Source organism: Podarcis melisellensis, assembly GCF_964234715.1.
Source record: "Podarcis melisellensis genome assembly, chromosome: 4".
Taxonomy (NCBI): Eukaryota; Metazoa; Chordata; class Lepidosauria; order Squamata; family Lacertidae; genus Podarcis; species Podarcis melisellensis.
In genome coordinates, this window is record NC_138531.1 from 84,434,562 (window position 1) to 84,722,919 (window position 288,358).

General features: G+C 44.0%; 1 protein-coding gene and 2 long non-coding RNA genes across 3 annotated transcripts; 2 read left to right on the forward strand and 1 right to left on the reverse strand.

Moving 5' to 3' along the window:
* Positions 1 to 21,921: 21,921 nt before the first annotated feature.
* LOC309369388 lies at positions 21,922 to 23,451 on the reverse strand. Its single transcript, XR_014168080.1, has 3 exons — positions 23,361 to 23,451; positions 23,191 to 23,279; positions 21,922 to 22,967 (listed from the first exon to the last, which is right to left on the reverse strand). It is a non-coding gene; the product is annotated as an uncharacterized lncRNA (long non-coding RNA).
* A 32,537-nt stretch (positions 23,452 to 55,988) lies between these two features.
* Positions 55,989 to 202,155, forward strand: PDGFD (platelet derived growth factor D). Its single transcript, XM_081910014.1, has 7 exons — positions 55,989 to 56,788; positions 145,360 to 145,564; positions 148,910 to 149,090; positions 167,435 to 167,494; positions 170,080 to 170,278; positions 188,704 to 188,918; positions 196,608 to 202,155. Exons 1-7 carry the CDS (start codon positions 56,659 to 56,661, stop codon positions 196,740 to 196,742), a joined length of 1,125 nt encoding a protein of 374 aa, XP_081766140.1. The 5' UTR covers positions 55,989 to 56,658; the 3' UTR covers positions 196,743 to 202,155.
* Positions 202,156 to 232,451: 30,296 nt separating this feature from the next.
* LOC309369386 lies at positions 232,452 to 243,891 on the forward strand. The gene is made up of 2 exons (XR_014168078.1): positions 232,452 to 232,965; positions 243,329 to 243,891. It is a non-coding gene; the product is annotated as an uncharacterized lncRNA (long non-coding RNA).
* The last annotated feature ends 44,467 nt before the right edge of the window (positions 243,892 to 288,358 follow it).

The following is a 288,358-nucleotide window of genomic DNA, read 5'->3' on the forward strand; positions in this document are numbered from 1 at the left end:
CTTCAGGATGAAAACAGAAATTGTGCTCTGGTGGCGCAGCAGGAGGCCCCATTAGCTGAAGTGGTGCTTCAGGTTAAGAACACTTTCAGGTTAAGAACAGACCACCGGAACAAATTAAGTACTTAACCCGAGGTACCACTGTATATGGATCAGAGGACAATTATTCTTCCGATTTCTTACTTCCCTGATTTTTGCAGTACAGTTCTTGGCTCAAAAACTGTACCCAAATGTGTAAAAGAAAATGTGTAATTTTGGATAAAGTATGTTTAGAAATGCATGCGGTGTGACGGAACACATATTTAAATAATGTTTCGTGATTTAAAAAAACATTATGTATTTAAATATCAAGTTTTGTACCAACTTTTTTTTTTTTAAGTAATGAATGCAGATGACTGAAGCAATGAAGTGGAGCAGACTTCCAAATAAACATGTGAAAAATTGACACTGAGTGGAAATAGACTCACTGCTCCCTTCCCTCTTAAAAAATTCTCATTGTTCAGAGCGGGGTGCACGTGCAAAACAAAATACTATAACATTGCTAGTATACTATAAATTCTTTTTTTCCTAATATGCATTTTGCAAACTCACTCCACATTTGCAATAATAATGATAATAATAATAATTTCAGAAATAAAGTTAATAAATAAATAAATAGGGCTGAACTAAAACATCCACTCAGACAGTTTTCCACCCCATTTTCTGCGTAAAAACTTTTTCCCATTTGATTTGTGCGGGATGCAAATAAAAATGACATTTTCACCACACTTCCTAGCACAAGGTTCACACACCCACACATACACATACACACCCACCCACACACACACACACTTTCTTTTTCCTTCACAGACAGGAAGCTTGGGTTTTAATGCTGTTTTCACACTGTCAAATCAGAGTGAGGGCAGAATTAGGAAGTAATATATATTGACCTCATTCATATGTTTCCTGAGTATGCATATTCCCACTGCAAAAATTATGAGAGTAGTGTGGTTCATGAAACCTTTTATTTCTCTCCCTTGCCTCCCCTACAACTCATCTCCAATTCTGAGGACTTTTAGCTTGGCTGTATTTTTAACTGGGTGATATATAACGGGTTGGCCGATGGCTTCCGCCAGTATCCATTGGTATGATCATCGGTATGCTACACATTCACCTCATTTTCATCTATGAAATGTTTGAAGATTTCGCAATATCACAGAATATGGCAATTTTGTGACAAGTTTTATTCAACGTGTTATATGTGTGTTTTTATATGCTTATAACGAATGTAAGAACAGAATTTGTTTATCACTTAGAGTGAAGGAATCATATGGCATCGTGCAATTTCTTCTAGAATATATTCAGTATATTAACTATGCTTGGCACATCTGTGGTGATCTGAAAGTAATTGCACTCCTCCTCTGTTTACAACTGGGATACACGAAATACTGTTGGTTGGTTTGTGTGTGGCATAGTCGAGCTCAAGTTGGTCATTATATTCGGAAACACTGCACACAGTGCCAAGCAGTAATGACAGGTCAAAGAAATGTTGCCAATGAGCCACAGCTTGATCCTAAAACAGTATTCCTGCCACCATTGCACATTGAATTAGGTTTGATGAGGTATTTTGTCAAAGAAGTAGATAAACGCAGAAGAGCTTTTCTTTATCTGAAATAGCAATTTCCAAGGATCAACAAAACCAAAATCAAGGAAAGGATATTTGTAGGCCCACAAATCAGAAATAGCATAAAATGCAATATATTTGAGGGTATGTTACATGAAGTTGAAGGCAGAGCATGGAAAGAATTTAACTCCATTGTGAGCCTCTTGGGCTTGCCGATCAGAAGGTCGGCGGTTCGAATCCCCATGACGGGGTGAGCTCCCATTTATCTGTCCCAGTTCCTGCCAACCTAGCAGTTCGAAAGTATGCCAGTGCAAGGAGATAAATAGGTACCGCTGTGGCGGGAAGGTAAACAGCGTTTCTGTGCACTGCTCTGGTTTCCAGAAGCGGCTTCGTCATGCTGGCCACATGACTCAGAAAAACTGTCTGCGGACAAACGCCGGCTCCCTCGGCCTGTAAAGTGAGATGAGCGCCGCAACCCCAGAGTCGTCTGCAACCGGACTTAACTGTCAGGGGTCCTTTACCTTTTTTAGATGCTTAAAAACCTATATGACTTATTGGATTGACATATTGGCTTTTGCCCACCCAACTCGGGTGATGTTAGTAATGAACAGGGGGAGCAGCTTCACCAAGATATTTCTGCCATGGAAAAGAGGTACCAAGGCAGGTGGAGTCCCAGCATGCTTGTGGATTTCTCTTTGACATTCACAGGGCCGGCCCACCCATGAGGCAAGGTGAGACAATTGCCTCAGATGGCTAAATCCACAGGGGCAGCAGATCCCAATGTCAACCTTTCTTCCTCCCTTCTTCCCTCACCCCTTCTTCCCTGGCGGGGAGGGGGTTCACCAATTTGGGGTCTGCCTCGGGTGCCAAAATATATTGAGCTGGCCCTGGACATTAGCAAGAGATGCTCCAGAAGCAAAGTACACACGTAAAACAACATTAGGACTTCTCTTCAGAGATTGCCTCATTTACTATAAAAAGTAATTCCGCTGCAAAATATTGGTGAGCGCTAGACAACATTCAATGCCATTTCCAAGTTCAGCACTCCATGTTGTATTAGATACACTACAGGGTTTTCAGAGGGCAAAGAATTCTACAAAGTGGGTGTCGTTGCCAAGAGACCCTGTATTCAACACCCCCATACTCAAATAATGTTGAGATCTGGAACAGAGTTTCTGATGAAGACCTCACCTGCAAAGACCTCCAGAGAAAAAGGTGCATACCCAAAAATGTATATATTCAGATAAATCCACACAAAAATGCTGATGAATTTTCACCGGGACTTGGAAAAACTCACCAACTTATGTGGCAATAAGGAGAATGGAATTTAAGACTGTGAAGATGAAAAATGGAGAGAAACTTAAATTCACAGTTTTACTCATCCCTAATTGCTGTTTTTCCCCCCAGGGCTAAGGATTCAAAATACCTTCCCAGGGAATAAAATATTCGTGTTGTTTTTAGTCTACAATTTCTTTTCCATGTGTTTGATTTAGTGCAAGCAGGTAATAGAGAGATTTAAATATGTGATAGGAACACAATGCGCCCCATTGTTATTTCCCCATCAGGTGTCCAGCACACTCCCTGCTTTCACATTAAAAGGTCAGTGGTAAAATCCTGCATTAACCACATGAATAAATCCCTCCACCATTGATGGCTACGGCCTCTAAAAAAGTTATTTTCTTTTTTGTGTGTGCAGGGCTATTTAACATGGCCAACAGAAAGTCGTATGCATTCATCTGCAAACGCCTGAAATTGATTTTCTACTTGAATTCCCAAGGTTGCTTAGTGGTCATAAATGACGGCTGAAATATAATTTCCGGTAGATTTTCAAGCATACCGCAAGGGAGGGTGCTTTGATCTTTCCACACCCTTTGCCTTATGTCTCTCACTCAGAGGATTACAGCAAAACTGACGTTAATTGGCTTTCAGTTATCCAAAATGTCTAGTTATCAGAACCTGCCGTGCATACCCTATATGCACGGAATACATGCTACCGTCGGTGTTAAGATACCACAGTGGTTGGACACAAACTGCCCTGGATTAAGGCACAGATCTTCTAACAAGTAGATGGTATATTGATGATGAGTGGCATCCATCAATCTGTCTCAGGAGACAATGGAGGAGTGTGCCTTTGGGGGTGAGGTCAAACTTTTGGAAGGTTGCAGTGCCTGCTGTGGCTATAGAGACCAGCGTGGGAAAGACGTGTTTTGCTGCATGCAGACAAGTTTTTTTTTAATAGATGATAACCTAATTAAGTTCAGTGTCTGTGTACAATGCACAGGTTGTTCTGCTCCCACATCGGACATTTGGGTTCCAAATAACATTCGCAAACCCGAAAATTCACTTCTGGGTTCGACTTGCAAGGTGTTTGGGATCCAATGTACAACTGTACAGTGGTACCTCGGGTTAAGAACTTAATTCGTTCCAGAGGCCCATTCTTAACCTGAAACTGTTCTTAACCTGAGATACCACTTTAGCTAATGGGGCCTCCCGCTGCCACCACTGTGTAATTTCTGTTCTCATCCTGAAGCAAAGTTCTTAACCCGAAGTACTATTTCTGGGTTAGCGGAGTCTGTAACCTGAAGCGTCTGTAACCTGAAGCATCTGTAACCATTCTGGTAATTCTGTGGTCAAGGAGGCAGGCTGTTGAGCTTAGGCCCCACCCCCACCCCAGGCCCTAATAGTGTCACTGAGTGCCCTGTTTTACTCTCTTCCAATCTCCCCATGTGGAAATCTCATGCTCTGCTTTTGGGAACATTGGCGCAGTGATGGCAAAATGTGCCCTCCCCCCCCCCAGTGTCCTCACCCTCACTGCCAGTAATTCTGCAGAGTGCAAACTTCACAGAGACTGCACTGTATTCCTCTCTCTACCTATGCTATGTTGGTGCAGTTACATTACATGGTGGATATCAGGCCAGGAACAGGAGGACTGTGGCACACAGCTGGAAATGCAGTAAGTGACCCTGGCAAAAGTAGGTACCTTTTCTGCCAGCATGTCTTGATGTAGAGAGTGGAAAACCAGGGCACACATTGGCCTGATGTTTGCCAAAATTAACTGGGTGGGTGAGGATAGCATTCCAGCATGGCTTGAATATAAAATACGAGTAAAGATGTACAGTGGTACCTCAGGTTAAGTACTTAATTCGTTCCGGAGGTCCGTTCTTAACCTGAAACTGTTCTTAACCTGAAGCACCACTTTAGCTAATGGGGCCTCCCGCTGCTGCTGTGCCGCCGCCATGTGATTTCTATTCTCATTCTGAAGCAAAGTTCTTAACCCAAGGTACTATTTCTGGGTTAGCGGAGTCTGTAACCTGAAGTTTCTGTAACCTGAAGCGTCTGTAACCCGAGGTACCACTGTATTTGTATTAGTAGGAGGCAGGCTGGGAAATGAAGGCACTGTAATATTTTAGTTTCTATTAGCTCTGCACAGAGTGGGAAAAACCTCCGTCTCTCCTTTGCAACCTAGTTCAGTTTAGTTCTTGCAAGCCCAGGAAGAGGGGTAAACTCATTTGTTCTTACACAACTCCACAGAGGACCTCATAAAGAGCTTCCTAACCACATTCATTCAAAGCAAAAGAACAGCCTACTGGAATGCGAGTAAAAATCTCTCTCTCCCTGTGCCTTGTGAACTTCAATAAAATGCATATTTGAGAGCTTTGTGGGGTTTTGTTTCTACTATCCAGATTGAGAGAAGTCTCAGGACGGAACACGGGTGCAAACTGCAACAAAACGTTGCAGTGTAGAGTTCTGTTCATTCTGAATTCCAGCCTCCCCATTTCATTCCATTCCCACTAAATATTCAGTTGCATTCCCCTGGTGTTCATTCCATTGCAAATGAGCAAACTCAGTTCACATTTTGCTGTGTTGGGGGGGGGATTCCCTTAGGTTTATTTTCTGAAGATGTTCATATTTCTGCAAACCTTGGGTCCTGCCCCCCAAGCCTGCTGATACCTCCCCCTTTTACATGGGTGGTGACATGGATGGCTGTATAATTGACAACAATTTCAGCCTGGACATAGGAAACAGAGGGAATAATGTAGCCGGCAAGCCACACCATCATGAAGAACCAAGGGAGTTCAGGCAAGGGAGAATACGTACCAAGATGGCATGAGAGAACTCTGTCTTCATTTTATAGAACGTATTTGTTTTTAGTGTTTAAATCCAGTAAATAAATAAGTCCCATGGACTTCAAGAAGATCAAACCTATCCATTCTTAAGGAAATCAGCCCTAAGTGCTCACTGGAAGAACAGATCCTGAAGCTGAGGCTCCAGTACTTTGGCCACCTCATGAGAAAAGAAGACTCCCTGGAAAACACCTGATGTTGGGAAAGATGGAGGGCACAAGGAGAAGGGGACGGCAGAGGACGAGATGGTTGGACAGCGTTCTTGAAGCTTCTAACATGAGTTTGACCAAACTGCGGGAGGCAGTGGAAGACAGGAGTGCCTGGCGTGCTCTGGTCCATGGGGTCACGAAGAGTCGGACATGACTAAAAGACTAAACCACAACAACAAAATAAATAAGTACATTTTAACCATGCAGATGGAACCATGTTAGCCAGAGCCACATAAGAGCAACTAGAGACGGTGGTAACTGTCACTGAAGGTAAAATGTAAACCGTGCCATTACCGGCCCTATCATTGGGCAGGGTAAGACAAGTGCCTCATTTGGCAGGTCTGGTGGTAGGGCAGCGGGAGGCAGCAGGTCCCTGCCTGAGCACATCATTTGGAAAACAGAGCTGCCACACAATCTATGCTTCAGCCCTGTAATCCATTGTCAGGGTTCGAATAAGATTCAGCTTCCACGTCTAGTCGGCTTCCGAATATGGGACGGTGGGGACGCCATGCCCATCCTCTGCCTCAGATGGCAAAATGTCTTGGGCTGGCCCCAAACTAGGTCAGAGCCTTATATAATGAAACCCTTAAATCTAAAGGGTTGATAAACAGCAGAGGAGCCACGGGCGCACTCTGGTTAGTGGAAGCTTTCCCCCCCCCTCAAGCGTGCGGTTGAATATAATGAACGGAATTGAAACTGGAATAATGAATCAACGGAAGATCTGTTTTCTGAGTCGGAACAGCTGTTTCATAGTTGCGAATCAAATTTGAGATGTTGTTTACAGGGGCAGAATGGATTCTCGCAGCACACAAATCTTGTCTGACAAGTGACGCTGGCTGCCTAAATTCATTGCTGATCACTGAGGAATGGAAGAAGCCAGCAACTTTTCTTCAGATATAGTACAATAAAGTGTGAGAGCTGCATCCTTCTGGCTGGTTCTGATGCTGGTAATTCCTAGCCATCGAAAAAGCCATTCCTGCCCCTAACCCATTCATCTAATACCTGCCAAACCTATGTAGGTACCTTGCACCAGCCTCCCTGATGCCCAGCATGCTTGAGTATCCCCTTTCATCAGTCACCTGCGAGGTTTTTGCAACCTATTGCTTTCACCCTTTCCCAGTCAATCCCAGTTTAATGACAATAATGGCAAATAATAATAATAACAATGATGATGATAACAATTCCTTGTCTGTGTCTTCATTAATTAGGCCGCGTCAGTTTGCTTACTCTGCCACTCATTTCAGCCCTAATTTTTTAGGTTAGGTTTGTATTTTATTTTGAGCTATGTTTTGTTTTATCCCTATTTTTATTAGCACTTTGGTGTGTGTGTGTGTGTGTGTGTATGTGTGTGTGTGTGTGTCCAGCAGTCTTGTTGAGTACACTGCATACGATCAGTGCACGAGCAACACACACACGGTGTAATTATTACATACTGCAGTCCAGTGCATTCTTTTTAATACATACACACACACATATATATTTAAAAAGCAAAATTTAATACTTAATACTTGTTAATACTTATATACTTAAACTTGTTTAATTGGTTCAATTTAAACAACTGTCTGGACTCAGTGTGTACCCGAGAGTAATGGGTTGGTGGCAGTGGGGAAGCGAGCACAGTGGTGGCACAGGGATCAATAGATTGTCAAACGTCCGGGGACCCTGTGTGATCGCCACAATTATCAACCGTGGAGGTAATATTGACATCAATGGGAGAGAGATGACTTTCTTGGCAGTGCTGCCCCAGTTATGGAATGCCTTCCTGGAAGAAGTAAGTCTAGACTCTACCTTGTTGCACTAGGCAATGGTGTTTTCATTTATTCACCCAGGTATTATAAACATTTTAAATATTTAATCTCCACCAAGTATCTGTGCTTTTCTCTGCTGGCTATTTTATTGCACAGTTTGTTTTATTCAGTATTTAACTTCTGTAAGTGGATTCGAAATCATTGCGGTAATGGCGGCATAAACACATCATAAGAAAATTTTTGAAAAAAATGTGTAGAAAGCTGGTGTTAACATCTGAAGAAGAGGCTGGGGAACTTTCTCAGACTGAAGACTACATTTGCGCATCCTTTTGTGCCTGATCACCGGTACTGTTAGCCAGAGATGATGGCAGTCCAACAACATCTGGGGACCCAAGGTTGTAAAAGGCTGTCCTAGAGATTCAGTGTTTCCCATAAAAGACAAACTTTGAACCAAACAGAGACAGTGTATAGCCAAGGAGGATAGAGATTCCATAAAGCCAGAGGCCGCCAAACATTTTGGCCCAATAAGCACATCTGGAATTTTGAGGACGTCCCATGGGTGCCAGTCACAAAATGGCTTCCTGTGGTAGCATGGCATACCATCAAATGGCTGCAGCATATGAAACAGAAGGGGAAAGAGACAGGGCCACAAAAAGGTGCAGGAATGCCCTGCTTCAGCCCCCACCCCAATCTATGGGAAAAGGCACCTATGTCAGTCACTGCCACACTATCTCACAGAAATAAGCTATTTGCACCTCTCATCTGCTCAGAGCAGAAGGGCAGGTGGGTGTTCAGTCCAGACAACCAGAGAAAGCTGGGCCATGTTTAACAGGATTGGTGAGGCTGAGCCAGGAAAAACAGGAGCTGAACAGAAAGAGCAAATCGTCTCTCATATACTGTGGATTTTTAAGAGGATATTTACTGAGACCCAGTGCTTTTTTTTTTTAAAAAAAGTAATGTTTAGGGGTACTATCATTTTGACTCAAGAAGATCACCATTTCATAGTTCAAATCATGAAAAATAAATATAGTAAATGGACAAAAGTACAAAGATTCACAAAATGTTTAGGGAATGGGCAGGCAAACTAAGGCTTGGGAGCCGGATACGGCCCAATCGCCTTCTAAATTCGGCCCACAGACGGTCCAGGAATCAGTGTGTTTTTACATGAGTAGAATGTGTGCTTTTATTTAAAATGCATCTCTGGTTTATTTGTGGGGCCTGCCTGGTGTTTTTACATGAGTAGAATGTGTGCTTTTATTTAAAATGCATCTCTGGGTTATTTGTGGGGCCTGCCTGGTGTTTTTACATGAGTAGAATGTGTGTTTATATTTAAAATGCATCTCTGGGTTATTTGTGAGGAATTCGTTCATTATTACTTTTTTCAAAATATAGTCCGGCCCCCCACAGGGTCTGAGGGACAGTGGACCGGCCCCCTGCTGAAAAAATTTGCTGACCCCTGGTTTAGGGGTATGTGTACCCCTGCATACCCCGGGGGGGGAAGCACCGCTGAGACCTTTTGTGGGCACACGAAACCCACACATTAGGTGAGAATGAGATTGTTCTGCCCCTCTCATTCATATTGCAATGCCGTTTTAACTCCTGATGAAAAGTTAGAGAGTCATTTTAGGATCAGACAATGCAACAATAATTTTCAAAGGGAGCACTTACACAGTTTTAAGTCAAAACAGTTTCATGTGATAAAGAATTTTCAAACAGCTGATAACTTGTAGTCTCTCTAAGGGCAACATTATTTTGAGATATTGTGTTGATTTAATTTGCATTCAAATTGCTCGGAATTTCAGTAGTGTATACTCACTTGAATGATCTGCTATCAAGCAAAGAATGAATGGCTGACATATTCAAGCCAGAATGCAGAACAGAATTTTAAACCATTTGGTAACAATAAGAATCAATCTAATACTACAGCTTAAATAGAGGAGAGGGAGGAAGAAAGTATAAAAGTGGTCAGCCTGAAAATGAAAGAGATTACATAAAAATTAATATTACTGCAGTCATTGAAATCTTGCACTATGAGACTAATTGTGCCGTGCATACAAATTGCTATGATCCCCTTTGTGAAAATAAATTAAAATGAGTTTCATTTCTTGATAAATGAAATGTAACCTTGAAAGATTTATCACTTATACAATGCAAAAACAAGTTTGGGAATTAGGCATGTCTAAATGATATAATGATTATTTAATCAGATCATAAGAAGAAATAGATAATGCATTAGGAGAATTTTCCAATTTTCAAAGATGATGAATATTTTCAAACAGAAAATAAACTGATCGTTCTGGATCCAGAGCAATCAGTGTGCGGATGACGCTTGCAATGTGTGAACCTTGCTAAGAGAGAAGTCTTATGATGCCATGAAGTGTCTCAGTGGTAAAGGGCATGCTTAGAGTAGACATTATTGAGCTAGATGGACCAATGACCTGACTTGGTATAAGGCTCCTTCCTATGCTCCATACTGTGTTGTGGGAGTCAGCTGAAAGCTAAAGGTAGCCACACTTGACTACGTATCTGGAGTGAGGTGCGCTTGATAGTTCTTCCTATATTGCCCACAAAAGGTCTCAGTAAATAACCCCTCCAAAGTCTGCAACACACCAGAGAATGTTTGCTCTTCCTGCTCAGTTCCTTTTTTCACTCATTTGACCTCCCATGCACTGAAGATGCTCCTTTAAACATGTCCATGTTTCATTAGATGCTACCACATGTTCTGGGATGACCATGGCATTGGTTGATGCAAGTTCCTTGTCCTCCACCGATGGGATGGTTGATGGCCCAGTGACATGCTTGGAGCATGTTGTGGTCCTTTCTCTTCTTCTGCTCTTTTAGAGGCAGCAGCCATCCTATCAATACATACAGTATTATATACAGTGGTACCTTGGGTTACATACGCTTCAGGTTACATACGCTTCAGGTTACAGACTCCGCTAACCCAGAAATATTACCTCGGGTTAAGAACTTTGCTTCAGGATGAGAGCAGAAATTGTGCTCCGGTGGCGTGGCAGCAGCTGGAGGCCCCATTAGCTAAAGTGGTGGTTCAGGTTAAGAACAGTTTCAGGTTAAGAACAGACCTCCAGAATGAATTAAGTTCTTAACCTGAAATACCACTGTATCTTGCCAGTGCTTTTTTCCTGGGGGTACTCAAGTGTACACAGTACAAACACTTTTTATTTTTATCAAAGGTTAAAAGTGTAGCACTTACTGTTACAACTTCATGATGAGTTCTGGCACCATTTTTTCCTTTAAAAAGAGCACTGGTTTTAACAAACATATTTTTAAATGTACTCATATATTTATTATTATCATTAGTAGTAGTAGTAGTAGTACTGTTAGGAGCATCCTACTCTCGTGTAGGACCCTGGCAGAGACACATACCGGACTGGCATGTTCTCTCCCTCCTGGTTGATCATTCGGGAGCTTCAAAAGCTTTCTCCAACCCGAACATCACAGCGACTGATGCCAAAAGGCATTAGCATGTTGAGGAATCCTGCAGAGTATTTGCAGTTTGTGTGACAGAACACAGTAGCTCAGCATTTGGCTAATCTATGTTTATTTACATATAACACACTTGGAGCATTCTGACTTAGCTCCTTCCTCTTTCTCATCAGACAACAAAGAGAGATAGAACAAAGGACAGTAGTCCCACTTCATGGAACACAGTAATACCAAAACATCCTGTCTCCATCACTTCCCACACTGTGGAATGAAAACATACACCTGTTAGGATATTTCTGTTCCACCCTAAGAAGGGAGCAGGTTGTTGTGTCACAGCCTGCGTATTTCCTGTTCACAGGATGTTTCTGTTTTTGTATATAGCTTTTCTCTCTCTCTGTGCCTAGACATCGAAGCAAGCAGTCATGTGTTTTCTTTGTTCTGACCAACGCTGAATAAAGTTGTAAATAATGCTCTCCTGAGTGCATCTTTCGCTGTGCGAACTCTGCAAAGGGCGTGCACCAGTCCTTGGAATGTGGAAAGCTATTTCTGAGGCTTGTGTCGCTAATTGACTGATACTGCGTTTCTACGGGAGATTGATGGATCGTCCGGAGACAGCGTGGGGGCATGATGGCCTTTGTCTCCCTGGCAGTATCCCAACAACACCATCATGTGATAGACAACAATCTCATGACTGCAAACACGGAGCAGGAATCTTAACAGGTACATGCTACTTGGCTGCAGAACTGCCAGCGCAACGTTGATAGCCTTGACTTGCAGCTGGGTTTCATTTGCTGCCCCCATGCAATATAACTTGGGCTGGCACTGTTGCTTGTTCCCTGCACTCCCAAGTACTGGTAGTGTGGAATATTATCACGTAGGTGATAATGGCATTAATAAAGAATGCAGGTTCAGATGAAAGGACTTTTTGCTGAGCATGTACCTACTATAAGGACCAGACCGGGGTGGGGGTGGGGGGCAGCAGCAAGAGAAAGTATCGCTTCTAGGCGTCTGCAGTGTGGTGGCCATGGGCACAATAGTGACTTGGATGCTTCTTCCAGCCAGCCATGAAGCTTCTGAGTCCCTCCCACACCATTGGTCTTGAGGGGTGTGTGCTATGTATCCTTGGAAAGGTCACAGAAGGAGGAGGTTCTGTTGAATCTGACTCTTACCCAAATTCTTTGGAAAAGTGAAATATCTGTGCACAAGCATCTTATCTCTTTCTGTCTATATGTGGTGATGTGTTGGGTTGACCCAGGAAAGGCAGTAAGAGAAATGAGCAGAAGGAGTGGTGCCCATGACATTTGCTCAAAAATCCAAACATGCCCATGGAAAGGCTGCCAACCCTTGATCTACTCCCTCAGAAACAATACACTGGGCTCTGAATGTTTGGGAGGTAATAGGACCCCATCAAGACTTACATGGAAACCTGCTGTGCTGACTAGGTGAACCTGTCTCTTGTTGCTGTTTTCCTCCTGAGGATGAAAGGAAAAATGGGTTCCTTGTTAGGCTGCACTGAGCACAATTAAGAAGAAGTGTTTAAGCTCTTGGACCATTTTTACTCTTTGCCATTTTTGATAGGCCATTCATTATTCACAGGGACAGTGCGTGAAGGAAATGTGACAGCTAGCATCCCGGTCACAGTGACACGGTGTTAGCAGTGATTCATAATAACATCGTAAGCATCAGAAAAGAAACTGGAAGTCCTCTACCTCTCTACATTATGGAAGGAAGAAGCCTCACATTGCAAACCAGGCCTCCTACAGTGGTCCGTGTCTTGTCTAGCAGAGGCATGAGATTCTTCCTGCATGCATCTTCAGATCACCAGAAGATCTGATCTACTGATCTACCCCAAATAAGGCCTGATAATCCTCATTCTTGTTTATGACCTGATAATAGGATGGCCCTATGTCCTGATAGAAAGTTTTGTGACTTTTTAATTTAGAGAAAAGGTGAGTAGCATAGGCATTTATAAAATTATGCATGGCATGAGGGAAGTGGTCAGAGAAAATTTTTTTCCCTCACCTCTCTCTCAACTCGTGGAAGTTGAAGCTGAATGTTGGAAGATTCAGGGGAGATAAAGTACTTTTCCATGTTGCATATAAACTGTGGAGCTTGCTTCAAAGGGAGGCAGTGATGGCCACCAACATGGATGGCTTTAAAAGAGGATCGACAAATTCATGGAGGGGAAAGCTATCAATGGCTACTTGCCATGATGGCTATGCTCTTCCTCTGTGGTCAGAGGTCCTCCATGGTCCCTACGGCAGGTTAAAGCATCAATGTACAGTGGTACCTCTGGTTACGTACGCTTCAGGTTACAGACTCCACTAACTCCGCTAAATCGCACGGTGGTGGTGGCGTGGCGGCAGTGGGAGGCCCCATTAGCTAAAGTGGTGCTTCAGGTTAAGAACAGTTTCAGGTTAAGAACGGACATCTGGAACGAATTAAGTTCTTAACCCAAGGTACCACTGTACTATCAACTCATTCTTTCATCTCAGTCTTGCCCTTTGAGAACACTGTAGGGAGGAGAGTGGGAGGATGAAACCCAGAATTCCTTGGCTCCTCCTTCCATTAATTCAGGCTCCGCCTACTATTCATCTCCCTACCAATCCCAATGGGCATTAGCCATTGCCATTTGGCTGTCCTGTGTTTGGCCGGGGATGGTGGTGGGAGTTGTAATCCAGAACATCTGGAGAGCACTAGGTTGGGGAAGACTGTTCTAGGGAGCAATGTGGTCGCACATAGGCAAGGGAGAATGAAGGCATCATGACACCCAGGGCGGAGCATCACTACATAGGACGCATGTGCGGCATCGCTACGTCCAATGCACTGTATGTAGTGACACCGCACATGCGCTGTACATAGTGGTTTGCCGGCATTCTGGTGCTGTACGGATGGTCTGGGATCCTCTGCTCATGGCTGCAGCCTCGAATGGAGGGTGCTCTACATGCAGCTGGAGTGGCGATGGAGGGATCCCACTGCCGTCCGTACGGCGCTGGAGTGGTGCCAGCAGCAAACCACTATGTACAGCGCATGTGTGGTGTCACTACATACAGCGCATGCGTGAGACACCGCACATGCACTGTGCATAGTGGTTTACCGCCGGCGCGGGATCCTCTGCTTTCGCGAATGGAAGATCCTCCACATGCGGCAGCGGCGCAATGGCTGCTCACGCTGCTATTGCGGGATGAGACCCTGCGGGGTGCCTTCTTGTCACCCCCTCAGACATGGCACCCGGGATGCACACACACACCCCGTTGCGATGCCACTGCACACGGGAAAGGAGAAAGAGAGGTGGCTTTGGGGTGAAAATAATAATCAGAAGCTCATAGAGAGCTGGTTCTCCTCAAATGCTTGCCCCCACGAAACCATCTTTGAAGCAGCCAATGCATTTCTAACTGTGTGCAGGAACTGGGCCAAACCACTTCATGTTTAAATTCCTTTCCACAAGCAAAGGATAATCTGGAGCCAGCCAGACGCTAACAGGATGCCTCAATCTTTTAGCGGATTTCTCTTTCTTTTCAGATTTTAAATGGGGAAATGATTTCAAAACCTACTTTCCAAGCCTATGTCTCCTAGGCACATTTCGTATGCTGGCATTATTCCGTTCAGCCATGTTATCATTTTATATTTAGTAACGTGGAAGCTAACGTAGTGAAACAATTACTCCAATATGACAAATGGTCTTAATACAGCATGTGTAAGCGCTTTAGCTAACTTGGGGCTTCAGGCTATATGTTGCAACAGTGTGATGTTCTCTCCCTAGACACACACACACTTTTCTTTTATCTTTTATTTTATTTTTCTCAGTTTTCCCCAGGGGTTAACCTGTGCCTGCCTGTGGATTAAAGCAACCATCCAAGAACACAACTGGCTTTTAAACTTTCATATAACCTGCTTTATTGGTAGACACATAACCATTATAGATATATTTTATGCGGCAATAACATGACTGAATAGCGCTGTAACCTCCCTGCATTAACCATTTTAGCAGAACAACTGTTGTTCCAGGTGGGAGATTCATCACACTGACTTGGGGCCATGTTTTATTAAAATCTAACAATAGCACGGAGGAATACATTTATCAATTTACTATAGATTTATTCACAAAAGGGCCAACCTGTGCCCTACCCTGTCAAAATATGTAGGAGGAAAGAAGCTACAACTTTAGAAATCATTTGGGGGTGGTGTGTGTGGACACTTTCACTTTCCCAGCCCTTTCATAACCAGGACCTGAAATGCTTTTAGTACATGAGTTTGAAAACAACAATATTCCACACAAAAATATGAAGTCACACAATCTTGGTATGGCATGGCAATTGTACCCAACACATCAGAACATGGTGGTGTTTGGCACCCAAAGCAGCTCATTTTATATATATCTCATTATATATAAAACAGTAAAATGATGCATTTTGAACTCCATTGAAACCCACATTTTTTATTATTATTATTGCATTTCATTTATGTCCCACACTACCTCCACAGAGCTCAAGGTGGCATACATAGTTCTCCTCCTCCCCATTTTATTTTCACAACTACAGTGTGAGGTAGGATAGACTGAGGAGCAGTGATTGGCCCAGCACCATTCAGTGAGCTTCATGGCTGAGCATGAATGTGATCCCTTGTCTCCCAGGTCCTGATCCAACCGCTACACCACGCTGGCATGGAACACTGAAACATTTGGTTCACATTTATATTATAGGAGGGTTCTACAAATTCATAACAAAAGGTGTCTTCAGAGCTCTAGTGTCGGAAGAGAATCAGAGATTTACTAAAGGGGAGGAAGGACAAGAGACACACAGAGAGGAAAAACCTCTATGTTGCACAACATTCCTTTTTTTAAAAAAGGCCATGGATTTGTTGTTGTGTATATGTTAGAAACCATTTTTGTTTTGTGGAATATCAGTTGGCAACAGCCCTTGTAAAATTCCTGGCTGATAAGCTTCAGATGTCTCCATCGAATGTCACATTCAATGGTGGTGCTAAAAGCAGTTTTGCAATGTCCTTGGCAGGGTGTCATCAATTACTATGTCTTTATCCATATTGCAGTAATAACTCTAGAAACAGCTGCTCCAATGAGGATGGTGTAAAGTTGTTCCATTGTGCACAGTCACTTCAGCCAGAGCACGACTTCATTTTGCAAATCTCGGAGAATGGATCACAAGATGGCGCTATTGCCCATGCTCTTCCCAGCGATGCCCGGGAACGTGAGGTCACAGAAGCCATTTTGGATTCCTCAGAATAGCAACTCTCTTTTTTTGGAAAGCGAACGGAAATCAAAGAACTGGAAGATCCACAATGGACTACCTTCATTATCCCAGTTGGAACAGTGGTCTTCTTCATTTGAAGGACTATTCATTATTAGACAGTGACCATGAAACAAGAATAAAACAGTGGTATCTGAACAGAGTCTGTTCCTATGGGAGTGCTATTTTGGAGGAAGCAAGAGGCAGTGCTATTTTTCTAAAAAAAAAAAAGAGGTGCTGGAACTCACCATGAATGCCTGCCTTGTTCTTTTTTAACGGCAATGGCGCCCACCTAAGACGTGCCGGAACTAAATTCCGGTGAGTTCCAGCTGGAAAAAAAGCCCTGACTGTGCTGGATTGTTTTTGGAAGAAATGTATTGTTAGCAAAAATGGCTGAGTAAAGCAGACTGAATCCAGAAAATGAAGAGCTTGGCAGACTTTATTGAGTTGAAAACAGGTAGTTAGATGTCATCCATTATCTTAGGGGAACAGGTTGGGTATATCCTACTATCCTGATAACAAATATTCCTATTATTGATAGCCCTATTATTATATTCCATAAGGTGCAGCCACTGAGATGCTAACATGTTCATGTTTGGGGCCTGTGGGCTTTCCAAAGGCAATGGGTTGACCACTGATGGAAACACAACGTTGGACTAGGCAGGTGCTTGGTCTGATCCTGTAAGGGTCTTCTTATGTTCTTGTGTAAGGTACCTATGACAAGAACACATCCATAGATGAACCAGAGAATGTATCCTTTTTAGTATAATTAATTATATCTCTATCCCAAGGATCCTTCATGAAGTTCAAGGCGGTGCCTATGGTTCTCCTCCCTCATAGGCTAAAAACCAGGCTGGTACAATGGGGAACTGAACCTGAATCAGTTCAGGCAGAGGACCTTCTCAGTAGTGGCACCCTCCCTGCAGAACCCCCTCCCATCAGATGTCAAGGAGATAAAGAATTACACACCTTTTAGAAGACATCTGAAGGCAGCCCTGTACTTGGAGGTTTTAAATGCTTGATGTTTTATTTTGTTTTTGGGTATGTTGTAAGCCGCTCAGAGTGGCTGGGGAAACCCAGCCAGATGGGTGGCATATATAATAATAATAATAATAATAATAATAATAATAATAATAATAATAATAAAAGAAGAAATCACCTCCATTTTAGGGTAGATCTGCACCCTGCATTTAAAGCATATGCACTGCACGTATAAAGCACATGAAGAATCTTGGGAACTGTAGTTTGTCAAGGATACTTGGAATTGTAGCTCTGTGTGGGAGAGCTGTGGGACAGCAGTTTCCAGGCTTCTTTGGGGGAGGCACATGCATTGAATGTTCTTTAACTATGTAGGGTGGATCTTCTCTAAGCCGAACTAACCATGACACTACACTGGCTCTTTTAGCAATTGACTCTTGCCAGGGTCCACAGCTCCCTATCGGATACCAATCATGTGACTCAATATGAATTCATTGGACAAGGACAATCTTGCTGCAATGAGGGAATCGTCATTTTTAAAGTTGCAGCTGTGTGCAGTGTCCTCAGCTGATAACTCCATCAAGGTCATGATAGTTATCTTTCCATTATCTCTTCCAAGGTTTGAAATGACAATTTAAATATATTTTCATTTTAAATAAAGGAATAAACGTTGAAAAGAAAAAAGAAAACTAAAAAAACCCCACCACTTTTCATCTTTGGAACTTCTTTTTCTCCCCTTTCAACATCTTGAAAAAGCCAGATCAGATGGTCTTCTGTTTGAAGAAAGCAATAACAGCAGAGCTATGGAGCTTTACTGGCAATTATTTCCTAACATCAATGAGCATCCCAGTAAAATATACCGAGATGTATCTACTGTACTGTACTAAAAAGAATTCTTAGCAGATGCTTCAGTCCGGGCAACCAGACATTGTTAAAAAGTGTTCTATTATGTTGCAATGAATATTATTCTATGTTAAAATAAAAAACTAAAACTTGCAGGGAACAGCAAGAGGATTCAAAGACAACCCTTAACTCTGGCTTATCCTGCAGGCTTTGAGCTGAGTGCATTTGTGTTGAAGAGATCAAACATTCTGCCCCAATGAAGTATTGCTTGTCACAGGGCCAGACCTACCATTGCATACCCTACAACATTCCTCTCACTCCTCCCAACTGACCCTCCTTGACCCCCATTTTTGTGGCTCCCCCGCCCCACACAGCACTTTGCTGTCAGAAGAAAGGTAGGTTTCACCACCACTGGACCAACGAGACACAACACACACAGCCTCCACTGTCCTGAGAGAACCTCTTAATCCCTGTTTTATTTTATGTTATTTTATTCTTTGGCAGATGTATAAAAAGAAAAACACACACCAATAAATAAATTTTAGAAAGGAACAAGATTAGATGCAGATGGCCAAAGCATTGGGGGGGGGGATCAAGATCCCTTGCGCTCTGCTCGCTCTTTCTTCCTTCCCAGGGCAGACCTGCCCTCTGAGGGTCCTGCCCTCAGAGCCAGTGCATCAATCGGGGCAGGACCTTAGAAGCAGCATCGTCTCCTCCTCCTCACCTGTTCTCCAGCAGCCACTGTGAGATGCCCAAGGGAGGAGGCTGGTGAGGCCATGGAGAGACAACAGGATGCTCCCTCACAGCTGCCACTATTGTTTGAAGAAGAGGAGGAAGAGGAGGAGGAGTTTGGATTTGATATCCCGCCTTTCACTCCCCTTCAGGAGTCTCAAAGCGGCTAACAATCTCCTTTCCCTTTCTCCCCCACAACAAACACTCTGTGAGGTGAGTGGGGCTGAGAGACTTCAGAGAAGTGTGACTAGCCCAAGCTCACCCAGCAGCTGCATGTGGAGGAGCGGGGAAGCGAACCAGGTTCACCAGATTACGAGTCCACCGCTCTTAACCACTACACCACGCTGGCTTGGGACAGGTGCCGGCTCACCCCTTTATCACCCAGAGACTAAGGGTCCTGGTTGTTTTGGGTTGTTTTGTTCTGTGTTCTTCTCTTATGGGGGTGGGCTTTGCCTAGTTATAAACTTGCAGCTGGTTGTATTGTAGCGTTGAGTTTCTGGGAGGAAGGGACAGATGTGGCAGCGGTGAGATCATCTGGGGAGGCTGAGGGGGCCCAAGTGCAGTGGCTCTGGATAAAGAGAGGTGCGGCATGGGAGAACAGGCTATTGAATGCCAAGTAAGCTTTGAATAAGATTTCCCTTGGCTATAATTTGATTGTGGATGAGGAGGCCACCCTGCTCTGCCACACACATCCCGTCTCACCATTTCTTTAGCTTAAGAAAAAATCTTTCCCATTGGTCTCCCTGCTGGCTGAGGTTAACAGGAGTTGTAGCTGAGAACATCTGAAAGGCACCAGATGTTGCGGAAGGTCATCCTTGTTGGATCTCTATGAGCTACACCACAACAACTCTACAGTAAGGACACTCAGTAGATAAACAGTTGTTGCCCTTCCTATAAGATTTGGCTTGTGATGTATATTAGGAACAACATCATATCTCCTGAAATATTTTGGTATTTTGGGCAGGTATTATCGGGCATGAAGGATCTTCAAGCCAATGAACATGAACAGGTAAGAGAAACAGAGCAAGCCATATATGCTAGGAAGATAACAGGAGGTATATCCTGAAATGGGAGAGTAACGGAGGAGAGCAGTTTCATTTACTTTGCTGAACAGTAAGCAAAATGTTTATAAGAAGAAGAAGAAGCAGGGTGATAGATTTGACTTATTGCTTAATATTTTGTTCATCTTTTCAGCCTCAAGGCAATCAATCCCGCTACAGCAGAGCACAGGGAAAAGCAAGACTGAGATTTTTGAACCATGTAACTGCCATTCGTAAGTGAAAAACAGCAATAGCTGTGATTTACTGTGGGCAGAATAGTTCCCCCACACACTGCCTCCAACTATTTATCCCATGTGTTTATCACAATATTTTAATCAAATGATGCAGCCATTGTGGTTTTCTGGTCCCAACACCATTACAATCAGATGCCGTTATGTCTCCATCATTTAATGCAGAATCATATTTCTCAAGCCCTATCTGCACCATTTTTCAGGAGGCTGTTTCACTGGCTCTTTCAAAAGTGGCAACTATTTACTAGTGCCATCAAAAACAGAACTGTAATCCTGATGATCTTCTTGGACCAAGCATTCAGTGGCAAAAAGAATAACAGAAAAGAAATGGAGCAAACAAATAAGAGAAAATAAACATGTAAGTGACTTCATTTACTGTGTGTGATCAAGAACAGTGTCTCCTAATCATAAAACGTGTCCATGTTGTACAAATTCAGCAATTATAGAAACACCACAAAACATAGTTGGTAATTGAATATACCAAAGCAGATTTATTGAGATACAGAAACCCATTGTGTATGTGAGTTGTGTACCAGCAGTGGTGGGGTATGAGGAATGAGAAGCAATGACCACTTCCCACATTAAATGGGGGGGCGCCCTTTGTGTGGTTGTGCGCAGCCCCCTGGACCCTATGCGGCACCATTAGCACAGGCTTGGCTTTGCCTTCCCCAGGTGGGATACCTGGAGGTCTCCGCCTACCTCATCCAGTTGCCCAATCCCGCCTGGGGAGGCGTAACCAAGGTGATCAGGCCAGGTAGGGGGAGGGACCATCCTGCCCACACAATAGGGGGAGGATCTTACCTGGGAATAGTTAGTTGGCTCCAGACCTTCTCCCACCCTACCCACCCTCAGTTAAGACTTCTTTTGCAGATTAGCCTTTTCTCCACAGGTACGCAGGCACTGCTACGTCAAGGTTGCTGTTGAAGGGCCGGAAAGGAACTCTCCTGCATTGGCAGGTTTGCCTTTCCCATAGCAAAACATCACAACTTTGGCAGTATCAGGCCTTGGGTGGAATCCTTTAGCCTGTCTTCCCTAAATGGAGGTGGGCATATAGTGGTGACCCATCCCCCCTTCTCTTTGTGGCACCGATACCAGGGTTCCCCATTAAAGGGGTTGTTTTGAGGGGAGGCTTTGGCCATACGCCTAGAGGTTGTCATTGCTCTCCCCTGCGACGGCGGCGTAATGGTGGCAGACTCTCTCTGTTACCAAAAAGGAGCAATGCAGCAGCGAGCAGCAGCTGCAGATGGCTGGAAACAGGATGTTGATGTTTGTGACTGTTACCATGGGAAGAAGGGGGCAGTCCATTCACTGTACTGAGCACCGGATGTTAGCTCAGTGTATCATATGACCTGTACTGGAAGTACATGGGAGGAGTTACTTTTTCTCTGCTGTAGATGTAAAGAGAGTGCAGACACGTTTCTCTGTACTGCTGCAAAAGACAGAAATAAAAGCATGTAAATATATTTCTGGCTGCCTCTTTCCCCTCCCTGGGGATAGCAGGGAGGAGAGGGGAGGAGTGGTGTGTTCTTCTCACGTTTGAGGAGAATCGCCGAAGAAACCTCACCTGTTTTCCTGCCCGGGAGTCGCAGACGGGGAGGTCAACAAGGATATCAGCCGGTGCCTAAAGAATGGCACATTCCTCTGACAAGGCTTGATTCCAACAGTTTTGAGGGGAGGCTTTGGCCGTACACCTAGAGGTTGTCATTGCTCTCCCCTGCGACGGCGGCGTAATGGTGGCAGACTCTCTCTGCTTGAACATATGTTCTCCAGAGCCAGCCCTTTCCCCCCCCACACACACACTGGATAACCCTGGTGTTCCCAAGATCCCCGACAGGGGACTGGGAGGAATAAACGCCCAATGCCTGAGCCAAGGTCTACTCACATCTGAAACATAATAAAGTTGTGGTCAATTTTAATCCCATAGCGCATTGTCTTGAGTCGTTATTCCACATGGAGGCCACCCAGGGTTTGGGGGACTCCGCCTGTCCATGCAAATGAAAAGCTGCAGTTATACCAAGTCATACCACTGATCCATCCAGCTTAGCACAGCTTTCACTGACTGGCAGTGGCTCTCCATGGTTTCAGAAAGGGATCTCTCTCATTCCTGGCTGATGATGCGAGAGACTGAACCTGGGACCATCTTCCTGCAAACGCTTCATGTCTCCACAGAGACCTGGCTCTTCTTGGGTGCCTGGGTTTTTATAGCTAAATTCACCCTGATTCTTCAAGAAATTAGTCGGTGACCTCACTATGTGCACAGTCAGCGAGCAATGATGAAAGGAGAAAACTCACCGGATGGCTGGCAAACTGCTGGAGGCTGATCTCACTGCCTTTCCCTCTTGGTACCACACAACATCTATGCACAGGGTGGAGTGAAATCTCAGATGGTTGGAGAAGCATGAGCTGTCTCTTCCACTGACATTTGAGGAAGTGTTGAAAAATGAGTTAATGATCTCCAGCTATGTTAGTGGAAATGCAGCAGAACTCGGTTTGTCTCATCGCTGGAAAAATATACTGCCCAGGCAATAAATAATAATCAGAACTATTATGAGTTTATTCTAATACATCATCACTCTTCTGACTTCTGCACTGTCAGGTTGTCCTGCCAAAGAGGCTTTAATTTTACTGTCGCTTTAGAATTTATTTATCATTGTAGTGGAGGTGGGAACTGAGTTTTCTGTGTTTTTACCGCTACGTTAAACATTTCTTCAGCACTCTGTGGCCTCCCTGGCTGCCTGCACTTCCTGATCTGAAAAAACTCATGGGATAAGTTAATTTGTGGTGTCTTTCCCTGAACTGTAACTGAGGCACAGAAAAGCTGTGGAGGCTGCCTCCCAGGTGCCTGAGATTGATGCATTCACTTGTTTTTAAGGGAAGCCCTTCGTTTTACCTTTCTTGAAAAAGAATCCATCCCACACTCATTTCTTTAAAAATATTTCAGTTGTCAGACATACAGTAGGAAGCTTCCTCACCTTCCTATGTTTACAAGAAAGCCCAGCTGAGAATGCCATAGGGTTTTCAGGAAACACAGGCACCCAGGAAGGCTGCAGAGTTCAGATCCCTGGAAAGATTATTTGTAGAATGAAAAGATATATATGGAAAATATTTCAGTTGTCAGACACACAGTAGGAAGATTCCTCACCTTCCTATGTTTACAAGAAAGCCCAGCTGAGAATTCCATTGGGTTTTCAGGAAACACAGACACCCAGGAAGGCTGCAGAGTCCAGATCCCTGGAAAGATGATTTGTAGAATGAATGAAAGGACACTCATAAACATCCCTGAGCAACCCCAAAAATAAAGGAAGTGTGACAATTACCCAGCACTTGACCCATATGAATTTCTCCGTCATTTTTTCTCTTGGATAATGTTCTTATTCAAGATATTTTCTCATTAATTGCTGGATAAGAGTCAGTAAAATACGGTAAATAAATGGGATAAGTTTTCAGTACAGCACTGTCATAAGGAGGGTTGTCCTTCCTTCCTTCCTTCCTTCCTTCCTTCCTTCCTTCCTTCCTTCCTTCCTTCCTTGGTCCATGGCCATAGGGATCTGGGAGGTGGGAGTTTGCTTCCATAATTATTTCACACCAGGACTGGCACACCTGGAGGTAGGGGTGGAGGGGGGGAATGACTTTGTACTTCTTAATAATTGTATGATTGGCATCCATCTGTCTTGGGAGACAATAGAGGAGTGCGCCTTCAGGAGTGAGGTCAAGCTGCTGGAAGGTTGCAGCGCCTGCTGTGGCTGCAGAGACCGATACAGGAGAGACATGTTTTGTTTCAGCTGGGGCAGATCAGGGTGTCTGGTTGTGATGCTGCAGATGTACCATGGTGTTTCTTCTTTCTGCACTCCTCCCAGCAGTCATTTCTCCTCTGGTCACTGCTATGGATAAATGACTTGACTGCCTGCCTCCAGGCACTGTGGTTGTCTGCAAGGAATTCCCACAAGGCGGGGTTGATGTTTCCAGCCTTCATGTCATATTTGCATGTATCTTTTTAATGCAGATACTCAATGGAATAATAGCATTACTTATATACCTATATACTGTTTTATATTATAGTTTCAAGCACCTTTTATTTTATTTGTATTTTCTTTCACCCAGTGCTTATTTTCTAGAAAAAGAGGTGCTGGAAATCACCACCAACACCTCCCTAGTTTGCTTAGAATGTCAGTGGTATCCACCTGACAGGTGCCGGAAGTGAGTTCCAGCTGAAAAAAGCCCTGCTTTCACTTTATTCTTCCACTGAAAATTTTCAATAAAATAAAAATATTTTTCTTTTTTTTTAAAAAAAGACTTTTTTGCTGCTAGGAAAGTGTATCTCTCTCATTTTGAGACATCTCCACTTACTACAGATATTAAAGCATTCTAAAATTATGGGGGCTGGGGGAATTATATGTCAGAGACATTTTAAAGCTGAGGAAAACCCTCCAGGAAATTCTATTCTGCATTATTATAGGATTATGGGTGATCATGTCAAACAAACTACATGTACTTATGCATGTTGACATATCTACTCTGCTAGATTATACATGATTTTGGGCAAACTTCCCAATTCCCGAAGGTTTAACTCTGTTGTAGTGACACTGACATTTAGGTCATTATTTCTAATATAACAATATATTAGGTCATGTATAGAAGACTGCAAATCTGATAATCTGATTTAGGGATTTTATAAAGCAAAAGTGAAAAAAGAAGAAGACCAGAGTTAAGGCTCTTTCATTGTTTTGCGCTCCACAAAATCAGAGAATTGGGAGTTAAGGCCAATGTTTTAACAGACATGCCTTTGTGATCAATGTTGTGCAACATTGGTCTCCCATATTTCTCAGGTATCCCGTGGGCACAGTAAGGTTGGTGAGCCTCACCCAATCACTTTGCCACACTGTTGTAACTAAATGAATAGACTTTGCATGTAGCATCCATTAAGTGCTCCCTTTAGGAGTCCTGACGAAATTTTTGCTTCAAAAGTTTATCCATGCATGCAGTGATTTAATTTCTTGGTAGTTTCTGCCATGGACTTTAAGGGGGGCAGGAAAGCCTTAATAATATTAGAACCACTGCTCAGAATCTCATCAAGCAAGGGAAGGAACAGTACCACTGTACTCTGCCCTGGTCAGACCACACCTAGACTACTGTGTCCAATTCTGGGCACCACAATTTAAGAAGGATGTTGACAAGCTGGAACGTGTGCAGAGGAGGGCAACCAAGGTGATCAAGGGTCTGGAAGCTAAGTCTTATGAGGAGCACTTGAAGGAGCTGGGTATGTTTAGCCTGGAAAAGAGGAGAATGAGAGGAGATACGACAGCCACCTTCAAATATCGTCCCATGGAAGATGGAGCGAGCTTGTTTTCTCCTGCTCTGGAGGGTAGGATTTGTACCAATGGCTTCAAGTTACAAGAAAGGAGATTCCGACCAACCACCAGGAAAAACTTTCTGACAGTAAGAGTTGTTTGACAGTGGAACAGTCTCCCTCGGAAGGTTGTGGACTCTCCTTCCTTGGAGGCTTTTAAGCAGAGGTTGGATGGCCCTCTGTCATGGATGCTGTAGCTGAGATTCCTGCATTGCAGATGGTTGAGCCTTGGGTCCCTTCCAACTCTATGATTCTATGAAATCAATGAAGGGTAGCCTTCCTTGACAAGACCACATCAAGTGCATCAGTAGTTTCCCTCCAAATTGGGAAGCAATGTGTGATACGCAGATTGAAAAATCTCTAGTTGATAGAGATGATAGAAGCATTCAGTGCTGCGCATGATGACAATGACACAAGGAAATGCTAGGGTGTGTTGCCAAGCCCTGTTTCTTCCAGTACGTCATCTGTGTCTTGTCTTCACCCTAAATGAATAGTTGGGTGAATGCCTGAAGTACAGGGACCTTCCTGGGCTCATGGAGGCACCCTGCATTGTTGTTGTTTAGTCGTTTAGTCGTGTCCGACTCTTCGTGACCCCATGGACCAGAGCACGCCAGGTACTCCTGTCTTCCACTGTCTCCTGCAGTTTGGTCAAACTCATGCTGGGAGCTTCGAGAACACTATCCAACCATCTCGTCCTCTGTCGTCCCCTTCTCCTTGTGCCCTCCATCTTTCCCAACATCAGGCATAATTGGTCTAAATCATATAGGGTGCGTCCACAAGTACATGAGGCTCCCCACGACAGACTTTCACTCTCTAGCCCATGGAGGGGATGGTGAAGTACCTGGAGGGGACAGGACTTGGTTCTGATACTCCACTCTCTGCAACCGAGCACCCAAATAAGGCAGTAGATTTCTACATACATTCCATGAGTGTGTGCTTTTCATGTACAAAAAATGGAAAGAAATGAAGTAACCATTTCACCCAACACCCACAGAACTCTGGAGTTTTAATCTTCCACTGAGAAAATCTAAAGCCTTGCCAATATTTCTGCTCAGACTGAGTCCAAAAGGCTTGATTTATTAATGTTTGCTACTTTCTCAAAGTTCATTAGCCTCTCCCCCAATCTTTGTTTAAAGGTCTAACTTTTTATATACCCAACTTTTTCTCTCCATACCTCCTCTGAATATTTTCTTCTTCTTTCATGTTTCCAGTTATTTACCACAACTATTCTAGCCGCAGGCAGCGCATTAAGTACCTGTGATGCCTACATTTTCATCTAATGCTGCCTTGCACATCATTTTTAACAGACAGATCTTAGGATCCCTTCCAAACTCCACTTCTATAATTACTTTAAGGACAGGGAAAACTTCATTCCAAATGTTTTAATCTGCACTTAAATTTGCGTTTATAAATAAAGAGTGTCATTCATATTTGATTGCATAAATGTAAGTTACTGTGTTTAAAAGACGTCAAGACATTTTAAATAAAATGGATACTTTTTGCGAGGTGTAAATCTTCTTCTTCTTCTTCTTCCAGTGGTACCTCTGGATGCGAACAGGATCCGTTCTGGAGCCCCATTCGCATCCTGAAGTGAACACAACCCACATCTGCGCGTGTGCGGGTCACGATTCGCCGCTTCCATGCATACACGTGACGTCATTTTGAGCATCTGCACATGCACAAGCGGCAAAACCCAGAAGTAACACACTCCATTACTTCTTAAAGCACATTTAACCCAAGGTATGACTGTATTATTTAAAATGCATGGATACAAAGTCTTGGGACATTATGTTTGTTCCTGTGTGCAAAGTATTGCTAAAAAGGAGAGGGTTTTGGGAGCAAAGTGAAGGGCAGGAGGGGTCCCCAACCCTTTTCATGTCTGGTGGCTTTCATTTGTAAATGATTCCCTATCCCCACCTACTTTTCTCCACTTAACAAATAAGAATTGAATTCCTGGCTGCTAGGGATCAGTTGATTTCTGATCTATGTCACTTTCTTTGCAATTATTCGCCTGTTTCCACATTATTCTGCAACATCGCTACTGGGTACTGCTCGCTGTTGTTTTAAAGCTGCATAAAGAATTGCATTTCTGATTTTTTTTCTTGCGATGTACAGTTCCAAACACATTTTGTCTCAAAATACGCATTTACAAATGCATTTACCCTGCCATCCAAAGATGCAGAGGGAGAGTTCTGACCTCAGAGGTGGAGATCCTACCTTGGAGGGTCCCTTTCTGCCACTGCAGAAGCTACTGCAGCCCCTACCTGACTAAAGTAGGGCTTCAGAAATTGATAGAGGCAGATAATTTTCATGCCAGTGTCAGACTGGGGGGGGGGGGGAGATACAGTTCTGAAGGATTCTGACCCCCCTCTGGAACAGGGGGTGGAATGGAGCTGGCAAATCTAATTCCCACCTGTTTGAACCAGTGTAGGCAAAAGTATTTTAAACAAAAACAAAAAACAAAAAAAAGCCTGGAAAAGGATGAAAGAGCATGAAAACTCTGCTCTGCCTTCATTTCTGCCTCACATGCCTGAGCCCAGCAGGTCTTGGGCTGGTAGGTCTGCGCCACCACTTGCCTCCCCCTGTAGGATAGCTCTCTTAATATACCTGTTTTCTGAGCTGGAATCTATGGTGCAACATTTGGAGGAAAAGAAAACCACATAGAAGGCTCTGTTTCAAGCCACAGGTTAGCATGGGATATATGGATCATGGTCCATTCATACTGGGATTTGTAAAATTCACATTCCCCAAGCATCCCTGATGATGGTGGTGAAACAGCTGGGGAGATCGGGAGAACGGAAAGAGTGGCAGATGGGCAGAAATATCGGGTGATGGTGGGATGGCTCTACATGTAAACCGAGTCAATTGAAACACCCTGATATATGACACAAGAAGCTATAAAAATGCTATCTGCAGTGTTGAATCTGGGGTGACTCATGCACACATGCTTACAGTTACCAATTTATTGTATTTTTTAAAATGAATTTGCACCCCACATTTCACTATATGTCCCCAAAGGGCTTATGGGGGGGGGGTGGACTGTGCAATCTATAAAATGTGAAACATCACAAAATAGATAGCAGGTTTTTAAATGGTGGTTGAATGGCCATCTGCCAGGGATTATTTAGCTATGATACCTGCATAGATGGTCCTTTAGGCCCCTTCCAACTTGATGGTTCTGTGAAAGTAGTACTTGCAGTGCAAAAGCTTCCTGAAAGAAAAGTGTTTTAACCCAGCCCTTGAAACCCGGTGTCTGTCTGATTTCCGAATGTTGGGAGTTCCATAGAGCTTGGCTTACTACACTGAAGCCATGACTCATCATGGACTTAAATTGTGCTTCTCATCCATGGGGGACCTTCTAATACAGCTTCCCCACCCACAGATGATCTCAGTTACCGGTTTGGGACATATGGGCAAGGCAGTCCTTAAGTGATGGATGTGCCTATATGAGCCAGCCCAGCAGTTTGGACTGAAGCAAAACAGAAAGCTGTGCCTAAAAAGAGCTTCTTTGATGCCCGTCAAAGGAGACATTTTTGAGCAGGTACTTGATTGCCATTTATTAAGCTTGGCTGCATCGATTCTGCCAAGTTCCAGGCAGATGGCCCAGGTATCCTCTGGGGGGCCATTTCAATCCAGATGATCAGGTGTTGTTTATATTTACAGAAGAGTTCAGATGAAAATAAAACCGCTCAGCCTATCCGTTATCAGCCGCCTCCGATCTGCTCTTGTTGCGCAGGTGGCAGCTATGAAATAGTTGAGTAGCAAGGCAGGGAAGGAGGTGTGAGATTTTTAATGTCAATGTACTTGCAGTGGGATACTTTAGATCTTTAAACGGTATTTGTGGAAGGGAAGATGAATTAACGAAAACATGAGACTGCTATTACTGTTCTGTTGGGCACCGGAAGCGTAGAATTTTGTATGAAGCAACTGCAAAGGGACTGCATTTTTCACTTCCACTGAAATAGTTTAACTAGCAGGTGAAAGTATGTTGCTATTTATTGTTTCCAAGCCACTTTGGGGTTCGCTTGAATGGAAAGCAGCAAAGAAATACAGTAATTCATATCATATCAAAAGGGATTTTATAAGCACCAAAACCTCATCAGTGAATCGTTAATAAATCAAACTTATACCCCACCCATTCTCCAATACACTCAGAGAGGTCTGCATGGGTGAGGTTTAAAACACCTTATCCTTGGACTTCCGGGTCGGCGCCATCGCCGAATGGCGGGCTCCCTCCGAGCTCCGGAGGGAGCCTGCTCGGCAGGGGCTGGGTCCTACCGCACCGGCGATGCGGGGACCCTTAAAAACCACGGCCACGGAGGCCGTGGACATGGAGACTCGGCTGGCACCGTCAGCGCCCTCTCGATTCGTGAAGGAGCCTTTTTAAAGGCTACGGATCGGGTGCCGGGGAGGAGCGTGGTGCTTTGAGTCCTCTGCTATCCCTGCCGAGCGCAGCCGCATGCCATCCGGCGGAGAGCGCTGACTTCTTCTATTGAAAATTTGGACCCAAAAGAAGAACCCGTGAGTAATTGGAATATGGACTAAAAAGAGGGATAAATTTTTAGAATTTGGAGCGAACGGGGGAGGTGGAAAAAAGGAAGTCAGCCCCCCCCCCCAAATTGTAGAAGAGCCAAAACAAAGGACTGGATAACTAAGATCGAGAGGAACCTTATCTTGCCGAACTAGCAACTTCGCGAGGGAAATTTATAAGATTGAGCTGGAGGAGAAAAGTGGAATTCGTATTAAAAAGCAACCCCCCCGGAATCCCTGGAGCGATTCGTGAAAATGCCTGGAGAAGAATAACGGAGGTTTTGACAGCTGTCAAAGAGCTGTCAAAACGGAAGAATGAAATTGAGACTTTGTTATGAGGACTTTGCCGGTTACATTTGTTATAAATTGGAGATAAATTGTTTCAAATAAGGATTTATAAGATATTTGGACTGGCGGATGTGATCTGGAAGGGAACTTTGTTATTGTAATCCACCTAGAGGAGCTGAGGGACATTGCATGTGTTTTCGACGGGAAACTTGAACAGTTGGATAGAACTTTTAATCTCCTGGGAAACTGCAGAAATGGAACATTATTTTGTCTACAGAGGCCTACACTTTACTGGAAACAATGGATTAATCTGTTGAAAAATGAAAGGAACATGATGTAATGTTTTGCTCCTGAATAACAAGCCTCTGTAGAGACACTAGAAGCCTTTGGAAAAAGAACATTTCTGTGAGGGAACAGGGAAGTAAAAAGGAGGAGAGTGATTGACAAGAACAAGGAAACAACAGGAACTGGACAGAACTGGAGTGGGAACATTTGGGATATCCAGATTTGACAAGCTTATGGATATAAAATTGGAGTTTATACTCCTGGATATAAAAATCTGGATAGAAGAAATGGGCCCCCTTTGATAGACTCCTTCTATGATTGGACATCTGTAATTTTAAAAAAAAAAAGACCGGTAAAGAACCAGAGGGATGTGGGTTTAGTGAAATGTGGGTTCATCAGGAAGACATTAGAAGTGGAGGGATAGGAGGAACGCAACAGGGAAAGAGGGGAGGGAAATTTGGAATCCAAAGGTTGTAAAATTATTGTTTGTTTTTATTCTATTTTCATCTGTACTATATTTGAAAGGGGGGAACTCGTGGAAGGGAATAGGTCGACCTTAGGGGATGGAAATTTGGATAAATTGAGTTATTGATGATGAGTGTATTTTGGGAATAAGAATTTGTTGAATATTATTGCTTTTTTGGAAGATTTGGAACACAAGAGGGGGTGGGGAGGGGAAGTCCTGGATATTGGAAAAAGTTTATGAATTGGATTTTATTTGTTTTAATTTGGAAAACCTTAATAAAAATTATTTTTAAAAAAAATAAAACACCTTATCCTTAAATCATGTCTCTGAGATAGGCTAAACTGAGAGATAGAGACCCAAAGTCACCAAATGAGCTTCATAACTGAATGATTATGTATGATGTCATAAATAAGTATTTATGATTATTTATTATGAAGTCCCCAGAGTGGCTGGGGGGACCCAGCCAGATAGGGAGGGTATAAATATTACAACAACAACAACAACAACAACAACAACAACAACAACAACAACGTTATTCTATGGTTCATTTGCATACTACTTTTTGACCCCCAAACAGTAAAAGAAATATTAATAAAAAAGAAATATGCAACTACAATAAAACCATTAAAACAATATAAACTAGCAAAATACCTGTCACACTGGATTTATGTTAAGAATGCCTTTCAGTCTTGTGGCAAACCAACCAACCAACCTGGAAAAACCATCCATCAAACCTACCCCTATACACATTCTCCCCCACCCCTGACCTAGAGGAACAGATTCCCCCCAACAGGCTCTCATCCTGGGCAGAAACCACTTCTTTCCCCCACTACAGGTGCCCAGGCATTAACCCACATTATATTACTGAGAGCCTGGAGAGAGAGAAATCTATAAACCTACACCCACCTACCTCCTGTCTCCCACTGGGAAGATCCACAACAGGCTTTCGCCATGGAGCATGAAACCACTTCCTCCTCCCTCTGCGAGTGCCTACAACCACGCTTGTGTGGGAATTGGGCTTTACAGAGTTATGCAGAAGAGAATCCAGGTCGTTTGACCCTTTAATTTCTTCCCTTTTCCCTTCAATGAAAACTACACTCTCTTTTAAGGTTTAAATAACAAATAGCTTTTTACCCAGTGTACTTGCACTTGTTAGATTAAATATACAAGACAGGTGGGTGTTACGTTGCTAACATATCTTACATATATTTGCATCTAAGATAAATACTGTTACAGGCTAACTCTGAGGCAGGCAGCAGAACAACTGCTCTCACACGAAATACTGTTAATAACTGTCATATCTGTACCAACTGAAATAACTGTCCCGGGCACATGATATCACAGAGTTCTATAGCCCTTGTGAGCATTAATCCTTTACTTAGGCTCTTGGTTGCTTTCCTCCCAGTTTGAAGTTGCATGACAGTGTGATGCAACTAAAAAAAGAAAAGCTAATGCCATTCTAGGCTGCATCAACAGTAGCAGAGTGTCCAGATCAAAGGAAGTAATAGCAATAGTATAATTCTATTCTGCCTTGCTCAGACCCCACTTGGAGGGCTGCATCCAGCACAGGGTATTGACAAGCTGGAATGTGTTCAGAGAAGGGCAACCAAGATAACCAACCCTTATGAGGAACGGTTGAGGGAGTTGGGTATGTATAGCCTGAAGAAGAGAAGACTAAGAGAAGATATGATAGCCATCTTCAACTAGCTAAAGGGCTGGCGCATGGAGCCAACTTGTTTTCCGCTGCTCCAGAGCATAGGACACAGAACAAAAGGTTCAAATAGCAAGAAAGGAGATTCCGACTAGGATTCCGATTAGGAAGAACTGTAAGAGCTGTAGTGGGATGAACTACCTTGGAAGCCAATAGGCTCTCCTTCATTTGAGGTTTTTTAGCAGAGGTTGGAGGGCAACCTGACATGGATGCTTTAGTTGAGATTTCTGCATTGCAGGGAGTTAGACTAGATGACCCCCAAGGTCCCTTCAAACTCTAAAGGTCTAGGCTTCTATTATTGTCTCTGGCTCATTAGTGGATTGCATAGTGGGTCAGCACTGTTCACCTGACTGGCTGAGTTGCTGCTGTGGAATAGGAAGGAGAGGTGGAGATGCAAGATGATGGGGAGGTCTCATGTGGTGGGGGCTACCTCTGTTCTCACACAGATTAAATGGAATTACCCTCCTGGTTCATTCTGAGCAAACGAAGTGCAGTCAAATAAATGGGAATACTCTAGGATATTGGTGTAATGCTGTCCTGAAAATCTACCCTTTCAAGAAGTGCTGCACCCCATGTTGCACCACCTGAAGCTATCAAAGAGAGAGGAAATGTATGTCTCTTAATATTCAAAATAGGGTGAGTTTTCCAATTTCACAGTTCAAGTTTCTGAATGAGAAATTATGACGAGCAGTTCAAACTCCCATTTTGGAAGTGCATCTTTTATCTCAAAGAAAACTTTTTTTGTCATCATGTGATTCTTTTAATTCGAGCATGCTGTGAAATCTCATGAGCTATCAACTGTGAAATGACAATGGCTAAATACTTCAGCATGTTGTTCTTTAGAAGCTGCTGTATTGGGGGGGATACCACTGCATGTTGTCAACTAGCTAGCATTAGCCAGTGTTAAAAACTGCTTCATGTATTTCATCAAATATAGCAGGGATGAGTTACCTTTTTCAGTCAAAGGTCCATTGCGTTCCATTGTGGAAACTTGGGGGGGGCACATGCCACTAGTGGGTGGGGGTCAGAGGCAAAAGTGGGAGGTGCAATGGATGTGACTTGTATCTTTGGACATTTCAGCCCTGCAGAAATAAATAACTTTTCTATCTTTCTATAGAAAAGTGTATACAAGTGTATACAAGTGTAAGGAGGTCATCACACTGCAGTTCTTGTGGCTGCCAGTAGATGGCCATGGCAACTCCAGTGTCACATAAAGCACCCAGGCACATGAGTAAGCAAGCAGCTGCTCAGACAGCCTCTTTAATGGAGCAGGGAAGGCACTTCACTGAACAGTTTGACAAACTGCTCTGCAAAATGCCTTCACTCCTCCATTAAACATGGCTGCAGCAAGGTTTAAGAGAAGAGGGGAGGTGCTCCATAAAAATGCTGTCTGAAGCTTCTTTAAAGGAGGTTGGAACTTAGGACCAGCTTTGAAGGGAGGGACCTAGTGTGCTCCAACACTGCCTCTGACAGTGGAGGAAAAACATAGCCATCATTTATTCACCATGAATTTGTCCAATTATATTTTCAAGCCATCCAAGTAGGTGGTCATCATTGTGGAGGTGAATTCCATAGTTTAACTATGTGCTATGTGGTATGGGATGCAGTGCAATTATCTGCATTCCTATGTATGTATACACAAGTTCGTTTTTGGTGTGTCCACATAGCTCAATAACCAATTTCAAACTGGCAGTGTTGCCCCCAGATTCTAAAAGGATTGTACTTTCCAGATCTTGTTCAATAGATCAAAACAGGTGACTTCAGTTCCATGAGACTACATAGACAGTGGGTAATGGTTTTAAAAATGGATCTACGGCAGAGATATTGAATCATCTGTCTCCAGATCCCACCATCTGCTGATATCTTCTTGATTGTTTTCATTCTTCCATATAATTTGTTCTTGGATTAGGCTGGTGTTATGTCTAGATTCTGGCACTCCCAACTTCAGTTATTTTTACACTTTCCTTTTGCTTTTGTACTTCAGATAGCACAGATGTTCGCTTTCTTTACCTCCCAAATTAGGAACTCTCTTCCCTCAAAAGCATGGCTGGCACCAATGTACCACTAATAAATGCTCACACAATGGCTGGCAACGAAGCAGTCTATCTGGGTGAGCAATGTGACTTTGGAGTCGTGAGCTCACGCAATACTGTGGCTCCACAAATTGCAAAAATCACGGTCTTCACATTTGCAGATTTCAAATTTGCAGCTGCGATTCCATGGTTCTGACATTGTATTTCAAAGCAGAGTTGACATTCACATCAGAAGCCGGAGCCTACTCTCAGATCATTACTAAGTAAAACTCCACAGTGCTCTTTGAAAATACTTTTTATAAATAATAACAGCACCTGCTTCTTCGTGTACCTCTTCCGACTGCAAAAGGTGTCAGCCGAGCGGCAAACAAATCTTCACCATTCATTGATGCTAATAGCATTGAGCACACATTTCTAATTCCGTTACAGATGTTTTGCTGACAGAGAAAGATGACTCACCATTTCTGGAGCAGGGTAGAGACAGGCATGCCATCTCATCAAAGGCAATAATCAATTTTCTCCCAAATCTGCTCTGCATTGAATGATGCCATAATAAATTAATCGGGAACAAACCAGGCCAACGGTAGGGTTGACGAATAAAATGTGTCACACAGACAGGGGAAGCTTATAAATCAATTCAGCTGTGGCACAAAGGTCAGGCAATGAGGCACTAATAAAGCATGCCTGATAGCTAGCAAAGAAATTACTTTGACTTCTTTTTCTCCCCCTTTTCCTTGATGCGGCATTTTCATTATGTTGAATCAAACCATCCCATTATTGGTTAGCTGCTGCACCTTCGCATGGGCAAGAAAGATCTGTCCACTGTCTCCAGCTTGCATTACTGTCCTGCATTATATGAAGGGGGAACTGTTGGAAGCCACAATTGAGAGCCTCTTTGGAAGCTACAACTGGGTCAGAAGGCAGCAGTAAGCCAGTGTAGCGCTAGGGGGCAGAGTGTTGACGTAGGACCTGTGAAACTAGATGCCAAATCACCACACAACCATCAAGGTCACTGGACCAGTCACCAAGTCTGTGTGTACAACAAGGCTTTGAAGCATACACACACCCCTCTAAAAAAACCCAAAAGATTCTTGGGAACTTTAATATGTTAGGGGTGCTGTGAACTATAGTTCTGTGAGGAGTAAACACTGATTCCCAGAATTCCTCCTCCCGCAAGACACTGTTAGTATATTGGAAGCTTCCTTCCATCATTGGCCAATAACTATTCTGTGAACCACCCTGAGACCTCCAGGTATAGGATGGTATATAAATTCAATTAAAAACAACAACAACAAGACGCCTAGCTGCTGTGAACAAGAAGGAAATTAATTCTTTAAATCTGAGATTAGAATTTGCAGTCAAATCTAAGGATAATAAGGCAAGTGCCAAATTAGAAAAAAAATTAGACTGTATAGTGGTTTTGGAGGCCAGACGAAACACTTTTTTCCCAACCCAAAAGCCATAGACCAAAGTACATTCCCACCAGGCATGAAAATAAGAGCATTGTTCTCCACAGCCTTTCCAGAGAAGTGGTGAGCTTGAAGAAATTATTATTGCAAGGTGTGTGGGTGTCCAGTGCCATCGAAAGATAATTTCAAGATAATTTCAAAGATGGATTGCGCCATGCATTTTCCCTTATCAAAATCCCTATTTCAGTTTCCCGTCTTGTTCCGATACCTTTTGTGTTGCCAGCAAAGCTGTTCGGTATCCTGCCATACATTGTTGACACTGCCCCTTGCATGTCATAGCTAGGTCCAGTTTGTAGCGATTTGAAAAGGGTCTCAAGCCCTCACCTGTGTGTACCAAATGCTTTTGCGAAAGTGCCCAGTTGGTAAAGTTGTAGCCAATACAATCCCAGAATTCTTGTTCCACACTGTGATGTGATGTATTACATTTATTTTATTTTATTTTGGTCAATTATAGTATTTCTAAATTTGCATTTATACATGTAAATTAGCACAGAGAGATTTTATGGAAGGTGATGTTCTCTTTTGTTCTTTTCGTATGTACAACAAGAAGAAGAAAAGCTGAAGTAAATCTGGTTGCCGTCGGCAGTGGTGAGAATCAGATCAATGACCTTCTCAAGCATACCTTGATCTCTCAGGCACAATGCTATACCTGCATGAACGCACACACACACTCTCACACACATATTTCCTTCGTTTCCCCGATATATTTTTTCCCCTGATTTGCTGCAAGAAAACATTGCAGTGAAGAAGAAGCAGCAGGAAAAAAGAGGGAGACTTTAAACAGGAGCATTACTCAGAGGGCAGAAGAAACCTCCCTCAATAACACCAGCTGGAAAAAGTGATTTGCTAAAGATTGCTGCCCAAATAGCTACATTCATTAGCTGTCACAGTGTATCCCAGATCAGGCTATTAACCATTCCAGCTTTGACATTTTTATGTCTCAAGCCCTAGATTTTTTCCATCAAATGTCTTTATTAAATCAGATTAATCTCCCGGTGAAATTACTTCTTCTTCTTAAAGAGAGCACAAAGAGCAAAATAGCTTTTGAATCATAGAGTTGGTAGGTTCGTCAAAGGCCATGCAATCCAACCCTTTGGCAATGAAGCGTTCCTGATAAGATCCACCCTTTTACTTAAAAACATTGAATGAAGGCGAACCTACCCTCTACTGCTGCTGCCTGCTCCACTTTGTGATGTGTGGTCAGGAAGTTCTTCTACATATTTAGTCAAAATCCTTGTCCTGAGCTCAGCAGGGCTGTTGGGGTTGGGTTGGCCTGATCTGACAGAGGAACAGCAAGAAGCAGAGAGGTGAGCTGAATTGTGGGAGTCTGGCTTGGAGGAGGCCAAATTCAGTGCATTTTTCAAAATGTTTTTTTTATTATTTACAGTGGTGCCCCGCAAGACGAACGCCTCGCAAGACGAAAAACCCGCTAGACGAAAGGGTTTTCCGTTTTGGAGGCGCTTCGCAAAACGAATTCCCCTATGGGGTTGCTTCGCAAGACGAAAAAAAATCTTGCATCCCCCCGCGGGTTTTTTTCGTTTTTTTCGCCCTTTTCTTAAGCCGCTAAGCCGCTTATCAGCTGTTCCGCTGATAAGCCGCTTAACAGCTGATCGCTGGAAGCCGCTTGACAGCTGTAGCGCTAATCCGCTAAGCTGTCAATGGGCTTGCTTCGCAAGACGAAAAAACCGCTATACGAAGAGCCTCACGGAACGGATTAATTTCGTCTTGCGAGGCACCACTGTATTTTAGTTTATAATTTTTTTTTATTTTAGTTTATAATTTTTATTTTATTTTGCAACACGTACACATACACTCATAAAACTGAACATAAAAATAAAAACAAAAAAACCAGAAACACAAAAGTGAAAAGAAAAGAAAATGTCAAAGTAAAATACAAAGGCTTATTCAAAAACAAATAGTGAACAATGTATGTATACCATGTTTCAATTCTTCTTTCCTTCCAATTGACTTCCTTCGTCCTCAGCACGGTTCTATTTTCATTTCTATATAGTTAAATCATTTATCTTGCCATTCTTTTTTTTTGGTCAGAATTATTTCTTTTTTTCCAATTTTTAGCAATTATTGTTCTTGCAGTCACCGTAGCGTAAATTTTCTTATTTTCTCTGGCTATATCTGTGTCTAGTATCCCCAGTAAAAAAGCTTCTATTTTCTCACCAAAATTTTGTTTAAACATTTTCTTTAGCTCTTCATATACCATATCCCAGAAGCCTTTGATTTTGTCACAAGTCCACCACATATGTAGGAGTGTCCCCTCTACTTGGTTACACCTCCAAGACATATTTGACTTTGTTTTATACATTTTACATATTTTAGTTGGGGTTAAATACCATCTGTAAAACATCTTTATCAAATGTTTCTTTATCGCCTCACAAGCCGTAAATTTCCAAACATTCTTTTTTTAAAAAAGCATTTTCACAGCGTTTTGTTTAAATATGTGTGTAGATTCCACCTCTTTGGTGGCCGGGGAGAATTTTCATTAGCCCAGAGGCAAGTCTGCAACAGATGCCCCGACGGAGAATTCGCTTGCCACCCCAGTTTCCCCACAAGGCAAGAGAGTTTCGTGTGAGAGTGCATCACATCTTGTCTTTAAAAGCTTGCTGAGAGGGATGGGAAAGCTTGTTGAGAAATCATCAATGCTCCCAATTGTGAACTTCTGCTTCTAGACTTTGGAACTCCATCTCTAGAGAAGGTAGACTGGCTCCTACCTTCACTGGCAGGTGAAGACTTCATTGTTCCAACATGCTTTGGGGAATTGACTGTGTTTAATTAAAGGATTGGCACCAAGCTGTATTTATTTGTATGTTTTAAACAGATTTTATACAGTCATACCTTGGGTTACAGATGCTTCAGGTTGTATGCACTGAATCTTAACCCACGCATGCACAGACATGCAGACTTCGGTTGCGAATGCTGCGGTTTGCGAACATGCATCCCACACAGATCACATTTGCAACCCGAGCGTCCACTGTATATGTATATGTCTTTAATTCTATCAGCGTTTAATTGCTTTTTAATGGTTGTATTTTCTACATTTTTAATAGTTCTTGTTTTTAATCTTTAAGTCACCCTGAGTTCCATCAGGGCAAAAGGTGGGGTATAAATAAATAGATAATAATAATAACTTCTTGCTCTGCTCCGAAACTCCTGAATTATGAGTCCTGAGCACTGTGGCGGCCGTTAAGCCTGTATTATTACCTGCCTGGATAAAGATATCTTTCTTATTTCCAAGTGAGAGCCTCTGTCTGTGTGTGTCGGGCAGGAGCTAGGACAATAGTATCCCCCCTGTAAATTGAATCCATTAGTTCAGGTCCTGGCCTCTGGAGCAACGGAAAACAGCATTGCTCCCCTGCCTATGTGGCAGCACTTCAAATATTTGAAGATGGCTAGTATAATACCTCTTAATTGTCTCCTTTCCAGGCTGATCTCAAGTGACCCCTGTATCATATAATACTCTAAGGCAAAGGTACACCACAGCTTCACAGGTGCATCTTCACTTAATGATTGCAGCATTATGAAAACCTGCAAGTATGTGTGGCCCTTTTTGTTGCTGGCATCCATCTGTCTTAATAATAATAATAAAATTTTATTTATACCCTGCCCTCCCCAGCCAGAGCCGGTCTCAGGGCGGCTAATGCCAGTAAAATTACAATAAAAACATAATAGGGGAGGGAAACAATTTTAAATACAGGTTAAAAATACAATTTAAAATGCAGCCTCATTTTAATAATAGCCCATAGATCAAAACCATAAGGGGAGGGAAACATAAGGGTCAGACTGAGTCCAAACCAAAGGCCAGACGGAACAGCTCTGTCTTGCAGGCCCTGCGGAAAGATGTCAAGTCCTGCAGGGCCCTAGTCTCTTGTGACAGAGCGTTCCACCAAGTCAGGGCCAGTACTGAAAAGGCTATGGCCCTAGTTGAGACCAATCTAACCACCTTCCGACTTGGGACCTCCAAAATGTTGTCATTTGTGGACCTTAAGGTCTTCCGCGGGGCATACCAGAAGAGGCGGTTCCGTAGGTACATGGGTCCTAGGCCGCATAGGGCTTTAAAGGTTAAAACTTGAAAGACGAAAGTGTGCCTCTGGGGTTGAAGTCAAGCCACTGGAGAATCACAGCGACTGCAGAGACTGGTAGCTCATAACTGCTGCCTCCCATTGTTTTTGTTGTGTTAGGGTCACTGAAGTGACCTCTCCAGGGCACAAAACTCCCCTCTCAGCTTCACGGTTCTTTACAAACATGATATCACACAGTGCTTTTCAATGGAGCCGGTTCACACATTCAGCTCAAACCAGTGCTGCACACGCATGCCTGAATGGTGCCACCCATGAGGCAAAGTGCCATCTCTGAGGCCTCACAGTGCTAGTTGTGCTACACCTGGTGAGGGCAGTGGACTGCTATAAGCCACCTCAGGAGTGCTGCTTACCCATCATTGATATTACAGCGCTTCAAGAAACTTGAAGAACAGGAGAGGGACAAATGAAGGAAGAAAAAGGAGTGTCACATTCTTCTGGAAAGGTCTACCTGAACAAGAACATCAAATACATGGAGTAGGCTTTGCTATCAAAAACGATCTTGTGAAGCTCTTGCCAGAAGTCCCTTCCGGCATTTATGAGCGACTTTCAACCCTTTGAATAAAGCTTGCCAAAAACCAGCAGGCTACTATTCTAAACGTTTATGCACCAACACTGAATGCCAATGAAGACATTAAAGAAAAATTTTACTCTCAGCTGGATGCCATCTAAAATTATCCTCCTGGGTGATTTTTAATGCCAGAGTTGGGCGAGATTTTGATCTGTGGCCTGGGAATATTGGGAAAGAAGGAATTGGCAACAGCAACTAGAACGGAATCTTATTTCTGACATGTGCAGCGCACAACCTTGCTATTACCAACACACTCTTTTGACAAAATCTGGGGGAGAGAGGAGATCCCAGCAGACTTTAGGGATGCCAAAATTATCAATCTCTTTAAAAAGGGTGACAGAACAGATTGTGGAAACTATCGAGGCATCTCTTTATTACCTGAGGCTGGCAAAATTCTGGCAAGGATCTTAGTGAATTAACAATGTCCGAGGCTACACTTCCTGAATCCCAGAATGGTTTTAGACCTTCTAGGGGGACAGGGGACATGATTTTCACCACTCGACAGCTTCAATAAAAATGCAGAGAACAAAACCAGCCCCTATATATGGTGTTTATTGACCTGACTAAGGTCTTTGACACTGTAAATCGTAATGGACTGTCCTTCTGAAAATTGGCTGCCCAGATAAATTTGTGAACATCATTCAGCTCCTCTATGATAATATAACAGCAAGAATTGCAGAAAACAGTGGCTGTCCAAGTGAACCATTTACAGTAGGATCAGGTGTTAAGCAGGGTTGTGTTATCACCCCAACACTATTCATTACAGTGGTACCTCGGGTTACATACGCTTCAGGTTACATAAGCTTCAGGGTACAGATTCTGCTAACCCAGAAATAGAACCTCAGGTTAAGAACTTTGCTTCAGGATGAGAACAGAAATTGTGCTCCGGTGGTGCAACAGCAGCAGGAGGCCCCATTAGCTAACATGGTGCTTCAGGTTAAGAACAGTTTCAGGTTAAGAACGGACCTCCAGAACAAATTAAGTCCTTAACCCAAGGGACCACTGTATTTTCATTGCCATGATCCTACACTTGTCGAAGAGAAACTCCCCACTGGAGTAGGAATCATATATTGAGCAGATGGAAAGCTCTTCTATCTGAGCAGGCTGAAGGCAAAGAGTAAGGTCACCATAACTTCTGTCACAGAGCTTCAATATGCTGATGACAATGTAGTGTGCGCACACCTACCCATTCCTATGAACACCAACCACTGGTGAGTAGGACATCAGGCTCTACGGGATCTCCAATCACAATAGATGTATCTAGAGCATCTCACTCTTCTTCCTTGAATAAGGCCATCTCCTCCCACCCCGAAACCATGATTGGGATGACTCTGACACCATGCTGTTGTTTATTCCAGCCACCCTTTTTCAAATATTTGGACAGCCAAAGGGATCGCGTTGCCTCGTTGTCTTGCCAAATTTCTGATGGTCTTATTTAAAAGGCTGGATCTCACTTGGTTGCCTTTAACTCCAAGTTCATCATGTTTCTCTGCTCATAAAGCCTTAATGATATGAAAATGGCTTAACACATTGCGTCCTCGAGACCACAGAAACAAATTGCTCTTTGGATGTAACAATTATTGGCTCTTTCAGACATTTATTGGCAAAACTGAGCATTACGTGATGTCCCTGCTTGATGTTTCTGTGTCCTGTGGTATAGTGAAACCATTACACGGTGTTTCACATTACTTGTCCTAGAGTAATAATAAATGTCTGAATTTGACATCCTCGCCAGATTTAAAGGGTGATATATTACTATAAGCATGGAAAACTCAAAAGACAATTTGCCCTGTTGGAAGCTTTACTGCTTGCAGTCTGTGGTTATATTTCTATAAACTGATCTTGTTTTATTAATCCTTTAGTTGGTCATCAGATGTGTCTAAACACAGTCTAAACCATTCTTTGCCAACATGGGCATGCTAGCTGATGCTATGGAAGTTGTAATCCAAAACATCCAGAGGGTACAAGGAGAGGGAACAGGGCCGTCTTTACCCTGGGGTGCAAGGGGTGCAGAGCACCTGGGTGCCAAATTTGGGGGGGCACTAGGCGCCCGCCACTGAAGTTGCCTACGCTCTTAACTATCTACCTATTATGAAATAATAAATAATTTTGATCAAGCTAGTAAAACAAAAAACATATATACAGTGGTACCTCAGGTTACATATGCTTCAGGGTACAGACTCTGCTAACCCAGAAATAGTACCTTGGGTTGAGAACTTTGCTTCAGGATGAGAACAGAAATCGTGCTCCTGCGACGCGGCAGCAGCAGGAGGCACCATTAGCTAAAGTGGTGCTTCAGGTTAAGAACAGTTTCAGGTTAAGAACAGACCGCCAGAACGAATTAAGTACTTAACCCGAGGTACTACTGTACCTAGGTATTACCGAAATGTATTCCTACTGTTTCACTAAAGGACTTTCGACTTTGCGCACTCATTTATCAAAGACACGCTGTGCCAGTGGCTGCGCTTGTCATTCACGACAGTGCTTGCACGTGAAATTAACTCTTACATCAAAATATTATGTTATGCATTGTATAGTGTGTTCTCCCTCATGGATAGCACATGTTGCAGGCAGGGCTGACAAGACACCTCACTGTTACTAGGCAAATGGTTTGGCCATCCTTTAAGCAGGGGCGGGCTGTTACTGGGGAAATCTAGATGTTGCCATTTGTTGATTGACAGCCCTATTTGTTAAATACAATGCTCACAGCGAGGAACTTCCTCTTTTCGCTGCTTACTTCGGATCACCCGCCCTCCCTTCCCTAATTTTAGGCTGTTTGCTTGACCTTGCTATGCCTGTCATAGGGTCGTCTGCTTTGGGGCAGGGGCCTGGTAGGAATTTTGTCCATTTGACTGATTAGTGTGTGCCACTTGGTTTTTGCCTACTGCGTAGCAAATCGTCACAACTTGTAAGGTTTGCAGTTAGGCATTGGTCTGGAATTGGTTGGTGGAGGAGTATGGATTCGGCTGTGCCTGCCCCTCCAAAATGCTGCTGCTGCTGCTTCAAGGGTTTTCCATTAATGGAACCCAGGGGCTCCCCATGCTTTTGTCCGAAACCCCCTGGCAAGGGCCTAGGGCCACGCAAGCCCCTGGGAGCATTCTGGGGGGAGGTGAGGCATGGTTCCCAGTCCCGTCTCTCTCCCCAGGTGACTTACCCTTCCTGACTTCGCGGGGGGTGCGAATGTCAGAGCTGTCCCCGTGCGGGGCAGTTAGTGCTACCAATGCCTAAGCAACCACTCACATTGCTGTAGTTTGAATAAAGTTGTGGCCAAAATTATGCCAAAAACCTTAAACAAAAATTAAGTGTCAATTGTGTTTTTCTTTTGGGGGGTGTCTTGGGGACTTCGACGCGCAATAAGCTGCTTTGCGACAGCAGGGTCAGAGGCACCTTTGACACCTTTAGGAGTGGCTAAACTAAATTTGGGGGCGCTGGTTGGATCTTTGCACTCCGGTGATGCATATGCTACAGACGGCCCTGAAAGGGAAGGCTGATTCGGAGATCCAGTCTTGGATGATATGATGCAACTTGAATGTGGTTTCTAATGTTTGGTTATCTCCATGTAAGCAGCATCATTAACACTGGACTCTTTTTTCCCTGACAATCAGAGACAGAAACACATCCGTTAGATCTTACTCTGTATTTTTTGTCTTGAAGATGGAACTACAGGACCTTGGTAAGGAAACCTGCATAAGTGAATTTATCAAGCATTGTACAATTATCCGGATTGTAATAATGTCTCATTGTCCTTTTAAAATGAATTCCTTTTAAAATGAATTCATTGTTATGACAAAAATTACAATAATTGTATTTTGGTGTATTGTTTTTGGTTTGTTTGTGTTTTTTTAAAAAAACAATTTGTTCCATTGTGTAGTCCACCTCCTTACCAAGCAATATGCATTCATGCACTGTATTTTATTTAACAGATTAACAATTATAGTAAAGAAGAAGAAAAGGAATAGTAAAAAAAACCCTAAGCAGTTTATGTAATGTAAAATATACATCAAAATTATTGATAAAAATCGGAGTTAAAAACAAGTTAACCTAAAAAAGGTTTATCAAAATACAAATAACATCAGATTTTTTTTAAAAAAAGACACACCATAAAATTACCTTTTAAAATACATGTCAGCTTCACATACCTGGGGTGTCTTCCCTAAAGGAAACAAAAAGAAGAAGCTTTTAGCAGGAATTGAAAATAGTATAGTAAAGGTGCATGCCTTATGTCAGAGGGAAAGCCGTTCCAGGGGGTAGGTGCAGCTATGCTAAAAAAATTTAAGATTGCTTACAAGTGTGGGATGAATATTATGTGGCACTTGAAAAGATTCCTGTTCCACAGATCAAAATGGTCAAGAGGTATCTTGTTATGCACAGCACCTAAATCTCTAAGTGGGGATAGACTCTAGGGGGAACTTTCTCAACTTTGGTCCTCAAATGTTGTTGGACTACAATTCCCATCATCCCTAGCCAGAAGGACCAATCAGCAGCCAGGGATGATGGGAGTTGTAGTTCAACAACATCTGGAGACGCAAGTTTGAGAAAGGCTGGTCTAGGGATAACAAACTCTTTCACCAGGGTTCGGTTTCCTTGGAATGAAGTTCCAATGGCTATTGTTCTCCTTACCAGCCAAGTGAGAGGGGGTGAGGAAAAGACCCACCTCTTTGTTTGCTCACTCAATCATGATGGATCTCCCTCTTTTAAGATGCAGATGTTGGGTGCTTAGTTGGGTGCTTAGAATATCTTAGCCAGCCTACCAGATTCCCTCTTTTTCATTGTAGCCTCTTGTTTTGGAAGTGATCCAGATTTTCAGTGTCTCGCCTAAACAAATTCTTGTAAGATGTCTCCCAACCTTGACATCCCATGCCTACCCTACTTTTAGTTATTTGGAGGGGAGGGGAAAGAGAAATCTCATCCCTACAGTGCCAGGCATATTTGATATTCCTACCGTTTCTTTTACTGGCTCTGCTTTTCCTCCTCTCCCACTTTGGATAAGGAAAAGGGATAAAGTGTAATAGCAGTGCAGTTCACACTTCGCTGAAGCCAGGAATAAGTTGCTCATGGAATACAGTATGATGGCTTCAGTGGCCAAAAAAGACGACACGGTTTTCCAATCAAAGAGAAAATAAAATAAAAAAGAGGGCAAAAGACGACGTGGGCTTGCATAAATTGTGTACGGGCTAATTTGTAAATACAGGTGCAAACTTGGAAATTATGGTGCTGGAGGAGACTCTTGAGAGTCCCATAGACTGCAAGAAGATCAAACCTCTCCATTCTTAAGGAAATCAGCCCTGAGTGCTCACTGGAAGGGCAGATCCTGAAACTGAGGCTCCAATACTTTGGCCACCTCATGAGAAGAGAAAACTCCCTGGAAAAGACCCTGATGTTGAGAAAGATGGAGGGCACAAGGAGAAGGGGACGACAGAGGACGAGATGGTTGGACAGTGTTCTCGAAGCTACCAGCATGAGTTTGACTATATTGCGGGAGGCAGTGGAAGACAGGAGGGCCTGGCGTGCTCTGGTCCATGGGGTCACGAAGAGTCGGACACAACTAAATGAATAAACAACAACAACAAATAATTTAAATAGTACTGCCTTGTCCATTTTTGAGTCTTATTTAACTGTTGATGCGCTTTGGATTAGACCAGAGTAGATCATAAAGGTAAAGGTACCCCTGCCCGTATGGGCCAGTCATGTCCGACTCTAGGGTTGTGCGCTCATCTCACTTAAGAGGCCGGGCACCAGCGCTGTCTGGAGACACTTCTGGGTCACGTGGCCAGCGTGACGAAGCTGCTCTGGCAAGCCAGCACCAGCGCAGCACACGGAAACGCTGTTTACCTTCCCGCTATAAAGCAGTGCCTATTTATCTACTTGAACTTAGGGGTGCTTTCGAACTGCTAGGTGGGCAGGAGCTGGGACCGAAAGACGGGAGCTCACCCCGCCGCGGGGATTCGAACCACTGACCATGCGATCGGCAAGCCCTAGGCACTGAGGTTTTACCCACAGCGCCACCCGCATCCCTAGAGTAGATCATACCTGCATGCATTTGAATTTGTATATGAGGAGTAACTTTTCTCTTTCTCATTGATATCAGTAGACATTTCCTTTTGTCCCAGCCTTCTATTTTGTTGATTCGATTATGTCAATTAAAAACTGACTGGGCATATTGGCACAAAGCTATGCATGTGCTTTGTATTTTTTTAAAAAAGAAAAAAATGTGCAAACCTGCAAAGGATGCTACTGGAAGTAAGAAATGGAGCAGATCTGGACGTTTAGCTGTTCTGACTTGAAAGGCCTATCTGCTACAGTCAGTCACAGGTTTAAGACTGAGTAGCAGAGTCTCATCTTCCCTCTTCCCCCCACCCCCACCCCCACCATTCATTTGTTCATGAATTGTGTTCCCCTGGCACATTTCTCTGAGGAAAGCTTTCATCTCTGGGGATTTGGACATCCATGTTAGTATGACGGATGCACTGTGCATAAATACTGCTTTGATCTCTTAAATATATCTGAAAATGTGCCATTTGGGAGTGGATGGAGTCTTTTGTCGTTTTGGGAAGGGTTATCCACAACATCCTAGTTCTGACAAATAGTTTTAGCGCCATTTGACTCTTTTGCATTGTAGGTTGTAATTAACGGGGAACATGACACCAGCAATCTCAGAAGAAACAACAGCTCTAAGGGCGATCCCGTTCTGCTTTATGTTGGTTGCGCAACGTTGATCCGAGCCGAACAAGAGAGCCAAATTCAGAGCAGCTTGGGAGTTCAAAGCAGCAGTGGAGAAACTCAAGCCTTCCAGGCTTCTTCATCTGACCCTCAGGACTCTCCCCACAGGGCCTCAGCCCTTTCGCCCAATTTACGCTTCTCACCAGCTCAGCTTTGCACCCTTCTTGAGCACCTTTACCTGGGTGGAACTTTTGAATTGAGGCAATGCCTCTTGCTTGCCTAGATGGAGGATGAAGAGAGTTGTATGTGTACTTTTGTTTAACTAGAATGTAACTATCCTACTGCTCCAGCCCCTTTGCTCTCCAACCCCACCTGCCAATGCAACGTGGCCTGCATAAAGTTGTCCATGTGGCCCTTGGATTGAAAAACGTTTCTACACCCCAGTGTTAAGGAAACCAAGGCACTGCTGTTGTTGTTGATCTACTTGTTGTTGTGCTTTGTAAAATTTCGATCCTATTATTGTACAGGCAGAGATCTGAAAATGTACTTCATCAGCCCAACAGACACCTTCATTTGCCCAAGCTGCAATAAAACATGTCTCTTCCATATTGGTCTCTACAGCCACAGCAGGCACTGTAACCTTCCAACAGTTAGACCTTACCCCTAAAGGCACACTCCTCCATTGTCTCCCAAGACAATGCCAATAAGGTGTTAAAAATAAATAAATCACGGCCAGCATCAGTTGTGAGGGATTCCTCAGCAAATTGGCTTCTGGTAGTCTGCCTTGTCAGCTGCCAGTGGGCACCATCCAATGTGGCTGAGCTGCAGATACAGTGCAGGGCAATATAACTTTAAATAAAACTACCAAATAATGGGAAAAAATATCCATAAAAATATAGCAGCACATTTTGAAACATCTTCAGAGCCAGGAATTCCTCCTCTCTTCAGCCTGCCTGAAGGCACATTCTGACTCATAAAATACCACATGTTACATTTGAACTCTGCCCTACCTCTACACTAATCACACAATACCCACTGCTCATCCTATTCTTCTACCAAACCTCACCTATTTCCACCAATACCCACAAGCACACCATCCATGCAATTGCTCTGGTAGTTCACCAGTCACTCCTTCCACTTGGCAAAATGGCACTGTGAAAGCCAAGGAGACAATGAAGCCAGGGGAGAGAGCAGAAATTGCCAGAAAGCAACCTGTAAAAAGACTCCTAACAGGAGAAATTACCCATACACAAAAGGCATTTTAAAGCAGCTTGGAATAAGCCTCAGGTAAGTTCAGACTAGTGGAGGCTGGTCCATTACGGCAAATGAGGCACTATTCCATCAGTCTCAGTCCGCCTTCACTCATCTCCCACCTGCCTGCCTTCTTACTTACAACTAGTCCAAGGGGTGGCACTCATTGCCAGCTGCCTCCTCCTAAGTCTCAGCGTTGACCTTGTGGAACTCAGCAGGGAGGAGAATGGCGATATAACTCGAATTAGTTGGCCCACCCAGTCTGCATGTCCTAATGGGCACTAACCATCATGGTTTGGTCTTGACTGGCATCTTCATGGCTCACCTCAAACTGTCACCCACAAATCAGACCTAACATTGGGGGACCCTTTGTCAGGTCTGATTTGTCCAGATTTCCAAACTGTTCATGCAGCCCTTAGCTCTGTTAACACCTTCCACCAGCTTCACATGGTTTGAGATGGGTCTCACTACCATGACCCTACCTATGGATGGTGCTGTCTGAAGACAGTTTATGTGGGCCTCAGTTCCCCTCTTGCATATATGTTGAAGGTTTTATGACAGATTGATTCAATAATAATGCTTATCCTTTATCCTTTCCTCTCTCCCCCTCCCACCCCATTCCATTTTTTACTCCAAATGGGAGAATTGGATTGAGCAATTGTAACGCTTTGAAGGTGCTGCTTGTCTGCGAGTCTATGAGAAATAAAATGAGATTGATGCTTCTTGGTTTTCCTTTCAGATTTAAATTAAGATTAATGGAACTAAAGAACAAAGACAGTGAAATTATTTTCTTCATATTTGTTTTCACTGTCAGATCTGATAGCAGGGAAAAATATGTCTATTTGTACTGGGAAGGCTTTCAAATTTTATGCCATTTGTTTCGACATGGTCTTTCGGTAATATTTTATTGAACCCAGGCTCTACTCTCAGCAGTTCTGTCACTGAAATACAGATCACAAAGCACAACCTCGTTTCACCAAATGGAATGGGGAACATTCAGATCATAAAGGGCTGAACCCAATGTTCTCTATCTGCTAGCGCAAAGCCTATGGTGATGAGTTTGTGCAACAGATTAATCCAAGAAGGGTCTCAGGTGAGGTAAAGGTAAAGAATCCCTGGACGGTTAAGTCCAGTCAAAGGCGACTATGGCATTGTGGCACTCATCTCGCTTTCATGCCAAGGGAGCCGGCATTTGTCCACAGACAGCTTTCCGGGTCATGTGGCCAACATGACTAAACCACTTCTGGTGCAACGGAACACCATGATGGAAAGCAGAGTGCATGGAAACAGTATTTACCTTCCTGCCACAGTGGTACCTATTTACAGTGGTACCTCTGGATTATGAACGGGATCTGTTCTGGATCCCTGTTCACATCCTAAAACCCCATCTCTTTTCTCTCTCTTTTTTTTTTGCAGCAGTATTGATAGCTATTTATTAGGCAATGTTCCACATCAGCAGTCTTGCTACTTACTGCACTTCTGTACCTGGAAGATTTTAACCAGTGATTACTGATGTATTGATTCGGTTCAGAGAAGATTTGGCTCAGCTCAGAATAATTATTGCTATGCTATGAGGAATGTCAGCTTTCTCAAAACAGATTTGGAATGTGGCAAAACTTAACAATAGCCCTATTTATTTTTTAAAATGCTCCCTGTGGGGTCGAAGTTGCAGCTTTTCTGTTTAAAAAAGAAACAGCACTGGTAATCATCATCCCTGATGGAAACGGACAAGGAAGGTGGGAACAGCCTGCGGCTTTATTGTGAGCCTTCAAGAAGAGTAATCAAGCAAGTTTATAAATGGTGATCTGATAGTTAAGGAATGGTGGAAAACAGTGCCAGTTTCCAAGCATATGAGTCTGCAGCTTTCTCAGTAGGAAACAAAAGCAGGCTTGTTGATACAGGCAAATTATGCACGTATGTGTACATGCTGGTGTCTGTGATCTTCAGATAAAGGGCAGTATACAAATGTAACAAACAAACAAATAAATAAGATCAGATGTGTGACTTTCAAACATGGTGGCTGAGTAGCACAGGCTGGTCTGCTTCCTTGCTCTGCAATAGCCCTGTTCAGACATTCACTGTGAAAAGGATGGAGGGAGAAGCAGGACCATTTGTGCCCCAACATCCCTATCCCTCCTGGTTACAGATTCAGAGCTTTGCATGTTGAGTAAAAACACCTGAAGGGAGATCTTCAGGCATTCAGTCATGGAAAACCCTCCATGTGACTTGGGTTTTTGATTAAAAACCTGGGGCCTGAACACAGCCCTACAGGCCTCTCTGAAAAATTTTACACATCACTTGGGAAGACAGGCGAACTAATATCAGTATACTGGAAGAAGCAAAGATCACCAGTGTTGAAGCAATGGTTCTTCAACATCACATTCATTGGACTGGTCATGTTGTGCAGATGCCTGATGATTGTCTTCCAAAGCAACTACTCTATTCCAAACTTTAAAATGGAAAGCACAATGCTGGTGGTCAACAAAAGAGGTTTAAAGACTGTCTCAAGGCAAATTTTTAAAAAATGTAGTATAAACACTGACAACTGGGAAACACTGGCCTGTGAGTGCTCCAGATAGAGAACAGCCTTTACCAAAGGTGCCATGGGCTTTGAAGATACTCAAACTCAGGACGCAAGGGAGAAACGTGCTAGGAGGAAGGCACACTTGGCAAATCCACACCGTGATCAACTCCCTCCCAGAAACCAATGTCCCCACTGTGGAAGGATGTGTGGATCCAGAATTGGCCTCCACAGTCACTTACAGACTCACTGTTAAAACCGTGTTTATGGAAGACAATCTTACTTGGCTACGAGTGATCGCCAAAGAAAGAAGAAGACAGGCCTCTCTATAGTCATGGACTGATTGGATGCAGAGGAGTGGTGGGAGGAACCAGCTGGGGAACCGCCAAGGGAAGAAAGTTCAGAGCCCTGGGGTTGGTGGTGGGATGAAGATGAGTGGTCCAAGGGAGAAGACTGGGAAGAGGAGGTGTCAGAAGCTTAAGAGCTAACAGGGCTTAGTGAGCTGGGAGAGTCTGTGGCAGAGAGAAGTCCAAAAGCAGAAGCTGAAGCAGGAAAGTGGGGGGAGGGAGATCAAGAGCCCCCTTCAGCCCCAAATGCTATGCCACTGCCCATGACTCACTTCTATAAAGCTGCATGCTCAACATGCCAGCCTGGTAGACCTTCATCTTGGCATTGGGCATTACCATCACATTCTCCTATATGCTTTTGGAGAGGCGAACCATTGCCATAGCTCCTTTGCAAATACGCTTGTCCAACTCAACATTGATGGAAAGCTTGCTGGTTATGGTGGAACCCAGGTAGATGAAATCGACTATGTTGGTGCTGGCGATGTCCTAACCCAGGATGTTGGTCTTAGCCATCTAAGTATAAAGAAAGTAGGGGCAGAACTGTAGTGGCTACCAGAGGGAGACTTAAAGTAAAATCTGGCTTGCTTAGCCTCCCTTCTTGGTGTTAAAGAATCTCCCCATACCTGTTCTGCAGACGGAAAGCGTATAGACCAGCCTTTCCCAACCTGGTGCCTTCACAAATGTTTTGGGCTCCAGAACCCATTAGCCCTGGCAGGAATGGGTGATGGTCAGGGATGCTTGAAGTAGTAGAGAATCTGACTTGGACGCAGAAGGTCCCAGGCTTAATCTCCAGCACCTCCTGGTAGGGTGGGAGATACACCTGCCTGAAATGATGGAGAACCACTGACAGTCAATGTGGATGATACTGAATTAGATGGACCCAACAATCTCACTCATTAAAAGACAGCTTCCTTTGTTCCTAGATGGTTGGCCCAAACATCTGGATGTTATGAGGCTGGGGCATAAATCAGAGCAGGCACTTGGGAATACTGTTTTCCCTTTGCTTACGTTTTTTAAAAAATGTTTCTATTCAATCTTTTTCTTTAGTTTTTTTTATTTTTTTAAAAAATGCATCCAGGTCTTGACATGCATGGTTGCTGACAGTACTGCACAGCTTAATGGTTTTCCCTTGAGAGAAATCATATAAGATTTGGAGCAGTATAAATCTGTCTATATGATCTGCGAATCCAATCTTTCCAGTTTGTACCAGCCCTTCAATTTGTGTGAGAATTTCATATCCTACTGCCTTAAAAAAAAAAAAAAATTAACCCACCGTACCTAATTTTGCAATTCAAATATCCATAGGTTTCCTTTCTTGATTTCATTAGTTAACATTTCTCTTCGCTTTTTAACTTTGCTATCTACATTTTCTGCTGTGGGAGACAAGTATATTGCCTATGCTGCAGTAATCTTCCTTAATTGATTTGGGACGCATGCCAGTCGCTTCTGGTATTCCGGGGCCAGCATCTTTATGTGACTGGCTTCCTTCCAACAGCTGTCATCCTTGGAGTTCACTTTATCCCTTTGCTCTTCTGGTTCTGGGATATTTGGCGCACTCAGCCTTTGAAATCTGTCCTTTCATCCCTCAAGCTGGTACCGTAATTGGCTAGGAAGGCAGTGGCTGCGGGGGGCGGGGGGAGGAATCCAAGAGCTTCATAATATGAAAATACCCAAGTATCAGACTTTCTGATCACTTATCTTTTTTTGCTTTTCAGTAAATACTTTAGCCCAGATCTATTGCAAGTGCAAGTGATGATATGCATGAACGAAACTTTGGACCCCTCCAGATGACATGTTTATTTGAACATTCATCCTGATTTTCTTAGGCTATTATCTGTTTTCTATTGGACATTTGTTCTGATTTAGAATCATAGAATTGTAGAATTGGAAGGGACCACAAGGGTCATTTAGTCCAGCCCCCTGAGATGCAGCAATCTTTTGCCCAAGCTAGGACTCAAACTCAAGAACCTTGGGATTAAGAGTCTCATGTTCTACCAACTGAAATATCTCACCTGGGTGGATTTGCTTGTTGGGTGTTAATACATTGATCCTTCTTCCATCCCACACTTTTCACAGTGCATTTCCCCACCACTTTCCTAACTGCAAAAGTCCTGTTTTAAACAGTGTGGATTTTTATTTATTTATTTAGTGCATCCATAACTTGATTTTTGGCCAGAAACTCTCCCAGAGTACATTACATGCAGTCAGTTAAAATAAGACTGTCCCTGTCTGCAAGTTAACAATTGGGGGGGGGGGATACAACCCAACACACAAGGGAAAAGGGACGAGGAGAGAAGAGGCAAAAATAAAACTCAAAAACCAATTCCTGTTCTTATAAAGACCAGCAGGGATAGTTCAGGGGTTAGATGAGTGTGACACAGTTGGTCTTTCAGCAAAGCCGATGGAATGATCCCAGCTTTCCATCTCTCCTACCAAGTAAGTTTATGGAATGGCTGCCTTGGGTGACAATCCAATGGAGTTATCACACTGTGGGCGGGGGGAGGACTGTGGCTCAGTGGTAGTTCTACTGGGATGACAAAGTGCTTTAATGCACTCCTCTCTCTTTGGGGAAGGCCTTGGCTCAGTGATGGAGCATCAACTTTGTGTGCCCAAGGTCCCAAGTCCAATCCCCAATATTTTCAGGTAGGCCTGGGAGAGAACCTGGAGATTTCAAGTGTCTTCAGGGGACACCTAGACCTTGGTTCCCCATTATTGCTGGACAGCAGCCTCCATTATTCCTACCCATTGGCTTGGCTGGCTGGGGATGATGGGAGCAACCAGCAGCTGCATGGTAGTGAGGAAATGAGTTTCTTAGTAGAGGAAGAAAGGGACCTTCTGTCCCTCTTCTGCACCCAGAAACTAAGCAAGATGGGAGGGAAGGGATGCCCCCATCAGCTCTCTACCTAGCATAGAAAACCACTGGTCCATATAGCTCAGAATTGCCTACATGGACAGGCAGCGGCTCTAGAGTTTCAGGCAGGGGTCTTGTCAGGAACTGAACCTGGAACCTTCTTAAAAGCAGATGTTCCGCCACTAGCTGTGGCCCTCTTCCGGGTTTCAGGCAGAAGACATTCCCAGCCCTACCTTGAGATGCCATGGACTGAACCAGACACTTTTGCAGAAGCTCTAACACTGAGCCACAGGCCTTTCCTTAAGGGCACACCACTTTTTCTCAAAGGATGCTTCCTGCATGGCAGTGGGTTGGACTCAATGACTCTCAGCGTCCCAATTCTACGATTCTATGATAATACTGAACTGGATGGACCATCGGTCTGGCTCACTATCAGGCAACATTAGGCATAAGCAAACTCTGGCCCTCCAGATGTTTGGGACTACAAGTCCCATCATCCCTGACCACTGGTCCTGTTAGCTAGGGATGATGGGAGTTGTAATCCCAAACATCTGGAGGGCCAGAGTTTGCCTATGCCTGGATCCTACAACTATATGGAGCTCACCAGGTGACCTTGGGCTAGTCAGGGCCTCTCAGCCATGCAGGGCTGCTGTGTCAATTAAATGAGGAAGGGGAGAACCATGTAGGCCATCTTGAACTCCTTGGGGCCAAAAGGTGGGCTAGAAATGCGTCAAATCCATCAAATCTGGATGTCTCTGATGCATCATCGAACCATCAAATTGTAGAGTTGGGAAAAGAGGAGCCAACTCCTAGGGCCAAAGATCCTTTTGCCCCCCCCCCAAAAAAATATTTGAGCACTCCCCCAGTTGATGGGCATTGCCATTCAAATTGTGTTTGTGCACCACAGTTTGCAATAGATTATTTAGGGCGGGGCATACCTTCCCCCCTGACGCCCAATATTTTATTCAAGCTGGCACCACGGTTGGAAGCTCAACCCCCAGCAATGCTAGAAATTTTTGCCTAACGTGGGACTCAAACCCACGACCTGGAGATCAGGCGTCTCATGCTCTACCAACTGAGCTAGCATCAGAGAGACAATTTGTGGATCCCCCAACCTTTCCATGGGATTGAGAGTTTGCTGGCTGCTGGGATCCCTGAGAGGGGATCTCCCCGCAGGTTGCCCTGAAAGCAGACGGCTTGCCTCTTTCCCCTCCTCCCCGTCCGGCTGCTCCGCCGCCTCCCTTGCCCCAGTGGCCAGAGGCGCCGGGGCCGCCGCCGCCACCTCCTTTCCTCCCTGGGGCGCCGTCTCCGGCGCGTTTCCCTTCCGCGCGCAAAAAAAGAAAAGAAAGCGAGCCAGCCAGCCAAAAGCTCGCGATCGCTCCTCCAGACCACCTCGCCGAGCGCCTCCGGCCCCCCGAGCGGCGATGCTCAGTTGCCCGAGCGAGAAGAGAGACCCCCTCGCCGGATTCTGAGCGCTCCCCGCCGGATCGGGCAGAGCCTGGCGCGCAGCTCAGGCGCGGGACGGGGGGCGCTATCCACCCTGGCGACGGCGAGGGGGGCGTTGCGAGCCTGCCGCTGGATGAAGCAGCCCCACCCCACCCCCTGCAGAGTCTCCGGAGCCAGATCCCTCGGCAGGATCACTTCCCGCCCCCACTGCTTAAGCGGAGCTGCCGGTGGAGCGCAGGAAGCCTGGAGGGCTGGCGGAGGAGGGCAACCTGTCCGTTTGCCCGCCTCCCTCTCTTAACTGTTGTAACTTGGCAAAGAGGTTTCCCACCTCATCGTCCCTGCAGCCAGCCAGCCAGCCAGCCACTTTAGAGGGGAGGAGGGCGAGGAAGCGGGGAGGGGGGAGTTCATTCATGTTGGACATCATCGGGGCTGAGTTTGGAGAGTCAGCTCGGGAGGGGACAAAGGGAAGGCTTTAAAAGCGTCGCGAACAGGGAGATATTCCATTTGGAAGAGGAATCCGTCCTCACTTTTTTTTAAAGTTAAAGACTTTGTGCTAAGCAGCAAAGCGTCCCAATGCAAGCGCTGGAGCATCTCCTCTTTTACGTTGCGATCTGCGCCAGCTTTTGCAACCGACAGGGCTCCGGCGCCGGCGCCCAGAGCGGATCTATCCGAGCCTTGCGCGCTTCGAACCTGCGGAGAGATGGTGAGTGTCTCTTCTTTCTCTCAACTTTTGCTCCTGGTGTGTGAAGCTGACCGGGCGCGTGGTGGAAACGCGCCCCCTGGATGTCCTCTCAGGCGGTGCACTTGCAAGAGGAGATGCGTAAAGAGAGGGCAACTGGGATGCAAGCAACTCCCCCGCCTCAAAGGACTTCTGAGGCTGCTTGACGCGCCACAGGTTGCACTAGGAATGGTCATGCAAATAATCGCTCACACAATGCATGATCTCACCAGGATGCCATGTGCAGGGTCTCTGTTGGCAACCCACCATGCGCAATGCATTGGTGCACATGTGGATGGTGGGCTTGGAGTGCCCCTCTCCCCTCTGCTCATGTAACTAGACCTGCATTCAGTGCAATAAATGCAGAACTCTTGAAGCAACTGATGAAGTGGTGTCTAGTGTGTGAAAGTAATAAATGGCAAATATTTACGGTGCTACAAGACTTGGGTTTTGTGAAGCAAGAATTGTCTATGGAGCTCATCAGCCTGGAGAGCTCAGTTGGTTAGAGGATGATGCTGATAACGCCTAGGTTGCAGGTTTGATCCTGGTATGGGGCAGCTGTCTATTCCTGCAGGTAAAAAAAGGGGGGATGCGGGTGGCACTGTGGTCTAAACCACTGAGCCTCTTGGGCTTGCCGATCAGAAGGTCGACAGTTCGAATGTGCCCATCCAGGTGAGCTCCTGTCGCTCTGTCCCAGCTCCTGCCAACCTAACAGTTCAAAAGCAGGCCAGTGCAAGTAGATAAATAGGTACCACTGCGGCAGGAAGGTAAATGGCTTTTCCATGCGCTCTGGTTTCCATCATGGTGTTCTGTTGTGCCAGAAGCGGTTTGGCAATGCTGGCCACATGTGGACAAACACTGGCTCCCTCAGCCTGAAGCAAGATGAGAGCTGCAACCCCATAGTTGCCTTTGACTGGATTTAACTGTCCAGGGTCATTTACCTTTACCATATTCCTACACTGCAGGGAGTTGGACTCTACAATTCTATGATTCTGTGATTCATAGCAGCTGCCAGCTGGCCATCTTGCTTTTGGCTGCAGACCTTGTGTGCCCCACTTAAAGGTTTGTTTTCCCAGCATAGGGCAAGACTGTTGACACTCTGAGGAACAACTAGAGATCCAGGGAGTAGTTTTGCAGAAGGCACCCCCCCCCCCCCCGTGTCTTTCATACAAACACACATACATACCACTCTTGCAAAGATTGCGGCAGCTGTTATGCAGCCCATACTAGTTCTGAAATTGTGTACATTAGCAGCTGAGTGGACACATGCAGCTCCAGAAACATACATTCATGGTCACAGGAGGTTGGATTAGTTGCATGAGTGCATCTGAATCTTTCAAAAGTCACACACCCAGGGCCACATTCAAACATTACAAATTCCGACCTGTGGAATGCTTTCATGTAGGAAAGTGCATGAAGTCAGGGTGTAAAGAAATTGTCACACACACCTGGCAGCCCTGGATTCACTCTGCATGCATGGGGTACACTTGCATGTGGGGTACCTTCACTGTGTACACATTTTAAAGCTTGTGAGATTGCTCAGTTGGTAGAACATGAGACTCTTAATTCCAGGGTTGTGTGTTCAAACCCCATGTTGGACAACAAAATTCCTGTATTGCTGGGGATTGGACTAGATGACTCTTGTGGCTGCTTCCAACTCTACAATGAATCTATTATTCTATGTTGTGCACATATCCACAGCAAGTCAGGCACATGTTGCGTCATTCACACATGCTGAGTTTCCTGCAAGTTTCACACATTTGCTCCATGGGGAAGTGGTTTTAGGAAATTGCAGTGTGTGAAGTAGCACAAAGATATATCCTTATGTCCATTAAGTGTTGGGAATCCCAATGGAAAGTCTCCTGAACAGATCTCCCCAAGGCTTAAGTCATGTGCTGAGACTCAAGCCTGCCCACTACAAGCTTTCCTGAAGCCACTGCATGCTTTGAATGCACAGGATCCCAGATTCAGTTGCAGGTATCTTAATCTGGAGGATCTCAGGGAGCAAGGCTTGAGTTTCTAGAGAGCTGCTCTCAATCAGGGTTGTTGGTACAGAGTTAGTTGGACCAAGACTCTGACAAAGGCAGCCACGTATGCTCTCATGGCCCATAATTCCAGATGCATTTGTTCTGCACACTTCCTTATTTTACAGGCACTGCAATCATCCCTGGCTCAAATTCAGATTTGGCCCAAAATATGCAGCAGTTTTGCTTTCCAACCAGAGTTTTCGAAAGTGTTGTTGCTATGGTGGCAATCATGCCCTGACCCTCTTCAGATAGGAAAATGAGGAATGCAGAAGTTGTTATCTGAATTTACCAAGAGAGCATGGTATATTATTAAAGAATATGTTTCCGACCAAGGTGAGTAGGGACTGCAGTAGGTGGTTGAAAGTTGCTGCGCAATGTTAACCCTAATATCAGGGAGGTTGGCTTTTTTATTTTAGTTTTCTCCTGTTTTCTGCAATCTCCTCTAGGAACAGGAGGAGAGCCCCATAGATCAAAGATCTGTGGAACATTTTCCAAAAATAGAAAGGGAGGAAAGGAACCACTTGCTGGCAAACTTCTCAGTTCAAATTCTGAAACATTTCCAGGGATCTTTGATTAAACAGATCCTCTGGATTGTGGCTAATTTCTAAGATGAGAGATGAAGGGAGGACTCACAATTATGCCTGGAAGCTTCCCTCTGATCTAAAATCACAATCCCTCTAATTTTATGTGAGTATGCATGTAAATGGGTGTGTCTGTGGTGCACATGATGAAAGACACTCTTTTCTTCTTACTAGTTCCTTTTAAGATGGGTACCCATTCTAGACAGTTTAGAGCAGAATTCCAAAAGCTGGTGTCCTCCAGATGTTATTGGGCTACAACTCCCATCATGCATGGCCACAAGAAATGCAAGTTGGGGATAGGAGTTATAGTCCAAAACATCTGTAGGGCATCAGGTTGGAGAAGGATGATTTAGAATGTCTGGACCCTCACCAACCAACCCAGCAACAACCTTCCATTCTGAAGATGAACATTTGTAGATTCTGTTGTGCAATTGCAGGCAAATGTTAACTGATTGGAGGGCCAATTCCAATGGTGGCGCCTGAAGAGGAATAGAATAGCATTGATCCAGCTTCTTTCCAAAACCCTTGAGAAGCTTCTTTCCAAAACCCTTGGGAAGCTTCCAACCTGAATAAAATACAGGGAAAAATTGTAAGGAGACCAGAGGATCAACTCCTCCTAAACTGAGCCTTTTAGAAGTTCTCCTAGATGGTGTACAGTTGATCAGAAGAGAAAAGTTGACAATACAGGGCTGTGTTGGTCAATTCAGATATCTGCTCTTGCACACACACACAAAAAGTTACCCCTTGGAAACCCATTGTGGATCAATGAGGATCTTCTGCTAGGAGAGACTCAACGCACTCAGTTCTCTCCTTCCTGGATTCTCTCCTTCCTGGAATTTCACAGCTTCTTCAAGGTGTCCTACATTCTATGGACAGCCCACTCACTCCAATGACCAGCAATCTGGAACTGGTTGTATACTGTTCCCTGCAGATGCTCCAGAGCAAAACCGTGGCACTGAAAACAAACTATGGCTGAACATTGCTGGTAGCTTTGTCTGCTCTGCAGTTATTTCTTTAACAGCATTAAATTCAGATGCTGTCTCTACTGGCTGTTTGTAAAGCATCACGCAGAACACAAGAAGAATCGCTTGATCCCGTACTGGGGGCTTGTTCTGTGTGTGCACACACACGTGCACCAATTGTTTAAAACTGTTTGAGTAGCAGAAAGCTATTCATCATTTGTGGGCTGCCTCTCCACTCGTCTGCCCCTGTGCTGCCGACTTTCTAAACACCCATGTAGCAAGCCTTGAGTAAACCAGTTCTGCAAATCGCTCACTTTTCCTTGCCTGCCTCGGCCTTGCACAACTTTCCTGAGAATGTTGCAGCTGCAATTTTGTGGCGTCTTAAGGCTCCTTGTGATTCAAGCACAACCAAAGTATTCCTGGGTGAGCTATTCCGTTTGGGGGTTTTGTTTCATGGTGGGGTGCAGGGGGGGAGTTCAAGTGGAGGAAGGAATTCAAGAGGGGAACACAGCTGCGAATGTAGCCTACCCCCCACTGCGTAAATATTAGGCATTCAAGGCTTTACAGCTGCAAACAGCTGGAGTCCAATACTTCTCCACAGCAGATGTTTACTAAGGGAAGCCCTTGAAGGAATAGTAGCACTTAAAGGTCTCAAACAAGTTCTCAGAGGTTGCAATAGGCATATTATCTCTTCGATGGAGACAATTTCCATGGTCAATGAGTTTCTTCTGATCTCTAATAATTTAATGCCACAGTCTTTTAAGAGCAGAAATCAATGGGATCCTCTCTGACTCTTGGCTCAGCGTTTTTTAGCTGCATGCCATTCGGGGAAATTTTACTGGTTGGGGAGCAAGATAGATGCTGCCTGTCATGGGATGACCTCACACCAATTAGTCTTGTGTCTTGCAAGCTTTGCTCTCTGCATTGGTCCTACCTTGGCTGTGAAACCTGGGAGACATACTCCCGTCCTTTCAGGCCTTTATCCACCTGGCCTGGGAGGGCAGGGTCCTGTCTGACTCCAGCTACAAAAGCTGAAGCTGCTGAGCAGACTCTTGTGCTAAGGTGTTGTTGGGGTGTGCGTGTTGTAAGCCACCTTGAGCATGGGTTTAACTATGGAAAGGTGGCATGCGAATAAAAAAGATGGATGGGTGGATGGTCACCTTCTACTGTGCAGATGCCAGGAAGCATAATTGGAGCTCAGGCCACTTGTGACTGTCAACGATGGGAAATTCAGAATGATGTACCCTCTGAGAGCACTCACCTTTTTGGGAGAATCCATGTGAGAGCAAATGGGCTGTGAACATCCATCACCCCATTGGTTGCCAGGGTTGATTTGGCTGATCTGAGTGTCAAGAAGAGCTTGCTGGGGCAAGGCAATGGCCCATCCAATCCACCATTTTGTTCTCTCAGTAGCCAACTGGTTGCCTATGGGAAGTCTGCAAGCAGGACATGAGCACAACAGCACATGCAATTCCCAGCAACTAGTATTCAGAGGCATAAGGCCTCCAACAATGGAGGCAGAACATAGTGATCATGGCTAGTAACCACTGATAGTCTTATCTTCCATGAATTTGTCTAATCCTCTTCTAAAGCTGGTGGCAATCACTACCTCCTGTGGGAGCAAGTTCCATATTTTAACTGCTTACTGCATGAAAAAGTACTTTTATCTGCCCTAAGTCTTCCAACATTCAGCATTATTTGATGTCCAGGAGTTCTAGAGTTGTACCTGCAGCCATTTGAGCACAACAGAGACCCCATCATGGACTCTGAGGGCATTTTTACAACAAGGGAAGATGGCCAAAGCTCTTTCCTAAAATTTTCACTGTACTACTATTTTGTCCCCTCTAGCTACATGATCCTCAGCAATGTTGTTAAGAAAAAGCATTCTGGTTAAAAAGAAAATAAAAGATGGGGCGGCAGGTTCATACTAGTTTAAGATCCTCTTTGGAAAGGAGAAAATTTGGCCTTTATCCCAATAGCTTTCACCTTTATTTCTGGCTTACAAAAGAAGAGTCCATCTAGTGCAACATTCTTATAACCACGGGCTGCCAGGTGTTTCTAAAAAGCTAGCAAGTAAGGCTTATAGGTGAATGGGGGGGGGGAGAGTAAAGAACAATGTGGTATAGTAGTTAGAGTGCCAGGCTAGGCAAGGCTAGGACTGTGAAGATCTGGATTCAGATCCCTAACCGGCCACAACACAGACTGCGTATCCTTGAGCCAGTCATGCTCTCTCTCAGCCTAGCCTTCTTCACAGGATTGTTGTGGTGACACAATCTGTATATGGAACTCTTCCTTGAGGGACAAGAGGGAAAGAGTGGGAAGTACTGGGCAGAAATGTAATGAGCAAAGCACTGGGCCTGGAGACGGTGTTACCATGACAACGATGCCTCAAGGACTGCCTCTCCCCATACAAACTGCCCCAGACTCTGTGTTCATCATCTAAGGCCCTTCTTTGTGTGCCTCCTCCTTTGTGAGGCCCGGAGGGTGGCAACACGAGAATGGCTCTTTTCTATAGTGGCTCCCCGTTTGAGGAATGCTCTCCCCAGGGAGGTTTTCCTGGTGCCTTCATTGTATATTTTTATATGCCAGGCAAAAACATTCCACTTCAACCAAGCCTTCGGCTGTTTAATAACACACAGCTTTTTAAGTGTATCTGTGAGAAGGGGTGGGTGGGTATTGTTTTGTTGTTTTAGTTTTATTATATACTTGTGTTTTATCTTGTATTTTATTCTGTGATTCACCCTAAGATCTTTTGATGAAAGGTGGTGTATGTTGTTGTTGTTTAGTCATTTAGTCGTGTCCGACTCTTCGTGACCCCATGGACCAGAGCACGCCAGACTCCTGTCTTCCACTGCCTCCCGCAGTTTGGTCAAATACATGCTGGTAGCTTTCAGAACACTGTCCAACCATCTCGTCCTCTGTCGTCCCCTTCTCCTTGTGCCCTCCATCTTTCCCAAAATTAAAGGTAAAGGTAAAGGTACCCCTGCCCGTACGGGCCAGTCTTGACAGACTCTGGGGTTGTGCGCCCATCTCACTTAAGAGGCCAGGGGCCAGCGCTGTCCGAAGACACTTCCGGGTCACGTGGCCAGCGTGACATCGCTGCTCTGGCGAGCCAGAGCCGCACACGGAAACGCCGTTTACCTTCCCGCTGGTAAGCGGTCCCTATTTATCTACTTGCACCCGGAGGTGCTTTCGAACTGCTAGGTTGGCAGGCGCTGGGACCGAGCAGCGGGAGCGCACCCCGCCGCAGGGATTCAAACCGCCAACCTTTCGATCGGCAAGCCCTAGGCGCTGAGGCTTTAACCCACAGCGCCACCTGCGTCCCCCTTTCCCAAAATTAGGGGTGTATAAATTTAATCAAACAAACAAACAATGCTGGCCCTCTACACAAAGGCGGCTCAAAATACTTTGTTGCTTGAGGTAAATGATAAAATGCCTCCCTCTCTAATTCTTCATACAGAAAGAAACTGCCTGAGTGGCAGTTGAATCTTATTTCAGCAGTAGTTATAGGACAGCAACTTCCAGGACAGTGTGGTAGGTTGGTGGAGGAGTTAGGCCAGGCTTTGTAGCACACAGGGCTCTGTCCTCCAACACCTCACCCCTGCCCCTTCTGGCATCTGCCACCTGAGGCAGCCACCTCACTCTGCCCAGTAACAGGGCCATCTCTGCCTCTATCCCCAACTCTGCGATGGCCCACTGAATGAGATCGTGGAGGGTGAGTACAACGTACCTTCTTCCCTATACAAAAAGCAAAGAGAGCCACTGCATGACGAAGGGGGTCGTTGCAAGACACAAGCCCACCATTTAACCAATGTACAGTGGTACCTCAGGTTACATAAGCTTCAGGTTACAGACTCCGCTAACCCAGAAATAGTAACTTGGGTTAAGAACTTTGCTTCAGGATGAGAACAGAAATTGTGCTCTAGCGGCGTGGCAGCAGCAGGAGGCCCCATTAGCTAAAGTGGTGCTTCAGGTTAAGAACAGTTTCAGGTTAAGTACGGACCTCCGGAACAAATTAAGTACTTAACCTGAGGTACCACTGTATAAAAGTGTACATCTTTACTTTTTTTTTTGATATTCAAGCCATGCTGGAATGCTATCCTCATCCACCTAGATAATTTTGGCAAACATCAGACCAATGTGTGCCTTGGTTTTCCACTCTCCACATCAAGACAGGCTGGCAGAAAAGGTACCTACTTTTGCCAGGGTCACTTGCCGCATTCCCAGCTGTGTGCCGCAGTCCTCCTGTTTCTGGCCTGATATCCAGAGTGTAATGTAGCTACGCCAACATAGCTTTCTGGACATGCTGTGGTGTCCTAACTTCCTAACTGGGAATTGCTGACATGGAGAAGATTAGGCTTTTAAAAAATATTTTTAAAAATCTTGCTTTGAACATAGGTTTTTGTTTTTTGTTTTTCTTTTAAGGTTCTGTCCTGAGCATGTTCCAGCACTGCTACTTTAATTACAAGGCTAGGACAAAACCTAATTCAGTGAAATACTCTGGGCTCATGTCCAGATTTCAACAACCTTAACTTGCAGATTTGCAAAGACATCTCGAGGGGATCCAGATCTTTTGACTGCAACAGAATACCAAGATTAGAGGTTGGATGCTCAAAGGCATCAAAAGGAAGGGAAGAAAAAGGTTCTTTCATAAAATGGAAAATAACCGTTTGGATTACTGTTGCCAGTAGCCTTTAGACAAAATGCACTCCTTTTGATAGGTGAACAATCGTAATAAGGAAATTCCATGTCTCCTTTCACCCACTGCAAACCTTTCCTGTACAAAGACATGAACACAAAAGGAAGCACCTAGGGGGGTCAACCTGGTTTATGGTTGCTTGAGTCCAGCTGGCAGACATATGCCATGGGCAAAGGAAGGGTTAAAGGAATAAACCAGCCCTGGTGCCCTGCAGATGTTTTGGACTACAACTCTCACCAGTCTTAGCTGGCATGGTCATGTTTTCAGACTACAATTCCCATCAGCAGTGAAAAGGTTTCTGAAAAGCATCACTGCTCCTATTTTTGTTCTCCTCCGTCTTCAGATTGTTATCCTTCCACAAGTTTTCCCCTGGGAGCCTGGGAGAGAGATCGTTGGACTGGTTCAGCTTTGGGATGGGGCAAAAATTTAATTCAGGTAACATTTCTAGGCAAACCTACCCAATTCTCAATTTCTGAAACTGTAAGCAGACCAAGACAAAGCCATCCTTCAAAATTCACATTTTGCGATGCAGTTTTCCAGCCATGTAATGGATACAAAAATGCTTACGCTAGGGCAAAGTATGCATAAGAATACATGTATTGCTGACAGCAGCATGCAAAATACATTATATAAGCAGGGGATTGCTTTGCACAAATGTGTAGGAGACAATACTGCAGACAAAATTGTGCATATGAGGAGAAGATGTAGCGCAAAGATGCGGCTGAATTTTCGTGAGGATTTGTTTCAAAAACTGGCAGGCTGGTGTGGAACTGTGGAGAACTGAACTTGAGTGGAAAAATGAGAAGCGGAGAGAAACCAAAATTTACAGATCCACCCATCTCTAGTTCAGATTATGGTTTGGCACTATGTGAGAGAACCTTAAGAACCCCCAGCCTCAGGCATTTGATCCTGGTCTCCAATCTTGATCTGCAAACCTTAGTTTGCTGGTTTCAGATGAAAATTCAGAAACAATGGTTTGCTTGAAACCAGAAATAGGGGCTGGGATCACAAGCACTTGACAGGAAGAGGGAGCATGTAGGCATGCAAGTTCTTAACCCTTTGCCCCCATAGCTCCAAACTTTTATTTTGCAAGCCTGAACCAGTCCCTTAGTGGTTTAACTAAGGCTGTCCAGTTAATAGTTGTGCTGAGATCTGCACGGATAATTTCTCACCTACAACGTATGTTCATTATCACTACTCTACATTAGCTCTTAACTACATTGCTGTCTCAGAGAACTAAAGGAACCAGGGAAAATTACAAATCTGACTCAGCTGTAATCAATATAATGGAGTTCCACAAAGGATAGGCAGTGACTGGCCTGTTTTATCAGATAGATGTATATCACACTAAGGCAGATATTTCAATTATAAAGTCCCCAGTCAGTTTCAGAGCTACAGCAACTTTTAACAGCTGAATGGTATTATCAGCACCAACCTTTAAGAACCCCTTAAAAATAACTTATTTTGATTGCAGTGCTGCTTTCGTTCTCAGATACATACGGTAATTGCACTCTTCATTTCGGAAAGGACCAGCTGACTGGGGCCAAAGACAGCAGATGGACAATAGGAATGAGCTGTAGAAAGGGATAAATAATACCTCCTTCTTGAACCCCTAATAAACTATTCCACCTTGATCATGCAAAGATACGTGCATATCTGCTTAATCATAAACTTTTAAGAGCACAATCCTCTGCATGTCTTGCCAGAGGCAATGTCTTGCCATTGAGTTCAAATGACCTCCTTTCATTTGATTGGTTGGTTGGTTGGTTGGTTGGTTGGTTTTATTTATTTCCCACCTTTCTCCCAGTAAAGGAGTGATTTGCACTAGGAGATATTTGCACTAACATTTTGCTGAATTAAAAAAAAGTTGCAAACTGGTATAGAACTATGAACTTAAAATTGGATAAATAAGAAACTGAAATTGGCCAATGTGTCCATCTCTACTGACAAAATCTTGATCTCAGTTCAGCCAAAATTTCCATTCATTGGTTCTTAGTCCTTCCCTTCAGAGCCACAGATAATGAGTCTGCTTTATCTTGGCCTGATGATGGTGCTTCAGATTTCAGATGTCTGAAAACCATCTCACCTTCATCTTGAATCCTAAATTAATTTTATTTGCTGTTGTGTTTTAACTGTTGTTGAGTTTTTCTTTTAATTGGTTTCGCTGCTTTTCTTGTGGGGCGCATGGAATGCTGCTGTTTCACAAGAACAACAGCACATCATAATTTTTGGATGAATGAATGAGACCATATTGGACTGAGTCAGCTGCAGCCAGGGCCAACGTGATGTTGCCTCAGCTGTGAACTCATTGTCTGCTTCGAAATAATCATTTTAGTGACACCGTCGTAGGAATGGCAGCCCAAGTGGGCAAATATTTCTCTCTCTCTCTTTTTGGCAGCGTGGCATGTCTCTGCTATTCTGGTAAGTCATAAATTCTAGGTGACGTCAAGCTTCCTATTGTCTTTGAGTAATTTCTGGTTTCATTCCTTGGCGCTGATCTTTGTCTCGTGTTTTAAAAGCCAGCTTCCTACATTTGTGTTTTGGCAGTCTGAGCACTTGACTTGACACACTGGGAACAGCGTGAGACGACAAAAGTTGCCAGCTGAATAGACTTCCTGCTAGCCCCCAAATACCCCCGCTGTGCGCTTGGGACTTTAGGAGGTTGAGCTCCATGAGAAACATGGAAGCAAACTTCACAAAGAGCTTAAAATACAATGAGAGAGGCCTTGCTCCTTCCCACCGAAATAATAAATGGCAACATTCCTATCAGCTTCAGTGGAAGTGGGGACAGTCATGTTGTCTGTGTGATGCAACCTGCCATTTAGAACATGCAAGGGAAGCCATTGAAATTCCAGAAGCAGTGCAAGCTTTTAATGTTTGATGCATTACTGTATTTTAATATTTTGTTTGGGAGCCGCCCAGAGTGGCTGGGGAAGCCCAGCCATATGGGCGGGGTATAAATTATTATTATTATTATTATTATTATTATTATTATTATTATTATTATTATTACTGGGTTGAAATGGTTGCTAAACTGGCTACAGTCATACCTCGTGTTATGTTTGCTTCGTGTTGCAGCTTTTCAGGTTACGAACGCGGCAAACCCAGAAGTGTTTACTTCCGGGTTCGCCCTGTGCGGGTTCGCCCTGTGCAGCTGCAGCCATGAGCGGAGGATCCTGGTGCCGGAGGAAAACCACTAAGTACAGCGCATGTGCGGTGTTGCATGCATGCGCTGTATGTAGCAATGCTGCACATGCGCTGTATAGCAGTTTGCTGCCAGTGCTACTCCAGCACTGTACGGACACAGCCGCAAGCAGAGGATCCCAGCACTGTCCGTATGGTGCTGGAGCGGCACCAGCGGCAAACTGCTATACAGCGCATGTGCGGTGGCGCTACGTACTGTGCATGCGTTGTGTGTAGCGATGCCGCACATGCGTCCTATGTAGCGACGCCCGCCCCTGGTGTCACGACGCCTTCCTTCGCCCCCGGGGAGAGCCTCCTTTCTTGGATGAGTGACACGAAAAAGCTCTCAATATTCTTTCAGTTCTAATGACTGTGCATCCTTGAACTGTTATGGCATGCCATAAATTACAAAGCTAGTGGCTTTCTTGTGCCCATGCTAAAACTGGAGTTTTTGGAGAGGAGGAAAAGTATATCTGGCCTTATCTAAGCCACTGTACTGATTTGACTTGACAGCAGAGTACAATCAAAGCTTTTAATTCTGAAGATGTGAGATTAAAAAAAGTTTAAATGAAAAGAAAGAGAAAGGGAAAAAGGAAGGAAGCAAGAAAAATGAAGCAAGCAAGGAAGGCTACTGTGGACGTCTTATTCTTTTAGTATCATAGTTAAAATGCAACACAAACCTCTGAGGCGTGGAAAACATAACTTTCCTTAATTAGATTTTCCAGAAAACCTCCAGTAGTTGCTATCTGGTTTCTCTCCCTCCTTCGCTCTGAGAATCCACTTTTCTGGGACAGTTGAAATCCAGCTGTTATTGCTCCTTTCATATTTCTTACATGGGGTGTGAACATACCTGGTTGTTTCCCTTGCTACTCTGATGCCCTGCCTCTAGCTAGACTTCCTTAGCAGTCCTTAGCAGGGTTTCTACAAAGGCCATGAGTTCAACTTTACAGAGGACATTCCTCTTGTTGAAGTGCTGTCAGAGGCTGTTCCTCTGTCCAGTTTAAAGATAATGAACCCTAAGAAGGGAGAGCAGGTGGCCTTGGTTTTCTCATCAACAAGCACCTGGACACTAGACTGTAGAATGAACAGGTGCAGATGTCATCTGGTCACGCATTGCCTTTCCCGCTACAGGGAGATTTAGAGCTGAGCGAGAATCCTAGTTGAATTCCAGCCATTTTAAAATCTGCATATGTACCTATAAAATTGTATATGCAACCATTGTGCAAATCTGTGCATACTACAAATCTGTGCACTACAATTAATCCAGAATGCAGCAGCTAGACTGGTGACCAGGAGCGGCCACCGAGATTACATAATTCCGGTCTTGAAAGACCTACATTGGCTCCCAGTACGTTTCCAGGCACAATTCAAAGGGTTGGTGCTGACCTTCAAAGCCCTAAACGGCCTCAGCCCAGTATACCTGAAGGAGCGTCTCCACCCCCATCGTTCAGCCCAGACACTGAGGTCCAGCGCCGAGGGCCTTCTGGTGGTTCCCTCACTGCGAGAAGCAAAGTTACAGGGAACCAGGCAGAGGGCCTTCTCGGTAGTGTGGCACCCGCCTGTGGTACACCTTCCCACCAGATGTCAAGGAAATAAACAACTATCTGACTTAGAAGACATCTAAAGGCAGCCCTGTTTAGGGAAGTTTTTAATATTTGGTGAATTATTGTATTTTAATATTTTGCTGGAAGCCGCCCAGAGTGGCTGGGGAAACCCAGCCAGATGGGCGGGGTATAAATACATTATTATTATTATTATTATTATTATTATTATTATTATTATTATTATTATTACTACTACTACTACTATACTTTGTCAGCTTTTGTCACTGATGCATTCTCTCTATTCTTTGCAGTGTGTACAGTAAATGGCTCCCCTACTTTCTAATTTGCTACATAGTGGCATTTCTCTGCTTCTTACTGTTTTGTTTTATTTAAGACTCCTGGACTCCTAAGATTCTCCCCCCTAAATTTGACATATACATATACAACACCATGTGGAGGTTCTCTGCAGATCTGTGTGCTCTTTCGTTCTCTGTTTCTGGTAATCCATTTTCTCATTTTCGGCAATGTATAAAGCAACAACAATTACTACAACGATTCCTTTCTAGCGGAGTTTAAAGGACCAGGTGACGATAATACTAGACATTTGAGATGGGCTTATTTGAGAGAGGCTTTTTATTGTTTCAAACCACTTCACACACAAGCCTGCACAGTATGGGACCCGCCAAGCTGGTTGCAACTCACTAGGCCTAACAGGAGCCTGACAGACACGCTGCTTTCGAAATCTCAGGCAAGCAGGAAAACTAGATAAGAAAGTCATTGGGAGGTTGCAATATGTGACTGGTTGGCTGAGTTCAGCTCAGTGGGCTCCAAGTTGTGTAGGCCTTGAAAGCAAACTGAACAGTTGATAGAGTGAGGCAGTGGTTCATGCTCCCAAAAAGTACCTTTGAGGAAAGTAAAAAAAAAAAAAGACTCCAGGCCAATGAAAGTCGGCAAATGGTTGCTGTTTCAGCACTTTGCGAAGAAGCCATTCATTGCTGCTGATACTGTGAACAAGTAACACATCTTTTTGCTGTGCCAGTGTTAAGAAAATGCTGTAGGTGAAAACATCTTGCCCATGGGATAAGAGAACAAGAACTGTGTCAATTTCTGCTAGCAGCTAAGTTTCCGCCTGTCCTATTATATGAAAATAATAAAGACACATCTCCCCCCACCCTTTTTTAAAATCAGGAACGGAAGGTGCACTGAAGGACCCTCAGTTGCAACCAATTAATGATGTATGATTCATTGAGTCCAGACAGGATATTCTTAAGAGGTTTTCAAGAACTCAAATTGGCTTGATTTTAATTATTTTTTGAATGTTGTACATAGTTTTAAGCTGTTTCTCTCCCTGAAAGTTTTGTAATTTTCGTAAACCGTTTTGAGGTTTTGCTGCAATCAAAAAGTATAAAAATCTTGTGAAATAAATAAAACGAGTAAGTTGATGTGTAATGCTTCATCTTCTCTCCCAAAAGTCACTAAACGTGGCTGCTTCTCAAAGACCTGGAAAGTAGCCAGCCGAATGCCATTTTCCAAATAGGGATTAGAGGCTGAAATAAATTACAGGCCCATCGAGGGAATCTTTGCCCCCCCCCCCAGTGTTCAATGAACTTTTGTTTCTGTGAATTCCTATGGGAACTGATCTGATCTGCACCTCCCAGACTCATGTGGAAATCAAAATGAAATTCTCCTTTGGGTTTCTCGCTTCTCTGGATTTGCAATACAGTTCTGACTCATACATAACAAAATATGTTAAAAAGGCATATTTTAAGGTAAAAGGAGAAACGCACTGTTTGAGATTAATTTTGTATTTGAATAAAATTTCTGTGCACGTGTCTTTTAAAGTGTAGATAAATGCAGGAATGGAAAGGATTTATGAATGAATGCATTTCCATCAATTAGAAGGAAAGAAATTGCATTTGAAAATGATCAAAGGGGAGAGAAAATTTCAGTGAAATTCTTATGGGTGGGGTGCAGGGTTTTTGATGGGCTCATCTTACTATTGTAGTAGCCAAGGGGTGCTTGTGAGTATCCTTTCTTCCCTTCTTAAAATCATCTCACCCATGTATAGTCTGTGCTCTGCAGCCATCCCAGGTGCTTGTGTTTCAATGAAAGCCTACTGGGCCTTTCAGATCAGCGACTGCAGGCAGCCAGGGAGGCTGCAGAGTGCTGAAAAAGAAAAGAAAGACACACACCACCCTCAACTACCTCTTTACAATAAGGTAACCTTAAAACCTTAAAAAGCAGAGACACCACCTTGCTGACAAAGGTGTGTATAGTTAATCCATTAGTGATGTATGGAAGTGAGAGCTGGACCATAAAGAAGGCTGATCACTGAAGAATTGATGCTTTTGAATTATGGTGCTGGAGGAGACTCATGAGAGTCCCATGGACGGCAAGAAGATCAAAACTCTCCATTCTTAAGGAAATCAGCCCTGAGTGCTCACTGGAAGGGCAGATCCTGAAGCTGAAGCTCCAGTACTTTGGCCACCTCATTAGAAAAGAAGACTCCCTGGAAAAGACCCTGATGTTGGGAAAGATGGAGGGCACAAGGAGAAGGGGATGACAGAGGACGAGATCATTGGACAGTGTTCTTGAAGCTACCAGCATGAGTTTGACCAAACTGTGGAAGGCAGAGGAAGACAGGAGTGCCTGGCGTGCTCTGGTCCATGGGGTCACAAAGAGTCGGACACGACTAAACAACAACAGCAACCTTAAAACACCACAACCATCGAAATAGTAAAGAAATTCTGAAATACCCTGAAAATGAGGCCAAAAAATGGAATCCCCTTTTGCAGGAGAGTAATATTTTATTTTATTTTTTTAGAAATTGGCACAGTGATAATTGTTAGTGGCCAGAAAAAGATGGATCTCTGCCCATCTCCAAGTGCAAGTCATATAAGCCACCACTATAATGATCCCCTCCCTATGCAGCCCTCCCTTTGCAAACCCAGGGCGCTTCTCTTTGGGTGAAGCTGCCCAATTTGTCTCAGAATAATTTATTATAGTTGTGACCTTATTAAAAATAGTGCAATATCCTCTGCTCTTCACCTCATGTTAATGACCAGTAAATAAAATGCTAATTTACTTTACAGCTTTGAGTTGCAAAGGTTCAGGTATTCATATGGTTTTTAATTAGCATCCAATTTGCACACCAGGCTGAATGGATGACTTTTTTAAAAAAAAGACATCTTTGCTGGGAATAGGTAATTGTAATGTATCAGGTGGCGCCATTGTTAGAGGTAGATCTGTTGCTTCTCATATTAACCTGTCTCTTCTGGGAAATTTATACCTTGGCCTTTAGTCACTCTGAGAAGCTACTGCCCAGAGAGTGGAACATAAATGTCTAAATAAATAAATATGTAGTAAATTAGATTTTTGGGGACAGGATTGTGCTCAGCATTTCTCTTCAGTACGCTACATACAATTTACTACATACAGGTTGTTGTTTTTAATGTGTGGGAAACATTTTTAAAAAGACATTGCTATTTTCAGTCTCAAATAGTATACTTCAGAAATCTAACAGTCTAGTGTGAGCCTAGCTGCATGCAATAAGAAATGTTCAAGGTGAAATCAAATCAATTAAAAAAAACCCCAACAGCTCTCGTTATATAAAAACAGTCTGACCAGATGTGGCGTTTGCCCGTTCGTTTGAAAATGTCTGTACAGGGGGAGAGAAAGAGTTAATAGGTAGACCAGTAGAAAAGCCAGAGGCGGAGCCTACCTGTTCATAAAAAGGCTTAATTCAAGGTTGGTTTTGGTTGGTTGGTTAGTTGGGAAAAGGCAGTTGGGAAAGCAGTTGGCAGACAGCTGGAAATAGAGAGACAGTTAGTGCAGTTGGTTCTTGTGTGAGGGGAGGTAGAAGAGTTTGAAACAGGATAAAATAAGACTAAGAAGGTAAAGAGTAACAATGTTTTGAATGCAGTTAAAGTTTATTTGTGTTTCCAATAAACTACACTCTTCTTAGTTAACTTATGAACCTGACTGAGACTAAGTGATTTACCGGGGAGGACCTGGTTGGTGGCAGCGGATTAGTGGTGTATGGGTCAATAGTCCGTGAGACAACCGGGGGCTCCAAACGAATGCCACACCAAGAAACAGAATACATTCTGAGGCCACACTACACATTTGAAAGTCATCTTGCTTCTCAGTTAGTGGAGGCACCACAGTCAAGGAAGCACCTTGAAGATGTCTTCAAATAACACCTTTGCTTTCTTTGATATGAATGAATGGTTTCAATGAACTCCTATGTAAAGTATTGAACACTGGGGGACACAATTGCAGTTCGAGCAAAGCTTACCCTCCCCACCCATCTCCGAGTGGCTCATCCCTTGGTGACAGAGACTTTTAGAGGCTTCCACATGTGTGTACACACACACACACATACACACTAACAGTCCTCTCAGTCTAGAATTCCTCCTCCTACAAACATGCCTCAAGCAACGTGAGAATGTGTATTTTGCTAATACTATAATAAAATTGTCATCCTATTGTAATTGCGGGGGAGTGTTTATATTCTTCCAGGACCAGCTATGCTTGGCTTGTCAAATCTCAGTACCTTATCAAAATATGTGACTTTTGAAAATAAACATCTTTTCACCCTTGATTGCCATCTTTCTGGTCAAGTTTCAGCTAGTTCCCTTTGTGTTGCCATTCAGTCAGTATTGAGGATTCCTCGGTTCAGCTAAAGGTCCCAGATGTTTATTGTCTATTCAGTCTTCATCATACTGCATCAAGGTTTTTGTAGTTTTAAGAGTGCACGGGCAGTTGTTTTTGTGAGTGCATATTTTGCTTGTGCAAATATGGAGAATGTGGCTCAAAGAGTAAATATTTTGAAAGAATGCAAATGGTTTGTTGTCAGTGGCTGAAATATCGTGAGAATGCAGGAATCATGAAAATACACAATGATCACTTATATAACTGTGACTCAAAACGTGATTTGTTGATAGCATAGATGATATTCAGAGTTGGGACCAATATATTTTGCATCAATACTGGAAGTTTCAGGAATGCCATATTTCATCTGAATTCCATTTTTATGCATTAATACAGCAGGCTTAATAATTACCACTTGTAGTATTTTCACTGGTGAAAAAGAACTTCTGTAATCCTAATTGAATTATTGACATCTGTGAGAGCTGAAAATAACTCAACTGAGAGTGACTGCATGGCCAACATTATCTCTCTTCTTGGACTTCATGGATCTTCATGACTGTAGAATATTTTCAGTTTCACATAACTCCTGTTATGTGTTCTGCCAAAGTCCTTCATGTAGTCTATGGTATTTGTATTTCTGAAAACGATGGAAAATAATAGCACATGTTATTGATTTGCTACTACAAAGACATGCATTTTACTTCTGTGTGCTGCCAAAAGAGATGTAAAACAAAACATGTTATTTACAGTGAAGTGCAATAAAATCTAAATATTGCACATAGACCAAAATTGCTGAAGTATGAGATCAGATAATCTGACATCATCTTCTAGCTATTCAGTTAGTTGCCCATAATTAAAAACAAACAGATATTTGACTAAAAGAGTCAAGAAAACTAGAACTGGCATGCCTGTGTGTGTGTGTGTGTATGTGTATGTGTGTGTGTGTGTAAATGAATGAACGAATGAAAAAGTTATACTGGTATTCTATGAATGGTATTCTATAGAAGTCATTTAAATATATGTTTAATGATTAACTGCATCCTTCCAAGAACCAGAGAAAAACTTGTCTGAAGTGCTGTTTCATGCTTTAAAAATAAATGTTGACATCCAGTATTATCTGCCCACTTGTTCAATGGAACTCTGCTCTGCTCCCACAAGACCCCCCAAAATCTGCTGCAAAGGTTCCCCAAACCCACAAGAGAATATTTTGGGGTCACATGGGGGGCTGTAGGGGAGAGGAGCAGAAGCCCCACTATGTGAGCAGACATCCTGTACTGGATCTCACTGGATCTCTGTTGATCATGAGTCACTAACCCCATCAAATCTGTCCCAGAGAGAGATGTAACCAACTAAGCCATAATCAAAGGAACTAGCTAAGCCTTGTACATTAGCTACCACGCCAAGTTCATTATTTTGTTGACATGTTGATACCAGGCCACCAACAGACTGCCTCCCCGATTACAGACCAAGCCAATCTTTATGAACCTCTCAGGAGACCTTGCTGGTGTTTCTGCAAGGAGCAGACTGCCACTAGGTGACAATGTAGAATCAGGCGTATTGTATTAAAGACAGCCACTCAAACTCTATGTCTATTTGTCCATTCTCCACATGCAGCACAACCCTATCCATGTTGAATCAGAAGTGAGGCCCACTGTGTTCAGTGGGCTTACTTCCATGTAAATGCGTTCAACAGCAGCCTGTGTTACTATTATTGTAAACAATTAAACGATGCTAAGCTATGTGTATGAAAAGGCCAAATCCCTTCGCAATAATTATGATGGATCTCTTTGGAACCCACAACTAACATCCTTACACACACACAAACAAACAAACAAACAACACTGGTGTTTCCAACTTAATCTTGAGTCCAGACCTTTAATTAGGGTTGCCGGACAGAAACGTTGTTGAGCATTTTTTAATTTTGGCCAATTGTTTTAGTTATGTCCATTATTATTATTTTGCTGCTTTTGAGCTATTTTTATGGGGAAATGGCATGGGCTGCCATATGCCCCAACTTCCACTCAGACACTACTGCCAGACACTGCTCCCAGGACAGTCCAGACGTATGGCAACCCTACCTTTAATCCTTGACGTGGAATTTGTACCCCAGGTCTCTTCAATCAAATTGCAAATGATACCCAGTTTGAGAGAGGTTGGATTTATCAACCTTCTGCATCCTGTGATTCTGTGCATCTGCTGGGAATTCATGGTAAAGCGCTCGTCAGCAGTTCAAACCTATCAGTCCATTTGTTCCTTCAGCCTCCAATACAAAAATGGAAGGAGGAAGAACTGAGTCATGCAAGCAAAATGTGAACGGTAGAACTTTTTTTTTTCATTCTCTTTGCTTGTTTAACTGCAAAGAAGTTCAGCCAACATAAACAAAACTTAAACAGCTGCATGATTTGTTTGTTTGTTTGTTTATTCTTCTTAAACAAATCTTAATTTATAAAAGCATACTTTCCTGACTGAGGTTAAGGCTGATCATTGAATCTCCAGAGCTGGTGTTGTGGCTGAGAGCAAGACCTGGAAATACTCAGTATAAGTTTCAAGTTAGTCCAGGGGATCTGCTTAAAGAAGCTGATGTTTTGGCCCACCCACAAGTATACAATGTAGGGATGGCAGTATTGTTACACTCTTACACTGAAGGGTTGTTAGAAGAGAAGGAACGCTAATCACACAGAAAAGCACTAAACGGTCTTGCTAAGCCCCTTTCCAAGCGCTGTGCAACATTGCACTTTGCAAGGGGCTTCTCAAAACTTGGGTTTTGCAAATCCCCTTTCCAAACACTGTCTTGCAGAGCCTCTATCAGAGCCCATCAGCCTTTGAGGGCAGAGCATCCAAATTGTGGACCTTCATCCCTGCAACCAGGAACAGCTTCTGCAAGCCCAAACTTCACCAGAAGTTCACCTTGCACTGCACTTCACCTCACATTTCAGGGGTTTGGCCAAATGTCCCTTTAGGTCCCTTTCAACTCTATAAGTTTATCATTCTATAGAAAGTGTGGAAGACTCCCTGGTCCTGAATGGGGTAACTGTGCCCCTGAAGGACCAGGTGCACAGCCTGGGAGTCATTCTGGACTCACAGCTGTCCATGGAGGCACAGGTTAATTCTGTGTCCAGGGCAGCTGTTTATCAGCTCCATCTGGTACGCAGGATGAGACCCTACCTGCCCGTGGATTGTCTTGCCAGAGTGGTGCATGCTCTGGTCATATCTTGCTTGGACTACTGCAATGCACTCTATGTGGGGCTACCTTTGAAGGTGATCCAGAAACTACAATTAATCCAGAATGCGGCAGCTAGACTGGTGACTGGGAGCAGCTGCCGAGACCATATAACACCGGTCTTGAAAGACCTACACTGGCTCCCAGTACATTTCTGAGCACAATTCAAAGGGTTGGCCTTTAAAGCCCTAAACAGCCTCGGTCCAGTATACCTGAAGGAGCGTCTCCACCTCCATCGTTCTTCCCAGACACTGAGGTCCAGCGCCGAGGGCCTTCTGGCAGTTCCCTCACTACGAGAAGCCAAGTTACAGGGAACCAGGCAGAGGGCCTTCTCGGTAGTGGCAGCTGCCTTGTGGAATGCCCTCCCACCAGATGTCAAAGAGAAAAATAACTACAAAGTTTTAGAAGACATCTAAAGGCAGCCCTGTTTAGGGAAGCTTTTAATGTTTAATAGGTTATTGTATTTTAGTGTTTTGTTGGAAGCTGCCCAGAGTGGCTGGGGGGACCCAGCCAGATGGACAGGGTATAAATAAATTATTATTATTATTATTATTATTATTATTATTATTGCCTAAACAGGACAACAGGGCAATATCAAACCGTCCTAGTTCAGCCGTCGCACTCTGGCACAGGCAAACAGTATATGGCAATAACTAAGTAAAAAAAAAATAATACTAACTTTCATTCCCCCCCCCCCATGGTGACTTTATATCTTGGCAACAGACTCTCTTCTTCCATTTTACAAAATTAGAGCTTAAAAATAAATCCCAGCAGATGGTGAAGATGCAGAACCAGAAGCTAAAGGGGTAAGAAAAATATTCTGACTGTATGCATCTCCGAGGGCTTTATTTATTCGGGCAAACAGATTTTTCCACTTCCAATACATGGCAGAAGGCCCTCAATCAGCTGTCTTGCTATGAAGCCAAAGTCTGGCAGCAAACAGTAGAACGACCCAAGTTCATAACACTTGGACATTCAACAGCCAGTTTGTGAGTAAATGCAGGCAACCCTTTTTCATGCTAACTTACTGGGTGGTGTAGATGTCACACGGGGCAGGCCAAGACATTTGGCAGCCTGAGGTAGAGCAACAAAGGGCACCCAAGCCCCCACCACAAGTAAAAGTACTTGGTACCCAAGGCTAACCATGTTATTTTGGAACTGGGGCAGAAAATTCCACAAAACTGCACCTCATTTCCATGGAGTATAAAGACTACAAGCCACAATGGCTATGCTCTGCTGCTCCTGTCAAAAGCAGTAGACCTCTAAATATTAGGTGCTGGGAATTTCAAGCTGGGTGAGTGCTGCTTTCAGGCTCATGTCCTACTTTCAGGCTACCCCTAGACATCTGGTTGGCCACTGGGGGAACACAATGCAGAATTAGACAGGCCATTGGCCTGATCTGATCCAGCAGAAGTCTTCTTAAGTTCTCTCCATGGCACTGAACAGTATTAAATAATTAACATTTTACTGGCCTTTTATGGCAGGCAAAACCTGTTATGTATTCTGTGGTCTGTGTTTGCCTGAGCTTGAGTCTGGACTACGGAGCCTTAGCCCCTGTGTTCTGATTCGATACATGATATCCAATCACAGAACATTTCAGGATTTGGGCTACTGCCATTGGCCCTTAAACTCTGAGTTATGATTCGCAGCTTGGGAGTTTGGACAGCCAATTACGTTGAGAGTGGGAGTGGCTCACGCCTTCAGAAATGTATATAAGCAGTTGCTTTGCCCCTGTTGTCCAGTTCTGTTAGTTTCATAAAGGTTCTTGATGTCATCAACGTGTCTTGCTTTGTGTGAACCCACTTACACTTCAAAACCCTCTGTCTGAGGCCACTTCCTCATTCTGGCTAATGGTAGGACCAGCCATGTGATCACATGATAAGCCAGTCATCTGCAATGCTACCTCACATCCAAACACAGACAGAAACCTGGGAAATGTGGTAGTGGTAGCTTTCTACATAGAGGGAGAAAGAAAAACCCACAGGCTTAGCAGAGAACCCAAACCCACTGTTGACATTCTATGATGATAGATGGCCCGCAGATCTCAATTAATTTTTATTTAAAAAAATTAATCAACTATAGATTCATTGGATTAATTGAGAGTTTGATCAATGAAGGCAAATTGTCATTGGCAGATAAGAGGCTGAAAGACACACTTCTTTATTTGAAGCAATCTCCAAATAATAATAAAGAAAGGCATTTCTCAATCAATTGGAGGTTTTGTGGATTACATTGTTAGCTGTTTTATATTTCTTTCCCTAGCTTCCAAAACATATTCATAGAAAGAGGGCAGAAATACAGAATTATTTAATTTTAATGGATTACAAAGCAAGCCATTAATTGACTAGTGTCAGCCACTGTAATGAAAGGTAATCTATTAATTTTAAAGATTTTGCAAACTACAGGAAAACTACAATTCATATTACATACACAGTTCTTCTAAGGTTGTAATCCTGTATCATGGCAGTGAACAACAAGTAACAGGGCACAGGATTGCAGCCTAGACTTTGCCTCCCTGGCCTATCAACATCTAACTATACTTCAGAACCTAATATACTGAAAGGTTTCCACACACTGAACATCAGTGATCTCTGTCAAACACGTCATATCGGAAAAATACAAAGGCGCCAACCTGTTTTTCTCTCAGGGGTTTCCAGATTTTGGTGGCAGCTTCCCATCTGGAAGAAATACAGGTAGGACTGGTAGCGCCAAGATAATTGTCAGAGCTGAAGACTACAGTCCATGGAGCAGTTCCTTCAAAACAGGCTGTCCACAAATCTTTGTTTGAAGCAGTATTTCAAGGACTGAATAGCCAACCAAGTCACACCAAGTTGCTGAACATCAGCACACGTTTTCTGTTGCATCATCGTACCCTTAAGCTTGTAATAAACATTGCATGACAGGAAGGGTTTTAGAAATTATGAGCCTGGTTATGTGTTACTCTCACCATCTGAGAGCAGCTCCACCAAGCTGACAATTGTGGGAGGACTGTGTTTGAACCAGGGCTGTCCCTCTGATCTGAGATCACAATTTAATTTTTTGCAAACTGTATTTTATTGCCTGGGATTTGCTAATGTTTGTTGGCTGCCTTGAAGATTTGTCTCCTTCACTCATCTGGTGTGACTTTGTTTGGGGTCCTTAGACAAGTAGTCGTAATGTGTCAGTAGGGTATATGTGCATTAAAAATCCAAAGCGTATAGGAGACTGTGATCAGCATCATAGGTAAAAATCCATGAATTGTTTGTACAATCTGAGCCTATGCGTGCCGGATTGTACATGGACACATGGTGGCATCAGAAGTGTGATGAGAGGTGTAGCAAGGTCAGGTGGTACCCAGTGCAGAATTTTTTGTCACCCCCCCCCCCCCACATCGACGGCTCGGAGGAGGCTTGGGAGTCGCGGGCGGGCGGGGCTCCAAATGTCACCCCCGTCAGCGATGGTCAGCGATGACACCCATGGCAGTCCGCCTCCCATCCCCCCCTTCCTAAACCTCTGAGTGTGATTAGTGCAACACGCCAACACAGAGGGAAAGCACACTCCTGCAGGACAGATATGGGTAAGTATTTTCCAGATCAGGCCACGGTGAATGGATATTGGAGGATAAAGGGGGAAGCTAGCACAGTGGAATATGAGCAGCAGAAATGGATTGTTGTTCCCTGAAATTCCACACTTTGTACACACTGAATGTCTGCTAAAGACCCATTTTTGGTGCCTGAAATTTACAAAGTTGGTGCCCCAAGTTTAAGTAGTTGCCTCAGCCAATACATTTTCTCCCATAATATTGAGAAATAGGAGATCTAGAATCTTGCAGCAGTGATAAAAAAAGGGGGGGACTGAGGGAGTGTGGGGAGAAACTGTGCAACTGCTATTACTAGTTGTGGCCCCATCCCCTCAGAAACTGTTGAGAATTTTCTCTTTCCCCTCCAGAAATTTGATGAAATGTTCCCACACACCTCAAATTCTCTACTGACAAACATTTGTGGGAAATTTCAAGGGGCTATTTAGTCACAGATCTGCTTTGTGCTGTTTCCTATGGCACAGTTCCCTGCTTTGAAACTTGAGGCAGTGAGAGGCGAGAGTGAGAAATAACATCAGTAAATCCTTCAGAACTCTCTTTTGGTGGGAATTGCTTCTTGCACTTTGTATGGCTAATTTAAGATCTGTTATGAGGGATTTTAGGAAAATCTATAGCTTCCTCTTCTGCCTCCATTCATCTGTCAGTGGAGGCTGCTCTGATCTGTCAATCGGGTGAAATAAGTCAAGCTGGAAAAGGGCAGGAAGACCGTCACGATCTTTAAACATATTAGAAAATGTTCTGCGGTGGATTGGGGGTACCTACCTACAGCTTACACAAACTGAAGTTCAGCTCAGCTATTCCTCCCAGGCTGCCCCCAAGCCTACTGAGTCGTGCTATTGCTCCATCTAGTCCAGCATCCTGTTCTCACAGTGGCCTGCCAGATTTCTGTGGGAAACCCACAAGCAGGAACTAAGTACAAGACTGCTCTCCCCTCCTGTGGTTTTCAGCCACTGGGATTTGAAAGCACTGCTCTCTCCCATCTGCAAAGGCCACCGTGGCCAGCAGCCATCAATAGCCTGCTTTTCCATGTTTTTCTTTTTAGAGACATCAGAGTTGGTGGGCATCCCTGTCTCCAGTGTGAGCAAGTTCCATCGTTTAGATATGGAATACTTTTTCCCTGCCTCTATACTTCTTCTCAAGGGACGCGGGTAGCGCTGTGGGTTAAACCACAGAACCTAGGACTTGCTGATCAGAAGGTCGGTGGTTCGAATCCCCACGACAGGGTGAGCTCCCATTGCTTGGTCCCTGCTCCTGCCAACCTAGCAGTTTGAAAGCACATCAAAGTGCAAGTAGATAAATAGGTACCGCTCTGGTGGGAAGGTAAACAGTGTTTCTGTGCACTGCTCTGGTTTGCCAGAAGCGGCTTAGTCATGCTGGCCACATGACCCGGAAGCTGTACGCCGGCTCCCTCAGCCAGTAAAGCGAGATGAGCGCCGCAACTCCAGAGTTGGTCACGACTGGACCTAATGGTCAGGGGTCCCTTTACCTTTATACTTCTTCTCAGTCCTTCCCACCCACTGGTGCTGTTGCTGCTACAGCACTGACAAACAGGAGTGGTGAAGACAGAGGCTGTTTCTCCTCTTCCCTCCTCCATGCCGATGCTCTGCACACTACCAACGTGCAAGTAACCCTGCGAAGCATCATTTTCCCAAGGCCCCCTATGACATCACAAAGCCTACGTTTTCCAGGAGCTCTTTGCACCCAGCATAACCCATAGATGTTTGCCCAATTCCAAAGCAGATATTGGGGAGAGCCCTTCCACTATTTCTTCTTTCTGCTACCACTGGCAACAACATCAGCTTACTACACTTCTAAGTGATTGCTGATCCATGGCCATTTGATGTACCTCTGGGGACAATTAATTTGAATTTTCATGGAAACAGTTCATTATCCTGGAAGAACTGTTCTGCTGCCTGCTTCTGTGCTCGGAGTACCCTATTGCTACGTTAGGAGCACCTGTCATTTCACATTTGCAGGCTATTGACTGTGGAAAGGCATTTTGCCTCCATCTCATTGACTTTTGATAGTGACTTACCACTCCTACCATTCTTGTTCATGGAACATTTATTTGATTCCTATTATTTGTGACTCCATGCACATATTATATGTCTTCTGTTTATGAATTTTGAAACAGTATAATGTTATAAAGAATTTGTCAGTATATTATTATACTGGCTTGTTGTTGTTTAGAGCCACTGCCGAAAAAAGACGCAGCAACACCCAGGTAAGAGGAGAGGAAAGGTGGGAGGTCAATTTGTGGACCCCAATTTGAACATTATTTCTACAGTATTTAAATTGATTGACTAACATTGGTAGAAATTGATTTATTTTTTTTAAACAGGATAGAAAGAACAAGAAAGAAAGAACTGGTACTAGTTTAGGCATTAGCATTGCAAATAATTCAGCCGCAATGGCACTCAGTAATTATCTGTGAAGGACACCTTCAGCCTTTGCAACCTCTGATCACTTGTTAAAGTCCGTATGTCAGCTCTGTATTTCCAACACAGTGTACAGCATCTCAGAGAAAATGTTTGGATGAGTGAATGAAATGCGAGATCAGTTTGAGAATATATATACCCTGCAGCTCTCTGCCCACATCACAGCGTAGCAAGCTTCCCCGCTGATGATACTTTATCTCCCTTGTGCAGGAACACAGTGGAACATAAATTTTAAAAAGAGAAGAAATAAAGAAAGACAACATCACTAGAAAAATGGATCCATTTTCTTCCCTCTGTATAGAGCAATATCCAGTTGAATACCCAAAGTAATAGAGAAATTGTAGAGCCTACCATTTCAAATTTTCATAGACTGAACATGTGAAACAAATGAAATGTCTTTCTTCCTTAGGAGAGGCACTCATTTTGAGTTCTTATTTATGCAAACATTTTGATGTTAATGGTTGCCATTTTTTATTTTTTGGAATGAAAGCCTATTGGATTTGCACATCCACTGAAAAACGTCTAGGGCCTTTTCTCTTTCAATGGCATTTAGTAAGGATGTGCAGTGGCCGCAAGATTCGCCTATATCTCTGTATCCTGTTTTTATTAGTTATTTGGTTCTGAATCTTGTTAATCTTGGTTTAATTGCATCGGCACCCCTTTAATTCCAAGCACAATTCAAAATCCTGCTTCTGATCCTTAAGCACTTAGTGATCTGTGCCTAAGGAGGGAGAGAAATCCAGTGCAGTTCACATTTACAGGTGAATCGCCTTAATTCGCTTTTTCTGAAACACTATGAGAATTGAAGCAGTCACCCTTTGAAAAGTGCACTTCTTAGAATTTTGTTAGGCAGTTGGCCAAAGAAAAATGTATACAGGAGGGGGAAATGTGTGTATAAAAGCATATATTAGTGAAAATAACGTACGCAAGACTGGCTTTGTATCAAATTGATCTTTGTGTATATTATATAAAGTATCATTTTTTCACAAGGGTAAAAATGATGAGCATTTTAGTGCTCACACCCTTCTTTGCAGGCAGTGTATATGTCAGTCATTTTATCAAATATTCGTCACCGTTCAGAGGGACGGTGAAGAAGAAAATTCTCAGAGAATTCAGCGATGAAATTCTTTTCTGAGAAATATCACCTCTGCCCTAGAAAATATTGCCTGTAATTGATTTAACTGAGGACTGGTCCAAGCAACTCTCATGGGGGGCAAGGGGTCATCTGTCCTATGGCTCCAGGAACTGAAAAACTACCAGTTGCAATTTCACAATTTACACAAGGAGAGGGATGGTCTTGTGTGAGTTTGCTTTCCAGTGTTATACAGCTCAAATGAGCAGATGGGCTTCTTCTGGAAGGATGATTTGTTTATTTTTGCTAAAAGTCAGCAGGCACTAACTCTCTCTGATTATTATATATATATATCTAAAAAAAACAATCACCTACTCTCATAGTTAATAATGTCAGGGTTCCCAGAAACAGATCTTTCAGCCTTCAGATGTCTAAGTAAACAGGAATGAGAGAGAAAGACACACCTCATTAGGGAGGGCATTCCACAAATGGGGAACTACCACCAAGAAGGCCCTGTTGTGGTTCAATGCTAACAAAAAACACCCTCCTAAGTCTTTTACTTTTACAGTAGAAGGAACAGTGAAAGGAGGGAAGGGAGGAGAACTGCAGAGGTTAAATAGGGACAAAAGTGAGAAAATGCAGTCGCATACAGTTAGTTGTCTTTTCAGTTGGGAATGAGGATGTTTCTACAAAATGTAACAGATTTGGGTAGGTTGTTTTGTACCACTCTGATGTGATGCATTATTCCTCTCTTAACTCAGTGTCATTAAGCAGGTTCCTTTGAATGTCTTCCATCTGGCTGTGGGGGAATGTTCTTTCCGAGCCGAATAGCCGCTGCCAAAATACTCTTGTCAAGTTTGCTTAGCCACAAGTACGCTAATTGCACAGACCTAACGACTCTGCAAAGTTCTAGCCCCTTCCACCTCTGCAATGTCTCCAAGCTTCTAGGCCTGTCGCACTAGGTGTGTGTGTGTGTGTGTGTGTGTGTGTGCCCAAAAGGCATAATATACAGAAGGCTGGAAGGCTTCCAGCCAACAGATGGAAGCAATCTTAAGCTTTTCTGGAAGCTGACCCAGTGAGAGTGAGAAGGTAGGGAATGCTATGAAGGGGGTGGGCAATTTCCTCCTGACTGCTTTGGTGCTTAAAAGCAGCATTCCATGCTGTACTTTTTGGTCCCCAGTTGATACTGGATAGCTGAACTCAGGGAAAGCGGGTAGTAGGAAAACACGATCATTTTTTTGGCTACTGCCATGGAGAACTGACAGGAATGTCTTGGGTGCGCAGTTTAGAAAGCCTTCCTCGTCTCCAAAACAAGCAAGGAGCAGGCATTGCTAAGAGGGTCACGCAGAGAGGGAGCTGGTTGGACGTTTAGCAGGATGGAGAAATGACCAGGGATGCATTAATCGGTAGACATTACGCAAACATTATGCTCGCTGTTGTGGAACACCCTTCTTAGGCGCTGCCCTTGGTGATGCATCTCCGAGTCACATCTAGACCCTACGTGTAATGCGGTTTAATTGGAGCAGCCTTGGGAAAGCTTCCAGGGCCTGCATTCACAACATACATTCAAAACACTGCAAGACTACTTGAAACAATCATGGCTTCCCTCAAAGAATCCTGCTGTTTGTTCGTGGTGCTGAGAGTTAGTTGTTAGGAGACCCATATTCCCCTCCCAGAGCTGCAATTTCCAAAGTGTTTTACAGTGGTACCTCGGGTTAAGTACTTAATTCGTTCCGGAGGTTCGTTCTTAACCTGAAACTGTTCTTAACCTGAAGCACCACTTTAGCTAATGGGGCCTCCTGCTGCCGCCTCGCCGCCGGAGCACGATTTCTGTTCTCAAAGTTCTTAACCTGAAGCACTATTTCTGGGTTAGCGGAATCTGTAACCTGAAGCTTTTGTAACCTGAAGCATATGTACCGGTAACCCGAGGTACCACTGTACAAGCAATCCCTCTTCCTAGGGAAATCTGGGAATTTTTGCTCTGTGAGTGGGATATGACTGGCTTTTTGTTTTTGTCCTGTGAAAGGGTGACAGATACTTTGGGGCATTAATTTCCTATAGTAAATAAAACTGCAGCTATGGGTGCTAAATTAAGACTTTAAAAAATGTTACATCTTAAAAAAGAAGAAGAAGAGGAAGAGGAAGAAGTTTATTTATTTATTCCTAGCCCATCTGGCTGGGTTTCCCCAGTCACTCTATTTATCTAATGAGCCATATCTGGTGTGGGCTTCTCTTTCTTTCAAAAGCTGTTGTGTTTTAGAGCTGTTTAGCTTATATTGTGCTGCATTACCTTTGCTGTTGTGTTGGTGGGTTTTAGTATTGTATGAAATCAAATCAAATCTTTATTGTTACAGTCAATGAGCAGCATTAAGAAAGCAAGAGAGAAATAAAAGTGGAGCACATAGAACACATATTTTTAAGTACTAAAAATGTTTCTTCTTATAAGCCACAATGGAAACTTTAATTGACATGTGGCGTACAGAACACACACACACACACATCACCCCAAAGCAGTCCGAGTTAAATCTGTTCACCATGATAATAAATAGGAACTTCTGTCCTCACCAGGAGAAAAACTCCAAATGCCCACTAGTGTGGGGCAGGCAGTTTTCAAAACTCCCATTGTTCTAGGCACATTTTGCAGCAGGGAATTTCATTAGCACAAGCAGTTTCTGAGCTTTGGGTGCAGTCCTGTGTCTAAGATTTCAAATTAAAACTGCAGAGTGGAAGCAAAGGAGGACCTTTTTCTGCCTTCCCACTAGCTTAAGAAGAGACCCTCTTAAAAATATTAGGTGGGTGGGCAGGGGAAGGACTAGACCATGTGAAAAATGAACATAATATTTTAGCTGCAGTTAATTCATTTTCAGCTTTGTATTCTCTCTATATAAAAGCGTGCCTTGACATTTTGTGATTGCGACCATAACCTTGGTTTAAGGTGCCATTTAGCTCCTGGCTTTCATATCTCAGTTTCTAACACTGGGGGCAGGCTATGGAGAGAGAATTGCTGCCTTCAAGCCCTGTTTGTGGATATCTCAGAAGCCTCTGTAACAGAATGCTTGTGTCTATGAGCCCTTGTTGTGATTCAGCCTTTCGTTGATAGTTGGCTCATAGGGAGCAGGCCTGTTCACAGCATTTACTCGCTGTATTAAAGGCTAATCTTTAAGTGGAAGGAACAGCATTTGTCTTCTTCATTCCTTCCCTGAAACCCGTTGGTATCATTTGGAGAGCAGCAAATGTTTATTCTGCAAATATTCATTGGTTCCTTTAATAGACCTGTAGTATTTAACAGATCTCATTGAGATGGGGGTAAATTTGGTCAGTTGAAGCTTCAGGGCAAAGTATTTGGTGAAACTGAGCCTGCAAAGGGATAAAACAGATGCTAATCTGCATTTACAATTACCGAAGTCTACTTTTTAATAATCATGCAGAAACGAGTAAATGCCTGCGTTCCATTTCTGTGGCGCCTACCAAAGACTATTCATAATTGTAAACCTGCCAGCAACTCCCCCTCTCTTTTTATATGAGAAGTGCTCCGATTTTAAAACTTTTAGTGTTTACTCTTAAAGTGGACCTTGCCCATTGAAACAAGTTGTTATATACTTTACAAGGCATCTTCCATTAAGAATGCATAGATAGTTCCCAGAAAAAGTAGGACATAAGTATTTGAGAAAGAGTGTTTCCCAAACTGTTTGAAATTACAGTGGTACCTCAGGTTAAGAACTTAATTCATTCTGGAAGTCCATTCTTAACCTGAAACTGTTCTTAACCTGAGGTACCACTTTAGCTAATGCGGCCTCCCGCTGCTGCTGCACCGTGATTTCTGTTCTTATCCTGAAGTAAAGTTCTTAACCCGAGGTACAATTTCTGGGTTAGTGGAGTCTGTAACCTGAAGCATCTGTAACCTGAGGTACCACTGTACAGCAACATGGTAGGAGACTTGAAAATGTTCACATATTTTTCTGTGTATAACACCCCCCATGTATAAGACGACCCCTATTTGGGGGGACCGCAACAAGAAATTGCCGAAAGCTGTTGAGCTTTTTTTTTTTGGGGGGGGGAGATTGCCCAGAGTTGTGGAGCTTTTGAGGGAGGGCGCAACCATAAATCGCCTGCACGCTCCCCACCCAAAGCACAGCTGCCCACTCGACACAACCACAGCCAGTTGCACTCACGCCTCGATGCTGACGTAAATCGAACACCAAATTTCCACAGCCGCAGCCAATAGTCAGCAGGCCTTGCCGCAGCAAACAATCACACACCCAATCACCGCTGACAATCTCCTGCTGGCTGCTGCCACCAATGTATAAGACGACCTGCTAATTTTGCCTATTATTTCTAAGGAAAATATATCGTCTTATACATGGAAAAATACAGTGTATATTGTTTTCATTAAACCATAATATATTTGAACTGGTGTATAAGTGTATTGAAACTTTTTGACTCCACACAGAAATGAACTCTGCTTTCTGCTCTCACCCCTGTTTCAGATCAGATTTATCATTTGAACATTTGAGAAGGAGTGCACAACTGTTTGCCAGCAGAATTGTGTCGCTATTACTGGCTGAGGTTAAAACTTTCAGATATGTTGTTGTTGTTAATAATATTTTTTAAACAGCTTTCCACATATGCCCCAAGGCAATGTACGAAACATAATAAAGACAGCTAAAACAATTACAAAAGAGCACAAAAAAATAACACAAGGTGAGCTTTGAAAAGCCCCTGAGATGCGGGTCTTTCTTACAGCTAGCAAAAGCAGTTTGCATCATTGAGAATGGCAGTGTTAATGAGCCTTTCTGTAACAATCAGCCTCTGCCCTCCTGTAGGAGAGAGGCGTGCTTCTCATTATTTGCACAACTTGTTTAGCTGCCATTTATCATTGAAATGCACACCCCCATTCTACCGGGCTGTTTACACAGCTATTAAAGGTGGTCACGCTGTGTTTCAGACTTGCAAAATATTGTCTACTCTCTTCTACCGTGATGACAGTAGCATATTTCTGGAGGAGGAGTTGACTGGCCAGATCGTGTGTGTGTGTGTGTGTGTGTGTGTGTGTGTGTGTGTGTGTGTGTTTCAGTGCTAAAAACCACTCTCTGTCTAATCAAATCATAGTAAAATGCTGCAAAGTACAGTGCATTTCAGTTAAAAACAACATGCGTCAGAGGCATGGACTGAGAATCGGGTTCTACAGGTGTGGGCAACCCCTAGGATTTGCCAGATTGTGGAAAAGACTGTACTACCACATAACCCTGATTGTGTTGGCTGCCAGTTAGTACAAATGCTGGTATATGTGCCTCACAAATGACAATATTGGGGATCCATCGAGAATCTTTCGCAAAAAGTCAGGATTGTTTTGCAGTAGAAAAAAAAGGCTCTTCCTTTTAGTACATTATTTCGGAATATTAGATGAACGATGATGATGTTGTGTGGCAGCTGGCCAGAAAATCTAGAAGAAAACCCGCAGCAATTATACCACTATAAATGGCAAATGCGAAAAGGCGTGTCAATGTCCCCCAAGCCACCCCTAAATAATTCACAATTCACACATATTTTTTGTTTAAGGTTTTTGGCATAATTTTGGCCACAACTTTATTAAAATACATAAATGTGAGTGGTTGCTTAGGCATTGGTTCCAACTATCTGTCCCCCACCCCGGGACAGAACTGACTTCCGGATTCCAGTGAAAGCTAGTCAGGAAAAACAATATTGGGGAGAGTATGGAGCCGGGCACCAGACCCTCACCCCTCCCTGCATGCTCCCAGGGGCTTGCATGGCCCAAGCCACATTCAGGGGTATGGATGAAAGAATGCCAAGCCCCTGGATTCCTTTAACAGAATTCCCTTGCAGCAGCAGCATTGGAGGGGCAGGCACCGCCAATCCTTACCCCTCCACCAACTAATTTTCTAACCAACGCCTAACCGCAACCTTACAAGTTGTGACGATTTGCTACGCAGTAGGCAAAACCCAAATGGCACCAGCCAATCTGCCAAATGGACAAAATTCCTGCCCTAAAAGCAGACGACCCCATGACAGGCATAGCAAGGTCAACACAATAGCCGCCCAAGATTAGGGAGGGTGGGTGGGTGATCCGATGCACACAGCAAAAGATCCCAGTCAGTGCTGCGTGACTTGATTTTATAATCTTTGGTCCATCCCCCTAGAATGGCAACACCAAAATTTGCCCAGTAACCCAACTGCCCAATCACTGCGGATGGTCATCCATACTAACCCGCCCAACAACAGGGGGGGCCTGTCAGACCCCACCACAAGACATGCTCTCTATGAAGGAGAACACGCTTTACTGAAAGCAGAGCTGGCAATCTGTATAAAGAATTATTTCACCCTGGCATCCTGCAGTGAGGAGAAGGAGTGCTGGAGGTTTTTTTAGAGGGAGAAAAGATTGTATTATTCACATCAGGCTCACAACTGTCAAATCAAATGATTAAATGTATTTTATATGATCGCATTAAAGACACTGTTTCCCGAGGTTACAGAGAGCATATAAGATTTGATATTGTTCAGAAAATTAAGTTCCTGTCTTTGTTTCCAGTATCTTTTTTCCCTCTTATCCATGTTGCTCTCTCACAGAAGTTCATCCAAGGATGAACAATTTTCATGCAAGATTTATAGCCTTATTTGTTTTTGAAGACTTCTTTTTCTTACAATGTGAAATGCTTTTGTGATAAAGATCTTTCTTGAGGTCTCCTGCTTAGCATGTATTTATGCATGCTCATTACATAACCATTAAGGGTTGGTTAGAGTAGAAAAGATTTTAATTTCTTGTGGATTCATGTATAATTTGAGTTATGTTTATGTTATATTCACTGGCAATGGGAATTTGTTGGTGGTGAACCAATTCTTTTTAGCTCTATTTGCAGGACAGTTTGTTCCCAGTCCATGGACATTCTGGAGACCTTTGGCTAAAATTGACCAAGCAACATGAGCTGGTGGCATAAAACTGTATTTCAGTTGGTTTCTCAGAAACAGTTTTTCGTTTCCCTTGCACATCAGCAAGAAAGGTGTCCATGATGCACTGCAATATACTTTTACCAAAATCAATGGCACAACTTTCTTTGTTTGTTCATTTTTGCGCCTGGTCACTTTTCTGCTTAAAAACTAAATAACGAAAGCAGTGTTCATGTGAAAAATACCCGATTTAAATGTAAAAATATGTCAATAAAATTGACAGCTGATATGACCTCTCCAGAAATATAAAAAATAAGATTAACCCAAAATACTCTAAACCAGTCTTCTCCAATCTGGTGTCCTCCACTTTTTTTGGGGGGGGGAGGGCTACAATTCCCATCAGCCCCTGCCAGCACGTTCAGTGGTTAGGGATGATGTGAGGTGTCGTATCAGGCTACACAGAATTCCCTATGGAGAGGGATTTATTGTTAAACCACTCTGAGAATTGCAGCTCTGTGAGGGGAATAGGGTAAGGTTACCAGATTGTTTTCAATGAATCTGGGGACACTGTTCAACTACAGTAGGGATGATATGATTTTGTCAGGGGGCTGATTTGTAAATCCGGGGACTGTCCTCAGGAAACGGGGATGTCTGGTAACCTTAGAATAGGGGTCTTCAAGCAACTCTCAACACCCTTAACAAACTAGAGGTCCAAGGATTCTTGAGGGAGGGAAGTCATGATTGTTTAAAGTGGTATGATGTTGCTCTAAACACATAGCACAGATGGGATCAGTGTTCCAGGCATTCTGATGCCCAGGTTAGCAGCTATAATTGTATTATATACATTGGATGAATCTCAATATCTCTCTCTCTCTCTCTCTCTCTCTCTCTCTCTCTCTCTCTGTCTCTCTCTCTCTTTGGAGATGGGCAGGGTATAAATTAAGTAAGTAAGTAAGTAAGTAAGTATGACAAATGTTAGCATGGCCATTCTGGTAATTCTGTGGTCAAGGAGGCTGGCTGTTGAGCTTAGCCCCCCCCCCCCACACACACTCTAGGGCCTTGGAGTGTCATTGAGTGCCCTGTTTTACTCTCTTCCAATCTCCCCATGTGGAAATCTCAAGCTCTGCTTTTGGGAACACTGGCACAGTGAGGTCAAAATCTGCCCTCCACCCCCAGTGTCCTCACCCTCACTGCCAGGAATTCTGCAGAGTGCAAACTTCACAGAGACTGCACTGTATTCCTCTCTCTACCTGCTCCAAGGTCCTTGCAATATTTGAGCCTTCCCGCTGCACACATCTTACCAGGGCTGGATTTAGGTTTGATGAGGCCCTAAGCTACTGAAGGTAATGGGGCCCTTTACGTGTCCTGCTGTCCTCTGTCAACAACAAATTGTCACTATTTTTTTGCGTTGAATATATGCTATATCGTAATGTATGGACCTAATAGGTATCTAAACAAAACAAAATATGCAAAATATTGTACAAAACAAAATATGTATTTTATCAAAGTAATTGTTGAACTTATGTTATATTTTGGAAATGTACATCCAGTTTTATTTCCTTTAAAAAAAATGGGGCCCCCAAGATAGTGGGGCCCTAAGCTATAGCTTGTTTAGCTTATACGTAAATCTGGCAATGCATCTTAGCCATAACAGCAATGAACATTTTGCTAGCGGTATTCATTTTTTAAAAAAATAAAAACAAAAACGTTCCCACTTAAGATTTGCTATTACAATGGTGGGAATCGGTCTTTTGCAAACCATTTTAGTCAGTCTGTGTAATATTAGAAAACCTTATGTTTCTCCCACTGAATACTGTATACTAAATTGGCACATTTTAGGAGCCCCAATATATCAGAATTTCCTGAGGAAGTCTCAAGTAAAGCTGTTCCGGTGAACTTTCCCCTACATCCCCGGTCCTACATCTGTTTGCTGGGTGCCGGCTGTAATAAATAATCATCATAAAAGGCCTTTGAGGTTTTCATGTCTCAAAAGGGGCATTCTGACATTTGGCAAGGGATAAAGAAACAACTTCAACACCAAGGGTGGGGCTACCCTTGGCTTTGAAGGACAGAAGCATGTTTCTTTATTTGTGAGCTGCCATGTAAGAATATAAATTTTGACACCACCCAAATACTCTCAGTGTTTACTTATAACTTAAGCTTGTTTTGTTGACTGAAGGGGAAAGCCTGGCTTCTCCCCCCACCACTTGCACATCCCTAGATATACATGTGTGGCACACTCTTAAATATTGTTCTGATTATATTTCATGAATCCAATGCTGTCACATCATAAAAATGTGCTTCAGAACCCTGCAGTGAGGATGCAGATGTCCCTGTGTTCATCCTGATTCGTTATAAATGTTAAGTAGCATTTATTCCAAAACAGACATTTAAGGGAGTAACTTCCCTGAAAGCTACCCATTCATTCCTACTTACAGTGCTTATCAATATGCACATGTGTATCCATAGTTTGCTGCAGCTATCAGTTCCTTCAGCACACTTGTTTCATCAATACACACCAGCACTGTGTATTAAAACTGTTGTGGGCGAACATATCAGACGACACAGCGATTCTTCAAACAGCTCTTGTTTACTCACAGGCCAGAACAGAACTGAACTGAAGGGTTCAGCCAGCCTGCTTATATAGAGCTCCACTACAACGCAACAGTAACAACTTTCTGTAACTATCCAATCACTGAACGTCACTTTCAATTCCTTATTTGCATATGTGGACCTGAGTGAAAACTATCTACAGTATCCCCCTGCTGGCCCAGGGTGAGAACTTCAGTACATAACAAAAACACTGCACAGAAAGAACCCTAGCACATTCCTCTTTGTTATAAACACATGAAGGCTGCTTCTTTGCAGTGCTTTATGGATGCTCGCAGTTTGTCGAAGCTTTCAATTGCTTCGGCTTATTTGTTTTACCAGTGACAAAAAGAGTGCATGTGCATATCAGTAAAACACCCCACTAAAAGAATCCTGGTGCAATAACAATCACATCAAGATTGCTTTTTTGGTAGGGTTTTTTTAAACAACAACAAAATCAGTATTGACACATATGTGCATCAGGGTTGGGGAGGGAGCAGGGAGTTTCCATGCACTGAGAAAAACTGAAAGCTGCAGCAAGTTTTGCATGTTCCAATTGTTAATTTTATAAATTCCCCTGGTTAAAATGGGAATCCCGGAGGTGTGTGGGACATGGGGCAGAGGAAAGCTAATGGCAATAGCTGCCAGTGGGGATGCATTGTTTAACCTGCTTTCTCAATCCCACACACATCACTGCCCCTTACTGAGAGGGGTTGGGGCAAGGCAGGAGGAGTTTGGGTCAGTGCAGGTGCATCATGGGAAATCCTGGACAGGCCCTGCCACTGCACACACCATGCTAAGCCCATTCTGCCTTAGCCCCCTTCCCCTTGCTAAACAGCAGCAACATGTGGTGCTGGGAAGGCAAGTGTCAGGCAGCAGAGGAACATAGCTGTCAACGTTTCCCTTTTTTTAAAGGGAAAGTCCTTTATTCCGAATATGATTCCTCGCAAGAAAAGGGAAAATTGACAGCTAGGGAGAACACCCCCCACGGCAGGAATGGACAAGACAAGGAAAAGTCCTTACCACCCACTTTTATTCAATATTCACAGAGAGAGGCTTGGGCATGCAGCCTCTTGGAATAATGGCGTTGCCCTGAGTGAATCTCCACCTCCTCCATCTTTCCTACTTCCTCATGCATCATCACTACGGGTGCAAAAAGGACCCGTCTTTGAGCTCTTTGCTCTCCTACTTTCAAGGCTCACTGGGTTCTGGGAGATGGAGGGTCTGCACTGCTTTCTAAAGGCACTGTGTCCATCAGTGGTTAAGAGCACTAGACTCGTAATCTGGGGAACTGGGTTCGCGTCTCCGCTCCTCCACATGCAGCTGCTGGGTGACCTTGGGCCAGTCACACTTCTCTGAAGTCTCTCAGCCCCACTCACCTCACAGAGTGTTTGTTGTGGGGGAAGAAGGGAAAGGAGAATGTTAGCCACTTTGAGACTCCTTCGGGTAGTGATAAAGTGGGATATCAAATCCAAACTCTTCTTCTCTTCCTCCTCCTCCTCCTCCTCCCCCTCCTCTCCCATTATTTCCCAGCTTTCCCCCTCATCTGCCCCTGAGCTGTGATCTCCGTCAAACCCCTGTTGTAATTCTGAACTGCCTTCTTCAGGCCACCATTCCTTCTCTACCCAGTCCCTGACAGCGGATGAGCAACACTGTCTCATTCACACTGCCCTACCAGCCACTACTGGCCAACGGAACCATCAGCAGATGGAAGCAGAGACATTTACTTATCCTTAACATTGGTTAGAGAAATTGCTCCTTGTTGAATTTCTTCTTGCCCCACATGTTTTTAAGGCACAGATCCTTGGCCAGAAGATATATAGCTACCGGTATTTTAATTGTAGGTCTCAGAAGTAAATGAGGTATTTTAGGGGAGAGGAAGGATTAGCAATAAATGCGCCTACATCCAACATTGCTGTCCAGGCAGGCAGCGGAAAGGAAAGGAAAAACAGGCAAATCAGAAGGCTGTTCAATGTACATAACAGAGTATGAAATGGTTAACTTTATGGTTTACAGGGTGCAAAAATTACAATATTTTAAATGGCAGGTACGAACTCAACCTTTGTTGCTTGCAGTTTCTGGGCTCCTGCTATTTAAATAAATATATTGATATTACATTTGCTCGTTTCTGTTTTCCTGTTACCTACCCAGTTCCCCATGACATTTTAAAAATAAATTGTCCATGGCTCAGTAAGTTTCATTAATCAATTCACTCAACGCTCTGGAATGGCTTTTGCATTGTGTACTAATGACCTGAGAAATTCAATTAAGAAATAATACGCTAACCCTTTCTCCAAGGAGCTCGGAGCAAGCGTACATGGGTCTTAAGCCATCATCCTCACCAACAATCATGGGAGGAAGGTTAGACTGTGGCTGGCCTTATACATACAATTGATTGAATTGGGAACAAAGTGATAAGAATTATGAAGTTGTAGAATTAGGAGGGCAGGATTGCAATTTTGAACTCTCCTTTGCAGAAAAAAGCTCCCTGCAAGACTACACCTAATCTAGCAGTGAATCGACTGAGCTAGAACCAGTGCTGTGTGGTCAGTGGACATGGGGAATTAGGCTAGTCCCCTAAATGTTCCTGGGACATGGGTGGTGCTGTGGTCTAAACCACTGAGCCTCTTGGGCTTGCCAATTAGAAGGTCGGCGGTTCAAATCCCCGTCATGGGATGAGCTCCCGTTGCTCTGTCCCAGCTCCTGCCAACCTAGCAGTTCAAAAGCATGCCAATGCAAGTAGATAAATAGGTATCACTGCGGTGGGAAGGTAAACAGCGTTTCTGTGTGCTCTGGTTTCCGTCACAGTGTCCCGTTGTGCCAGAAGCAGTTTAGTCATGCTGGCCACATGACCTGGAAAGCTGTCTGTGGACAAACGCTGGCTCCCTTGGCCTGAAAGCAAGATGAGTGCCGCAACCCCATAGTCGCCTTTGACTAGACTTAACCATCCAGGTTATTTATTACCATCACAAACTGGCACCTCTAGCCCTACTGGTTCCCCTACCAAAAAAAATTGACCACATGCCACTGTCTAGGACTTATCTCCTCAATTGGCTAGGGTTGTTGTTTTTTATCTGCAAGGATTTTTTTTAAAAAAAAAATAATACTGGGGAATATTCTAAAATTACCTGCAGTAATGTGGTCCATTCTACCACTCTAGACCAGGCCTTGGAGACAGAATCATAGAACTATAGAGTTTGATGGGGTCTCAGAGGCAGAGCAAGGACATCCACTGCTACAGCTTCCATGATAGGTGGTCATCCAAGTTCTGCTAAAACTTGTAACTTGATCCTATTTGTCTAGACCACGCATAGCCAGACTTGGACCCCCAGATGTTTTGGGACTACAATTCCCATCATCCCTGACCACTGGTCCTGTTAGCTAGGGATGATGGGAGTTGTAGTCCCAAAACAGCTGGAGGGCCAAGTTTGGCCATGCCTGGTCTAGGATCCTACCCTCTGAACTGGGGTGGTGGTGGTATTTTCCATTTTATCCTTTCTAGGTTAGACTTGGGGGTGGGGGGAGGATAGCTTAAGGTTGCTCTGTGAAATTCCTGGCTGGGTAGTGAATTGAACCTGGGTCTTCTGAGTCCTAGCCTGAAATCATACCACACTGGCTCCTAATTCTCCACTTGAAGCTGTTGCCAGGAGCCAATGATAAGTTAAGACTTTCAAGAAATTCTTAGTACAATAACGGTGGGATCAGTGTTCTGGTCTGGTTGAAGGCATCAGCTGTGGATGGACTGCCCCCGTCTTTTGGAAATGTCAAACAAAACCCACATTTTGGTTACACCAACTAGTTACGCAAACACGAATTATATTCAGTGCTTCCGAGTACGTTTGATGTTGTTCCCAACAAAGCGATTAGCAAGTCCATATTTCCCCATGCAAATAGCTTCATTTGTAGTCGTGTCACATTGCATGATGATGCACACAAGAGCCTCTCCTTCTAAACATTGCTCTGCAACCGTTTTTGATTGACACCGACTCGTATTTCTGAGCAAATCTCTCTGTGTGTACATATGTATACAATTAATTGGGGCAGATTTGACTGCAAGCAATGAGAGAAGAAACAGACGGGCAGACAGTTAAAATGAAAGCAAAGACTTTTGCTGTTGGAGATTTACGCCAACTGCTGTCATTCAGCCTCCCAACTGGTTATTGACTGGAGATGCCTCGTTGGTATTCCTAAAGCTACGGAGCTTTATGCAGCCATATGTCAACATATCAGTTATCATGGCATTGGCATTCAGGAATTTTGGAGTTTAGTTTCTGTCAAGCCTCTTCATTAACACACTTAAGCGTTATGGCACTCGATTTGTTATGCCATGGCTGAATCACAAGACTTCATTCCAGCTGATCTCATAACAACTCTCCTACACAAGCTTCCCTCCTTTACATGCAATTGCATATATACAGTATCTTTAAAAACGTAGTATAAACACCAAACAACTGGGAAACACTGGCCTGCGAGCGCTCCAATTGGAGAACAGCCATTACCAAAGGTGTCATGGTAAAGACGGTCAAACTTAGGACGCAAGGGAGAAACTTGCAAAGAGGAAGGCACACTTGGCAAACCTTCACCATGATCAACTCCCACCCGGAAACCAATGTCCCCACTGTGGTAGGACATGTGGATCGAGAATTGGCCTCCACAGTCACTTACGGACTCACTGTTAAAACCGTATTCATGGAAGGCAATCTTACTCTGCTACGAGTGACCGCCAGAGAAGAAGAGGATGACGTCGCACAGGGAAATCAACAATTAAGTTCAGACCTGGAAATGGTGGGAGAGAGCTGGAAAGTCCTTGTAGCTCATGAGAAGACCCTCCCCAGAGCCCAAGTAGCATTTCAGCAAACCCAAAGTCAATTTGGGGGTGTCCATGGAGGAAGGAGGGGTGGGAAATCTCCATTGCCGTAGCAGAAGTCCTAACACGGACTTCTGCTAGCAGAAGCATTGAGTTGAATGCAGCCCATTTCTGTTTACCAGCCATCTTAAGCTAAGAACCCAGATGTCTTCTAACACTATGGGTGTCCCCACTGAACATCTCTCAACATTTCTTGAGCTGAACACTTCTTTATACACGCGATGCTCATTAAATAAAAAGAGAGAGGCTCTTTTGGGGGGTTATGCTTTATTAAAAAAAGGGAAAAATGAATTTCAAAAGCATCTGCTTTTGGGCTCAGAAGCTGCAGAGCCCTTGAATAGAACCTCTGATGGTCTCCATTGCTAATGTGGCAATTTCTCCCTATTTCCTTTCCATGAAACATTGCTTAGAATCAATTTTTCCTAGCAAGATGAGAAAATGAGACCAGTTGTACTTCAGAGCACCACTTCAAAGATTGTATTGATCTTCGGGGTTTTACTGAACGTTTCATCAAGGGCTTTCTTCAAAGTCATTTCTCTCGTGCTTTTGTTGGGATATGTTCTTCTTATGAGGCAAAATACCTTCTTTTTAAAGCAATTGACCTTCTAAGGCAGAAGCATCGACGATTGAAGTTTTTTGATGTTCTTAGAGGTTCAGGCATGTACACGACATGTATTTGGCAATGCAGACTTGATGCTTCCGGTGTTCAGACACCTATTTAAAGTAGTTAAATATTTCATCCTAGCCAGCAATCTGTCATTTGCGACAGGCAGGGTGTGTGTAAAGAGAGGGTGTGCGTTTTGCTGGTTCCCACGAGAGACAGTGAATCATGATGCTATCTACATGATGCATGACACCAGAGCAGCCCTTTTCATTGAGGACTATGCCATCTAGAATTCAGGCTGGAGGAGACACACTTCACTGGAAATTAAACTTTAATATTAGAAAGCTTTACTTGCAGAAACTTATAGATTAATTTAAACAATACTTACAGTCACATGCTCATCCAAGCATGGGTTTACAGTCTCTTCTTCTAACTTCCAAACAACTGTATTTTCCTCTCTTTCCAGAGCTCAGCACTCAGCGTTCTATATCTTTTTTTAATATAATAATTTTTATTGATTTTAATATATAAATTATAAAATGTACCACGAAACTTATCACTTATACAATCTTTTTAGACTTCCATCAGCACCTCTGATAATCCACCGTTTTGTCCACTTCTTATACATTTCTTAACTTTATATTGCCTTTAAGTCTCTTAACAAATTATCCTTTCCCTTATCTATTTCTGCAATACTTCCAATAATACTCCTCACAGAACTTCTTGCAAACCTACAAACGTTCTCTGGTCTTCACAGATACTTTTCAAATAGTCCATAAATTTACTCCAGTCTTCCGTGAATTTCTGGTCCCGCCGGTTTCGAATTCTTTCTGTTAGTTTATCTAATTCTGCATAATCCATTAACTTCATATTCCAGTGTTCTGTATCTTCAATTAGGCCATGCCTTGCAGCTCCTATGAGAGATTTCCCCCTTTACCTTCTCCTGCAGCTTTTGCTCTCTTTCTTCCAAGCAGAGAAGAAGCACTCTAACACTCTATTCAATTTAGCAGTGTTCACAGTGGATTCTAAAAAACAGTCATCTCGCTTCACATCAAATGGAGCCTCACCTTCACCATGTGACCAATGCTAGCCAATCACATGAGAACTACTAGAGATCTCTCTAGAATTCAGTTACCAGCCAATCAGATTTAAACACATAGTAATGCATAAAAGCATTTACAATTTCAGTGAATAAAATTACTATACTTAACAGGCTTCCCACTGAGGCATCTGATTGGCCATTGTGAAAACAGGATGCTGGAGTAAATTGACCTTATAGGTTCTTGCATGGAAAAAGGGAAATGTGTAGCCAAGGGCAGATTGTGGTGAGTGCTACTCCATACTAATGGTGACACCTGCCATTAATCCTGCTCTAATCTGAATGACCCTGCCTCTTTCTTTCCGTAGCTTCATCCTGGGTTTCTTCATTAGACATGCAATGGAACATCAAGAGCTGGATTTTAATATCCAGCCACAGGAGGGCTGGTGAAACTTGTTGGACTTCCAGATGTTGCTGGACTACAACTCCCAGCATTCCTGGTGATTGGCCACACTGCCTGGGGCTGATGGGAGTTGTAGTCCAACAACATCTGGAGGACCACAGCTCATCCCAAGGACAGTATGACTAAGGGGGCTGGCCCCCTGCAGCAGCAGAAGCATTCTACTATTATAAACCCTGAACGTTTTACGCATCATAAAAGCAAGACACATTGTTCCTTCCATGTAAAGATTGCCTTGATTACAGCAGTTTATACATTTCCTTTGATGTGATCATAAAAATACATCAAGAGCTGAGACAGACTTTCTCGGAAAAGTTTTGCCTCCTGTGGGGTCGGGGCTGAAAGGAAGATTAAGGGCACAGGATGTCAATACCCCCTCCCTTTCTTCCTCAAACCACACTCTTCCTCCCTTTTGGCACCCATCCCTCTGAAGTTCAGATTTGAACCCAATACTTCAGCCCTTTCTTAGTACTATTTGCGCTATTAACATGAAGCATGGGATGAAGAGTTGAAACAGGGCCTGTTTCTAAGCACCACCTATTATTTATGCATTTTACAAGGTTTATATGTTGTTTAATCCCCAAATGTGGTGTGGGGGGGGGGGGTTTACACCATATATATTTATATCTATATATATCTCTATATATTTGTATCTATGTCTATATATCTACAGTGGTACCTCGGGTTACACATGCTTCAGGTTACAGACGCTTCAGGTTACAGACTCCACTAACCCAGAAATAGTACCTCAAGTTAAGAACTTTGCTTCAGGGTGAGAACAAAAATCACGGCGCGGCAGCAGCGGGAGGCCCCATTAGCTAAAGTGGTACCTCAGGTTAAGAACAATTTCAGGTTAAGAACAGACATCCGGAACGATTTAAGTTCTGAACCCGAGGTACCACTGTATATCTTAAAAATAACTGACAAAATCATTCAGGGCCTGCAGTGCCACCACAAGGCATTGCAAATATTGAACTTCCCAGATTAAAGATGCACATCCTAGGAACCTCCTAGCAATCATTGTGGTGGTGGGGGGGGGGGGGGAGAGAGAACAAATATACAAAAGCCCTATAGATCTGAACTCTGGGAACTGGCTTGCCCTATAAAAGGAGAGGAAATACAAACACGCAACAGAGGAAAGGGGAAAGAGAACAGGGTCATTCACAGTCAGGAAGCAGATAGATAGGCAGATGCAAAAAAACCCCCCCAAAAAACCCCACCGCCATCAGTTCCCCAGACCAGTGGCACAAAGTGAAGGAAGGGTGTAGAAGAAGAAAAATATATCTCAAGGGTTGTTTCCTCCTCCTCCTGAAAGGATTTTGACAGGAAATATCTCAAATAATTAGACCTCCTTTGCTTTATAAAGATATGTCTATGTGTGGTGCACAGGTTTTTATTGATTTAGTTTATTGAGAGCTAGTGGGATGTAGCAGTTAGAGTCTCAGACTAGGACCTGGGAGACCTGGGTGCAAATCACTCAGCCATGAAGCTAACTATGTGGCCTTGGGCCAACCACTGCCTCTTGGTCTAACCTACTTTACAGGGTTGTTGTGGGGACTAGGTGGGCGAAGAAGCTCCTTGGAGGAAAAAGTAGGATATAAATGCAATAAATTAATAAATGTGGGTATTGTAATTGGTTTTAGCATTTCTACTGCACATGTAAGTCATTCTGAGTCATTTTAATGAGTAACATGGCATGGTTGTAGTTGTTGTTGCTGTTGTTGTTTCCAAAGCTGTCCCCCAAATAGGGCAGCAATAGCTGTGCCTCCCTAGTTGCTTCCCTGATGATAAACACAGAATAAAAAAAAATTTCTCTGCTCTCGGTTCTCACTCACCCAATACCAATCTTTCCTCCATTTTGGGCTTCTTTGTTTTGGTTTCTCCCAACCTTCCCATCCCCAGATTCCTCTTATTTCCAAGAAGTTGCCATGTGAAGGGGGAGGGAGGAGGAGGAGGAGGAGGAGGAGGAGGAGGAGGAGGAGGAGGAGAAGAAGAAGAAGAAGAAGAAGAAGAAGAAGAAGAAGAAGAAGATCCCATCCAACATTTCATTTCATTTCAGCTCAGTGTTCTCCCTTCATCAGTGAGGAGAGGAGAGGGCCTCCACAACCTCGTCCCTTTATTGCTAGTTGTCTGTCTGGACTGGCTCCCGCACCCTATGTTTGATAAGATCCTGGATCAGGAGAACTTGGCAGACCATGTTATAGAAAACCACTTGTGTGTGCTGTAGTCTCACGGCAACTCCAAATGGGGTGTGTGAGAGTGAGTGAAAGAACCCAACAGGCATGCATTCTTGTTTATTCTCTCTGAATACCCTTCCTATCCCTTAAAACACACACACAAATCAATACACGGATGTATCTTGCTTTTACAATGGACAAGGACATGGTGTGGGGGAGCACATTTTTGAAGAAAGAAGCAGAAGCTGCTGAAAGGTGTTTTTTTGGATATAGAGCGGAAGATTATTTTGCCTCCTGTTCCTACTGGAAGTATCAAGCTGAGACCTTCGCTGAAATAAAAGCTGGCATGAGATCCATGGGGAGGGGAAGGTGAATATCTGTGCTTTTGATGATAAGTTATGCTCTGGAACAAGCATAAAAAGGGGAACATTTTGGTATTCTGCATTTTCCCCCAGAGGGAAAACTGAATGAATGATTTTTTTTGTTTTTTACAAGCTAGGACAAAGATTTGGGAGCGGAGTAAGGAGGGTCTGCCTGAAGTTCTCCTTCTGCCAGTTAGAAAAGATGCAGCATTTTAGAAAATGGTTTCTCCACTGACAGGCGGCAGCTGCCAATTGAAATGACAACTGCTATATCACACAAGCCTCTCTCTGTGTGTGTTTAATGGAAGCACAGATGATGAGCTGAGGGTGATGGCTGGGCAGATAGCATATCAGGCACGGTGTGGGCAAACCTGATAGCGAGCTAATCCCCCTTCTGCCTGCGTCTTCCAGGCAAAGACTGCCATTGCGGCAGAGGTGATGTTCTCAGCCAATGGCTCGCAGAAAAGATGTGTCAGGACTCAAGACAAGCCCGGTGTCCGTCGCAGAGATTGCCAGACCTTTGGCTCGGGACATCAGGGCATGGGAGGAGGTGTTTGAAGCTTACATGGGAGAGGCTTCAGAGCAGGCCTCGTATAAAGTGTTTATCATAATTCTTTGGCCTTGCTGGTGCATTGGGCCAACTCTCTCAGAAAACGCTCCTGTGTTTTTGGAATTAACGTGAGCCTTCGACTGCAAATTTCAGCAGGCAGATCTTACCAGCGTATTGTTATCCTCACTCCACTTCTTCTGGTGGTGAGCAGTTGTAGCGATGCAACGCTTACCCGGTTTCTTTTCTAAGGAAATCAGTTGAGGCGTGCGCCATTTTGTAATGGTTGCTTCTGTTTACAAATATACATGCTGAGCATTGGTGGAGGCTGACTAGCAGCTTAAAGACTCCACAATGTCCATTGCTCCCACATAACATCTAAGAGCACCCAAAGGATGCTCACAGACCCCCAAATTCTGTCCTCTGACCCTCCTAGTCTCAAACTGCAGATGGTCCTTTGTTTCCTTTTCAGTCACACCTAGATTACGTTATTCTCAATTGGGGCTGGGAGGGGAAGTAGCTCGCTATCAGATGCTGCAGTTCAAACAGACTATTTAAAGTTGCAGTCCCATAGGTCCACCACTGGAGAGAAGGATCCCAGAGGGACAGAGTTTTCCCTCAAAGAGGGCGATCTGATGTTGAAGGCCTCTTCATTTAGTCATGTCTGACTCTTCGTGACCTCATGGACCAGAGCACGCCAGGCACTCCTGTCTTCCACTGCCTCCCGCAGTTTGGTCAAACTCATGTTGTTAGCTTCAAGAACACTGTCCAACCATCCTGTCCTCTGTCGTCCCCTTCTCCTTGTGCCCTCCATATTTCCCAACATCAGGGTCTTTTCCAGGGAGTCTTCTCTTCTCATGAGGTGGCCAAAGTATTGGAGCCTCAGCTTCAGGATCTGTCCTTCCAGTGAGCACTCCGGGCTGATTTCCTTCAGAATCACTACTGGGAAAACCATAGCTTTAACTCTACAGACCTTTGTCGGCAAGACCCTGCCAGGGTGAGGGCTGGAGGGAGGGAGTCAACTGGCCTCTCACAGGGTTGTATATTACCAAATTCCACCCCTGATCTAGCGGCGTACTTTCTACACTGATTGACAGTGCCTCTCCAGGATTCTAGCTAGGGCTCTTTTCCAGCTCCACATGGAACTGTGGATTGAAACTGAGACCTTCTGCATGCAAAGCAGATGTTCTGCCATTGGACTATAGTCCTTTCTTAGGAAAACAAGTACAACAAGGCACTGGAAAAAGGGGTTGTCAACCTTGGTTTGCCCCATACCTCCTTTGTATTTATTTGTATTTTTGATGGACACTTTCCCTTAAGATATGCATTTTGCAAACATTGGGTGGTTTCAGAATTGCATCACAAAATTCAGATCAGCACAGATTTCAAAGGATTGTGCTTTGGTTCTCATATTGTTTTGCAAAGTTCAGATTTGGTAGATTCAACTTCAGATGCCAACGGAATCGAATTTCTCCTCCACCCCTTCCTAGCTCTGATCTATGGCCCTTTCCCTCATCTCATAAACCTGCAGCTACATATGTGCTGGGGGCTGATTGCAATCGGCTGCGGTCTGACTAATGGCAGCATCAACAGAGATCTACTATAATCCACAGAACAATTGACTCCTGGCATCAGTGCCCCAGCCTCCCAATAGATCATGGAAAAGGACATGGAAGCAAGAGAGAGGGGCAGAAATGGTATGTCCTTTTGCTGAGAAAATACCAAGCATCATTAGCAAACAGGGTTGGGGTTTTGAATGCAGATCCTTCCCCCACTCCCCCATTGCCATATTCTTTGTGGCTTTTTAAAAATGTTTTCCAAAGTGTGCATTCCAGTGCCCCAAGCATTACAGAGCATCTTGCAGCAAAATAGCCCAAATAGCCACATGGCATGCCTTGCTCTTTGTTACTACAGACCATCTCCCTAGTGCTCTTGGTTCCTAAGCCATGCTCTTGATTAGCATGGTCAAGTGCAAATTGGCAGAGCAGGCTTCTCTTTCCCATCGTTTTCTTGCCCTTTCTATCATTCTTGTGCCAAGGTTCTCACCATTCAGTTTGGCCTTTACTGTGCCTCACCAGAGTCACCTTCTGTTTAATGCATTTGGGACACCTGGTATCTTGGACTGTCACTACATGGTGATGGTTAGCAGATGCTGATTTATTAATAGCTGCCATAATTGTTACAGTGTGAGAAGAGCAACCAGGCAATGGTATTTTATCACCGTTACAAACAAGCTGCGATTTCCCCTCTCAGATTCCTGCTGTATGACATAACTAGAGTTGACTTTCGCCATCAGCTCAGTCAAACACAACCTCCAGATTTGGAAAGTATGCTACCTTTGAATCCATTCTGAATCAAACCAGGATCTGGAGCTGGTCTGAAATGGATCAGGATTGGGCCTATCTATACCTCCAGGCTCCTACACATCTCAGCTATAACATTATATACCAGGTGGCCCAACCATGTCTAATGGAAACCAACTTTTGAGATCTCTTGAGGGCACTTGAGAGTTCATCCAGTTGCCTCAGATTCATTCCAGATCAGATTCAGAGGAATCCTGCAGAAACTTGTCCAGCTAAAACAAACAGAATAGAAGGATTTCTGTTATTTGAGGTTCTCAGTTGGTCATGATCCCTGGCTTGGAACATAATCAAATATAGCTCCTTGTTGTGTTCTCACCACCAGTACTGAGTGCTGCTCATGAGAAGAGAAGACTCCCTGGAAAAGACCCTGATGTTGGGAAAGATGGAGGGCACAAGGAGAAGGGGACGACAGAGGACGAGATGGTTGGACAGTGTTCTCGAAGCTACCAGCATGAGTCTGACCAAACTGCGGGAGGCAGTGGAAGACAGGAGTGCCTGGCGTGCTCTGGTCCATGGGGTCACGAAGAGTCAGACATGACTAAATGAAGAGGCCTTCAACATCAGATCGCCCTCTTTGAGGGAAAACTCTGTCTCTCTGGGATCCTTCTCTCCAGTGGTGGACCTATGGGACTGCAACATAATCATATATAGCTCCTTGTCGTGTTCTCACCACAAGTACTGAGTCCTGCTAGGCCAAAGACCCCTAAACAAGCCCTAAATTACCAACAGCTTAGTTCTAGAACTAGAATGCCAGTTGGACTACCAATTCTGTATACCATACCAGGAAGAATAAGGATGGGGAGCCTGTGGCCCTCCAGAGATTATTGGACTCCAACTCCCAGGGATGATGGGAATTGTAGTCCAACAACATCTGGAGGGCCACAGGTTCACCATCCCTACTCTAATAGGAATACTGATGTGCCCATTCACATGGCCTTCTTCTAGCAGCCAACTAACTTTTACTCAGAGTAGACCCATTGAACCTAACTGATGAGTAAACATTAGTTGAATACTGTCCATGTTTCTGTGGCAGGAGGCAAACATAGTTCAAGGACTATATGAATTTCCCCTATTTCCCCCCCTACTGTGCCAAAACTGGCATTGCATACGCAGGGTATTTATCCACAAAGAGTCACTATGCAATTTTTGCAAAGACAGGGTTTTCAAAATGGTAATTTAATTTGCATGGTATTCCAATTCGAAACACAACGGTGCTTTTGTTTTCCATTTAAGAACACATACCCGACTTAATTGCATAATTCCCAGTTTAGAACTGAGTGAGCACCCTTGTTTTATTTTAAAGTATTTGCTACCGAGGCACAGCTGGAACATAATTAGCTATGTGAAAAATAAAAATGCACAGCAGCATTTTATTAGAAAATTAAGAAGGGTTGTTTGCCCTGAAAAGTGGACTTTGTAAATCATTGGAACATGAAATATCAAGCTAATATTCAACCATATATCTTATTTTCACTAAAAGCTTGGGCTACATATGTTGTATTTATATTTTATTGATCTACTTCAATTTAAAGATAGGATTATTTGAAAATTAGGATTATTTCATTGTAGACATATCTGTATCTCTACATTCTAGTGATGATCATGATAAACAAAAATACTTTTGGGATAGTGGGATAAAACATTTAATTTTTCAACTATTCAAAAGAACTGATGAGACTATTGTTTCACCCTTCCTCATACTGTGTGATAGGCACAATTTTGATTTCACAACTGGTTGCTAAATTATTATTATTATTATTATTATTATTATCATCTGAATTTCTTTCCACATATATATCCCAAGGGAATTTGCAGACATATCCCTAGAAACAGCTAAAGTAATTTTGAAAATAGTTCAACAACTGGGTATAAGTTTAAAAACAACACAGAAACTGTTCCTTCACAGAACTGCAATAACTGTTCAAAAATCTGATTTATCTGGCAATTACATGACAATTATCTGCAACCATGAATATGCAACACTTGCTTTGGGGAGCAAACAAAGGAACATATATTTTCAGTATTCTCATTTTTTCGGCTCACAAACACAACTAGTCTGTTGACTGTGTACTGTCAAGATGAAAATTCATTAGCGGCTCTGAGTGATTATGTTCTCTGAGGGGTCAAGAGAATCCAACCACACACACACACACACACACACACACACACACACCCCTCAGGTTCTTAAGTAGCATCTGCTTCTTGAAAACAGCAGGTCTTTGAATATCAGTTAATGGAAGTCATAGGTAGAAAGAGTGCTGCTCCACTCAAGTCCTGCATAAGCATCTGTCTGGCCACTGTGTGAACAAGATGCTGAACTTTGGTATACAGAGGTACCACTGTATACAGGACTGAGGCCATTTAGGGCTTTCAAGGTCAGCACCAACACTTTGAATTGCGCTTGGAAATGTACTGGGAGCCAATGCAGATCTCTCAGGACCCGAGTTACGTGGTCCCGGCAGCCACTCCCAGTCACCAGTCTAGCTGCCACATTCTGGATTAATTGCAGTTTCCGGGTCACCTTCAAAGGTAGCCCCACGTAGAGCGCATTGCAGTAGTCCAAGCATGAGATAACTAGAGCATGCACCATTCTGGCAAGGCAGTCCGCAGGCAGGTAGGGTCTCAGCCTGCGTACCAGGTGGGAGTTGGTAGACAGCCACCCTGGACACAGAATTGACCTGTGCCTCCATGGACAGCTGTGAGTCCAAAATGACTCCCTGGCTATGCACCTGGTCCTTCAGGGGCACAGTTACCCCATTCAGGACCAGGGAGTCCCCCACACTCGCCCTCCCCTTGTCCCCCCAAAACAGTACTTCTGTCTTGTCAGGATTCAATCTCAATCTGTTAGCCACCATGTTTGCACCATGATGAATACGACTCCTTGGGAAACTTGAAATGTGCATTGCCAAGAGCTTTCGGGTTTTTTTCTTGGCCCAACAATGCATTATTTTTGCCCGAGACTCACCTGTTATAGACTTTTCAATCCTCCTTAGACCCTTCTTCATAGCAACTTTCTATCAGAAGCCTGGAGACTAATTCAGCACTTGGGCATCTCTGTGGGAAGAACAGCTCTTTATCTGGTCTCCAGATATCTTGCACGCTCTGTCGTGAAATGATAGATGCAATTACTTTTTTTTGTTTTATGGGGGTAACACCTGCAAAGTGTATGCTGTGTTGTGAGTTGCTCCAGAGATGCTACCTGAGATGCTTGGAACACTTTTGACAGCCCTGATAGGTTTACAAAATGTAGCTGACTTGATGGTTTTTTCATGCTGATAACCTGAGTACCTTTGTTTACCCCAGCTGAATATTTATAACCGGAACTATGTGCCTGCACATATGAAAATATCTGTCCATAATAGCTATGTGGGGAGCAATTAAACTGTGGATTTCATGGATTTATCAAAGGCCTTTAGTCATGATAACCAATTGGTTCTATGTTCAAAGTCAACGTGCAAATGTAAGAGCACTGTGGTCTTTGTGCCTTGACTGTACATTTTTAGAGCAACTTTCTATGATGCCCTTCAGATGTTGCAGGACTCCAACATCTGCTGTCAGTATGGCCACTGGTCAGTGATAAGAACATACAAAGAATCTACTAGATCAGGCCAGTAGGCCATAGAGCCCAACATCTTGTTTTCACAGTGGCAAAGCAGATTCCTGTGGGAAGCCGTGTAGGACCTGAGCTCTGCACTCTCCCCTCCTGAGGCTTCCAGCAACTGGTATCCAGAGATGCACTTTCTCCAACAGTGGAGGTAGAACATAGTCATCAGGGTTGGTAGCCATTGGTAGCTGTATCCTCCATGAATTTGTCTAATCCAAGTTGGTGGCCGTCACTGACTCTTGGGCACTGTGTGAAGAAGACCTTTCTTTTGTCTGTCCCGAACCCTCCAATGTTCAGCTTAACTGGATGACTCTGGGTATTACGAGGGAGAGGGAGAAATGATAGGAAATGGGAGGAGACTCTTGAGAGTCCCATGGACTGCAAGAAGATCAAACCTATCCATTCTGAAGGAAATCAGCCCTGAGTGCTCACTGGAAGGACAGATCCTGAAGCTGAGGCTCCAATACTTTGGCCACCTCATGAGAAGAGAAGACTCCCTGGAAAAGACCCTGATGTTGGGAAATATGGAGGGCACAAGGAGAAGGGGGCGACAGAGGACGAGATGGTTGGACAGTGTTCTTGAAGCTACCAGCATGAGTCTGACCAAACTGCAGGAGGCAGTGGAAGACAGGAGTGCCTGGCGTGCTCTGGTCCATGGGGTCACGAGGAGTTGGACACAACTAAATGACTAAACAACAACAACAACAGAATCTGGAAGGAACCAAGTTTGGGAAAGGCTGTTTTAGAGGCAACTGGATGGCCAGCAACCAGAACCAGGATATTGGACTAGATCAGAAATCAGCAACCTTTTTGTGCCTGAGGCTATATATGCTGGTGGATGGACATTTGGGGGCCACTGGTCATTGCTGATTTCCTGTGGCACAATGGATCAGTGCATCTGGCTGGTTATGTGTTTTTCAGTTACAGTCAGTTATAATTATTCCAGTTGCATCCGTCATCTCCTATCCCTTCTCACCTGGACTTCTCAACCTATCTTCCCTTGACACCCTAACCCAATCACTTTGGTTTGCTGCAGCTCCTAAAGCTTTCCACTCCTTCTCTCCTCTGTCTTTATACTGCTTCTTTTTAGATGCTTCTCTAGTTGTCCCCACTCGCTTAACACTGTTTTTCTCTTTGTATTTCTTATTCTGGCCATCATTGTGGCTAATTCTACATATTTTATTAGTTTAAGCAACCACTGGTCTTTGGTCGGGGTTTCCCTCCCCTTCCAGATTTTAGCGTACAGTACCCTTGCTGCCGCTGTTGCGTAAAGAAAGTGGTTTTGTTTTTTTACTTTATCTGGAATTTCCTGTCATATTATAGCCAACAGGAATGCTTCTGGCTTCTGGGGAAGGAACATTTAAGCATCTTGTTTAGTTCTTCATAAATCATTCCCCAGTATTATTATTTTGGTGAGCTTGCATTGCCACCACATGTGGATTAACGAGCCCTCCTTCTCTAAACATTTCCAACATAAGTTTCATCCTCTTTTATACATTTGAACCAGTTTGCTGGGTGGTAGATGCCATCTGAAGATCATTTTTTGGATGTTATCTCTGGTTGCATAACATGCTGAAAATTTTATCGTGTTGTTCCATAATTCCCCCTATGCTGATAATTCTAAACTACAGTGGTGCCTCGCAAGACGAAATTAATTCGTTCCGCAAGTCTCTTCGTCTTGCGAGTTTTTCGTCTTGCGATGCACGGTTTTCCATAGGAATGCTTTGAAAATCAATTAATGCGTTCCTATGGAAACCGCCTTCCCCCAACCTCTTCTGGCGGGCGGCATTTTAAAATCACCCGGGACAGCGGAGGACTTCTCCGCTGTCTGGGGCAATTTAAAAGCCCCTGGGAAGGCAGGCAGGGGGGACAAAGACTTTTGCCCCCCGCCTGCCTTCAGAAGAGGTCCAGGACAGGCTTCGCGGACCTCTCCGCAAGCAGCGGGAGCGCTCCTTGCGGAGAGTTACCAGCGCGCCCAGGCTTCGCGGCCCCGCCGCCGGGCTTCGGGACATCGTTCTGATGCCGGGCGGCGGGGGGAGGCTTTCTCGCCCCGCCGCCCGGCATCGGGACGATGCCCCGAAGCCGGGCGGCGGGGGAAGGCTTTCCCGCCCCGCCGCCCAGCTTCGGGACATCGTTCCGATGCCGGGCGGCGGGGGGAGGATTTCTCGCACCGCCGCCCGGCATCGGGACGATGCCCCGAAGCCGGGCGGCGGGGGGAGGCTTTCCCGCCCCGCCGCCCGGCTTCGGGACGATGCCCCGATGCCGGGCGGCGGGGGAAGGCTTTCCCGCCCCGCCGCCCAGCTTCGGGACATCGTTCCGATGCCGGGCGGCGGGGGGAGGCTTTCCCGCCCCGCCGCCCGGCTTCGGGACATCGTTCCGATGCCGGGCGGCGGGGGGAGGCTTTCTCGCCCCGCCGCCCGGCATCGGGACGATGCCCCGAAGCCGGGCGGCGGGGGGAGGCTTTCCCGCCCCGCCGCCCGGCATCGGGACGATGCCCCAAAGCCGGGCGGCGGGGGGAGGCGTTCCTGCCCCGCCGCCCGGCATCGGGACGATGCCCCGAAGCCGGGCGGCGGGGGAAGGCGCTGCCTTCCCGCTCTCTCGGAAAGGCAGGCAGGGGGGAGCAAAGTCTTTGCCCCCCCTGCCTGCCTTCAAAAGCCGTCCGGGATAGCGGGAAGCGCTTCCCTGCTATCCCGGACCGCTTTTAAAATGCTGGCGGTGGAGAGCAAAGCCTTTCGCCCCGCCGGCCTTCCTGGACCTCTTCTGAAGTCCGGAGGGGGGGAAAAGGCTTTGCTCCCCACCGCCAGCATTTAAAAAAAGGTCCCCGAGATTTCCCTATGGGCTTTCGTCTTGCGATGCAAGCCCATAGGGAAAATCGTCTAGCGAAGCGTCGCAAAAACCGAAAAACCCTTTCGTCTTGCGGGTTTTTCGTCTTGCGAGGCATTCGTCTTGCGGGGCACCACTGTATATCCAAAATCAGACACCCACTGAATCATTGCCTCCTTCACCAATTCGTCCTTGGTCTCCCATTCCAATAGTGCATCTGACTGTTGACCAGAAGGTTGGTGGTTCAAGTCCACCCAGGGACATCTGTGGGCAAAATTCCTGCATTGCAAGGGATTAGACTAGATGATCCTCAGAGTTTCTTCCAACTCTACAATTATGTGATTCTATGATTCTATATCTGGGGCTAGCAGTGGGTGGGGCCTGAGCTTGAGATGTGTGGAGCCATTCAGATGCACATCTGCACACAAACACAAAGATTCATATGCTTCCCCACCATCGCATGCATACATTCTCTCACACATACCTTCTCTCTTTTTTGGCTTTTCTTGGCTTCCTTGCTACAGCAGATTTAGCTCATTGAGCTGTTTCGAAACAGTCGATAATCCTAGTGGCAGTGTTTTGAGAAGTTGTTAGAAATGAATATGGAAAGCAGATCTCTCTGGAAATGTGACGACAGATGTAGAAACTTGCATTATATCTAAATATTTATATGCTCAGGCCGAGTGCCTGGCAGGGGGGAAGGAAATGACTGTCCCAGGGTGCACATGAAATATAGCAGTGTCCTCATCACCTTTTAATTAAAAGGGCTCACACCCAGATGGAGAAAGAAAGGCGTTTTCACACATACTCACAACTCAAGCACAATTCACTTGGAAGCACTTTATGTTAGTTATTACATGGGGCTACAGTTGTGCTTCCAGAAGGGAGGATTTCACACCAAAAGTGTACGTGATGCAGTGCACTCCATACCAGGCTAATAAAGTGACTATTTGTGGACCCAGGTGCAGGGAGCCCCCTGATTGCCAGGGGCACAGGGGGCGTAGAAGCAGCAAGAAAGACAGGACAACAGCTTTGGGTCAAAATGGCCACAACTTTATTGCTTACAGATGTCAGTAGACTTGGATATGTATCCTAAATAAACCAGTTCGGTTGCTGGTTGGTTATTTCACCAGGGTCGTTCCTGGGTTTAAGGGTGTCCCCTATGATTCAAATCAAATGTTTCAAACCCACCAGGATGCCATTTGTGAAGTCCTGTGGCCTCTTAGCCCTTGTTTAAGCCTTCAGGCATATACTCCCCCCCCCAGATTCGTTTATTGGGCTATCCTGAAAAGTTGCTTGAGTTTATTTTTTTTTTTATAAATATTTTATTAGGTTTTTAATAAACAAATTTCCACTTTCAAATACATACTTCCATGAATCCAATGGACTCCCCCCATCTCCCGAGCACTGCATTCCCTGTGTAACCAAAACCTCAGCAATTTGTTAACTTGTTTTATACATAACAATATATCTTCCATTTTATCGTGTTATCTGATGTAAACATTTCAATACAATTGCATTAATTTTTAGTTTCCACACAATAAAAATATTTCATTACCTCACTTCTGTCTTATAGTGTCTTATTTATCAATTCAGAAATTTGCCGATACTGAAGCTATACCTTCCTAGGAAGGAGCATTTTTTAACATTCATACAGCTTATAATGCTTTTTCAAATAGTCCTTAAAATTTTTCCAAACTTCCTCCGTTTCTTCTTCTCCCGAGTCTCGAATTCTGCCAGTCATTTCAGCCAACTCCATATAGTCCATCAGCTGCGTCTGCCATTCTTCCAATGTGGGTAGATTTTGTGTCTTCCAGTGCTTTGCCAACAAAATCCTCGCTGCCGTAGTAGCGTACATAAAGAAAGTTCTATCTTTCTTGACCATCCTCTGGTCCACCATGCCCAGAAGGAAGGCCTCCGGTTTCTTAGGTAAGGTGAATCTCAGCACCTTTTTTAGTTCATTATGTATCATTTCCCAGAAGGCCTTCACTTTCGGGCAGGTCCACCAGAGGTGTAAAAATGTCCCTTCCGAAAAGTTGCTTGAGTTTAGACTAAGGATCCCACCCAATCCCTTTTTCCACCATAAAGTTGTGGCAGTTGCTACAGACGGGCCCAATTTGTCTGCAGGTAAATTCCTCTCTGGCCCCCAATATGGTGACTGAGAATTCCACAGCAAGGTCATGCATGTGCCCTACCTGCTTACCTTTGGGCAGGCCAGGCCCAGACATAGAGGATGGGCAGATAGGGTGTCCATTGACAAATGGGCTGCCCACACTCAGTGCAGCAAGTATATATGCTGTGGAGGCAGAACTGAGTGGAGACAGGTCCACTTCCAAAGCCCCTCCTCTCAGATCAGCCATGATTGGTCGATCTGAATTCAAATTATTGGCAGGAATACCCAGAATCCTCTGCGACCCGCTGCAATTTCTACTGATTAGCAAGCGGTCTCTGCTAATCGGTAAATTGCAAGAGTGTACATGCAACTGCTTGGTAAGCCAACAACCTGTAGCATCCTGCCAGGTGGTTTGGAGAATTTCAATAACACAAAATCCCAAGCATCCCAATGAGTCATCTTAGTGGGGCTAATTATTTCCGGAGGATGCCCCCCCCCAGTTGCTTACGGACACAATTTCATTTGGCCTGTTGTAGCTCAAACCATACATCTGTTTACTCGTAAGTTAGCCTGTGTTCAGTGGGGGCTTATTCCCCATGGAAGTGTGCACTGGCTCGTCCAACAAACAACTAATTGAGGGATGCTATCTGGGGAAAGAGCTGTTTATGCTGGGCCTGCAAAACGACAATCCTTGTGACTCACTGAGGCTCACATTTGCTGTGGATAAACAGGAAGCTCAGCTTGTGGCTTTAAACCAGTCTGAGACACTGTCCTTTCAAGGGATAATAAAAATATAAAGGCTCTTCAGTTATAGAAAAAGTGCTCTTTAAAACTGCCCAATCTCTAATGGCTGTGTCTGCTTGTAGATTTTTGTTCAAGGTTTCTAGTGTTCTTGCAGTTTCTCTGGCATATCACTGCAAGTTCTTACAACTTGCCTTAGCACCTTTAAGAACAATTAATCCATGCAGTTTTAAGGTCATGCCTCCTCCGGTCAGAGTTTCCTTTTATGGAGGCATCCCTTGGGGAATATTTTCACTTTGTGTGTGCTTAATGCCATCAAGATGATTTAATACATGCCTTGTGTTTTGTTTCTGATTCCCTGGCCATTGTACTGCATGTTCCTATAAACAAGAAATCATTTCTCAACCGGCAATTACCTGCCGTGGCATTGTAAACTAAGGCAGTTGTTTACTACATAATGGGGCTTGATAATTCAGCTCAATGAAACGGGCGTTTGGGATGGAAGTTTGATGGGGTCCTCTGCATTTATTCTGAAGTGAGTGGAGTCTCTGGACACCCCTCAGAAAGCATGTGATGCCATTAGTCTGGCATAATTACAGTATGCTACCAGCACTATAACACGCACACACATCCTGCGGCAATGGAGTAACTTCTTCCCAATGTTAACATTGGGAATTTAAAGAGGCATTAAGTGTAAGCCCTAGACCAGAGAGAAGCACTCTGAATTAGTATTTCCTGGAATGAAGGACTGCTTAGTGAGAGGTTTTACTTTCTTGGGCTCCATGATCACTGCAGATGGTGACAGCAGCCACGAAATTAAAAGACGCCTGCTTCTTGGGAGAAGGGCAATGACAGGCCTAGACAGCATCTTGAGAAGTAGAGACGTCACCTTGCCAACAAAGGTCCGTATAGTTAAAGCCATGGTTTTCCCAGTAGTGATGTATGGAAGTGAGAGCTGGACCATAAAGAAGGCTGATCGCCGAAGAATTGATGCTTTTGAATTATGGTGCTTGAGGAGACTCTTGAGAGTCCCATGGACTGCAAGAAGATCAAACGCATCCATTCTTAAGGAAATCAGCCCTGAGTGCTCACTGGAAGGACAGATCGTGAAGCTGAGGCTCCAGTACTTTGGCCACCTCTTGAGAAGAGAAGACTCCCTGGAGAAGACACTGATGCTGGGAAAGATCAAAACAAGGAGAAGGGGGCGACAGAGGACGAGATGGTTGGATAGTGTTTTTGAGGTTACCAGCATGAGTTTGACCAAACTGCGGGAAGTAGTGGAGGACAGAGGTGCCTGGCGTGCTCTGGTCCATGGGGTCACGAAGAGTCGGACACGACTAAACGACTAAACAACAACAACAACAAGGACTGATTAAGAAACACGAGAAGAAAAAAACCACAAGCTCTTTTCATATGTTCAGTGGAAGTGTATTGATGAGGGGAGGACAGAGAATTCCTTAATTTAATCATGCACTGGGTGAAAATGTTAGTCCAGCACCTTCCAACGTTCAGCTTTAATGGAAGTCCACAAGTTTCTGGTGTTATATAAGAGAGGGAGAAAAAAAAATTCCATGCTATGCATGATCCTACTTGCCTTTTCTCTCAACTAAAAAGTCCCATACTCAACTGAAAAAAGTCACATACGGTACCCTCCAACATTCCTCAGATGAAAATAGGTGCATTTCTCACTCCCTGCCCCACACTGGCATTCCTCACCCCACCCCCCATTGTAGCCCCCCAACCCACAGAGCATTGACTTTCAGAAGAAGGGTGAATGCCGCCGCCACTCCACCAGCAACACACAGCACCCGTGCCCTCCAATATCCTGAGAAAACGCCTTAGTCCCCATTTTATTCTTAGGTAGATTTGCAAAAAGAAAAACACACACCAATAAATGAATTTTAGAAAGGGGCAAGATTAGAGGCGGATGCACAAAGTGGTGTTTGTTGGTTGTTGTTGGTTTTTTTAAACAAAAAAACAAGACTCCTTGCACTCTGCTCCCACTCCCCCCCCCCCAGTGTGGCTCTGCTCTCTGACTGCACCTCAGAGCCAGTGTAACATGTGAGGCTAGGGTCTCAGTGGCAACAGCCTCTCCTCCTCCTTAACTGGTCTCCAGTAGCCACTATGAGCTGCCCAAGGGAGGAAGCCAGTAGCAGTGGCCATGGAGAGGCAATGGGGTGCTCCCTCGCAGCTGCCACTTCCACTGCCACAATTGCTCAGGACAGGAGCTGGCTCATCCTCCTCCCTGAGCTCAGTGCTGATTGTGTTGGTGGGGAAAATAAGGACATTTCAGGATCAAATGAAAGCCAGGATGACTTTCGTGATTCTGGGACTGTCTGTGATGGCCTGGGAGTCAGGCTTCGGCTCAGAACCAGAGGAGACTCAGTCTGCACCAGATCTGAACCTAGTCTGGGGCCTGATCCTGAAGAGTCCCAGTCTGCACAGGTTCCCCTGCAACGAACACCAGCTGGGTCGAGTCAGGGGCATGAGCCTGCCCTGGCTCCAGATGTGGGGATTACCTTGTTGCCTTCAGCTGGGCCATCACTTACAGCTGCTCTACTACTGGTTTGGTCAGGGGAGGCTGAGGCAGCTGCATCTCCCAAGCTACAGAGACTAAGGTCTGAGAGAAGAAGGTCTCGGAGGGTATGAAATCACTCCATTCCTTTGATTGTTCTGCTGGCTCTTTTCTGAACTTTTCTAAACATGATTTTTTATATATATTGAGCTGAGGTGACCAAAACAGTATACAATGTTCCAAACTGTGGTAGATTGTATAACACACAACCTCACTCCTCCCTCTCCCAGTAAGCAGCAACAACCTGCCTGCTGGGAAGCACTGCACTTCCAGCTGCAGTTCTACGCACACTTACCTGGGAGTAAGGCCCATTAGGCACAATGGACCTTTTAAGTTGCCTGACCTGCTATAAACAGAGCAGAAATCCCTGCCCCCCATCCGCCACTACCATCCATTCATGAGAGGCTGCTTGCTTTTCTGATCAACCTCCGTTGTCAGAAAAAGCACAATATGATACAGCCCTAAAATATATATAAAAGCAAGCAAAATCAACCACTCAAGAAACTAAAGATCGCTGTAATTTGAGTGAACACCAGTACATATTTTGCTTCAGAACATGCAATTTCACATCTGAGAGATTTTCCTGCCAACAAAGTGGGTTTGGAAGAAAGAAGAAGAAAGAAGCAATTACTGTCAGATTCAGTCTGATGTTAAAAAATATACAAATAGAATGTTCCAGCTTTTAATGTGCTCACTTATCTTCTTGTTCAGGTTCACAAAAAGTAGCTGTAAAACAGAAGGAGATAGATAGATGGGTGGATGGATGGATAGATAGATAGATAGAGATAGATAGATAGATAGATGATAGATAGATAGATAGATAGATAGATAGATAGATAGATAGATAGATGATAGATAGATGATAGATAGATAGATAGATAGATAGATAGATAGATAGATAGATAGATGATAGATAGATAGATGATTGATAGATATAGATGATAGATAGAGATAGATAGATAGATAGATAGATAGATAGATGATAGATAGATAGATAGATAGAAAGATAGATAAATAGATAGATGATAGATAGATAGATGATAGATAGATAGATAGATAGATAGATGATAGATGATAGATGATAGATGATAGATAGAGATAGATAGATAGATAGATAGATAGATAGATAGATAGATAGATAGATAGATAGATAGATGATAGATAGATAGATAGATGATAGATAGATAGAAGATAGATAGATAGATAGATAGATAGATAGATAGATAGATAGATGATAGATAGAGAGAGAGAGAGAGAGAGAGAGAGAGAGAGAGAGAGAGAGAGAGAGATAGATGATAGATAGATGATATAGATAGATAGATAGATAGATGATAGATAGATAGATAGATGATAGATAGATAGATAGATAGATAGATAGATAGATAGATAGATAGATGATAGATAGATGATAGATAGATGATAGATAGATAGATAGATAGATAGATAGATAGATAGATAGATAGATAGATGATAGATAGATGATAGATAGATAGATAGATAGATAGATAGATAGATAGATGATAGATAGATAGATGATAGATAGATAGATAGATAGATAGATAGATAGATAGATGATAGATAGATAGATGATAGATAGATAGATGATAGATAGATGATAGATAGATAGATAGATAGATATAGATAGATAGATAGATAGATATAGATAGATAGATAGATGATAGATAGATAGATGATAGATAGATAGATGATAGATAGATAGATGATAGATAGATATAGATGATATAGATAGATGAAAGATAGATACAGAGTGAATGATGCCGACTGATTGAGTCACCATGGGAGTATTAAATACTTATGCAGAAGCAGTTGTACAATCATATTCTTTCCTATTTCTGTTACCCTCCTTCCATTTCCCCCCTCTCCCTATGTAGTTTCGAACTGGATTTGCCATGCTATAATTGAGTGTCATTTCTCAGGCAGTGTCGACACTGTCAGAGCCAAAAGAGCTATCAGTTGTACCAAGGGCTGCCAGATCTCACGGTTTGATCTGGAGGCCTAAGCTTTTTATTTCAGATTCCTTACAGAAGAAGCTAACGTTTAAGTTGTGAAGCTAAAAACTTGATGCTGGTAATAGTGTCCAATCCCTTCTCTTCTTTTCCGTTCCAGAGCTTAACCTCCTCTATTTCCCATATGTCCTTCCAGGTCCAGCATGTTTCCAGGTAGGAAGGGACACCAAAAGGGACTTAATAAATAGGGGTGGAACCTAAAACAGCCCAAGAAGGTCTGAGCATGCTCAGCTAGCATGGAATGCTCCACGTTTAATGTTTTACCGTGTTTTTAATATTCTCTTGGGAGCCGCCCAGAGTGGCTGGGGAAACCCAGCTAGATGGGCATGTCATGCTTGAGGTCTTTGAGGGCAGAAACTAGAAAATACTGGAAGTTTCTAGAAGATTCTGGAATGCACTGGAAGACTCTGGAAGGTTCATATTGTTTTGACTAACTCAGGGTCACGTGGAGCCAGGAGAGATAAATTCCTGGGCTCCGCGAGCTACTCTTTGCTCTCTCTCACTCTGCTTGTATATGGCATGGAACGAAGTTTTTGCCTCAGTTAAGTTTTTCTTTTACTGTGGATCTTTGACTGTGCATGGTTCTTTTTATTTACTGCAAGACACTGTTCATCAGGGAGGGGTACAAATAAAATTATTATTATTATTATTATTATTATTATTATTATTATTATTATTATTATTATATTCTGACAGACTGTTGTGTGTTGGCAGCAGGGAAGGTAGGATGTGGAAAATCAAGAGGGAGGAAAAATGGAATAGAATATCCCGGAAGAAGACAAGGCTGGCTGCAAGCCTGAACAGGAGTGTTCCATCCTTGTTGCCTGTCCATCTTGTGAATTCCCAACAATAAACCTTTCAGTGATACTGATGTGCACCCATTTCCCCCCCCCTTCTTTGCATCCTGTCACTGCATTCAACCATTTGCCTTTTCTTGCATCACAATAGCTTGAAACCCTTGAAAGCTTTTCTTTTTGAAATCACGAGATGGTAATTCGAAAATGTCTTGACAGGCTTTTCTTTCTCTGAGGAAACACAACCTTCAGGTTGCCACTTAATGAAAAGTGGTGTTCTATTGTTGCAGAAAACCATTCTTCATCAGGTGGCTGGATTATCTACTCAGATATTAGACGCTACCTTCTGGGATAGCTGTGGATCCATGCATCCATTCTCTTCCCAACTTGGATCGTGAAGAGTGATGTTGGAGAATTCTGATGGAAATGGAAGCAGAAATTGCCAGTGTTCATTTATTCATCCCATGTCCAGAGTGGAAATCAATCCAGCAAATGTGATCAGTATTTGTTGTTTTTCCTTTCAGTCTGCAAATGATATGTAATGGATTATGCGTCTCCCTGCCCCGATTGCATTGTTTTTCCTTTGAACAGAAAAAAAGCAGTGGAATAATGTAATGATGAAGCAATTACACAATTTATGCAATTAATTATGCAAATTAAGCAAGTTACGTAATCTTTCCACAGTGGACAGTGCACCCTCGCAGCTGCCACTGCCACAAACTGCAGCAGAATGGATGCGCTGCCGCATGCAACTAATAGAGGATGGAAGGGGGAAATATGCCTTCATACATTCCAAATCATAAGTCATGAATTGTCAGGAGCTCAGCCTACACTCGAGTAGGACCCTGGTAGAGACACACGCCCGACTGGCATGTTCTCTCCCTCCTGGTAGATCGTTCGGGAGCTTCAAAAGCTTTCTTCTGCCCGAACATCACAGTGATCGATGCCAACAGACATCGGCACACTCAGGGATACGCAGAGTCTGTGCACTTTGCGTAACAGACCTCAGCAACTCAGCATTTTGGCTAATCTACTTTATTTACATATAAACACACACGGAGCACTGCAACATGGCTCCCTCTCTCTCTCTAGCATCAGAGGAAAAGAACAAAGGACAATAGTCCCACTTCACGGAACACAATAACACAAACATCCTGTCTCCGTCACTTCCCACTTTGTGGAGTCAAAACATATACCGTCATGTGATAGACAACAATCCCATGACTGCAGTCACGGAGCAGGAATTCTAACATGAATGTGTATATTACACTATATTATAACAGAGCACTGCTACTCTGTTCTGCTTGATTGTTGAATTGAGATATCTGCATGCCGTGCAAAACAATAATACCTGTCCAGCAGGGATGGGGGAGGTTTTCACGGCAGACCCTCCAACTGAATGCTCCTGAACCTGCTTGCGGATTGAAATGGCACTGCCAACCAAAGGAGAAACTGCTGCCTCTCAATGTCTAAAAGAAACAATGCTCAGCAAGTTCAGAAACTGGGACAACATGCATCAGTTTGTTGTTCCTGCCAGGCAGAAAAAAAAAAGAGTAGAAAAGACCTGGAGCATCATTGACATTCCAGGGGCATTGCAGGCACTTTGGAGATAATCCATAACATTCCAGTGTAACTTCTCCTTCAGCCAAAAGGTAGGCTCATAAGAGGAATACTAGGAAGGAAGTGGACTTTATATTGTTAAATATTTATTTTTCCAAGCTCTGGGAATGTTTGTGATAGGTTTATGAGCTTGCAAAATATTTAAAGAATTGGGGTATTGGCCATTAGTTTACATGACCAGAGAAGCAGCTGCTTGCAGTGATGCCTGCCCAATCATGGCTATATTCTACTTCCACTGTCAGAGGCAGTAAACCTCTGTTTACCAGCTGCTTGGTGGGCAGAGAGCTGTTGCACTCGGGTTCTGCTTGTGTGTTTCCCATAGGCACCTAGTTGTCCACTGTAGGAACAGGGTGTTGAACTAGGCGAGACATTGGTCTGATCCACCAGTGCTTTCCTTGTTCTCTTTGTTGAGAATTCTGTTCCACCTTAAGGAACAAACCTGGGACTGTTGCATGTCACATGTCTGTAGCACACACCAGCATTGCATGCTGGGAACGTCTGTTTGTGTATAGCTTTCTGTTTTGCTTTGTACACGAAGGAGATCAGACACGTTTCCTTTTGTCCTGATCTATGCTGAATAAACCTGCTTGTAAATATGCTCACACAGCCTCTCGTGCCACATCTGTTTGAGCAGTGTTTTCTCTGCTGAATAGCGTGCACAGGCTCCTAAAGCCTGTGTTGCAGATTTATGCTGCACCAAGGACTGGAGTTCGCCCAGCACACTGGCTGGTGGGCTGGAGCCAGCTGGGGGCCAGCCAATTGGATGCATGCCAACACTCTTATGGTTTGGGATGTACTTACGGATCCTTCAAGTGTCCCTATTTTCCAGGGACAGTCCCAGATCTATAGAAGCCATCCCGGTTTCTGATTTGATCCTGGAACGTCCCACTTTTCCTTAGGATGCCCCATGTTTTCATCAGAGAAATGTTGGAGGGTATGGAGTCATGCAACCCCTTGAGCCAAGGAGATAACTAACTATACAATAACTTCCGATGCCTTAGAAGTCATCAGAAGACAGCCTTGTTTAGCAAAGGAAGTTGTTTAGTGTTTAATGTTTTGTTATTTTTTTATGTGTTGGAAGCTTCCCAGAGTGGCTGGGGCAACCCAGTCAGATGGGTGGGGCATTATTATTATTATTATTATTATTATTATTATTGAATAGGATGTACTTATTGTCATTGGAGAAATGTTGGAGGCTATCTTCTTATTTTCTCCAACACCAATTTTATCCGAGGCTCCTTAAAAGATGTCAGAGCAAGGCACATCCTATATGTGCCTTGGAGGGTCAACCTCTAGTAACATCTCAGATATAATAGTTGAAAATTTCTCTTTTGTGTTGGTTAGAAATAAAAAGTGAATCTAAAACTGGTCCTGTATCAAATCACACCTCAAGTGAAGAGCTTACTTGGCACCCCTTTCCATTTGTACAACAGACTACAGTGGTACGTCTGGTTGCGAACGGGATTCCTTCCGGAGGCCTGTTTGCAACCTGAAGTGCTGTATCTGCACAGGTGTGTGGCGCAATTTGGTGCTTGTGCACATGCACGAGCAATGAAACCCGGAAGTAAGCCTTTCTGGTACTTCTGGATTGCCGCAGGATGTAATCTGAAAGAACGTAACATGAAGCAAACGTAACATGAGGTATGACTGTACTTTATTTTTTAATTATCTATTGAAAGGCCATTCAATAGCTTTGATGCACAATTCCCATGCATGATTTATCTCTGCCATAAAAGACAATGGATTTGATGTATTGATTATTGACATTAGGGAATCAGGGGAGACGCCCTGAACTCACCATCATGATCCTGCCTCAACACACATGTGTAGAGAAAGAGAACAATATTAAGAAAATATGCAGATCTCTAGTTTTTTTGTTACCTGTGGGCATTTTGTTTTGGTACATGCAGTGGCGTAGTGTGGGTTGTCAGTACCCGGGGCAAGGCAAGTAATTTGCACCCCCTAACCAGTGGATTTGCGCCCCCTGACCCGTGGATTTGTGCCCCCTAACCCTAACCCCCAGATGTTGCGCCCGGTGTGGCCGGGCCCCCCTGCACCCCCCATGCTACGCCACTGGGTACATGAGGAAGCATTCGAAAATGTGATTTAGCAGGATTATGCGTAAGTGGTATTTGGCCGATATAGTATTCTTGATTAAATCAAAATTTTAAAAAATGGAAATTTGAAGAAGGCAGGTCACACCTTAAGAGAGAGAGAAAGGATTGTGAGAGGGCGAAAGTACCTCTTTAAATCAGACAAATCAATAGGCAACAAACTGGTGCAGAGATGTGTAAATAGACACTACTTTAGCATCACGCTGCAGAGTGGTTATTCAGCATAGATGTCAGCTACTTAATTATAGTTTACGCCAAACGATATTCAAGGTCATCACTGTGGTTCCTCTTATAATTACAGGCTACGCTGTAAAAATAGAATGCATTGTCCCACAGGAACCTTCAGACATATCCATTGCCACTTCATTTTATTCAGCTAAGTTTTTTCCTCTTCTCTTTTCCATTTTATTTATTTATTTTATAACCTCAGTCAGGGTGGGAGCTGCGGAGAAAGAATAACAGCAAAGGTAAGGGTTTCAGCAGCATCCCTCGCTAACCAGAATGATATTTATACCAGCCTGACTGGGGCTTTAGTTGTCTGGCATTTGTCTTGAAATGGTAACACTGAGAGAAATTTGTACAAGGAGGGACCTTCTCTCTGTTACAATATGGTACAAGCACCCATCACTGCAGAGAGCAATGGTCTAGTACTGCAGCTACAAACTTTGCAGGTGACATTAAAGGGCTGGTAGGGTTTTACTGAACCCTATAAAGATCCCAACTTTTCTGTCTGGATAACTTGTGGGCCCCCACAATCTTTTCCAGAAGTTGGCACCTCTGCCTGCGGTGGTCTAGATGAAACCTATTAAAATAGCCTTTTCAATACACATTAGTATTGCATAATACACATTAGTATAGCACATGTTTCTATCTCTCTTTGAAGGCTTGAGCCTGTGGGTGGAAGGATTTGAGTCTGTGTGTTGTGAACTTTTGGTATATTGAGTTTTTTAAAATATCAATTAACCTTTATTGGGTTGCACCTGTTTTGTATTTATGCTTGAATTTAGATGTAATGAAAGACTGGGATCAGTCTTCTTCAGCCTCAAGTTCTCATATGCTGTTGAACTGCAACTCCCGTTATCCCCAGACAGTTTGGCCCAATGGTCAGGGATGATAGGAGTTGTAGTCTGACAGCATCTGGGAACCCAAGGTTGAAGAACAATGGCTTAGAGGACTCACAAGTCTGGGAGCTAGGCAATAACTTTGCTGTCTCTCTCCAACAACAAGAACAAAATGACAACAGGAAACTCCTGGCTCCACCCAGATGCAACAAAATTTAGTACTACCTAGTGATGAAATGATATAATGGCACTATCCAAGTAGTGGATATATATGGGGGAATGATCATGGAATTCTACTCAGTAGTGATCCAGAGAAGAACTCCAACGTATAGTTAGCAGAGTAAAAACTTAAACATGTTGCAGGATTCCCAAAAAGTAGACCAGAGGCAATTATATTTCATCCAGCAGAGCTTCCGAAGGCAAATGAGCATAATGGTCACAAAACCAATACATTCAGGACTGGCTCTGTCCATAAGAAATTCAGTTGCAACAGACTTAATTTAAACTTACAGTAACTTATAAAAAGTCTAAACCTTAATACTAAGCATACTATGTACAGAACATCACACCAGAAGGAAGAGAGATAGAAAGAGAAAATGAATCCCAGGCTCCTTCTGGCCCTACTTATATAGCTACCATGACCTTGACAGAAGCTTCTCAGCTTCTCTGAAGGAATAACCCAAACATCATGAACCTTCTGCTTGTTTCTTTCGCACACAGAAGCTTACAGAACCCTCTTGAATGCATCAGAGTAGGAAAGATCTCTACACATCAGATCAATACTTTCTGTACTAAGAAATGCAAACTGACAGGGTTGCAATTGTGAAGAAATGGAATATGCTGCATAAATGTGGGTCGGACTTTTTCTTCTTGTTGGTAAATAGGAATACCTGTCAAGACTTTTAATAGACTGAGCTATCTGAATGGAATCTGAACATGGTTGTTTAATCCAGGGCGGGGGGGGGGGTGGAGGAACCCAAGCAGATTTTTCCAAAATCTAGTTAATTGTTAAAATGCACCTTCTGATTCCCACATCACCCAACAGCCAATTTTCCTCAGCACAATAAGCACCAGCAGGAAGTGATTACACATCAAATCTGTTATATATCCTGATTTTGTCTATTTTCTATCAAGCTAAACCTGTCTCTTTTTTCTTCACGTAAAACATCTATTTTAACTTTTGTTTAGAAAAATGTGGAGGCAGAAGATTAAACTTGGCAAGACTGAAGTGTCAAGTTTTTGTATTTTTTGGTCTTCCTTGATCAAAATACAAGGAAGTGTTTTCATTGTCCCTAAAATTATGCTGGAGATGTATGACAATATTTTATTTTAGGCAGGAATGTGATGGAGTTTATTCTCTTAATTAGTAGCATCTGGCCACACATTTTTGTGGTTAATGTTGTAGCACATTTGTTCTGTGTACTTTGTACTTTATTGGCCAGTGGGAAATGAAATAATCAACTTGTGGCATGATCTTAGGAGCCAGCGGGCCAGCACAAAATCTGTTTTCTTTGTTTTCTTAACGAAAACCTTATTAATCACTTTATATTAAAACTCCCATGCCAATATACACATTTCAAACACTCAGTAGAAAAGAGGGAAAACACACACAACAGAAATGATCTGCACCATACGCTTTAAACTCATGGGTTCCTCCAAAGAATGCTGGGAACTGTAGTTTGCCCTCACAGAGCTACAATTTCCCAGAACCCTTAACAAACTACTGTTCCCAGAATTCTTTGGGGGAAACCAAGTGCTTTAAAAAGGGTTTAGCATGCATGGAGCTCTTGCCCCTTCTCATGGTTCACGCAACATGTCATTATTCTCCAGGAGAGCTAGTCATAATTAAGCACTTTTCCTTCCACTGATTGCAATGAAGAGTTGAGCACTTAGGTAAATATTTCCCATTGTAATTTGTGAAGCTGAAAAGTGCTTAATTTTGGATGGATCACTCCAGGGGCAGCCAGTAGGAAAGCGGGGGGCATCGCATACCTATCTTCCCGGCAACAGCATCACAGCAGCTTAGCAGCAGGGATAGAGACAAGGTGGTGGGATATTGCCACTGTAGAGATGCACCACCAGCAATGCTGGGTTACTTCTGCTCAGCAATATCAAAAGCAACACGATGGCCAGAAACAATTACAATGTGAAAAACTTTATGGAATAATTCAAAGCATCAAAACTAACAAACAGAAGTCTCTGAAAGTCTCTGAAGGTCCTTAAATGAATCACGGTGCCGGATGGAGGCAAGCTGTGAAGCTTTGTATAATCAGCAAATGTTGAATTCTGATGTCCAACTCTGAACTCTGCTGAACAGTGGGGTTGGCTATATATATTTTTCAAAAAATGTTGTTAGTAACAGTGATTACATAATTGCATGAGCACTGTTCCAGAGTATTTTTCATTCTCATGTATATTATATCTATTCGAAAAAAAGTTTGGGTATGTAACTTTTTATGTTACAGTTTATAATTTCTATGCTATTTGAAGTTGTTGTTATGCATGTGCAGGTCATCATTTGAATATTTTATTTTCAGTTACTGAAGCAATTACATATATTTCTACTTACGAGTGTTGAACTAATTGGCTGATGAAGAATTCAACGAAACAGTAGTTGCTATCCGGAAACACAGTTCAGCAGAGTTCAGAGTTGGACATCAGAATCAGACATTTGCTGATTATACAAAGTTTCACAGCTTGCTCTCCGCCAGGTAAAGTCTGGCACCGTGATTCATGTAAGGACTTTCAGAGACTTCAGTTTGTTAGTTTTGATGTTTTGAATTATTCCATAAAGTTTTTCACAATGTTATTGTTTTTGGCCATCGTGTTGCTTTTGATATTGCTGACTCATATTTCACAACACAGGGGTTAGTTCTGCTGGCATGTCCTCACGGTGCCAACATCCCCACCTCTTCACCCCTTCACCTCTGTCCCAGTAAGCCATGGTGATGGTGGTGCCGGGAGGACAGGTGTGTGCTGCACCCCCTCCCTGCAAGGTGCTCCTGGCATGATCCAGCCAAAGTTAACCACTTTTTAAGTCCGAAGAATTACAACACAAGAGATTTAACTCCCTTGCGCAAGTATCTTCTTGTATTTATGTGGTTTTTAAGATGCACGGTTAGCTACCCGAAGAGACTGTTTAATATGGAAAGCCAAAGAATAACCATGGGCACACTGCTGATAGAAAAATATTAGATAATAACAGGATGGGAGAAGAATAACTGGGTCAAGTTGGTTACCTGGAATAAGTCCTTTCTTGCTTCCACAATTCCCACTGAAGGTGAGAAACGTTTGGAATTGAGTTTTCTGGTAAGGTGGCTCGCCGACGCAATGAGCATTGCTGCATTGATGGTAGTGTAAGGAATTCAAATCTGCTATAATTTTTGTGACTGGGCACCATTCAGCTTGGTAAATCTATATTTGATTAAAATGCACATAAAGTTATCTCAGAAAACCGAACAATTTTAATTTTACCTTCTGAAAATGCTAGGTAATTTAATTTAGTTTTCTCTATGTAAAACATACCCTGCTAAGCATACATATGTTGTAATCATAAAACAACATTAAAAAGTAATGACATCAAAGAAATGAAAACAATTAGAAAAATTTAAACAAGAAGTTCCACCAAGCCTTGCTTTGATTCATTCTAGGATATCAGCTGCCAACTTGTTTCTTGGCTTCTGATTTTGCCCACTGATGTAGATCTCATGTCCCTGTCTACTGCCTCTGTGACTTGTTTCACACACCTCTTTATAGACTAAGCATGATAGGGCCACTGTGGGACTTGCATGGGCCCATCAGAAAACTTCTTTACTTCCTCTGGAGCATAGGAACCAACTCCTAGGGGCCAAGGTCCTTCAGCCGCTCCAATAAATATATTAGTGGGCTGGGTCTCCCCAGAGGAGGTTCATATACCCCATCAGACCAATCTATCAGTTCCAACAGGAATTATGCACAGGGGCTGGTGCAAGATGTCTTCCTCGCATATACAGAAATACTCCCAAGCGTGTCATCATCTCCACCACTCAAGTCAATGATCTTTTGGACACCAGCTCTCCGCTCCTCACTGTCACCTGAGCGTAAGAGTGTCTGGATTATTTCTGATTAAGGACACAAGTTTGTTATTATATTTGTTCTTTGGCTGGTATTTCCATTCCTTCTGTTGTCAGTTTCCATTTCACTACAGGTGGGTGGATGTGTGGGCTGAATTTATAGCACCTCAAGAGATTAATCTATGGATATATTTAAGATAAAATGACAGCCATGAATTTAAATGCCAAGTGATGTGGATACTTTTTTTTAGTCCTCATAATAGCTACAGCAATACTATCAAGTGAGATCCGTACATCACTAGGGATGGACTGAGCAGCTACCTCCATTTCATTTTGGTCTTGCTGGCGCTTGGTCATAACATGCCATGGAAGGAGAACAACCATGAAGGCTTTCTGGTAGGCAATCACTGTTGCTTATTGGGAAGCAGACTAGTGAGGTGGGAAGGAGGTTTGTGTGCTGTAGATGCACTGGCATGCACCATGCTGACCTCACCACTATTTAGCCCCTCTTGGTAAGCCAAAGCAGTCCAACTGCTGAGAAGTTAGCATAGTTGCTCTACCTCACCTGGCAAGCCACTCTGGGCATAATACTCATATGAGGGAAAGGGAGAGAGAGAGAGAGAGAGAGAGAGAGAGAGAGAGAGAGAGAGAGAGAGAGAGAGAATCAAATAAGTTCTCCTCCAAACATATTTTGGTTTCTTAGCTGCATGGCAGAAGAACATAAAACATGAGAAGAACACTGCTGGATCAAGCCAATGGTCTATCTGGTCCAGCATCCTCTTTTCATGGTCACCATGGACTAGAACAGAACTGTCATGGCAAGTAGCCATTGATAGCATTGAAGTTCAGCAATGGAGCTGTGATTCCATCTACGTACCATGCCTCAGGTTCCAGATGTTCCTTAAGATATCCTGCTCCCACACATTTAGGTCAATGGACTACAAATTAAAATATGGCTTTCAAAGGACATTTGCTGTGAAAAGGTTTCAGTGCTTGTAGACAGTGTTTGCAGTCCAAGAGCTCTGTTGCAGTCAACATTTTTACCCCTTACAGGTTGGTTCCCTACAATGTATACAACATATATACAATCATGTAAAGTAGGGATAGGAAATATGATGCCTTCCTGATCTGATTAGGCTGCAGCTCTCAATGCATCTGGCCACCGGCCATGGGATTTGTAAACCAACAAGAATTGGAGGACATCACCTTGGCTAGTTCTCATATTTATTAAAAGTAATTTAAAAAAATGAAGGAGGGAAACAAATGAAAATTGGTCTGTTATTTACTGGCTTGGTTTTTGGTGGTCTAAATTGAATTGTTAGGATTTTTTCTTTCAATAAAAGCTTTTAATGTTGACTGGGGGAGGTCTAGATGTTCCTAGTATCTTTATAATTAATTTTGGAGACCATCTGTTGGGCATCTTCCCAGCAAGCTGCATATCCAGATATCCTTGAGGGTTTGTTTGGTTTGGTTTGTTTTTTAAGTTTTCTCAGGGGAGTCACAGCATTGGCTACCTAAGCAATTGTCATGGTTTTGTTTTTTTTGTTTTTTTGAAACCATTGTGTATGTCTTCCCACAAGTGTCATGGAGAAGTTGATGAGGTTTATTTGTGGGACTGCTTTTTGTTCTTGTTTTTTAGTTTTGCACCCGTAGTCTCTCGACTAGTGCCAAACAGCTGTTTTCAAAGAATGACCCCAAGGTTCAGAGAAGCCAAGCTGAGATAAAATGTACCAAGTCAAGAGCATTTCCTCCAGAATTGATCATCTTTCAACCATGGGGAAATGGGTCACTCAGTTTCCATGGAACGGTCTAGAGGCACAAGGGGCTATCACTTTGCTGAAGCTAAGCAGGTTTCGGTCTGGCCAGTGCCTAGATGGGTGACCACCTGAGAACTACATATAGTGTTAGTACTCAGGTTAAGTACTTAATTTGTTCCGGAGGTCTGTACTTAACCTGAAACTGTACTTAACCTGAAGCACCACTTTAGCTAATGGGGCCTCCTGCTGCCGCCACGCCACCGGAGCACGATTTCTGTTCTCATCCTGAAGCAAACTTCTTAACCTGAAGCACTATTTCTGGGTTAGCGGAGTCTGTAACCTGAAGCGTATGTAACCTGAGGTACCACTGTATGCCATATTGGTTTCCATGATGGAAAAAGGTGGGATATAAACGTATTAAACTAAATAGATCTGACACAAATTCTACACCAGGGACATTTGCCCATGCCAAACCATTCACATGGCCTAGGACCCTCGTACCTACGGGACCGCCTCTCCTGGTATGTCCCATGGAGGACCTTATAGTCTTCAAACAAAAACACCTTGGAGGTCCCGGGCCACAGAAAGGTTAGGCTGGCCTCAACCAGAGCCAGGGCTTTTTTGGCTGTGGCTCCAATTCGGTGGAATGCTCTGTCACAAGAGACTAGGGCCCTGCAGGACTTGACATCTTTCCACAGGGCCTGCAAGACAGAGCTGTTCCACCAGGCCTTTGGCCAGGGCACAGCCTGGCCCCCTCCTTTGGCAATCCTCACAGAACTCTAGCCCAATGGTTGCCATTAATCTGATTTGAACTGATTTTATAATGAACTGATTTTAGAATGTTGTATTATTTTACTGTTGTTAGCTGCTCTGAGCCCGACTTCAGCTGGGGAGGGTGGGATATAAATAAAATTTTATTATTATTATTATATTATTATGTGTAAACAATAAAGCAGTGGCTTGTTAGAACTGAATTATATAGTGCTGACTTGCCTGGCTATTCATCGCTTAGGGAGCAATGGGGCCTTGAAACATGGTTCACTTTATCATCATCATCATCATCATTTATATTTTACCCTTTCTCCAAGGAGCTCAAGGTTGTATACATAGTTCTCCACCTCCTCATTTAGACAACAGCCTTATGAGGTAGGTTAGGCTGAGAGCCAGTGACTGGTCACACAGTGAGATTCCCAACCAATCCATGACCCAAAAGTCACCTATCCTTGGAAACTGACAATTCCCCAAATTTTATCATGCAGTTTTTGAACAACAACAACAACAAAAAACGAGGAAAAAATATGTGCATTCGCTTATTTTTAAGCATTAAAATGTATTGTATATGGGGAAATTGCTTGCGGAAATGTTCCTACTAGGCAAAATTGCATGAGAAGGGGTATATTAGAAGAAACACACATGGAAATGTGTGTGGATTTTGGGGTAGGCTTTGAAAACTGATTTGGTGAGCTGGACTGAAGACTGGGAAATGGAGAAACGGAGAAAAGCCATAACTGGACAGGTTCTTCCATCCGTATTTGGCACACCAGCTGATATGGAAAAGTTTTCTTAAGATTGGGAGGCTGAAGACGGTTAATCTATACTGGGCAGAGATGGGATATTGTGTTACCACTGCTGGACTGCAGCCATGAGCATAGTGCTAAAGGAAAAAGGAAAACACAGGTTCTTTAATCTTCTGAAAAGGTCATTCAGGAGCCAGAGCTATACTCCAGGAGGCAGGCAAAGACACAGAATAAAGTCTGCCATGGAAGCAGCATGCAGCCAGAGTTCTTGATTAACTTAAATAAAAACAAGTAAAGGGCTGATTTCTCTTTACACAGGTTGGAGAAAACAATTCACAGCAGTGATTCTTGACCTCCCTCCATTCACACTGTGAAAATGCATGGATATACTAATAATAGTAATAAACAAACTTTGGTTCTTAATTTAGTCTTGAAATTCAAAACAGCTGCACAGCCGCTTGGGATTTCTGTATGAGCGCATCGCAAATTGCTTTTCCCAGTGCTGTGGCACTGCGCTAGAGAAATGTTTTTCAAAATATACATAATAACAGGGTTGATCTCCCAATGGATGAAAGCCGTATTGCAAGCCATATAGAAACGATGCCTGTTACATAGCAAAATCATTGTTCTTTATTTAATTATGCCCCCCCACACACACACAGAACATCCCAGAGGTTCTAGGGCAACTGTGAACACAGCTTCGTGTAATACAAACATGGCATTCCAGCTAAGCCATCTCTCTTGGTTGAGAACAGAGACACACCAAGTGGTGATAATTAACTGTGAGCTAAATCATGGTTGGAGGGGAAGAGAAGGTACAGATCTTATTTTAATTCTAAGAAAGAAAGCAGCAACAAGCTTTTCCCACGCAAGCTTAGAGACATTGCTTTGCCATGAGAAAACAGGATAAGTTCCATGCAGTAAAGAAAAAAGTCACAGTGTGCCTGGACCAAGGGATCTGACTTCGTATCTGTAGCTTTGGGAAGTAGCTCACTTGAGTTTGCAGTTTGGGGCTTTCTAGTTCAACTTGTTATTCGGGATATGTTAGTGTGGGTACGTCCCACTGAATTCAAGAGGACTTAGTTCTAAATAGGTCGTGCCCTGTTAAAAACAAAGCACTGTGTTCCCCTGCCTCATGCATTACAATGGGGAATATAAGGACTCAGCTACACTGGTTAAAAATGCGTTATACAAATATGGCACCAGAGGGTGCTGTAGAGCAGTGTTCCGCTGTGAATGGTAAATTGCATTGGGAGCCAAATTTTATACCGTTTTTTAATAGTGTTTTTCATATATGTGTAGATTCCGCCTAAGAATGGTGTGTGTGTGTGTGTGTGCGCGCGCACACACACACACACACACACACACACACACATATATATATATATATATATATATATATATATATATGCTTTCGTAGATTTTCACGGGTACAGGAATGCAGGTTTTGGTGTCCTCGGGTGTCTTCCCGTGTAAAAGTTGGGGTGTCTAGGCGACGTTTCGACGAGGATGACGAGTGAGACCTCGTCGAAACGTCGCCTAGACACCCCAACTTTTACACGGGAAGACACCCGAGGACACCAAAACCTGCATATATATATATATATATACACATGAAAGTGGATGAAATTTGCAAGCACAGCAGATCCTCCAGAGTGGATTAAGTCTTCCAACTTGCAGTGAGGAACAGCAAAATCTTTTTTGTTTTGTTTTTGGGAAACCCAGCCAGATGGGCAAGGTATAAATAAATAAATAAATAAATAAATAAATAAATAAATAAATTATTATTATTATTATTATTATTATTATTATTATTATTATTATTTTGTGCAGGGCACTATTAAAATAAAAGAGACTGCCCACTTCACAAGGTTCCTCCCACCCACCAACACAAATTGAAACGTAGCTACAGCTGCAACAGGGGCCAGGTGAATGCACTTATGCATGTAAGGTTACTTTCGGTGGGATGTGGGTGGCGCTGTGGTCTAAACTACTGAGCCTTTGGGGCTTGCTGATCGGAAGGTCAGCAGTTCGAATCCGCGAGATGAGGTGAACTCTGTCCCAGCTCCTGCCAACCTAGCAGTTCAAAAGCACGCCAGTGCAAGTAGATAAATAGGTACCGCTGCGGCGGGAAGGTAAACAGCATTTCCATGCGCTCTGGAACTTCTCACGGTGTCCCGTTGCACCAGAAGCAGTTCAGTCATGCTGGCCACATGACCCGGAAAGCTGGCTCCCTCGACCTGAAAGCGAGATGAGCGCCGCAACCCCATAGTCACCTTTGACTTAACCGTCCAGGGGTCCTTTACCTTTTACCTTTACTTCCCATGCATAAAGAATGCCTGAAGAAGGCTACCATCTCCATGGATGAAGTTGGAAGAATGCAAGAGTTTCCTTCAAGGACGCTGAGACTTAAGCCTGCAAATCCTTAAGGATTTGTCATGTGGCGCTCAGCTTTTACGTCACCAGTGTGTTCTGACTAAAGGAAGGAGTCACCAGAGGATGAACTACTAGGTCTTACAATAGCATGCAACAGCCAGAATGAGGCATATGAGAAAGGTCCACATCCTGTAGAATATAGATTACCTTGTTTGTTTGTTTGTTTGTTTAGATGGAATAATTGAGGTATTTAATTGAGGCATTTAACAGCATTATCATCATCTTCATCTTATTTAAATTGCTTAATTTAAAAAAATCAATACAGTGGTACCTCGGGTTGAGTACTTAATTCGTTCCGGAGGTCTGTTCTTAACCTGAAACTGTTCTTAACCTGAAGCACCACTTTAGCTAATGGGGCCTCCCGCTGCCGCCGCACAGCCGGAGCACGATTTCTGTTCTCATCCTGAAGCAAATAGTACCCAAGGTACTATTTCTGGGTTAGCAGAGTCTGTAAGCTGAAGCGTATGTAACCTGAAGCGTATGTAACCCGAGGTACCACTGTACTAGGAAGCCACAATAAAACCGCATGCTGCTGTCTGGGCTGTACCAGAAAGAATTCAGATGGGACTTAACCATTTTGGAATGTTTCGCAACAACAAATCTTTTTCTGCATGTGGAAACTTAGCATGGCAGGGTTCTGTGAAAAGAAGATGCTGGACTCGATGGGCCTCTGGCTCCTCTTATGTTCTGTGTTACCTGGTCCAGGTTCTGCCAATAACTCCACTCCATGAACCTTGCCAGACCCCACAATTCACCAGCGATGGCTCTGTGTGATGGAGGGGAATCTACTCAAGCAAACCTGAGACAGGTAACACGCCAACTTCCATTAGAGCAGCTACTCTTGCGTTCAATGAGGGCCACGGTGTAAACAGCTATCTTTAAAAGGAAGGGCATGAATTACTTGGCTTCCTGGCACCATGGGAGATCCTTTTCCTCAGAAGAGGATAGTGATGAAACACAGCGTTCAGTGGCTTTGATTCATGCAATTGTTTAGAGTCACACACGCGAACAAAGATACCATTTTACCAAGGGAAATAGTTCTGCAGTTTCAGATCACTCCGTATTTCCCAAAAGCTTGATGCAGTGATGTAATTTGCACTGTTGGCCACGAAGCACAGCCCCTATGCAATCTGTCTACATTCTTTCTGATTTATAGAGTCCTGAGCGTAACCAAAGGAAAAAAGAATCCTGCTTACTATGGGAAAATTGGATGGGTGGGGGAGGGGCTGGGGCCAACAGAACTAGCTGTACAAATTCAGTTTATTTTGCATGCCTCGACCCGAAAATGAACTTGTTCTGTGGCTTCGGTTCAAAAATGCTTTTCTCTCCTTCACTTTGGAACTCTTTGGACATAACTGGTTAGATCTTGCCAGCTGCCAAGCTGAGGAAAATGAAGGGGGTGGGGAGGGAGCTTATCTGCAATAACAACAACAGCATGTGATATTGACAGGTGTAGGTGTGTAATGGGTGAAACAAATATGGAAGGTCTTGAAGAAAAAGCAGGATGCACCTGGAAGAGCACAGCAGGAGATGTTAATGTTTCTGTTGTAAAAACACACAATAATAACATGAATCACACACACACATCCCAGTATGGGGCTCATGCATAGATGTCAAGTGTCCCTTATTTGGTGGGACAGTCCCTTATCCCAGCGCCATGTCCCGCTGCTGTCCCTTATTGATGATGTCCCTTAAATAAGCTACTGAAGGTAATGGGGCCCTTTATATATCCAGCTGTGCTTTGTCAACAACAAATTGTTGCTGTTTTCGTGTTGAATATATGCTATATGGTAATTTCTGGACCTAATAGGTATCTAAAGCCATTTGCACGCAACAAAATATGTATTTTATCAAAGTAATTGTTGATCCCTTATTTTGGCTGCTGATCCCTTATTTTCGGGGCTGCTGGTCCCTTATTTTCAAATCTGTAAGTTGACAGCTATGGGCTCATGTTCTGTGTCCAAGACGTTTTGGGAAGTATAAGATGGTGTCTCCTCCTCCCATTCTATGTCCAGAAATCACTTGGACTGGAAGTTCCGTTTTACTTTGGTCGCATCCACACCTCCAATCAGAGCACATTTATGTCATGGAGAATGCTGGGAACTGTAGTGCTTGTGAGGTCATAGGTCTGTGAGGTCAGCACACTTAACAAACCATTGTCCTTGGGGATACTTGGTATAGGAGCTCAGCACTGGCAGTACTGGCAGGGGAAATAGGGACAATTCTGGGATCAAATTAGAAGCTAGAATGGCTTTTGTAATTCCGGGGCTGTCCCTGGAAAATCAGGACCCTTGGAGGGTATGCTGTTGGGGCTTCAGTTGGGAAGTTTGGGGGCTTTCTTTGACCTTATGTGGCCTGTGGTTTTTGGCCTTATATTTGAACCTCTTTCTTTTAATTCATTTTCAAGACCCGGTCATGCTTTTCAAGTAATGAGGCCAAAACAAGTAGATTTACTGTCTTCCTTCTGCTGTGTGTGTGTTCTTTTGTGGGAAGCAGATGTATTTCTGTGGCAGCTCCTTGACAAAATTCCCTTTTAATAAAGTGCGCCGTTGAACATTCTGGATGTCTTTGGGTGGAGTGCATGTGTTCCGATTTCTATGCCAACCATCTCCCTAAAATAACACTTCTGTTACCAACTTCAACATATTACTTGGATGACATTCAGCAACACAGAATAGTTTTGTGCTCGTCATCTTTCACTTATTTCCATCTCTGCTGCTGCTTTATCTCCAAAATTGTATTAGGCGTTAGTCTTATTTCCACATAGCCGCTGAGTTGACATGAACAGGGTTACACTGAAAGTTTCTGAGTTGTTAAAGGCAATGGATAAGTTGTCTTGTGATTATCCATTTGAGCAAAGGGCAGTGACATGCTCAGCTGGTGTTAATTTGTGGTTTTATTTGTGCCTTTTTTATAGTACATCAGTTTCCCTGAACAAATTTTATTTTCTGGTATTAAATTATTGATTTTATGCTGGGTGTTGTATATTATGCTTGATTGCAGGGGAATTCTGTAAAATTGGGCGCACAATGCTAAATGCAAGGCTCCTGCTGTATACACGCCATTCATCTGAGCCATGGAGGACCACAAATAGTGACTCCTGCAGATACCTCTGTGATTGGGCAGGGATATAAGGGATTTGGTAGTCCTTGAGGTATTCTGAATCCACGTTCTTAAAGGCCTTGTATGCAAGAACCATCAACTTGGTCAGAGAGCAAGCATTGAGGAATTCTGCTATTCCATCAAGGCATCGGACCAGTTCAATTTCAGGTGGCCAGTACAAAGGACTTCCATGTTCTAAGCATTTTAACCCTGGAATTCTTTTTAACTGGGAATTGCAAGAGGAGCCTTAGCAAACAAAACATTAGCGATGGCTCCCATCCCAGCACAATTAATGGTGCTACCATTTCCAGCAAAATCATGTTTCCTTTTCCTTCTTACTTGTGCGAAAGAAAGAAAGAAAGAAAGAAAGAAAGAAAGAAAGAAGACAGAGGGGGAGAATGTGCAATATTAAGGTTATTCAATGGACCATTATCTTCCCATTTTGCTTTGACCACTATTGGCCTCCTCTCCAGCGAGCTTCCCAACACTGCCATAAATGTCTTTCTCATAAACAATTACTCTTCATTTCCCACAAGTTCCAGAGGGGGGAATGAAAAAGAAATGAAAGCACTAAGGTACTTCTGGGTAGAAATGAAACACTGAGACTCTTCTTTCAACGCCTCCGTATGTCATGTTTATTTCTTATCCCTTGCACATATGCATTATTCAAAAGTAAGACTCAGGTTTTGTGGGATTCTGTCAAGGCATTGTGTTTTCCAGCACTGACCTGAGTTTGATGCGTTCGGGAATCTCAGAGCACAGTGCAAATATTCCTTTGCCGAAAGATGAAAAGGATGGCGCTGTGCTTATCGCGCATGTGGTCGGAGAATGCTAGCGTGCCTTCCTTTATTAGCTTCCTGGATTAAACTCACATCATCTTTCTTTCCCAAAGCATTATGAGGCTCAATTAAAACCATATTGCCTCTGGCAGTCTCTTCGCAGCGGGTTAGGATCTCAAGTGTAAATGTACCTAAAGAATAGGTTGGTGAGGGGAATATTTCAGCTTGAAAAACAGAGAATGCTTGCCTAACAGAGAACGTGAAATTAGCAAGAGATAAGTGTGGCGCTGTGGGTTAAGCCACAGAGCCTAGGACTTGCCAATCAGAAGGTTGGCGGTTCGAATCCCCGTGACGGGGTGAGCTCCTGTTGCGCGGTCCCTGCTCCTGCCAACCTAGCACTTTGAAAGCACATCAAAGTGCAAGTAGATAAATAGGTACCACTCCGGCGGGAAGGTAAACAGCGTTTCCATGCGCTGCACCAGAAGCGGCTTAGTCATGCTGGCCACATGCCGGCTCCCTTGGCCAATAAAGCGAGATGAGCGCTGTAACCCCAGACTCGGCCATGACTGAACCTAATGGTCAGGGGTCCCTTTACCTTTACCTAAGGTTGTTATATAGCTGCTCTAAATGAGCAGCAAATTCAGTAGTTTCATGCCAGTCAATGGAATGGGTCCGCTTGCAGGAAAAGTAAGGCAGGATCGCTCTGGGTGGACTTGACCCAACCCAGGGTGACATGGTGCTGCTTTGACCCAATCCAGCCAAATCCCAGGTTAACAAAAATCAGCCCTATTCAGTTTGTGATCTGGGATTTGGCCAGAACCATAGCACAGTCTTTGCTCAGATACCAAAGTATGCAGATCATTTGTTAAGTGCAGAGAATAGCAGGCATATAAAATCTAATGTGTCCATTTGAAGTACTTAGATACAGCTATGGGATATGTGTGATTAAGCCCATACCCCTGCTGTACTTCTACCTACATTAAAGAGATGCCAGATTTTACATGTCTGCTTGCTTCGTGCAGACCACCTCTGTGATTCACTTTAAGTGGCTGATGGAGACTCTTTTTTATTTAATCATAAGTGGATAGATTTCACTTTAGGAAATTTCTAGTGGGGAATACAAAGTGAACAGCAGATTGAGGGTCTATAAAATGATGCAGCTTAATCACTTTTCTTAAAAAAAAAGTCATTATGACAAGCGCTTGGGCTCCTGTCATATATATTTTTCAAGCTGTTTTTGCAGATAGAGTTATTCGCTCTCTAGAGGGGTAGTTGATGGACTGCTGACATACATTTCTAATGTAGAATTTGATGGATGCGGATATCAGCAGCCACCCACCTAGTGGAATACAGCCCAGGGGAAGAGAAGAAATAGTTACGTTTGTATTTCTAAGTGGATCTGAACAAGAGCTCTGAGTTTTGACCTAAAATTCACTTTATTTCCCTCCTAACCATCAATGATTCAAAAGCCTCGCTCAGTCAAAGGTTCCTCCTCATAATTTATTCTTGTCCTGTCAATAAAAGTTGCAGAAGGAGCAAATCTGTCCCCGATAGCTAGATGGATATATAATACAAACATTCAAAACGTATTTGTACTTCTGTTTTCAAACCATTGCTAAGAATGAATAAAATATACAGTGGTATCTCTGGTTATGAACGTAATTCGTTCTGGAGGTCCGTTCTTAACCTGAAACCATTCTTAACCTGAGGTGCCACTTTAGCTAATGGGGCCTCCCACTGCCGCCATGCTGCTGGCACATGATTTCTGTTCTCATCCTGAGGTAAAGTTCTTAACCTGAGGTACTATTTCCGGGTTAGCGGAGTCTCTAACCCAAAGTGTTTGTAACCCGAGGTGTTTGTAACCTGAGGTACCACTGTATATCACTCAGTGGCAACTGGGGACCACCTGTGGTCCGATGGTTTCATTCAGGTGGTCAGTGCTGTGCCTGTAACAACACAATTTAAAATCATATAACATCTATCAGAGCATGTTGCAACTGCTACAGCAGAAACACCATGGTGCATCTGCAGCAGAACAAACGAACGCCTTCATTTGCCCCAGCTGCAACAGAACATGTCTCTCTACAGCCACAGCAGGTGCTGTAACCTTCCAGCAGTTTGACTTCACCCCCAAAGGCACACTCCTTCATTGTCACCAGAGAGCTGAGGTTTTACTTGCAGGGAAATGAATCGGACCTTGCACAGTGCATGACCCAGTTCTGTGCAAGTCCCAGTGGCCAGCTGATTGTAATGTGAAGATTCACCCAACAGTCTGAAAGGGAAAAAATGCAGAACCATCTCTATGTGGGAACCCCACTTTAATGCAAGCTCTCCACCCATGCTTCTTCAGCTGGTATACATGCTGAGAACAAAATAAAAAACAAAGTAGGTTCCTATCTCCTTGTTGCTAATTGCTTTGAGAACAATGGTGGGAAGCAATGGTGGAAAGTTCCTAAGCAGACAGATGTCAACTGAATTACACTTCAAGTTGACTTTGGACAAAGAGACAATGATTCATGGAGAGGCCAGTTTTTAAAACAATGACCAAATAGTTCTGTGACGTCTGGTCTCTCTCCCAGCCCTACCTGAATATGCTGGGGACTGAATCAATAATTTTTACACTCAAATCAGATGCTCTCCCACTGAGCTGTGTCTCCCCTTTGCAGACACCCGTTGCTACTCAGAGCACTTCCTAGAAGACTTTTGCCAACCTGTAGAGAGCCCTGTTCATGTTCCTCTATCCTAATATAATGATAATGTAATCACAAATAAATAACCACGGTGCTATGGAGAGGAAAGGACATCCCCACCTCCTGATACGTGGCATATCCGAAGTCCTGCTTTAGCATAGTACAGCCAAATCCTGGTTCCCGAACGGCTTAGCTGCTGAACAAATTGCCTCCTGAATGCCCAAACCCAGAAGTAAGTGTTCCCGGTTTGTGAACGTTTTTCAGAAGCCAAACGTCCGACGTGGCTTCCGTTTGAGTGCAGGAAACTCCTGCAGCCAATCGGAAGCCGTGCCTTGGTTTTCGAACTGTTTTGGGAATCGAACGGACTCCCAGAACGGATTAAGTTTGATAACCAAGGTACCACTGTACTTAAAAATAAACACCCTAAAATTATGTCATGTTAAGTTTACATGCTGTGTACGTATCTGAAAAGCCCTTTTCTAATAGCCATAGGTTTGGCGATGCGTTGACCAGGATATATTTGTATCCAACACTCCCCTTTGGTTGGACCAAGGCATCAAAGGCTCTGTGAGTGGTAGACATCTGAGCTCTTAGGCCCAAAGTATATGGAAGACTGCCTTGATCCCTACCAAACTTCTCAGCTGTTAAGATTAGAAGAGACGTTCCTCTTCAAAACTCTGTTGCCCTCAGGAGCATGGGGACTGGTGGCCTGGGAGAGAACTTTTTGTGGCAGCTCATACCTCCCAGCAGACGTATACTGAAGATATGTCTCTGAATGCTGAAGATATGTCTCTTTACCCTGACCTTTGACAGTTGTTTTGTTTTGTTTTGTTTTGTTTTGTTTTGTTTTGTTTTGTTTTGTTTTGTTGTCTCGTCTCGTCTCGTCTCGTCTCGTCTTGTGGTGTAGAGAGCCAGTGTGGTGTAATGGTTAAGAGCAGTGGACTCGTAATATGGTGAACCAGGTTCGCTTCCCCGCTCCTCCACATGCAGCTGCTGGGTGACCTTGGGCCAGTCACACTTCTCTGAAGTCTCTCAGCCCCACTCACCTCACAGAGTGTTTGTTGTGGGGGAGGAAGGGAAAAGGAGATTGATAGCCGCTTTGAGACTCCTTAGGGTAGTGATAAAGCAGGATATCAAATCCAAACTCCTACTCCTCCTCTTCTTGTCTTGTTTTGTGGGACTCACCCCTTTGGCTCAATTTATACCGTTCTCTTCTATTTGGGATGGTTCTATGTGTTTTATTGTTGTAATGGTGCCCTCTTGGTTGTTCCACTGCCCTCAGAAGCTTGAGGGGTGACAGCCCAGGAGAGGGCATTCTCTGTGGCAGTCCCTAAATTGTAGAACTCCCTCCGCACAGAGGTACATCTGGCACATTCATTAGCCTCCTTCCAGCGAATCATCTCTTTGCCTGGCTTTTGACACTTGGGATGTATATTTTTAGGACCCAGATTATTTTTGGCATTTTAAGTTGTTTTAAGTCATTGTTTCAATTGTATAATATTGTGTTTTAGTATTAATGCTGTGTTTTACTTGTTGTAAAAGATCCCATGGACACCCTCCCAGTGGCCACAGAACTGCAACTTTGGGGGTTATTTTTACTGAAATACTGGGACATTTGTATAAATGACAACTCAATAGCATGCACTTTCCATACCTAAAATTTTACGGGCAGTGATGAGAGAACTGGAAACTGTTAGCATGCTTGTTTTACCATTTCTGAAGAAATGTAAAATAGGGACTTCCTAGGGATGATCAACTAGAAATTGTTAAATGGTTTTAAAACTGACTGGCATTTTATCTATTCCAGTACAGTGGTACCTTGGTTTAAGAAAAGCTTAGTTTATGAACAACTTGGATTAAGAACGCTGCAAACCCGGAAGTAGATGTCTTGGTTTGTGACTTTGCCTTGGAAGCAGAACATGTTCCGCTTCCTGTTGAGTGTGTTCCATTTGTAAACTGAGTCCCCCGCTGGTATAGAAAAGCACACCTTGGTTTAAGAACACTTTGGTTTAAGAACGGACGTCCGGAACGGATTAACTTCATAAACCAAGGTACCACTGCAATCCAAATCTTGCAATGCAAGTTCTCCAAACAAACAAATATGTATATATTAGGGGATAGTGGTGCATTAAAATGTTAGTAAAAATATCATTCAAAAATGCTATATATGGGAAAATTTCTTGCAAAAATGTGTGCATTATATAAAATTGCATATAAAAATGTGTTTTGTGGAGAAAATGACACTAAAATGTTTTGTTTCGTTTTTGGAGAAAATGACAGTAAATCTCAAATTGTTGCTAGATATGGAAACCTGAATTTAAGACTGAAGAAATGAGAAACCAAGAGAACAAGGTGGATAGATGCTTGCATCCCAACAGATGAGCCAATGCTCTGACTCAGTATAAAAGACTGTCATACAAGCTTTTTGTGCAATCCATCTACTATATATTTTGGAAAGTTGTGGTTGTGTTGACTGTGCATTTGGCCACCTCTTAAGATGTCATAATGAAGTTTTGCATGATGTTTCCTGAAATCAAGGAGCAGTATTTCATCTGTTTTGAATGAGAGGAACACAGGAAGCTGCCATTGGCCCATCTATCTCAATATCACTTACACTGATAGGCAATGGCTCTCCAAGATCTCAGGCAGGAGTTTCTCCCAGGCCTACCAGGAGATACCAGGGACTGAATGTAAGGCATGTAAGGCAGATGGCATCTTCCAAAATTGCACTGATTCTAAGCACTGGTTTCAAAACTGCACCAATGTTTTGTTTCTTAGAATTCTTGAGTAGCACTGGGTACGAAACTGTTAGCATTCTATAAATGTAAATAATGTTGCTTTGCTGATTTCCCCTCCTGAACTACATCCTAATCTCTACTAACAGAGAGCAATCACCTCACAGCCTTGTACCGGAAGGAAGAAACCATCCGCGTCTTGCGCAGTGGTGAGATCCACAGCCCTCGCTTTCCTCACAACTATCCCAGGAACCTGTTACTGATGTGGAGGCTGCTTTCACCAGAGAATGCAAGGATACAACTGGTGTTTGATAACCAATTTGGACTGGAGGAGCCAGAGAATGATATCTGCAGGTGGGTTGTGTGAGAGTGTGCGGAGGGGACAGTCATGAAGCGTTAATGGCATCAAAACAAAGAGAAAAACAAGGCAAAAATAATTAAAAACAAATTATTATTATTATTATTATTATTATTATTATTATTATTATTATTATTATTATTACCCCACCCATCTGGCTGGGTTTTCCCAGCCTCTCTGGGTGGCTCCCAACAGAATATTAAAAACACGATAAAACATGAAACTTAAAAAACTTCCCTAAACAGGGCTGCCTTCAGATGTCTTCTAAATGCCAGGTAGTTGTTTATTTCCTTGACATCTGGTGGGAGGGTGTTCCACAGGGCGGGCGCCACTACTGAGAAGGTCCTCTGCCTGGTTCCCTGTAACCTCACTTCTCACAGTGAGGGAACCACCAGAAGGCCCTCAGAGCTGGACCTCAGTGTCTGGGCTGAACTATGGGGGTGGAGATGCTCCTTCAGGTATACGGAGATGATGCCGTTTAGGGCTTTCAAGGTCAGCACCAACACTTTGAATTGTGCTCGGAAATGTACTGGGAGCCAATATAGGTCTTTCAGGACTGGTGTTATATGGTCCCAGCTTCCTGCCAGGCACATTTAGGGAGCTTGTGGGAACTCTGTTTCACTTGAGCAATATGGCTCCATACACCAACATCCATACTATCACAGGAGGCTTCCTTGTCCCAAGCAGTTGGATTTACCCCACTTGGGGTACCCAACTTGGTGCCCTCAAAATGTTGATGGACCTCAGCTCCCATCACCCCTGATGATTGACTGTGTTTGCTGGGACTTATGGGAGCTGGAGTCTAACAAGATCTGGAGGACATGTTGGCGATCCCTGATTTAAGTGACTGCAACAATGTCATGATGCTGTGTTGGCTACCCTTGTTTTAGGAGTTCAAGGATCATAGTCAGACTGATACTATTCCCTCTAAGGCAGCCTTTCTCAACCTGTTGGTCCCCAGATGTTGTTGGACTACAACTCCCATCACCCCTAGCTAGCAAGGCCAGAGCTCAGGGATGATGGGAGTTGTTGTCCAACAACATCTGGGGACCCACAGTTTGAGAACCACTGCTCTAAGGTATGAAGTTGGGGCCTTCATCCAGGCTACGGAAAACTCTGGACAGCATCCAATACATTTTTATCTCTGTAGAGTAGTCAAGAAAGGAATGGGAAGGGATAGGCTGTGGAATAGTCAACTGTTTGACTAGGCTGCTTGCCCTTATGCAGAGTTTGTTCTTTTTAATGTTTATTTTGAATAACGATACAATTTGGGCTCATTTGGGCTCACAAAGGAGCCATATTCCTAGCTGCACCGGCTGCTTTATAGCTCTTTTGCTTCCGCAGAGTATTCAAAGCATATGGATGAATTTCAGCCCGTCATAAATAACCCACAAAGTCCTGTTTGGGATTGGGAGGCTTATCGCCAAGGAGAGAGGCATGCCTAAACTTTCCCTTGACAGGCTTTCCAGACAGATCTACATGCTACCACACTAGGATTTTTAAAGTGTCTAAAGCTATGAAGTATCAGATGCGGCTACTCTGCTTTGCCACATTGCTGTCCAGAGCAGTCAGTGATTGGTGGTTGGTAATGCTGAAACAAGCTTCCACAGCAGTAGTCTAATACCTAATTGGCCAGCCCATTTCATTACTGTAGTTAACCATTAGAGAGTTATGGTTCCACCTTCCTCCACGCCAGCAATGTAGCAGTTGAGAGCCTTTCTGGCCCTCTAGATGTTGGGAGTGACAGACAGCATGATAAAGAGACTGGAGCAGTGGCGGCAGCTGCAAAGGAGACCACCCTCAGCCACCTTGTTAGTTGCTGGAGTGAATGGTGGGAGCCAAGATACTTCCATGCTGGGGCAAGGCCCCATCTGATTCCAGCCCAAATATAGGCCCATTTTATTATTTAACAGCTTCATCATCATCATCATCATCATCATCATCATCTTATCTAAATTGCTGAATTAAAAACAAATCAATACAGTGGTACCTCGGGTTAAGTACTTAATTCGTTCTGGAGGTCCGTACTTAACCTGATACTGTTCTTAACCTGAAGCACCACTTTGGCTAATGGGGCCTCCTGATGCTGCCGCGCCACCGGAGCACAATTTCTGTTCTCATCCTGAAGCAAGGTTCTTAACCTGAAGCACTATTTCTGGGTTAGCAGAGTATGTAACCTGAAGCGTCTGTAACTTGAGGTACCACTGTATACAATATTTACAAGCCATCTTTATAACCACATGCTAACAAGCTTGAATTAGTTCATTCACACTGTGAAATAATTAGAGTTGTTATGAATCACAACCATGGAAAGTATGGGGTTGCTGCAAGCCAGGAGATGGGAACTTGTGGGTCTCCCGAGGATTGTGGATTATACCTCCCAGCAACCGTGCTCAACAGCCATCTTGATTCTTGTGGTAGTTGTAACTCAACAACATACCCAGTGCTATGGGTTTGAAGCCAAAACCATTAGTGAATGTGGCCTATACCAAAAGAAAAATAAAGGAGAAGAGAAGAGAAGAAAGAGAGAAGAATTGCTTTGGTTTTTATTGTATCATATGTTGAAAACTCTTAATACATTTGATTATTATTTTTTACAAAAGTGAATGTGGCCAATTATTAGGCATAGCTTACCTTCAAGACAGTTTCTAGATAATATTGTGAGAATGGACTTGTGGACACTTCCCCCCACCCCAGTGTAGTCAGCTTGATGGTGTTTCTTTCACAGTCAACATTCTACACAAATTCCTGGTTTTTTTAATGCAAAGTTGTGATGTATATTTGCATTTATAAATTCAATTTTATTGATGTTGTTATGCTCTTTGCCACTGTGTTGTTTATTCATAGTGTTGGCAGTGCAAAACCCCCAGAGTTCCCTGAGAAAAGGCGTTGACTGCTGAACTACTCTGAGAGTTGTAGCTCTTTAAGGAGGAATAGAGGTCCTCCCACAACTCTCAGCATTCTTTCCCAGGGTTCTTTGGGGGAAGCCATGACTGTTTCAAGTGGCATGACACCGCTTTAAATGTATAGTGCAGATGGAGCCCATGTGCTGTAGCAACCTTTCAATGGAAGTTTCTGAATAAAGGCAGCCTAAAGAAATAGTTATAAAGAGATTGTTTCACAGGTGTGGGGAAAGGGCAGCCACCGGGTGATGGCCACTGGTAGGAGTTCTCCATGCCTTGAGAGTTTTGACTCCTCCAATCTGAATATGTTCATTCCAAATTTTACACGCCCCAAATCTTGACAGCAGATCTTGGCCTGCTTTCTTCCCTCACTGTTCCCAGGAACTCAGCCCTAGTCCCGTAACATTGTATAATAAACATGTCCGTTCTAACTTCCAGATACGACTTTGTAGAAGTGGAAGATATATCCGAAATCAGCACGCTCATCCGGGGACGGTGGTGTGGGTACAAGGAAGCTCCTCCAAGAATCACATCGAAAACAAACCAGCTAAAGATCACCTTCAAGTCGGATGACTTCTTTGTGGCTAAGCCTGGATTCAAGATTTATTATTCCCTGGTGGTAAGTAACACAACTGCTTGTTTCAATGGAGTGGAGATTGTGGCAAGAAGGAGCTAAAGGAACATTGGGGATGGATGGAGCAGTAGTTACCTTAGAGCAAAGGGGGGGGGAGTTAGCTGTCCATAAATATTTCCTCTCCGAGAATATATCCCAGATCAAAGTAGGTTGACCATCCTCTGAGTAAATCAGAAGTTAAGGGGAAACTATAAAACTCTCTGCCATCCTCTTTAATAACGTGTTTCAACCCCTGCTATCACTTTGTGGTCTGGAGCGACAAGCTGAGAGCAGTGAAAAAAGGTCTTGAAGAATAACACTGGGAACAGCTGCTCTTTCTAAGCAAAAGTGAGGTCAGAAAGGGGGAAATATACCTTCAGGGGTTGTAGCCCATGAATCTAAACAAGACACACACAGGTCATATACAATAAATGCTGCAGACAGAGCACAGAGTGCCTCAGCAGGCCGTTAATTTGGGATCCGTGGTTTTTCTGCAGAATGAAGGTATTGCATGCATGCCTGCCATACTGATGAAACAGAAGAATTTGAGGGAGGGAGTTAGGGGAGGAGGCAATTTTTCCCCCCAGTGGACTGGGCAGATCTGTGTAGAGACCATGTGGCATAGTGGTTCAAGTGTTTGGCAAAAAGTGGGCAGAGCCAGATTCACTGTGGCTCCATTCACACCACAGATTTAAAGCACCATGTTACCACTTTGTTCATTATTCATTTAATTTGTACAATTTATACTTCTTGATCGTAAAAAAAAAAAAAAGCTTCCAAGCAGTTTGCAAAAGACAAAACAGAAAAATCAAAAAGGATTTGCAACTCTGCTTTGAAACACAAAATTAAAAATACCTCGGCTTTCGGAGCACCTGGGTAGGCTTGTCTGAACAGGAATGTTTTTAGCAGGTGCTGAAAAGAGTAGAGTGAAGGCGCCTGCTTGGTCTCAATAGGCAGGGGGTTCCCAAGTGCAGGCGCTGCCACACTAAATAATAGATTCCTACAAATGCAGAACGGGTTTTATGTGGCATCTGTAGTAGTACCACTTCCACTGAGCGAAACAGTCATGGCTTCCCCGAAAGAATTCTGGGAGCTGTAGTTTGTTAAGAGTGCTGGCAGGAGACTCTTATTCCCCTCCCAGAGCTACAGGTCTTAGAGTGGTTCAATAAGCAATCCCACTTTCACAGGGAACTCTGGGAATTGTCTGCATGCAGAGAAGTGATTGATTGATTGATTGGACACAGGGAAGCTTTGAAGGTTTATGAGCCCTACCTTCTGTGTAAACAACTGCTCCCTTCTTATTTTCCATTTGGCTCATGACTTATCTGTTTAATTCTTATGTCCACCCCCAAATGTCTATTTTCTTAGAGCTATTAAAGAAATTTACATTTTTACAAAGGTGCAACTGGTTGAACTTGGTTTCTACGCAAATCTGTTTGCAATCTTAGTCATGATTTAAGTTTACCTGTGCCTCCTAGAAGCTGTTAGCAAGTGGCAGTGTCCACACTGGCAACCTAAACCAGTTGAGGATAGACGATGGGTCTCAAGCCCTCAGTGAGTTAGTGACTTGTGAAGAAAAGCTCTGGCCGACTGAGCGGATGAGACCAATCATGGGTCCAATGGTCAAGAAGGCGGTTTCTGCAAGGGCTGTAGAGGGAGGTGGGGGGTGGGTGGGGGTCATCAACCTGGGAAGGCGGCCCATCTAAGGAGAAGGACACCTCTGATCCTCAACCTGTGCTGCCTTGCGAGGTAAGTTGGGGAGAAGAAAAGGCTAAGGAGTAAACCCTTCACAAATCTGGAGTAGAGTCCCTAAGACAGTTAAGTGGCACCTGAAGGAGCGTCTCCACCCCCATCGTTCTGCCTGGACACTGAGGTCCAGTGCCGAGGGCCTTCTGACGGTTCCCTCGCTGCAAGAAGCCAAGTTACAGGGAACCAAGCAGAGGGCCTTCTTGGTACTGGCACCCGCCCTGTGGAATGCCCTACCATCAGATGTCAAAGAGAAGAACAACTACCAGACTTTTAGAAGACATCTAAAAAATAAACAACTATCTGACATTCAGAAGACATCTTAAGGGAAGTTTTTAATGTGTGACATCTTAGTGTATTTTTGGTCTTTGTGGAAGCCGCCCAGAGTGGCTGAGGTAACCCAGCCAGGTGGGCGGAGTACAAATAAATTATTATTATTATTATTATTATTATTATTATTATTATTATTATTATCTGAACGCAGCCCTGTTTAGGGAAGCTTTTAATGTTTAATAGGTTATTGTATTTTAATATTCCGATGGAAGCTGCCCAGTGAGGCCAAGAATGGGGGGGTCTTCTTATCTGGGCAACTCTGGACCTCCACACACTCTGCCCAGGCTTGGTCCCCAGGGACGTCATTTCAGTGTTGCCAGTGCAGTGGTTTGGTTTTACACCAGAGGCCTACTCCATTGTCTCTTGAGACAGATGAATGCAAAAAAAGAAGTAATTGTCTGCTAAACACCTGATAAAAGGGATTGAGGAACATAAAATTAAGTAGTATTATTGGTTGCCAGTGTGGTGAGAAGTTCCTGAACAATCTGAACACTGTTGGAGACAGGATACTGGGTTAAATTGACTATAGGGATAACTCAACAGAGCTGTTCTTCTAGGTAAATGACTACACCGTATAAGCCTTTAATTTGAAGGCAATTTAACAAAACAACAATTTATGATTTCCTTTCCCTGGAGTACCGCAATGCATAAAAATTAAGCAATGCTGCATTGTGTGATATTTCCAAAGGACCTCTCTTACAATTAGCCAGCTTTATGAGAAACTGTGAGCAGCTAATATGGGACCCTGGGGGTTTAGGAAAAAAACAAAATATATAACATTTCAACAGAGCAGCTTTTTCAGCAGCGGGAAATGGATAAGTGATGTTGCTGAGCATCTATCATGTTGGCAGCGTGAACAGAAATAAAAATATTTTGCATCCTGGACAACCTTTATGAGAGAAGTCCAGGAGCTGTAGTTTGTTAAGGGTGCTGGGAATTGTAGCTCTTTGGGGGTAAACTACAGGTCCCAGAATTCTTTGGGGGAGACATGTGGTTTAAATATGTGGTGTGGATGTGATTGTCACAGTGTATTCTGAAACCAAAATAGCCTTTCTTAGCTGCTAACCTGAGCATCACATGCCAGTTGGGAGTTCCTAGAAATCTATCTATCTATCTATCATCTATCTATCTATCTATCTATCTATCTATCTATCTATCTATAAATTTAAAAAGTAATCAAACAGAATTAAAAAAAATATAACCTATTAAAATTTAAACAAAAACTGCACACCACTGTCAGCTCCCAAAAAGTCTAAATGTGGGATATGCTGGAGGTTTGTAGAATGTGAATTGGTGATGGTGGTTGTTGTGTTAATTTAAAATAAAAATGATTTGCCACAAGAAATATGAAGCAATAATCAAAGCAACCATCAAGAGAGTGGGTTTCAGAAACCCAAACTATGATGCTGGGAATTCGAAAGTCATCTTTATTCATCTGAGATTATCTCTGCAAATTTTGGTGAGTCAAAGGTGGGTTGCAATTACACTCAGCTCTTGCAGCACTGGCGATGTAGCTCCCCCAGATGGCATGAAAATCACCTGGCATTGTCCCCTTACACATTGCTCTGATCTCCTGCACTCACTTCTCCATGAGTGACGACCAACACCCCTCTTGATATCTGCATCTTGGTTTCCAGTCTCTCTCCCCTTTACCAGTGTGTTTGTGTATCAGAACGATTTATAATGTTTTCCAGGCTATAAACCTGCAAGAGAATGCTGTTAGTTGTTGTTTTTTTAATTTATTTAAGCCGTTCATCCCTTTTGTTCTTTACAAATAAGTTTAAAGCATCTTAAATTATTAACAGACACCGAATCAATAAAAGCAATAATAAAAACAAATCCCAACATTCTTTTTTTAAAAAACAACAACAAAAACACCCAGTATCATATAATAAGGGGAGGTGAAAAGAACTGACTGAGCAAAAAAGCTAATGCAATCTAATGCTGCTTTAATAAATGCAGAAGAACAGAAGTAGAACGTGCTGGATCAGACCAAAGACCTATCTAGTCCAGCATCCTGTTCTCACAGTGGCCAACCAGATGTCTGCGGGAAACTAAGGAGCAGAACACGTTTAAATGAGAGCCAGTGTGGTGTGGTGGTTAAGAGCGGTGGACTCGTAATCTGGTGAACTTGAAGCTGGTAGCTTCGAGAACACTATCCAACCATCTCATCCTCTGTCATCCCCTTCTCCTTGTGCCCTCCATCTTTCCCAACATCAGGGTCTTTTCCAGGGAGTCTTCTCTTCTCATGAGGTGGCCAAAGTATTGGAGCCTCAGCTTCACGATCAGTCCTTCCAGTGAGCACTCAGGGCTGATTTCCTTCAGAATGGATAGGTTTGATCTTCTTGCAGTCCATACCACTGTAGTATAAACACCAACAACTGGGAAACACTGGCCTGTGAGCGCTCCAGTTGGAGAACAGCCTTTACCAAAGGTGTCATGGGCTTTGAAGATGCTCAAACTCGGGATGCAAGGGAGAAACGTGCGAAGAGGAAGGCACACTTGGCAAACTCTCACCGTGATCAACTCCTACCCAGAAACCTATGTACCCACTGTGAAAAGATGTGTGGATCCAGAATTGGCCTCCACAGTCTCTTACAGACTCACTGTTGAAACTGTGTTCATGGAAGACAATCTTTCTCAGCTGTGAGTGATCGCCAAAGAAGAAGAAGAGTGGAGGTAGAACGTTCTCCTCCTTCTGACACACCTCTCCTCTCCGTCACCTGGCTTTCATCCAGAATTCTACCCACCCATTCTGTCTCTCATCCAGTTCCCCAAAAAACTCACAGTTCACCCAGAAAGTCTCACTAAGAAGAGGGTTTGTGGGAAACTGCTGGCATCACCCTATTGCAGATATTAATACTGAAGCAATTGAATGCATAAAACTTCAAGTTGCCATGAAGTTCACTGGGTGACCTTGGGGACAGTCACTGCCGCTCAGCCTAACTCAACTCACAGGGTTATTTGGGGGATTAAATGAGGTGTGGGGGAACCTTCCAGTGGGGTGGGAAGATGGGATGGAAATGCAATCAATAATTCTGGGTGGTGCTGTAGAAAAGGCTCTGTCTTGCATTTCAACCAGCCATGCTTTGGAAAGGGGCAGGAAGCATTGCTACTGAACACATATCATTGCAAGTTTATGGATTATTTATTCCTCTCCCTCCATTATTGCAACTGCTGCAGAGTACCTAGCCTCGTATGGATGACCCTGTCTCAAATAAGCCATTGCCATGTCTGCAGTTGCTGAATGGAAACTGTGTAATAAATTTCATTTGATTTTATTGGATTGGATAATCAAATAACATTGGCATAATTCAGCATTTGGCTTACTGCGGCGCAGTGTCATTTTCGCTCTCGACAGAGTAAAAAGGTGTGTTCGAATAATGCCCAAGGTCTCTCCTGTCATTGTGTTTTTATAGGTTTAGCAAGCGGTGCAGGTTTTATCAGACGTGCTAACTGCACATCTTGCTTATGATGTCAAAATCACCGTGGCAAATCAATTTCTACAATTTCCCCCCATGAAATTACGTCAAATGATTGCAGTAGTGTTGGTTATACTTAAAAGCTTTGTGACTCTTCACAGGCAACTGCTGAACCACTTAAGTCAGTGCAGATAACATCACGAGCCAGATAATAAACTTGAAAACAGACTGGATTTTTAATAAATGAGTTATAATCACTCCCTGGAAATGGGAAGACAAATATCATACCAGTCTGTGCCCTTAGAATAATAGAATCAGAATTGTAGAGTTGGAAGGGACTTGTCAATGCTTGACAGTGACCTCAGAGGTGGATCTTAAGGATGTTTTCAAATTAGGGATGGGGAAGGTGAATTTTCCTAATTTGCACTTTCCAAAATTATACATGAATCAAAACCCATCCAGCTGTCAGGGACTGGGCAGAGGAGGAATGGTGGAGACCAGCTCCACAGCTTGACCCTTCCATGGAGGAGGAGGAGAAAGTCAGTTTAGATTTACAACAGGAGTTTGAGGGAGGTCACGGCTCAGAGGCTGCAGAGGGGAGAAGCTGGGAAGTAATTGGAGAAGAGTGGGAGGAAGAGGAGGCACCAGAGGGGTGACAGCTGATGGACACAGTGTCTTTAGAAAGCCTTCCAGACCCCCCCTCCTCCCAGAACCCGGCGAGCCTTGAAAGCAGGAGAGCAAAGAGCTCAAAGACAGAGGGCACATAGCAGCACCTACAGGAGAGACAATGCAAATAGCGAAAGAGGAAGTGGGAGAGACGGGGGTGGAGATTCACTCGGGACAACACCACTATCCAAGAGGCTGGGCTCTATAGCCTCTCTCTGTAAATACTGCATTAAAAAGTGAAAGGTAATAAAACTTTCCCTTGTCTTTGTATGTTCCTGGCAACTGGCTGAGAGTCACTGATGCAGCCTTTGAAATTTGCAATTCACTGAATTTTGCAATGCAATTCTCCAGCTAAGCAATGTGTAGAAAAATGTACATACTAATGTCATTTTAAAGGCTTGTTTACCCTCTGCCAGGGTTAGGCTGGCTCAAACATCAGTAACTGAGTGTGTTTTGGATCTGGTGTAACTTTATACCAGCTTAATTCACACTGTTTTGTTTTATGGCAACTTCTGGTGTCTAGGATTGCTCCCTTGAAGATCCATTAATTCTTGGCCACCAAAGTTACCATATGATTGGAAAATGCAATTTTCCAAAATGTGGAATTATGTACAAAGTAAATCACCACCCAAGTCTTCTAGTGATGAGAAGTAACCACTGGAAGATATTTACAGGATTGCCGTATTTTTCGTCCTATAGGGCGCACCGGCCCATAGGACACACCTCGTTTTTTGGGGGGGGGAAATGAATAAAAAAAAAATTCCCCCCCAGCCGCGGCTACCGCCCCAAGCCTTGCACACTCCTGCCCGAAGCACGGGGCACCCTCCAGAGGGCTCCGCGTGCTTCGGGCGGCAGGCTGCTGCCCCAAGCCTCGCGTGCCCAGCGGACACTCGCCGGGGCTGCAGGATGCTGCCCGCAAGCCTTGTGAGCCCGTGGGAACTCCCGCCGGGCTTGCAAGGCTTGCTGATAGCTTCCTGAAGCCTGGAGAGTGAGAGGGGTCGGTGCGCCTCTCGCTCTCCAGGCTTCAGCGAAAGCCTTCATTCGCCCCATAGGACACACACACATTTCTCCTTCATTTTTGGAGTGCGTCCTATGGGTCGAAAAATACGGTAGGTCAAACAATGCAGTTGTTTTAGAAAATTCCATAAGCTCTGGGCCTCTCTGCTTTTCATGTTACAGTGATCATTAGAGGGGAATACAGAGCCCGGGACTAAAGATCTGAAAAAGCTATTAGGACATCTCATTAAATGATCTCTCGGGGCAAATAATCTCTCCTATTGTCTGTTTCTTCCTTTCAGTCCAGTCTTGTTTTAAAAGCCCCAACAAATGGAGCTTCTATCACTCCTTCAGGGAGATCATCATGGAGAAAAATCTTGCTGTCAGGAAGATTTGTCTTCAAAGCAAGCTTATATTTTCCCTTTCTTTAATGCTGCCACATTATTCTTCCTGTCTTCGACCATTCTAAAGATCTATACTCTGTCTCTCCCATTCTCTACTCCCCACCCCAACATTTCCTCTCTTCTCTCAAATATCCTCGGAGCAGCAAGCACTGCGATCGGTTTGCAAGTGGAATTTGCACTTAGGTCAAAAGTCGCTGGAAGGGCCACACACACGATTCCATTTGCCTCATCTCAAATGCCACAGAGTTTCTTACGCCAGTGTAAGACCTCTTCTCTGGTTGAACCCAAGTCCTTCACTTCCCTGCATTGAAGCTCCCTGCCCCATATCATACAAAGCTGCCTTTTTCAGCGGATGTTTGTCCATTGGAGCAAATGGGGCATTTATATTTCTACAGGGTATAAATAAGGGCTTGCCGATCAGAAGGTTGGTGGTTCAAATCCCTGCGACGGGGTGACTTCCCGTTGCTCGGTCCTTGCTCCTGCCAACCTAGCAGTTTGGAAGCACATCAAAGTGCAAGTAGATAAATAGGTACCATTCCAGCGGGAAGGTAAACGGAACCTTAGGCCATTGTCACCACCATCAACACCATTCTTCTTGAAGAGTGAATACTTTGAAGTCGTAACTATCCCTATCCACTTTATTCAGCTCCTCCTAGATAGACCTACTCTGTCACATCGTCATCATCATCACCACATTCATATGCCACTTTTTCTTCCACAGAACTCAAGGTTGGTGTACATGGTTTCCTCCCATTTCATCCTCACAACAAGCCCATGAGGTAGGTTAGACTAAGAGATGGTGACTGGCCCAAGCTCACCCAGTGAGCTTCATGGTTGAGTGGGGATTCAAACCCTGCTCTCCCAGGTCATAGTCCAACACTCTAACCATTATACCACTCTGGCTCTTCCTCACTATCTACTATTGGTTCCCTCTCCTCATTCAACAAAACTCCCTTGGATCCCATCTACCAATCAGCAAACATTCCTTGATTTTCGAATATGCCTTTTAAAGTCGTACCTTGGTTGTCGAATGCCCTGGAACTCGGACATTTTGGCTCCCAAATGATCAAGACCCGGAAGTGACTGTTCCAGTTTTCGAATGTTATTTTGGAAGCTGAACATCCGACGGGGCTTCTGAGGCTTCCAATTGGCTGCAGCAGCTTCCTGCAGCCAATCAGAAGCTGTGATTTGGAAGTCGAACACTTTGGAAGTCGAACATACTTCTGGAACAGATTCTATTTGACTTCCAAGGTATGACTGTATATGTAGAAGTTTATGCAGATTCAGTCTGTATTGATAGCATTTTACTGTGAATTTCTCACAATATACATATACATTCTTATAAAGCAATTTCTCCTAATAAAAAGCACCAACACAATTTTATATACATTTTATGCCACACTATATACATTTTTTTATATGTTACTCAGCTGAAGAACTGCATTGCAAAATTCAAAGAGATTTGAATGTTGCAGAATGGCTGTGTTTTGGTCCGGGTATTGTTTTGTTAAGTGTGAATTTTGTGGGTTCGCCTTTAAATGCAAACTGAATTGGATTTCTCACCCATCCCCATTATTAAACGATGGTAGACTGATAACCATCTAGCCAGGACATGTAAATCATCCCCTAGGTGAAACCTTTTTTATTTGAGGCTGACCAAGGAAGAAATGCCTTCAAGCCAAGGACAATAGGACAGTGGATAATCAGTCTATTCCTCTTGTGGGTGATTTATCTCCTTCACAAATATGAGGAAGTAAAATGGTCTGCTTTCTCATTTTAACTGCAGCTCCTGGAGCTTGCAAGGGCCATCGTGGTGCTGGTTCAGGTACATTTGCCTGGTGCATTCAAAAAGAGATTAAAGCCAGGGAAAGTGTTTTTCCACGCAGCCAACCCAACAGTGCACATAAGCCAGCAACCACACAGGTGTCTATTCTTCATTTATAGAGGCTTACATGGCACTTCCATCCGTAACGCAGAAGGAAAGTGTGAGAATATATTTTGGTCAAAAGCAAGGTTGAAACGGAGGGAAGGTCTTTCACAGGTAGGAAGAGTTCCATCAAAAACGGAAAGGAGAATGGAAATTACCTCAAATTGCATGTTCATTCAAGGTCACAAATGGAAAATGATGTATGCTACTTTGAGCTCCTTGGAGGTAAAGTGGGATATAAATGTAGAAATAAATACATTAATGAATAAAATAATCACAATAACTGCACTTTAAAATATTGCTAGCAGCAAGGGTGTAATCTGGCAGTTTGACTCAGAACAAAGCCAAAATCAGGCATTTTAACACTCACCAAATATTTTCCCCATGGTAAAAGTGTCTTTGTTTCCTGCTCTTGAACTCTGAAATAGCATCCCTAGGTGAATTCACCACGATATCTGACTTTAGATAACTTTATAAAAGAATGGGGGGAAATTTACAAGTTATTTTGGAGACTACTGTAAGCAGATGGAAACAAAAGTAGGATTCTGACTCACTTGTAGTGTAAAAAAACATTATGGATAATATGGTTGGATATAATAACTGGAGTACAAACTAATACAGTGGTACCTCAGGTTACATACGCTTCAGGTTACATATGCTTCGTGTTATAGACTCCTCTAACCCAGAAATAGGGACGCGGGTGGCGCTGTGGGTAAAACCTCGGTGCCTAGGACTTGCCGATCGCATGGTCGGCGGTTTGAATCCCCGCGGCGGGGTGAGCTCCCGTGTTTCGGTCCCAGCTCCTGCCCACCTAGCAGTTCGAGAGCACCCTTAAGTGCAAGTAGATAAACAGGTACCGCTTTCTAGCGGGAAGGTAAACAGCGTTTCCGTGTGCTGCGCTGGTGCTGGCTCGCCAGAGCAGCTTCGTCAGGCTGGTCACGTGACCCGGAAGTGTCTCCGGACAGCGCTAGCCTTCTTAAGTGAGGTGGGCGCACAACCCTAGAGTCAGACACGACTGGCCCGTACGGGCAGGGGTACCTTTACCTTTACCTTTAACCCAGAAATAGTACCTCAGGTTAAGAACTTTGCTTCAGGATGAGAACAGAAATCGTGCTCTGGCGGCACAGCAGTAGCGGGAGGCCCCATTAGCTAAAGTGGTGCTTCAGGTTAAGAACAGTTTCAGGTTAAGAACGGACCTCCGGAACAAATTAAGTACTTAACCCGAGGTACCACTGTATGCAGTTGTAGATGTTTTATAACAAGACTCCATTGACAGGATGGCGGGGGGGGGGGGAGTCACAAGATTCAAAGAATCTCCACATATAGTGTTACTTTATCAATGTGTGTGTGTTTGTATTTTTTTATTTGTAAAATTAATTTTAAAAATTAAGAAAAAATTCACCAGATATCAGCATCTTTAGTTAACTAGAATGGTATCTTGTAAAATGAATAACAATCATTTCTTTCATTTAAATATCTCTTTGCAAAACAAAAACAAAAAGCAACACACAGATGTTGCAAATTAAATTGGAATAAGGAGATGCCACTCTTTCACACACAGACACATAAAAAAACCCACACTTCTACACACCTCTTCTAACCATCTGGCTGAAGTCAGCTGAAGACAATCCAAATAGGCAGTATTATTTCCTACTGTTTACAGAAAATCAGCATCTTTCGAGCCCATCAGTAAGCAAAGAAACTTGGCAGAAGATCATCCTTCTAAACTTCAGAGACTGGAGGAGGGGGCATCTCTTGTTATTTGCCATTGTTGTTAAATTTTTAGGAAGTCTACAAGCAGTTCTTGCTTTTATGTTTTCATTTGAAAATATATGTACCCAGCCACCCCTTAATAGATGCATCGTTTTCCAGGAAGGGAGTAAATTGCTTAGCCCTTTGCTGCATCTGTAAAATATTATCCACATTTCTGTCATAAGTTTCCTGCAAAATTAAGTGGGGCCCACAGAGACGGAGCTTTTAAAATGTCGATGAACCATCATATAAGATCAATAAGACAAAGGGAACTTTGCAGCAAGTAATCACCAAGCATTGGCAAAAACACTGTCCCTATAGGGAGCACATATCCAATATCCTCATCCAGTCATTTGTGGAACACGCTTCGAATATTCATCTCTTTGGATAATTGTGTCAAAGGTGCAGTAAAATAACTAGGCCAGAGTGAGAAACTTCTTGCTGGGCAAACCTCCTAGAGTCGCATGCAGTTGATGAGTGAGGCCAGAAGCAAACACAGGAGGAGCAACAAGTGTTAATTTAGCCTTCGTAGAATAGGCTAGTTTCTAGACATACTCACATCCAGTCAAGCAAAAATCACCTATCAGCATTCAGGGACACTCAAGGAAAATGTGAAGTAGGGGGTCGTGATATTGGGAGAGAAGGTGTGGCTGAAAAGGGAGTGTGGCCTGGGGACAGCCCTGCATAGGGGTAGGGGAGCAATTTAATTCATCTTGCTTCTAAAGGCAACCTTGTTCAACACACACTTTCTGAAACAATGTACAAACCAAGTTTATACTAGGGTAGGTGTAAACTCCTGCCAACCTAGCAGTTCGAAAGCACGTCAAAGTGCAAGTAGATAAATAGGTACCGCTCTGGCGGGAAAGCAAACGGCGTTTCCGTGCGCTGCTCTGGTTCGCCAGAAGCGGCTTAGTCATGCTGGCCACATGACCCGGAAGCTGTACGCCGGCTCCCTCGGTCAATAAAGCGAGATGAGCGCCGCAACCCCAGAGTCGTCCACGACTGGATCTAACGGTCAGGGGTCCCTTTACCTAGGTGTAAATTTAAAAGCATATATTACCAAACAACAACAACAACGAATTGCAAATATGTGTATACCGGACAGAATTGCATACAAATGTTTATATTATGAGAAAAATCACATTTAAATGCCAATGAATTTTCACGAGTACTGAAATTGCAAACTGGCGTGGAAACATAGATAACTGAACTTACAATAGGAAAAACTAAAAAATGAAGGGAAGTCAAAATCAACAGCTTAAGCACTACTTAAATCAATGGGGACTACTTCTGAGTAAATGCATATAGGATTGCGCTGTAAAAAAATACATGCACATATTTTCCAGGAGAAGAAAAAGAAGATGTCCTGCCACATAGGATTTAACCAGCTTCAAAAGTATCTGGGGCAACATGAGGAATGCTTTGTATTTGTACAAACTGCGGGTGGTATTCAATGCTTGTCCTACACAGACTAGATACATTGAAGTTAATGGGCATGACAAGCTTAGGTTCATTGATTTCATTGGGTCTACTCTGAGTAAGACTTAGGTGACTACAACGCATTGCTATGTAATACAGAAATAAATTTAACTCTCCCGGTAAACACTTCTCTATCCCAGTCCCCAATATTAGCAGACTACAGTGGTACCTCAGGTTAAGTACTTAATTCGTCCGGAGGTCTGTTCTTAACCTGAAACTGTTCTTAACCTGAAGCACCACTTTAGCTAATGTGGCCTCCCGCTGCCACTGCACGATTTCTGTTCTCATCCTGAAGCAAAGTTCTTAACCCAAGGTAATATATCTGGGTTAGCAGAGTCTGTAACCTGAAGCATATGTAACCCGAGGTACCACTGTACTGGAAAGGTCATGTTATATTGCTTGAGAAACACCCCCCCCCTTTAAACAACCACAACAGGGCATGCACAGCCCTTATTTACAGGTCAGCTTCAAAATGTCACCCCTCAATGTCAAGGGAGGAAGGATGTGGGAATGACCACATTGCTTCACCCACCCTTCAGTTATTAACCTCCCGTAAATTCTGAAGGGCTGTTTTTCTGCTCTGCTGTAGTCAGGAGAGACTACTGAAGCATCCACTACTCTCTTTTTTTCCTTTTCCTTTTTTTTTTGCAATTTCACTCAAGGCATTTTCTTGTATTACCAACGAGGTTCATGCTGAAATCTGCCAGTCAGCATGGCAGAAGTTCACCAAAGCCCTCCCAAGGGCACTGGATCTTGCACTGGGAATAAGGTGCGATTCTCAGAGCCAAGGGGAAAGGGTGAATCAAAGGGCAGAACTACACCTTCTGTGCATATGGGGAGGGATGCAATTTAGTTCACATTTAAAACTTAAGTAATTTGCAATTTGTGGACCAAAACATAGCCATCCTATGAAATTCGCGCTCCTCTGAATTTTGCCATGGAGCCCATTACACAGGCAATGTGTACAAAAATATATACGCATGTAGTAGGGTAAAGTCTGCCTAAAACTACATATGTTAGTAAAAGAATAAGATGCAAAAAAAAAAAGCATATCGTTGGGGGAATTAGCTTTACAAAAATGTGTAAAAGAGTCAAAATTGCATTCGAAATGTGTATCTTAGGAGAAAGTCAGTTTTTAAAATTAAAATAAATGCAAGCTAATGTGAAGAACTGAATTTAAGATTGGGGAAACTGTCACGATTTCCCCTACCAGTCACCTAAGAATAGGGATGGAAGGCTCCATCAGTTTCTGTTCTCTAAGTTCCCTATTTTTGCAGTCATGAATTGAGTTCTCCACATTTCTATAGCATTTTGCGTTATTTTTTATTTTTTAAGAACTTAAGGAAATTCATCAACATTTTAGTGCAGCTGCGTCCAAATCAACACATTTCATTCGGTTTTTGACTAATGCATATGTTTTTGTGAGCACTTTCCCCTCAATACAACACGTTTTGTGTGTTCTTTTCATGATTAAGTTCATTTTCATGTACCATTTACCCTCATATTTCCAAGCATTGTTTGGTTGAAAAGCTGCACTTAAAAAATTGGGTAAATGTGAATTGAAAAGGGCGGCTGCATTTTGCTTCATGCATCATTTCAGAAAGTGCAGATTTAGTAGGTTCGCCTTTAAATGCAAACAGAATCAGGTTTCTCCCCCATCCTTCTCTGTGACCCTACCTGTCTTAAACTTGAAACCTACCCATTACAGTAGATGCTAACTACTCCCTTTTATTTTTCTTTTAAAGGAAAGTTAATAATTCTTCCCTGTTTACCCACTGCACAGTTTCATAAATAAGGAAGCAATCCAAGCCCAAGATCTACCTGGCTAAATAAGGATCCAATAGGTCTCTGGCTCAGTAAAGCATGAGATTCTGAATCTCAGGGTCATGGGTCATGGGTTCAATCACTGAAAGATTCCTGCATTGCAGGGAGTTGGGCTAGTTGACCCTTGTGACCCCTGTTAGAATTCCTGCTCTGTGATTGCAGTCATGGGATTGTTGTCTGTCACATGACGGTGTATGTTTTGACTCCACAGAGTGGGAAGTGACGGAGACAGGATGTTTGTGTTATTGTGTTACGTGAAGTGGGACTGTCCTTTGTTCTTTCTCTTTGCTGTCTGATGCTAGAGAGAGAGGGAACCATGTTGCAGTGCTCCATGTGTGTTTTATATGTAAATAAAGTAGATTAGCCAAAATGCTGAGTTGCTGAGGTCTGTCACACAAAGCTGTGAAGACTGCCGATCCCTGAGTGTGCCAATGTCTGTTGGCATCGGTTGCTGTGATGTTTGGGCTGAAGAAAGCTTTTGAATCACCCGAATGAGCGACTGGGCGGGAGAGATCATGCCAGTTGGGCATTTGTCTCTGCCAGGGTCCTACTCGAGAGTAGGAAAAGCTCCTGACAGCCCCATCCAACTCTACAATTCTATGAATCGCTGGTGTGGCTGGGCTATGCAGGTGCAAGCCACACCTTCTGACTGAGCCAGAGATACCCTGGCACAACTCTCTCATCATGGCTCATCTGGGGCTCAGCTGAGACCAGCAGATCTTATGTTGCCTTCAGCAGCGGAGCAAGCCGATTAGGCACCTGGAGCGGCATGTGTGCCCTGGGCCCAGGTGCAGGGCCAGCTGCCCACAGGGGGTGGGGCCAGCCACCCGTGGGGTGGGGTGAGCCGGGACAGGACAGTCTGCGGGACCTCCAAGGAGTCTGCCAGCCTCCTCCCACTCAGCCGCCCTACAGCTGAGGGGGAGGCGGAGGGCGGACCATTTGGGGCAGCGCGGAGCCTGCGGATGCCCAAACCATCGCGTCACTCCCAGGAGAGACGCATGGCTCGGGCGCGCTGCAGGCCCCACGGTGAGTGCCACCTGGCATTTTGTCACACACCCCAGTGGTGACACCCAGGGTGGACTGCCCCCACCGCACCCCCTTCCTCCGCCCCTGGTTGCCTTAAGTCCTGAAAAAGAGATATTCTGGGGCAGTGGCAGGGAGTAGCAGGGGTACTCAGAGAGCACTCCCTCTGTTCAGATCAGTCACGTGACATGGCAACCAGGTGGAACTTCCACCAGTAAAAGCAGTGACTTTTCAAAACTCCATTTTGAAAAGCTTGCTTTCCCTCTTCCAGTCTTGGGCAGCAGCATCTCTGTTCCAAAATAAGTTTGGATGTGGTGTACATTATGCCAGCTTTATTTAAGCCATCATAAATTACGCTGGCTTCCCATAGTTCGAATCGTCCTCAAGCCACGCATTTGGACATCCTTCTCCTGCTAACATAATAGCAAGGAACGAGAGAGGTGCAGACCAAACTCGCCTTCTACTTAAAGCCATTTTGCACCTTTCACTTTTCATAAATAGACAAACCAGGCTCAGACTGACCTTGACTGTAATTACAGCTGAAAACCTTCATGTTTCTTTGACAGCGTTTGGACTATCATACTCTCTCCCCTATTATAACAAGTGACTATGTCAGAATGGATCAGGAGGCACCCACTACATCATTGTGCCCTGTTATTAACGTAGTCATCACCAATAATGGAATTATAGCTAGAGATGTATTGTGGCAGGCAGCCACACATCCTCTCTCTTTCTCTGTGGCTCCTGGTTATTTAAGGCTCAGCTCAGGCATTGTGTCTTGAGAGGGAGAGGAACATTGATTTTCAAAGGTTACACCTGAGCCACAAGTCCCCTCGTGCCATTCTGCAAACTTTGTTGTTGTTGTTTAGTCGTTTAGTAGTGTCCGACTCTTCATGACCCCATGGACCAGAGCACGCCAGGCACTCCTGTCTTCCACTGCCTCCCGCAGTTTGGTCAAACTCATGCTGGTAGCTTCAAGAACACTGTCCAACCATCTCGTCCTCTGTCGTCCCCTTCTCCTTGTGCCCTCCACCTTTCCCAACATCAGGGTCTTTTCCAGGGAGTCTTCTCTTCTCCTGAGGTGGCCAAAGTATTGGAGCCTCAGCTTCAGGATCTGTCCTTCCAGTGAGCACTCAGGGCTGATTTCCTTCAGAATGGATAGGTTTGTTCTTCTTGCAGACCATGGGACTCTCAAGAGTCTCCTCCAGCACCATAATTCAAAAACATCAATTCTTCGGTGATCAGCCTTCTTTATGTCCAGCTCTCACTTCCATACATCACCACTGAGAAAACCATAGCTTTTACTATACGGACCTTTGTTGGCAAGGTGACTCTACTTTTTAAAATGCTGTTCTGCAAACTACTTTTCGCATTTTCCTCCATTCCAAAAGATGGTTTCTTATAGGGATCGGTGAGGAATTTGATTGGATTCCCAAATGAAGTGACCTGATTCCCAACCTCCAGCTAACTGGAATTTAGTTATCCACTAGCTTTTCTGTTTGCAGGATGTTCTGATGCTATTCTATGTTATATAATAATATATGCGCTTTGAGAGTGGATCCTTTTAGAAAAGGCCATGCTGAGAGAATATGCATTCAGAAATGAGTTTTGTGGTTGAAAATGTGTTTAAAAATATACATTTAGCTGCCATTCCTAGCCCAAAAATGGAAAGAGGACAAGATACCAATGAAAGAAGAATGGCAAGCCAAACTTATGGAATATGCAGAAATGGTGAAACTTACAGGAAGTATCAGGGATGCAGGTGGCGCTGTGGTCTAAACCACTGAGCCTTTGGGCTTCCCGATCAAAAGGTTGGCGGTTCGAATCCCCGCGACGGGGTGAACTCCTGTTGCTCAGTCCCAGCTCCTGCCAACCTAGCAGTTTGAAAGCACACCAAAAGTGCAAGTAGATTAATAGGTACCACTCTGATAGGAAGCTAAACAGTGTTTCTGTGAGCTGCTCTGGTGTCGGTGTCCCATTGCGCCAGAAGTGTCTTAGTCATGTTGGCTACATGACCTGGAAAACTGTCTGCGGACAAACGCCAGCTCCCTCGGCCTGTAAAGCAAGATGAGTGCCACAACCCCAGAGTCATTCGCAACTGGACTCAACAGTCAGGGGTCCCTTTATATTTACCTTACAGGAAGACTCAGAAACAATGACAATGAAGATTTTAAAAAAGACTGGGATCCCTTTATGTTCTACATACAGAAATACTGTAAAGAAATGGACTCACTAGTTGGGTTTGATTAAACATTTACAACTAAGAAAACAAGTTCAAAGGTTAAGAAACAATAATATGAAATGTCATTGAGTGTAAGAGGTAACTATGAAAGAAAATTTGGTGTAAAATTGATAAGAAAATAAGAGCATTTAGATGTAAGATCATAAAAATAAGACAACAATTAAGCAGAAGGAGTAAATATTTTAAGAACCAGAAGGGGACGTTGATGGAAGTCATGAGGAGGTGGGGTTATATGATAAATGTTATATTGTGTCATGTGGTTGAATATTAAATCGTAAAATTCAATAAAAACTTTTTAAAAAACAACAGCATATATTTAAATGCAGTGGTGACTTTAATTTGCATTATATTAGATGCAACCTGATGCTTTCAGAATTGGAAAAGAACAGAGCAAAGTCTTGTGTTACGAATTGAAATGCCCAGCGACCATATAGTTCATCCTTTGTATATATATTTTTATACAAAGACATGTACAATAATGTTGTGACTCTAATACCTGCCCCTCCCCGTCCTTTATTTTTCTGTTTGATCTTCAGGATGATCTCCAGCCTGCTGCAGCTGAAACCAACTGGGAATCGGTCACAAGCCCCGTCTTGGTAAGTAAAATGTGAAATGTGCATTTTATAGAAATAATTGAATTCAGATTCCCACCCCCCATAATTTATTTGTTTTTTTGTATGTGTCCCCTGGACATGGAAGTCCATGGAAGTCCATGGAATGATCATGTTTTCATTTTCTCTCCCTCATGTATCACCACCACATAAGGACACATTGGGAAATCTGAATAACTGATTTTATTTAGCAAAATTTATATATGCATTAATTAAAAACAAAACAAAACAAAACAGCAAGCTATTTACCTATGCAGTAACATATGCCTCTCTGGGGGGTTGTCTGTACCTTTTTAAAACTTGGCTAAATCTCTTTGCTAGATACATACCGATGGACATGTGCAAGTTCATTCAGAATTAGTTGTTATCTCTCTGGAGAATAGGAACATCACACAATGGCTTGGCACTCATTAGAAGGGAGCTGCCAATGTTTGCTACTGAGGAGCAACCTATTGAAAGTTGCTGAATAGCAACAGTGAGGTCAATAGCCTGGCAAGTCTTAACCTTGTCCCATTAAAACAGTTCTCCTTTGTCTTCTTCTCTGGATGCAACGCTCGAGTCACAATACGCTTGGCAAAAAGCTTTTTCTCCTGAAACTGGTAATTCCCTGTTTGCAGAACAAGCTCAAGTTTGTTAGGCTGCCATTTATTCATTTGCTTTTCCTATGCATCTGCCAGGGCCAGCAGGTTATCGTAGGATGTGTGATTGTTCTCTTGACTTGTCCTTCTCTTTCAGGAAAGCTGAGCTTTCATTTTGCTGCATAGTAATTGAAATGGGAGGGACGCGGGTGGCGCTGTGGGTTAAACCACAGAGCCTAGGACTTGCCGATCAGAAGGTCGGCGGTTCGAATCCCTGCGACGGGGTGAGCTCCCGTTGCTCGGTCCCTGCTCCTGCCCACCTAACAGTTTGAAAGCATGTCAAAGTGCAAGTAGATAAATAGGTACCACTCTGGCGAGAAGGTAAATGGTGTTTCCGTGTGTTGCTCTGGTTCACCAGAAAGCGGCTTAGTCATGCTGGCCCAATGACCCAGAAGCTGTACGCCAGCTCCCTCGGCCAATAAAATGAGATGAGCGCCCCAACCCCAGAGTTGGCCACAACTGGACCTAATGGTCAGGGGTCTCTTTACCTTTTTAATTGAAATGGGGGTGGGGGGATCTATCCTTTCAAAGGTAAAAGTTTTATATAAAAGAAAAGCAGCATTCTATGAAGGGCCATGGCTCAGTTGCTGAGCATCTGCTTTGCAAGCAGAAGGTCTCAGGTTCAATCCCCCGTCAACTCTACTTCAGTCCCCTGTCTGAAACCCTGGATAGATCTCTCGCTTACTTCAAATCCCTCTTCAAAACTCATTTTTTCCATGAAGACTTTGGTACAACCATTTAATTCCCACACCCCACTATAACCAGACCTGTGTGCAGTTGAAATAGTCAAAGTAGTCTTCAGTTTACCCCAGTGTCCATTTCCTGCCCTTTATCTCTGGTCAAATGTTGTTGTCAAATGTTGGGCAGGGACTTATCTTCTTTTACTTTGTAAAGTGCCATGCACACACCAATGGCACTACTGAAATAACACATGCAAACATAGTCAGCTGGTTAACCATGATCATATATATGCCTAGAGACAGATAGTCAGGTCATGGTATCCATAGCAGTGATCAGAAAAGTAATGGCTGCTGGGAGGAGTGCAGAGAGAAGAAATGCCATGGTGCCTCTGCAGCAGCACAACCGGATGCCTTCATCTGCCCTGGCTGCAACAAAACATGTCTCTCCTATATTGGTCTCTACAGCCACAGCAGGTGCTGTAACTCCAATGGTTTGACTTCACCCCCAAAGGTGCACTCCTCCACTGTCTCCCGAAACAGACGGATGCCAACCATAGATAGACAGATGATAGACAGGTGATGTTAGATGATAGATAGATGATAGATGATAGATGATAGATATAGATAGATTAGATAGATAGATAGATAGATAGATGATAGATAGATAGATAGATAGATAGATAGATAGATAGATAGATAGATAGATGATAGATAGATAGATAGATAGATGATAGATAGATGATAGATTTGTAGTTGTTTAGTCGTTTAGTTGTGTCCGACTCTTCACCACCCCACGGACCAGAGCACGCCAGGGACTCCTGTCTTCCACTGCCTCCCGCAGTTTGGTCAAACTCATGTTAGTAGCTTCGAGAACACTGTCCAGCCACATACGCTTCAGGTTACATACGCTTCAGGTTAGACTCCGCTGACCCAGAAATAGTGCTTCAGGTTAAGAACTTTGCTTCAGCATGAGAACAGAAATCACACGGCAGCAAGCGGGAGGCCCCATTAGCTAAAGTGGTGCTTCAGGTTAAGAACAGTTTCAGGTTAAGAATGGATGTCCGGAACGAATTAAGTATGTAACCAGAGGTACCACTGTATTGAGGATGCAGCCGTTGTTTTCTGCAATGCACAATATTAGCCCTGTATGAATACATTCTATGAACCAGATCTGGGGAAAAGTTTTATTTGAGATGTTTGTCACTTTCTACCTGCATTTTTCAAAGTACACCGCACTGTATGTCACTCTTAGGGCGTTTCCTATCACTCTCCGTCAGTGACCGACCCTACTCTTACGGCAGAAGCTCTGGATCAAACCGTTGCTGGATTTGACACCGTGGAGGAACTCCTCAAGCACTTTAACCCAGACACGTGGCAAGAAGATCTCGAAAGTCTGTACACAGACACTGCCCCACATCGAGGCAGAAGTTTCTATGAAAGGAAATCGAAAGGTAGGAAGAAACCTGTTGAAACTTTGGTGTGCAGAGTGCGGTTTGTGAATTTTGCTAGAGGGTAGCCTTTACCCGTGTGGCACTGTGGGTTAAACCACAGAACCTAGGACTTGCCGATCAGAAGGTCGCGGTTCGAATCCCCATGACGGGGTGAGCTCCCGTTGCTCGGTCCCTGCTCCTGCCAACCTAGCACTTTGAAAGTGTATCAAAGTGCAATTAGATAAATAGGTACCGCTCCCGCGGGAATCTAAACAGCATTTCCGTGCGCTGCTCTGGTTTGCCAGAAGCGGCTTAGTCATGCTGGCCACTTGACCCAGAAGCCGTACGCCGGCTCCCTCAGCCTATAGAGCGAGATGAGCGGCGTAACCCCAGAGTCGGTCACGACTGGACCTAATGGTCAGGGCTCCCTTTACCTTTACTAGCTTTTACCCATTGCAATTGTGCACTCAAAGATCCTTTTAGAGTAAGAAAGTAATGAAGTTGTTTTATACAGGAAGTACATAACTTGGATAGGAAAGGTTTCGAGGTCTAAGATGGCTAATCTAGAGAAGACAAAGATCGCTATGCTTGTTCCTTAGTTTTCAGAGGATAGATCCAAGACCTCTCATCTTCACATCTGAGAGAGAAGTGTGAGGAGGAGGAAATTGTAAACAGATTAGGAAATGGCAGTTTAATTTGGTATGCAGAGTTCAGTCACAACTTGAGAATCCAGTTCATCAGAGAATACACTTTGACAAGAGAACATCCTTGGCAAACAGCTGAGAGATTCTCCTATAGGGGGAATTATTACATTGACTTCATTGCTGTGTTGTGTTAACCTGGGAAACGGTTAACAGCAACGAAAGCACCAGACAGCATTTTTACTGCACATTAATGCATTCAGGGGAGGTTTACTGGGATTCAGGCTTTCTTGGCACTGAACTGTATTGTACTGTTGCAGCAGCTTTTCGGGAAAAATAATTAAAATTAATGGCAAAATTAGCAGGATGTAAGAGATAAGAAAGGGACGCAGGTGGCGCTGTGGGTTAAAGCCTCAGCGCCTAGGGCTTGCCGATCGAAAGGTCGGTGGTTCGAATCCCTGCGGCGGGGTGCGCTCCCGCTGATCGGTCCCAGCGCCTGCCAACCTAGCAGTTCGAAAGCACCTCCGGGTGCAAGTAGATAAATAGGGGCCGCTTACCAGCGGGAAGGTAAACGGCGTTTCCGTGTGCGGATCTGGCTCGCCAGAGCAGCGATGTCACGCTGGCCACGTGACCCGGAAGTGTCTCCGGACAGCGCTGGCCCCTGGCCTCTTAAGTGAGATGGGCGCACAACCCCAGAGTCTGTCAAGACTGGCCCGTACGGGCAGGGGTACCTTTACCTTTACCTTAAGAGATAAGAAAAGCCGTTCTGTTCTCTGGAGAGGTCACTTTCTGGTTCTCGTGGAGAAGCCGTTTTCAATGGAGCCCAGCAACAGAAGCACACAACTGTATTGAGGCAGTACTGGGCTTGAAATTTTGCACCCTTAACAATTTTGCACCGCACCAGGGGGAATGACCCCTCTGCCCCACCCCACCCCCAATGCTACACCACTCTTTCTGACACTTTGAGATCTCTGCTTTGAGCCAGCCAGGTTCAGATGTACTTGGTTTTCCCATGATGGGTGCAGTTTGAAGAGATAACTTGCATTTCTGAATGGCCCCACTGTGCATGAATTCTCATGACACCCCACATCGAATGCAGTGATTCTCAGTGGAATCAACTTACACACTTAGTATAAAAATGGGTGAGTGAATCAGAGGCCTTTGAGTGTTCCACACTACTATTGGAACTCCTCAAGGGATCACGTCAGAGACCAGGCAGAAAAGTACTGCTCTGATGAAGAATGGTGGGAGCCTCCCCCTCCCCCTGCTGCTGACCAGGATCCTGAAGCTGCCCAGGAGCAGAAGAAGCAGTATAGATTTGGAACAGTGGTTTGCAGAGGGGCATAGTTCTGAAGACAAAAGTTGGGGTGAACTGGGGAGTGAACAGCAAAGTGGAGAAGAACTGGAAGAGAGAGAGCTAACAGACTCTCTCTTGCTGAAAAGTGTCCAGTCTGTAAGCCCAAGGTCACGTACAGCAGATATGATGGCTACACTAAAAGCACTGCGGTTGTAAGATCAGGTTGCAAGGCATGGGGGGGGAGTGGGTGGAAACCTTAATTGGGAACACCTCCATTCCAAGAATGGCTACTGTGGTCATTTAAGACTCTTTAAGCAGGTGGCACTGTGATTTAAACCACTGAGCCTAGGGCTTGCTGATCAAAAGGTTGGCGGTTCAAATCCCCGTGACGGAGTGAGCTCCCGTTGCTCGGTCCCTGCTCCTGCCCACCTAGCAGTTCGAAAGCACGTCAAAGTGCAAGTAGATGATAGATGATAGATTTGTAGTTGTTTAGTCATTTAGTTGTGTCCGACTCTTCATCACCCCACGGACCAGAGCACGCAAGTAGATAATAGGTACCGCTCCAGCAGGGAGGTAAACGGCATTTCCGTGCGCTGCTCTGGTTCGCCAGAAGCGGCTTAGTCATGCTGGCCACATGACCTGGAAGCTGTATGCAGGCTCCCTCGGCTAGTAAGCGAGATGAGCGCCGCAACCCCAGAGTCGTCCGCAGCCGGACCTAACTGTCCGGGGTCCCTTTACCTTAAATGGTAAGTAACTCTTTTCGTTTTGTCCTGCTTATCTACGGCCAAAGGAGGGGGGGAGGAAGCCGAGTCCCCCAAAGCCTGACAGATCATCTACCACTTCACTCCTTCTCTGACTCTGGATTATTGGCCACCATTTCACTCCACAAGTCACTAAGGACTGCACTGTCAATGTATCTTTCCCACAATACTAGAATTCAGGGTTGTACTATGAAACTGAATGCTGGAAGGTCCAGGACAGACAAAAGAAAGTACTTCACACAGCACATACTTAAATTATGGAATTTGTTTCCATTAGATGTAACGATACCCACCACCAGGTGGCCTTGGCCCCTTCTAACTATACAATTCTATGAACAACTCACCAAACACAATCTGGACACCTATAATCATTTCTCCAGAGGACAAATGTTTTTTGGCTGAACTTTAAAGCCAGTTGTTTTATATAAGCCACAGGTGTCCTTAATTACCAGTAGTAACTCCCCTTCTTCTTGCCCTCTGCCTCCATGTCAACTGTCCCACTGTATATTAAGGACTGGGATAATCATTTTTATCCATTGCACTTAGAAGAACATCTGGCGTCAGCACCTGTCAGAGCAGGTGGTTTTTATGGGCTGCCAACATCTCACCAATTTTCATTATGTAGACCGGGTGGTTAAGTATTTTAATTGTAATTGAATGAAATGCAGGATTCTGTATCATGCACCCGCTTCCCTTCTTCTTAAGTAGCATCCAGATGCAAGAAGTGCATCGGTTGGGAATCACTCACTAATTTATCAAATTTCCCTATGGCTCAATAGAGAAGCTCCCTGAGCAGTTGATTTTTAAAAACAAACTAAAAGAAAAAAATAAGTCAATGACGTCTGTGGGGTCAGAAAACCAGGGAAAAGAAAAGTGGAGTTGCTGGGAACCTGAATTCAAGATTGCAGCATTTTCATGCAGGTACCCCTTGTTATTTGCCAACAAAGGTCTGTATAGTTAAAGCCATGGTTTTCCCAGTAGTGATGTATGGAAGTGAGAGCTGGACCATAAAGAAGGCTAATCGCCGAAGAATTGATGCTTTTGAATTCTGGTGCTGGAGGAGACTCTTGAGAGTCCCATGGACTGCAAGAAGATCAAACCTATCCATTCTGAAGGAAATCAGCCCTGAGTGCTCACTGGTAGGAGAGATCATGAAGCTGAGGCTCCAATACTTTGGCCACCTTATGAGAAGAGAAGACTCCCTGGAAAAGACCCTGATGTTGGGAAAGATGGAGGGCACAAGGAGAAGGGGATGACGAAGGACGAGATGGTTGGACAGTGTTCTTGAAGCTACCAGCATGAGTTTGACCAAATTGCGGGAGGCAGCGGAAGACAGGAGTGCCTGGCGTGCTCTGGTCCATGGTGCCACGAAGAGTCGGACACGAATAAACGACTACACAACAACAACAACAACCCCTTGTTATCCTGTATTTTGTTTTGTGTTCACCAAATGACTCTGATCTTGACAAAAGTCTTTTGGAGACATTCAGTTCATGGATGTGCTATAGCTTTGTGACCACATTGGCCTGCTGTTGCCTGACATATATGTATTGGATATCATGCTTGTGTCGGAACCTACCTGCATAGACTCTGTGTAAACAATGGCCCATCACATCCAGCAACCTGTTCTCACAGTGGCTGGCCTGATGCCTGCAGGAAACCCAAGCAAGACATGAGTGAAACAGCACCCCACTCACCTGCGATTCCCAGCAACTAGTGTTAGGAGGCATGATGTCTCTGACAGTGGAAGTAGAGCATAGCCCTCATGGCCAGTCATGTGGTCTGTGATTGGCCCTGAGGGAGTCTCAGACATGTATGGATCATAAAGTGTCTCTGGGAGGCTTTCACCTGTTAGGAAAGAGAACACCAACTCCACACCATGCTTCTCCTTCCAGGAAGGAAAAGTGATGCTCCTGAAGTGATCAAGACACTCTGCCGTCTCCATCTTGCTTTAAATGTTTCTGAAGACAGTAGATACTTGACCACCATTGGTCTACAGTGGTACCTCGGGTTAAGAACTTAGTTCGTTCTGGAGGTCCGTTCTTAACCTGACACTATTCTTAACCTGAGTTACCACTTTAGCTAATGGGGTCTCCTGCTGCCCCCCCACGATTTCTGTTCTCATCCTTATGCACAGTTCTTAACCCAAGGTACTATTTCTGGCTTAGCAGAGTCTGTAACCTGAAGCGTCTGTAACACCCTTCAAGTGTCCCTGTTTTCCAGGGATTTATAGAAGCTGTCCCGGTTTCTGATTTGATCCCGGAATGTCACACTTCTCCTTAGAATGTCCCTATTTTCATTGGAGAAGTGTTGGAGAGTATGGAGTTATGTGACCCCGCCCCCAAAGCCAAGGACATAAGTTACTATACAGTGGTACCTTGGGCTAAGAACTTAATTCGTTCTGGAGGTCCGTTCTTAACCTGAAACTGTTCTTAACCTGAGGTGCGCTTTTGCTAATGGGGCCAACCCCTGCTGCTGGTGTGTGATTTCCTTTCACATCCTGGGGCAAAGTTCGCAACCAGGAGCAGCTACCTCCGGGTTATCGTCATTCGTAACCAGAAGCATTCGTAACCAGAGGTACCACTGTACAATCTTTAGAATACATCTGAAGGCAGTCCTGTATAGGGATTTTTTTTAATGTTTAATGAGGGTTTTTATATGTTGGAAGCCACCCAGAGTGACTGGAACAACCTAGTCAGATGGGTGGGCTATAAATAATAAAATAATTATAATTATTTTGGAAGAGGGTGTCCCTATTTTCATCAGAGAAATGTTGGAGAGTATGGGCCTAGCCCCTGTCAGCCAGTAGGACAAGTTCCCATAGGCAAGTCACCATGAGACACTGTAATTAGGAAGGGATGAACAAGCATGTGTGAATGAAGCATACTGGGTACTTTTTGAATCGCCTCCAATGCACCACTTCCCAATGGGGTCACTTTATACTTTCAAGTATGAATCTCCATGTATGGAATAGCAAATTGAGGAGAAACGCATGTAGGAACCATAATGTTCAAAGAGATGTACTCAGACCAAAGAGAGTTAAGTGTGATTAAAGTTCCAATGAAATCCGGAGGATGCAAGTGTTATCTGGATTGTACTCACAGGGATTGATTTGGCCTTAATGGCCACATTTCTGCTCTGTACATTATGTTATGCCATAGTATGTAAAACTCACACAATAGTAGGTAACAGCTGCAGAAGATAAATTAATCAGGTGGGACATTCTTGAAATAACTTCAGCCTGCTATGATGGGTTTACAAGCTAAACAGAGGTTGCTGTCTGCATTCGGATTTGGTTTTTTATGGGGTTGGAGCAAAAAAAGGTGAAAGTACAGGGACATTGCACCTTGGAGTCTTTCCAAAGTACGTGGAATGCACACTGAACATTCACATTTCATGTGAATTCCCTGTGTCCTTACCAATCCCATCCATCTATCATTAATGAAAAGTATTTGTCAAGACTTTAAACAAAAATTGAACAGTGGAATCTCGTATCTCTAGGGTTTGCAAGGAGACGCCAGTAAATAACTGTAATCCTCCATGTACTCCTCTTTGAAGGGTTCTGGGTCATCTGCCAGTAAATTCAGAATGCATTGACTGCTGAATACAGATATCACACACATGCTCGCTCATGGCAAATGCGCATTCTGGGTTCTGAAAAGACCCCTTTGTACAATGGTTAATCATCACTCCAAGGCTGTTGTTTTCAAATGTTCCTCCTTTGGCAAACACGTTCCTTTACAGCATATCTGTTGAGCAACTCCTCTGTGTTGCACTGGGTTCTGGGGCAAGTTCATAGGTGCACATTTAGCCTGTGCAGAACCACTTAACCAGGTTCGTTGTACCACAGCATCACATGCATGAACTAAGAATTGGAGCATTCAACAAATGTAGAGTCTGTGTACCTGTATAAACAATAGTTGAGCTATGTTCTTGCAGTCATTCACATGTAGCATTCAACGAGTGTAGAATCAGTATACCTGTGTACAGGTGTGTCCCCCCCACACTTATTAGGAGTGGCCATGTGAGGCCCCAGCACACATATGGGAAATCTCACAAAGTGGGATGCACTCTCTTAAAAGCCTCCAATTCCTATTTCCCACACTCTCTCCTGCTCTCTCTTCACACAACTCTCTCTTCAACTAGAGTTGAAGCTCTGGTTTTGACTGGAGGCTGGAGACTCTGTGGGAAAGTGACTGCTGCTGCTGCACTGCCCCACACAACAGCTGTTGGGCAGGGAGGCTGAGCAGCCTAGACAAAGTCCCACTGCACCTCAGATCTCTTGGGAGCTTCCTCCACCTGCACTCACATGCTCTTAGGGCTCCAGGGAGAGTCTCCTCATGAGACACGAGGACTCTACAGCTCTTTCCCACCATTTCCTGGTATGATTCTATTGATTTATTTACTTCCTGGTGTCACGCATATGCGTTGTCATGCGCGAGTAGAACATGCGCAAGTCGGGAGAGGCCTGTACACAATAGATGATCTTTGCAAATCAACAAGTGTATATCCTTTCACACTTGTACATGTGCAAAGGCAGCTTGCATCTGTGTTCAGTGTAACATATGGACACCCAAGACAATACCCAACATTCCCCTGTAGCTGTAGTACATTTTGAAAGAAAGTTGCTTTTCGGAGAAAGAACATAAGGGCATGTGATGAGCTGTGCTGGATCTGACCACAGGCCCATCTAGTCCAGCATCCTATTCTCACATTATCTAGCCGGTTGTCCACAGAAAGTACACAATCATCAGCAGACCTCTTCCTGCCCATGATTCCCATCAACCAGCATTCAGAAGCATATTGCCACCAAAAGTGAAGGTAGACATTATGGCAAGTTATCACTGATGACCGTATCCTTCAGGAATTTCTCTATTCCTCTTTTCAAGCTATCAGGCAACAATCTGGGTGCAGCCAGAGAAACACATATGCATTACATAAAAAACCCATCATATTTTTTGAAACTGCAAAGGAAAGTACAAAAGCTATGGAATAAAGTTTAGAGGGAGAAAATGAGAAACAAAGCATTTCATTCTCTAGATCCAAGAATGTTATGGCTGTGGAATAACTACCCATTAAACTAGAAAGCTGCTCACTCACATTTGCATGCGAGTATACAGGTGGCGCTGTGGGTTAAAGCCTCAGTGCCTAGGACTTGCTGATCGAAAGGTCGGCGGTTCGAATCCCTGCTGCGGGGTGCGCTCCCGCTGCTCGGTCCCAGCGCCTGCCAACCTAGCAGTTCGAAAGCACCTCCGGGTGCAAGTAGATAAATAGGGACCGCTTACCAGCGGGAAGGTAAACGGCGTTTCCGTGTGCGGCTCTGGCTCACCAGAGCAGCGATGTCACACTGGCCATGTGACCCGGAAGTGTCTCCGGACAGCGCTGGCCCCTGGCCTCTTAAGTGAGATGGGTGCACAACCCCAGAGTCTGTCAAGACTGGCCCGTACGGGCAGGGGTACCTTTACCTTTACCTTTATGTAGCCAGAGAGGTGGTACTTCTCATGTGGGTGTGCAATGTGTGAAGCAGCCCATAATAATAGCAAAAAGGACACCCATGTGCACACCCCGTTACTGTGAGGTAAGCTGTTCCAGGTCACACGCAGAGACAGCTCTGTGGCATAAATCCTTTCTTTAAAAAAAATTAAATTGTCAGAAGAGTTGTGCAAAGGCAGATTCATCACTGGCTCGATTCCATTGATTTCAGCAGAGATGCACCCCTTTATGACAGCAGTAATTTCATCGTGCTTAGACTACTTGACCTTCCTCTTTTGAGGTAATTGGCATGCCAGCTTGTATGAGCCACAGCCCCACTTCGTGTGACTGGTTATAATTCCACTGACAATCCCAGCCCTCTTGAACTTTCACTTTAAGAAGCAATCTTTGTGTCAGAGACACTTCATCTTGAATTTACGGTCCAACTGAAGGACATTGCACATGCATGAACACACACACACACACTTTTCCAGCTGGCACAAAGGGGGGGAGGAGTATCCTAAAAAGAACACATTGTGATTTGCTCTAGATGTGGGATGTAATCTACTGGGAGCAGTCAAATACAACATTCCTTGTTTTCCCAGAGTGGACATGCAAGGGGATGTTGGTCCAGCCAGTCGAAACTTCCTGTTCCTCCTGGCCTGGAGCACCCTTCCTTGCATGTGACTAGTGGGTGGGTGTGACCTATCCAGACCTGATAAAAGGACAAGGCATGCTGCCACTCTCTCACTTTTCCACCTTCCTTTTGTCCTGCTGGACTGCTAGCCTGCAGACACTAGGTAAATCTCCCTTATGGAGTAGACCTGCTTGTATATGTTTGAAACTTTAAGCCTAAAGCCTGCCTCCAGGGATCACACTGTGCTCTGCCTGATTGTGAGTAAACTTGCTTTTTGTTACTTATCAGACTGTGGTGTCTTTATTCTTTTAGGGGGGATTCAAGGGGTCTTACCAGGAAAATATTAGAACACCTTTCAATCTGAACAAGCCAGATTGAATTGTGTATTGTCTTAAGAAACTCATGCGAGTTTGCAACAAGTTTTCTGCTGTGTAAAGGGGAATGCACTCTGCTAAGTAAAGGAACTTGCTAGTGCAAGTTAGGAAGGATATAAATAATAATAAATAATAATAACAAATTTTATTTATACCCCACCCTCCCCAGCCAAGGCCGGGCTCAGGGTGGCTAACAAGCAATAATAAAAACAAGTTGAATGAATACAACTTAAAAACAAGATTAAAATACAACATTAAAACATTAAAATGCAGCCTCATCGCAGGAGGAGAAAGGAAAAAGAAAGAAGGAGAGGGAATCAAATTGACTCCAATAAGCAATAAACAATATATCCTCTCCTGCCACCCTGAACATTCCCACACTCGATAGCAGGACCCAAACCAATGGATTCAAGTTACAAGACAGGAGGTTCTGACTAAGCTTCAGGAAGAACTTTCTGAAAGTAAGAGTGGTTCGACAGTGGAACAGACTCCATCAGAAGATGGTGTACTCTCTTTCCTTGGAGGTTTTTAAGCAGAGGTTGGATGGCCATGTGTCATGGATGCTTTAGTTGAGATTCCTGCATTGCAGGGGGTTGAACTACAGGTATATGAGCCTCAGGGTCCTGCACAATTCTACAGTTCTATGATTCTATGAGTCATTTACTCTTAGCAAACTCATTTTAGTTAAACTTTTAAAAACAGCTTTCTTGACACCACAGCACTGCTTGGAATCTACGGCTGCAGTTTTGTTTCTATGACTGGTGAGTAAACTCTCATCTCATTGAATCATGGGCCCTGATTTTCCAATTCCATGCTTTCTTGGAGATCATTCAGAGAAGACTTGGGTTCCTCCAAAGGTTTCTCCATGGGAGAGAAATAAAACTGGAAGGGAAAGGGAGAGAAGGGAAACCTATGGCCCTCCAAATGTTGTTGGGCTCTAACTCCCATCAGCCCCAGCCAGCATCATCAATAGACAGAAGTGATGGGAGTTGAAGTCCAACAAAAACTGGAGGGCTATGGGTCCCCTCCTCTGGGTTGAAGCCCAGTGCTTGAGATTGAGTGGACAGGTGCTGGATCCAGACAAGGTGGTGATGATACTGGGTGCTTCTGAATCTGCTTTGATCTGGGTAAACAGATAGCAATGATGGCTGGCATTGGGAGTGTTTTGGTGACAGCAATGGAAAGAGGAGATATGGCCGCACTTAGGGAAAAACTTGGGGGAAGCTGTTTGGAAAGCACTGTTCTTCCTTTTAAGTGGGATTAGCTTGAAGGGTCAGGCCTGAGAGGCCGTAGCTCTGAAAAATAACAACAGAGCACTAAGTTTCATCTGTTTGGGAGAATAAATCAATAGCTTTCTATTCTCCTCACTGTTTGCTATGTACACTAGGGTGACTTTGCTTTCAGTGCTTGAGTGCACTGGTAACTCCCATTGATTTTGTGGTTAGATCTCGAGCAATACATACTTCTTTGTAGAGATTTTGGCACTTTGGGGGAAACAGGGGTGAATGTTCTTAGTGAGATATGCATAGGGAATTGATACATGTTGTAATGTCATGCCTAGACCGCTGCAAATCCTATTTAGCTTCCTTCCTTCCACCACCCATGCACATCCCCACAAAGAGCACGTTTCTGAAAATCCACTAGGAATTGCCTCCATACCTTTAAGGCTATCTTGTAGCCTTATGGTCTAGAAACTTGGTGTGTGTTTTTAATTTTTAAGGACAAAAACAGAATTCCTTGCGATACTGTATTCTGTACTGGATGCCAATAACACACAGTGCAATTGCAGAGGGAATATGCAGTTCCATATTTTATTTGGCAAATGTACTTCTCCCCCCCCCCGCCCTTTTCCTGCAGCGAACCAATGAAGTGCAAGCAACACACACACATCTAGGAATCCTAATTGGGTCAGGGTCCCCATTGGATTTCAACTCCCATCAGTTCTAGCCATCGTGGGATGATGGAAGTTTTGGTTCAAGAACATTTGAAGGGCCACTGGTTCCCAACCCCTCTCTCTGTTGGCTAGTTCTCTCCCTATCCCACCCTTTGCAGGCAAACCCTCCTCCAACCTTACTTTTTCGGTGAATGGAGGAAGGCCTTGGTTCCCCAACCAACAATTGCAGGCTCAGGACCATCGTTACCTGCTAGGAAGTTCACAAATGTCATGATTCCTTCAGGAAATGATGGTTTTCAGGATTCCCAAAGCCACCATTTCCTACTGAGAGTTGGCCTGCTACCATCCAGTGCAGTCACCTTCGCCAGGATGCTATCTTGGGAAGGATGTGTCAGGGAACTGACATCTAAAGCGCCGCAGGTGCAAAGGCTCCCTGAGGTTGAGAGAGCAGTAGCAGCGGAAGAGGGAACCAGTAGAGGGCGAGCAAGAACTCCAAGGGAAAGTGAGTCGGAGGGATGGCTCAGAGACGCTTCGAGCGAAACCAGTGGGGAGGTCTCAGGACCTCCTATAGGGACACCCACACCTCGACGGAAACTGTCACGCCGAGAGGCCAGACGACGTGTTTCCGTTAAGGAGCTTTTATGTTGGAAACGTTTCCGAAAGCAGCCACTTTCGGATTCTACTAGTGATTGACGCAGCCATGCTGGAGGGGCTCCGTCACAGGCAGAGGTTTGAAAACCTGATCAAACTCTGAGGGACTTGCATTTTACGCACAAGCAGCTCATCGTCCCATCACAGCAATCCGAAAGTCACCGAAAGCCAGCTTGTGCAGAGAGAAGCATCATGAGCAACCCAGCCGGAACCGGGGGTGCAGGAGCAGCTGGAGGGGGTCCAAGCCTGGAAGAAAGGTACAGAGCGTTGGAGATCCAGTTGGCTCTGCAAACGGCGAGGCTTGAGGAGAGGAGGGCTCAGGATGCAGAAAAGGGAAAGGAGAAAACCACCCCGCTCGCCAGAAAGGTACCAGGATTGGTGCAGAAATTCGGGGGGGATCCCAGGAACTATCATGCCTTTAGAACAGAGATGCAATACGCTCTAAACTTGCAGTTTGATGACTTCCCCGACGAGGAATCGCGAGTGGCGTATGTGATTGGCCATCTCGAATCCGGGGCGAAAGATTGGGTTAGACCCCTGATGGCAGCGAATAATGAGATCTTAAAGGACACGAGGAAGTTTTTTCGTGCCATGGACCTGATGTTTTCCAGCGATATTGAGCAGGGGGTGGTGCGAAGGCAGTTAATGGCTTGCCAGCAAGGAAGCAGATCTGTCCGTGAGTACTGGACTGAATTTACTATGCTGATTCATAAATTGGGGTGGGACCTATCGGCGGAGCCCATCCAAATGCTTTTCGAAGAGGGGCTTTCTTCAACCGTCAAAGATGAGCTTTCCCGGGGGCCCAGGGCGGAGTCTATGGACCAATTAACCAAATCTGCGCTGGCCATAGGAGCGCGCCAGGAGGCGAGGGCTTTGGAAAGGCGGGAAGGGAAAGGAGACCGTTGGAGGGAGTTCCACATTCCAGACATTCCAGAGCCATCTTTCCCGCCGGCAGAGCCGATGGAAGTTGGAACAGCGCGGGCGCGCGCAGTTTCAAATCCCAGTGAAGGGCGGAAGAAGGAGGGAAAGAGCGCCAAGAGATGTTATCTCTGCCAACAGCCAGGGCACTTTGCCAGAGTCTGCCCACAAAGAAAGGAATGGCAAGGGATGGCAGGAGCTGTTGGGGGAAAGGAAGAGGAAAGCAAGGAGCAAGTAAAAGCCAACGCCTGGCTGCCACCGTCGGGGCACAGCAGCCAGGCCAAAGAGCAATGAAAGTGCCCATGCCAGAACCTCCCAGACCTGCTTTAGTGATAGAGGTGTTACTAGAACTGCCAAACGGACACCCACTAAAGGTCAAGGCGCTTTTGGATTCAGGCAGCTCCTGTAATTTCATGAGTAAGGAGTTTGCAGCTGAGCACCAGATACAGACCATCCCTTTAAGTAACCCCTTGCAGGTGACTACGATTGACGGCAGAGAGCTGTTGGGGGGAGAAGTTAGCCAACAGACTGTCCCGATGATAATGAGAGTGGCAAGGCACACCGAACAGATAGCGTTTAATGTGGCCATCCTGGGAGGAGCGCCCATCATTTTGGGGATGAGCTGGCTGGCGCTACACGATCCTCTAGTGGGCTGGCATCAGAGGGTGGTCTCCTTTGGGTCAGCGCATTGCCTAGAACACTGCAAGGAGGGGAAGGTCTCGGGAGGAGACAGAGTCACCCTAGCGGGGATGGAAGTGATGGGCAAAGGGAAGGTGCCCCCGCAATACGCAGATCTGAGCAACGTATTCAGCGAAAGGGAAGCAGACAAACTGCCACCGCATAGACCCTTTGACTGTCAAATCAACCTACTCCCAGGGGCCCAACTCCCAGTAGGCAAGCTGTACGCCATGTCAGACAGGGAGATGCAGGAGCTGAGGGAGTTCATTGACAAAAACTTGAAGCGAGGTTTCATCAGAGAGTCCCGAGCGGTGGGGGGCAGCCCAGTGTTTTTTGTGGACAAAAAGAACACAGACAAACCGAGACTGGTGTGTGACTTTAGGGCCCTCAATGCAGTGTCGGAGCCCCTGGCTTTCCCTATGCCCCGAATTGACGACATTTTGACCAGAGTAAGGAAGGGAAAGATTTTTACAAAACTGGACCTGCGGGGGGCGTACAATCTGATACGCATAAGGAAGGGAGATGAATGGAAGACCACCATGTTTACCCCTTTGGGAGCCTTTGAATACCTCGTTATGCCCTTCGGTCTACAAGGGGGCTCCGCCTGTTTTCAAGCTTTTATAAACCACGTTCTGGGACCTTTGCTCTACAAGAACTGTGTGGCCTTTTTAGACGACGTGTTGGTGTATTCGGAAGATGAGGAACAGCATGTGAGGGACGTTCGAGAAGTGTTGGGCAGGCTGCAAGCCAACCAGCTGTGGGTGAAACTGGAGAAGTGCCAGTTTCATACCAAGGAGGTGGAATTCCTGGGGTACCGCTTGTCAGACAAGGGATTGGCCATGGATCCAGGCAAGGTTCAAGCGGTACTGGAATGGAAGACACCGAAGACCAAGAAGGACGTGCAAAGATTCTTGGGGTTTGGGAACTTTTATCGGAAGTTCATCAAGAACTTTGCCCACTTGACGGCGCCCATCACCGACTGCCTCAGCAGCAAGAAGAAATTTGTTTGGACGGTGGAGGCGGATCGAGCCTTTGAAGAACTGAAAAGGGCTTTCGCCTCGGAAGAACAACTTCTGCATGTGGATTTACAAAAACCCATGAGAGTGGAAACAGATGCATCCGACCGGGCTATAGGGGCGGTCCTTCTTCAACCGGGGAGGAGTGCGTCGGAGTGGAGACCGTGTGCATTCTTCTCGCGGAAACTGAATAAGTCCGAGAGGAATTACACGGTGTATGACAGGGAACTACTTGCCATTCACGAAGCATTCCGGAGGTGGAGACATTTATTAATTGGGGCACAACACAAGGTGCAAGTGTGCACCGACCACAAAAATTTAGAGTATTGGAGAACAGCTCGAGTGCTCAACCAACGACAAGTGAGATGGGCACAGGAATTCTCCAAATTTAACTTTGAGATTTGTTATGTGCCAGGCCCAGAAAACGTCAGGGCGGATGCGCTCTCACGCAAACCAGAATATTGGGAAGGGGAGGAGGTGATCGAAGAGAGACATGTCATCCCGGAGGACCGCTGGGTGTGTGGGGCGGCGCTGGTGGGGCAACGGGAACTGGTGGAGGAAACGGAAAATGATGAATATGCCCAGGATAAGCTCAGAGGTCTCAGGGGGGAGGGCGAGAGCCCCGGAGGTTTTGAGGAAAGAAATGGGGCATTGTATTACAAAGGGGCACTGTATATACCCGAAGGTGAATTGAGGGGGAGAGTACTCAAGCAGTTGCATGATAGCCCCACGGCGGGACATTTTGGGCAACACAAAACCATGTGGTTGGTTACCAGGGAATTTTGGTGGCCTAAGGTGAGGGAAGATGTAAGGGAGTATGTAAGAGGGTGTGACCAATGTCAGCGAGCCAAAGGGGAAAGAAGGGCGCCGGCAGGGTTATTAGAACCTTTACCCACACCAGAACGGCCTTGGGAAGCGATATCAATAGATTTTATGACGGATCTGCCAAGGTCCAAGGGGAAAACAGCCATCATGGTAGTAGTAGACCTGTTAACTAAGATGTGCCATTTTGTAGCATGCTCACATGCAGTCACAGCGGAAGAAACGGCGAAGTTGTTTGTGGAACATATCTTTAGGTTGCACGGGGCTCCCTCGAGGGTGATCTCAGATCGAGGCAAACAATTTACTTCCAGGTTCTGGAGGAAGCTCATGAGCTTGCTACACGTGGAAGTTAATTTTTCAACTGCCCGGCACCCTGAAACCAACGGGCAGGCGGAAAGGGCAAATGGCATTCTTCAACAATATCTTAGGTGTTATGTCAATGACAGAGAGAACGATTGGGTCGAAAAGTTGGCGTTGGCAGAATTTGCCTACAATAATGCGGAGAATGTGTCCACAGGGATGAGTCCCTTTTTGGCTAATTACGGGTGTCACCCCAGGGCATTTCCAGGGGAAGGAGGGGAGAGATGGAGCGTTCCAGCGGCTGAACATTTTGTAGAAGAGATGGAAGCCATCCATCAGCAGCTCCAGCTCAACTTAGAAAGGGCCAAGGCACAATATAAGAAGCAGGCAGACAAGAACAGAAGGGAAGGTGAAACCATAAGGGTGGGGGATCAAGTGTGGTTGTCAACCCAAGGGTTGCCGTTCAAAGGGGGTTGTAAGAAACTGAGGCCCAGAAGATTGGGACCCTTTGAGGTGATTCAGCAGGTCAACCCGGTAGCTTTCAAACTCCGATTACCCAACCACATGAAATTGCACCCAGTGTTCCACAGGTCGTTACTGTCACCATACAGGGGGGGACGTGAAGGGGAGCACGTCAGGGGACCAGCCTTGGAAGAGAGGGAACGCCGCAACCATGTAGCGGAAATCCTCGATTCCAGGTGGAAGGGTAATCAGGTGGAGTATTTGGTGGCGTGGGAAGGGGAACCGGAGTCAGAAAACACCTGGGTAAGTGCAGAGGAAGTCAATGACGAGGTTTTAACAGAAACGTTCCACCAAAGGTTCCCGAGGAAACCTCAGCCTATAGCAAGGTTTAGGAGGGAGTATTTCGGCACCACCGATGAGGAAGAGGAAATGGAAGGGTTCGCGGAGTCGGAGTTGGAAGATGGAGTGGACTCTGATGACGAAGAGTACCTAGAGAGTAGGAACAGCAACAAGTGGAAGGAAGTGTTCGCGACGTCGGAAGATGAGGGAGGTTCTTTCAGGGGTTTTACCTCCTCACCGCCAGTAGGAGAGGAGACGGGAGGGGGTGAAGGGGGCCCTGGAGGGGAGGTGGATGTCAGGGAACTGACATCTAAAGCGCCGCAGGTGCAAAGGCTCCCTGAGGTTGAGAGAGCAGTAGCAGCGGAAGAGGGAACCAGTAGAGGGCGAGCAAGAACTCCAAGGGAAAGTGAGTCGGAGGGATGGCTCAGAGACGCTTCGAGCGAAACCAGTGGGGAGGTCTCAGGACCTCCTATAGGGACACCCACACCTCGACGGAAACTGTCACGCCGAGAGGCCAGACGACGTGTTTCCGTTAAGGAGCTTTTATGTTGGAAACGTTTCCGAAAGCAGCCACTTTCGGATTCTACTAGTGATTGACGCAGCCATGCTGGAGGGGCTCCGTCACAGGCAGAGGTTTGAAAACCTGATCAAACTCTGAGGGACTTGCATTTTACGCACAAGCAGCTCATCGTCCCATCACAGGATGCTATCTTGTACTTCGCCTCAGCAAAATGTCTTCAACCAGCCCCCTTTGATAGATGGAGGAATTTGATCCTTGCATAATTCCAGTATGAAAGGACATGATCCACACCTCTTGGACAATGCACAAAGCAGAATTTATATACAGTTGATTTTGCACTTTTACGAATGTTCTTAGCAGCCGTTTTAAAATATGTATCTTGAATGAATGCATTTAAATATGTATTTAGAGATAAAACAGATATTAAAATGCATATCCTGAGATAAATTGCACATGTAAATAAGTACTTTGAGAGACATCGCCTATTTGAATATATATTTTGGAAAACATTTACCTTAAAATATGTTCATTAGGAGAAATCACACCTTTACATAATTATTTTGAGAAAAATGCACCTTGAGAAACATTCTTTGAGGTAAATCACACCTTTTGAGACATATTTTGAGAAAAATACACATATAAAGATTATTAAAATATACATTAAAATATGTATTTAAATACCACTTGAGAAGATTTATAAAAAGGGGTTGCTTAAAGCAGAAATGGATATTATGGGTAAAAGCATGCAAAAGTGACACAAACCACAAATGAACAGATTCATCCATCCATACCGATAATGGGGATGGTTGGAATGCAATTTGAATGGTGTTTGTGTTATGGACAGCAGATAAAAACACATTTGAGCATTTGTAACAACAACAACTTATTCCCTGCCCATCTGGCTGGGTTTTGCCAGCCACTCTGGGCTGCTCCCAAAATAATAATAATAATAATAATAATAATAATAATAATAATAATAATAAAAAAGTGATAAAACATTAAACATTTAAAACTTCCCTGAACAGGACTACCTTCAGATGTCTTCTAAAAGTCAGATAGTTGTTTATTTTCTTGACATCTGAAGGGAGGGTGTTCCACAGGGTCGGTGCTAATACCAAGAAGACTCTCTGCCTGGTTCCCTGTAACCTCACTTCTCACAGTGAGGGAACCGCCAGAAGGCCCTCAGAACTGGTCCTCAGTGTCCGGGCTGAACAGGCTAGTATTGTTTGATATAAGAAGCAAGCAAAACCTGGGTGCAATGGTGTTATTTCCAGCAAATGGTATTCAAAGGCACACAGCCTCTAACAGTAGAGGCAGAATATAACCCTCATGACTAGTAGCCATTGCTGGTCTCATCATCCATAAATTGGCCTGTTCTTATTTTAAAGCTTTCTGAGTTTGTCACCTCTTTATTTTGTGGAAGTGAATTATACATGTGGAACCATGCTGCCAGTTCTAAGATTTTATTAGCTTTATAGGTGTTGTGATTTTAAGGTTTGTACCACCTGTTCCTTTTGGTTTTTGAGCTTTATATATTTTAGGAATTGCAATTTGTATTGTGCCCCCCTCCCTGCCTGCCCCTTATGAGGAATGACAGGTTAGAAATGTATTAAACAAATACGTTTTCTTTACAAATGCCATCTCTCTCTCCTTTTCCATTTCAGTTGACTTGGATAGGTTGAATGACGATGTGAAGCGATACAGCTGCACTCCAAGGAATTATTCTGTCAACATAAGGGAAGAACTGAAGCAAACCAACGTTGTTTTCTTTCCACGCTGCCTTCTGGTCCAGCGCTGTGGGGGGAACTGTGGCTGTGGGTTCAACAACTGGAAATCTTGCACGTGTACAGCAGGAAAATTGGTGAAAAAATATCACGAGGTACATCAGTCTTTACTTACATCTATAATCTTCTAGGCTCAAGATAATCTGTGTTTTAAAAGCAAGCCCTCCGAGATGTTTACTTTTTCCTTGGTAACACAATTTAATTATTAATTTATTATTTTTAGTTTTTATTATTATACTTTACAAGAATATATGAAGGTATTTAATGCAATCTACTGTAACAGTGCTGCAGCAAATATCATTATTGCTTTACAATTTCTAAAATAAACATACAGTGGTGCCTTGGAAGTCGAACGGAATCCATTCTGGAAGTACGTTTGACTTCAAAAATGTTCAGAAACCAAGGCGCTTCTTCTGATTGGCTGCAGGAAGTTCCTGTAGCCAATCAGAAGCTGCGGAAGCCCCATCAGACATTTGGGTTCCAAAGAACGTTGGCAAACCGGAACACTCACTTCTGGGTTTACGGCATTCGGGAGCCAAAGCATTCGACTCGCAAGGTGTTCAGGATCCAAGGTACGACTGTAATTTTAATATTTCTAATAAATGATTACACAATCAATCATTTAAATAAAGTTAAATATTCCTACAAACCCTAATGAAATGGGGGGGGGAGCATGGCAGTGAACATTTTCCAGCAATTATTTCCTCTCCCTACTCTTCAGCTTCTCCCAACAGAGGATATCGATTGTTCAAAGTGAAAGACCCAGGAATGTGATTTATTAAGCATCTACAGGAGAGACGTGGTCTCAGTGTTTAAACTACTCCAATGACAAAAACACACCCTATATTCTCCCCCCCCCCTTTTTAAAGAAAAAAACCCTTTATTTCATGCAAAAACAGTGAACATTAAGGAACAAACCAAAGCAGGACAAACCCAACCTATGATTAATCATTACACGTCAACTGGGCGGTGGTGAAGAAGATGGAGGGCAGAAAGAGAGAGAGGAGGGGCTGGTAGAGAGAGAGGCAATGGGGTGGCCCCACATACTTCAGCCTCTATCCCAACCCACTGCTGTTTTGTGGCTCCCAACAGATTATCCCCAAGGGAATGCAGCCTTCAGTGGAAATAAGTTGCCCGCCTCTGCACTAATGGATATTGCAGGCCTTATTTCCCAGTTTGATTCAGCAGCCAAGTTGCACTCATATGGCCCTAGGCATAAAATCATGGGGGGGGGGGGCTTTCTAGAAAAAAAAGATCAACAATTTTGCGGGTTTCAGGAATTTTATCTTTTTGAAATAAAGGTAAAAGTAAAGGGACCCCTGACCATTAGGTCCAGTCGTGGCTGACTCTGGGGTTGCAGCGCTCCTCTCGCTTTACTGGCCGAGGGAGCCGGCGTACAGCTTCCGGGTCATGTGGCCACTACTTGCACTTTGATGTGCTTTCGAACTGCCAGGTTGGCAGGAGCAGGGACTAAGCAATGGGAGCTCACTCCATCGTGGGGATTCAAACCGCCAACCTTCTGATTGGCAAGTCCTAGGCTCTGTGGTTTAACTCACAGTGCCACCCGTGTCCCTTTTTGAAATATGGCAACCCTAAAAATACCGATCTCACCAAGCAGCTGCTGGAAGGGATTCAGGGGCCTGAATTCAACTACTCCCTGCTTCTTCTCCTTCCTTACTAAACATCTTACTGGTGGGATTTCAAAATTTATAACACATGCTCTTAATTAAGAAAGTTAAACACCTGAGAGCTCCTCTCTATATGGGTTGATTGAACTGGGATGTGGAGGGGATGCTTTTTTTAGCAGCATTGTAAACTAGCTGCATCCTGAGTGTGATCAAATGAAAACAGGACAGCTCTACTTTTGGGGGGATGCTTTTGCAGCACCCAGATATTAATCTAATGGTGGTGATTTATGGGGAATATTAATGGTCCAGGATAACAGATTATTTGGCCACTGGGTAGGCATGATGGGAAGATACCTGAGTTCCGCCAGGTGAGAAACCCCCCCCCCCGTCTCTCTCTCTCTCTCTCTCTCTCTCTCTCTCTCTCTCTCTCTCTGTGTGTGTGTGTGTGTGTGGTGCAGGAGAGGAAATTTGCTCACCGAGTCAACCACAGGAATTGCTATTAATTCCTTCCATTCTTTTTATCTCGCAGACTGGAATTAATTAAGGACAATGTTCTAGCTTGAGCTTCGAATGACCTGGCTTTTGTAAATGTAAATGTAAATGTATCCTTTAGGGATGAATTAACCGTACAATGAACATAGATTTGGATATTAGAATTAATAGGCACTGTGAAGTTTAATCTATATTGGGTACATGAAAGACCAGAGTGATGTTAGTCCAGCACATTCTTCCCAGGCAAAATTCTTGAATTTTTCTGAATCCTAGGGCTAAGCATTCATCCCTAGCTTTGTTCCACATTTATCTAGCCATTTCCTCTTATTTAAAAAAAGGTACCGGCAAGGGCAAGAGGGGCTGCTGAGAGGAACTCCTGCCTTTCCTTTCTTGGGATCAATTCCAACACTGAGCAAGAGGGACAATTCTCAAGGGACATGTGCCACCTCTGAATGCATAGTGTGGCCATACACTCTATCATAGAAAAAATTACCTATGCAAAGCTAACTTATTAAGAGGCCTTCATACAGATGGGCAAATGTATTGCATGTACAAAACGTTCAATGTTATACCGCAGAATATTTTATGTACATTTGTGTACTGCTCTTCAAAAATATTTCTCCTAGGGCAGTTCATAATCCAAAACTGTAAAAATATGCAATGCAACATGGATATAATTTGGAATAGAAGCCTAATCTGAACACTTTCTTTTGTTACTTTTTGTATAGAGGTTTTCAAGTGTGCCCCACCATCAAGTTCTCCATTACAGGGATGGGAATGTTTGTCTGTCCAGATGTCATAGACTCTAATTCCCACCAGCCCCAGACAGCTTCTGAGTGCCAGTGGCTGGAAACCACAGGAGGGGAGATTTCTGTGGCACTCAGGTCCTGCTTGCATAGACATCTGGGTTGGTTATTGTGAGAACAGGATGCCAGACTGGATAGGCTATTGGTCTGATCCAGAACCACCTTCTTAGAAGAGAAATTCACTCCTTTTTTTGTTTTTTTAGATGCATAGGTTAAAAAATATTGATTGGCTAAAAGCCGAGAAATTAATCATCAACTTAAAAGGAGAGAGGACTTTACTCAGCCTTTTCATTCTCAAGCATGTTTAGCGACCCCAGATTACTCCATAGTCACCTGAATTCCAAACAAGGTCAGGAAGTGAGATGCAGGTTGCATTAAAAGCCCAGAGCATTTATCACCTGAGGAAATGTGTCACAAACACAACCCCTTGATACCCTTCAATAAAGTTACAAGGCAGGAAGCTCAGACCTGCATCACATTCACCTGCCTTTCCCATATAGTCAATTCTATGAGAACTTTTATAAGGCCATCATAATCTTTTACATTCTTATAAACACGGTATCTGGCTCAACAGTTGCATTTTCCATCTAGTTTTTTATTAACAGGGCTCCGTATACAGGATTGATTCAATCTCTGATATATGAAGGGATGAGGGGAGGAATATTTTCTGCGGCACAGTTTTCTTTTCCTTCCCATTCCTCTGTGAAGCCCTATCCTTACTTCGTACTTAACGTCCTACGGACGGTAAAGCCAATGTAAATGTTCAAAGCAATTGCATAGCAGAGTCCCTGAACTACCCTTTCCTCATATGAGGTCAGGAAAGAATTTTATCTCTATTTCCCCAAATTTCCTCAAGTTTTCTTGAGAGCTCAGGAGGGAGGAAGAGAAGGGATGCAATGAAGCACTGCGAGTGCCACACTCTGTCTGCACAGAGGTCAAACAGGGGTGAATTGGCTCTGATTCTGCATAATGGAGGGCACAGATCTGGGGTACACTCGGATATCATATGAAACAACCTTAGCCTCCCCTCAAGCTTGTGCATCCCATTCTCCCATGCTCTGCTCTAGCACATACTCAAGAAAGAGATCAGAAACCACACTCAAGGTGAGCAGTGGGGAGGGGAGAGTGGGCAAGCCCAGGGTTCACTGTGACTTGCACTTGTAAAGCTATTATGGTGGTTCAAACTTACATCTGTACAGTGGTACCTCAGGTTAAGTACAGTGGTACCTCGGGTTAAGTACTTAATTCGTTCCGGAGGTCCGTTCTTAACCTGAAACTGTTCTTAACCTGAAGCACCACTTTAGCTAATGGGGCCTCCTGCTGCTGTCACGCCGCCAGAGCACGATTTCTGTTCTCATCCTGAAGCAAAGTTCTTAACCCGAGGTACTATTTCTGGGTTAGCGGAGTCTGTAACCTGAAGCGTATGTAACCTGAAGCAGATGTAACCCAAGGTACCACTGTACTTGTCTAGGGTGTTCAAAGAATATGTGTGTTGGGGATGACATTCTTGGAATGCGCACAGCAAACAGGATTCGCGAACAAACACATCAACGCTCCATGCTCTGAGCATCTGCCCAAGCTTCACTAATCCCTCTAATAGCAAACTCAGGTTGTGATTGCCACCAGAAGTGCATCTCAGATAGGACCATTGAAAAACAACAGGCGATCCTAAAAAGAGCCTGCTGTATCAGGCCAATGGCCAGTCTAGTCCAGCATTCCTGTTCTCTGGACAGCCAGATACCTGTGGGAAACGGGAGGAAACAAGAGGAAAGTATCAGTCTGCTCAGTGGACCTCTGAGGTTTACAGAAGTAAACAAAAACATTTCAAAGCCTAAGGGGGCAAATGAGGACTAAGCATCTCCAGTAGCCTTGAAATGTTGATAGTTCATTGAAAAGGAATTTGGAAAACTGGGAAGGTAGGGTAGGCAATATTCTGCATCAGCCTCTAGCAATTTATAATATCCTGAAAGAGGATACTTGGCTGGCTGGCTGGCTGGCTGGCTGGAACCCTGAACAGGAATACTCATGTTAGGAGGTGAGAAGGGTACCTTTTTGATTCAGGTCCCAGTTGTGTTCCCTTTTGAAGAAGAGGCTCCATATTAGATAGCTCCCTTTCAGTAGGCTTGCATATTTGAGCAAGCCTCGTGCCTGCAACATGCAAATGTGAGCTTTTATTTTAAATACACAGAGTTCCCTTTAATATACCGTGACTGTGGCAGGCGACCTTGCCTTTTTCATCCTTTCAGGTCTGCTGAATAAACCTGAGCCTAAGACTATTAGATGGAAGCTTGGATTGAAATGTTAAGCATCAGTCCCTTGATCACTTAGTAAAGCCACCCAATTTCTGTGTTGTTCAAACACTGCTTTCCGGCCTTGGATGAGAAAGTGCCTGCCAATTCATTTCTCTCCCGTTATCAGCAAAGTGCATATACTGTGCTCATGTTTCTTAACAGAAAATACAGAGAAGACAAAATCCCTAAACTGTCAGGAGGTCTGCTGGCTTAAATGCTGGGCAGATCCTCATCCCTTTGCATGTGCTTTCATTTGAAAAGGCTGTGTTCGCTGAACAATGCTGGTGAATTTCAAAGTGCATTTTACATTAATTAGATTTTGAGAAAGGGCTTGAGCACGATCCATCTTCTCCACTCAAAAAGCTGCATGTGGAAGAGGTGGTGTCTATAGAGCAAGGGTGGAGAAGCTTTTTCAAGCCAAGGGCCACATTTGATCTTTGAGAGCCAGTGTGGTGTAGTGGTTAAGAGTGGTGGACTCGTAATCTGGTGAACCGGGTTCGCTTCCCCGCTCCTCCACATGCAGCTGCTGGGTGACCTTGGGCCAGTCACACTTCTCTGAAGTCTCTCAGCCTCACTCACCTCACAAAGTGTTTGTTGTGGGGAAGAAGGGAAAAGGAGATTGTTAGCTGCTTTGAGACTCCTTAGGGTAGTGATAAAGCCGGATATCAAATCCAAACTCCTCCTCCTCTTCTTCAACCTGTCAGGACCCACAGGCTAATGCTGGGAGATGCCAGATGCAAAAGTGGGTGCAACAATCAATGTATATTCTACCTGAGGACATCTACACACATACACATAAACACACGCCTCTATTCTTCATCCAGACAAGCAAGGGGCATCATCAGAGTTCATGGACAACTTCTAGCCAGGCAAAAACATTTAAGGAGGCATGGTGAAGAGTACTGCTGGGGGAGAGTTCCAAGGACTGGCCAGAGAGGCCTGGAGAGCTGTATTTTGCTTCTTGGCCTAAAGCTCCCCAGCCCTGCTATATAGCATGTATCCCTGCATGCATTGCACCAAGTGTACTCCAAGGCACCTATCACCTCGGATATGTGGGAACTCCAGGGCTCTGGTACACAGGCGTCCTATGCAATTGCCTGCAAGGGGCAAGATGGTCAGTACGTATTACAACAATCCTGCACTGTTTACTTTTGGTTACAAGTTTGTTTCTGAGTCCAATTTAGAGTGCTGGTATTGACCCTTAAACAACTGAGAGTCAGGATATTGAAGGTCTGCCTCTGCCTCCAAGAACCTTCCCAAGCATTAAGATCTGCTTTATATGCCCTGCTCTCTGGCCTACCACTGGCTCGGTGTTAAATTGGTTCAATTTCCATATTGGGATTTGACTGCAGGCCAGAACCCAACCAGGTAGCAACCAAAGCATTTCAGACCAAATAGGACTGTTTCTGAAGAGTCAGACTGGGGTATAAACCAAATGTTGTGGTTGGTGCACACTCCTGATTTATATCCTATCATATACTTCAAGGTGGCTTGGAAAATAGTGATGCAATAAAACTGCAGTATTATACAGAAAGAACAATTGGGTTGGGGTGGGTGGGAAGCTGAAGTAAGAGACATCATAAAAAAAAACACCCCGAAAGATAAAATTCAGCACCTGAAGGTCAATAGCCTTCCTGTATAGGAAGGTTTTAACACTTTGATGCAACACAAGCAAGAAGAGTGCTGCCCCGTGTTCTTCCAGCTTAGGGTCACATGGGGGACTCAGCTGGTGCTCATAGGACAGAGGCCACATCCCGAAGAGGAGAATCACAGCAAGGCTAGCTTGGAAGTTTAGTCAAATCCAGTAAGGCACTGCCAGATCATAAGCAGAGTAGCAGGGCAAAAAGGCAGCTTATCAGCACCATGGAGAGCTCACAGTTGCTGTTGTTTAGTCATTTAGTCGTGTCCGACTCTTTGTGACCCCATGGACCAGAGCATGCCAGGCACTCCTGTCTTCCACTGCCTCCTGCAGCTAGGTCAAACTCATGCTGATAGCTTCGAGAACACTGTCCAGCCATCTTGACCTCTCTTGTCCCCTTCTCCTTCTGCCCTCCATCTTTCCCAACACAAGGGTCTTTTCCAGGGAGTCGTCTCTTTTCATGAGGTGGCCAAAGTATTGGAGCCTCAGCTTCACATTCTGTCCTTCCAGTGAGCACTCAGGGCTGATTTCCTTCAGAATGGATAGGTTTGATCTTCTTGCAATCCATGGGACTCTCAAGAGTCTCCTCCAGCATCATAATTCATGTGTTGACAAATACAAAACTTAACACAACATTGGTCAAGCCCACGCCTTGACCATTCCCTTTCCTACCACATTGGCTGGGGAAGGGCCTTGCATGCACATTGTGAAAGGACCGTAGCTCAGTGATGTAGCATCTACCTTGCAAGCAAAAGCTCCCAGGTACAATCCCTGGGGTCTCCAGGTAGAGCTGGGGGAAACTGCTTCCTAAAAGCAACAGGCAGGCAGTGTAGACAATACTGAGTTAGGTGGACCAATAGTCTGACTCCATGTAAGGCAGCTTCCGGTGTTCCAATGCCACTGACAATGTGTCTGCTTTCCTTCCCAGGTGTTGAGGTTCATCCCTGAAGCAGGTCACATCAGGAGGCGGGGCAGAACCAAGAACAATATGGCGCTGATCGATATTCAACTGGAGCACCATGAGCGTTGCGATTGTGTCTGCAGTGCAAGGCCACCTCGATAAAAAGAGACCATGCCATCCCGTTTGCAACTTAAAAGGACCTCTTTCCCTTGAAGGAGGAGCAGTCTGCAGAAGGTCCCCCAGTGGCCACTGAACTTTGCTAACAGCCTTGCTTGTAGCTGGTAGAGGTGCCTACAGCCTCCCAACTCCAAGTACTAAGTGCCATGACAGCTAATCATTAATAACACTGATTTATGGTATCCGACTTCAAATATGGGATTAAGCAGTAGAAAACAAGAGAAGCCAAAAGCTGAAATCTTCAGTGCATGCAGTGAGCATGATAGCAGTATTCCTTTGGCTGAATTTCCTAGTTGGCTTTAAAAAAAAAAAATCAACCTACATGTTACACAGTGAGTAGGCATGCAGGTATTCATATGCTGCACACAGCCCTTTGCGCACACAGCCTATTGACTTAAGCACACTTAAAATGTAAATAAGGAAAAACCTTATGGGCATACATGTATTCCAAATAGCTAAACCCAGTTTATACATATTCACCCAGTCCAGCATATGTACACCATGAAGAAACAGTTACCCACACATGGATCTGACGTAATGGATATACGTTACAGAACATTAGTGCTGTATGGGAAAGCAAGAGACCACACCCACCAATGTAAGATACATATCCATGCCCATTATTTTGCATGCCTTGATATATCCATTGCAACACAGAGATTGCCAGAAGCAGAGTAAGCAATTGCTGCGGCCTGTGCATACCCTTCTGCTTGCTCATAAAGTATTCTGGATTATGTTGAAGAGCTCCCCGTTATCCCTTCAAAATGCAGGTTCAGATTCCCTAAAAGACTATGATGAACAGAATCGTATGCAATGCATGACGTCTATTTTTGATTGGACTAACATCCACCAGTGTGACATGTAAGTTACATTTAGTGTAAGGATGAATGGTTTCTGCATTGTCAGGAACCGCACTTATTCTCCTTAAGGTGGTGCTTAGTGGAATCCTCCATGGTGTTTCCGAAGAAAGTTTGAGAATCTTCAGCTGTTTCTATTTGGTTCTAGAATATTCCTTCCCATCCCACAATCCACACGCATTTGTAGACCTAGACAGAGGTCATGAGCACAATTCTTTGTCAAAAGACAGTAGCACACAAATAGCCTTAACAATGAGGAATGCATGTATCAAGATAGGTTCCTCTTTTCCATGCAGAATTCTCACCTGGTTGGGTGGAAGAGCAAAATAACTTCCCTTCTTCACCACTTCATCTCATCCCTAATCTGCACCTGTGTTTAAAGTGGAGCACCTTAGAATGGTCCTTAATAATAATATGTATCATTTGTCTAGTGTTTTTGTTTTTTAGTGTTCAAAGTGCTTCACATACATTATATAGCAGCAATTTATTCAACAACCCCATAAGGTTGTTATACCTTTGTAAGGCAAATCAATATTATTATCCCCCATATTGAAAATGGGGTTGAGGCTGAGACTGAGAAACCACCTAGTGGTTTGACTAAGGCCATTTAAGTGAGGGCCCATCTGCACTATACATTAAAAGCACTATCATACCACTTTAAACAGTCATAGCATCCCCCAAAGAAACATGGGAACTGTATTTTGTTAAAGGTATTGTGCTTTGTAAAGGGCCCCAATTCCCCTTCCAGAGCTCCAATTCCTGGGCTGGTTTAACAGTCAGTCTCTGTTTGCAGGGGCTCTGGGAACTGTATTCTCTGGGAGGGGGATAGGTTTCCCTTAAGAACACACATTAAAGGGATGTGGGTGGCGCTGTGGTCTAAACCACTGAGCCTAGGACTTACCGATCAGAAGGTTGGCAGTTTGGATCCCCGCAATGGGGTGAGCTCCCATTGCTTAGTCCCAGCTCCTGTCCACCTAGCAGTTTGAAAGCACACCAGCGCAAGTAGATAAATAGGTATCGCAACAGAGTGAGCTCCCGTTGCTTGATCCCTGCTCCTCCCAACCTAGCAGTTCGAAAGCACATCAAAGTACAAGTAGATAAATAGGTACCACTCCAAAGGGAAGGTAAACGGCGTTTCCGTGCGCTGCTCTGGTTTCGCCAGAAGCGGCTTAGTCATGCTGGCCACATGACCCAGAAAAACTGTCTGCGGACAAACGCCGGCTCCCTCGACCAGTAAAGCGAGATGAGTGCCGCAACCCAAGAGTCGTTCGCGACTGGACTTAACTGTCAGGGGTCCCTTTACCTTTACCGTTACCTAAGAACACACATAAGAACATAGGAAGATCCTGCTGGAGCAAACAAATGGCCCATCTAGTCCACATCCTGTTCTCACAATGGCCAGCCAGATGCCTCCTAACAACTCTCAGCATCCCTAGCAAACTACACTTCCCATAATTCTTTGTGGAAAGCCAGGTCTGTTTAAGGTGGCATGCTACTGCTTTAAGTCTATAGTGTATTTAGGGCTTGAGTTAATGTCAGAGGTTGAGATTCAAACTGGGGATCTTCAGTATCTTGGCCACTACACTAAACCAGCTCTTCCTGCATATGTACGTATTCAGTGGGCAAGAGTTGAGTTCTACCTTGTCTGTATTCTTTTAGTTGCATACAAAATGTCATACTTTTCTCATTATATACTATAGTGTTAACTGCATCTAGTAGCTTCCATAGCCAAGTCTGAACTTTTGGCACTTAAAAAAAAGAAGATCATGGGATTGAATTTTTGGTGAGGCATATTAATGTCTTGAGCCTCACCTGATTCTTGCTGAGTAATACTGAATGCTTATTATTTTCACAGAATATAGATATGCATTTACTGCCTGCCTCCTGGCAAAATAACACACTTTTAAAGGCTACTTCCATAGCCAGCTTTTGAATATATTATGAGAATGTGCTTTTGAACTTATGAGAATGTTCTTTGATTAAGGTATGGAAGAGGATCCTTTCCAATCATGTTTTTGATTTGATTTCACCCACCCACCCAATGCGACTTGTCCAGTGCAAAATGTAGGCCAGCTTAGGAGTTCAAGGCAATGAACTCTTGGCTGTGGATATAATGGGGAAAATAGGGTGGAAGATTTCACAGACAAGGATTTATACTTAACAGCAGTCTGAAGCTGCACTTCATTTTTATGGGTTGCTTTTTCGTGCCTGTCTCTAAGGACGAAAGGAATGGTTTTACAATAGCATTTCCTGCATTAAACTGAAATTGGCTTGTTATCAGGTAATATTGTGAACTTTTAAACCGCCCCTGTTCTGCTGATTATATCAGTGGTAGAGTTCTAAAATTATCTCTGTCCTCTAGATTGGTTTCTTTTATCAAGTTGAATGCATTATCTGCTCCCTGTTTTTATATCTCTATCAAAGCCTTCTTGGAATACAGTTTAAATACTGAGTGAGTTGCCACTTAACATTCTGGTGGAACTCGTGGGAAGCCAAACATGGCTTGTGGGGTTTCTTGGTCTTCTTTTATTCAACTTGGGTGTATTTTTTCCCCAGGATGTCTCTTTAAGATGCTTAATTCATTATGCTCCTATACTCAGTGAGCAGCTTTGAAGCCAAAGATTCTCAGCTTTATTACTTATTTTGAAAAAGGTTCTTCACAATTCTTCACTTGGGCAAAACTTCCTAGAATTCCATGTTAATACCGAGAAACTAGAATGTGAAATATATGTGTGTTTATAAGCCTTAGTGGACACTATTAACTAAACCGTTGTCCGTGTAGGGCAACTGCATGTTTTTTCATGAGGTTAGAGTTCCATTTAGTTTGACTTTTTCATTGAAACTTGACTCTTTGCTTCAGGCATGTGGTGGGCTGTTCACAAGGGTGAATTTCATGCATTGGGATGTGTGTGTTTGTGTGACAGTGCATGTGAGCTCAGTCATAGGATCTACCACAGCCTTCCCCAATCTGGTGGCCACCAGATGTTTTGAATTGCAATTCATTTCTCACCATTGCTGAACTACAGAAACTGGAAGGTTACATGAGCCTGAGATTTGCTCCTGCCTTGATTTGGACCTTCCTTGTGAACAGTCCTGATAACCTGAATTAGCAAAAGTCATATTCTGCTTTGAAGGTGGGTTGGGTTTTTTTAACAATCAAGTGGATAAATTTATCAATCAATCAATAATATTCACAAAATTAACCAGGTTGGCTCTGCCAGCTCCTGTCCCTCGACACCACCTTTCATGTCCTCTGAGCTAGCAAAGAACATGATGCTCGTGTAGAGTGGACGATGCAAATGTGTTCATGTGCAACGTCTACAAAATCTATACATCCCAAAGGCTAGGTCAGCACACCAGGTGTCGGGACTGGAGTCAGACACAAGTAATCACAAAAGAAACAGAGCTCTGTTGTCAGTCAACTCTTTAAGGAAACAACACACAACACTTCTCAGTCGGTCTTGTCCCTATGACGCAGTTTCCAGGCTCCTCTTCCCCCTGGATGTTTTCCAACAGTCTCAAACGGTGCCTGTGCACCTCTGGCCTCTGTTTTGCTCTCTTCATTATTCTGCATGTTCTCTGAGGCTGGGGAAAGGGGAGCTTGTCACAGCAGGAGGGGGAGACTCCTGGGATTCTTCAGCAGTCTCTTAACCTCCCTCATCTACTCAGACACTGAACTGCTCCCTGTCACTGCTCACTAAACTCTGCTGCCCCTTCAGCATCCATCACTTCCTCCCAGTCTTCTTCCTCTCCTCAGATCCCTCTCCTCAGTGGCCCACCACCAATCCCCTGGCACCTCTGGGGTTTCCCTTGGGGTCCCCCAGCTGGTGCCTTCTACCATTCCTCTTAGCCCAGCCAGTCCCTGACTCCAGGTGCAGCTTGCTCAACATGTAAGTGTTCCCCTCCTCTCTCCAGTGAGCTGACACAACTAGTTTTGAGGAATGAGCTGTCAAAAAACAATGGCAGGGTTGATGCTAAGGCAATAACAAAGGAGGTAAGCAAACAACTCACATGTATTTATTGCAATGAATTATAAGCAGACCAAATTGCTGTTCTTTTCTTTTCCCCATTCTCCTCTTCTCCCCCCCCCCCATTAGATTTGATACAATTTCTCTGGACACAATTCACTAGGAAGTTCCCCTGCACACACTCAATCAGAATGATTGTGAGCTGCCCAAAAGGACATTCGATTGCAGCATTTGTATGGAAGTTATGAGCCAGTCCTCTCGTTTTCATTTGGTTCAAACAGTATCAAATCCATTGCACAAATATTACTTTCAAAGAATCATGAAATAGACCCATGCTTTCGAAGTGACTCTGCTACTTGGGAAGATTGCTTTTCAGAAAGAAAAGAGCGAAAATCACTGTATTCTTTAAGATAAGACTCTGCTTTTTTTGAGGTGTGATTTATATATGTATTGTTGTTTTTGTTGGTGATATATCCCTAAAATGCTGCCTTTTCTAAACCGACCTTTTGACAGTTTAGCACACACAATATTTTGCCTCTTATGGCCAATTAAAAATAAACTCTAGCTTTTGAAGGAGGTGGCTCCGATTCATTAATACACATTGACACGATTTAACATGTGCACAATAGCTGGCATTCTTTTTCTGGAATTAGTCTCTAAGTTTCTCATGCAGATCCCAGGCACCCATATGGCATAATGGGACCCCATTCCCCCTTTGTCCTTCCTGGCCAGCCCTCAGCTGGAGCGCACAGTCAGGCTCAAGGATTGGTCAACATGATTCTCCATAAACACCAATGGAAGAGTCTCATCTATGAAGATGTGGGATCCTTTTCAGCTGTGCTGAAGAAGAAAAAGAGTACCGATTTCCAGCAATTTCCAGCATTCTTTTAAAAAACAATGTTCACTTTTTCATTTAGATTATGTTGTTTGGTCAAATAGGATTGGTTGCATGAATCCAATCAGACCAGCCCAAGACATTTTGCTGCCTGAGGCAGAGCAGAAAATGGCGCCTCCAGCCAACCCTCCCAGTCAAGATGCACAATTCTCAAGTCATCTGCCAGAAAATTATAGTTATTATTAATTAAATCTGCATACTGCCCTGCATCTGACAATAACAGGGCAGTTCACAAAATACTTATTACGACTTCCTCCCCCTCTTTCTGGGTGTGATTTTAATTTATTAATAATAAGAAAATTGGAAAAAAAATACTGCCCTTTCATAACACCAAAAATCTGCTACCTGAAGCATTGCCTTATTCTGCCTAATGCTAGGGCCAGCCCTGATTACATTTAGAGTCTTCTGGGAATATCATCATGATCATCCTCAAGATGCCATGCACCTGACCATGTGATTGGGTGCAACTACGCATGTGACTAACTCAGCAAGGAAGCAGTGACAGTCAACGGATACCATGCCTGGAGATAAAAGAGCAAGCACAATAAATCTTAGAACTGAACAGTATCGCAGTGGGGTCTGTAAGTTGAATATTTGAAGAATCAAAATATTTTTCTGGGAGAAATTTCAATTGTACTGAAAAATCAGCTCAAAAATATGTTTTTTGTTTTTTTAAAAAACCCTTCTGATTTAGCACAGTCCTAAAAATGAACAAAATTTTTTTGCAGGGGAGAGTTTTAGCATTTTAGGTCATCATCATCCTCATCATTTTATTTGTATGCCGCCTTTCCATAGTTGAACTTATGCTCAAGGCAGCTTACAACATGACAAGATTTACATAATTACAACCATAACAGAAGTCATAAACAATCAATAAAACACATCAAAAAGTACATAGCCAAATGGAAACAATTTCCACAAAAATCATAAGATCTAAGACAACAATAATATCAATAACAGCAACAGCTCTCTCAGCCCCCCATAAGCAATACTCCAGTCCAAGAAACTGTTCAACAGCCTCAGCTTTTGTAGCTGGAGTCAGTCTGCACTCCACTCTCCCAGGCCAGGTGGGAAAGGGCCAGCAAGGCAGGGTGCAGGTCTTGCAGGGCTCAGAGCCAAGATGGTCTCATTTAAAACAACACAGATAAAATTGAAAAACAATTTAAAAGCAGCTGGAGTCCTTGTGAAGCCTGTCAAGCCCTGCCCCAAGTCAGGTGGAGAGAGGCAAGGGCAGGGTCCATTTTTGATGCTCTGGAAAAGCACCAAATGCACCAAAAGCCAGATACCGTCTATTAAAATCAGAGCGTAAACTGCACGGTCGACAGGCAAATCCCTGGAGGAAACACCAAATGGGTTCCGATTTCACCCATCCTTGTGAAAAAAATCGCACATGACATTCACAATAACCTTTCCATCTTCAACACAAAGAGGCTTCATCCTCTGTAGCAACAGTAATCTCTTTCCAAAGGTCAGGCAAGGATTTTCATGTGCTCCTAAAACAAATGGCAAACAAAGGCAACTTCTAGTCTCAACAAGCCAAAATATTTCATTCCCTCTCCCCCCCCCCCACCCTTCCCAATTACACAACATCTGAAAGACAATTACACTTTTTGGTTATTCAATCAAGATAAATGCTGCAGGATTGTGTGGGGGAGCGATTATTTATTTCTCCCCTTCGATTTTAATGAAGGCACTTGGGTCCAATTTAAATCTTTGACAAGGAAAGGTAAGCAAATTAGCTTTCCCTAAGAAATGCACTTTGCATACAACTGAAATCTTTGAGACTGAAAGATTTTGTTAATTAAAGGAAATCACTTTGTAAGTTTTTTCTCCCCCAACAAAAGGCTAATTGAAGGTACAAGAGAAAACAAAGCTTCCTCATGCCAGTAGGTATAAAATTTAGGACAAGGGAAAACACAGGAAAAGGCTAGAAAGATCTCTGCCAATTTTTCTTGGTTTTGTTGTTTTTTTAAAAAAATAAATTTGGTTGGTTTATAGCAGAGTTAATAGCTTGGAAGCTGGAACTACACGGTTCCTCTACCACACATCACTACCATTGCTTTAAAAAAGGAGTAAAAAACACACACTGAGGTCCCATTGGTAAAGAAAAAATGGTTCTTATAGAATTTTCATATTTACAAGGATGGCTTTGGGTTCTAAGCCTTCTCATTGCTGCCTCATGCAGTGGGGAGAGAGGGAGAGGGAATGAGCTTGGGAAGTTTAGTGGGAAACCACAAAGTTTATTTTAGCCGCTCTCTGTTGACTTGAGGCACGCAAGGTTGTTTATAGCCAACAAATCTTAGATACCAAATTTGTAGCTATGTCTTTATTATACATTTATTTTTTAAATCCTGTTCCCCACCCTTCTTCCCAAACTTACTGCAGCTTGAAATAATGCGAAAATTAAGTTAAAACAGATAATAATAATAATAATAATAATAATAATAATAATAATAAATTTATACGCTGTCCATCTGGCTCCCAACAGAATATTAAAAATACAATAAAGCATCGAACATTAAAAACTTCCTGATATAGAGCTGCCTTCAGATGTCTTCTAAAAGTTAAGTAGTTCTTTATCACCTTGACATCTGCAAGGAGGGCCGGTACCACTACTGAGAAGGCGCCCTGTAACCTCACTTCTTACAGTGAGGGAACTGCCAGAAGGCCCTTGGCGCTGGACCTCAGTGTCCAGGCTGAATGATGGGGGTGGAGACGCTCCTTCAAGTATACTGGGCCAAGGCCATTTAGGGCAGGAGTCAGCATATTTTTTCAGCAGGGGGCCGGTCCACTATCCCTCAGACCTTGTCGGGGGCCGGACTATATTTTTTTGGGGGGTGGGAATGAACGGATTCCTATGCCCCACAAATAACTCAGAGATGCATTTTAAGGACTTCCGGTCCAGCGCGACACCGACTCAGGCGGGGATTTCTCCACTGCGGAGAATCCCGAGCTTCTCGGAGGAAAAAGGGGCTCCGCAGGGCGCAGCGGTCCCCTGAAAAGTATCTGGAGGGTGTGCAGATACACTGGTTCCCGTGGAGCCGTAACGCGGACCTCCCGGACGTCAGGTAACTCCGTTTTTTCGGAGCGAAGAGTACGACGGGGGGAGAAACGGGCTGAGGGAAGCCATAGCTCCTTCGAGAAAGCGAAGCCCCGAGCCTGAAGGGGAAGCGCCGGATTCTCAGAAAAAACAAATTCGAGCTCAAAAAGGAGGTTATAACTCAGAGTGGTTATTAAAGAATTCGAACAAAAAGGAGGTCAAAAAGAGAGCTCAACCTTTATCTGAAATCATGGCGGACGCAGAGATCTAGGCAAAGCAGCGAAAAACGTGAGTGTCGCTAGCGGTCGAACTTTTCTCTCCTTGGAAACTTTCCGGAGCATTTGAAACAAAGTAACTGATAAAAGAGGAAAGTAGAGGAGAGCAACAAGTTACTATATTGCGATCAGCCTGTATATGTTTCGGATTTCCCCAGCCCCCTTATATCGGGAGGCAAGGGAAAGCTGTTAGTTTCACTTTTAAAAGCTCTGCGCAACGAAAGAACTTATCGGGCTAGAGACTCCATTGTTCCTTTTCGGTGGCTGCGTGCCAGGAGGAAGAAGGAGGAGAAAGGGACTGTCCGTTTGGTTCGGCATTACTACTTAAACTAAACTTAAATAATAACTTTAACTTTTCAAAATAACCTGGCCATCAGCGCAAAAGAGACTTTATTGTGAACTTAACGGGAAGTGGGGAAGCCTCTTGGTACCTACTTCTCTGTCTCTTCTTTCTTGCATATATTTTTACCATCGGTTTTTTTTTTCTTTTTTTCCCTTCGTCTGGACTCTACCCTCCGATTGCAACCTCCTGGTGGTTGGAAGGAAAATTACAACCTGGTTCTTCTTTTTTTTTTTTTTTTTTTTGCTCTTTTTCTGACTTCTCTGGGAGAACTAATTTCTGAGGTGGGATCTCTATTTGTCGGGAAGAAGTTTAATTGGGACTTATTCTATTGGCGCCCAACCCCCGGAATACTCCATTTACCCAAACTTTTATGGGAATTAGCCCGATTGAGGGCAGGAAGACAAAGAAGGAAGAAATTCTTAAGAGGGTGGCCCCTTAATATATGAAATGGATTAGCCTGATTGGTGGCAGGAAGACTCAAGATCAAGTACTGACTGGACTGATACCCTGGACTTTGGACTTAGAAGCTGATAACTAATAACTCTAATCTGTGGATTAGCCCAAGTGGGGGCAAGAAGAAGGGTCACCGATTGGGGAGACTGACTACTGGTTATAAGCACAATAGGGCCAAAAACAGACTTAAAAGTACAACAGACTATAGAATTTAAGGGGCATTGGGGATTGTATTAGGGGGGACTAATTTGACTCTTTGGCAGAAAAGGGGATAAATAAATTGGGCGAAATGTCGCATACACAGAAAAAAAGTGGTGAAGGGGGGACTCCGGGGGAAAGAAAGGGATCCAAACAAGAATCAGATTTTAAAGCGGAAATATTGAAAATGTTTAGTGAAATTAGGCAGACTGAAAAGAACCTAGAAACAAAAATAGAACAATTAGATACAAAGATTGGCAAAATGGATAAGAAAATAGACGAGACGGTAAATGAATTGAAAGGACAAATCAAAGAAATATCCAAGAGAACCCATGTGTTAGAGGAGGGAATGAAAAAGACAAAATTGGAAATGAGAGAATTGAAACGGGAAGAGGATAAAATCAGGGTGGGTCTCATGGAATTCAATAAATCACAAGAAGAAATGTGGGATGCCATCTCCATGAATGAACTTCGACAACGGGAAGTTAATTTAAGGATGAGAGGGATACCTGAAATCCACAATGAGAATATTAAACAAAGATTAACAAGAGAACTGGCACAATGGTTGGAACTCCAAGAGGTGGAAGTGGCAAATTCGATCCAGAACGCCTTCAGGATGAAGGTAAGAACGACCAAAGCGAAGAAATATCCCGGGGACTGCTTGATAACATTTAAGGATAGAGATATGAGAAACTTGGTTCTACAAAAAAATAGGGAAAAAAGATTGTCCATAGATGGTTTTTACATAATTATTTTTAAAGACATCCCAATTAAATTGTTGAAACGAAGAGACCCCTACAAACCACTGGTACAAATTCTTAAAAAGAACAACATAGAATTCAGATGGGAGTTCCCGGAGGGGATCTCCTTTACCTACAAGAACAAAAGGCACCGACTATGCAGCCCAGCGGAGATAGGCAAGTTCCAAAGAAAGTATAAAGAATTAACGGTAGAAGAAGAAGACGAAATGAAAGGAGCAACCGGAGGTACCGCCGCAAAGATGAAGAATGGAGAGCAACGGGACGAGGAGGGGGAGGAGGAAGTGGAGGAAGAAGAAGAGGAAGAAGAGGAGGAAAGATTATAAAACTTAGGAAAACTTATTATTTAAATTAATTAATTTGGAAAAAATATGGCATTAAACATATGGAATTGGAATGTGAATGGACTGAATGAAAAAAAGAAACGGAATAAGGTGGAACATCTTTTAAAGAAGAAGAATTTAGACATAATATGTTTACAGGAGACACATATAGCAAAGAAACACAGAAAGATTTTGATCAATAAGAGACTCGGAAACGAATTTATATCATCAGATAGGGAGAAGAAGAGGGGAGTGATACTGTATGTAAGGAGTAAAATCGAAGCACAACAAATTTTTAAAGACGAAGAAGGAAGACTTATTGCAGTCCAAATTAATTGGCAAGGTGAGAAAATAATGATTGTCGGGATTTACGCACCTAACGGAAATAAAACTGATTTTTATAAGAATTTGGAAGAAAAACTGTTGGAATACGTAGACCAGAAGATAATTGTAATGGGAGATATGAACGGAGTGGTGTCAGGAGAGATGGACAGATTGAGAAACAATGGTTCAAAGGAAGGAAAACTACCCAAAACTTTCTTTGAAATGGTCAAAAATTGTAATCTAATAGATATCTGGAGGTTGCGGCACCCACTGGAGAAACAGTTCACTTTTTATTCGGAACCAAATCAGTCAATGTCCAGAATCGACCAAATTTGGATATCAAATGAATTAACGCCAAGAATCCTAGAAGTAGAAATACAACCGAGAGTTATCTCAGATCATAGCCCCATTAAATTAGAAATTAAAGGATTTGAAGAAAGAACCTATAGATGGAGACTAAATGATTACTTATTGGACGATCGAAAGGTAGTGCAAGATGCACAGAAGAAATTGAAAGAATACTTTGAAGACAACTGTAATAAAGGAACGAGGATGAACATAGTGTGGGACGCAAGCAAGGCAGTGATGAGAGGCTTCTTTATACAGCAGAATTCGATTAAGAAGAAAAATCGGGAGAAGGAAAAGAAAGAAATTTTAAAACAAATTATGGAAAATGAACAAAAATTAATCAAGAACCCAAACAGTGAAAAAATCAAGCAAAGCATCAAGGCTTTACAAACCCAGTTTGCAATGATGATTAATAAGGAGGTGGAATGGAATATTAAAAAACTGAGACAAAAAAACTTCGAATTCGCAAATAAATCAGGAAAATGGCTTGCCTGGCAGATCAAGAAAAGGAAGGAACAAAACACAATAAACAAAATTGAAGTGGGAGGAACAGAGATAACTAACCCCAAAGATATCAGGAAAGGATTCTTGGAATATTATAGACAACTATATAAAAAGAAAGATAAGAACAATATGAGGAAAATAGAAAGATATTTAAAAGAGAAAGAGGTGCAAAAGATCCCGACAGAAGCACAAGAAAGGCTGAACACCCCGATTGACACAGAGGAAATAAGAACGATGATAAAAAAACTGAAAAATGGAAAGGCCCCAGGACCAGACGGCTTTAGTGCAAGATACTACAAAGAATTGGGAATATCCCTGTTGATACCACTGAAAGAAGTAATGAACAACATATTGAAGGAAAGAGAAATCCCAGAGACATGGAAGGAGGCACTTATAACTTTTATCCCAAAAGAAGATGTGGACTTATCCCAAGTAAAGAATTATAGACCAATTTCATTACTCAACACGGATTACAAAATTTTTACGGGAATTATAGCAGAAAGATTAAAAAAGGTTCTACAAGAAATTATCCATGATGATCAAGCGGGTTTCCTTCCAAATAGACAGATGAGAGATAATGTGAGAAATGTAATAAATATCCTAGAATATCTATCTGCAAGGAATGAGAAACAAGCAATGTTGATGTTCGTGGATGCTGAAAAAGCATTTGATAATGTGGCATGGGATTTCATGTTGAAAAACATCGAGCAGAGAGAAATGGGAAATGACTTTTTTAACGGAATAAAAGCAATATACACGGAGCAAAAAGCGAAGCTGCTAGTGAACAACATGATAACAGAGGAGATAAAGATCTCTAAAGGTACCAGACAGGGATGCCCGTTGTCACCATTATTGTTTGTGCTGGTCCTGGAGGTGCTATTGGACTCAATAAGGAAAAAGGAAAGTATAAAGGGGGTGACAATAGGCCGAAACCAATACAAAATTAAAGCCTTTGCTGACGACATAGTTTTGATGGCGGAAGACCCGTTGGAGACTGCAGCGGAGATATTGGAAGAAATTGAAAAATTTGGGGAGGTGGCAGGTTTTATAATAAACAGGAAAAAAACCAAAATTATAGCTAAAAATATGGAAAAAATAACAATGGAGGCATTGCAGCAACAAACAGGTATTGAAATTGTTAAAAAAGTTAAATACTTGGGAATATGGCTATCCCCAAAAAACATCGATCTGTTCCAAAACAATTATACCCCGGTGTGGAACGGAATTAAGAAGGACCTGGAAGTGTGGAATAGGCTAAAGTTATCTCTCTGGGGGAGAATCTCTATGATCAAGATGTCAGTGCTGCCAAAGATGCTGTTTTTATTCCAGATGTTACCAATACTAAAAGGAGTGGCGATTTTTAAGGAATGGCAAAGGACGATTTCCAGATACATATGGCAGGGCAAAAAGCCGAGAATCAAGTATAAATTACTGACAGATGCAAAGGAAAGGGGAGGCTTTGCCCTGCCGGATCTGAAGCTATACTACGAAGCATCGTGCCTTTGCTGGTTAAAAGAATGGATTAAACTTAAAAATACAAAACTCTTGGATTTGGAAGGATTTGACAACAGATTTGGATGGCACGCATACCTTTGGAAAGAAAAGAAGAAGGGATACAAAACTTTTGAAAATCACATCTTCCGGAAATCGCTATGGGAAGTTTGGGACAGATATAAAAACATATTGGAAGGGGGGGTGCCACATTGGCTATCACCACTAGAGGTTATGGGGGTCAAAAAAGTTAATATGAGAAGCGATTGGATTACCTATGGAGACTTAGTAGAGAAAGAAGGAGGAAAGTGGAGATTAAAACCATATGAACAAGTCAAAGAGCATGTTTTTGATTGGCTGCACTACCATCAAATAAATGAAATGTTCAAAAGGGATGTGAAAGAAAAGGGGTATAAAGAAAAAGATTCGAGATACCAAACAGAGATAGTGAACAGCGACTCCAAAACAATTTCCAAAATGTACAAAATCTTGCTGGAATGGCACACAATAGATGAGGAAGTGAAAGTAGTAATGATTCAGTGGGCCAAAGATTTAGGATACAATATAGACTTCGACGACTGGCAGAAAATATGGAATGAGAATTTGAAATTTACGGCATGTACCACACTAAAAGAAAATGTAATGAAGATGGTTTACAGGTGGTACATGACACCAGCAAAATTGGCAAAAATGTATAAAACCTGTAACAAATGCTGGAGGTGTAAGGAGAAGGAGGGTACGTTCATACATATGTGGTGGGACTGTAAAAAAGTAAGGGGGTTCTGGGAAGCTATATACAACGAACTAAAGAAAATACTAAAATACAGTTTTGCTAAAAAACCAGAAACCTTCCTTCTAGGTATAACAAGAACGGATATAAGTAGGAGAGATCTTAAACTGTTTCAATATGCTACTGTCGCAGCAAGGACACTGCTAGCACAAAGGTGGAAACAAGAAACGGTTCCGACTTTAGAGGAATGGAGGTCAAAACTAATAGATTACGCAGAGTTAGACAAATTAACGGGGAAAATTAGATACAAAAAGGACCAGAATTTTATTGAGGACTGGGGGAAATTTACAGAGTATTTGGAAAGTATATGTGAGGATAGTACAACGCTAGCGTGTTTTAAAGAGGCTTTGTGAAAGTAGAAGGAGTATTGTCAAAAGGCAAGCAAAGATAGAAACATAATACTTAATGGCAATATAAAATTAAGGAATGTGAAGAGAGGATTGGAAATACGAAAGATTGTCAGAAAGGTTGGGGGAGGTCCAAGTAAGGCTAAATATGTGATATATAAATGGATTTGTTTATTGCTTTTTATGGAAAACTTTAATAAAAATTTATACATAAAAAAAAGAGATGCATTTTAAATAAAAGCACACATTCTACTCATGTAAAAACACACTGATTCCCGGACCATCCTTGGGCTGGATCTGGCCCCTGGGCCTTAGTTTGCCTACCCATGATTTAGGGCTTTCAAGGTCAGCACCAACACTTTGAATTGTGCTTGGAAATGTACTGGGAGCCAATGTAGGTCTTTCAGGACCGGTGTTATATGGTCTTGGCTGCCACTCCCAGTCACCAATCTTGCTGCCGCATTCTGGATTTGTTGCAGTTTCTGGGTCACCTTCAAAGGTAGCCCCACATAGACTGCATTGCAGTAGTCTAAGCGGGAGATAACTAGAGTTTGCACCACTCTGGCAAGACTGTGGGCAGGTAGGGTCTCAGCCTGCATACCAGATGGAGCTGGTAGACAGCTGCCCTGGACACAGAATTGACCTGCGCCTCCATGGACAGCTGTGAGTCCAAAATGACTCCCAGGCTGCGCACCTGGTCCGTCAGGGGCACAGCTACCCCATTGAGGACCAGGGAGTCCCTCACACCTGCACCATGAAATCAATCTTCTTTAAGGGCATGTGGAACCACAATGTGACTATATCCACTTGTTGAAACTTTTGTGTTTTTTCCCATTCTACTTGAGAGGAAGTCCTGAATGAGGTTTGAATTTCACTTCAGGCAAAATATAGCGATTACCTAAGGGAGTTTGTACTTTCACCTCTCTGGGACAATTTTTCTACTTAAAAAAAAAAAAGTTTTTTTGTGTTCCTTCCAAATCCCTCAGATGTTCTGCCTGACGGAAATAATCCCTGTATTAGCATCAACATTTGCCATCCTCAAAACTTGGCAACAGCCTGAGGGAAATGTGGCGCTCTTGTAAAATGCTGCAAGTTTACAAAAAAAAAAACCCTCATTTTGGCTTCTCTCCTTTAATGCCCTGAAAAATTTAGCCTCAGAAAAGGAACCTTCAAATTAGTTTCAGGTTTCGCTTGAGGTGAAATTTCAGTACCAAGCTGAATACTTAATAAGCAGCAAGAGATCTGTACTGCACAAAAAGGTTTGTCGAATGAAAATATTTTTGCCACAGCCCTATTTTGAAAAGCTTGCGAACCTTCAGTAAAATGATATAGCTGCCTGCTCAGAAGTAAGTTACTTTGTGTTAAATGGATCAGTCTAAAGCAGCGGTTCTCAACCTGTGGGTCCCCAGATGTTGTTGGACTACAACTCCCATTATCCCTGAGCTCTGGCCTTGCCAGCTAGCGGTGATGGGAGTTGTAGTCCAACAAGAGCTGGGGACCCACAAGTTGAGAAAGGCTGGTCTAGAGTTTGGTTTATGGCCGGCATTTGGGAAAACAAGGATTCCTGTGCCTTCAGAAATCCTACAGGTTAAACCCTTTCTAGAATGAAAATACAGTTGTGGTGATAGCTTCACAATGATTGTATCGCCTAGTGTTGTGTTACAGCTTGCCCTGATGGCAACCACTTTGTGATTGGTACCCACAGCACTTTTTCTTGAAATTCAATTTGTGCTTGGTAGTCACAAAAGGTTGGTGACTCCTGAGCTACCAGGGCACTATAGAACACAAAAGACCTCGATGTTTTGAAGTAGCTAGAAGATTCAGAGACGATATTAAAGCCCACCCCAATGCTTTCTCTGTGGCCAGTCCTTGAAAATGGTCCAGAAACTTCAGTTGGTCCAAAATGCCACTGTCAAAGTTCTACCTGGGATTAGCTAGATGGGGGATATTATTCCAGCAGAGGCAAATTTAGGGGAGCACGACCGGTTCTCCTGCACTTGATGCCGAATGCTTCCCTTCAGACTCCTAAACTAGAATATTATACATATCCTTGCAAATGGGATACAAATCAATCAATTAATAAAACAGACCAATCAATAAACATTTAAATAAATAGTAAATAAACAATGTGACTTGGTTTTGCAACTTGGTGCTGACAGCTTTCCTGCAGACTCTTAAACTAAAATATTTTGTTCATCCTTGTAAATGGGGTTGCTTTCTGGTTAACTGGATAAATGCCTCAGAAAACAATGAATTACACCAAAGACTGAAGGAAACCATTTCTGACTTGAAGAAAGAAAGCCCACAGCGATGTAATAACCAGCTGCTGCAAACTATATAAAATACCAGCTGCCAGCTCTTATCCATAACAGTATTTCTTCAGTTTTCTTCATATAATGCAGTGTGATGAATCTCAACGCTGTTCAAAAAGCATAGATCTGCAGTACACACTGTCTACTCAGACTTAAGCCCCACTGGGTTTAATAGGGTTTAGTCCTCAGTAGGGAAGGACTATAATAATGTGCCATATAAATATAAATATATTTATATTTCACGTGTGTTTTGACTATGGTCCACCAATTAGTGAGAAAATGAATTGCGGAAAGTGGGTTTTGTTGTGCTAACCTTGTTTTCAATGTGGCTGGTGAGTCCGGTCAGTTTTCTTTCATTCAACAAATCATGTCTCAGTGTTCTGTATTCTTCAGCCTCCTCATGTGTCCAGACTTCTTGAAAAATCCATTATGTCCTCAGCAAGATTGGCATATAAGCACGGGAAATGGGAGGGAGCTGTCTATCACACTCCTAGTGGTTTTGTTTTTAAAAACAGACTTTTTGAACTTTTAAAGAAATCAGTGTAGGCTTTTTTTAAAAAAGGAAATGCTTTCCTTAGGAACAAATTCAATGACCATGCCAGTCTCAAGCACTTGGTAATTAGCCTCCTGGACATTCTACCTATGCACACTTTGGTTGGTCACTTCACAATTACCTTCCTCCTCTTTCTCTTTCTTTCTTTCTTTCTTTCTTTCTTTCTTTCTTTCTTTCTTTCTTTCTTTCTTTCTTTCTTTCATGATCACTCATAGCCAATTAAGATCGTCTTCTCTCGGGCTCACTGTTAAGATCGTGTTCAAACCTCCTGCGATGCAGGAATCACAGCTATCAATAACCTTACCCTCCGTGCAAAGTAGAACTGTGACACCTACGTAGCTTTTTGCCAGCTGCTGCCACCACCAGGTAAGCCCGATGCGACCCACCAGCACAAGATGGGACTTAAGGAGAAGACTTTTTGCTGCATCTCGGCTGGTGCTGTTTAGCTTCCACTGTAGACTTCTGATGCAGTAAGCTCCACCCAACACCCATCAGAATTATACAGAAATCTGAATCAAGTCCTAAAGTGCTCTGCAAATGAGGCACGCTCTTCCATTGTCTCCCGAGAAGGATGGATGCCAGCAAGTAGTTTTATTTCTGCTTCTGCTACTTTTATGTTATTATTGTTGTTTAGTCGTTTAGTCATGTCGACTCTTCGTGACCCCATGGGCCAGAGCACGCCAGGCACTCCTGTCTTCCACTGCCTCCCACAGTTTGGTCAAACTCATGTTGGTAGCTTCGAGAACACTGTCCAACCATCTCATCCTCTGTCGTCCCCTTCTCCTTGTGCCCTCAATCTTTCCCAACACCAGAGTCTTTTCCAGGGAGTTTTCTCTTCTCACGAGGTGGCCAAAGTATTGGAGCCTCAGCTTCACGATCTGTCCTTCCTGCGAGCACTCAGGGCTGATTTCCTTCAGAATGGATAGGTTTGATCTTCTTGCAGTCCATGGGACTCTCAAGAGTCTTCTCCAGCACCCAAAAGCATCCATTCTTCGGCGACCAGCCTTCTTTATGGTCCAGCTATCTCTTCCATACATCACTACTGGGAAAACCATAGCTTTAACTATATGGACGTTTGTTGGCAAGGTGATGTCTCTGCTTTTTAAGATGCTATCTAGGTTTGTCATCGGTTACTTTTGTACTATACACTAATAGTGAACTCATTCTCTGAGTGTGCATTCTTCTCTTGTGAAAGTGGCACCACCCATGCTCAAGATGAAGGAATTAGCACCCTATGGTTTGGAGGAACCCTATGGTTTGGGGATGGCTTGGCACCCCACTCCGTGCCGCTGCCAATGCAGTACAATGAGGACTGAGCATGCCTTGTCGCCTTACCAACTACTGGAGGGAGGGGAGAGAGTACAGAAAGTCAGAAGAGGGAGAGAGAAATTGTACCGATTGTTTTTAACATTTGCTCATTGCTTTATACAAAAAAAGGCATCCAAGCCACTGAGCAAGATAAAATACAACCGATAAAAACAATTAAACCTAGAATGTTTAAAACATTGCATTGTACAAAATGCATAAATTGTTCAAATAAATAAAAAATAATTAACATTCTCCAGTAGGACCTTAGAGGCCAACTAAGATTGTTCTGGGTATAAGCTTTCGTGTGCATGCAGACGACAGAACAAACTTAGTTGGTCTCTAAGGTTCTCCTGGACAATTTTTAAATTTTTAAATTTATTTTGACTGCGTCAGACCAACACGGCTACCTAAGGTAAAGGTAAAGGTACCCCTACCCGTATGCGCCAGTCGTGTCTGACTCTGGGGTTGCGTGCTCATCTCACTTAAGAGGCCGGGAGCAAGCGCTGTCCAGAGACACTTCCGGGTCACGTGGCCAGCGTGACAAAGCTGCTCTGGTGAGCCGGCACCAGCACAGCACACGAAAACACCGTTTACCTTCCCAGTATAAAGCGGTACCTATTTATCTACTTGCACTTAGAAGTGCTTTTGAACTACCTGAATAAATTGTTCATTCATTGGCAACGTCCTACACACCCCATTCAAAAAGTGCATCACTGCAGAGTTCAGCTTCGTTACCAAAAGCCTAAGTGAATAAAAGAGGTCTTGGTCTGGCACATAATCTGGCAAGCTGGGATGCTGAACTAAATAAGTCCATGCTCTAAGATTCTGATACAGGCCCCAGTGGCAATATTTTGCTGCTTTTGTCTATTTCTTTGTAAGCCACCCACCAGGAATGGCGATGGGCTGTTGAAGGGTGAGAGGTAAGTTAGTAAATGCAACGTGAGAGAGAATGCCCCGGGAAATTTTCGAGCAGGCCAACTTTCAGCTGCTGAGCATGGGGGGGGGGGAAGCACTTAGCAATCTCTGATCACACCTCAAGTCATTGGAGTGACCTTGCTCTGCACTGCTCTCCTGGAATCAGATACAGTTCAGCCAAGTGGAACAGATGCCAATGAAAAGAGCACCGAAAAGGAGACGAAGAGAAAAGACCTCTGACATGTGAGTGAAAGGCCAATATTGCACAGGCAGCAGGAACAAATTGGCTCTTGAAAAATGTAGAAGTTATTTTTTTTAAAAAATAATAATTTCCATAGTCATATCAGTGCAATAAGATTCAGGAATCAGTGGGAGAGAGTAATTTCAGAGAAACCAGGAGAGATATTTTCTTGTCTTGGGGGAAAGATCCTCGGGTAACGAAAGTATTCAGAAGTCTACAGTGAAAGCTAAACAGCACCAGCTGACATGCAACAAAATAAATTATTATTATTATTATTATTATTATTATTATTATTATTATTATTATTATTATTTCTACCCCACTCATCTGGCTGGGTTTCCCCAGCCATTCTGGTTGGCTTCCAACAAAAGATTAAAAATACATTAAAACATCAGTCATTAAAAACGTCCCTAAAAATGCCTTCTCCTTAAGTCCCATCCTGTGCTGTTGGATCCCATCAGACTTACTTGGTGGTCGCAGCAGCTGGCAAAAATTTACCTAGGTGTCACAATGCTACAGGTGCTTTGTACAGAGGTTAAGGCTATCAGTAGCTGTGATTTCTGCATTGCAGGAGGTTGAACTATATCAGTGTTTCCCAAACTTGTGTCTCTAGCTGTTTTGGGACTACAGTTCCCATGATCCTTAGTCCAGCTAGCAAAGGATGATGGGAGTTGTAGCCCCAAAACAGCTGGAGACCCAAGTTTTGGAAACATTGAACTAGATGATCCTTGGAGTCCCTTCAATCACTACAGTTCTAAGATTCTACAATTCAATATTCACCAATCACACGTACTAACTCCTGCGTCAGAGGTGGAATCAGATAAGTGCTGGAGATGTAATGAGGTTGATGGTGCATTTTATCATATGTGGTGGACCTGTAAAAGGGTAAAAGAGCATTGGGAAATGACATATAATGAACTGGGGGAAAAATGTTTAAAAGTATCTCCCCACCCCCACCCCAAAAAGAGCCAGAGTCCTTTTCAATGGGAATAATTCAGAGGGAAATTTCCAGGTGTCAAAAAAGACTATTTATGTATGCCACTACTGCGGCCCGTGTTTTGTTAGCCCCCAAATGGAAAACGAGCGAGGTCCCAACCAAAGAAGAATGGCAACTTACTGGTAAACTTATGGAATATGCGCAGCTTACAGATTTAATATATAGAATAAGAGAACAAGAAGAATGTATGTTTAAAGAAGGCTGGAAAATGTTTGCTGAATATATGGGTGAAAACTGTGTTCATTTAAAAACACTGGTAGCATTAAGATAAATAAGTGTCAATAAGTTTTGATGGATGTAACAATGGAATACTGAATGGCATAGTTCATATAAAATATGCAGGGATGTACAGTATGCAAAATGAACCACGGAAAAGGAAGAAGGGAAGTCATTGATTTAAGGTTGCTTAAATGAATATTTTGAAATGTAAATTAGAAAATTTAATTTAAAAATTGTTTTTAAAAAGGAGAGGCAGTCTACGATACAATAATCTTTACTGTCATTGTCCCATACAGAACAACGAAATTGAAAATCCACATCAGACATTCAGAAACCAACAAGCCAGCTATCCCAGCCTGGTTAGCCCCCTAAAAACTCTGATACAATATACTCCCATAGAGTATATTGTATTTAATTATGGGGTATCAGAGTTTTTAGGAGGCTAAAAACCAAAATCGCTAAAAACCAAAATCGCATTTGAATAGAAACTGTTTTTCAGGCAGTTAGTCCTAGTCTTTATAACCCTGTACCTTCTTCCAGAAGGCAGAAGCTGAAAGAGATCATTTCCGGGGTGCACACTACAGTGGTACCTCGGGTTAAGTACTTAATTCGTTCTGGAGGTCCGTTCTTAACCTGAAACTGTTCTTAACCTGAAGCACCACTTTAGCTAATGGAGCCTCCTGCTGCCACTGCACTGCCAGAGCACGATTTCTGTTCTCATCCTGAAGCAAAGTTCTTAATCCGAGGTACTATTTCTGGTTTAGCAGAGTCTGTAACCTGAAGTGTATGTAACCTGAAGCGTATGTAACCCGAGGTACCACTGTATCCTGCACTATCTCTACAGCTTTCTAATGACACCTGGAAGCATAGATTTGATCCAAGGTAGGGAGAGTGCACCCAATTATTCTCTCTGCAGTCTTTACAACCCTGGACAACATTGTTTTTTCCCTGACCGTGCAGCTCCCAAACCACACACACACACAACCTTCTGAATACCAGGTGCTGGGGGTCACAAATGGGGAGAGAACTGGATGACCACTGTGACAACAAGATGTTGGACTGGATGGGTCTTTTCTCTAAGCCAGCAGGGCTCCTCTTATGTTCCCTGACTGCCTCTTACAAAGCGAAATGAGGGGAGGAATAGGAACAGCATGTGCCATTAACAGGCTCTGTTGAAACTGCCCTGTTAGCATGTGTTCGAGCCAAAGAACCTCGGGTGGGATGAGACGCAAGAAGCCGCTCAGTTTATTTGTCCAGCAAACCTATTATCAGCCACTCCTAGGGCAGCCAATATGGTGCCCCCCCCCCCGCCCACAAATCCATTTCGAAGCTAACGCAATAGGATTGCAAAACTCAAAGCGGAGAGTTGTAAAGAGACCCATTCATTTCCACCCCCAGACTGAGAAAAGCCATTACAGGGGGAAAACAAATTATTTAAACAAAGATGTATCTGCTTTAATGTCACGATTGAAGAGCATCTAGGAATAATACTGAGGGAGGTAGGAAGGTTTTGTGGCAAATGAATATGACTAAGAATATTGGTCTGGGTTATTTTATGCACCAGCAGCCTCATTACTCTCCCTGCACAGTCTGCTTTCTGCAGCATGCACTAAGCTAAATTCCATTAAAATCAATGGTGCAATTGCTCTCTATTGGGCGCGGTAGTATTATGAGAAATGCAAATATTATGGAGAGAAAGTAAAGCTGAAAACACACATATCTCCGGATTGCTCATCTTGAACCGAACGAAGGGTTCAGAATCAGCCTCGGTATGTAAGTACGCTCATCGACTGCACGCTAATATTTCTGTAATGTTGTCTGTGCAAACTTTATCTGCCTCTCTGTTGCCTTAATGTACTATTCTAGTGGTAATGTTTGAATTTCATCCTAGGAACTGAGGCAAGGACACAACATCGGATTCCCCTTTTAAAAATTTAATTTATGAATTGCCAATTTACATATGCTTCGAAACCATTTGCAAGCACATCATAAAAACAGCTGAAAAGGGTCTGGAGAACAACTGAAGAGACGTTTAAAAACAATACATCATCATTCAGCTGGAAAAGTTTGTTAAAACAAAAATGTCATTGTTTGTTTCCAAAAAGTACAGGTTGCGGATGACTGTCAAAGCTCAGGAAGCTGTTCTCCAAAACAGGGGCAGCCACACAGAAAGCCCCGCTTCATGTTACTATGGTGCAGTTATGTCAGAGATATTAAGGATAGAATCTTGCACAGAACCTAATGACCTATTGGATATATAAGGGATAAGGTGGTCTCCCAGTTAACCTGGTCCTGAGATATAGTGGGCCTTATGTGTTGGTACTAAAACCTTGAACACAGCCTAGTGGCAGAACTGAAACCACTGGAAATCTACCATAGCAAGGGGTTATATACTAGCTGTAAGCATGGAGGACAAATTCAGTTCCATAAGGATTTAAAGCCAAATCTATTAGATGCACACATTCCAAAACAATATGCAAAGCAAAAAAAACCAGCCATCCTTAGAAATTTGCACTGTGTCAAAGTTTGCAGTGCAATTCCCCAGCTAAGCAATGTTCATTACAAAGATGGATATGCTGGTGGAGTGTGTACATAAAAATTAAGATAAGAATGAAAAGAAGAAGAAGAAGAAGTGTTTGGATTTGATATCCCACCTTTCACTCCCCTTCAGGAGTCTCAAAGCAGCTAACATTCTCCTTTCCCTTCCTCCCCCACAACAAACACTCCGTGAGGTGAGTGGGGCTGAGAGACTTCAAAGAAGTGTGACTAGCCCAAGGTCACCCAGCAGCTGCATGTGGAGGAGCGGAGACGCGAACCCAGTTCCCCAGATTACAAGACTACCACTCTTAACCACTACACCACACTGGCTGTGTGTGTACAGTATACAAAAATGCATTTTATTTGGGGGGGGGGGACTGCTTGGGGAAAAAAATGTGTACATTAGTCAAAACTGCATATGAAACGTGTTTATTAGAAGTCAACACTGAAATGCTGATAAGTTTTTGTGGGTGGAGAGAAAAAATTGGTATAAAAAGAGAATTCCTGGATGCCAAGATCCAAGTCTGGGGCAAGTACTCTTTGGTGAGAAAACCCCAGCAGAGATTTAGAATCACAAAACATGCAGCAAAGTAAAGTTTTGAAATATAGGTTGTTTGAAAAATGCCCTTTGAGTTCCAAAATAGTCCCCACTTTCCCCAGCATAGAAAAAGACCACACGCTTAGTAAGTTAAAATTGGTTTACTTACAAACTCTCCAAAGAGCAGATTCATGTGCTTTTCCAGTCCATACAGCATTCAGAAAAATACAGGCAGTAAAACGTGGCTTAGATACAGGGGTTAAAGTTCCTATTATTCTTATTCTTATTAGCCTTTTATTCTAAGGCAGGGGTAGGCAACCTAAGGCCCGGGGGCCTGATGCGGCCCAATCGCCTTCTCAATCTGGCCAGCGGACGGTCCGGAAATCAGCGTGTTTTTGTAGTAGAATGTGTCCTTTTATTTAAAATGCATCTCTGAGTTATTTGTGGGGTCTGCCTGGTGTTTTTACATTAGTAGAATGTGTGCTTTTATTTAAAATGCATCTCTGGGTTATTTGTGGGGCATAGAAATTCGTTCATTTCCCCCCAAAAAATATAGTCTGGCCCCTTACGAGGTCTGAGGGATGGTGGACTGGCCCCCTGCTCAAGTTTGCTGACCCCTGCTCTGAGGTCTTAGTATGGGTTATGCCATTAAAAACAATATTCAAAGCCACTTAGAAGTATCTGTGTAGTGTGTGAGTGTGTGTGTGTGTGTGTGTGTGTGCGCTTGTTTTCATGTGTGAACAAGTTCTTTCCAGGAGCACAGATTTATTTCATTCTGCTCATGTTCATCAGCATCAATTAGCACTTGTCATTTGCCAACCTGAAATCAGTTTGACACTGGTGACAGGTAGAAGGGAAAGAAACTGCAGAGGGATGATATGCAGGCTTTAAAAAATGCAAACAACATCTGCTGCAGGGTGGAGCTTATAATTATCAGGATTTCAGCAGAGATGGAGAAGGGAACGTTATGTTTTCTCCTCTTCCAAAGACCTGAGGAAGATCCCTACCTGAAGCTGGTATTTGCTCAGGGAAAGGAAATCCCTCAATGAACAACTTCCTCCTAATTCACATAACATTTTTAGAGGAGAGATTTTCTGAAGGCCTGCAAAAGGTCAAAGGGGTGTATTCCTTTATGCTTGCTGCAGTCACAATCATTATCAACCCGTGATTATTCAATTTGCATCTACCTAATATGTTGCATCAGTGCAAGGATTTACACTTTCTCATTGGGACTCCCCCCATCCTCCCCATGTAAGCCCCCTCCCCCGTGCTCCCCAAATCTGATCTAGAGGGTTGGAGGAACCACAACAACAAATTTAGGGGTGCAAAAGGGGAGAGAGGAGACTTAGTTGCAGAAGCAGAAATCCTTGTATGGGTGGAACACATTCGCTGGGTACCACCCTGAACGTGGGGTGCAAATTTGGGTTTAGCATCCTGTCCAGTTGAGCCTTTTATCTCTAGGAAATGAAGTTTTGCTATACAGTGGTACCTCTGGCTGCAGACGGGATCCGTTCCAGAGGTCTGGTCAGATCCCAAGGTTTCCGCAACCTGAGGACCACTTCTGCGCAGGCATGAGTGGTGTAACCCGGTCATATACTTCTGGGTTTGCCGCTTTCGCACATCCTGAAGTTTATGTAACCAGAGGGTTACGTAACTAGTGGTACTGCTGTATTTACTCATGCCCCTTCTGCCCCAAAAAGGAAGAGGGAGCAAAAGTCTACCCTCCCTTCATTCCATTTGTGCTGCTACCAGGGCAGTAAAACAAGGAAGTTCAGGTGAGGAGGCAAGCAGATAGGAGAGGGAAAGGAGGAGCTCAGAGATTCACTGGTTGTAGGGAGAGGGACTGCCTCTATCATGCTCCTGGTGGAATCATCAAAGCTAGTGGTGATGGTGGTGGTTGTTGTTATCCCACCTTTTTTTCAGATCAGGCTTCAAGTTGGCTTACACAAATTGAAAGGAAATCAGAGAAAATACAAAGACATATGAAAGATAATCATTAAGAAGTAATTATAATCAGAAACTCCAAGAGTAGGATAGATACAACCACTTCAATACCATCATCAACCACTCTTCCCACCTTGGATCAAATCTATGCTTCCAGGTGTCATAAGAAAGCTGCAGAGATAGTGCAGGATAGTGCGCACCCTGGAAATGATCTCTTTCAGCTTCTGCCTTCTGGAAGAAGGTACAGGGTTATAAAGACTAGGGCTAGCCACCTGAGAAACAGTTTCTATCTAAATACATTTTGGTTTTAAACGCAGTGCAAGGTAGTCTCTATGGGAGTATGTTGTATTTAATTATGGAGTATCAGAGTTTTTAGAGGGCTAACCAGGCTGGGATAGCTGGGATAGCAGGCTTGTTGGTTTTTGAATGTCTGGTGTAGATTTTTCCAATTTTGTTGTTCTGTATGGGACAATGACAATAAAGATTATCGTATCGTATCATGGGCGGCACATATCATAATGAATGCATGATTTTTCAAATGGATGTCTGGAGGGGCCCCAAATTGCATTAGGTAAATGGGAATTATAATGTAGGATTGTTTTTAAAGGTTGGCAAATGGAAAACAGAAATGAGGCAGATTGAATTTAGGATGGCACTCATGGAAAAAATGGCATGGACCACAAATAGGCTTATCTGCCAACACCCTACTTCGGAGCAGCTTATCGTTCAAGAAAAATAGTGAAGGCTGCAGTCCTATATGCCCTTACCTGGAAGGAAGTCACATGAAACACAACGTGACAGAGCAGTCCTATGCGTGTTTACTCAGAAGGAAGGTCTATTGTATTCAATGGGACTTATTCTCAGCCTAAAATATCATTTAAAAAGCAATAAATCAAAATACACCCACAGTAAAGGATAAGCAAACAAAGGCCAACAGCAACAATGGTGCAATAGACTCTAACATTGCTCAGTTAAAGCCTGAGAAAACATAGGAATCTAGAAGCCTGCCTGAGTTTGTTTATTCAGGCTGCAATCCCATCACACTCTCTTTAGTAATTTGGTCATTAAGAGGTTAAATTCAGAACCTCTGGGGCAAAAGTCCACCCTAAGACTTTTCTGTCAAGTTCATTTCTGCTTCTTATATGCTGGGAATAAACAGTCTGTTCTGTGAGCTGGCAAATGAAGTGAGTAGGAGTTTTATTTAGATAGATTAGAAAGAGCTTGCTGTGTTATTCTGAGCAAACATTCTTAGCATCATGGTAGCAATGAGCTATTCTGGGGGTAACAGCTCTGAACCTACTGGAGCAAAAATGATAAGGGATCACGATTATAGATGTTTGCACGTATACCCCAGATCAAGGGGGCTGAGCCTAAGTGACTCATCTCACAATGTGTTCATGTTAATAAACAACTTTCAGCAACATAGTGTTCATAAGTGAGAAACAGTCCCCCCAATTTGGGGAGTTGGTTTACTCATTTGTATATATCCCTTGCTCTCTCAGAAGTTAATGGCTGGGATTAGGGTGTGTCAGCTGACTCCAGGTGCAAGTGTCTATGAAGGTTGTAGCTGCAGAATTTGATAAGTGGTCATCCATTCACATGTGCAAGTCATCAGCTGATGTTAAGAACATAAGACTATCACTGTCATCAAGCAAAGTGTAAATCAACCCAAGATCTTGAACTGGATTTTGCAATATTCTTCGATCATTTCCATTAGCAGTGTTGGCCCCGGGGAATGAGAACTGTAATATGCCGAGACCTCATTGGGTGGTTTTACACAGGTTTCTCAATCTCTCCTCTGAAAAAAATCTCTCCTCACGGCATCACACCAGCAAGGATAAAATATGAATCATAGCAGACTCTACCGAACGAAAGTGCTTTTGAATCTGCTATTATTTATAATGAGAAAGCTGGGAACTTTGTAGTTTTTGAACATTGTTCTTTAAAGAGTTATCGCACATCCGGGAAGCATGCACAGAAGTGTGTTCAGGCTTCCAAGCAGCTGAGAAAAGGCCTGTTTCCTGGAAAATGCATCTTGCATTAAATAATATTTCTAGTACTGCTGGAGTAGGAAACCACCGGGAGAGAGCTCTGCGACTTATATGGGGTATTTTGATGATTTTGAAAAATAAAGAGTAGCTTTTAAGAACCCGCACCCATTAATCAACCTCTTTTCTACTGTGCACAACAACATTTAAAGGATGGTTTGCCAGGTTTCACATACATTGGGTATCCTGTCTTTCCTCCACTCCTAGCAATGCTGTGTTTACCTCCAACAGGAGGACCATAGCTCAGCATCTGCTCTGCATGCAGAAGATCCCAGGTTCAGTCCCCAACATCGCCAAGGAGATCTAAAACCCTGGAGAGTTGTTGCCAATCACAGCAGACAATACTGGGCAAGATGGACCAATGGTCTGACTCCGTATAAGGCAGCTTCCTATGTTCCTATGGCAACTGCAGCATCTGTATTTGTGCTCCATGTAGCCCTGTCCACACCTGAGGTGCCACTACAAATGCTATGGCTGACCCACAGTAAGCACCGGGGTAAAGTCTCTTTGCATTTGAAATTCTATCACAGGAAATTCTATCATGGGAATTACTCTGGGGACATGGCTGCCGCCGCCGCCACCCCCAAAACCGCACCAATTTTTTTAATTGAGAAGCTAGGTATAGAGATTATAATCAATTATCCTGATAACTGTAAATAATGGTGATGGTAATTATGATTCTTCAGATTCTCTGGATGACTGCCTAGGCAATTTGAATAATTGAGCTTCTACTGAACTTAGATCCAATCTGTGACTCTGAAAAAGAAGAAGCAAAAAGTCACACATGCTATGTTTTAGTTCTATTTTAAAAAAAATGTGGTTTTGCCTATGGTAAGAGATTCCAGTTCTGTGTTTTCAGAGCAAACCTAAAAGTTATCGTTCAGCATAAATTTTAATAAGCACATTCTCAGGAGCAAAGCTATACCCTAATTAATGGGCAAAATAATTATGCCCTGTATACAATCTGGCTGTCAGCCCCTAGCCTTTGTTAACTGTATGATTGCTTTTTTCTTTTCTTTTTTAAACCCTCCTGTATTGAGAAATCATGCTATTACTCTTTGGGGATAATCAGTATTTGCTGTTAACTCACAGCGGATAAGCAGTGCTGAGCTTTTGTACACTGGAGTAAGCCTATGAAACGTACTGCATTGCAGCAAGCTGGCTAAGAACCCAGTGAAGCAAAGCATATTCTTGACTGCTAGGAACAGAGCGTCAGAGATGCTGTAATCAGGAAGCGCAGGCATTTTGGCAGGAGGATTGGGAAGAATTAAGCACATTGCACGTGCTTAAGCAGTGTGCTCAGAAATGCATGCTCTTTGTCAGGGATGGGCAGTTTTGGTAGCCTTGGCTCCTGGAAGGGCTGCATGTACCCACAAAATCTATACATTTACGGCTGTTTCTTCAGCAGTCTTCCATTTCAGACTAATGGTTAGATAAGAGATGGAGGCTCTGCCAGATTCTAAGCCTGACCCTGACCTAGGCAAGGGCTTGGATGAGCTTCTCTTTCCTCCCAAGTAGACTTGCATGTGCCCACATCTCCCTATGGCCATGGGGGATGACATAGGCAGGGGGCAAGGGGCAAAGTGTTTGCAAGAGTTGACCAGCAGCCCAGGTCAGCAACAAAACAATCAATCAACCAATTCCAATTGTCAGGGATTGTTTGGACGATGAAGAATGGTAGGAGGCTCCAGCCAGAGAACCCCCTAGGGAAGCTTCAAAAGAGGATCAGAGTATAGCTGTCAACATTTCCATTTTTTTAAGGGAAATTCCCTTATTCCGAATAGGATTCCTCGCAAGAAAAGGGAAAAGTTGACAGCTATGGATAAGAGCCAGGAAAGTAGTGGTGGGACACGGAAGACAGGTCAGAGGATGAAGTGAGGAGCAGAAGGATTGGATGCTGAACAAGCAACAGGCTTGAGTGAATGAATGAATGAATGAATTTATTACGGTCATAGACCAGAAAAAACATAAAAAGCAACAATAGTTTACAAAGGGAATAATGGTGTCAATTAAAAATTGTAAAATTATACATAAAAGCAATACACATATGCACACACACCCACCCACACACACACACACACACACACACACACACACACATATATGCACTACAGTATATGTATAGACTTAAAAAAATGGGGGGGCTTGTCCAGGGGTCAAGTCTTTTACTTTTTTACAGCTAATGCCCTCCGCTTGATCGCAGCCGCAGAAAATTTGGCCACTTTCAGTGTTACTTCTGGGTTTTTATCTCCTAGTAGGATTTTCAGCCGCTGAGATTCAGATCGACCTGGAAATTTCTGAGCGATAGGGGAAATAAACAGTGACCTAATATCCCCGTAAAGGTCGCAGTGTAACAACACATGTGAAGCCGTTTCCACCTCTTTCAGACCACATGGGCAAACTCGTTCAGCATAGGGTGTGCCCTCGTATCTGCCCTTTAGTAAGGCAGATGGCAGTACATCAAATCTGGTAAGGGTAAACGCCCGCCTGTATTTTGCGATTTGTAGATCCAGCAAATATGGTGTTAGATTAAACCCTTTTCCATAATCTTGGATAGCTGGATATTTATCTATCTTGCTCATATGGTCCTGAAGCTCTACATCTCCTATTCGCTGGCTCACCATCCTTTTAGCCTTTTCAAAACCTGAGGCTATAAGTTCTTGTGGGGAAAGCCCCAGGCCCTTCAATTTTTCATAAAGCGACAATCTCCATTTAGACTGGAACGGGTCTAGTAGAGTCAATGGAGCCACTCCCACTGGGAAAAATATGAGTTTTAGCCAGAAGTGAATCTTCAGGATCCATATCCTGGCATTAATAGGGAGTTGACCTACCTCCAGCCTGATGGCTGTGTTGGAGACACAGGTAGGTAACCCTAGTAGGGAGCGGTAAAATTTAGTTTGTACAGATTCCAGGGACTTGAGTTTTTGACAATTAAATATCTGGGTGCCATACATCAATTGTGGAAGTATTTTTGCAACAAAGACCTGGGAGGCAGCAGGAACATATTGACCTCCTTTTCTGTAAAAGAATCTTATGATAGCTCTGGAAGATCTTTGCGCATTTACAATGGAGTTCTTAATCTGATGGCACCAAGATCCCTTCTCATCAAAAATTATTCCAAGATATCTAAAAGATGTTACTTGCTCAATAGGTTGGTTATTAATTTTCCATTTATGTCAGAGTTTTCTCTTGGAGAACACCATAATTTTTGATTTAGTGTAATTTATTATTAGGTGTTCAGCTTCGCAATACTCTGTAAGAGCTCGTAAAAGTTTTCTTAGACCCACACATGCTTCCATGCCCCTTCCGAACGAGGTACGGTCGACAGACCATTCGTGCAAATGCAGGGTCTCTGTGTTTTTATTTCCTTTTATTTCTTCTTCTTTTGGTTTAAAATAATATGGAATTTTTGCCTGCTTTTTCTTTGGGGCAGGGGGTTCAACAGCTTGTACTTGAGCTAAAGGAATCCCCAGTTCTTTGTAATTCTGTCTTGTAAGTACCATTTGAGTTATCTTCTCTAGCCGTGTGCTAGGACCTTATTCAAAAGGAGCTCAGAGGTTGGAATTTGCCTCAGATAGCCTCAAAATAGCGCTCAAATAGCCTCAAAATAGCACTGGATGGCCTTGGAAGATTTAAATAGCTTCCGCGGGATACAAAGGGCAGATAGAAAAAGGAAAAAAGAAGCTCCGGAGGGGAGAGGAGAAAGGGGAGGTTTAAAATACCTCCTGGTAGCTCCCGGATTCTTTATCAGGCTAAACTTTGATTTTTCCGAGTGTCTTTCTGTGTTGTTGTTATTATTCTATAAAAAGCTCCTACTCACTCTGTTGAGGCTCACAGAAGACTTACTGCCGGCGCCATCTTATCTCCCAGGGAAGTGTTGTTCCCAGGCTTGAGTGAGAGAGAGGAAGATGAGGCAGAAAGCACTGCAGACATAGGACCAGCTGCAGAGGAGGAGGTGGGAGCTGAGGCTGTAACAGATTCCTACTGTATTCAGCTCCTCCTCCCCCCCCCCATCTCCAAGGGCTCAAAGACTTTTGCATGTAGCAGAAGAAAGAGCATAGAGAGCACATCCCCCACAATAGTGTTTAAGATTTCAGGGGAAACAGCCAAATGGGGAGGAGACTTTGGCAACTACTTTACCAGGGGCTAGGCTTCCCATGGGTTTCTCTGTTTGCATTCTGTTTCTCTGAATAAAGAATAAACTTCATCTCCGAGTCTCCGTGCTGAGCTGCAGCTGAACCAGCCCTGACACTAGTGTTGTTAACTCTTCATTCAAGGAAGCAAACCACAGAGCTCAGGCCTAGTGGGCTCAGCAACTCGTCCTAGGAGGTCTTGCCCCCAATGAAACAGCTGCAAGGACTGAAGGTCCTGGCCTTCCCAGTGCCCACTAGGACTCCTCCTCTCCTTTCTCATGCAGTCTCAAGCTGCGTCTGCACACAACCCCCTCTGCTCTTCTTGTTCCATTTTTCTGCATGTTCTGAGACCAGGGGAGAGCGGAGCTGGTTGCAGCAGCAGCAGTGGGAGACTCCCTGGCTTCTGCTTCTGAGTCTGAACTGTGTTCTGCCACAGCCTCTTCCTGTTCACTACATCTTGTCGCCTCTACAGCTCTTCCGCTTCCGACACCTCCTTGGCATCCAGCAAATCAATGACAGGGGTGGGGTGGGGTGGGGTCCATGCTCCAACTGCTCCTCCTCTGAGGTTCCAGGTCTGGAGAGGGTGGAATCCTGACATCTCTAAGCCAGGAGCCACCCCCACATGTTGCGGCATCTAACTCCATGAATTGATAACATTTCCAGAGGTTGCCGCTTAAAGGCAACAGTTCGCAAGCCCTTGTCCACATATAGCAGATTCTGTATGTAACTTTGGATCCCAACAGAAGAATACTTTCAGAAGGCCTACGTGCAAGAGATTCAGCTCCTATGCTGTTGAGCCTGAGCTTCATTGCAGCAGAATTGGAGGGTGTGTGGGGTGAATAATGTTGATAAGTTTTTGTTTTGTTGATTGTGTTGAGATTGTTAACTGCATAAATCAGTAACTGTAAGTTTTATATCTTACATCGTTTCTTCATAACCCTTATTAGATTGACTTTAGTTGCAAACCACTCTGGAACCTGCAAGGAGATGTGCATCCCAATCCTTTGCATATGTTTACTCAGAAGTAAGACTCGCTGAGTTGTATGTGGCATATGCTTAAGTAAATGTGTGCTGGATTGCAGCCTGAAGAATTTAGCATAGGATTAGACTGTGCAAACTTTTAACAATCAGCCACGGAGCCAACATTACCCAGGTCTGACTCATGAAGCTAATGCAGGCATGCATCTCTTTCTTTCTTTCTTTCTTTCTTTCTTTCTTTCTTTCTTTCTTTCTTTCTTTCTTTCTTTCTTTCTTTCACCAGTGGAATTTCTATACTCCTTATGGCAAGTTAACATAACGCTAATTGTATAACCAGAGGGCAGACAGACAGCATCAATTCCTCTAGGTGAATATGTGTGTGGATCCACTGCATATAAACAACAGCTGGGGTGGACCAGTTCAGGGAGCCATTTCTGTTCTCATGTTAAGTTACAAAGGATAAAGAGAAAAAAGTGCTCTTGTGAACCTGATCTTGGAAGCCACCTTCCTCTCCCGTCAAACTCAGCCTGCAAGGCATAAGAGAGATAAAGATCAGATGTGTCCAACTCTTGAAATTCAATGTCCATTAATTTCAAGGTGGCTATTCAGAGTAAAACTTAGCTGAATACCACCCTGGCTCCTGGCTCCTCCAATGTCCTGATGCGATGTCACACACAACCTCCCTCACAAGTTGGCGCCTCCGGTCCTAACTTAGTCATGCTTATTAATTCCAGTCAGCTCTTCTCCAACTAAAATAGCCTTTCTCAACCTGTGGGTCCCCAGATGTTGTTGAACTACAACTCCCATCACCCCTAGCTAGCAAGGCCACAGCTGAAGGATGATGGGAGTTGTAGACCAACAACATCTGGGGACCCACAGGTTGAGAACCACTGGAATAAAACGTAATTGAATATGCGTAAAACATAGAATCGAAGAATTGCAGAGCTGGGAGGGGTCCCAATGGTCATTTATTCCAACCCACTGCAACATGCTGGTGTGAATTGAGCCAGCATAAAGTTGCATCAGATCCAAACCCTGTTCAGCTGTGTGGCAGCAGCTGCTGCTCTAAAGGAACCAGGCAGAGGGGAAACAAGCCTTTAAAACAGGATTCTATGCTGGGCTGCCAGCTCACACGACTGTACTGGCTTAGGATCCAGCTTCATCCCCGCTCTGTGGTCCTGCTTCTGCCATACCTCCAGAACACTCCCTTTTGAGAATTGCACCAGCTTCAATTCAGCCAGTTTCAGTTCAGCTGGGGAGCAAATTATGCCAGTGTACCTTCAGCAGGGTGGCGCTGTGGGTTAAACCACAGAGCCTAGGGCTTGCCGATCAGAAGGTTGGTGGTTCGAATCCCCGCGCCGGGGTGAGCTCCCATTGCTTGGTCCATGCTCCTGCCAACTTAGCAGTTCGAAAGCACGTCAAAGTGCAAGTAGATAAATAGGTACCGCTCTGGTGGGAAGGTAAACGGCATTTCCGTGGGCTGCTCTGGTTCGCCAGAAGTGGCTTAGTCATGCTGGCCACATGACCTGGAAAGCTGTACGCCAGCTCCCAATGCCAATAAAGCGAGATGAGCGCCACAACCCCAGAGTTAGTCACGACTGGCCCTAATGGTCAGGGGTCCCTTTACCTTTTTACCTTCAGCAGAGCTTGGTCAACTTAATGCCAACTGAGCCTGTCTGAGCCTGATATCAGGCAGCTGAGCCAGGGATCCCAGTGCATCCTAAGCTGCTCATCCCAGAGGATCTTGTCATAGGATTGCCTCCTAAACAAATATCTATGAATGGGTTGTGGGGTGTTGTTGTTTTTAAGAAAACACTGATAGGCAAAAAGCATGCAACTCAATGGTTAAAGTGCCTGAAAGCTCAATCTCAAAATGCAGCAGAAACCTGCATATCTTAATTCTTATAATTAAGGAGGAAACCATCACTAATTTTCTCCAGAGTTTTCTTAATCAGACAAACGGACTTGCAGTAAAGTAAGGTTAATATCAGGCTTCCGTTAATTCGCAGGTGAGGAACCTTTGGCCCTCCAGATGTTGTATTGCACCAACTCCCATCAACCCCAGTCAAAATGGCCAGTTGTCAGGAGGGATGGGAGTTCTAGTTCAACAACATCTGGAAGGCGACAGGTTCCCCATCTCGGAGCTAAGGCTTATGCGTAAAATGCCAGTAAATTGTACACAAGCCTGAACTCTAAATCCTCTTTCATGCTGGCAAGATCACGGAGGTTAATTAATGGGAAGAGAACTGGAGGGACAACGCGGAAAGGGTCTTAATTTCCCTGTTGCTTCCTGCCACATCGAGAAAGAATTAGGGGGTGTGCTTGTGGGGTTGCTAGGCAACAAATTATATACAGTTCCACACTCATTCCTTCCTTTCCCTATACCAGCCTTAGCCCTGCACAAATCTCCCCCTATAGTAAATTTAAAAAAGAGGGAGCTTCAGGCGACACTTTTCAGCAGATGGGGAGTGTGGCCAGAGAACAAACTGCCCCTGCAAAGCTTGGTTCTAAGTTGTTCCTCAGGCCAGTCTAGCTGCAAACTATGACACTGAAGCAAGTTGTGGGTCAAGGTCGTTTCTGCTCCTTTCCCTTTCTATTGATTTCGTATATTTTTATTTATTTTCTTATTTATTGAACTTATATGCCACCCTACGTCTGAGGAACACAGAGTGGCTTACATTACTTATGTGAGTTACAGCTAAGGAGAAACCTGAGCTTGATATAACAACAACAACAACAACAACAACATTTATTTATACCCTGCCCTCCCCGGCCAGAGCTGGGCTCAGGGCAGCTAACATCCGTAAAAATTACAGTAAAAACATAATAGGGGAAGAAGAAAAAAACAATTTAAAATACAGGTTAAAATACAATTTAAAATGCAGCCTCATGTTAAAAGTAGCCCATAGATCACATAAAGGGAGGGAAACATAAGGGTCAGACTGAGTCCAAACGAAAGGCCAGGCAGAACAGCTCTGTCTTGCGGGCCTTGCGGAAAGAAATGAAGGAATTACAGCTAAAGAATCTGTGACAGATAACCATCCAACCTCTGTTTAAATACCTACAATGTAGGAGAGTCCGGTACCCTCTGAGGGAGTCCACTGTGACAGACTTTGGTCACAAAAATTTCAGTGGTGCCCTGCACAAAGCCAACATTTGACACACCCCTGCTTCTCATCTTCCATTCTGCTCAGTTCACGATGTTCTAGAGCCCTGCAGAGCCCTCTAGTGTTAGCTCCCAGTGCGATGGAACCCAAATCCTCCTCTGGAGCCCAGTCACATCTGAATACCACTAGGTGGGCATTGCAAGTGGGAAAAGTGCTGTTGCATTGTTGTCCTGCTAGAGGGCTTCTCATAGGTGTCTGGGCAGCCACTGTGAGAACAGGATGCTGGACTAGATGGGTTGCTGGCCTGAACCAGCAAGCCTCTTCTTTAAAAGCATAAGATCTACCAGCCTAAAAAAGTTACATAGAAACATAAGGTAAAGGTCCAGTCGTGGCCGACTCTGGGGTTGCTGCACTCATCTCGCTTTATTGGCCGAGGGAGCCGGCATACAGCTTCTGAGTCATAAGCCACTTCTGGAGAACAAGAGCAGCGCACGGAAACACCGTTTACCTTCCCACCGGAGAGGTACCTATTTATCTACTAGCACTTGATGTGCTTTCAAACTGCTAGGTTGGCAGGAGCAGGGACCGAGCAACGGGAGCTCACCCCGTCGTGGGGATTCGAACCGCCTACCTTCTGATCGGCAAGTCCTAGGCTCTGTAGTTTAACCCACAGCGCCACCCACGTCCCACATAGAAACATAAGATGCTGCCTTATAGCAAGCAGACAATCAGTCCACCTAGCTCAACTGACAGCAATTCTCTCCTGTTTCAGACTGAGGACATTCCCAGCCCTACCTAGAGAAGTCAAGACTTGAACCCGGGACCTTCTGCCTTTGCTCCTAAGCTACCTTTCCCCAATCACACCTATGATGGGTCCTTATACAAACATGAAAGCTGACATGTGAAGCTGCAGTCGTCAGGGGATGCCATGCAAGTATGAACCACCATTCTACAAGATTCACCTTATGACTTGAATGGGATGCGAAGCTGGAGAGTAAAAAAGAAAGAAAGAAGCATGTAGCAAGCTGCCAAAGAACCCCATCCCAATAGCAACAAAATGGCTTAAATCTTGATTCTCATGGTTCAGCCATGTCCCACTTAAATGCCCGCCATAGTGAATGTGAGGCACGTGCTGATTACAAGATTTGTGCTGTTGGAGAGCCAGCAGCAGGCCTGTGGTTCAGGCGTTAAACTCAGCGGCCGCCGTCAGTCTCTGAGACATTTAACTCGTTGCCAATTTGTAAGCTGCTCAGCATCTATTGGAGAGGGTGGAGTTTGGAGAACAGAAGGTTCAGCCAGGCAGAGACGATGAAATGAGCTATCGTTTAAAAAGAGGAATTGCATGACTAACGGTTTAGGAGAAGAGGAGAAAACAAACCACTTCATCTCCCCAGCCCTCCTTCAAACTGACAAAGAAATAGTCACGATACAAAATGGATCTCAGGAAAGTAAATGGTAGACATGGGTACCGTTATTTAACTTCACTTCCACACACCACGGGGTCACCATTGGAGTCCTTGATCAACGCTTGTTCCTTATTTCACTTGGCTGCTCCCACCAAATATACAGCCACGATCTGGATTGCTTCTTTACAATGAGATTCTTTGATGAAAGCAGTTAAGGGTACTGAAATGCTCAGCTCTTGGGCTTCTAGCTCAAAAACCCCATTCATGAAACAGAGCACAGAAGTATGGAGGAACTCATGGAATGAGGACAGAAACAGGATAGAATTGCTAGACCAATCTACCTGTTTGTCCATTTGATGCTTTATACCTGAAGGAGCGTCTCCACCCCCATCGTTCAACCCAGACACTGAGGTCCAGCGCCGAGGGCCTGCTGGCGGTTCCCTCACTGCAAAAAGTGAATTTACAGGGAAACAACCAGAGGGCCTTCTTGGTAGTGGCTCCCGCCCCATGCAAATCCCTCCTGTCAGATGTCAATGAAATAAACAACTACCTTGACTTTTCAAAGACATCTGAAGGCAGTTTTTAATGTTTGTTTTGCTGTGCTTGATGTTTCAATTTGTTGGAAGGTGCCCAAGGTGGCTGTGGCAACCCAGGCAGATGGGTGGCATATACAGTGGTACCTCGGGTTAAGTACTTAATTCGTTCTGAAGGTCTGTACTTAACCTGAAACTGTTCTTAACCTGAAGCACCACTTTAGCTAATGGGGCCTCCTGCTGCCGCCGCACCGCCGAAGCCCGATTTCTGTTCTTATCCTGAAGCATAGTTCTTAACCTGAAGCACTATTTCTAGGTTAGCAGAGTGTGTAATCTGAAGCGTATTTTACCTGAAGCGTATGTAACCCGAGGTACCACTGTAAATAACAAATTGATGATGATGATGTTTGCAACATTCAGTGAAGCTGAATGTTGGAAGATTCAGGAAAAACAAAAGAAAGTACATAATCAGACAGAGCATTGTTAAACTCTGGCATTTACTCCCATAAGCTGTAGCAGTGACGGCCACCAACTTGGAAGGCTTTGAAAGAGGATTAGACAAATTTGTGGAGGGTAAGGCTCTCAGTGGCATCTAGCCACAATGGCTATGTTCCACCTCCACTATCAGAGACAGAAGGCTTTGCAATACCAGTTGTCAGGAATTGCAGAGTGATGTTTCTCTCAGGTGTTTCTTGCAGGCTTCTTGGGGGAATCTGGTTGACCACCATGAGACCAGATGCTGGACCAGATGGGCCTTGGCCTTTCCTGATGTACGTACACCACACTGGCTCACACTGCTGCAACCCAGGAAAAGCTTTCCTGTTCCTGTCAAGCAGACCTGCAAGAAGAACAAAGGGAGGTGGGGAAATATAACTTTTAGCATCTTGGACTTTGGACCTTGCATTAAGTCCACCTGGGGGCTGGAGTTGGTCATGTTTGTTTGAAAAGAAATGCCACACAGGGAAAGGAGGTATAACTAAGGATAGGGAGAGATCTTGCTGATTCAGGGGTGAAGCCAGAGCAGAATCTGCAGTGACAGATTGGGTTGTTGTTGTTGTTGTTGTTTAGTCATTTAGTTGTGTCTGATTCTTCGTGACCCCATGGACCACAGCACACCAGGCACTCCTGTCTTCCACTGCCTCCTGCAGTTTGGTCAAACTCATGCTGGTAGCTTCAAGAACACTGTCCAACCATGTCATCCTCTGTCGTCCCCTTCTTCTTGTGCCCTCCATTTTCCCAGCATCAGGGTCTTTTCCAGGGAGTCTTCTCTTCTCATGAGGTGGCCAAAGTATTGGAGCCTCAGGTTCAGGATCTGTCCTTCCAGTGAGCACTCAAGATTGGGTTGAGTTAATTGCAAATAACCTTTTGCCATTCTAGCTCTAAACATCAGTGCCTGTTCAGACCCTGGCACTGACTTCCAGGCACTACTGATTTTTAACTGAAAGGCCAATAGAAGACAAGCCGCAAGCAAGCAATCTATTATGGTCACAGACCAGTAAAATTCAATACAATGATAAAAGGCACATTGAGGGGCAAATACAAATAATTATGCAATTAAGCAAGCACAATGATTTTGTCCTGATCAGCATCGAGGTCAGAAAAAAACCTGGTAGCCCTCTTAGTGACACAAAAGGACACATTCTTTAAACAAATTAGCACCAAGTTTGCAGGAGATATAACTTTCTTTAAAGGGAGAATTAATCTTTCTCTACATTCACTATACGGGTTACAGTGTAGGAGGACCTGTTCAACAAATTCTACTGCTCTATCTCGACACAAACGTGTCCATTCATTAGTCCAGGACTTATTAATTCATCTATTTAACAGTGCTGATGGCACCACATTGAAGCAAGCCAGAGTTAATGCTGTCGTAGAATTTCAGATGGTTAATGTATACAGATATACAGCTGCGGTGATTCCCTAATTTATAGGAGAACAAGTTTTATTGGCTGAAGTTCTCAGATCCTGTAGATCTAGGCCTACTAGTCTTGGAGCAACCAAAAGTTGAGCTTTCTGTGACCCATAATTTCCCAAAACACCATAAGAAAAGCCCAGCCTGTGTTCCTTGGGAAGTTTCTGGGCCTAACCCCTGGGTAGGAAACAGAGCTACCTGGAAATGGGTTCTCAAATCAATCAAAAGTAAAGCTCAAATTGATGCATTTACATTTCTTAGCAACACTTGATAGCTATCTCTTCTCTTTTCCTTTTTTTCCTTTTTTAATTTTTTTATTTTATTCGCTCAACACATAACAACAACAAGAAGAAGACATATTACACTATAATAAGAACACCAGTCACACATTACATAAAGAATTAATACAAATTCCATAATCCATAAACTGTAATGGTCTCTTCCTTTTAAATCCGACTTCCCATCTACTCCATAAATCTAATTACCATTCTTTTTTGCCAATACATGTTATTGCTATCATCTCAAATCAGTTCAAAATGTATTATATCATAGATAGTTATCTCTTCTTAGCACTCTCACGTTCTTCTGTTCATCATTGGACAAGTGGGATCTGCAGCAAATTGTTGCAGTCTGAAGTTCTCCCATTCTGTGTCCTATCTATCCATTCTGCCTCTCCCTGGTTTTTCACCCTCACCCATAATCCAGCATTCTGTGGCCACTGAGCTGTTTACTGTTTCTGAATCCCACCCCCAATTTGGGTTGTCCCCCCACCCTTAATTTTAATTTTCTACCTCTGCAAATCTTGGGGTTTCCCCTAGTCTGCTTGCTCCCCTTATGCATAGATGGGACCATTTTAGTAACAGAAGGTGCCACACTCATAGAATAAGTTCAAAAACTTATATATGTAGGATTTATTATGCAGCCTAAAAAGCAGAGACATCACCTTGCCAACAAAAATCCGTATAGTTAAAGCCACGGTTTTCCCAGTAGTGATGTATGGAAGTGAGAGCTGGACCATAAAGAAGGCTGATCGTCGAAAAATGGATGCTTTTGAATTATGGTGCTGGAGGAGACTCTTGAGGTTCCCATGGACTGCAAGAAGATCAAACCTCTCCATTCTGAAGGAAATCAGCCCTGAGTGCTCACTGGAAGGACAGATCCTGAAGCTGAGGTTCCAATACTTTGGCCACCTCATGAGAAGAGAAGACTCCCTGGAAAAGAACCTGATGTTGGGAAAGATTGAGGGCACAAGGAGAAGGGGATGACAGAGGACGAGATGGTTGGACAGTGTTCTCGAAGCTACCAACATGAGCTTGACCAAGCTGCGGGAGGCAGTGGAAGACAGGAGTGCCTGGTGTGCTCTGGTCCATGGGGTCACGAAGATTCGGACACGACTAAACAACAATTATCCAGCCTGACTTGCTTCTGGGTTGCATCCATGGCTACTGAACACAAAGGCTAAATTCTACCTCTACTGCCATTATGCTTCTGAATACCAGTAGCTGGAAATTGCCGGGGGCGAGACAGAGTGCTGTCACTCTGAGGCCCTACTTATAAGCTTCCCACAGGTATCTGGTTGGAATCTGTGAGAATAGAGCAGCAGGCTAGATGAACCATTGGTCTGATCCTACAAGTCATACATCTTCTGTTCTTAGGCTCATCATCTCCTCCCAGCCTGAACATTTTGAGAGAATTCTACGAGAAGTTACCAGTTTCATCACCGTTGTCCGTTCTGAAGGAAACTTTCCACCAGGCATGGGGGAGAAACCTGATCCAATTTCCATTTAATGGCAAACCTTCCTCAGCTGAACTTTCCAAAAACACAGACATCCTTCGAAGCGGCCACTTTTCCAAATTTTGCAATGCTGTTCTCCAACCACTGGGATAAAAATGTGCATTAAAAATGCACATATGAGTGAAACGAACGCATACAATATGTGGGGGGGAATAGCTTAGCAAAAAAATGTGCAAATGGGGAGAAACGGGCACCTAAATGCGGGTGAATTTTCATGAGGACTCAAAAGAAAAATTGCAAACCAATGTGGAAATGCTGAGAACTGAACTCAAGGGTGGAAAAATGAGAAACTGAGAGAAACCAAAATTGACTGCTGCACCCACCTCTACTTTCCACACAAAGGTTGCCTTGAACTTTCCAGTGCTTGGGGAAAGACCAACGCAAGAGTCATAAAAACTCTTAAATTCTAAAGAAAACTGCAGATAAAACAGAAGAGGGCTGTTTTCCCTTGTCCAGATGAAAAATGACAGTAACTCTGATAATGAAGTAGCTCTTGGGCTGCATCTCATCTATCTTGCCAGCATTCTGCTTTCTTTGTGCTGACCCACCTCTGATGCAATACCACATAATGGAAAGTCTGGATGTGCAGAGAGGTAAAGGATGTTCTCGGGTACTTTCTCTGTTTCTTTGTTTCTTCTTACTTTATTTGTTTTCTTTCCAACCAGTTGCCCAAAGGGAAATACCCACCGACTTCGGTATTTGCTATCAAAATAAAATCAATATTTAAGAACAGCCAATTACATTATTATTATGTTTAGTGATTGATTTATAAAAATGGCCCTATACCCGGAGGTCTCAGAGCAGTTCACAGAATAAAATCAAAATATAAAACCACAAAATACATAATCAAAATAAAAACAACAACCCAATAAACCCGCACAAAAAAATACATTTTAAAAGAGCATAGAATGTCAATCAAACCAACCAAAGGTCTGGTTTAAAAGGAATGTTTTGCCTGGTGCCTAAAGGTGTATAATGAAGGTGCCAGGTGAACTTACTTGGAGACAACATTCCACAGACAGGGAGCCACTGCAGAGAAGGCCCCTGTCTCATGTTGCCACCCTCTCGAGGAGGAGGCACATGAAGGAAGGCCTCAGAAGATGATCTCAGGGTCTGGGTAGGTTCATATGGAAAGAGGTGGTCCTTGAGGTATAGCAGTCCTGAGCCGTTTAAGGCTTTAGAGGTCAAAGGCAGCACTTTGAATTGGGCCCAGAAACTAATTGGTAGCCGGTGCAGTTGGACCAGGATCGGTGTAATATGCTCAACCTGTCTTGCTCCGTTGAGCAACCTGGCCACTGAATTCTGCACTAGCTGAAGTTTCTGAACCATCTTCAGAGACGGCCCTATGTATAACACACTGTAGTAATCTAATCTTGAGATTACCAGCGCATAGACAACCAGCATAGCATAGACAGGCTATCCCTGTCCAGATAGGGGTGTAGCTGGGCCATCAGCCGAAGCTGACAGAAGGCACTTCAGGCCACTGAGGCCACCTGAGCCTCGAGTGACAGCAAAGGGTCCAGGAGTACCCCCAAGCTAGGTACCTGCTCCTTCAGAGAAAGTGTAACCCCATCAAGAGCAGGTGATCTCCTACCCATCTGGTCTAGGGAACCACCCACTAACAGTGCCTCAGTCTTATTTGGATTGAGTTTCAGTTTGTTGGCTCTCATCCAGTCCATTGCCTCACCTGCAGGTATAAAGGGGAAATAGAGCTGAGTGTCATCAGAATACTGCTGACAACGTACTGACAACTACTCCCAGCAGTTTCATGTAGATGTTAAACAACGTAGGGGATAGGATTGAGCTCTGTGGAAACCCACATTGAAGCTTCTATGGGGCTGAAAAGCATTCCCCAAGCAACACCCTCTGGGAATGACCATCCAAGTAGGACTGGAACCACCACAAAGTGGTATCACCCACCACTAGTTTGGACAGTTGCTCCAGAAGGATACCATGGTCAATGGTATCAAAAGCCACTGAGAGGTCAAGAAGAATTAACAGGGACATGTTTCCCGTATCTCTCTCTCAACAGAGGTCATCATACAAGGTGATCAAAGCAGTTTCTGTGCCAAAACTGGGCCTAAACCCCAATTGAAATGGATCCAGAAAATTGGTTTCTTCCAAAAGTGCCTAGAATGGTCTATGACCCCTCACTCCAGAACCTTACTCAGGAAAGGAAAATTAGCAACTGGCTCTGGTAGTTAGTTAGGTTTTCTGAATCCAGGGAAGGTTTCATAAGGAGTGGTTTCACCAGTGCCTCCTTCAAACAGACAGGTTATATCTCATATAACTAGCAGCAGGCCAAGAGAGGATCAAATACTTAAGTCACTAGTCACTAAGACTGCAGGATTTGTAGATGGCATAGCTGAAATAATCAGAGCCACATAGAAATCTGCTTACTCTGTCGATTCATTTCATGAGAATTTATATATACAGTATATTTATATAAAGCCTTGCTGGATAGGACCAAAGGCTTATCTCGTCCAGCACCCTGTTATCAAAGTGACCAATCAGATTCCCACGCAAAATTCTTCTCATATACATTTTTGCAAAGCGATTTTCCCTAATGTAATGGATTCGTGTATATTTTTTCCACTAATATGTCCCTTCCCAGTTGAGTCCCAAAAATGTCACCATTTAAAAGTTCTTTCTAAGCTACCTCACTTCCCTAGCATAGAGATAGACCACATGTTTGGCAAGTCAAAAAAAATGTTTACTTACTAAATTCTTCAAAAGTCAGATTAATGTGCCTTTAATTACAGCAGTCAGAAAACATGCACAGGCAGTCAAAATGTTGCTTAGTTACAAAAGGTTATAGTTTCTAAATGATGGGTATGGAGAAAGGCTAGTTTAAGATTCCATTCTGATGTGAAACAAAAGAGGCTAGTTAAAGCAATGTGCTGGAGCAACCGAATCAGAGATACCAAAATCCACATGGAGAGAGAGAGAGATAACAAAGGCTTGGTGACCTATTTGCTCTCAAGGTGGGAAGTGATGTAGGATAAGCCTGGCAGGACAGTGTACTCTATGGTTTAACTCCTTTGTGCACTAATTAGATTCAAACATGCTAGAGTTATACGAGGCTAGAAACCTACATGCGGAAGGTCCCAGGTTCAAGCCTTGGTCTCTCCAAGGAGGGCTGGTGGGACCCCCTGCCTGAAACTTCAGAGAGCTGTTGCCAGTCAGTGTAGACAATACTACACTAGATGGACAAATCGTCCAACTTGGTATATGGGGACTTCCTATATACTTTACTCCAGTCTCCTTGTAAACGTTTCCTATCTGAGTTTCAAACAAAAGCAAAACAACAACAAAAAATGGAATAGAAAATAATAGCCCAGTTGCCCTAGAAATCTGAGACAACAACAACAACAACAACAACAACAATAATTTATTTATACCTCGCCCATCTGGCTGAGTTTCTCCAGCCACTCTGGGCAGCTTCCAATCAAGTGTTAGAAACAATACAGCATTAAATATTAAAAGCTTCCCTGAACAAGGCTGCCTTCAGATGCCTTTTAAAGAGAAGATAGCTGCTTATTCCTTCACATCTGAAGGGAGGGCATTCCACAGGGCAGGCGCCACTACCGAGAAGGCCCTCTGTCTGGTTCCCTGTAACCTCACTTCTCGCAATGGAGGAACCACCAGAAGGCCCTCAGAGCTGGACCCCAGCGTCCGGGCTGAATGATGGGGGTGGAGATGCTCCTTCAGGTATACAGGAACGAGGCCGTTCAGGGCTTTAAAGGTCAACACCAACACTTTGAACTGTGCTCAGAAACATACTGGGAGCCAATGCAGATCTCTCAGGACCGTTGTTATGTGGTCCCGGCGGCCACTCCCAGTCACCAGTCTAGCTGCCGCATTCTGGATTAATTGCTGTTTCCGGGTCACCTTCAAAGGTAGCCCCACATAGAGTGCATTGCAGTAGTCCAAGCTGGAGATAACCAGAGCATGCACCACTCTGGCAAGACAGTCCACAGGCAGGTAGGGTCTCAGCCTGTGAACCGTTGGAGCTGGTAAAGAAGCAACTTGGACCAATTTCTGCAATAACACACCTTCCTACCTCCAGATTTCAGCTTGCCGCTTTCGACGTCTTTCAATGTCATTAAAACCACATAATGCTGCAGTTCTGCATATGGAATAGCTTCTGTAGGATTGATTTTATTATATTTTCATACAGGGGGAAATAACAACAGTAAAGCTGGAAAGAAAATGAACAAGCAGACTCAGCCTAAGGCCTGACTGTGCCTGGAACAAAGGACCAACAGCAGGCGGAGAGCAGAAGCAGAGAAACAGCAACTGTAGAGAAAAGGAAGGATTCCTTCACTAGCAGCAACCTAAGAATGCAATCACTTCTTGGCTAACTGCTACCCCCTACCTGGTACTGCAGAAACCTGCACTCGGATATGATTTCTAGGAAGTAGAGCCAGACAGGATGTATTACACTTTGGGTCCAGGCAGGATTCAAACCAGAACTGCCATGGACATCGGTGAGGAAGGAGGGCAACTCCACCAAGCCTGTTATGATTCTAACAGCTATCAAGGCAGCTTTCTGGGGCAAGATCCACATGGCAGGAGTTGGCCTCCCAGCCTGAGTGTTGTTGTCATCACCTCCGCTGGATCTGGTCTGGGTTGGGTGGGTGCTTGCAAGCAATCGGGGTCCATTCTCGCATTAAGGGTGCTTGAGAATAGGATAATGGCCAAGGCTGTTGCTTGAATAATAAAACATTTTGTCGCGGCTTCGGTAGCTCATGGATGATGCTGTTTGGCTAAAATTGGGATGATGGCTAAGGTGTTTAGTTCTGGTCCAATTCAGGTTAGAAGCCAGTGGTCAGCAATATCAAAAGCAACACAATGGCCAGAAACAATAACAATATGAACAACTTTATGGAATAATTCAAAACATCAAAACTAACAAACTGAAGTCTCTGAAAGTCTCTGAAAGTCTTTAAATGAATCACGGTGCCGGACTTTAGTTGGCGGAGACCAAGCTGTGAAGCTTTGTATAATCAGCAAATGCCCAGTTCTGATGTCCAACTCTGAATTCTGCTGAACAGTGTTTCCGGATAACAACTACTGTTTCGTTGAATTCTTCATCAGCCAATTAGTTCAAGTTCTAGTTCAAGTAGAAAGATATGTAATTTCTTCATTAACCAATCTTTTTTCGAATAGATATAATGAAAAATACTCTGGAACAGTGCTCATGTGATTATGTAGTCGCATGAGCACTGTTCCAGAGTATTTTTCATTATATCTATTCGAAAAAAGATTGGTTAATGAAGAAATTACATATCTTTCTACTTACAAGTGTTGAGCTAATTGGCTGATGAAGAATTCAATAAAACAGTAGTTGTTATCCGGAAACACTGTTCAGCAGAGTTCAGAGTTGGACATCAGAATTGGACATTTGCTGATTATACAAAACTTCACTGCTTGGTCTCCGCCGGGTAAAGTCCGGCACCGTGATTCATTTAAAGACTTCCAGAGACTTCAGTTTGTTAGTTTTGATGTTTTGAATTATTCCATAAAGTTGTTCACATTGTTGTTTCTGGCCATCGTGTTGCTTTTGATATTGCTGACTCATATTTTGCAACATAGAAGCCAGTGGTAGCTGGCGGCGGTTATGATTGCTCCAATGCCCGGGTTGGAGATTATGATAGATATAATTAAGGGGTTCAATAGCAAAGGAGGGGGTTCGACCAACATTTTCGAGGATGGGCCCAAGAGCTTTATTAGCTGGCTAGTAAATAGTATAGTGGGATCATGTTGCAAATAGACTAATTGGGATAAATGTGAGTACATGTCTAGGACTAGGCTGGTGTTAATATCTATGTTACAGATGTTGGTTCATGCTAAGCTGGTTGTGGAAGATTCTATGCCTTCATTTATGAAGATGGCTGGGGGATAAGGCTGATTTTAAATGCTAGCTGGACTGCAGTTTTTGCATATGACATATGCCATCCTATTATTAAAGGGATAGGGTTTATAGCTGTTAGGATCGGGTGTGCTAGAATGAATAGCTGAGTGTATGAGAAGACTGTGCATACTACTGTCACGTGGATGTCAGTTGTAAGCTGGAGAACTTGTGCTTGGAGTCTGCTTTGCCCTCCTTCCTCCAGTGATGGCCATACTTGGCCCTCCAGCTGTTTTGGGACTACAACTCCCATCCTCCCTAGCTAACAGGACCAGTGGTCAGGGATGATGGGAATTGTAGTCCCAAAATAGCTGGAGGGCCAAGTTTGGCCATCACTGCGCTTACACCCTGGAGCAAGTCAAGTTGGTCTTAATCCCAGCTCCTATTTGCCCTGCCGCACCTTCAAGGCGAGGAGGGAGTTGTTCCTGGTTCCTATCCCCTCCAAGCCACATAACTCCGAGTGAGTGGTTCAAGTTCACCAGAGAGGTTATTCATACCCTTTCCGATGGATCACAGAGCCCTGTGTGCAATCGCTGGACTCGCTAATCTGAAATGTGCCACACCATTTCATGTTCCCCGTCTCCCTTTCCTGCACACACCTGAAGTGCAGTGTGGAATTGGCAAAAAAAAAAAAACTTCCCCAGCTGCAAGCCATTTGCAGCTGAAGAAAAAAAATCCCTACTGGACCCTGCTATGCCAACCAGCCAATTTCACACTGCATACTAGGTGGGTTGTCTAGGTGCTGCGACAACCTTTGAAGAAGGAGGTGGAAAGGATGGGAGGCCCTTTTATAGCTTCTGCCTTCCTCCACCCCACTGCTGGCAAATGACAGCATCAAGAACCAGAAGTGGCTTCCTGCCCCACTTCTCTCGCCACAAATGGGTTCCTGCTCAGACTCTTTCATAAGCAAGGTAGTGGGGAGTGATAAAAGCAGAACCCCTCCTGGGAAATAAAGGGGAAGTGTCGTGCTTCCCTGTGATAGGTTATCAGTGGGTTATATTTAGCAGGTGAGGCACACGAACGTGTGAAATTGCCCTGATTTGTGCAGTTTCTCAAAGCGAGAAATCCTAAGGGGAGAAATTGCTTAAGCAGGTAGAACCACGGTTCCTCCAGTTATATTTGTTATGACCCAAGGGGATGCAATTTCACTTTCTGAAAACCCAGGAAATGAAAAATGCATATTCCTTACTAATATGTGTCTAGCTATGAGTGATGTCAGCTGAAGGAAGGCTGTAAGAACAGAAGGCAAAGATTAATGGCTGCTCTTATAAATCTGTTGCTTACATTATTGAAAAGATCAAGCCATACCAGGCAAGGAAAAAAGGGTGTGAAATCGCAGAGTCAAAGTTCAGGGCAAGAAATAAAAATGAGCCACGTGAGAGCAGCTGGGGAACTGAACACACATATTGAATGGGGAGGATTTGCACAGTGGAAACTCTTTGAATTATCAAATATTGCACTGCTTTGCAAGTGGCTTTTTTTAAAAAAAAAATGCTTTGGGGGAAGGTTTTAAACACAGTTCTTTAAAGTACATGGCACAGATTGTACTATCAGAGCCTGCACACACAGCAGTCTTGAGTGGAGAGAGGCTTAATCAGAAACAAACGTGCAGTAATCAAAATATTGGCTAAAAAGATATTCTTTTTTTAATAATTTTTATTAACCGGCCAATCAAATCAAATTAAATCACATCACATAAATTCCGAATTACAAAGCCGAATTTTAAATTTTGTTGGGGGGACCCATATTTCAAGATCCGAAGGGGGATTCTGATCATCTTCTTGCTACTGCGTTAATGTCCAAATCAATCCAAATCAGTCCAAACAGAGTTCATAATTCTATCCAGTCTTATCTTGCTGTTTCCGCATCACATCTTGTTCATATATTTTCTCTTTTTTCTTTATGATCTCTTCTGATAGTGTCCTTAAGCCGATAAACACCAATAATAATCCAGTGTGAATTTTCCGTTCTTCCAATCCTCAAATCAAGATGGTTTCCATATATCATCAATTTCATAGATAACAGCGCTCTTTCCATCATTAATTACAGAACTGTCATTCTTAAGTCCCACTGAGGAGTTTCACCCACAATATAAAAACAGCTCTATTTCTCCTCTCAGACTTAAGTCCTCCGACAGAACTTCCCAATATGGCGACGGCATTTTTAACTGCGTCATTCCAAAGCTCTTATACCTTCCAAGCTCTTCTTAAAACATGCTTTGGTTCGAAAGTTTATCTCCACACAGCCTTAAATCCACAGCTTAAGTCCTTAAAACGACAATTCTGACTCGTGAGGGGAGGGGATTCTTGTTTAATCACATAAGGAAAGAAAGGAACGTTTTTTCCCCTCCCCCATCAGTCATTTGCCATACCGTATCTTGGCGTATCTTCTCATGTTTTATTCTTGTCTTGTTTTATCAGAGATCTCTTCGTTAGCAGTCTTTACTCCCCCTCCTTCCTTGAGATATGTGCATTCCTTCATCCAAATTGTTTCTTTTGAAGTTCTTGCAGCTAGTGGCGCGGATCAGGGACGGCGTCCAGGAGTGCCGGAATCCCACAGGAGGGCTTTGTGCCTAGTGCCCCCATCCCCACAAATTCGGGGGTGGTATAGGGCACAGCAGGCAAGGGCAGTCCCCCCCACACCATCCGGGGGGGGGGGGTAGGGAGGCTAATTACTCCCATCATAGCCTCCAAATTACCTTGTGTGGGTCGGAGAGATGTTATTGTCAGCCATCTTCCGATGCGCCCCCTAGTGGCCCCCCAAGATATTCATACAGAATATCCATCCTGCTTATAAACCATATAAATACACACAACTTCCACTTTGCTGCATTGAGGAAGAGACTGTACTGAATATTCCAGTCTAGCAGTTCTGTGAGACTAGTTGCAGATCTACACTCATGGTTTATAATGTTAGGGAATCATTTTCATAACGTAGATGGGCACATCACGTTTTGTTTGTAACGTTAATAATGCGTTATTAAAACTGGAAATAGGGAAGCTGCATCGTTATGGACAAAACAAAGCAAGGAATGTTTTTAAATTACCTTTCAACTATTATCTTGTACATGCTTTTAGCTTTCTGTGTTTTATTCATGCTCCTTTTAATTTTGGTGAGCCGCCTTGATTCCCAGTTCTGGGAGGAAGGCGCTATATAAATAAATATAAAAATAATAGTGATGATGATATTTGATGTCCAGTCAGGGGCTTACAAAGTAATGAAATGCCTGTTCTGGATCTGTGATGACACTGGACAGCACTGAGCACACAGCAACTGGAGGTTGTAAATTCATTAGTGCTCTTTCTAATTATATAATGGGCCTCTTGTCAGAGAAACAATCTTTATTAATGAGGCATCTGTATGGCTTTGCCTCGGGGGGTGTTAAAATGTGACAAGTTGGCTACATGCAGCATACCAGCCTGTTAGGACTAAAAACTTTTTTTTACAAAGCTCATAAGAAGAAGTCGTAAAAAACATGTTTATGATCCAACCTTGATTACACTGGCATTTATGGAGGGTACAATAGGATCCCTATGACCTGACACAATCTGCTGCTGCTGTTGTATGAATGCTAATATCACAACGAATGCTTATTCTAGAGGTATCGGTCCAGGGTGGAGGAAATAGGCATCCTTCACCCTAACACAGCCTTTCCCAACCTTAAGTGTTCACATGTTGTTGGACTACAACTCCCATCATCCCTAGCTGGCAGGACCAATAGTCAGGTATGTTGGGAGTTGTAGTCCGACAACATCTGGGAACCCAAGTTTGAGAAAGGCTGCACTAGCACATCACCTGAGGGCTGACAAACCTGCTCTTCTCTGTCTCCTAATATTTAATAATGCAAAATACACAATGTTTTGCCATTGTGTTCTGAATCTTACCATCCCTGAAACCAGAGGTGGCTCATCTGATAATTTTGTTATCAGGAAGCACATAGGGAACAATTTTAAAAGAATTCTTTTAGAATTTGTTTTAAAGATTATAATGTCAAATTATATCGCTCAAGATGACAGGAGCTTTACCAATGAAGATTTCTAACTCTTTAATGGAGAATGCTACTTAAAAACACACACACACACACACCAAAAAAACCCCACCCTTTACCGAAGACTGTTAGGCACAGTCTCCATCAATCTCTACTGATTAAAATGATAGACTTTGTAAGCAATAGTCCATTAAATGAGTTCAGTGTAGGGAAAGTTGGAAATCAATGCATTTTAAAAGATTAGGGAGATCACAAGTTGGGGAAAAAGAGCCATCCTTTGCTTTCTATGTCCCAACAAGAAATCAAGAAAAGCAGCTACCGTTTAGTCCAAGAGGGCAATCAATGACATTTCCGATGCAGCAACAATCAATCTGCAAAATGACGACACTAAAAGAGAAGAGAAAACCACTTTCTTGGTGTTTTTAATGGTCAAACTGGTTGGAAGATGGAGCAAGCAAACACAAAACTCTTTGAAAGCATTCCATGTTCCCTGGTGCTAAGTTAATTGCATACAGAGCCATTCTAAATATAAGAAATCAGCAGGAGGTATGTTGGCTTAAATTCAGTAGGGATAAATTCACATTAAATAGTGAATAGTTTTCATGAGAATTTAAGAAGAAAAAAGAAATCAGCAGAAATGCTGCCCAAATATAGAGAACTGAATTTAAGATTGGAAAAGCAAGAAACTGAGAGAACCAAAATTAACAGATTCTTTCATCCCCACCCAGGACATAACTTTTCCAAGTATGTGTTCCACCACTGAGCTTGTGGCCTCCTTGTGGCCATGGACAACTCAGAACATTTTATTGTGTGAATACAAGATGGCACCCATCTCCCCTATTCTACATAAGAAAGCTGACAGGCCTGGCAGTTGAAACCAGCTCCACATCTGGTGAAAGGTTGGTCTGGAAGGGATAAATGTGCATCCGGTTCACATTTTTCATGCAAACCTACCTAGTTTTCACTTCCTGAATCAATCAACCACTGAAATCTAGCACATTAAAAGTTGTGTAATTCTTTATCTCCTTGACATCTGAAGGGAGGGCATTTCACAGGGCGGGCACTACTACCGAGAACGCCCTCTGCCTGGTTCCCTGCAACTACACTTCTCACAGGGAGGGAACCAGCAGAAGTCCCTCAGAGGAGGACCTCAGTGTCACAGCTGAGTGATGGAGATGAAGAAGCTCCTTCAGGTATACTGGGCTGAGGCCGCTTAGGGCTTTAAAGGTCAGCACTAGCACTTTGAATTGTGCTCAGAAATGTACTAGAAGCCAATGAAGATCCTTTAGGACCGGTGTCATACGGTGCTGGCATCCACTCCCAGCCACCAGTCTTGCCTCCATATTCTGGATCAGTTGTAGTTTCTGAGTCACCTTCATTATACTATTGTTGGAAATTACTTGTATAAAAGCATATATTAAGCCAAATTGCATGCAAAATAGCATATATTAGGATGTAAGACCAAAAAAGCATATAGTCAGAGGGCAGCAAACTACTTGTCCTCCGAGAACTTGGTGCTTCTCTGCATATCCATCATCTGCCACTCAAGGTAGGGCAAGCTCTACTTGTGTCTTAGCAACAGAGATGCCAGTGAAATACTTCAGGAACTCGTGAAAAAAGATGATTAGGTAAGTCCTCAAATTTGTACATAGCTGTCTACATAGCTGTGTACATAGCTGGTGTTGATCTTTAAAGCCCTAAACGGCCTCGGCCCAGTATACCTGAAGTAGCATCTCCACCCCCATCATTCTGCCTGGATGCTGAGGTCCAGCTCCGAGGGCCTTCTGGCGGTTCCCTCATTGCAAGAAGCAAAGCTACAGGGAACCAGGCAGAGGGCCTTCTCAGTAGTGACGCCTGCCCTGTGGAACGCCCTCTCATCAGATGTCAAAGAGATAAACAACTACCTGACATTTTGAAGACATCTGAAGGCAGCCCTGTTCAGGGAAGTTTTTAATGTGTGAGATTTTAATGTATTTTTAATCTTTGTTGGAAGCCACCCAGAGTGGCTGGGGAAACCCAGCCAGATGGGTGGGGTACAAATAAATTATTATTAAAGGTAAAGGTAAAGGGACCCCTGATCATTAGGTCCAGTCATGACCGACTCTGGGGTTGTGGCGCTCATCTCGCTTTATTGGCCAAGGGAGCCGGCGTACAGCTTCCGGGTAATGTGGCCAGCAGGACTAAGCTGCTTCAGGCGAACCAGAGTAGCGCACGGAAACGCCGTTTACCTTCCCGCCAGAGCGGTACCTATTTATCTACTTGCACTTTGATGTGCTTTCGAAGTGCTAGGTTGGCAGGAGCAGGGACCGAGCAATGGGAGCTCACCCCGTCGCGGGGATTCGAACCGCTGACCTTCTGATCAGCAAGTCCTAGGCTCTGTGGTTTAACCCACAGTGCCACCTGCATCCCAATAATAATAATAATAATAATAATAATAATAATAATAATAATAATAATAATAATTACAACTTCATGCAATCTTCACAACAACTCTGGGAGGTAGATGGCTGAGGGTTGGCAGCTGCCCCAGGTTCACCCAGTGAGCTTCAGAGCTGATTAGTGATTTGAACTTTGGTCTCCCAGGTTCTAGGTACAACCTAGAATCATAGAATCATAGAAGAGTTGGAAGAGACCACAAGGGCCATCGAGTCCAACCTCCTGCCAAGCAGGAAACACCATCAGAGCACTCCTGACATATGGTTGTCAAGCCTCTGCTTAAAGACCTCCAAAGAAGGAGACTCCACCACACTCCTTGGCAGCAAATTCCACTGTCAAACAGCTCTTACTGTCAGGAAGTTCTTCCTAATGTTTAGGTGGAATCTTCTTTCTTGTAGTTTGGAACTGTCAGGAAACTGCCATCGGAAGAACAGGTGGCGGAAGGGCTCCAGGAGAATAGGAGAGACTCTGCAGCAGAAGAGGGAACCAGTAGGGGGGGAGCAGGAGCTCCAAAGGGAAAGGAAGCGGAGGAGAGGCTCTGGGACACTTCCAGTGAGAACAGTGAAGAGGTATCAAGGCCCCCTTTAGGAACCCCCACCCCTCGCCGGAAACTGTCACACAGGGAATCCAGGAGACGTGTTTCCGTTAAGCAGCTTTTATGCTGGAAGCGTTTCCGCAGACGCCCACTGTCAGATTCTACCAGCGACTGACGGAGCCATGCCAAAGGGCTCCGCTCAAGGCAGAGCTTTGCTACGCTGAGCAAACTCTGAGGGACCAACCCTTTTACGCACAAGTAGCTCATTGTCCCATCACAGCAATCCGACAGTCCCTGAAAGCGCTTGTGCAAGGAGAGGCATCATGAGCAACCCAGCCGGAGCCGGAGAAGAGGGAGCAGCTGCAGCCGTTCCAAACCTGGAAGAAAGGTACAGGATGTTGGAGGTTCAGTTAGCCATGCAAACGGCTAGGCTTGAGGAGAGGAGGGCTCAAGATGCAGAGAAGGGAAAGGCCACCCATGTCTCAAGGAAGGTGCCAGGACTGGTGCAGAAATTTGGGGGTGATCCCAGGAACTATCAAGCCTTTAGGACAGAAATGCAATATGCCCTTAATCTGCAGTTTGATGACTTTCCTGATGAGGAATCGAGGGTGGCGTTTGTGATTGGCCATCTAGAAAGGGGGGCGAGAGACTGGGTGAGACCCCTGATGGCAGCCAATAACGAAGTCCTAAAGGAGATTGAGCAGGGAGTGGCGCGCAGACAGCTAATGGCGTGTAAGCAAGGGAGCCGATCTGTCCGTGAGTACTGGACTGAGTTCACCATGTTGATTCATAAATTAAGTTGGGATTTGTCGGCGGAACCGATACAAATGCTGTTCGAAGAAGGATTATCTCCAGCAGTAAAAGACGAACTTTCCCGGGCGCCCAGGGTGGAGTCTATGGACCAGCTGACTAAATCCACGCTGGCCATAGGAGCACGGCAGGAGGCTAGAGCCTTGGAGAAGCGGGAGTGGAAAGAGGAGCGTTGGAGAGATTTCCGCATTCCCGAGATTCCAGAGCAGACTTCCCCGCCAGCAGAGCCGATGGAAATTGGAACAGCGCGCGCGCGCGCAGTTTCAAACCCCAGTGAAGGGCGGAAGAAGGAGGGGAAAGGCGCCAAGAAATGTTTTCTCTGCCAACAGCCAGGTCACTTTGCCAGAGTTTGTCCGCAAAGAAAGGAATGGCAAGGAATGGCGGGAGCTGTTGGGGAGGAGGCGGAGGGAGCCAAGGAGCAAGTAAAAGCCAACGCCTGGCTGCAACCATCGGGGCACAGCAGCCAGGCCAAGGAACAGTGAATGTGCCCACGCCGGAACCACCAAGGCCAGCGCTAGTAATAGAGGTATTGCTAGAACTGGCAAACGGACACCCGCTAAAGGTTAAGGCGCTATTGGACTCAGGCAGCTCCTGCAACTTTATGAGTAAGGAGTTTGCAGCCGCACACCAGATACAAACCATCCCCTTAAATAACCCGCTGCAGGTGACCACGATTGATGGGAGGGCGCTGTTGGGAGGAGAAGTTAACCAGCAGACTGTTCCCATGACGATGAGGGTGGCACGACACACGGAACTGATAGCGTTTAATATAGCCACCTTGGGAGGAGCGCCCATTATTTTGGGGATGAGCTGGCTAGCGCTGCATGATCCGCTCGTGGGATGGCACCAGAGAGTGGTTTCCTTTGGGTCAGCGCATTGTCTGGCACATTGCACGGAAAGGGGGAGCCAAGTAGGTACCCAGGCCACGTTAGCAAAGATAGAAGTTACAGACCAAGGAAGGGTACCACGACAATACGCTGATTTGGCTAACATCTTCAGCGAAAGGGAAGCAAATAAACTACCCCCGCACAGACCCTTTGACTGCCAAATCAACTTACTCCCAGGAGCACAATTGCCAGTGGGCAAGGTATATGCAATGTCAGACAGGGAAATGCAGGAGTTAAGGGAGTTTATTGACAAGAACCTCAAGCGTGGGTTCATCAGAGAGTCACGGGCGGTGGGGGGTAGCCCAGTGTTCTTTGTGGACAAAAAAAATACAGATAAACCGAGACTGGTCGTGGACTTCCGGGCCCTCAACGCAGTGTCCGAACCAGTGGCTTTCCCCATGCCCAGAATCGATGACATTCTGACCCGGGTGAGAAAAGGGAAAATTTTTACCAAGCTGGACCTAAGGGGGGCGTACAATTTAATACATATGACAAAGGGAGATGAGTGGGAAACCACTATGTTCACCCCTTTAGGGGCCTTTGAATATCTCGTTATGCCCTTCGGCCTCCAGGGGGGGGTCGGCCGTTTTTCAATCGTTCATGAATCATATCCTAGGGCCATTGCTTTACAAGAACTGCGCTGCGTTCTTAGATGATGTACTAGTGTACTCAGAGGATGAAGAGCAGCATGTGCGAGATGTACGAGAGGTACTGAGCAGGCTGCAAGAAAACCAGCTGTGGGTGAAACTGGAGAAGTGTCAGTTTCACACCAGAGAGGTGGAATTCCTGGGGTACCGGTTGTCAGACAAGGGGTTGGCCATGGATCCTAGCAAGGTGCAAACGGTACTGGAATGGAAACCACCGAAAACTAAGAAAGATGTGCAAAGGTTTTTGGGGTTCGGAAACTTTTATCGGAAGTTCATCAAGAACTTTGCCCACTTACCAGCCCCCATCACAGATTGCCTCAGCAGTAAGAAGAAATTTGTCTGGACGGAAGTGCAGCGAGCGTTCGAAAGTTTAAAGAGGGCGTTTGCTTTGGAAGAACAACTCTTACACGTGGATCTGCAGCAGCCGATGAGAGTGGAGACCGACGCGTCAGACAGAGCGGTGGGCGCCGTACTCCTACAGCTGGGAAAGGATACATCAGAATGGAGACCGTGTGCCTTTTTCTCGAGGAAGTTGAACAAATCCGAGAGGAACTATACCGTGTACGACAGAGAATTACTCGCCATCCATGAAGCGTTCAAGAGATGGCAACACCTGCTGATTGGGGCGCAACACAAGGTCCAAGTGCGGACAGACCACAAAAATCTAGAATACTGGAGAACAGCCCGAGCACTGAACCAGAGACAAGTGAGATGGGCGCAAGAGTTCTCCAAGTTCAATTTTGAAATTCGCTACGTGCCAGGCGCAGAGAATGTCAGAGCGGACGCTCTCTCCCGAAAACCTGAGTACTTGGAGGGGGAGGGAGCGGCGGAAGAAAGACATATCATCCCGGAGGACCACTGGGTTTGTGGGGCGGCATTGGTGGGGCAAAGAGAACTGGTAGAGGGTACTGAGAACGATGAATATGCCCAAGAAAAGCTTAGGGAACTCAGGGAAACAGGGGAGAACACAGGGGGTTTTGAGGAAAAGAACGGAAAGCTGTATTACAAAGGGGCACTCTACATACCAGATGGGGAACTAAGAGGGCGAGTGCTCAAACAGTTACACGATAGCCCCACGGCGGGGCACTTCGGGCAGCACAAGACCATGTGGTTGGTTACCAGGGAGTTTTGGTGGCCCAAGGTGAGGGAAGACGTGCGGGAGTATGTCCGGGGGTGCGACAGGTGCCAGAGAGCAAAAGGAGAGAGGCTGGCGCCAGCGGGGTTATTAGAACCCTTACCCACACCAGAAAGGCCATGGGAGATGGTATCCATAGATTTTATGACAGATCTACCGAAATCCAAAGGGAAAACAGCTGTCATGGTGGTAGTAGATCTGCTAACTAAGATGTGCCATTTTATAGCTTGTTCACATGCGGTCACAGCGGAAGAAACCGCAAGGTTTTTTGTAAAGCATATTTTCAGGTTGCATGGCGCCCCCTTGAGGGTTTTGAGCGACCGAGGGAAACAATTTACTTCCAGGTTCTGGAGGAAGCTAATGAGCTTGCTGCACGTGGAGGTAAGTTTTTCCACCGCCAGACACCCAGAAACAAATGGGCAGGCAGAAAGGGCAAACGGGGTTTTGCAACAATACCTGAGGTGTTATGTAAAAGACAGAGAAAATGATTGGGTAGATAAGTTACCTCTGGCAGAATTTGCCTACAACAACGTGGAAAACGTGTCCACAGGGATGAGTCCCTTTCTGGCCAATTATGGGTGTCACCCCCGAGCATTTCCAGGAGAAGGAGGGGAGAGCTGGAGTGTACTGGCGGCGGAACATTTTGTGGAAGAGATGGAAGCAATCCACCAGCAGCTTCAACTCAACTTGGAGAAAGCCAAGGAAGAATATAAGAAGCAAGCAGACAGAAATAGGAGGGAAGGTGAAACCATAAGGGTCGGAAACCGGGTGTGGCTATCCACCCAAGGGCTGCCGTTCAAGGGAGGGTGTAAGAAATTGAGGCCCAAACGGTTGGGACCCTTTGAGGTCATACAACAGGTTAACCCAGTAGCATTTAAACTCAGATTGCCCAGTCACATGAAACTGCACCCAGTATTTCACAGATCATTACTGTCGCCGTACCGAGAGGGACGGGAGTGGGGGGAACGTGAGTGGGAGGTCACCCAAACACCCGTCATAGAAGAGAGAGAACGCAACATGGAAGTGGCAGGAAGAAGGGGAATCAGGTGGAATACTTGGTAGAATGGGAGGGGGAGGAAGAGTCAGAAAACACGTGGGTGCCGGCAGAAGAAGTCCATGACGAGGTTTTATTAGAAACGTTCCATCGGCGTTTCCCAAGAAAACCGCAGCCTGTAGCGCGATTTAGGAGGGAACACTTCGGAACCACCGATGAGGAAGGGGTGTTTGAAGGGTTCCCAGAGTCAGGGGTTGAGGAAGCGGCATACTCCGACGAAGAAGAGGAAGAAGGGGGAAAAGATGGAAGGCAGTGGCTAGAAGTGTTTGGATCCTCGGATGACGAGGAGAGTTCCTTCCGAGGCTTTCCAGCCTCACCGTCTGCAGGATAGGAGGCAGGAGGGGGTGGAGGGGGGCCTGGGAGGGAGGTGGATGTCAGGAAACTGCCATCGGAAGAACAGGTGGCGGAAGGGCTCCAGGAGAATAGGAGAGACTCTGCAGCAGAAGAGGGAACCAGTAGGGGGGGAGCAGGAGCTCCAAAGGGAAAGGAAGCGGAGGAGGCTCTGGGACACTTCCAGTGAGAACAGTGAAGAGGTATCAAGGCCCCCTTTAGGAACCCCCACCCCTCGCCGGAAACTGTCATGCAGGGAATCCAGGAGACGTGTTTCCGTTAAGCAGCTTTTATGCTGGAAGCGTTTCCGCAGACACCCACTGTTGGATTCTACCAGCGACTGACAGAGCCATGCCAAAGGGCTCCGCTCAAGGCAGAGCTTTGCTACGCTGAGCAAACTCTGAGGGACCAACCCTTTTACACACAAGTAGCTCATTGTCCCATCACAGGAACCATTCCTCCGTGTCCGCTTCTCTGGAGCAGCAGAAAACAACCTTTCTCCCTCCTCTATGTGACATCCTTTTATATATTTGAACATGGCTATCATATCACCCCTTAACCTCCTCTTCTCCAGGCTAAACATGCCCAGCTCCCTTAGCCGTTCCTCATAAAACCTAACTACTACACCACACTGCCTCTGCCTTCCCATTGCTTGCTTGGGATTGGAGTGAGCAGCGATCCCTCTCCCTCCATGGCTGCAGAAGGGGTAACTCTCCCTCTGCCACTTCTGCTTCTGCTATCACCAGCTGTCAGAGAGGGAGATGGCATTTGGAGGATGGATGAGGATCGGCTGCCTTGAGCATGGTTTAAATATGGAAACATAGGATTAGGATGACGAAGACAACAGCAGCGATGGTAGTGTCCTGGGGATCGAGATAGCTGAATTGTGTTGGGAAATTTTCTTTCTGGTTTTGCGGGGAAGAACTCAAATCATTTTTTTTCACCCATCTGAGCTGAGCAGAAGAGAGACTGCCCATCTCTGCTTAGCAACCATTTGTTGTTGTTGTTTAGCCGTTTAGTTGTGTCCAACTCTTTGTGACCCCATGGACCAGAGAACGCCAGGCATTTCTGTCTTCCACTGCCTCCCACAGTTTGGTCAAACTCATGCTGGTAGCTTCGAGAACACTGTCCAACCATCTCATCCTCTGTCGTCCCCTTCTCCTTGTGCCCTCCATCTTTCCCAACATCAGGGTCTTTTCCAGGGAGTCTTCTCCTCTCATGAGGTGGCCAAAGTATTGGAGCCTCAGCTTCACGATCTGTCCTTCCTGCGAGCACTCAGGGCTGATTTCCTTAAGAATGGATAGGTTTGATCTTCTTGCAGTCCATGGGACTCTCAAGAGTCTCCTCCAGCGCCATAATTCAAAAGCATTAATTCTTCGGCGATCAGCCTTCTTTATGGTCCAGCTCTCACTTCCATACATCACTACTGGGAAAACCATAGCTTTAACTATACGGACCTTTGTTGGCAAGGTGATGTCTCTACTTTTTAAGATGCTGTCTAGATTTGTCATTGGTTACTTTTGTACTATACACTAATAGTGAACTCATTCTCTGAGTGTGCATTCTTCTGTTGTGAAAGTGGTACCACCCATGCTCAAGATGAAGGCATTAGTACCCTATGGTTTGGAAAACCATAGCTTTAACTATACGGACCTTTGTTGGCAAGGTGATGTCTCTGCTTTTTAGCAACCATTAGCATGTCTTAAAGAAGCCCTGGCAGCCTTGAAGAGCGCCTTCGTATGTTCTGTTTTCTTGGCAAATCAAGTTTGGCAGCTCCGTGGCCTTGAGAAGGTATTACATTTCATGCCTGCAGCTATAGAATGAAAGTGCAAATTTACTGAGGGGTTATGCCATCGCACCATGCTGAATGGCACCCCTCCTAGTTTATCATGGCTCTTGTAGGTCTGTTCTGCGCAGATGAGCCTAGAACTGGCTTTGAAGTGTGAGATTGAAAATGCATGCCCTGACACCAGTAATTAATGACGGGTTTATAATATTTGCGAACGACAGGATATTACGGAGGGGAAACGCCGAGATGGTGGTGGAGAATGATATTGCTGAACAGCTACGGTAATTAATGGAATACTTTTAGAAAGATATAGCCCCTGGTTCAGCATTGATGAATAGCCTGTCAGATCCCAAGTTGTCTTCAAACGAAATGTGACAACGGAAGCTGAGTTTTAGCTCTGAATCCATTGCCGGGATTTCATACTAAAGTTACTCCCTTGTAAAACACAGTAGGCAAGTGAAGGTTTTCATGCTTGGGTTGCAGTCTTTTTAAAAAAAAGAAAAGGAAAAAGAAAAGTCTATAAAGAAACAGCTTCAGTTCATGCACAATTTTAAGCCAAACCATGGCTTAGGGTGAACATGTGAGCAACTGGGGAGCACAGGTGGAGGAGAGAAGGGGAAATCCCATTGCATAAGTTGAAGTCATTCTGCTCATACAATTATTTGTTGAATGCCACCCGCAGTTTGCAAGATATCCCTTTTGATGTCACAGGTTACGTTGGGGCACAATGTTTGTACAGTCATACCTCGGGTTACAGACGCTTCGGGTTGCACTATTTTGGGTTGCAGACTGTGCTGAACCCGGAAGTACCGGAACGGGTTACTTCCAGGTTTCAGTGCTTGCTCATGTGCAGAAGTGCCGGATCACAACCCGCGCGTGCACAGACATGCGGATCTTGGGATGCGAACGTGCCTCTCACATGGATCACATTTGCAACCCGAACGCCATTGTATCATGCACAATTGCCAGTGAAGTATGCATTTGTATTGCTTGCCCAACTAGACTTGCTCAGGAAATGTGCAATATGGTACATGAACAACATGATGGGGAGTCAGGAAGTAATGTGGCATCATGTGACATCAGTGCGCTCTCTCTCTCTCTCTCTCTCTCTCTCACACACACACACACACACACACCAATCAAACACCCAGCCAACCAGTGACTCTATTAAACTCTTCCATAATTTCCATCATCTACCAAATGGTATCCAAGCAGAACATTGTGATCAACCTAGAGGCCATAGATACACCTTATTTTCTCAGAAACAACCACTGCTTATGGGTTGGTGTTTTTTAAAAAAATCCTAGCTCCATGGACTCCAATTTAAAATGTGTCTGAGCAAAGAATTAGCTTCTGTCTGTACCATGAACAGCTGAGCAAAGGAGGAAATTTCAGCAAAGAAATAACCCAGCACTGTTTACACCTGAGGAAGACTAGTCTCATGGACCACACCCTTGGCAGGTTGGCAAAGGCTGGTATAAACCATTTAGCATGATTTCCCTCACTGCCACCTACAGGTATTGATCACCTGACAGTCTGCAGTCTCCAAATGCCTCATCATCGAGTTACATTCCTAAGCGATAACAGCAACAGCGAGCTAGGTGTTAATTTTGTGTCACTGTTCATCTTTAATCTGTCCGATTCGTGCACGCACAGGATTACTCATGCAAACACCTTGTCATAAGGCACACTTGAGCAGCACAAGTGACTTCATTTAATTCTTCAAAATTCATTCTCCAAGTAAGACACTTAACGCCCTACTGTGTGTCTCCTGGTTCTGCTGTGTTCTTGGCGACGGAACATCCCACTCAGACTTTCCCCACATGCTGAGGAAACTCTCAAAGCTTCAGCACGCAGGTCTCTTAACTGGCTGCACAAATGAATTGGAGGAGAAAGCTATTAAGGGCTACTAGCCATGATGACTCGACTCCACAACTGAAGGTTGCAATGCTTCTGAATACCAGTTACTGGAAGCCACAGAAGTGGAGAGGGCTCTTGTCCTGCTTGGATCCTTGCTTCCCCATGGGGCAATAAAGGAACATGCTGGTTATAAAAATCGATAGATCTCTTATCCCTAGATCTGTCCAGAGCTTCTCCTCCCATGAGTACACAAACCACCCAAGAGAGGGACTGAAAAGATGATGCTACCCCTACCCCACCCTCAGCGCCAATTTTCTCACTGGCCATGTTCCCAGTTGGATGTGCATTTGGTGATACGGTAGTGATGGGGGCTTGGGAGATGCAGGCACACCGGACTCTCACTCTGTGCGCATGCAAGCACATCTTCGTGCTAACTGCAAGTGCGTCAATCACCGGGAGCAGGGGTGCCAACCTGAATAAAATATTGTGGGGGCAGGTAAGCCCCGCCCTGCACAATCGATCACAAGATACACCATCTGAATGGTCATCGCCATCAACTCTGGGGGGCCCTGGCCCCCTCAAATAATACATTGTGGGGGCAGAAGGGATCTCGGCCCCTAGGAGTTGGCTCCTAGGACTGGGGGCATGGCCGGAGAATGTGGGGGTGGGAATAACAGGGTGATCATGTACCCTCCTTTGTGCATCTGAAATACACAAGCAAAGGAAGGTTTCAGCCAGGGATGGTTCAAATGCTGTCCTCCAGGTCTCTCGGTTTGGCTCACAGGGCACTGTCCTTCAAAGACCATGTTCCCATTCTGTAGGACCTACCCCTCGATCATACTCTGTTAGAGGGATTTTGACTAGCTAGAATGTCTCCTGCCTGCCTGGTTGGAGAGATGTGTCTGTGTTGTGGATGAATATGGATGCCTCTGACATTTGCACAGCTAGAATGTAGCCGGCTGTGCAAAGATAAGAGTCATACATGTTGCCCACCCTGTTGACCACATGTTTCCTCTGGCCCTGCCCATCACTGGCATATGGTCCCTGAAAAGTTTGCCCACGAGACAGGACGGCCCTTCCCATTTTGCTGTCTGCGCTGAAATGGAAAAGTCCCACCCCACATGGCTGCCCGTCCCCCTGCTGAAGCCTCGCTTACTGGGGTTACATGGCTGCAGCAGCAGCTTCTGGGTTCTGGTGATAACCGCACCACCACCATGACCATCACAGGAGAAGTGGCAATGGCTTCTCCTCACTTCTTTGGCAGCAATGGGCACGGGAAGTGCCCGTGGCGGCACCAGAGAACTGAGGAGAAGCAGTGACAGTGGTAAAATTTTGCAGGACACTCACCTGATCTCACCAGAACTTGCCACTACTGCTTCTCTTTGATTTTCTGGTGGTGGCATGGGGGGGTCTGCTGCCCCTTTGGGATTCCACTGCCCAAGGCAGATGTTTCAGTCAGCATAAAGTGTAAAGCTCTTGTGCTTTCCTTAGCCTAGTGTTTCCCAAACTTGGGTCTCCAGCTGGTTTTGGACTACAGTTCCCATCATCCCTGACAGCTGACCCTGCTAACTAGGGATGGTGGAAGTTGTAGACCATAGAGAGATTCCAAGGCAAGTAGGGGACCACTCTGACAAAACATCCTTCACCACTTCACCCATCTGTGTAGGAAGAAATTGAGTCTTTAGTTACCATTTGTCAATAATCTACCTAAATGAGTAATAGCTTCCAGCAATGAGCTCCATAGCCCTTCCAACAAGGCTGAACTGAAACAGATCTGGAATAAGTTCTGAAAACTATGGCTGGGGACAAGTCATCAGAGAATTTTGCTTCCCTCATTAATTCCCATGCTGGAGCTTGCAACTTGAGCTCTACCTTCTCCTTCTTTACATTTTTTTTTAAGCATTCCCAAACTGACTTTTTTCCTCTCAGCAAACTGGAACAGAGTTTAAAGTGGGTTAACCATGTTGCACCAATCCTGAGGGTATGCGCAACAGTTAAAGAGTAACCACTTAATTAAAAGTCAATTAAGAGTTCCCATAGCACTGAAGGAAAACAAATGAATATAATGGTGCTCCTAAGTGAGAGGAAAAAAGGTTAAAGTAATTGTTTCTGCTGATAGGGCTCTTTCAAGCTTCAGCTAAGTGCTGTGGGTAACAGAAGACATGGTAAAGTTGGAATTAAAAGGATCGTTCAATGCTCACTTCCAATCAAACCAGAAGGGTGAGGAGTCTTTGCGCTGGAGGAATAGTCTCATTCATGCTGCTCAGTCATCTAACCAAAAGGGCTGTGTGGTAAATTCAATTCTGTTTGCATCTACAGCCAAATTTATCAAATTTGCACTTTCTGAAACACTGTGAGGACTAAAACACAGCCATCCTTTGAAATTCGCAACTCTCTGAATTTTGTAATGAGTTCTCCAATCAAAGAATGTTCACAAAAATGTATATTTTACAGGGGACATGCATAAAAAAGAATGTATTTGGGTAAATATCATACAAAAACACCTTATATTAGGCAAAATACTTCCATTCTACTCTCCTACTTCCATGCTCCAAGGATCATTTCACAACTGTTCCTCTTTCTGCTATCTCTGGCCTGAAGAACTATTTAGTCTGATTTTGCAGCTTCAACCAGCTATCCCTCAATTTCACCATCTTTGAACTACTCCCACTACCCCAAAATGTAGGTAGCATCACCACCAACGGCCCCATAGATGCGGAAAGGAATATTTGGTCTGCTCTAGTGCCCAACTACTCATCTCAGGTTGTTGTAAGCTTGTAAGCCTAGTTGGATTTTGTGCTGGCCATGTTAAGTTACCCCGCTGTTTCCCAGCAAAAGCATCCGAGGCATTTGAGAGACAGAACAAATTATGGAATGCAGGTTGGTTGTCAAGGTAGCAGAATATGAAGCAGTGGATCTGTCAAGGGGTTTGAAAATGTATTAAGATGCAGATTGGAAAACAAGATTCTATTTAGTTCAGCAATAATGAAATCAGATGCAACACGCTGACATGTTGCAATGCCAATTCTGAATTTAGCCTTGATCTGTCTTCAACTGGAGTTGTTAGAAAGGCTCTGTCTTAAGAAAACGAAAATTGCCTTGCTGGACAGATGAAAGGAAAGATGGCGGCCTTCCTCACACAGACATGATGGCACCTGAAAGCTCAGAAAGAGTTTGGTGATGCAGTGCAATGGAATTCCATCAGGGTGCTGACCTGTAGCCTTCTTCTGATTGGTTGTCAGTACCACTAGCCAGAAAGGGGTGGAGTCAGCACTTTGTATGTGGGGGGGAGCAGTTGGAAAGTGAAACAGAGGAGAGTTGGGGTTCTTGGAGTTCAGCGGGATCGGAGTGGAGCTCCTGAGCTGTGCTTGTAAGATCCACTCTGAGGAAAATATATGTATCCAGAAAAGGAAGTCTCTGAGCTTTGTTGGAAAGACAGTGATTCGTGTCTTTATCAGAGTATTCATACAAGAATTAACTGGCAAGCTGAATTTGAGCAAGAAGTTGAGGTCTACTTGGGTCTCAATTCAGTGAGAAGGAGAGAGGTCTTCTGGAAAGAGGAGAATCCCAAATCAGTTAGGAGGGGTGTGGTGATCCCCTGGCTCAGTTATACTCCTAGAGAATAGGAGTGTGATTTATAGAAGGCTGGGGGAACTGACAAAAAGTCTCACCTTGTTTAAGAACCCAAGTATTAAGACCTAAGCTGTAACATCTATACAATTAAGTTTAAGATACTGAAGTGAACTAATTGAAAAGAAGCTGTCTCTATACTTCCATTCGCTGAAAATGGTCCCAGAGCAAAATAAGACAATTACAAAATTACTTGTTTTGCAAAAATAAGAAATAATAATACATAATGAACAGAACATTACAATATTTATCATAAAATTACACGAAAACATAAAATAGCAACAACATTAAAAACAACACCTTATTTCCAAACCCTTCGAAAGCCCTTTTTTGTGTGCACACCAAACAAATTGTTCTGAATGGTGAGTGCTTGAAAAGGTAGATCAGGATAGATCCTAGCATTTGGGAAGATTAAATGAGGTGACCTGGATCCAAGCCATTCAGGGCTTTAAAGATCAAAATCAACACTCCAAATTGAGTTGGAAAACCTACTGGTAGGCAATGCAAGTGGCACAAAGTTCTGTATTCAGGTTTATTGTGTTCTTCCAAGAGGCAGTAAGAAGAAAGGATCACCCCTTCTCCACACACCATTAGCAATTTTCATGTATTGCCATCCAATCCAATGCCATTGGAAATCTCGATGACTTCCAGTCAACTTACTTCCAAGTGCAGTTTATATCAATGTCTGGGAATAGCAGGAGAGAGAGTGTTGTTAATGATCAGCCTCCTGCCTGTGGGCTTCCGATGAACATTTGGTTGTCCACTGTGAAATCAGGATACTGCTCTAGATAGGCTCTCTAGCTAGAGAGCCAGTGTGGTGTAGTGGTTAAGAGCGGTGGACTCGTAATCTGGTGAACCGGGTTCACGTCTCCACTCCTCCACATGCAGCTGCTGGGTGACCTTGGGCTAGTCACACTTCTCTGAAGTCTCTCAGCCTCACTCACCTCACAGAGTGTTTGTTGTGGGGGAGGAAGGGAAAGGAGAATGTTAGCCGCTTTGAGACTCCTTAGGGTAGTGATAAAGCAGGATATCAAATCCAAACTCATTTTTCTTCTTCTTCTTCTTCTTCTTTGGCCTGACCCAGCAGGTTCTGCTAATGTTCTTATGCTCTTAAAAATCCCTATGCATAGGACTGCAACCTTCCTGTGAAACTCTGTGCACACTTACTAAGAAGTAAGCCTCATTGAGCTCAGTGGGCCTTATAGCAGAGTAAACAGCTGTAGTCCTCCTTTTCTTCCCTGTAATCTGGAAAGCTCTAACCGCACATGAAGGCTTCACTTTGCAATTCTGACAAGAACTCACAGACCAGACTGACAGAAAAGTCAGCATTATCTAAAATTCCTGACCTAACACTGTCAGCCTGGGGGAAATTCGGGTCACAAATGGTTGACAGGATGAGCAGTGGCTTCAAATGTCAAAGTTTTATTTATGTATCTGAATGTGGTATTAACTTCAGCTTCATCACACCCAGTTGCTCAGGAAAGCACACGAGAGGGCTGGCAATCCTACAGAAAACCTGGTTCCAAACTGTTTAGGCCACCTTTGAAGTTTCATTCATGTAAAGAGGAGATTATGCTGATGATTACAGATCCCAGCTGGTATCCGTACTAGATTTTTTCAAATTGTTCATCGCTTTGAGCTGTTTTCATGGAAAGTGGATTCTTAAATTTGGCCATAATGATGATGATGATGCTCACAAGGTGACCTTGGGGCAGTCACTCACTCTCATCCTAACCTATCTCACAGGGCTCATGCGAGGAGAAAATAGTGAGAATTACATAGGACACTTTGAGCTCCTTGCAGGAAAGGCAGAATATAAATGCAATAAAATATTATGGTTATGGTTATCTGAAGTTCTAGCCCACCTTTCGCCATATGCACTCAGGGTGGGTTGCAATGGTATAAAAACAGTTTAAACAATTTACTATGGGGTGGGTGCTAAAGATCTATATCCCGAGAGCCAAATGGGTCCATGCAATTGCACTTTCCATTGAAATGAATGGAGAGCACCCCACTAGCTCTGAGCCCAATGCACTTGTGGGGTGCTCTGGATCTGGGCACCTAAGTGTAAAATTCTTAAATGCTAAATGCTCTGTTAGAGACACATTCTCTCTCTCTCTCTCTCTCTCTTTCATTGCCCACCTGAACAAGGTATGCTGGAGTCAATTCTAGTGCTGCTTAGAAAATGGAGCTATCATGGTTTCTATGCGGTCGAATATGCGTCAGAATAATGCCTGTTAGTTCTGTGCTAATGTGAACTGCCTTTGCATAAAGCCCAGGGAGAGCTTAGCTTTAAGAGGCTCAGATCTATGAAGATCAGACAATGGAAGTGATTAAATTTCCTACCACTTCCAAACTCTGTAGACTGGATGTCAAGAAAACACAGAGCTGAGAGGCAATGGGGGACCCCTTTCTCTTGTACATTATCTTGGCGGCCATATGAAAGGCAGAAATAGCGGAAGCAGAGATGACTGACATGTTTATACAAACCCGGGAAGCTGAGGGATCAACCCCCCCACCCTCACCCCCACCCCCACAAAAATGGTTTCACAGCTTCAATCTTTTTGAAAAATCTTATTCCATAAAGAGAAAGCGCTGATAAAACAAGTTTCGCTCAGGGCTCTCCTCCACAGTCTAAAAGGAGCAACACGATATAACACCCTTCCTTTCTGTGCAGGGAATGTCATTACAAGGCCTGTAGCTTGACAGTCACAAATGGACATGTATTGAGGATCACATCAAAAATTAGAAAAACTTCAGGTCATCCAAGGGATGGCTGGAACCTTTGACAAAGCACCCATTCCGTTATTAAATACTTGTTATTGGATTGTTATATATAGTCACAAAACCACAATATAACATCCCCCCCCAACACCCATAACAGTTATCTAGTTGTACTTTAACATGGTAAAAAGGTAAAGGGACCCCTGACCATTAGGTCCATTCGTGGCCGACTCTGGGGTTGCGGTGCTCATCTCGCTTTATTGGCCAAGGGAGCCGGTGTACAGCTTCCGGGTCATGTGGCCAGCATGACTAAGCTTCTTCTGGCGAACCAGAGCAGCGCACGGAAACGCCGTTTACCTTCCCGCCGGAGCGGTACCTATTTATCTACTTGCACTTTGATGTGCTTTCGAACTGCTAGGATGGCAGGAGCAGGGACCGAGCAACGGGAGCTCACCCTGTTGAGGGGATTCAAACTGCCGACCTTCTGATTGGCAAGTCCTAGGCTCTGTGGTTTAACCCACAGCGCCACCTGTGTCCCTTAACATGGTACTAATAGCCAAAGCTGTCAGGCAGTTAATAGATGATAATATGGAGAAAGCACTTAAGTTTACAAAGTTCAGTGAAAGGCACAGTTACCTGCAGGAACAAGTGAGGAAGCCTTGTAGCAGCCTCAACACATCTGTTTGCAAGCTTCCTGAGAATAGGGGGCCTTTACCCAGTATGAGAACACCTGTGAAGCAAAGGAGACTGTTCCGTTATATGAAAATATATCTATTGCATAGGTTTGTTTGGGGATAAAGTGTTCAGTCTGTAAAAATTGATCTGCCCCGGGATCAAGTGGGAAGGTAGCAGAATTTTCAGATCTTGTGGATGAGGAGTCATACAGCCCCAGGGTATATCTGGTCACTAACGTGCTTTGGTAGGCAGATCAAGGTGTGATCTTGGACTAAGGATCAAATGCTATTCTAATGGCATCAAGGGTGCTGTTCTAACATGGAAGTGAGCTGATAGGGAACTTTTCAGCTGGAGGGAAAGTGGATGATGTTTAACCCTATGTTCATTTAACTGTACTTTTTGCTCCAACCTCATCTCAAGGGCACCATGTTGGCTCCCCCTGTTGTAAATATTTTCCCCCTTTTTAATTGCCTCCTATGGCTGGGGGCTCTTAACCAACAGCTCACTGCTGCTGCTTCCTTGGCTAACAAAGATTTTATTTGTGACTAGTGATTGTTTTACTGATGATTTGTTAAGCATTCTATATGACTTATACTGTATTTGTGATGTTTCATTATGGTGTTTTTATCTTTTATTTGTAAGCCGCTTTGGGATTTATTTGAATAAAGAGCGGCATAGAAATAAAATCAACCAATCAATTGCCTAATAGAAAGATTTTTTTTTTTTAGTAAAGCAATCTAATAGCTTAGAACAGTTAGATCAGTGGCACTTAACTCTTTATGGGTCATGGGCCCCTTTGACAATCTGATGTAAGCTACGGACTTCCTCCACAGAAAAATGTACACAAACCATACAAAGAAAATTCTGCATACAGTTTGTTTCATTGTATTTCTGGAGGAGGGAGGGGATTTGAGCTGGTTCATGGACCCTTGAATTCCATCCATGGATCCCCATGGTCAATGTTCAAGGCTATTGGAAGGACACCCTTTATCTAGGGGGTGGGAGTTCCATTATTCAAGAGTATCTCTCCATGGACTTTTAGCAATTCATTAATTTATTTTTGCCTATATTGACAGAACAGATGGAACAGAATGCTTCCTGGCAAAACCAAGTCAACAAATGCACCTCTCTAAAACTTTCTAAGTTCCATATTAGATATGGCAGAGAGTCCCGTCTAAAATATATTTATAATAACCATGCTTCTTATTAGCTGCACAGTGTTCAGGGGTGGGAAGAGCCCACTTCATTCCACCAAAATGGAATCCAAAGAAGTTGCCTCATTAAAAAGAATTATGCCATCATTTTAAATTGACATAATAGGATTTTAAATGGGTTTGCTACCAACCTCCTTCACTGCCAGAGGACGTGAGACTAAATTAACACTTGCAAAGTGCTGTGAGATCCTGGGAGTCTCAATATTATCTCAGTGCAAAGCATTAATATGATAATTCCCTTATCCTACAAAATTCACCCCTGACTTAACTTCAATAGGTCTACATACCGGTAGGTTAGAGAAATCTGCCAACAACAACCCAAAAGAGGAAAAATGCAATAATGAGCATTACCATTAATTTCCCTTGGAACTTTGGCTGCGTACACAATTTATCAGCTTAAAATGCATTGAGGTCTCTTTTGACGTTTGCTATGTTTCACATTGCAACTGCATGTTGCTGTACACATCAGTGTGGTTTAATGAGCTTCTACCTGTAAGTCACCTGCTCTCTGTCCACACCATTGGGTGGAGAGGGGGCAGGGACGTCTCCCCCCACCAAAAAAACCCCTCCGATTCATGAAGCTTCCATCTGTGCATGTAAGACCACCCATTAGTAAGAAAGGTGCCTTTCAAAAGTATTTGTTGTTGTTTAGTCGTTTAGTCGTGTCCGACTCTTCGTGACCCCATGGACCAGAGCACGCCAGGCACCTCTGTCCTCCACTACCTCCCGCAGTTTGGTCAAACTCATACTGGTAACCTTGAAAACACTATCCAACCATCTCGTCCTCTGTCGCCCCCTTCTCCTTGTGCCCTCCATCTTTCCCAGCATCAGGGTCTTCTCCAGGGAGTCTTCTCTTCTCATGAGGTGGCCAAAGTACTGGAGCCTCAGCTTCATGATCTGTCCTTCCAGTGAGCACTCAGGGCTGATTTCCTTAAGAAAAGAAAGTATAGACCTTAGCTTAACTGAGAACTGTATGTGGTCTAAGTTTTCAATTCAGATCAAAGCTGATTTCAGGGGAAACACAACAAGCCACAGAACAGTGGCTAATGTTGTCTGTACATAGCTTCAAAAACTAGCAACCGGAGTGCACAGGATGCAGAGTAAACAGTAGTGTGGACACAGCGTTTCCATTTCAAGGAAAGAACCTTTATAAGCACTTGTTGGACTCCAGTTTCATAAGAACACAAGAGTCCTTCCAGATCAGACCACTGGTCCATCCATTCCAGTATCCTTGTTTCATAACATGCCTCTGAGAAACCTACAAGGTGGGAGCCTTCTTGGGTGGCTGCTCCCCAGCAACCAGCACTGCTATTTCCGGAGCCTAGAGGATGCATATAACCAACATCACTAGCAGCCATTTTCTCCATGAAACTATCTAATCACCTTTTAAAGCCAGCCAAGCATGTTCACTGTCTGAACCTGCCCCTCCCAGGGCTTTTAAACCAGGGACAAGTCAAACCTGAGGGTCAGCTGCAAGTTTGAAGGGGGCCTGGGCAAGGTGCCCTCTATGACATCGGTGGCAACGCTTGACCTTGGTTGCCGGAAATGCTTTGCCTGCCATCTCTGCTTGTCCACAGCAGAGGAGGCAGTGACTAGCAGTGCTATTCTGGGCTCCTAACCTTGCTTCCACCATCACCACCAGCGGAGGCTGCACTACTGGGGCAAAAGCAGCATTGCTCCACCAACTGCAGGCTGCTTTGCAAAGCACCAAATTGGAGTCCAAGCCAAATCTGGTGCTTGGTGCATGCTTCTAATATGTGCTGAGCTGTTTAGAAGTGTGTACCAATAAAGATATTGTCCTTGGGCTAAGAAATTTCCACTATCTCTTGCACTTTAAACACAAACAAAAACCTGTCTGGGTAATGCCCTGAGCCAAATATAATTGCCTGCAACTTCCATTTGCATGTTAGGTTCCATTGTGCATGTGCAGTATGCCTTTATTTATTTACATTATTGGTCTACGGCTCTTTATACAACTATATCCCAGGGTGGTTCCAATCCCTGATCATTTGCTGGCTGCAATAGTTCCTGTCAAATCAATAAAGATTCATTCCTAAGTTATATGCATCATAATCTCAATATGAAATGCTGAAATACACAGGAATATGTTCAGTAAAGGTAAAGGTAAAGGTACCCCTGCCCGTACGGGCCAGTCTTGACAGACTCTGGGGTTGTGCGCCCATCTCACTTAAGAGGCCAGGGGCCAGCGCTGTCCGGAGACACTTCCGGGTCACATGGCCAGTGTGACATCGCTGCTCTGGCGAGCCAGAGCTGCACACGGAAACGCCGTTTACCTTCCCGCTGGTAAGCGGTCCCTATTTATCTACTTGCACCTGGAGGTGCTTTCGAACTGCTAGGTTGGCAGGCGCTGGGACCGAGCAGCGGGAGCGCACCCCGCAGCAGGGATTCGAACCGCCGACCTTTCGATCAGCAAGTCCTAGGCGCTGAGGCTTTAACCCACAGCGCCACCTGTGTCCCACAATATGTTCAGTACATGGCTTAAATGTTTATTCAGAAGTCCCACTGCTGTAGGATTTACTCCTTAAGAGACTTCCTATCTTTCAATTATACCTTTCCCTATATCCACTGCAGAAAGTTCTGTAATTCTCTCATAATAGCCTATGTCACTGCAGGAATTCTGGTTCTCTCTCTCTCTCTCTCTCTCTCTCTCTCTCTCTCTCTCTCTGTGTGTGTGTGTGTGTGTGTGTGTGTGGTCTGCAAAGCAATCTCTGAAATTTCCTTAAAGCTATAGCTCTAAATGTAGACTCTAATAAGTAAATCCCACAGAGTTCAATGGGACCTGCTTCTAAATAAACATGAGGCATTATCCAGCCAAGATTAAGCACTTTTAAATACTGTTGCTGTACACGAGGGAGATTTATTTCATTTCGGTTTGTTTATTTTTACATCCATGTACCACCTCCCTGCCTTACAAGTGCTCCCAAGGCAGGCTGCAGTATTAAAATAAATAAATTTGATAATAAAGAACACTCCAGCAACAAAAGCAATAAGGGGGAACAAGCAACAAAACAATCAAAATGGTGGCATCAAAACAACAATAAAAATCAGCAACATCAAGGAATGTAGAAGAGTTTAGCTTTCTTATTTGAAAGGGAGAGACAGAGGCCCAGTGTGGTGCAGCCATTTCAGAGTGCTGCTGACCCTGGAGACCAAGTTTCAAATCTCCACTCAGCCAAGAAACTCACCAGGTGACCACAGGAAAGCCACTGTCTCTTCGTCTAACCTACCTCACAGGGTTGATGTGAGGACAAAATGGAGGGAGAGGGAGAACCACCTGAAAGGGGAGGGTATAAGTGTGCCAGTTAATGAAACAAATAGATAAGTTTCATCTCCCCAAACTTTCAGGAGATCTTCTTACATTGCGTAGCCTGCATGTGAATTCTTCCCTGATGCAACTTTGAGTGCATATTTGTAGGATAAGCGTCACCTTTTCCCTATACCCAAAGAAAATCAAAATCTAAATGCAAATTGCTTATTAAAAACACACACACACACAGAGAGAGAGAGAGAGAGAACCTCATTAAGATGCCAACAGCAAAACAGAGGCGGAAGGCAAACCACTCCAGAGAAACAGTCGCGGTTCACGTGTTTGTAGAAATCTGACTGGAATGATGCCATGTTGCTTAGAATATAAATTAATGGCAGTTATTACAATCAAGGGCTGTAGCGTTCAAGAGCCAGTTTTATGATCTGATCAGGTACATTGCAATTTAGGTCTTGCGCTCTCGCCATTGCTGTTTGTCATCCTCCTGCCTCTTCGATGCAAATAGCTTGATCCTAGTGTCCCAGCAGACCCTGTCGCCATCTGCATCTGTTTGCCTGAAATAGCTTTGAAGCTGACAGCCTAAAGAGTGGAACAATTAGGGAGAAATCATAATGGGACATGAGTGAGGATGGAGGGCGGGTGCTCTAAGATGCTCCATTAGTTTCTCCATAAGAACTATGTTCCATAGTCTATCCTGCCATGCCTCTAATGTTAACTTAGTAGTCAGGGTGTTGACTTGAATAAAATATTGAGGGGGCCCTAATAAGTCCCGCCCTGCATAAATGATCACATGATGCAGTGCACACACACCATTCCCCCCCAATAATTTTTATTAATTTTTTCCAAATATCTTAAACACAACACAGCTTAACAATATTATTCTCCTTTCAATCTATATCTTATCTGAATTAACTTCCCTCCATCCCGCTTCTGGCTTCTCTACATTGCTCTTACTTAAGCGTGATTACTATATATACATTCTATAAATGTCTATAATTCCTTAATTTTTTTTGTATTATACTTTAGACATACATTCCTTATTATATTACAGCATTACATCTTGTGGTCTAACCAAATGTTTACAATAAACGTTACGAGTTTTATTTCGGTCCTGTGAGTGTCTTTATTTATGTACAGTTTTCTCCAAGTATACCATAAATTTGGACCACTCTTTTTGGAATTTCTCAGCATCCTGTTGTCGGATTCTTCCAGTTAACCTTGCTATTTCCGCATACTCCAATACTTTCTGTTGCCATTCTTCAATTGTCGGAATATTCTTGCACACACACCATTTGAATGGCAATGTCCTTCAACTTTGAGGGGGCCCAGCCCCCTCAAAAATTTTATTGAGGGGGCCGGAGACACCTCAGCCTCTAGGAGTTGGCTCCTAGCAGTTTTCCAGTATTGCATTAATTTACTTCTAGCTGCAGACATGAAACGAATTAGTAGGTCCTTAAGCAGGAAATTCTTACGCTCATCTGTAAACAGCTTTAGTACAGCTTACCTTGAATCAGGTTGTATCACCTGTCCTACACTGAGCGCTCACACCTTCCTTTGTGGGCACCCTTTGCGGAACCGCGCACAGCACTCCAGCCCACATGGGACCAACCAGCTGGTTGGGCTGGCCTGCCTCCCTTTGCTAGCCATTGTAGGTTCCCGCCAAACATCAGTTAGCCAATCAGCACTGCAGGGAGGCGGGGCCAGTTGCTTAAATAGGAGCCGGAGCCAGCAGCAACCATGCAGTCGGCCCCAGAGCTTCACCCACCCAACCCTCCCTTTGTCTAATGTTTGCAGGTTAACCATTTTCCTTTCTGTTCAGCGGGCGCTGCTACGGTCTTTGGATGGTTGCTGTTGAAAAGCCGGGAAGGAATTTCCCTGCATTGGCAGGTTTGGCCTTCCCCATAGCAATTTGTCATGATTTTTGCAGTTTTAGGCCTTGGGCGGAATCCTTTAGTCTATCTTCCCTATATGGGGGGGGGTGAAGTGGTGACTCACTGCCCCACAGCAGCGATTCCAGGATCCAGGTTTGTATATGGGAGTCACTGGCCATACACTGAAAGGTTGTCTTTGAACTCCCCTGCGTTGCGGTGATATGGGGTGGGATGCCAGCATACACAAGCGTCTTGCTGTGCAATATCCCATATCCTATTCACCCTGAGGAGGCCCAGTTCCCCTGGCTGGGGGGCTGGAAGGGATACATGCCCAATGCCTAAGCCAAGGTCTCCCTACATCTGAAAAGTTTAATACAGTGGTGCCTCAGGTTAAGTACTTAATTCATTCTGGAGGTCCATTCTTAACCTGAAAACTGTTCTTAACCTGAAGCACCACTTTAGCTAATGGGGCCTCCCGCTGCTGCTGCACCGCCGCAGCCCAATTTCTGTTCTTATCCTGAAACAAAGTTCTTAACCTGAAGCACTATTTCTGGGTTAGCAGAGTGTGTAACCTCAAGCATATGTAACCTGAAGCGTATGTAACCCGAGGTACCACTGTAAAGTTGTGGCCAATTTTTAATTCCATAACACGTTGTCACAAGTTATTATTCCTTCTGGTGGTCTCTCAGGCCAGGAGGGAGGTCTCTGCCTGGACACGAAATAGAAGAAACGTCTTCAAATACCGTTTCTCAAAATAATGGTACAGGTTTTCAGCCCCACCACATCTGTTGACCTCTCCAACAAAAGGATTTCACCTTTGGCATTTCACAGATGTGCCATGCCATCTGTGAACTATGTCAACACTATTTTCATTCTTGTCAACGCTGGTTTAAAAAGGTTTAAAAATAGTTCTGGTGCTAAACAGCTTCCAAGATGGTGCCACAGAAACAAGTTCTAACGTTGTTTTTTAAAAACCTGAAAGGATTTCCAGAGAAGGCATGAACAGTGAGCTTTCCCAGGCCACTTAGTCTCTACAGATTTACCTGAGAAGCCTACATTTCAGAATCCATTTCCTGCCAATTCTTTTGGGACAAACATTTTACTAGCATCATGCTCCTTGCAGCCACAGTTTGCTCTGACATCCTTGCACCAATAAAACCTGAGGGAGCCCAGGATAGGTGTTCTGAAATGTAGGCATGCTTTCCTCCAAACCGTCTACGCAGTACAAGTCAATGCGAAAAGGACAGTCTCCCCCAGCTCTGTTGGCCCTTTGTATCAGGAATGTGTTTGCCAGCTGATATTTCTTCTCTTTTTTATCAGAGGGTGGAAGGAGGATAAGCCAGAGTGCCAGAGGGACTGAAATCCATTTTAGATAAATGTGTCAAATAATGTAAGTCTTCTTTGCCTCAAAATTAAATCACTATGGAATTATATTTTGAACATTACTCCAAAGGCCTACAAGGCTTTGATATGTTAAATTCTGGGGACAAGCGGTAGATGTTGAAGTTCAATGTGGGAAGGGAATTTTGTGGATAAGAAAAGAAACACCGGGGGGGGGTCCTTTATATTCAGCATGTATGCCCTAGAGTGGTAGACCATGGTTGAGGCCAGTAGCTATTTGCCTAGCAGGGAAGGGTCATAGCAACAACTTCCAGTGGTAGCACTGCTGTCAGATACCAGGGGAACGATGTGGGGGCAAAGTCAAGGCTGTTCAGGTGCACCCGTTGAGCCAATCCAGCACTCCTGCAGGTGGACCCACACAGTCCCCACCTTGCTGCTTCCTGTCCTCTACCCCTGTTGTTAAGCAGCAGCAACACCACTGGTGGGAGGCTATTGCTGCGGTCCACACACACTCCTGGTTAACACCGACAAGGGAAATCACACTGGAGTGAATTCACACTGTAAGGAGTGCACTGCACATTACAGTGGTACCTTGGGTTACAGACTTCAGGTTACAGACACTTCAGGTTACAGACTTCACTAACCCTGAAATAGTACCTCAGGTTAAGAACTTTGCTTCACGATGAGAACAGAAATCGTGCTCTGGCGGTGTGCTGGCAGCAGGAGACCCCATTAGCTAAAGTGGTGCTTCAGGTTAAGAACAGTTTCAGGTTAAGGACAGACCTCCGAAACGAATTAAGTTCTTAACCCGAGGTACCACTGTACTGACTCTCAATTTCCAAGCTGTGATTTCACACTCAGCCTGTGTGTTTTTCTGCCATCTACCTGAAATTGCAAAGTATGCCGACATATTTATAGCTATGCTGCTGCATCATTAGCTATGAGTTTAGGCCCAAGTGCCTAAACTCCTCTTCAGTCGATCAAAATGCCCATTACATTTATCCACTATCATGATTTCCTTTGCTGGCAATGTCAAGGAACTGCAAGTGGATTCAAGAGTGCCTTTTGAAAGGAGCATGACTGCAAAAGGCTAACTGGGAACAGAAATCATGTTTGTCCGTAAGACCAACAAATTGGACAGAATGGACTGGAACATGAAAACAGACAATGGGAAGTGACGCTTGACATTCCTAGGAAGCGAAAGAGTGGTAATCTGGCCACAGAAATTGAATTCATCTGAAATAAAGCTGAAAGGTTCATAAACTGACCTCAGCACCATGGACCAAAGAACTTGTCATACAAGTGTACAAGTGTCTTCTGTGGGAATCAAAGATGCTCAAGTTTACCTCAGGAGGCATCCAGCATCTGGAATTATACTCTCCATAACATGAGGCAGGATTAAAAGGCAGAGAAAATGGTTAAACTACATAAGAAATAAGAAAAACCAAAAAGGGAACATTTCATGGTCAGAAATTGGGAGCGGTTTCAAGCAAGAAGCCCTCCGTTGTTTTGCGTATCTTGAAATAAGGATCTTAGTAAAGAACTGAGAGAATTAACTCATTTTGAGAATTGAACTTTAAAAATAAGGAGCATCTGTTGTCAAAGATTTACAACTTATTTTTAAAATTCAGTATCAAACCTGAGCAAGTAAAGGGATTTAATATTAAGTGGTAAAAAATAAAGAAGAATGGAGTTTTATTATTTGTTTGTTTGTTTGTTTATTATTAAATAGGTCAATGTGCAGGGAAGAGCACATATGTTTATTGAAACGTATCAGTTGTAGGGTTTTGTTTTGTTTTCATTTACTCCTACTTTATTTTTGTAGTCGTTTCTAAAAACACAACAGTTTTACAACAGTGTTCCATGCTTCCTGTGTTTGTCACATTGGGTTCCTAACTGCAGAAAGCTGAGGTGTTAATTTACTTAATCAGGGAATGCTATTTTATTTACTTGAGCTCTAGGCAGGAAACCTTTATGCACAATAAACTGGGGTAAGGGAAGCTGGTGTAAATCAAGCCGGCATAACTTTACGACAGATCCAAACCCCTTTTAGCAGTGTTGCTGCTGTTGCTCTGCCCTAAGCCTGGCAGGGGAAGCAGTGTTGCATGCTGGGTTATCAGGTCGTGTGACAGAACTGAATGGACTCAGGATCCAGCCAAAGTCCCCACTCTCTGGTCCTGCCCTCACCATGTGCCCAGAATGCTGAGCCAGAGATCCACTGCCAGTGGCATAGCATAAGGGGCACATTATTGGAAGGGGGCTCGACCAGGCGCCCCCACAACAGGCTCTCACCAGAACCTGGCTCCAGTGTGTGAGGGAGCTGCCAAGGCAGCTTTCTTGCACCCAGCCGCTGCTCCGTTCCCGGGTCATGTCGGACCTGGGGGCAGAGTGAAGAAGAGTTGGCAGCAGCTTCACAACCCTTCTCTCATTTGGGCTGTGTCACATGTGTGTGTCCCTCACTGTGCTTTGGGAGGCAAGCTGCAGCCAGCTCCCTCCACACCCCTTGAGGGTACAACCCATGTGTCCATCCCAGGCAGCAGTTGTGGATGCTCTGCCACTGTCCACTGTATCCTAAGCAGCTGACCTGGTGGATCTTGCCCCAGGATTGGCCCCTTAGCTTTCTTTCCAGTCCGCTTGATGAGAAGTTCTTTGTAGCTGAACCTAGAGCGGCCGTGTGTCCTACTTCACAGAGGATGGTCAATGTGGCGTTTGCCTGTTCGTCTGAAAATGTCTGTACGGGGAGAGAAAGGGTTAAAATGTGGACCAATAGGAAAGCCGGAGGCGGAGCCTACCTGTTTATAAAAGGCCCAAGGTTTGGGTGGGGGGTAGTTGGTTGGTTTTAGTGGCTTGGTTGGATGGGAAAGGCACTTGGAAAAGCAGTTGGCAGGCAGTTGGAAATTGATAGTGCAGTGGGTTCTTGTATGACGGGAGGTAGAAGAGATAGAGACGGGATAAAATAAGACTAAGAAGGTAAAGAGTTACAATGTTTGGAATGCAGTTAAAGTTTGTTTGTGTCTGAAATAAACTACACTCTTCTTTGTTAACTTGAGAACCTGACTGAGACTAAGTGATTTACCGGGGAGGCCTGGTTGGTGGCAACAGATTAGTGGTGTATGGGTCAATAGTCCGTGAGATGACCGGGGGCTCCGTACAAATGCCACAGTCTTCTATTTGAAGGACTGCCTGGTCCAAGTCCATTTTAAAGGTGAAGAACCATCAGAAAGAAGAGCATGAAAGGTCCTGGAAGTTGCTCATCAACAGCTAGGAGCACTAAGCTTTTGGCGATTGGTTTGGGAGGGGATGGAAAAAGAAGGACCCCTTCCTTAAAACAAAAAACAAAAACTAGGAGGGAGAATCATGGTGAATAGGAAATGGGACTGGAAAATATGGAACTGGGTATGAATTACTGAAGACATAACAAGTAAATAATGGTGGACTAATACGCCGTTAAGAGTTGTTGGAACCCTTGGAGAGAAATTTATCATATTGGATCAGAGAAAGACTATTTTTGACATTTAGCAATGTTGAAGAGTTCCTTTTGGACTTTTTGGGTTGAAAAAAGAATGAACGAACTTGAGATACCTGAGATTGAAAATTGGGAAAAGACTGCTGAGCATATTGAGAAACAGCTGGATATTCTCTTGGAACACAGCTAGATGTTTTCCTGAAGTACCGTATATATTTTGAATAGTGGTTAATTGGCAGATAGAAAATCTGAAGCCCTTCATACTTTTCCCCCTTATTTCTTATTTTATTTTTATTTTCTAGAACTTCTAATTTTCATTTCCCCTCCCTCCACTAACTCTATCTATAGAGTTATGGTCTGTCTCTTTTTATGTTTCCCATGCCATGTTAATGAAGATACACACAGGAAGGTGAAAGATGGAAGATGAACAGCCTTGTGTGAAGGTGAGGGTAGGGAGGATCTCCCAAGGTGGGAGACTGGGGGAAGAGGGGGAATCTCCCAGGTGAGAGCTGAGAGGGCTCACCCTCCTTTGAGTGGAATAAGGGTAAAGTCACATCCTCTTCCTCTTCCTGTCTTTTTTCTATCTTTTCTCTCTGTTCTATTTTTATTTAGATTAGTTTGGCTTTTATTGTATTATATGCTGGACCATAAAGAAGGCTGATCGCCGAAGAATTGATGCTTTTGAATTATGGTGCTGGAGGAGACTCTTGAGAGTCCCATGGACTGCAAGAAGATCAAACCTCTCCATTCTGAAGGAAATGAGCCCTGAGTGCTCACTGGAAGGACAGATCATGAAGCTGAGGCTCCAATACTTTGGCCACCTCATGAGAAGAGAAGACTCCCTGGAAAAGACACTGATGTTGGGAAAGATGGAGGGCACAAGGAGAAGGGGACGACAGAGGACGAGATGGTTGGACAGTGTTCTGGAAGCCACCAGCATGAGTTTGACCAAACTGTGGGAGGCAGTGGAAGACAGGAATGCCTGGCGTGTTCTGGTCCATGGGGTCACAAAGAGTCGGACATGACTAAACGACTAAACCACAACAATGCTGAAAACGTTTAATAAAATGTTGTGTGTGTGTGTACACCCACCCACACCCAGGAGCACCTGAACAGCAGACTGAGCAGACGCAGTTTCACCTCTTCAAAGCCTTGTTCCTCACTATGGTGAGATGCATTGTATTTCTATTTAGAGTGATTGTTTCCAAATGTGCATCAATCCCTGTAAATTAGCATATGCATATTGTATATAAATCTGCATCCTCTTTTGCCCTGCTTTTTAGGCAGTGTGTTTCCTCCTGCTCCCCCCCCCCCCCGGATGCCCAAGCGCGACACCCTAACATAAACAGATGTCAGCTTGATAAAAAAAAAACCCTTTTTTATTATCTGCCGGGACCGACACAGCAACAACTGTCGATTCTTATTTTCTCGGTGTTGCTTCAGCTGCGAGGTGCCTGACAGGTATGCACTTTGTCTTCCTCATTTTTCCTTCTTCCCTGACAGCATCCTATTTGCATAGACACTTGTAGCCGGACGTCGAGGGTGTCCTTAGGAAGATATCCTGTTTAACTCATTTGCTTTGTGCGGCACGCAGCGCAAAAGGTGCCAATTAGAAGGCAGCGGGAGGCTAAGAAGATCCTGTCTGTCAGCTTGGCTGGGAGAGAGAATTTGTTATTAATTATTAAGGCTGCTCTGCCATGAAAGGATTCGCTCACAAAACACCTGTGCCTCAATGAACAGAGCGAAAGGAAGAGATCATGGAAAGGGGGCCAGGAGGAAGAAAGAACTTCCTCCAGCATTGAAATGCACTCTTATCTCTCTCTCTCTCACGGTCCATTCTCATTAGCCACCTTCTCCTTCGCTCAAGCCCAGGAAGAATGTAAATGGAGCCCTGCTGGGTGAGACCAAAGCCCATCCCATCCACTGTCCAACATGCCATGTCCTGTTTAAGAGATGCCTCACTGAAGCCTGCATGCAAGACACAAGGGTCAGGATGCTGTCAGTGGCTCCTGGCTGGTTGCCCAGGAAAGTATAAAGACAAGGAAGAGTTTCTTACTGTCCTTTTTTTATTTCAGTCTTTACCGAGAAAGGCTATAGGACCCAGTCTCTTGGATAATGGCCTTGTCCTGAGTGACTCTCCACCCTGTCTCTCCCACTTCTTCACTACACCAGTGTGGTGTAGTGGTTAAGAGCGGTAGTCACATAATCTGGAGAACCGGGTTCGCGTCTCCGCTCCTCCACATGCAGCTGCTGGGTGACCTTGGGCCAGTCACACTTCTTTGAAGTCTCTCAGCCCCACTCACCTCACAGAGTGTTTGTTGTGGGGGAGGAAGGGAAAGGAGATTGTTAGCCGCTTTGAGACTCCTGAAGGGGAGTGAAAGGCGGGATATCAAATCCAAAACTCTTCTTCTTCTCTTCTTCTACAGGTGCCACTAAGTGCCCTCTGTCTTTGAGCTCTTTGCTCTCCTACTTTTAAGGCTCGCCGGGTTCTGGGAGATGGTGATTCTGGAATGCTTTGTAATGACAATGTGCCAGACAGCTGCTCTGACTCTCCTGTGATTTCCCAACTTTCACTCTCATCTGCTTCTGAGCTGTGACCTCCCTCAAACCCCTGTTGTAAACCTATACTGTCTTCTACCTCCCCCTCCCTGGAACGGTCAGGATGGGGAGGTGGTCTCCACCATTCCTCCTCTGCTCAGTCCCTGACAATGAGTGCAACAGCTTTTTATTTTTCTTGTTCCTCAGCAACTGGTATTCAGGAGCATGCTGCTAATCCTGGAAGCTACTGAAAAGGATAAACCAAGAACTCTGGCCACAAGTTTCAATGTAAGGATTAACTACTACTCAAGAGTTGAAAAGAAAGAAACGTATATATTCTGCAAAAAATGACAGTTTAAAGCTAATAGTAAATTTAAACGCAACGTGTGAGTACAATAGTTGATGCTACCGGGTATGTAAGTTGGTCCGATTTCACCAAATAATTCCTCAGTGATTTTGTTCTTTTTAGACCAATTATAGGTGGTTTTTGACATCTAGAATGTATATACTTTATTATATTTATGATCTATGGAATTGAAGAACCTTGATTTATTTTGACATATTATTTGATATTACCAGCTGAAGAAGGCGTTTACTCCGAAACAGGGCCCTGTCCTGGTCACCACTACTGAGTCATACATCTGATTCATACTCCGGATACTCCTTTTTGGCTCTTTATTCTTTATTCTGAGTTTATATAATATGGACTCTTTTTGACTACCATTGAGACTTGTATAAAACTATTGTTGTGTACTGGTATTTTATGTACCTTTATATTATATTATTGCACATTTGAAACTACATTATTTCGGCACTTAAACGTTATATCTAAATTTATTATTATCTTAAAACTATTGTACTCACACGTTGCGTTTAAATTTACTATTAGCTTTAAACTGTCATTTTTTGCAGAATATATACGTTTCTTTCTTTTCAACTCTTGAGTAGTAGTTAATCCTTACATTGAAACTTGTGGCCAGAGTTCTTGGTTTATCCTTTTCAGTGCATTTTCCACAAGAAATCCTGGAAGCTACACATATCCTTCATAGCCTGGTAGGTAGTGGAGGTGGTCAAGTATCAGGGATTGCAAATAAAGTAAAATCCAAACTGTGCTAAGGTCCACCTTTCAGAGACTGCCCTGCCTTCATTCCCATCCCATTGTGCTTTGGGTCTTCTGCTCCTGATCCACCAACCTTGATGGTGATCTGTATCTGACCCAGCAGATTCCCCCAGACCTACCAAATTCTGCCTTCCTCTGATTTGCTGGAGCTGTTTTGGTTTTGTCAGCTCTACTCCAACCATGCTGCTCACTGCTCAACCATATATAACATTTATGCCCCATTTTCCTTTCAAGACAACTTGAGGTGAGCTACACCATACATTTACAGCGCATCCAAATCACATTTAAAGCAAATAATTATAATAATATAATATAATATAATAATATATAATATAATAATATATAATATATAATATAATAGAATATAATAATATATAATATAATATAATAATATAATATAATATAATATAATATAATATAATATAATAATTTATTAATTATACCCCGCCCATCTGGCTGAGTCTCCCCAGCTACTCTGGGTGGCTCCCAATCACATGTTAAAAACAATACAGCATTAAATATTAAAAACATCCCTAAACAGGGCTGCCTTCAGATGTCTTTTAGGATAACTGCTTATTTCCTTCACATCTGAAGGGAGGGTGTTCCACAGGGTGGGCGCCACTACCGAGAAGGCCCTCTGTCTGATTCCCTATAACCTCACTTCTCGCAATGAGGGAACCGCCAGAAGGCCCTCTGCACTGGATCTCAGTGTCCGGGTGGAGACTCTCCTTCAAGTACAGTATACAGGACCAAGGCCATTTAGGGCTTTAAAGGTCAGCACCAACACTTTGAATTGTGCTCGGAAACGTACTGGGAGCCAATGCAGATCTCTCAGGATTGGTGTTATGTGGTCTTGGCAGCCACTCCCAGTCACCCGTCTAGCTGCCGCATTCTGGATTAATTGCAGTTTCTGGGACACCTTCAAAGGTAGCCCCACATAGAGTGCATTGCACTCCCCCCAAAGCATATGAGGAACCGTAGTTTGTTAAGGGTGTTGGGAATTGTAGCTCAGCGAGAGGGTGGAAATACAGTTCCTAAAATTCTTTGAGGGAAGCCATGTGCTTTAAATGTATGGTTTTAATCTGAGTTTGGAATGCTTGGTTAAAACTACACTATGCCGTTCTTCTCTCCCATCACCACGAAGTGCTAGCATTAAATGTGCCTGTATTCTCACATTTAAACGTTTTATGCCAATGTATCGCTTTTCTGCAATTTTGTAGTAAGCCTGTTCCTCACACCTTCTTTAGCACTTTCTGTATTTATATAACAGCTGTTTATCTGTGAACATTTCATTTGACGAAGCTTAAGGATGGTGCCACAGCAGAAACTGAGAGGGAAGGGAGGAGACTAGTGGAATCTAAACACTCATGGGCAGAGCCTGTCAAAACATGGAATCCATTCCATTTTACACACACACACACGTATGCACACACCCTGTGTAAACTTGCCCTGAATGATTCCAGCCTTGAATAATGTCAGGCATCCATTGACAATTTGCATGTATGAATAGGTAACCACAGTTATAATACCAAGCACTTTCATATTCATATTGTCTCTCATATCCCCACAAAAACAAATGCATTTCTCTGGAGATGGTTCCCCATTGCAGGGCTGAACCTAAATGTTCTCTCCATTTTTGCCACCTCAGCCACAAGTGATGGTAATAGTGGTGGTTGGGACATTTTGGCATTGGCGGCATGCATGTGTTGACAGCAGTTACCGAACCTGGGACAAAATTTAGGACCAAAACTCAGCTGCAGCAGAGGTTGTCCATGTGGCTGCTGATTGGTTCTTGCCATTTCCCTTGGAATGACAATATGGCCAAATTCTCACCATACTTTTAAAGCACTACGATGCCAGTCAAAACAGTCATGGTTTCCCCCAAAGAGTTATGGGAGCTGTAGCTGTTATTAGGTACTGAAAGTTATTAAAGGTAAAGGTAAAGGTCGCAGACGACTCTGGGGTTGCAATGCTCATCTCGCTCTATAGGCCAAGGGAGCCGGCATTTGTCCTCAGACAGCTTCCGGGTCATGTGGCCAGCATGACTAAGCCGCTTCTGGTGAACCAGAGCAGCTCACGGAAACGCCGTTTACCTTCCTGCCAGAGTGGTACCTATTTATCTACTTGCACTTTGACGTGCTTTCAAACTTCTAGGTTGTCAGGAGCAGGGACCAAACATCGGGAGCTCATCCCGTCGTGGGGATTTGAACCACTGACCTTCTGATCATCAAGCCCTAGGCTCAGTGGTTTAGACCACGCGCTTATTCCACTTGGAGAGCTACAATTCCCAGAGTTGTTTAACAGCTAATCCCTCTTCCCAGAAAACTTTGAGAATTTTAGCGGTTAGTCTTTAAGATACTTCAAGACGATTTTCTGGTACCTTGTTTCTGGTACCTTTTCAGGAGGGCCCTATTTTAGGAACTGCTGCAGGGCCCAGGGCCACCTTAAGCCAGTCTAGTGCAAAGACTAGTATCATTCTATCCTAATCCAGTTATATCTGGGAAGGAACAGCAAAGGACAAGGGGGGGGAAAATGTATTAATCTAGAGGCAGGCATGTCATCAAGTATTATTCTACCTGTCACCTAAAGCCATTTGCACAGGCCAGTAAATATATGGGATCCACATTGCTAAATGCTTTGCTCGTTTCCCTCTGCTATGAGTCAGACATCTCTAATACAAATGGCTGAGAGGCTGCCTTAAGCTCTGACACAAACTGCTTCTGCAACACTGTCTTGTGACAATGACCAGGAAATGAATTTCTCTGAAACAGTATTCCCTTGCTGTTTAGCTTAAATTTAGGACAGCCGTGCTCTCTGGACAGAATTTAGTGTTCTGCAACTACAGAAAATACGGTAATAGAATTAGATGGTAGAATTTTGGACTCTACCACTTCAGATTTCAGTGAGGGGAGTTCTTCTTAATGCCGCCCTGATTTTTTTTTTTAAAAAAAATAGAAGCTTCCCCATAGTTGTCACATCAGGGAGAGGGTGATTCTAAAGCAAGGATGGGAAACCTGTGGCTCTCCAGATTATCTTGCTTCTCTCATCACCCCCAGACCATTCATTGTGTTGGATGAAACTGATGGGAGTTGGAATCCAACAACACAATAGCTAAGCTGGGGAACTTTTTCCTGATAGAAGTACTGATGTCCACCAACTTGGATGGCTTCAAAAAGAATTGGGAAAATTCATGGAGGATAATGTGATTGATAGCTACTAGTCACAATGGCTATGCTCCACTTCCACAGTTGAAGACAATTTATTTCATTTTGCTTTAGTGATGAAGTAGACAGAGATTTTGTTTATGCACCAGTCTACATTAAAGCTTTCCTCAGACCTTCTGCTGAACAGGAAGTGGTTGGGACTGTTGGGATTTCATTCCCCCATTGCAGGATGGATGTGTGATTGTTTTCATCGCATGTCTGTGTTGACATTCCATGATGTTGGAGTCATGAGAACGGAAGTTCAGTTGCACTGTTCCGTTATGTTGTACTTTTACTTTTCTGCTCTCTCGGAGATGAAGAAGGAGAGAGGAGCCATGATTTCCTTTGTTCTGTTTTGTACATAGTAAAGAAGCTTAGAAATCCACACCTCCAATGCTTGGACTCTGCTATTGTATTGTGTGCATATATCTTCAAATATGTGTCCCAGAAGCACATCAGGAAAGAAGAAGAATGAATCATCCCAAGGGTTGCTTGTGGGGGACAACATAACTGCCTGGTATTCTCTAGTTGTTGCAAGAAGTCCAGCGAGGTCTATCTCCGTGTACTCAGGCACCAAAAGGGAATGGGGGCCAGAGCATTCAGTCGCACTTCCTCCCTTCAAATGGTCAGTGAATATTATAGAGACCATGAAGAGAAACTCAGCAGTTATTTGACTTTCCCAACCACTAAGGAGATCCTGGAAGCCCATGGTGGTCTCAGTTGCTTAGGTTGATCAGGACAGGAAATAAATGTGGGTGGATTGTCCTGTGTTTTGATGGTAGGGTTGGTGGTTGCAGAACCCCTAGTCTGCAGACCTTATTTGGTCCAATAGGCCTCCACATTTACTCCATGAGGCCATTTTGGCCAAGCCATGCCCATGTGTGAGACATACCTGATGTCAGGTGCAGGCATGGCTGTGTCCCCAAAAGCATTTTCACCACCTTCTGTGGAAACATGTTGAAGAAAAGATGGAAAATAAATAGTTTTCAACCTTTTTTTCAGTTTGGAAATGGTGGGGTGGTAGTTGCCTTCACGCCTTCAAGTCCTTTGTGGGTTTATAAAAGCCATTTCTGAATTCCTAAAAGTACACCTTCTTCCAACTGTTCCTTCCTGAAAACTCATAACAAGTAGGTCATAGCTACAAAGGGGGAAGAAGGAGAAAAATTAGCTTGAGTTCCTGCCTGGAAGTTGTATCAGAAGCCAAATCTTACACTGTTCGTTATAGACCCTCGAGAGTCAAGGTATTTGACCTGCCCCATTTCTACCAATCAGTGGGATTTTCAAAATTTCTAGACTTTAAAATAGTTCTTTACTCTGAAAACACAAAGGGCTGCAAAGGATGAAAGGTCTCCCTGTAGTGTGAACTAACATGCCTGCAGAACCTCAGTAAAGGGAAAAGTGTGTTTTGGAAGCAGGCAGCTGGGAGAACAGCAGAAGACATGTAGAAATACTTCAGCAGAGTCTCTGGGCCGATAGCCAAATTCCAATTCTAAAATGGGAAGAAGAAGAAGAAGAAGAAGAAGAAGAAGAAGAAGAAGAAGAAGAAGAAGAAGAAGAAGAAGAAGAAGAAGAAGAAGAAGAAAGTACTGTTAAGTGCATGTTTGTATATGGTGAGAATGGTCTTCCCTTATATCTCGGAGCTTTCTTATAAGGCTTAAGAGGACGAATGCATGCAGGACGTCCTTTGGAGAGAAAGGGCAACCCAAATAGTCAAGGTGATACAGCAGCTCCCCTATGAAGAAGGGTCACAACATTTGGGGCGACATCACCTTGCCAACAAAGGTCCGTATAGTTTAAGCTATGGTTTTCCCAGGAGTGATGTATGGAAGTGAGAGCTGGACCATAAAGAAGGCTGATTGCTGAAGAATTGATGTTTTTGAATTATGGTGCTGGAGGAGACTCTTGAGAGTCCCATGGACTGCAAGAAGATCAAACCTATCCATTCTGAAGGAAATCAGCCCTGAGTGCTCACTGGAAGGACAGATCGTGAAGCTGAGGCCACCTCATGAGAAGAGAAGACTCCCTGGAAAAGACCCTGATGTTGGGAAAGATGGAGGGCACAAGGAGAAGGGGACGACAGAGGACGAGATGGTTGGACAGTGTTCTTGAAGCTACCAGCATGAGTTTGACCAAACTGCGGGAGGCAGTGGAAGACAGGAGTGCCTGGCGTGTTCTGGTCCATGGGGTCACGAAGAGTCGGAGACAACTAAATGACTAAACAACAACAACAAAAGTATAGAGAATAGGTGAGTAAAGGATGGCATGGTAGAAGGGTATAGATTTATGCATAGCATGGAGAAAAGTGTTTCCCCCCCCCTCCCCATCTCAAAGAAAGGATTTCATCACAGTGCATAGGTAAACTATGGAATTCAGGAAGGGAGAGCCTCCAACTTGGATTAGACAAATTCCCAGAGGATAAGGCTAGCAGTGGCTACTGGCTACAGTGGCTTGGTTCGACCTCCACTGTCAGAGGTGGTAAGCGTCTTCATAACAGAGATATTTCCAGAGGAGGAACTGTGAGGGGAGGAAGATTTTGTGCTGTCCACCAGGAAATGGCTTTTTCCACCTGCCTTTCCCCACCCTCCAGACCACGACTTGAAGAACAGCAGGAGCATCTTGGAACAGAGAAGAGTTTAGGGATTTTTAAATTGATTTTAAATATAAATTGTGTGCCTTTATTTATCCATGAGGTCCTTTTACACGGTTTCATGTAAGATGGCATTTTATGCATTGTGACTCACTGTTATTTTTATTGAT

Coding starts and splice junctions, on each gene's coding strand:
- PDGFD (XM_081910014.1), top strand. CDS start 56,659: ATGCAAGCGCTGGAGCATCTCCTCTTTTACGTTGCGATCTGCGCCAGC. Junction 167,495..170,079: donor CGGTCACAAGCCCCGTCTTG/GTAAGTAAAATG, acceptor TGTCACTCTTAG/GGCGTTTCCTATCACTCTCC. Junction 170,279..188,703: donor CTATGAAAGGAAATCGAAAG/GTAGGAAGAAAC, acceptor TTTCCATTTCAG/TTGACTTGGATAGGTTGAAT.